Source organism: Geotrypetes seraphini, chromosome 8 (genome assembly GCF_902459505.1).
Source record: "Geotrypetes seraphini chromosome 8, aGeoSer1.1, whole genome shotgun sequence".
NCBI lineage: Eukaryota > Metazoa > Chordata > Amphibia > Gymnophiona > Dermophiidae > Geotrypetes > Geotrypetes seraphini.
The window spans coordinates 34,140,385-34,428,742 of NC_047091.1; the positions used below are offsets into that span (position 1 = coordinate 34,140,385).

Sequence of the window (288,358 nt, forward strand, 5' to 3'; positions counted from 1 at the left end):
AGGGGAAAACACCCTCCAGGGATTCAAAACAAAGTTAGACCAGCTCCTGCTGAACAAGGATGTACGCTGGTAGGGCTAGTCTCAGTTAGGGCGCTGGTCTTTGACCAGAGGGCCGCCGCGTGAGCAGACTGCTTGGCATGATGGACCACTGGTCTGACCCAGCAGCGGCAATTCTTATGTTCTTATGAGCTTGGGGGGAGGGGGCAGATTTTAACATGGAGAGAGGCCTGGTGTTGGATTAAGTATTGAGCTGGTAAGAAGCAAAGTTTAAAATGGGTCTGGCACAAAATGGTCTGTGAGTTGGGGAAGGCCATGTAACAGATTTTGGATGTGCTAGGGATGGATGTGGAGGGCAGTGGTAGGAAAAGGGGCGAGAAATGTGGTACTGTGTTGTACCTGGGGACTCGTATACCCTTATTCCCAAATGACTGCATTTCAGCTGGACATTTAAAAAGGTACATTTTGCTACTTACAGTGAAAGCTGATGAAATACTGACTGGCAGACAGTGGCATAGTGAGGGGGAAAGGCGCCCTTCCCCCGCCCTCATCTTCCCACCTCCCTCCACTCCCTCTGCCATGCACGCCCCCTTCTCCCGTCAGTGGGAGAGACGATGTGGTCAAGAGGAGCATGCTGAAGTTGTTCCTCATGGCGGTGAACAACTAGAGGGACGGGAAGGGGGGCGTGCATGGCTTCTACTTCCCCAGTCTGGCCAGGAATGTCACAGAGGCACCTTTTAAAGACCTCTGGGGAAAGAGGGGGGGGGGGCAGAGAAGGAGGCTCACTTTTCAGAGGGAGCTGCACTCTGTGGTCCCTGGGACCAAGGACTAAAATGTCATTAGCATGGTGAAGTCAACGTTAAAATACTAGGGAAACTCCTTTGAGTGGCCCCGACAGAAGGTTCATGGTACCATAGCTCTGTAGCAGAAAATACTGGGGGTGGAATATGATTCGGTGCTAGAATTTATTATCACTGCTTCCATGCTACTTAAAAACTATAAATAAAAAGAAAGGTTTGAACAATTTCCTGGAGGAAAAGTCCATAGTCTGTTATTGAGAAAGACATGGGGGAAGCCACTACTTGCCCTGGATCAGTAGCATGGAATGTTGCTACTCTTTGGGATTCTAGAATCTTGTTACCCTCTGGGATTTCGGAATCTTGCTATTCTTTGAGATTCTGTGTAGAATGTTGCTACTCTTTGGGATTCTAGAATCTTGTTACCCTCTGGGATTTCGGAATCTTGCTATTCTTTGAGATTCTGTATGGAATGTTGCTACTCTTTGGTATTCTAGAATCCTGTTACTCTCTGGGATTTCGGAATCTTGCTATTCTTTGGGATTCTGTATGGAATGTTGCTACTTCTTGGGTTTTGGCCAGGTACTAGGGCCACCGTTAGAACGGGCTACTGGGCTTGATGGACCATTGGCTAAAAAGCGAAATGACTAGTCTGTTCAGCTACTGTACTTTGTCTAAGTGCTTGTTGCAAATAGATCTTCTCATATACAAATACTTTAAAAAAAAAAAAAAAAATTAACCACAGAAGCAAACACATAAAAATTAGGCCTGAAAAATACATCTTATGTAAACAGAGCACAATGCTTTTAAGGATTCCCACGAGCCATGTGACAGTAGCCTATATAGACTCTAAGCCCATCCCTATCTCTCACCTTACCCCCAGCCTGACTTCTCATCCCCCCCATTCTCGTTCCATTTACCATCCTTGACTGGGAACCCAAATCAAAACCTAGTAATTTCATTGTAAACAAAAGACACATACAAGATTTTGCACACAATTTAGATCAGGGGTAGGTAAGCATTTTGGACGTCAGAAATGTACGTGTTCACTTCCAGGAGCACTGAATTCTTTGGACAACTGCATCTTCCAAAGAGCGAGAAACAGCAATCAATCCAGAGTGAGATGATCATGTTTGTACAAAGTAAAGAGTATTTTTCGGATCCTCATATATACATTCAGGAATATTGACGAATATATTAGACGGGAAGGCAATATTATGAAGAGTGAATGAAATTCGGACCTACTGAGGCAGAGGAGTTTCCATTTCTATGGCTAGAACTCGAAGCACCGGGAGTGTTTTTCTGCTTCTGTCACAATGCCTCTGTTGGTAACTCATTGGGGAGTTCCAAAATTCTGAGTTTTTTTTAGGTTGTCTATGTTCAAATATGGCCTTCTATAGCTCACTGAGGAGTGGTGTGGGGGATTATTTTTTCAGTTCGAAACATAGAAATGTTCTTCGGGATCACTGTGGTCTTGTGGTCCTTTATTTTAATATGGCCTCCACACAGACTCATCCATTCTCCCTGTTGTCGTCATGGAGGTGGGGGAGTTGCTATGGCTACCATCAGCATCCACCCCGTCACTTTGACTGACCAGGTTGGGGTTTATCAGGTTGTTTCCCGTTGTCGCACTTGTACAGGAAGACAGCATCCTGGTGGGTGAGCGATCCCCCGTCACCATTGAGAACTGGTATGACCCTGAGGAAGTGCCATAATACAAGTGGTAAGGTGAGGGGTTGGTTTGGAAGGGTCCGCTCTGATTCTGAGTTGATCCTGGATAGGGAGGAGGGAGGTAGGTGTGGTGAAATCGTGTGGTGGTGGGCATGCCGGCCATGCTGATGCCCCCAATTCCCGTTGTAGATGGGGAGGTGGAGTACGGAAAGGCAGCAGACATCGCACCTGGGTAATGCATGCGAGGGTCGGGAAACCTGGACTCAGTCAGGCTGGGTATGCTGGAAAAGGAGCGATCAAAGGGCCGTGGGTCAGAAAATGGACTCAGATCAGAGGTTCCTGGAGGAATAAAGAGACAAAAGAAAGGTTAATAAGCTCCGCACCATCAAAAAATACTTTGATTCAGTATCCTTTAGACCAGTTTTTCTCAACTCGGTCCTGGAGTACCCCCTTGCCAGTCAGGCTTTCAGGATATCCAAATTGAATTTGCCTAAACTTGATTTGCATACACTGTCTCCATTATATGCAAATTTCTTTCATGCATATTCATTGTGGATATCTTGAAAACTTGACTGGCAAGGGGGTACTCCAGGACTGAGTTGAGAAACACTCTATTGGTTCAATCTTTAATATTAAGTAATATAATATTACTATAATATAATATACCTAGGATCTTATAAGAGAATTATAAAAAGACTGAGCATCATTCAGAATCCAGCTGTCTGTCTTATCTTTGCTTTGAAAAAAACCGATCATATCAGCCCTTATTATAAACAATTACATTGGCTGCCAGTGGAGGCAAGAATTACACTTCTCCCTCTGAATTTGTGGGTTAAATTCACGCGAATTCAGTTATTTGCAATTTTTTTTCTGTCTACTTTTTAAAGGCTGCCTGAACCTCTCCAGACCTTACCTGGTGGTCTAGCGTTGACATGGGGCAGGAGCGATCTTCCTACACTCCTGCCCCGTGCAGAGCCGTCATCAAAAAATGGCTGCCGTGAGTTCCCATGGTCTCACGAGACTACAACGGGAACTCACGGCAGCCATTTTTGATGATGGCTCTGCACAGGGCAGGAGCGTAGGAAGATCGCTCCTGCCCCACGTCACCGCTAGACCACTAGGTAAGGTCTGGGGAGGTCCGGGAGGCAGGAAGGAGGCGGGAGTAGGTCAGAGTCGGCCCACAAAGTTATTTGCAAATTTTCCATATTCGCAGGATGGCTCTGCCCCTAAACTTCGCAAATTCAGAGGGAGAAGTGTATTTTCAAATTTGCTTGCATTTGTAATAAACCTTAACAGATTCGGCCCCAAACTACCTTTCCACCCACTTTGAGTTGGCTCATACCACCAAATGCACTCGTAGATCTTACTAATTTGCCTTTTCTACGCTGAAATGCTGCCTGTATAAGAGATTCTTGGATAGGACAGCTCTCATTTCAAGCTGGTGCAATGAATGCTTGGTTAAGTGAAACTATTTCAAAAGCTTTTTCCTATCAATCCTTCAGAAAATCAGTAAAGACTTATCTTTTCAATAAATTTGTTACCGCATAAATATTTTGCTGTTTGTACGTCACTGGTTGTTCAGTTGTCTCTTTTATTGTGAACCACTTAGAATGGTTATGGTATTGCGGTATACACAAATAAAGTTATTATTATTAATAATAAAAGTGTAAGAGCTGTTCTGTACTTTCAAACCTTTAATTCAATCCCATTTATTTCATATAAGCAAAGAACGTATGGGAAAAACATTGATGTCATACAGAGACCCTTAAACGAAAACCTTCTTGAGTTTTTCAACACCAACTATACAGTATATGAAAAATAATTCAGCTTTTTTTTTTTTGTAGGGGGCAGGGCAGGATTAATTCTTTGAGGGCCCCTAGGCACACAAGTACACTGGCCCCCTGCCCTGCCCTGCCCTACCCCACCCCACCCTGCGCCCAGGAGGAAACAGGAAGCTGCGTCAGTGGGAAGTTTTGGGCAAGCAGCACAGCTTGCACAACTATAGTTCCCGTTGCCTTTCTTACCCACGTTGCTTGCTTGGCTTACTTTCCATCAATGGGGGGGGGGGGGCGCATTGCCGATTAGGGTGGGGCTCGCGTTGGCGATTGATGCTGGAGGAGCCCATCGCCGTTTGGAAAAAACAATGTTGATGCCCTTCATCGGGCCCCCCTGACCATTTCGGGCCCTAGGCACGTGCCTACTTGGCCTATTGGTTAATCCTGCCCTGGTAGGGGGGGGGGAGGAGGAGGCTACTGCTTGAAGAACACAAATTTGAATTTTTAGAGTTTCAGTTTATAACAGGGAACTTTTGTGGAATGTAAAAAACAAAAAGACACCCCTTCATTGTATAATCACAGTTGCATATTTTCACACTTAGCTCACAAATTTGTGCACAAAGGTTATAGAATAGTGCCAATTATGCTGAAAAGTTAATTGACAAATAAGCCAGTAATTGGCACTGACAACCAATAATTACCAGTAATTGGAGTTAATTGGCGCTAAATGCAATTACGCATGTAACCACTCTTAGTCACTAGTCTAGAAAGTTAGCACACAAAAGCTGGAGCACGTGACGGCAGAAAAATATGAATGTGGGAGGGGCATAAGTACATCAGGGGCGGGCCCAGCCCTTAAGACTAGGACATCTCATCCAACACTTCCGGCTGTAATGACCCAATCCTTCTTCGTTGTTCATAGAGCACCCTGGACCCTTTCTAAATTAAAGAAAGTGTTAAGAGGAGGAACGTCAACTATCTGCTGGTCTTGCTCCAAAGAAAACGGAACTTTATCTCATTTACTCTTCTAGTGTGGTAATGTCCGCACCTACTAGAATTTATCCATAGGCAACTGCTTCTCCACTCCTGGTCTGATGATTTCAGGCCTCCAGAGTAAACTCTTTAACCCAATGATTAATGCCCACACAATTGTTTGCTACTGAAACATCAATTCAAAATTGAGCATGCAAGGATGATGGAGTCATCTTTGCTCAATTAGGAAATATGGAGAAGCTACAACCTTAAACATAACATAAAAACACATAGGAATAGCCTTACTGGGTCAGACCAATGGTCCTTCTAGACCAGTATTCCGTTTTTACGACGGCCAATCCAGGTCACAAGAAACCCAAATAGTAGCAACATTCCAGAATCTCAAGATTCCGGAACCCCAAAGAGTAGCAACATTCCATGTGGAATTTCCAACGAGTGGCAACATTCCATGCTATAGATCGAGGGCAAGCAGTGGCTTCTCCCATGTCTGTCTCAAAAGTAGACTATGGACTTTTCCTCCAGGAACTCATCCAAACCTTTTTTAAAAAAAATAGCTACATTAACCATTCTTACCACATCCTTTCGCAATGCGTTCCAGAGCTTAAATATTCTCTGAGTGAAAAAATATCTCCTCCTATTGGTCTTAAAAGTATTTCCCTGTAACTTCCCATCATGTATTAAAAAATTGAGCATCACTAGACAGTTTCTGTAATAGCATTTGACAACCTATTTATTACTTTATACCAGGGGTTCTCAATTCACACCTAGCCAGTCAGGCGTTCAGGGTACCCCAATGAATATGCATGAGATAAATCTGCATGCGCTATCTCTGTTGTAAACAAATATGTTCTATGCATATTCATGGTGGATATCCTGAAAACCTGACTGGCTAGGTGTGTCCTGAGGATGGGGGGAGGAGGGGACGGGGATCGAGATCCTCTGCTTTATACCTTAGGGTTACCATATTTGTTTAAGTAAAAAAAAAAAAGGGGACACGTGCCCCCCCATTCCTGCTCCCCCCCCATCCAAATCTTGTCTCCTCTCCTTCCCTGCGTTTGAGGCCATGTCTGGAGGGCCTCTGAGAATCCCTTCCAAAACCCGTACCAACTGCCAGGTTTTAAAAATTTGTCTGGACATCTCCGGGCAACCCTACTCTAATTCACAGCGGCTTTAAGTTTATTCAGATTACATCTTTGTTAATCATTTCTACATTTATATTATATGGATTTTGCATGCACAATTTACTGAATTCTAAGGGCAGTTATGCTTGTAACTGACAATTGGTGACAATTAGCACCAATTAACACCTATTATACACCTATTTATAGCCAATTAACACCTATTATACACTGATTGTACACCTATTATAGCCAATTATACACCTATTACAGCCAATTAACACCTATTGTACACCTATTATAGCCAATTATACACCTATTACAGCCAATTAACACCTATTATACACCGATTGTACACCTATTATACACCTATTATAGCCAATTAACACCTATTATACACTGATTGTACACTTATTATAGCCAATTAACACCTATTGCCAATTAACACCTATTATAGCCAATTAATACCTATTATACACCCATTATAGCCAATTAGCGCCTATTATACACCTATTATAGCCAATTATACACCTATTATACACCTATTATAGCCAATCGCTGATGATTATTAGCTAATTATTCTATTAAGTGACATCCACAACTCAGTATTCTATAACTTGTGCTCCTAACTTTGTATGGTAAGCATTAAATGATGCATAGAGCGGGAGATGGGGAGGCGGTCTGCCTTGGGCACCATCTTGGTAGGGGCTCTGGCACCTGTTCTCCTCTCTACCCCCCACCACGTGCACGCCTTTCCTTCTTCTGTACCTCTTTAATGTTCCCAGCACGAGCAGCAAACCCCCTCAACACACTGCTCACGCCAGTGTCAGCTCTGTCTCTGATGTCACTTCCTGGTACAATGCCTAGACGTGAGGTCAGAGGAAGAGCCGACGCTGGTGCATTGTGATTGCTGCTAATGCCAGACGGGGTGCACAAGGGCGGCAGGAAGGGGTGGGGAAGGAGCGCATGGGGGTGGGGGCGAGAAGAGGGTGGGGTAGAGGTGCCACTGCCCCGGGTGCCTGTCACCCTTGCTAAGCCATTAGGCACAAGTGGTTTATGTGGGTAAAATCACGCTTGCCCGTGTGAAATGTTTTTATTTTTGAGAACTGCCTTCTTGTTTTGTGGATGAAAGGAGCATTTCTGGTGGGGGGTAAAAAGAGACAAGAGCAAGCATGGGAGTTGGTTTCCCAAATTCCTGCAGGTGCTTTTCTCTGTAGATCTGGCTGGGCACATTGAAGACGCAGAGTCTTTGTTGGTCAGATATTTCAAAGGGACTGAGACTTGTCCATGTACCAAGTTGCGTAGTGAGGGGGAGGGGAAGACAGGGGGCGGACCACCCTAGGCGTCAACTTGTCATACAGTGAGAGGTTAGAGAAACTGGGCCTCTTCTCCCTTGAAAAGAGGAGACTGAGAGGGGACATGATTGAAACCTTCAAGGTACTGAAGTGAATAGACTTAGTAGATAAAGACAGGTTGTTCACCCTCTCCAAGGTAGGGAGAACAAGAGGGCACTCTCTAAAGTTAAAAAGGGATAGATTCCGTACAAACGTAAGGAAGTTTTTCTTCACTCAGAGAGTAGTAGAAAACTGGAACGCTCTTCCGGAGGCTGTTATAGGGGAAAACACCCTCCAAGGATTCAAGACAAAGTTAGACAAGTTCCTGCTGAACAAGAACGTACGCAGGTAGGGCTGGACTCATTTAGAGCATTGGTCTTTGATCAAAGGGCCGCCGTGTGAGCAGACTGCTGGGCACGATGGACCACTGGTCTGACCCAGCAGCGGCAATTCTTATGTTCTTATGTTCACAGGGGGCAACTCGTGGGACCAGGACATGACGTCAGAAGGGAGCCAAGGTTGGTGCGAGCAGTGGGTGGAAGATTTCAAGAGGTACGCAGGGGCACGCCCAAGCAGTGGGGTAGAGGAGGGGGTGTCCGAGTGGAGGGAGAAATGAAGGGGGCACGGTGTGGCAATGCCTTCGCTACGCCACTGCCCTTACAGTAAGAGTTTTAGGGTCGCAGATTTAGCATTAATGCAATTTGTCTTGCAGAGAGCTTGTGTGTATACAACCAGCTATGTAAATATTTAAAGGACTGAGCTATATCCTGGGCTGAGTCCGATCAACCAGCTGCAGCCTTATTATCTACATTGTATATAAAAGTTTGCATCCTTCTAACTCCATTAGTGTCTTGCCTTCCTCCAGACACCAAGAAAAATGATTAAAAGGGACGGGTACAAACTGCGTAAGTTCTCCCCCAACTCAGCTGTTTTGTTCAATTTTAGGTAGAGTATCTTTTGTCCGTGGCTTTAATTTTCTGGAACACAAATGAGACAAGGGGTGGGGGGTGAGGCAGGTAACCTCCACCCACAAGGATCTAGACAAAAGCCCCCCAAATTAATATTCACAAATCTTCTAAACGGATTAGGGGGGCCTGCAAGAGGGGTAGAAGTGGGAGGACCACTAGGCAACAGTGATCATAACACGATCAGATTCACATTAGAAAGAGGGACACCCATAGTTAGGAGGACCGCAACAACTGCGTTGAACTTCAAGAAAGGGAACTACGCTGCTATGAGGGAAATGGTGGGGAGGAAGCTCAGAAACATCTTTAGGATGGAGACTGTGGGAAGCGCCTGGACCCTATTTAGGGACACCCTGCAGGAAGCACAGAGAATGTACGTCCCCAATTTCAGGAAAGGCTGCAAGAATAAGCGATCAAAGGACCCGGTTTGGATGTCAATAGAAGTAAAGAGGGCGATAAAGGACAAAAAAGTATCTTTCCGGAGATGGAAAGAGGACCCAACAGAGGAAAATCGCCAGGCGCACAGGAAATGCCAAAAGGAATGCCACCGGGAGGTTAGAAAAGCAAAAGAGAAATACGAAGAGGGGCTGGCCAAGGAGGTGAAAAACTTCAAGGCATTCTTCAGTTACGTTAAAGGGAAGCGACCAGCGAGAGAGGAGGTAGGGCCGTTGGACGATGGGGACAGGAAGGGAGTGATTAAGGAGGATAAAGAGGTAGCTGAGAGGTTGAACACGTTCTTCTCGTCGGTTTTCACGAGCGAAGACACATCTAATATACCGGACTCAGAGGAGCTCATGAGTGGGGAACAGGCTGAAAAATTAGAGCACATAGAGGTAAGTAGGGAGGATGTCCTCAAACAGATAGACAGGTTAAAATGCGGCAAATCACCGGGCCCGGACGGGATCCACCCAAGGGTGCTGAAAGAACTAAGACAGGAAATAGCGGGCACAATCCAACATGTTTGCAACCTATCCTTGAAAACTGGTGAGGTGCCAGAGGACTGGAAATTGGCAAATGTCACACCGATCTTCAAGAAGGGATCGAGGGGTGACCCCGGGAACTACAGGCCGGTGAGCCTGACTTCAATAATAGGGAAGATGGTGGAAGCTATGATCAAGGACGGCATTTGTGAGCACATCGAGAGGAATGGCCTACTGAGAACAAGCCAGCACGGATTCTGTAAGGGAAGGTCGTGCCTAACGAACCTTCTGTACTTCTTTGAGGGAATAAGCAGTCGGATGGACAATGGGGAGCCCATAGATATCATTTACCTCGACTTTCAAAAGGCTTTCGACAAGGTGCCACATGAAAGGCTACTTAAGAAGCTATGGAGCCACGGGGTGGGAGGGGATGTGCACAGATGGATCAAGCACTGGCTGACGGGTAGACTGCAGAGGGTTGGAGTAAAGGGCCAATATTCTGACTGGCGGGGAGTCACGAGCGGTGTGCCACAGGGATCGGTGCTGGGGCCTTTACTCTTTAACATATTCATCAATGACCTGGAAAAGGAGGCAAAGTGTGAGGTTATAAAATTCGCAGACGATACCAAAATGTGCGGCAGAGTTAGGACCAGGGAGGAGTGTGAGGACCTACAAAGGGACCTGGACAAGCTGGAAGACTGGGCAAACAAATGGCAAATGCGCTTCAACGTGGACAAATGCAAGGTCATGCATATAGGGAAAAAGAACCCGTTGTTCAACTACAAATTGGGGGGGGTATTGTTGGGAGACAGCAGACTCGAGAGAGACTTGGGTGTGCTGGTGGATGCATCACTGAAGCCATCTGCACAGTGCGCAGCAGCCTCGAAAAAAGCCAACAGGATGCTGGGCATCATAAAGAAGGGCATAACAACCAGAACACGGGAAGTCATCATGCCATTGTATCGAGCGATGGTATGTCCGCATCTGGAATACTGCGTTCAGTATTGGTCACCGCACCTCAAGAAGGACATGGCGGTACTTGAGAGAGTCCAAAGGAGAGCAACAAAAATGGTAAAAGGGCTGGAACACTGCTCGTACGCCGAGAGGCTGGATAGGCTGGGGCTCTTCTCTCTGGAGAAAAGGAGGCTCAGGGGAGATATGATAGAGACCTTCAAGATCATGAGGGGCATAGAGAGGGTGGATAGGGACAGATTCTTCAGACTGAAGGGGACAGCAAATACGAGGGGGCATTCTGAGAAACTGAAGGGAGACAGGTTCAAAACAAATGCAAGGAAGTTCTTTTTCACCCAAAGGGTAGTGGACACTTGGAATGCGCTACCGGAGGAAGTGATCAGGCAGAGTACGGTACAGGGTTTCAAGCAGGGATTGGATGGATTCCTGAGGGATAGAGGGATCGGGGGGTACTGAGTAAACCAACCTGGTCGTGCATGTGCAAGACCGGAGGGCTAGGACTTCGATAGGAGGGCAGAACTTAAATGGGAAACCAAGGTGGCAGGGGAGCCCCTTCTGATGATTCAGACAGGCCTTGACCTGTTTTTGGCCACCGCGGGAGCGGACTGCTGGGCAGGATGGACCTGTGGTCTGACCCGGCAGAGGCACTGCTTATGTTCTTATGTTCTAGGCACCTTTTCCTTCCAGAAATTTCATAACCAGGACCTTGTTTTCATAACAAACTTTTAGAATAAGCTATGGGCAAATAATAGAATTTGTGAAACCCCAAATCCTTCTTGTTCTGGGGATATCTGTTAGCACAGATCTGTCATCCCATTTGCGGTGAGAAAGGGAACATTGCACCTAGGGTTACTTGACATCCAGATTTCCCCGGACATGTCCGGGGGTCCGGACGGCTTTTCAAAACCCGGCACTTTCCACGCGTGGAATAGAATGCGATGATGTCACATGCACGCACACGTGCGTGGATGCCTTTCTGCCCAACGAACAGACAGCGGGGGTGGGCTTAGGCAGAGCTGGGGTGTAATAGGGCGGGGATGAGTGGGCGGGCCTGAGGGCGGGTCTAGGGGTCCAGGTTTTACTGACATAAAATCTGGTAACCCTAATTGCACCTGATCTGAAGAACTAGAATAAAGAAGCCATAAATGAGCATCCCATCCTCTTTTGAAAGTTAAGAGCAGAGTGACTAGGCCAGTTTGATAGTCCTATAGTAAATGCTGCTCTCTGCCATGTGAAGGACCCGTGGTTACTTTCTGGAGGACTAACAGGAACTGGAGACACCATGGAGGAAACATCTACAGGCCCTGGGTGGGGGGGGGGGGTCTCTCAACAGTGACACCTAGTGGCCAGATGTAGAGTCCATATTAACCAAGCTTCAGAAAGGGCTTCAATTCATAGCCCCTGACCAAGAACTATCACAGAGTTGGGAATAGGACCAGCTTTGAGTAGGGTTACTATTTTATGGGCCACAAAAATCCGGACACATGGCCCCGCCCTGTTCTGCCCTGGCTCTACTCAGTTCAGCCTTCAGCCCCGTCCCATTCTGCCTGGCCCCTCCCAGTTCAGCCTCTAGCCCCGTCCCCACATATCTCTCTTCTTCCCCAAGCTCCGGCCATGTCTGGAAGCCCTGGAACATGCGCGGATGTGTGTGACATCATCCACGCATGCTCAGATGCTCTCCAAATGCAGCCGGAACTCTTCGGGGCTTTCCAAAACCTGGACAAACTGCTTGGTTTTGGAAAGTCCTTCCGGGACCTCGGACAGTCCTCTAGAACAGTGGTTCCCAACCCTGTCCTGGAGGAACACCAGGCCAATTGGGTTTTCAGGCTAGCCCTAATGAATATGCATGAAGCAAATTTGCATGCCTATCACTTCCATCATATGCAAATCTCTCTCATGCATATTCATTAGGGCTAGCCTGAAAACCCGATTGGCCTGGTGTTCCTCCAGGACAGGGTTGGGAATCACTGCTCTAGAAAGAGGTCATGTCTGGTAACCCTAGCCTTAAGTGGTACAACTAGTTCAGTTCCACTGGGCCATCCCAAACCACAGAGGGCTCCAAGTCTTCCCAAAGTTGAAAGAGGAAAGGCTAAAGTGGCTAGGGCTCTTCAGCATGGAGAAGAGGCGGTCAGGGGAGATATGATAGAGAAGTCTATAAAATACTGAGTGAAGTGGAAAGGGTAGATATGAGTCACTTGTTTACTCTTTCCAAAAATACAAGAACTATGGCGCATAAGATGAAGCTACTAAGTAGTAGATTTAAAACAAAGTGAAGAAAATATTTCTTCATTCAATGTATAATTAAACTCTGTATTTTGTTGCCAGAGAATGTGGTGAAATCAGTTAGCTTAGCAGAGTTTAAAAGAAGTTTGGATAATTTCCTAAAAGAGAAGTCCATAGGCCATTCTTGAGATGGACTTGGGGAAATCCACTGTTTATTCCTAGGATAAGCAGCATAAAATCAATTTTACTCCTTGGGATATTGCCAGGTGCTTGGGACCTGGGTTGGCCACTGTTGGAAACAGGATACTGAGCTTGATGGACCTTCGCTCTGTTCCATACAACAATTCTTATGTTCTTATGTGAGCCAAGAATAGGACAATCGAGCCACTGTGACATCACTGCTGAGGTTGGCTCTTAGGCATTGGTGGAATGAGGCATTATGACATCACAATCTCAGCTCTGGAATGTTGCTACTTTTTGGGTTTCTGTCAGGTACTTGTGACCTGGGTTGGCCACTGATGGAAACCAAGATACTGGGCTTAATGGATCTTTGGTCTGTCCCAGTATGGCAACTTTTATGTTCTTAACCTGTGGGCAGCCTTTGAGGTCCCCTCCAAAATATTTCTGCTTTGTACCCCAGCATGTCTGAAACCAGCCCCCGGTTGAGAAGAGACTGTCAAAATAGGGGGAAATTCCCACTGGATAGAAATGAAGATTCACGCCACCCAAGGCAAACAGAAAACACTTTCGATTGCATTGAAAGCCTGAAGGAGCAGAGGGAACTGCTGGGGTGGGGGTGGGGTGGGGGGACAAGCAGAATGATCGTTAAGCAAGGCTCTGATTAATTCTGGCAGAGCTTCCTCTCCAAATAGCCGAGATAGTTCTTTAATCGTTGGGCTTTGCAGTGTAAACAAAGGAAGACACTATTTAGCAGAGACCTGTCACCGATAAATACAAGCACAGATGCCAGGCTGACAGATCCCTCAGTCAATGTGCACCCCAGTGAGGCTATGTGTGCACACCCACACCGAGTGCCAACACACACCAGGATTCATTTTGGAGACCGTATCTGGTGAAGGACATACAAAGACTTGAAGTGGTTCAGAGGAGGGCAACGAAAATAATAGGAGGTTTGCGCCAGAAGACGTATGAGGAGAGACTGGAAGCCCTGAATATGTATACCCTAGGAGAGATATGATTCAGATGTTCAAATACTTGAAAGGTATTAACTTAGAACAAAATCTTTTCCAGAGAAAGGAAAATGGTAAAACCATAGGACATAATTTGAGGTTGAGGGGTAGTAGACTCAAGAGCAATGTAAGGAAATTCTTCTTTATGGAGAGGGTGGTGGATGCCTGGAATGTGCTCCCGAGAGAGGTGGTGGAGAGGAAAACGTTGACGGAGTTCAAAAAAGTGTGGGATGAACACAGAGGATCTAGAATCAGAAAATAATAGTAAATATTGAAGAACTAAGGCTAGTACTGGGCAGACTTGCACGGTCTGTGTCTGTATGTGGCCGTTTGGTGGAGGATGGGCTGGGGAGGGCTTCAATGGCTAGGAGGGTGTAGATGGGCTGGAGTGAGCTTTGACGGAGACTTCGGTAGATGGAACCTAAGCACAGTACCGGGCAGAGCTTTGGATTCTTGCCCAGAAATAGCTAAGAAGAAAAAATACATATATTTTTTAGATTAAATCAGGTTGGGCAGACTGGATGGACCATTCGGGTCTTTATCTACTGTCATCTACTATGTTACTAGGATTCTTTGTAGGCTGTGATACATGGGACTTGCGAGAATTGACGGCAGCCATTCAGTGAGCGGTGCGGGACCAGGCAGGCGCGCCATTCTGCCGCTGCCGGAAGACATGAGGACAGGAGGCAGCCGCTGGATTACAAAACGGGGGCAGCTGTATTTGCTTCGGGACTTGTTTCTTCAGCAGGCCCCTGAAAATGGGACATTTCGGTGTCCCAAAGCTGTGCTTGGGGACAATGGGATAGGCTGCCTAAAAATAGGATGGTTCCGTTCAAAACGTGATGTATGGTCACGTTATTCATTGGTCAACTAAAATCTGGTAACCCCATCTCAGCCTCTGTGTCATTTCTGCTATTACAGACCAACATTGCTAGTGGTACTAGATTTTACTTTAGTAAAATCCGGACCTCTAGACCTGCCCCCAGGCCCACTCAGTTCCACCCATCCCTGCCCCATTATGCTCTAGTCCTGCCCCAATCCCATCTTAGTACTGCCCCAGACCCCCCCCCCCCCCCACACACACACACACTGCCTGCCTGACACGATTTAGAACAGGGGTCTCAAAGTCCCTCCTTGAGGGCAGCAATCCAATCGGGTTTTCAGGATTTCCCCAATGAGTATGAGTATGCAGTGCATGCACTGCTTTCAATGCATATTCATTGGGGAAATCCTGAAAACCCGACTGGATTGCGGCCCTCAAGGAGGGACTTTGAGATCCCTGATTTAGAGGGAAGCTTTTCAAAACCCGGACACAGTGCTGGGTTTTGAAAAGCCGTCCAGAAAAGAAGGACATGTCCATAGAAATCTGGATGTCTGGTAACCCTAAACATTGCTACTCCACTCAGAAATGTTATAAGAACAAAGGGCTAGATTCACTAAGCTTTGTACAGCTATACGATGTACAGCTATACGATGGGAGGGAGGGTACTCGGGGAAAGCAGCCAAGAAAAAGATCTGGGGGTATTGGTGGATAACACAATGAAGCAGGCGGCACAATGTGCAGCGGCCTCAAAAAAAGCGAACAGAATGTTGGGCATTATCAAAAAAGGTATCACTACCAGAACAAAAGAAGTTATCCTGCCACTGTATCGAGCAATGGTGCGCCCACATCTGGAATACTGCGTCCAATACTGGTCGCCATACCTCAAGAAGGACATGGCAATACTCGAGAGGGTCCAGAGGAGGGCAACGAGGATGATAAAGGGTATGGAGAACCTTTCATATGCCGAACGGTTGGACAGGCTGGGGCTCTTTACCCTGGAGAAGCGGAGACTGAGAGGGGACATGATAGAAACTTATAAAATCATGAAAGGCATAGAGAAGGTGGAGAGGGACAGATTCTTTAGACTAGCAGGGACAACTAAAACAAGAGGTCATTCAGAAAAACTGAGAGGAGACAGATTCATAACGAATGCAAGGAGGTTCTTCTTCACTCAGAGGGTGGTGGACACCTGGAACTCGCTCCCCGGAGAGGTGATAGGACAGAGTACAATTCTGGGGTTCAAAAAGGGACTGGATGATTTCCTGGAAGCAAAGGGGATAACAGGGTACAGATAGAAGTTTACCTTACAGGACATTGAGCGAATAGGGTATGGATATTTTAGGTTAGGTAGGGAACACTTTCAGGTCATGGACCTGGGGGGCCGCCGCGGGAGCGGACTGCCGGGCACGATGGACCCCTGGTCTGACCCGGCAGAGGCAACGCTTATGTTCTTATGTTCTTTGCGAGCCTTCTCTGACCTGATTTACTAACCTTCTGGCCAATCCGATCCGCACCTGATCCGATCCGCACATGCAAATAAGGGGAAATGGCATGCAAAGTAGGAAGGCAGCGATTGACTGCTGAGGACCAGTCGCTGCCGACTCTCCTGCTCTCTGCCGCCCTGTCCCTGCCGACTCTCCTGCTCTCTGCTGCCCTGTCCCTGCCAACTCTCCTGCTTTCTGCCACCCTGTCCCTGCCGACTCTCCTGCTCTCTGCCGCCCTGTCCCTGCCGACTCTCCTGCTCTCTGCCACCCTGTCCCTGCAGTGCGAGCCCGTGGTTTTAACCTGTGGGTTAAAAGCGTGTTCTGTTCCATCTGCAGCGTGATCTGTCCTGGCTAAAGTGTGTTCTGCCTACTCAAAACTGCAGCCACACACCCCCTTCCCCTGTGTTTTGACCTTGCTTGTGCAGTCTGCGCATGCGTCGGGATCACTCTGCAGCGATCCGTGCGGTTGGTGTGGGGCGTGCCTCCGATCAAATAATTTGCATGAGGACTGGTTAGTGAATTGGTCGCCCTGCAAGACTCGGCCCCGGATCGGATCGGAAAGGTGGGTTTAGTGAATCTAGGCCAAAGTCGGAGAATCTCTGCACACCAAAGATTCAGTGGTGCCAGCCAGAAACTCCTGCTGTACATGAAACCAGAAGAAGCCTTTTCTTACATACAGCGTTTAATTACCTGATGGAAACAATTCTCTGCTGGAAGTAGGCCGCTCTTTCCATCTGAACTTTTTACTGCACTCGGGTTTCATTTCATGTTGCCATTCACCTAGCGCTCTCCTACCCTGGCGATTTTGGGCTCGGCTCCCCTGCCCTCTTGTTGCCAATCCAAATATTCAAAGGAAGTGTTTATTTTCTTCTCAAAATCAGCCCAGCTGCTGCACTAACTGAATAAGCCCATTTAGATGTAAGAATTTAACCATTGTAAGGTTGAAACTGGTCCCCAAGTACTTAGAACAGGACCTGATCTACCAGCGGAAATGTCAGCGTTATGGATGGGAGATCGGGGAAGAGTGGAATGTGAATTAAACCAAAGTTGTCAAGGGGTCAAGATCCTGATTAAATCCCTGGTATTTATGGTAAATAAGTTTTTATTGAGCAACACAATAACAATAGAAAAACAAAGTTCATTAAAGTATTCCAGACAAACCCTCCCACCCACCCCACACACCCAGGATCCCCAGTGGCACCAAAGGCAAGGTTATCGGATTTTCCGTTTGGAAAATCCGGACCCAAGATCTGCCCACCAGGCCCACCCAGCTCCACCCATTCCCCCCATCATGCCCCATTCCTGTCCTCCGCTGCCTGCTCTCATTGGGCAGGAAGACATCCGCACATGCGCAGATGCCCTCCTCCCCAACGCGATGTGGAAGAAAGTGCCGGGTTTCGAAAAGCCGTCTGGACCCCCGGACTTGCGCGGGGATCTCCGGACATCTGGTAACCCTAACCCAGAGGTAGGGAACTCCGGTCCTGTCTCCGGAAGAGACAGGCATGCAAATATGTCTTATGCATATTCATTAGGATATCCTGAAAACCCAACTGGCTGGGGGTCCCCCAGGAAAGGGTTGAGAACCACTGGCTTAAAGCCTTAGGCCAAAAAGGGACTTGACTTTTTTTGATTATGCCGCTCCACATAACTGTCCAGAAGTAGTTCCTGGTTTGTTAAAGAATTTGAATATTTTGGGGGACAGGAGAGGATACTGTACCCTACATGGATCTCCCACATTTGCTGCAAATTGTACAGTTTGAACAAAGCCAGTTACACCAAAACAGAGCAAATATTGTGAATTTCTCGTTATCCCAGGACAAGCAGGCAGGTATTCTCACTAGTGGGTGATGTCATCAGACAGAGCCCCGGTACGGACGTCTCACAAGCACGTGTTGCTTGTAGAAACTTAAAGTTTCTAGATGCCCGCACCGCGCATGCGCCGGTGCCTTCCTACCCGGAGATCCGGGCGTGTCTCCTCAGTTCTTTCTTTTCCGCGGAGCTGAGAAGTTCAACTTCTTCATGCGCTAGCTGAATTCAGTTAAATTTGCCTTCCTTGTCCGCGTTTTCGCTTTCTTTTAATTACAGTTAACAGTTCTTTTCTTTTTCAGTAAAAAAAAAAAAAAAAAGAAGATTATTTCCTCCGGCGGGTCGAACGGGCCGGCCACGTGGCTCAGGCCCACTGGCTTCGACCTCGCGGCGGAGACTTTCCGGCCTATGTCCCGGCCAATCACCGGGTTTAAAAAGTGCAGCAAGTGCCAACGCGCGATTTCACTCACGGACCCTCACTGGCGCTGTTTGCAGTGTTTGGGCCCTGACCACATCCCGAAATCGTGCAGGCCTTGCTCTACCCTTACGGCACGCTCATTCAAGCGGCGTTGCCTATTGTGGGAATCGATGTTCAAGATGGACGCAGCTAAGGATCCCTCAGCCTCCACTTCATCTGATACCTCCCCAGTTCGGGCGAAACCGGCATCGACCCCTCCTGCATCGAGTGTGGTGAAACCGGCATCGCTCACCCCGACACCATCCACGAGCTCGACGTCGGTGCCTGCCCCGGTCTCCTCGGTTCAGGTACCTCTTCCTTCCACAGTGCCACCAATGGTCATCAAAGTGCCGAAAGCTACTAAGCAGAAGCACTCGGCCTCGAAGGAGCGCGATGTCCGTGCAGGAGGACCCCCTTTCGGTGCGGATCCCTCCTTATCGGCTTCGCTACGGTCCGTGCTGGAAGCTCAATTCGTTGAGCTCATGCAGACCATCGGACCCGGGCTCATCGCTGCCATACAGGGTGACCTCCCGGTACCGGTCCAAAGGGGCGGTCCGCCCCCTCCCCCTCCCCCACACCGTTCGACCTCGACAACCGACGAGGACGAACGGGGGAGGGCGGCGATGCCCGCGCGGCAAGCCTCGCTTACCGATATGCCGCCATTAGAACCCATTACGCCTCCGCGCCAACATGGGACCAGACCTCCGATCGATACTCGAAGCCCTGGGCATAGTCAGGAAGACTTCTTCCGTACTCCTTACCAGACTTGGGTAGCATCGCAAGAACCCGCATCGCAAACCCAGTTGCGATCCACTGCTTCCAGCCCTATCCACTTGGGGGCCTCGGGAGACCATGCGATGCACAGACGATCCCGATCCCCGTCCCGCCACCGAGACGGGCACCGATCGAGACACTCATCCTGGCACTCCTCACGCCATTCGGAGGTGTCACCGCAGAAAAAACTGCAACGTAGGGGATACTCCTCATCAGAGGTGTCCCCCCCGAGGGGCCCGGAGTACGAGGAGACACCGGTGCCCGATTCTCCTTGTCACTCCCCGATGTCCACGGACCTGGAGGCCTCCTCCTCCTCCAGCCCGTCCCACAGACCGACGCTGGCGGAACAATTGTCCTTCTCATCATTCCTCCGACAAATGGCGGATGATCTGGATGTGACCCTTGACACGGGCTCCCGATACTCCAAAGAGTATCTGGACACCATGCATTTACCTAACCCTCCAACGGAGTCGCTTCGGCTCCCCTTGCATAAATTACTGGACCAGACCTTCATGCAGTGCTTCGAAACACCGTATTCCATACCGGCGATCCCCAGCAAACTCGATGCTCGATACCGCATCGTGCACCATAAAGGGTTCGAGGGCCCTCAACTCTCCCACCAATCCCTACTGGTCGAGTCCTCCCTTAAACGCTCTCATCCCTCCCAGGTCTACGCCTCTGTACCGCCGGGCCGAGAGGGGAGAACAATGGACAAATTTGGTAGAAAATTCTACCAAAACTCCATGATGGCGTCACGGGTGCTAAACTACAACTTCTTTTTCTCTTCCTATCTGGAGTTCTTCTTGCCGGTGCTCCGCAAGTTCACTCCGTTCATAGACAACCAAGCTCGATTCGAGTTCGAGGAAGTGGTAGCCTCCCTCTCCCAATTACGCCTCCAGCTGATGCAATCCTCCTTCGATGCATTCGAACTCTCGGCACGCGCCGCCGCAAGCGCGGTAGCTATGCGTCGCCTGGCATGGCTCCGTACCATCGATATGGATCCCAACCTACAGGACAGACTCGCCAACGTACCATGTGCTGGAGCTGACCTGTTCGATGAGTCTATCGAAACTGTTACCAAGAAGCTGTCGGATCATGAAAAATCCTTTCAATCCATCCTGCGGCCCAAACCCAAACCTCAACAGTCTCGACCTTCCAGGCCACCCCTGATTTACCAGCGGCGTTACATGCCCAGACAAACGCCTGCTGCGAGACAGCCTGCGAAGAGACAACCTCCCCAGAAGTCTCAGCAAAAACCTCAGCCACCGGCTGTACCTAAGGCTCCCCAGCCCTTTTGACGCCCCCCCCCGGGAGCATAACCTCGGCCTCTCCCATAGGGGGCCGCCTCCATCTTTTTTACCATCGATGGGAGGCCATAACCACGGACCTATGGGTCCTCACCATCATAAGAGAAGGATACTCTCTTCAATTCCACCGGGTCCCCCCGGACCATCCTCCAAGAGAGTATCCTTCAAGCTCGACGCAGACCGCCCTTCTTCTTCAGGAAGTCCAAACCTTACTTCAGCTTCGGGCTGTCGAGCCGGTCCCGTCAGACCAATTGAACCGAGGGTTTTACTCCCGGTACTTCCTCGTCCCGAAGAAAACGGGCGACCTGCGACCCATTTTAGACCTTCGGGCCCTCAACAAGTTCCTGGTCAAAGAGAAGTTTCGCATGTTGACTTTGGCTTCTCTATACCCCCTCCTCGAGCAGAACGACTGGTTATGCTCCCTGGATCTCAAGGAGGCCTACACTCACATCCCCATTCACCCGGCCTCCCGAAAGTTCCTCAGATTTCGGGTGGGAAATCTGCACCTACAGTATCGAGTGCTACCATTCGGCCTATCTTCATCCCCCAGAGTCTTCACAAAGTGCCTGGTGGTAGTGGCCGCAGCACTCCGGGACAGGGGTCTACAGGTGTTCCCATACCTCGACGACTGGCTCATCAAGGCCCCGTCAGCCCCAGAGGTCACTTCGGCGGCCTTGGCTACAACCTACTTCCTCCAGAATTTGGGCTTCGAGATCAACTTCTCCAAGTCTCATCTACAACCCACCCAGTCCCTCCCCTTCATCGGAGCGGTCCTGGACACCACCCGACTCCGAGCATTCCTGCCTCGGCAACGCATGGAGTCTCTTCTTCATCTCTGCCAGTCGGTGTCTACTCGCCAAACCCTACCGGCGAGACAACTGATGGTGCTCCTGGGCCATATGGCCTCCACAGTACATGTGACACCCTTTGCCAGACTCCACCTCAGGATCCCCCAGTGGACCCTGGCATCACAGTGGAATCAGACGTCCGATCCACTATCCAAACGCATCTTAGTCACACCTGCTCTTCGGCAGTCTCTACTTTGGTGGATGACCTCTTCGAATCTATCCAGAGGTTTGCTGATGCACTCTCCCCCCCATCAGAAAGTTCTCACAACCGATTCGTCGAATTACGCATGGGGGGCCCACCTGGAGGGTCTCCGCACCCAAGGATTCTGGACCAGTGCGGAAAGACTACACCAAATCAATCTACTGGAACTCAGAGCCATCTTCAATGCGCTCCAAGCTTTCCAACACCTACTCCACGACATGGTAATCCTCATTCGCACAGACAATCAGGCCGCCATGTATTATATCAACAAGCAAGGAGGCACGGGCTCGGCCCTCCTTTGCCAGGAAGCTCTACGAGTCTGGGACTGGGCGGTGCGCCACAACACCCTACTCAGAGCAGTATACATCCAGGGGGAGAACAACGTCTTAGCAGACAAACTAAGCCGTCTGCTACAACCGCACGAATGGACTCTCCATTCCAGCCCCCTTCACCAAATCTTCACGCAATGGGGGACGCCTCAGATAGACCTCTTTGCGGCTCCCCACAACGCCAAACTGCCTCAGTTTTGCTCCAGGATCTACACTCCTCACCGCCTCGAGGCAGATGCTTTTCTACTGAACTGGGGGAAACGATTTCTATATGCGTTCCCACCATTCCCGCTGATCCAGAAGACTCTGGTCAAGCTGAAACTCGAACGGGCCACCATGATTCTAATAGCTCCTCGGTGGCCCAGACAACCTTGGTTCTCCCTCCTACTTCAACTCAGCAGCAGGGAACCAGTACCACTTCCAGTGTTTCCTTCACTACTTACTCAACATCAAGGATCACTACTTCATCCCAACCTGCAGTCTCTCCACCTGACAGCTTGGTTCCTCTCAACGTAACCCCTCACCAATTCTCACAAGAAGTGAGGGAGGTCTTGGAAGCTTCCAGGAAGCCCGCCACTCGACAATGCTACTCCCAGAAATGGACCAGATTCTCCTCATGGTGTGTTTCTAAGTCAAAGGAACCTCAGCGAGCTTCCTTATCCTCCGTGCTGGACTATCTCCTACACCTATCTCAATCTGGGCTCAAGTCCACATCCATACGAGTCCACCTGAGCGCTATTGCGGCGTTCCACCAGCCCCTACAAGGGAAACCCCTCTCGGCCCATCCGGTGGTCGCCAGATTTATGAAAGGACTCTTCCATGTTAACCCTCCTCTCAAACCACCCCCAGTAGTTTGGGACCTCAATGTAGTCCTTTCCCATCTCATGAAGCCCCCGTTTGAACCACTCAACAGGGCCCCTCTGAAGTATCTCACCTGGAAAGTGCTTTTCCTTGTAGCCCTTACGTCCGATCGCAGAGTCAGCGAACTCCAGGCATTGATGGCGGACCCACCATTCACAGTATTCCACCATGACAAGGTGGTCCTCCGCACTCACCCGAAATTCCTGCCTAAGGTGGTCTCCGAATTTCATCTCAACCAATCCATTGTACTTCCAGTATTCTTCCCTAAGCCTCATTCTCACCACGGAGAATCGGCCCTTCACACTCTAGACTGTAAACGTGCCTTGGCTTTCTACCTGGATCGCACCAAGCCACACAGAACCACTCCTCAACTTTTTGTCTCCTTCGACCCTAACAAGTTGGGAAGACCCGTATCAAAGCGCACCATCTCTAATTGGATGGCGGCTTGTATCTCTTTCTGCTATGCCCAGGCTGGATTATCACTTCCTGGTAAGGTCACAGCCCATAAGGTCAGAGCAATGGCAGCCTCAGTAGCATTCCTCAGATCAACACCAATCGAGGAAATTTGCAAGGCTGCCACCTGGTCCTCGGTTCACACATTCACCTCACATTATTGTCTGGATACCCTCTCCAGACGGGATGGACAGTTTGGCCAAACAGTATTGAAAAATTTATTCTCTTAAGTCGCCAACTCCCCCTCCATCCCACTGAGGTTAGCTTGGAGGTCACCCACTAGTGAGAATACCTGCCTGCTTGTCCTGGGATAAAGCAATGTTACTTACCGTAACAGTTGTTATCCAGGGACAGCAGGCAGCTATTCTCACGTCCCACCCACCTCCCCTGGGTTGGCTTCTCAGGCTAGCTACCTGAACTGAGGAGACACGCCCGGATCTCCGGGTAGGAAGGCACCGGCGCATGCGCGGTGCGGGCATCTAGAAACTTTAAGTTTCTACAAGCAACACGTGCTTGTGAGACGTCCGTACCGGGGCTCTGTCTGATGACATCACCCACTAGTGAGAATAGCTGCCTGCTGTCCCTGGATAACAACTGTTACGGTAAGTAACATTGCTTTCTCTGATCAGGAAGGGACACAAGGTCTGTGAGCCCTGATAGGCTCAGCTTCATCGCAAGCTCTCTGATGTCCAGAAGCATCTGCCAACTATTCTTAGCATCAGTGACTATCAGGCATAAAAATGTCTGTTCTGCTACTGATATTCCTGTCGCTAACATCCTCATTAATCCAAAAAGGAAGGAGAGATGAGAGTCTCTCCCCCACCCTACATCATAGGGTCTTTATTCTTTTTACGAGCATAGTCGTCATCTAATGGCTCAAGTAAGTGGCTGAGAACCAGAAGGCTGAGGTTCAAATCCCACCAGTGGCATAATAAGGTGGCTGGGGGTGGAGGGGGTGGACCCCCCTGGGCGCCATCTTGGTGGGGTTATCGACACCCGTCCTCCTCTCTGCCCCTCCCAGTCCTTCTCTGTCCCCCCTACTGCTGCGCGCAAATGCACCCCTTCAGTTTCAGATGCTAATTCGTACTCATCGCTGGGATTCGGGTTTAAATGCTCACTCCCTCCTGCGTTGTCCTCTAATCACTTAGTTCCATTTCCGATAAATGTCTAAAAAAAAATAAAAAATAAAAAAAATTTAAAAAAAACAAAAAACCTGACACCCTTTCACACCCTGCTCCTGTTTTATTGCCTCTACCTGACTCCGTGCTGTCCTTCTGTTCAATCTACCTCCTAGTCATTAAACTAGTACCCAGACTTCTCCCCAATTGACGCTAAGTCTCTCCCCTGCTTAGCAAACTGTTCACATACGATCCAAACAAGCCCTGTCTCCCAGCTTAAAAGGCTCCCCAAGTTTCACCATGAAGCCTCCCTTCTGGCTCCTCTTTCTCCTTCTCTGATCTTCTCTTAAGATCACCCTCTGCTTGAAACCTCCCTCCCCCAATCTACTAGACTCCCCAAATGTCACTAATATCTGCCCCGGCCTCAAAATCCCCACGCTGATGCGCACCAGAAGTCACTCCTACAAACAAAAACCCCGCAAAGCCAACCTCGCCTCTTTAAAGCCTGTGCCCCCCGCCAACCTTCCCAACCACGCCCCTGACTCTCTAACCCCAGTCCCGACACTTTACTGCAACGCCAGATCCGTATGCAACAAGACCCAAATTTTGAAAGACCTTCTCGCAGATTCTGATCCTGGATTCTTCTGCATCACGGAGTCCTGGATCGCTAAAGACGATCTATTTACACAAAACGAGCTATGCCCCCAGGGCTACCAAGGCCTCTTTTCTCCTAGATTAAACCGAAAAGGAGGCGGCCTGGCACTCCTCTACAAATCTTTCTTTGATGTTCAGCTTCTCGAAAAAGGCAGCCACCGCTCACTAGAATACATGTTAGCCTCAGTCAATGATGAGCTCCATCTACACCCACTGGGTATCTTATTACTATATCGCCCGCCCACCCCCTGGAGCAATTCCTCCGAACTTGTCTTCGAGACCATATCTAACGCGTTCCTTAAGTTCCAAAGACTACTGATCATCGGAGATATCAATCTCCACCTTGACGACACCACCAGCAAAGATGCATCTGAATTCAATAACTTCCTCACCTCTCTTGGCTTCTCCCCCCCTGCCTCCTCTCCAACCCATGAAAAAGGCCACACACTAGACCTCATCAGCTTCCTCGATCTTACGGCTTACAAAACTTCAACCGATGACACCCGTTGGGACCACGTTCCCTGGTCCGACCACTTCTTAGGAGCCTTCTGTCTCCCCATTTTCATGTCACACCTTGGAACCTCACCCCATACCTCTAAGTCCATTACTTTCCGCAAGAAAATTTCAAGTGATCAGTTCTGGTCCAAATTTCTCGACAATCTCTCATCCAAACCTAAGCCTACAGATTCAGTAACCAACTGGCACAACTGGATTACTCTCTCAGAATCCACCTACCACTCTCTCGCCCCGCTTTCCACCAAAACCATCTCCTACTCCCGTAAGGCCCCCTGGTACCTCCCATACCACAGGGTACTAAAGCAAAAATGTCGATCCCTGGAACGCATCTGGAAAAAATCTAAATCCCCCACAGACAAACAAACCTGGAGAGTCAACATTAAGTTCTACAACAATATACTCAAAAAAGCTAGGAAAAACTTCTATGGTGACAAGATCTCCAGATCAAACAACCAGAATAGTATGCTGTTCAATATCTGGCGCTCCTTAACTCCTAACAACAACCCTTCTATACTTCCCTCCTCGCCATCAGCCGACCTACTAGCAAACTTCTTCAATGGAAAGGTCACCTCCTTAAGAAGCTCCTTCCCTCCCGCAGTCTCCTACAACTCTCTGGTGTCCGCCACCCCCATTCCTACTCTAAATGTCTCCACCCCTGTCCCAGTCAACAGATCCTGGACTGCCTTTGAGCAAGTATCTGAATCGCAGGTCCTCAAGCTCTGCCTGAAACTGAAATCCTGTAACTGCACCTTGGACCCATTCCCATCCTATCTATTTGAGAAAATACCCGCACAGGCCATCTCATCTCTCACCAAACTCATAAATTCTGCCCTATTATCGGGCCTCTTCTCCCCAGAAATGGGACACATTGCATTGACCCCCCTACTGAAGAAAGCTGACCTAGATCCCTCCATTCCATCCAATTATCGCCCAATAGCAAACATTACTCTCCTAACCAAACTGCTTGAGTCCATCGTCTCCTCCCAACTCTCATCCTACCTGGAAAGATTCTCTATTCTCCTACCCTATCAATATGGCTTCAGACCCAACTTCAGTACTGAATCCCTCCTGGCCTCCCTAATCTCGAAGATTCAACAACTTCATTCTCACAAAAAATTCGCCGTTCTCCTTCAATTCGACCTCTCTGCAGCCTTTGACGTTGTCCATCATGACATTCTAATCTTCCAACTCTCCGAGATAGGCATTAGCTCCACAGTCCTTGACTGGTTCTCGAACTTCTTACGTTCTCGCTCTTACACCGTTACCAAGAATGGCACCTCATCCTCCCCATGGAAACCGACATGTGGAGTCCCACAAGGTTCCCCCCTTTCTCCTATCCTCTTCAACATTTATATGTCCTCCCTGAATCTCCTCCACCTATCCCCCCTAGAAATACTCTACACTTACGCCGACGATATCCTGGTCCTCCTCGAGACCGACGCGAACCTCACCAATCTCGCAGCAAACATCTCCTCATGCATAACCAACCTTCAATCCTGGGCTCTCACTGTACAAATGAAACTGAATGAGTCCAAAACCAAACTACTTTGGCTCGGCCCTAAACTTGACCAACTACCCACCTCCATCCCATTGTCCACAGGCTCCTCTCTACAGTTGGAGTTCTCTAGCAAAGTTCTGGGCATCACCATAGACTCCTCACTATCCTTCAACGACCACCTCAACTCCCTGATAAAAAAATGCTTTTGCAGCCTTCATATGCTGAGGAAAGTGAGGTCCTGCTTCCACCAAAAACACTTTGCCGTCCTCGTACAATCCATCATCCTCTCCAGATTGGATTATTGCAATTCCATTTACCTAAGCTTAACAAAGAAAAGCCTCCATAGACTCCAACTAAACCAGAACACCGCGGCTAAGCTTATCTTCTCAAAAAGTAAATTTGACCATGTCTCATCGCTCCTGTCCAAGCTCCACTGGCTTCCTGTTATCTCCAGGGTCCACTTTAAATGTGCCTGCCTAACCTTCAAGATCCTCCACGGCATCCTTCCTCCTCTTATTCCTCTATCCTGGAATTCTTCAAATCCAATTTCCACTAGATCCACGCAAAAACTAAAATTATCCTACCCCTCCTTAAAAGGCATCTCCCTCGTTGGTAAACTTGGGTCCTCCCTCCCCTTCAGAATCGCTCAGCTCTGGAATAGTCTCTCTTCCCCTCTCCGCAACTTGAGCTCCCTTCTACTATTCCGTAAGCATCTGAAGACCTGGCTCTTCTCCAAAATGTAACCCCGTCCCCTCCCTGGTACTCTTACACCTAACTCCTCTTCTTACTTACTTATATAAATCCATTGGAGTTCCGTTCTTTCCCAACCATGTAAACCGTGTCGAGCTCCACTTGTGGAGATGATGCGGTATATAAACCCAAGATTTAGTTTAGTTTAGTTTAGTTTCCCCATACCTCTTTGACGTTCCCGGCGCGAGCAGCAAACCCCAAGCTGCTGCTTGTGCCAGCATCAGCTGTTCTGCCGATGTCACTTCCTGGACCCGCACCCAGGAAGTGATGTCAGAGGAAGAGCCAATGCTGGCGTGAGCAGCAGGTTAGGGCTGCTGCTCGCGCCAGGAGGTATGGGGGTAGAAAGGGTGGCACGCATGTCTAGCCAGGGCAGGATTAATTCGTCGAGGGCCCCTAGGCACACAAGTACACTGGGCCCCTTGCCCCGCCCCACCATGCGCCCAGGCGGAAACAGGAAGCTGCGTCAGAGGGAAGCTTTGGGCAAGCAGCACCATTTGCACAATTACAGTTCCCTTTGCCTTTCTTACCCACACTGCTCGCTTGTCTTACTTTCCGTCGATGGGGGAGGGGAAGTCGCATTGCTGATTGAGGGGGGGCCGCATTGCCGATTGATGCTGGAGGGGCCCATCGCCGTTTGGAAAAAACAATGTTGATGCCCTCCTTCATCGGGCTCCCCTGACCATTTCGAGCCCTAGGCGCGTGCCTACTGGGCCTATTGGTTAATCCTGCCCTGCATGTAGCAGGAGAGGGCAGGGGAGGGACACCACCGCCCCGAGTGCCTCTTAACCTCAATATGTCATTGAATCCCACAGAAGCTCCTTGCAGGCTTGGGCAAGACACTTAACCCTGCATGCCTCAGGAGAAGGCGACGGCAAAAACTATTCTTGTATCATGCTAAGAGATCAAAATCACCGCACAAAAAAACGGAGGAATAAAGCCTCAGAAGCCCATATGTGACCAAACTCAGTGGCATCCCTCCCCCAGCCTCTTCTCCGCCCCTGCTCCATCTCAAACCCCCACCCCCTTGCTGGACGTGTGCCCCCTGCCCTTTCCTTTACTTCTTTAATTTTCCCAGCACGAGCAGCATTACGAACTTGCTGCCTGTGTCGTGTTGGCTCTTCCTCTAACACAGGGGTGCCCACACTTTATGGGCTTGCGAGCTACTTTTATAATGACTAAGTCAAAATGATCTACCAACAATAAAATTAAAAAAAAACACAAAGCACACTGAAAGGCAGAGAAAATGTTAATTATTCATATTCCGGGTTTTTCAAAGAGGACACGGCAGATGACTATATGCAATGTCACCTCAGTAACAAAATACAAAAATAGACAAATACACCCCCTCCCTTTTTACTAAACCACAATAGTAGGTTTTAGCACAGGGAGTTACGCTGAATGCCTCGTGCTGCTCTCAATGCTCATAGGCTCCCTGCGCTAAAAAACGCTATTGCAGTTTAGTAAAAGGGAGCCATAGTGCAAAATATAGACAGCAGATATAAATTCTCAAAACCGACACATTTTGATCACTAAATTGAAAATAAAATCATTTTTCCTACCTTTGCTGTTTGGTGATTTCATGAGTCTCTGGTTGCACTTTCTTCTTCTGACTGTGCATCCAATCTTTCTTCCTTTCTTTCAGCCTCCTGTATGTTTCCTCTCCTCCAGACCTCATTCTCTCCCCCAACTTTTTCTTTCTGTCTCCCTGTTCCCCCTTCTTTCTGTCTCCCTGTCTACCCCCTTTCTTTCTTTCTCCGTGCCCTTCCCCAAGCCACTCGGTTTGCTGCCACCGCCATCGGGGAACGCCCCCAAGCCACCGCCATCCCAAGCTTTCCCTGCAGAAGCGTCGCGCTGACCAGCATTCCGCTCCCTGACGTCAATTCTGACGTAGGAGAGGAAGTTCCGGGCCAACAAGGCATTTCTCCTCATTCCATCCAGTCTGAGCCCCATCTCTCCTTGATCCAGCATTTCCCTTCTCTGTCTGTCAGAATTACCATTCCACCTATTTTCCAGCATCACCCTTCTTTGTGTCCATCTCACCTATATCCCTATCTCACCACTTTTTCAGAATCTTCATTTGTCTCTGTCCTTGTCTTTACCCCATGTTCACCATTTGCCCTTTCAATGTCTTTATCTCCCCCCCCCTCACACTTTTTCAGCATTACTTCTATGTCTCTATTTCACCTCCTCTTCATGTCCCCTCTGTATCTCTATCCTTATTCAGTAGGTCCTGCTTACTTTTTCTCTTCTTTGTGTCACTATCTCCATTTTCAGCTTTCCCCCCTTTTCCTTTGTTAATGCACCCTGTAGCCAGAATCTTTCCACCCTCCCTCCACTCCGGCCCAGCCCAGTATGAAATATTTCCTTTTGTTTCCCTCCCCTCTCTCTTCTGCTCCCTCACCCATGAATCCTGCATCTGGCCCTCTCCCTTCTACCTGCACCTGGCAAAACCCCCCTGCTCCGCGGCTCTCTTAAGCAACTCGTCAGCAGCGGTGATCAAGACAAGCTGCCGACATCGAGGCCTTCCCTCTACGAGTCCCGCCTTTGTGGAAAAAGGAAGTTGAAACAAGCGGGACTCGCAGAGGGTAGGCCCCGACGTCAGAAGCTTGTGTCGATCGCTGCTGCTGAGTTGCCGAAGAGAGCCGCGGAGCAGGGGGTGTGGCCGGAAGCAGGTAGAAGGGAGAGGGCTGCTGGAAGAGGTAGAAGTTCCGGAGTATGACACTAACCCGGGCCAGGATGATTTCTTTTTCAGGCTGTTGCTGCTGCCGCCGCCACGCCACCACGCCCCCTCCCCCCCAAAATGACAAAAAAACAGCCTAATGCCCGACGTCGGCGTCTTTGAAGTCGGGGAGAGGAAGGCTGATAGGCCCGGTAGATAGGGATGGCAACACGAGTCTATCACAGAGCCCGGGATGGGCTCTGCGATCGACTCGCGTTGCCTTCCTGAGCTACTGGTCGATCGCGATCGACGCGTTGGGCACCCCTGCTCTAACATCACTTCCTGGGCACAGGACCCAGAAGTGACGTCAGAGAGAGACATCAGAGATGCGGGCAGCAAGTTCGTGATAGCGCTCGCAGCGGGAAAATTAAAGAGGTATGAGGGAAGGGAAAGGGTGCATGCATGCACTGGGGAGGGGGTTTGGGAAGAAGCGAGGGGCCTGGGGCGGACCACTACCCCTTACTACGCCACTGTGCAAACTCAATCAGAATTCAATTGCTCACATGAAAAACGGACTGATTCTCTTTCACTGGCAAAAAAACCTCCATAGAACTCATAACTGCTCATTCGTTCAATAATATTCTTATTCACTCCCTAATCATTTCTAGGTTGGATTATTGCAACTCTTTATACTGTGGCATAACTCATAAAGAAATAAGAAGACTACAAATAATACAAAATACAGCAATAAAAATTATAACAAATTCAAAAAAGTATGATCATGTTACACCTCTCCTACAAGATGCACACTGGTTACCTATTATACACAGAATAACGTTTAAAATCATATTACTAACATTTAAAATCCAACAATCACATGAGCCGTTATTTCTGGACAGACTACTAATACCTTACTCTTCACTTAGGACGCTGAGATCGACGCAACAAAATTTATTAACCATTCCTTCCTTAAAAATAATTGGGACAAGAAGAACAACCATATTTTCAATACAAGCACCCCAACTGTGGAACAATTTACCAATTTATCTACGTAACGAACCATCATTAGTCAAATTCAAACGCGGTCTGAAAAGCATTCTTTATAAAGATGCATTCAATACATAGATAGATAATTCCAATAAACACAGTACCTATTCCCCAAAGAATCAAATGAGTAGGACATCAATATGGAAATTATAAGTGCTTTTATAATCTTAATCTTCTTATTTTTCTCTTCTTTCAAAATATCATTAATATTAATCTGGGTCTTCTTACATTCTTCATGTTAAAACCATTTACTTTTAAACTGATTAATCATTCTTAACATTACCTCTTTCCTTGAATCATTTCAAAATAATTAAAGCTTTTTCTATCAATTAATTTTCTTTATATTCTTTCTTAATTGACCCTATCCTTGTGTACAAACCTTAAATGTTCCTTTCTCTTTTTTTTTTTTTTTTTTTTTTATAAATTGTATAAGTTGTATTTCTCCCCTTTACCTACTTGTTCCAGTTTGTATTAATAGAACAATATCAGCAGACAGGTTCTGGACCGACTTCCCTAAAACCCAATGGACCGAATTGGACAGGCTATACAAAAAATATTGCAAATCAGCATGTGATCTGAATAACTGCCCACCATACCTACTAGCAACAGCTTCCACCAACTTCAAAGCTTGCTACACATTATGGCTGCAAACCACACTCAGGGAAGGCCAGTTCCCACCAGACCTCGGAGAAATTATAATCACGCCAATACTGAAAGATCCCAAAGGTCTAACAAACAGCCCATCAAACTACAGACCAATCGCTTCTATCCCTACATACGTCAAAATAATAGAAGGATTAGTCGCACAACAACTGTCCACGTACCTTGAATCCCACAATATCTTACACCCATCCCAATCCGGATTCAGAACCAACTACAGTACCGAAACTCTACTAGTATCTCTACTAGACATAGCTCGAAGTCACCTCAGCCAAGGAAACAAACTGCTAATCATCCAATTTGATTTATCAGCTGCATTCGACCTAGTGGACCACGACATACTCCTCCAAATACTAGACGCAATAGGAATTTCAGGTAAAGTTCATAACTGGTTCAAAGGCTTCCTCAAAAATAGAACATACAGAGTCAAATCTAAAGACATTCTATCTGAACCATGGTCCAATCCATGTGGAGTACCACAAGGCTCTCCCCTCTCTCCCACACTTTTCAACCTATTCATATCCTCCCTAGGCACCGTCCTAGACGCCCAAAATATTACTTCTCTCAGCTACGCGGACGACATTACCATCCTCCTTCCATTCGACATACATAACCCAATCTCCACAGAACACCTGAAAACTACATTGGAAACAGTGGATAAATGGATGATAGATCACAAGTTGAAGCTGAACTCTGACAAAACCAAATTCTTATTACTAGAGAAAGACAAAAAACCATCCCTAACAGAACTGGAAGTAAACTCAATCAAGTACCCTATACAAAACTCCCTCAAAATCCTAGGAATACACTTAGACAGATGCTGTACAATGCAAACACAAATCCAAAAAATCACCCAAAAAGCATTCTTCACAATGCGAAATTTAAGAAAAATCAGAAAATTCTTTAAAAAAGACCAATTCAGGATCATTGTCCAATCCATGGTACTAAGTATCGTCGACTATTGCAACAGCCTCTACTTACCCTGCCCGACCAACACAATAAAAAAACTACAGACCATCCAGAACAAAGCCCTCAGACTCATATATTCACTCAGCAAATACGACCACATTACCAATGCATACCTAGAATCCCACTGGCTACCAATAAAAGCAAGAACACAATTCAAACTCTACTGTCTCATTTTCAAAGTAACCCATGGCATGGCACCCAGTTACCTAAATAACCGTTTTCACTACTACCACCCACCAAGAAAAAGGAGAACACAGAACCTCTTCACCTATCCACCACTCAACGGTACCTGTCGTAAGAAACTCTATGACAACCTCCTGGGGACACAGGCAGCCAAAATAGACTCTGACATCTCTAAATTACTGACCAAAACAACAGACATAAAAGAGTTCCGCAAAGAAATAAAAACACTACTGTTCAAAAAATATCTCCCATCACTCTAACCACCGCCCAATGAGTTCCCATTCAACGACTTCGGAATCACTCATCCATATTATCTCTTTGTCTGTGATCAAGAATGTACTGTAACTCTTCTACACTACACCCGACTCAACTGATCGAGTTGACATGTATTACCTCTGCAAAATGCATTATCTTCTGCTATATGTATTATCTTCTATAATAAGTAATATCTTCTGTGAAATTGTAATATCATAACTCTTCACTGTTCCTGTAACTTACTCCTATCCTGAAATGTAATTCTACTGGAATGTCCCAGATATTTTCTATATTGTAATCTGCCTAGAACCGCAAGGCACAGGCGGAATAGAAATCCGTAATGTAATGTAATGTAATGTAATAATGATTAGTCTGTATAATTTTGTCTCATTTGTATTTGTCATCCCTGGCTTTTATTGTACATTACAATTATGTAATACGCATTGAAATAATGGATATTGTGTAAAATCAAAATTTAATAAACTTGAAACTTGAATGCAACGTAGCCGGTCGCCGCCGATAATTAGCAGCTGGCGGCTAAGACTAGCAGCTAGACCAGGGGTGGGCAGTCCCGTCGGGGTTTCAAGATTTCCCCAATGAATATGCATGAGATCTACTCGCATGCATTGCTTTCAATGCATATTCATTGGGGAAATCCTGAAAACCCGACTGGATTCTGGCCCTCGAGGACCGGAGTTGCCCATCCCTGAGCTAGACAAACTCACCTAAAAAAGCCGCTGGATGTTGGCTTGGCTGGCTAAGTCCTTGGTGGAGAACTTTGACCCAGATATTCAATCTAAGTGGTCAGATAAGGCCCTTGCGTTGAATATCTGAGATTACCGCTGACCATGAGAGGTAGCTGGGCTGCCTCCTGTGCCTTGAGAAACAAGGCACGGGACAATGTACAAAATTTTAAAAAGCTGCTGAAAACAACCTTATTTGTGGAAGAATTTTCATAAACATATAGTCAAGAGGAGATGCCCAGTTATAGAACAGAGAAACTCCCTAACCCCCTGCCTGTCTTGTTTGATTAGACTGTAAGCTCTACTGAGAAGGAACTCTCGCTTGAATGTTTAATATACAGTGCAGCATACGTCTAGCAGCGCTATAGAAACGATAAGCATTTTTAGTAGTTACATCTTCTTTGGAGCAGATGTAAATTTCTGCACTCCTGGGGGACGCTGAATATGTTTTATAAAAGGCACCTAGGCTGCCTTTTTTGGAAAGGATTTTTAGACGGCCGATGTGAGAGCATGAAATCCTTGGAACATACCTAGCATTTCAGGCTGCTTTCGATGACAGGGAATTTAGGCCACTGTTGTGTAGTGCTTACTCTTACAAGCACTTTAGAACTCAATTGAAAACTCATCTTTTTTTCAAAATATTTAGCGAACTAATTTAAATCATCCTTAGGTTATGGTGTTTTTAATCTTTTGTTCACCGCATTGAACTTACGGTTATGCAGTTTATAAGTATGATGTTATGTTATGTAACATTAGCCCTGGTATATAGAGATCCCTTCAGCAGATAAACCATACAAAGTACTGATTCCCATACCTGCCCTGGGGCTCCCCAGCCAGACAGGTTTTCAGGATATCCACAATGCATATGCATGAGATAAATTTGCATGCAGTGGAGGCAGTGCATACAAATCTCTCTCATGAATATTTGTTATGGATATCCTGAAGACCTGACTGGCTGGGCTCAGGGCAGGCGTGGAAACTACTGGCTTAGAGAATGAAATCCAGATGGGCATCCTGTGACACCTCCACCCAACTATGAACCATCTTTGCCTTGTCTTCCCCTACTAAAAATCAGTGGGCACCTCCTGTCCCAGCCAGTCTACCCAGATTTGCTTTACTAAACTAACAGAAAAGATGCAATCTACATTCATAATTTTTTCTTGTTTTACCAAACAGTGGCGTACCAAGGGCGGGGGGGGGGGGGGGGAGAGGGGGAGGTTGGACCGCCCCAGGTACCAATCATTTTTTTTTATTTTATTTATACTTTTGAATACATTTACAATATCCAATAATTCAAGGAAAAAAAGAAAAAACTCTCAAATCAATTCATAATCATTCATTCATACAAAATTCTTTTTAAGCCCACATTATGGGGAAACATGTTACAATTTCTAAATGAAAGTTTAAAGGAAAAAATTAAGGACAAAAATTCTCAGTTCGTCCTAGCGAATCTTGAATCATTCCTTACTAATAGGGATTCTAATTTCTCCTCTTATTCTCTACAGATGAAACAAAATCATTTCTGTTCTCTTGCTACTAAAAATTGCTGTAATTGTATGGGGTCCCAAAAAACACACTCAATATCTTGCAACTTAACCAAACATTTACAAGGAAATTTCAGGTAAAAGGATGCCTCTAGAGCCAAAACTCTAGCTTTTAATTTCAAAAATTATTTTCTTCTCAATTGGGTTGTTCTAGAGACATCCGGAAAAATCTTAACCAAATCTCCACAAAATTTCATTAACCTATTTTTAAAGTAAAGTTTCATTAATAACATCTTATCTATTTCACTCATGCATGTTCTCACCAGGGTGGACCGACTCTGAATCACATCCTGAGTATCTTCCAAAAACTCAGTCAAATTTACTTCAGTAGTGACCAGATGATCCACCTCCTGGGTAGATTCTATTTTTTTTGGAGGAAGGTACCAATCATGAGGGGGGTGTTCCCGGCCTTAGAGTCATGGCCCGACCCCAAGGCTCTGGGTAGCCCCCCATGGCCCAGCATGTTCCCAGCCTTCTCGTCCAGTCCGATGTCCGTTTACCTTATGTCAAGCTGAAAAAACGGCCGGCCTTGGCAGTGATTCAGCTACGTCGCCCGTGGCTCCCTTTCTTGCTTTCCACGTCTGCCAATGACGCAACTTCCTGTTTCCACCTGGGTGGATCGCAGCAGAGGCAGACGGAAAGCAGGACGGGGAGCCGCGGACGACGTAGCTGAATTACTGCCGAGGCCGGCCGTTTTTTCAGCTTGACGGAAGATAAAGCATCGGACCGGCAAGGGTTGTTACTAAAAATATTTTTTTACATGGGTTGGGTGTTAAAAATGATGGGCCCCGGGTGTCACATACTCACTGTTACCAAGGAAACAATAGCTCTCTTTCTACCTACAGCACTGCTTTGACGGAAATATAATATAATACAAATAGATTTTCATTTCAAATAGATTGACAACTATGATATTTTCGTACATATTTCCTCATCAATCTTAACTTCAGAAGGACTTTAGCAATCCGCAAGACCATATAACCGCCGAGTACCGGCCCACGTAACGTCTCTCACCCCACCCTGCTATTGGCGCTGCCCCCAGCCTCAAATAAACTGCATCGGCTTTTCCTTAGTCAGACATTCTGGAAGCTAGTCAACTATTTTAGCTGCGAGCCGAAATCCTGCAGGCAAGCATCTATGAAACAGGAATGGGAACCTTGGCAGCCGACAGAAGAGATTTTTTTTCCGGATTGCCTTCGTGTCTGTGCACGGCCCTGCGATAATGGCCAATTTCAAGTGCATGATAATGAAGGCTTGTTGTAATCGCTGCATTACAACTGGTATTTTCAGGCTGCAACCCGGTGTTTTGCCAAGCATACCATGCAGATATTTTGTTCAAAGCGCAGGGAGGATTACAATTCAAATGTAACATAATTATAAAGAGAACACATTAAAGACACTTTGCATATCCTCTTGCCTCCTTTTTGAAAATTATCAGGCTATCTCTTTCTAGCTCCATTACAGTCAAAAATGCCTGCAAAAAAAATTGCTTCGGTATTAGTAGGACCTGCCCGGATCGGCAGGTTAGTGAATCCTGCCCTATCCAGGAAAAGAATCTAGGTATCTAAGAAAGCAAATAGAATATTAGGAATTATCAGGAAAGGAATGGAAAACAGAGTTGAAAATGTTATAATGCCCTTGCATCGCTCTATGGTACGGTCGCACCTCGAATACCGTGTGCAGTTCTGGTCACCGTATCTCAAAAAAGATATAGCAGAATTAGAAAAGGTACAGAGAATAGCGATGAGAATGATTAAAGGGACGGGACGACTTTCCTACGAGGAAAGGCTAAAGCGGCCAGGGCTCTTCAGCTTGGAGACGAGAAAGTTCAGGGGTGATATGATGGCAGTGTATAAAATACTGAGTGGAGTGCAAAGGGTTAATGTGAATCGCTTGTTCACTCTGTCCAAAAAATACTAGGACTGGGGGCATGCGATCAAGCTGCTAAGTAGTAGATTTAAAATAAACCACGGAAAATATTTCTTCACACAACATGTAATTAAACTCTGGAATTTGTTGTTGGAGAATGTGGTGAAATCAGTTAGCTTAGCCGAGTTTAAAAAAAGGTTTGGATAATTTCTTAAAGGAGGGGCCCATAGGTCATTATTGAGATGGCATGGGGAAATCCACTGCTTATTCCTAGGATAAGCAACATAAAATCTGTTTTAATCCTTGGAATCTTGCCAGGTACTTGTGACCTCATTTGGCCACTGTTGGAAACAGGATACTGGGCTTGATGGACCTTCGGTCTGTCCCAGTTCAGCAACTCTTATGTTCTCAGGGTCTTATAAATGGAACAGCCCTGCTAATAAACCCCTCCCTCCACGTCTTAGAAAAAATGATGGTCCAATATTCAGCAATATGTGACCAGACAGGTGAGGCTTCTGCCTATTTCATTAGAACTGACTGGGTCACACCTATATTTTCAGCTGCATGTAAGTTTAGTTAATGCAGTGGTGATCTTGGGTGGGAGTCTGGGTGAAGCCAGAAGTTACCTCATTAATGTCAATTTTCAACTCACCAATTAGATAACTACCCAGATGAAGTTAAGATAGCAAAAAGATTGTCCTATCTTTATTCAGGTTACGATCCAGGTACAGGCCTCAATATTGTCAGTTCCAAGACACGTGCCAGCGGTAGCAAAAAAAAATATCTGGACATTCAGCACATTCGCCTGAAATTGTTTTCAATAAAACTTAAAACGAAAATAAACCAAGATTGCCTAGCTCTTAAAATGATTCAAAAAACGAATGCAAGTCAGTTTTTTCAGTCATGTATTGAAGGATGTTTTCAAGTAGGCATCAGCAAAACAAAACAGGAGAAAACCGAAGCAGGACGTTGGTTTGATCCCTATTTATAACACAGAAACAGGAGATGAGTCATGCAAGCTTTGAAAAGGAGCAGAATTATAGGTGTTCTGATCCTGGACAATTAATGGGCCTGGACGCTAACGTTTTGCCCCTGCTTTTTACACTGTGGTGGTCTGCATGGCAGCCACATAAACCGTTGAACGATCGCTAATGAAGCCCAATCCCTATAGTGGTTCTGTAAGTCCCCTCCCGAACCACAACTTGCCCCGTGGCTGCCTTCTTTCACATTAATTATCTCTGAAGCATTTGGGACAACGGAAATTCACTTCTGCTATTTACAGCACATTGAGAGACCTAATGATTTAAAAGCTCACACGGTGGCTCAGCTCAAGGCTTAGGGGACACCCAGAGCTCCTCAGCAGCCTTGGTGTGATCTGTTAAACAAACCAAATTAAAATAGAATTTGAATTTAGGAGAAAGAGATTAACATTAGACTTGGCGTGTTCTTGGCTCTGCCATGCAGAAGACCTAGGTTGGAACTGTACGTCAAGTCTTTTGCTCTCCAGGTCAGACAAGGATAGAGTTGGTGATGAAGGGGGTGGGGGAGTCCTAGTCATTGCACAATGGTGACACCTAGTGACTAGACTTATAATAATAATATATGATGATAATAGTACAGCTTCTTATATCCTGCAATTTTCGACAGGGAATCATTGCTGCTCACAGCAAGAAAGGATATGTTTGTGATTTCAGATTAAAGTGAGCAGATTTAGCATAGAAAGTTCAGAGTATGGGGGAGTGATTAAGGGGAGCGCTACTACAAGGGGAAGTCTTTTCCTGAAGAGAGAGTGTGTGGGAATCAGCCACAGGTGAGTTCCAGAAGTAGCTGAGGCCAATGGCCTCTGGCTAGGCACTGAAAGAGTGGTTGATCGCTGGAATAGTCTTCCACTACAGGTGATTGAGGCCAGCAGCGTGCCTGATTTTAAGGCCAAATGGGATCGGCACATGGGATCTATTCACAGGGCAAAGGTAGGGGAGGGACATTAGGGTGGGCAGACTAGATGGGCCGTGGCCCTTATCTGCCGTCTATTTCTATGTTTCTATGCTGCGGTGGCTGGGCTGAGTTAGGATGGGGAGGAATACAAAATATGGACGTTCCCCCTGGAGCAGCTGTGAACAAAGGTCTTTGTCATACCCTAAAAGAGGCTAGTTTCTGTTGAACTGGAAGTCCAAAGAAGCAGAAAGAGTCTGCTGGTCCAAATGAACAAATTATGTATATGTTTATTGGGAATTTATAGACCACATTTTGTTTTAACATCAATGCGGTTTGCATTAAACAGTAGAAGGAAAAAGACACCATTGCATTAAAAGAAAATATAAAAAAGGTTTGATAGTGGCTGCAAAAACAGAATCCAAGATATCTCTAATGAAATGCTAAATTAAAAAAGATGAGTTTTTAATAGAACTCTACATTTAGACTAGGATGAGTCAGATCGAATTTCAAATGGAAGAGCGTTCCGAAAGAACGGAGCTGAGGCAAAAAAGGCAGAATTATGAGAAGATCTTAAACTTAACTAAATGCATTGAAGGCATTGGCAATTGATGGGCATTAGATGATCTCAAATCCCGAACTGCGTGATAAGGGATCAAACGTTTTGATAAATAACACGGTTGGCCTGAATGTATAGCCTTAAATGCTAAAGTTACAGCCTAATGCAAGGGAGTGTTCACAGGGGAGGAGCATGGGTGGGGTGTGGGTGTTTCCACACTAATGCAAGGGGGGTATTCACAGGGGCGGAGCATGGGAGGGGGCATTAGCTCAATGTTCTTCAATGCAAGGTCGACCTGGCCATCATTGTCTTTCTGGTTGTTGGGTTTTCTTCTACTCTGCTTCTTTAACCAGGCTCAGGATAGAAAGGGGAAAGCAGACGGGGTCAAGAGCACATGCTTGAAGGACAAGGCATTTCTCAGTAGACAAGAGAATGGTCACAACCGTGAGAATACTCCCCAGTGTCATGGCCCCCTCCCAAGGGAAAGTATTTAGCTCATTAGAATGCAAAGTGGCCCCAACTTAAAAATCAATGAATTTGATACACTGCAAATATAAACAAAAGTTAAATCTAAGTGGCTTTCAATGTAAAAGCAAGGGGAGGAAATAATTTCAACCCCCCCCCCACTAAATACAAGATAATTGTCAGTACGAGACCTACAGAAACAGAAGAACAAAAATAATAATAATAACAGTTTATATACCGCAATACCGTTAAGTTCTATGCGGTTTACAATAGATTAAGCGAGGTACAAATTAATTGAATTTAAGAGGGGGAAAGAGGAGAGTTAATAGGACCGGAAATGCGTTGTTCAGGAGAAAGAGATTAATAGGGCAGAGGAATCACTATGGAGGAGAAAGAAGATGAGTGGATCAGTTGTCTAGATACTTTAGGAACAGTTGAGTTTTTAGACGTTTTCTGAATTCCTCATAAGTAGTGGGCGAAAGCAGTTGATCTAGGTCTTAACCCCACAATGCTGCTTGATGTGAAAGAAGGTGTTCATGGTGTTTTTTCAGTTTACAACCTCTAACTGGGGGGGAAACAAAGTAGGAATGAGAGCTTCTCTTGTGTCTGTTGGCAGAGAAGGAGAAAAGGTCAATTATGTATTTAGGGGCAAGTCCGTTTAGCACTTTAAAGCAGAAGCAGGCGAATTTAAACTTTATGCGTGCTTCCATCGGTAGCCAATGTAACTGTCTGTAGTAGGTGTAAGGATTGTTAGTGAAACAGTCTGCCTACACTCAGGGTCTATCTACATTCACATGCCAAAGTCAGATTGATATAATTTTCCATAGGCCTTCGCTGACATTAGTTATGCCAACTGAAAATGCTGAATGCTAGCAATAGCTATGCTGACAATAGGGTGATACATGATCAAATTTCTTCAGTCTGAAGATTAGTCTGACCGCTGCATTTTGTATTAGTTGTAAACGTCGCATATTTTTTGGGGAAATGGCTAAGTAGGCAATGTTACAATAGTCAAGTTGACTTAGTACGAGGAATTGGACCAGGGTTCTGAATGCCGATGTATCGAAATAAAGCTTTAATGGATCTGAGTTTCCAGAGAGTGAAGAAACCCTTTCTGATTAAGGAGTCCACCTGCTCTTTCATGGTTAGGCATTGATCTAGAGTTACGCCTAGTATCTTTATGGTGGGCTGGATGGGGTGATTAAGTTCATTAATGCATAGAGGTGTTTTGGTGTGGGGAAAATTACAATTTGTATCCGGGATAATAAACGGGAGGGAAATAGCCAAATGACGGTGAGTATGGATGGATGGATGCAGAAGAGGCTTAATTCAAGAAGGTAGAGGGAGATGAAGACTTGAAAGCCAATAAGAAGTGGTAGGCTTTTAGGTGTGTCACATTTAAGCGTGTGCGTTTACATGGTGTAAGCAGGGCGGGATTAACCAATAGGCCCAGTAGGCACGTGCTTAGTGCCCGAAATGGTCATGGGGGCCCGATGAATAAGGGCATCAACATTATTTTTTCCAAACAGCGATGGGCCCCTCCAGCATCGATCGCCAATGCGAGCTCCCCCGATCAGTAACGTGGCCCCCCCCTCCCCGATCAGCAACATGGCTCCCCCCCCTCGAAAGAAAGTAAGACAAGCAAGCAACGCGAGTAAGAAAGGCAACAGGACCTGTAATTTTGCAAGCGGTGCTGCTTGCCCAAAGCTTCCCTCTGACACAGCTTCCTGTTTCCGCCTGGGTGCATGGAGGGGTGGGGCGGGGCAGGGGGCCCATTGTACTTGGGGCCCTCGATGAATTAATCTTGCCTTGGGTGTAAGTGGGTATGTAGGTGCATAGATGCTGACTTATCCTGCATCATTTGCAACCTAACTTGTAGCCCCCAGTTATAGAACTGCCCCCTAGGGGACACTAGATGAAGTTACAGGGAAATACTTTTAAAACCAATAAGAGGACATTTTTTTTCACTCAGAGGTTGTGGTAAGAGCAGATAGCGTAGCTGGTTTTAAGAAAGGTTTGGACAAGTTCCTGGAGGAAAAGTCCATAGTCTGTTATTGAGAAAGACACGGGGGAAGCCACTGCTTGCCCTGGATCGGTAGCATGGAACGTTGCCACTATTTGGGGATTCTATATGGAATGTTGCTACTCTTAGGGTTTTGGCCAGGTACTAGGGACCTGGATTGGCCACCGTGAGGACGAGCTACTGGGCTTGATGGACCATTGGTCTGACCCAATAAGGATATTCTTTTGTTTGCTGATGGAAGAGGAAAGAGATAGTTAATATTAACATTTGCCGAATGAGCAAAAATTCTGCATTTCCCCACTATGATAAACCAGGTGGAAATCTCTATCCCTGCTCAATGGCTTTTTTTAACATTTTGGTGTTGTGTTAACGTGCCGACTGCTGAGTTGTTCCATGAACTATTTAAAAAATTCCCCTTGGATGCCTCCAACCTGTTTTTCACTCTTTTGCAGCAAGGTAATTAAGGCTCCCAGGCGTTCATGCTTGTATCTTATGCTAACATTTCTTGGAACAGGTCTGTGTGGTCCTCGGTACCACTTCAACAATATTTTTTATTTGGGGGTGGGGGGAGGTGACTGTTTTCTCTGTTTACATTGGCCGTATAACTGACCAAGTCATATACCGCACACCAGTCTCCTTTTCCTCTTCGTGCCCCAGCTGGTTTGGCATCTGCTAACACTATTTACCAGCATGTGAAATCTGCTTCAGAAAACGAGTTTGCCTCTAGGAACGTGGAAGCCAACCAGCCACCCCAAACCTTTCATGGAATCGCGAGCACACTGGACTGGCAGGACAGGAGGGAAGCCGCAGATCTGTTTTCAAAACAAAACAGCCGCAGCCCTTCTGTACCACAGTTTAACTTTTCAAACCTCCACGATGGGCTGAGATCTGGAACAGAGCTCGGTGCCAGACTTAAAAATAGACATACTGGTGGAAACTGGTATGCTGTGATCAAGGACTGGGCTGCAAAACTGGTCGTTTTAAAGAAAGGAAGAATTGAGTATTTTTTAGTTAATTTTTTTAACAAAATTACTACATCGATCTTTATGTAAAATTATTTCTTAATAATACACAAAGCATCAATTTTGGAAGCCTTGCACAGCTTTGTCATGTGTAAATAGTGGAGTTTGCACGTGTTAATGAGAAAGCCTTTTATAAAATCTATAAGGGCATGGGGAAAACACCCATATAGCGGGAACAAACGATGTAATAGATCACTCAGGGCTCTGTGAGAATAAAATGCAGGTTTTCAACAAACCCACCCAGCCAAGGCAGACAAACTCCCAAACTCTAATCTTGGGGGGGAGAGGGGTTCCTTTGGCTTTTAATGCCAGACAGAAAACCGCTTTGAGTGTGGTTATAAAACAGCAAAAAGGCAGTATGCACGTCCCAACCTCTTTCCCTGATGTCACAATGCCTCCTTCCACCAATAAGAGCCAACCTCATCAGTGATGTCACAGTGGCTTCATTGTTCTATGCTTGGCTCACTTCAGATATTGTATTGGAGGAGAGTGTGGCACAGTGGTTAGAGCTCCAGCCTCAGCACCCTGAGGTCGTGGGTTCAAACCCCACGCTGTTCCTTGTGACCCTGAGCAAGTCACTTAATCTGCCACTGCCCCAGGCACATTAGATAGACTGTGAGCCTATAAAGCCCCTTAAACCTATAAGTGGGTAATTCTATAAGTGGTGTAATCTGGCATCCTCTGTGCCTAACATTTGCTTCTTGCAGTTCCACCAGGCATGGAGATGGCATAACTAAGGGCCCCTACAGCAGTAAGGGCACTGTCACACTTATAGAATAGCTCTTAAGTAACATTGCATAAGTAAGAGCTAACTTTGGTCGCAAAGCAGAGGCGTAGTCAGACACCAAATTTTGGGCAAGCTTGAACTGTAAGTGGGCGAGCACAGGAACCCCACCGGGCATCACCCCCTCCCCCCAATGCATCTCTTAACTTCCCCCCCTCCCCGATACCTTTCAAATCCTTCAGTGCTGGGCCAGCAGGAAGTGACATCAGAGGGAAGGCTCAGGGCAAGTGTGAGCTGCCAGTATGAGGCACTGCTCACTGCTGGCCCAGGTACCGGGGGGAGAGGAAGTTAAGAGACGCTGGATTGCCTGGAATCTTCAGCTAGTGGGGCTTGGGAATCCCTGCCTACCACCAACGATCTGTGCCACCACTAGGAGCACCACTGATACAAAGGGCCACCTAACCACACGCCTTTCACTGTGGTTCCACAGAACCACTTGTTCTCCAGTTCTCTTGACAGGGCACAATCCCAGCCCCTGCCGATAAATATTTAGCAAATACGCTACTGTCGTCAGCAAATACACTAATATACTCAGCCCCCTAACCAGCTCGCAAATTGGATAAAGTTAGATCAGCTGGTTAGATTATCCAGTTAGTGGTCTGAATAATGCTCTAATCAGGTACTCTTTAGCTCCACCTAAGGATCACCTCAGCACTATCCGGATACAGCTAAGGTCATTGACTCTTTCTCTTGCCTGCTAAACGGAGAAGTGCCTTGGAATGGCGACCCCTAGATCCCTACCTGTCAAGCTGATGCTCAAAGCCTAACCCTATGCTAAAGGCGATTAGCACCAGTGTTAGTAAGCTGTCCAATGCTTTAATGGTTTAGTAGCTAGACCCTTCCCACTGTATCCCAGAATGCACCTGGTGGGACAGGGCGCTGCCATTTTGATGCTGCTACCTGGAGGGAGAAGGGAAGGATGCCTACTTTCCCTAAGGTAGGGTTACCAGACATCTGGATTTCCCCGGATGGCTTTTCAAAGCCTGACACTTTGTCTGGGTTTTGAAAAGCCTCCTCAAATCGCGTCGAGCTGGGAGGAAGTCCGCGCATGCGCAGGTGCAGAGTGACATTCGCACTTGCGTGGACTTCCTGCCTGCCCGACATGAGCAGGCGGGGGGAGGGGGGGGGCTAGGGCGGGCGGGTCTAGGGGGTCCAGATTTTCCAATTGGAAAATCTGACAACCCTACCCTAAGGTATGTTGGATCTCTAGGCCACCGGGGAGGGGAGTGTATCTGGCTTGCTTGGGGTGGGGGGAGGGTTGACAATGCTCAGGCATTGATAGGACAATATTACAGAATAGTGAGCAGCTAATTAATACCATGATTTTTGGCACAACCTTAATTTGCAAGCTCATTATTCTGAGCATGACTTGGTGGCTCTGATGCACTAGACCAGGGGTCCTCGAGAGCCGTATTCCAGTCGGGTTTTCAGGATTTCCCCAATGAATATGCATTGAAAGCAGTGCATGCAAATAGATCTCATGAATATTCATTGGGGCAATCCTGAAAACCCGACTGGAATACGGCTCTCGAGGACCGGAGTTCCCTACTCCTGCACTAGACTGATGGTTGAATTTGATTCTACCACGAACCTTTGAGCATTGGCCTGTCTTTTATTTTAATGTTTTGCAGAAGAAATCCGACACGTTCACCGTTTCTGATCTGCTTTAACAGCAAATGAAATGAACGGTAAGAGGCCCTTTCGCTCATTCCACGTAGTCTGCGTGTACTGTCTCATGTAGACCTGCCATTAGCACCCACCTTGTATCTGTGCCTGCGCCTGTGAGCCAAAGTGGCTGGGCGTGCTCAAGGAAGCACGAGGGTTGGAGGTGTTTGGGGTGACCCGTATAGACTGGCGCAACCGTTCCAACTCGCTGAATCGCTCAGGGAAGGATTTTGCCTGGTCTTCAAGTTTTTGCCTGTGTCCTAAAACAGAAGAGAAATTAATACAATTATGGAAGGGAAGGAGGAGATTTTTAGATTATTTTTTTTTTTTAAAAGGAAATCATACTTGCTGGAAAGATAAGACAGGGTGACACTTTCTTCTTCTACGTATGTGCACAGCCCTGCCTCTTTCTGCTAACACCATAGACCTAAGAGATACTGCATTCATTCCACCCAGGGCTGTAATGTTTTGGTAGTTAGGCCTCACCTAGTGCATCCCAGAATGCACCAGGTGGGACAGGGTGCTGCCATTTTGATGACATCACCGCAGAGGGAGAAAGGAAGAATGCCTGTGCCCAGTAGTTGGCACAAAATCTTTTGGCTGCCCAATTCAAGGTGGCATTGTCAGACGTTAGACAGGTGGGCAGCCCTGTTTTTGTTAGGATTACAAATCTGCCTTCTGACGTGTCCCTTCTAAGCATTCGGCCCCCTCAGAGGGGAGAATTTTCCTCAGCTGAAGTTCCGGCACTTTCAACGGGCACATTTTTTTAACTAACTGTGATGCAAACATATAGGGGAAGGAAATGTTTTTTCTTTTTTGAAAGCTTTCTTCTCTTTTCAGTTGGCAGTTGAATGGAACGTGTTACTGGTTAAGGTGTTTCCTGGTTTTTTTTTTAATTTCAGGGGAGGGGGCTCTTGATCTGGCAGTTAAAATTTACGAACCTCTTTTATAGGTCACAGGGATTCTTTGCCCTCTGGTGTGTATTTATTTATTAAGATTTATTCATCATCTTTTGGAAGCGATTCGTCCAGGGTGGAATACAGTGGCGTAGTAAGAGGTTTGCCTGGGCACGGTCTTCCTAAGGACATGGCACCCCTCCTCCGCTCCACCCCATGCCACGCACATGCGCACCCCTAGCTTTCCCCCGTTCCTTTTTACATCCCCTGTGTGAGGTTGCTGCCCGCGTCGGCATCTGCGCTCCCTCTGGTGTCACTTCCAAGACCCGCACCTAAGAAGTGACGCCATAGTGCGAGTGGACACCAACATGGGCATGCCACTCATGCCAGAGAAGTTAAAAAGGTACGGGGAAAGGGAAGGGGGCACCAGCGCCCCGGGCACCACTCACCCATACTACGCCACTGGTGAAATATGACAGGAGTAGTTTGAAACGGGCAACTTACGTTGTGTTAACTGCGTCACAACATTAAAACAGATCTTTCGCAAAACCTTTAAAACCACAATCTTTCATTTCTTTTTAGGCTATAGCTCCAATGAATGTTAATAGATCTTTCTTTGGGATCTAATTATGTAAACCGAATCTAGCTCCTATTATTAGGAGATGATTCGGTATATAAGACTGAGAATTAGATTAGATTAGAATCAAATGACCAAATGTAGTTCACAATCAGAACGGTGAGGTGAACTTGGAAACTGGCAAAAGAGATAGAAACATGATGGCATCTAGTCTGCCCATCCACAGTAACCATTTTCCGAGAGATCCCACGTGCCTATCCCAGGCCCTCTTGATTTCAGACACAGTCTCTGTCTCCACCACCTCTTCCAGGAGACTGTTCCACACATCTACCACCCTTTCTGTTAAAAAGTATTTCCTTAGATTACTCCGGAGTTTATCATCTCTTAACTTCATCCTTTGCCCTCTCACTCCAGAGTTTCCTTTCAAATGAAAGAAACGCGACTCATGCGCATTTACATTACATAGGTATTTAAACGTCTCTATCACATCTCCCCTCTCCCGCCTTTCCTCCAAAGTATACAGATTGAGATCTTTAAGTCTGTCACCATACGCCTTATGATGAAGACCACATACCATTTTAGTAGCCGTCCTCTGGACTGACTCCATCCTCTTTATATCTTTTTGAAGGTGCAGCCTCCAGAATTGTACACAATATTCTAAATGAGGTCTCACCAGAGTCTTATACAGGGGCATCAATACCTCCTTTTTCCTACTGGTCAAACCTCTCCATATGGACCCTAGCGTCCTTCTAGCTTTCGCCGTCACTTTTTCAACCTGTTTGGCCACCTTAAGATCATCACATACAATCGCACCCAAGTCCCACTTTTCTGTTGTGCACATAAGCTCTTCACCCCCTAAACTGTACGGTTCCCTTGGGTTTTTGCAGCCCAAATGCATGATCTTGCATGTCTTAGCATTAAATTTTAGCTGCCAAATTTCAGACCATCCTTCAAGCTTCGCCAGGTCTTTCTTCATGTTATTCACACCATCCTGGGTGTCTACTCTATTGCGGATTTTGGAATCATCCGCAAAGAGGCAAATCTTACTTGACAGTCCTTCAGCAATATCATTTATAAAAATGTTAAAAAGAACAGTCCTTAGCTAGTGGGGAAAGGGAGGAGTAGGCGGAACAGGCCTGAACCAGCACCTCTTCCAAAAAATTAGCAATCCTGGGCCCTAAGCCCTAGGTCTCGCCAATTGCTCCATTCTGCTAGAGTAGCACTTCCCAAACTATAGGTTGCAACCTCAAATGGGGTCGCAAATCCACATTTGGGGGTCACGACCATCAGCCCGAGCTGTGCAGTAGAAAACAATTAGAACAGTTCCTTGTGTCCAAATGTGGGGAAGGGGTAAAACGCGGACCTCGCGGATCTAAACCGGCACGGCCTTAAAAATCTGAGGTCCGTGCAGTTTGTAGTTAGTTTCTGGCTCTGACAGACCTCGGTGACAATTTAGTGCTGACGGATCCGTCTCAGCATAGGGAGGGAAAAGTATTAGGATCCGTCAGCGCTACAATGTCACCGAGGTCTGTCGGAGCCAGAGACTAGTGCTAGTGCTGGAGCAGCTCTAAAACGAATCCTTTAAACTGGTTTCCTGCAGCCCCAGTACATCGGCTCTGACAGACCTCGGTGACATTGTAGCGCTGACGGATCCTAATACTTTTCCCTCCCTATGCTGAGACGGATCCATCAGCACTAAATTGTCACCGAGGTCTGTCAGAGCCAGAAACTAACTACAAACCTCAGATTTTTAAGGCCGTGCGGGTTTAGATCCGCGAGGTCCGTCAGGTCCGCGTTTTACCCCTTCCCCCAAATGTGTGAGTGTTCTTTTAAGAAATAGTGAATTTCTTTTCTTCCAACATAATTTCACAAGAATTCACTACTATTACATCTGTGCAAATCTTTTGCTCTGTAGCACACTTGACACGCAAAACTGGAACACTATGTGGAAAAGCCTCGCAAAGCTGCTGCACAATTCAGCGTGAAGTCTTGTGGAAATACATAAACGTGTAAAACTCAAAAGGCATGTTTGAAAAATGTGCTTCTGTGGGTGTGTGAAAGGTCAGATGTTTCCTTTGGTGAACAATTCAGAAAAAGCAGACGTTCTGGATGGCAGGGGATGGGGGGGAGGGCGGGGGGGGGGGGCTTTCACACATCTCTCTGGCCACTGGGAAATTCTGCCTGTGTCAAACCCACATGGTTTATACGAGGATGAATCTCTGTGCCGCTCTGTGTGATGAAAGAGAATGACGGGTAGACAAAATTCCAGGCCAAGAACGACACACATCCAACATTTCAAAGCCAGGGCTCCATCTGAATTCACTTAAACATGTAACCACTTAAAATTAAAAAAGTCACGTTAGATAAAAGAGACAACATACACTGACGTTACTGCAAGGAAGCATTTGGTTCGCATATGAGAAAATGGGTAACTTTGTTCCCTAGTGGCTGGGATGTCAGTAGCCACTGTACAGTTTACTGACCCCAAAATTTTCTCACTGGGGAGAGGGAATACGCCAGAGGCAGGAGAATACAGAGCACATAACCATTCGCCGATCGGCTTATTTTTCAGTACCAATTTCCTTGTTAGAGGAGCATTTTTTTGGAAATAAAAAAAGCTGCCCCTTTTGAAATGCTGGTTCCACAGACTGTGTTGATAGCTAGGGTTGCCAGATTTTCCTTTTGGAAAATCAGGACCCCTGGTCCCACCCCCAGGCCCGCCCTATCCCCTGCCCGACACAGCTTTTCAAAACCCAGGTTTTGAAAAGGCGCCTGGGCCCCCGGACATGTCCTCAAAAGATTGCCATGTCTGGGGAAATCCAGACGTCTGGTAACCCTAATTCAGGCAGCCATTCTACCACGCTTCACCAGAACCTGTGGCTTAGTGAGGGTAGGAGGCACCTGGGGAGGTGATGCCCCCCCCCCCACGGCTCCCTCTCCACCCCTCCCCGGCTCCTTTCACACCCCCACATCACACTCACGGCCTCCCTTCCCACCCCGTACCTCTTTAAATCCTCACCAGCGTGAGCAGCTTCTCCGGCCTGCTGTTTGCGCTGGCGTTGGCTATCCCTCTGACATCACTTCCTGGCCCCGTGACCCAGAAGTGATTTCAGAAAGCAGGGGACAGGCATGTATAGGGTTACCAGATTTCCCAAATGGAAAATCTGGACCCATGGCCCTGCCCCATTCTACTCCCCATGCCCCACCCCCTCAACCTGCACAAGCAATGAGCGACGTCAGATGGCATTCGTTCATGCGCCGGTGTGGCATGATGACATGACGAACATGATGTCACCATGTTTAAGCCGCACATGCGCAAATGCCGTCAAAACGTCGCTCGTTGCAGAAGCTTGTCAAGACCCGGACAAAGTGCTGGGTTTTGAAAAGCCGTCCGGATCCCCAGACATGTCCTCAAAAGCAGGACATGTTCAAAGAAATCCGGACGTCTGGTAACCCTCGGCACGTAGGATCTCTTACGGAGAGAAGGAGATAGTAGATGCTGCGGATGGGCAAACTAAATGGGCCATTTGGCCTTTATCTGCCATCATAATTCTATGTTTAAGCGGAAAAACCTACCACTACTACTATTTACTATTTCTATAGTGCTACCAGACGTACATAGCGCTGTACATTAAACACAACAGAAACGGTCCCTGCTCGAAAGAGCTTACAATCGAACTATGAAAGACACACTGGACAAAAATGGAACAGGCTGAGCAAAAGTTGTGCAGTGCTACGGAAGTCCAGCTGAATGCAGAGAAATAAAGATGAAACACGTAAAACCATTCAGCTAACAAAACATTTCTTGTCTAGCTTTTGGGACGCAACCCCTCCTTCTTCAGTTCCGAATACAGCAAGCAAACTATGAACCTTCCAGAAAATATAAGTGAATCATGCTGGAAAAATGACCAAAACAACAAGGCAACACACCTTTGTGCTACCGATGCCTCCCGAGAGGTTCAGCTCAGCAAGATCTGTTTAAAGGCACATTTCTAAGCCGCTAAGTAGCAACTTTGTTCTTCAATACTCCCCACCCTGAACCCTTGTTGACAACCTGGAGCCTGCAGATTAACAGCAGCTCAGGGTTTATGCAAGAAGATGAGGGGGGATTTCCAGGCTTACGCACCAAATAAAGGGTTAGGTAGCAAAGCCTTGAGGCCAATTCTGGAGACTTGTCTCACAAGCAAGTCCTTGTACTCATTCACACTGGCCTCGGTGAAAGATGGACTCTGGGATACATTGTTGCTGCAGAAAAAGTGTTCTTTCAAACGCAATGCTAACATGATTGACAGAATTCCGTGTCATTCAGGTATATTTGCCTGACTCTTCAAGCTCCTTATCCCAAAAAGGGAGACCGAGAGCCCACCTAGACGGGCAACTGGGATGGGAGGCCCCCGTGCGCGCCTGTCGGCGGGCTCGTGGCTGTTTCGTGGGAAGGGAGGCATGTGATTGTTTGGTTGGTTTACCCGCCGAAACGAAGAGCGGCTATTGGGGGAGTCAGGAGGGGGGGCTATATGAGCCGGGACCTCGGAGGACTCGGGGCTTACCTGGTCCTCCGAGGAGGCTTTTCCTGCCCGCCCTCCCTTTAGGTTGGCCTACGGGGCAGGGTGTGTTAAGACTTGGGAGCGGTATCCCGAGCTACTGGCAGCTGGGCTCTTCGGGGGGATGAGCTGCAGACCCTGGAGAACGGGGCATGTGTGGGACATGCCACCCCTTAGAACCTTGCCAACATAGCTGGGTCGGGGGCTATAAATGGATATTCTACTGTAGCTCGGGACAACTGATTTGCTTGTTAATTTGTTAGCATCGTTAATATCAATAAACAAGTGTCTGTGTGGTAATGTGGAAAGAGTTCGGGGGCGTGGGGGGAGGGGAGAAGCGAGCCTATCCAGATCCCACTGTTAGTCACGTTCTTAATTAGAATTCACCCTGTTTAGAGCAGACACAGAATAAGAGTTGAGAAAGAAGGTTTTGCCGCACTAACAGACACTGCAGATTGCTGCCCAGCTCGGAGCACATTGTAGGGTTGCCAGGCCCGCCCAAGCCCCACCCCCGCTGCCTGCTCTTGTCCGACAGGGAGGAAGTCCGCACATGCGCAGATGTCACGCGATGAAATGATGCACACTCATGCATCATCGCATGGCATTCATGCACGCGCAGGCTTATTCCCTGCCTGGCGCAATCGGAGGAGGCATTTCAAAACCCAAAGCGCCGGGTTTTGAAAAGCTGTCCGGACCCCCCTGGACACGTTATCAAAAGGAGGACATGCCCGGGGAAATCCGGACGTCCAGTATCCCTAGCACACTGTATTGGAGGAGAGCTTGAAACATACTAGCTGTGGCTACTTCTTGGAGGGGAGGCTGTCGGATCCCCCTACCCCCCCAACACTAGTTAAGCCACATTCAGTGAGCTTTACCAAATTCTCAGTAGCTTAGGAAGCTGGCCTGAGTTTCGTTTCTGGCACACACATTTGCAATTTGCGGTCGGGGCTCTAACCCATTCTCCAGGTGAATTTTTCACGCTCTCCTTCGTTCCCTATCTACATCAGTTCCAATTTTCTCCAGCCTTTGACAATGCAGGTTTGATACTGTAGTACTCAGGAATAAATCGACCAGAGAAAAGATTGCTTTTGATTATGAACACTAAGCAGTGATCTAAAACCCTTTGCCTTTTTCACTTATTTAGATTAGGTTAGGTTAATTTTATTTGACATGCCCCTCTCACAGAGCAAAGCGAGTTGCAATAAGTTAACAAATTAACCCCTCCCCCCTTTTTACAAAACCACAATAGCAGTTACATAAGAACATAAAAAGTTGCCTCCGCTGGGTCAGACCAGAGGTCCATCGTGCCCAGCAGTTCGCACCTGCGGTGGCCCATCAGGTCACCTGTTAGGTGGTCCCTGACTTTTCCTATAACCTATCCCTACTTCTATCTGTACCCCTCAATCCCCTTATCCTTCAGGAATTTATCTAAACCTTCCTTGAACCCTCGTAGCGTGCTCTGCCCTATCACAATCTCCGGGAGCGCATTCCATGTGTCCACCACCCTCTGAGTAAAGAAGAATTTCCTAGCATTTGTTCTAAACCTATCCCCTTTCAATTTCTCCGAGTGCCCTCTTGTACTTGTGGTTCCCCAAAGTCTGAAGAATCTGTCCCTGTCTACTTTCTCTATGCCTTTCAGGATTTTGAAGGTTTCTATCATGTCTCCTCTAAGTCTCCGCTTTTCCAGGGAGAATAGCCCCAGTTTTTCCAACCTGTCAGCGTATGAAAAGTTTTCCATACCTCTTACCAATTTAGTCGCTCTTCTCTGGACTCCCTCAAGTATCGCCATGTCCAGTTTGTTCTGCGCTGCTCCCCACATTCATAGAGTTCCTATGAGCATCAGGAGTAGTGCAGAGCATTCAGCGTGCCGGCCTGCGCTATTGTGGTTTTGTAAAAAAGGGAGTAAGACAGAAAATGAACTACAATATTGGATAGGGCAGTCCTCGCGCTTTCAAAATCAAATTAAATGTTACAGAACGAAAGTTTACAGGGCCAATATTCAGACATGGGATTTGGCCGAGCTGACTCCTGTGGTCGGCGCTGAGCCTGGATATTCAAAACTGGGCCATTTCCGCTGGCGGGCATTGAATATCCAGCTTATTTTTGGTCGCTCTCCAGGTTTTATTTGCGGCCCGCGGTTTGGACTGGATCATTCTCTTCCTTTTGGAGCAGCAGCATGTCTGGCCGGCTCGTTCCGTTCAAAGCTGCGGGTTGGCAGCTCCTTGCGCTATCCACTCTTGCATCGGAAGCCTCTCTGACATCACATCAGAGAGGCTTCAGATGCAGACACGGATCTCGCAAGGAGCCGCCTCCCGCGGCTTTGAATGGAACGAGCCGGCCAGACACGCTGCTGCTCCAGTGGCGTACCAAGGGGGGGGGGGGGCGGTCCGCACAGCTGGCCACCCTCCACTGTTCTCCCTAGAGTGTGGCTCGTCTAGAGCAGTGGTGCCCAACCTGCTTCCCTTCCCTTCTCACCGCTGCCATCGGGGAACAGGCCGACACCGTGCTCTTTGATCTCCCTGCTTCTCTCGCCGCCCGATGTCAATTCTGACGTTGAGAGGACGTTCTGGCTATCCAATCGCTGCCTGGCTGCCCGGAACATCCTTTCCGACGTTAGAATTGACGTCGGGCGGTCGGCCCCGTGGAGAAGAGAAGCATGGAGTTCTCGGCCTGTTCCCGATGGTGGCAGCAACAGCAGCAGCAGCCGCCTATTTCCCGGTGGCGGTAGCATGGGGGAGGGCAGGAAGGAAGGAAGAAAGAAAGAAGGGGGGGTCAGGGAGCCAGAAAGAAAGCAAAAAATGGGACACAGAATCAGAGAAAGACAGACATAGAGAAAGAAAGAAAAAGTTGGGGGAGGGAATGAGGTCTGGAGGAGAGGAAGCATACAGGAGGCTGAAAGAAGGGAAGAAATATTGGATGCACAGTCAGAAGAATAAAGTGCAACCAGAGACTCATGAAATTACCAAACAAAGGTAGGAAAATGATTTTATTTTCAATTTAGTGATTGAAATGTGCCAGTTTTGAGAAAGAAAAGATATTAAACTTTAAATGTGAGTGCTGCAGAAAAAATAGAGTACTTGGAGGGCCGCAGAAAAAATAGTTAATGTCTTATTAAAGAAATGACAATTTTGCATGAGGTAAAATTCTTTATAGTTTATACATTTTTCCTTTTAACTGTTAAATGAAAGTTTTATAAACTATAAAGAGTTTAACCTCATGCAAAATTGTCATTTCTTTAATAAGACATTAACTATTTTTTTCTGCGGCCCTACAAGTACCTACAAATTCAAAATGTGGCCCCGCAAAGGGTTCGAGTTTGAGACCACTGCTGTAAACGTAGCTGGCTAACTTGATATTCAGCGCTGGCTGGCTAAGTTCATAACAACCAAAGATAGATCCACTATTTGGCCATGAAACTTAGCTGGATAGTGCTTTAAATTAGAGAATGACATGGGGACAAATTTCTCCCCATTACTGCGGGAACTCATTTTCCTGTCTCGGCGAGTTCTTTTCCTGGCCCTGCCCCATTCCTGTAAGTTCTACCTTAACCGCACAGGCCCGAACACTTATGATTTTAAAGTGTTTGAAACTTGTGCAAATGAGGACAGAGTTTGCAGGCATGGGGCAGGGTCAGGAAAAGAACTCGCCAGGACATGAAAATGAGTTCCCGCAGGGATGGAGAAAAATTTGTCATTCTCTACTTTGAATTCCATGGATAGCGGCTAAGTTGTGCAACACAGCTATCCATAAAGCGCTAATACTCTGTGTCCATCTCACTTTGGCGCAGTGGTTAAAGCTACAGCCTTAGTACCCTGAGGTACCCTGGGTTCAAACCCATTCTGCTTCTTGTGACACTGGGCAAGTCACTTAATCCCCCCATTGCCCCCAGGTACATTAGATAGATTGTGAGCCCACCAGGACAGACAGGGAAAAATGCTCGAGTACCTGAATAAATTCATGTAAACGGTTCTGAACTCCACTGGGAGAACGGTATAGAAAATTGAATAATAAAAAGTGTGAAGAGTTTCAGCCTCTGATAACCAGAGCTGGCATAATGCCTCATTCCACCAATAAGAGCCAACCTCATCAGTGATGTCACAATGGCTGGATTGTCCTATACTTGCCCGCTTTTACTACATTTTGATTTCTAGAGTGGTGCAGTGGTTAAAGCTACAGTCTCAGCACCCGAGGTTGTGGATTCAAACTCTGCACTGTTCCCTGTGACCCTGGGCAAGTCACTTAATCCCCCCCCCCCCATTGCCACAGGTGCATTAAATAGATTGTGAGCCTACCAGGACAGACAGGGAAAAATGCTCAAGTACCTGAACAAACTCATGCAATCTATTCTGAGCTCCCATGGGAGAACGGTATAGAAAACTGAATGAATGAATATTAGTGCTTAGCTGGCTAAGTGCTATTTAATCAGCCAGGAGCTGTTCCTGGCTGGTTAAATACTTCTGGGTATTGGCCAGTAAGAAATTAAAGGCTCCCAACCTCTATCGAGACCCTATCTGGGTATAGGATGATTCATCGCAACCAATTCAGTACTGAACAGCCACAAGTAATCATACCATTCCGTGAAACAAATGCACATAAGGATTTGGGGGTGATGCCCTCCCAACCTCCCCCAAATGTTTCCCTCCCCCTCTCCTCTCTGTCCTGTATCCAGCCACCTTTGCTAAATATGATTCGAGGTTAGACCTGGGTGGGCAGGAATGCGGCAGGTTGAACTTTGAACCTAGCGGTGGCTGAGCATTAGCTAGGATGGCCTTAAAGAAGAATCACCCAGAGGGAGGTGGAGTCCTTGTGAGGAACAGAGAAAGGTGAGAACTGTCGGCACGTAGCATTTCCTGCACTCAATTCTCGGGGTCTTCCAGAGAAAAAAATGGGGGCGTGTACGGAATAAATGCATGTCATTTTCTTGTTTCCAACTTGCCCCTTCCCCGTACCGCATAAACGTTTCTTATACAAAAAAAAAAAATATCACTGTATTTTTAAAGGGCAGACTGGATGGACCATTCAGGTCTTTATCTGCCGTCATTTACTATGTTACTATGTAATAAATATTATCCCACTTTGGTCACAATGAAGGGGATTGCTCAATATTGGGGGTGTTTGGTACTTGCAGAGCTGTCTCTTACACTGAGCTGATCAGCAGGTTTCCCGATATTGTGAATAATAGTTACATATGAATTAAATTGCCAAAGTGCTAAAAAAGCTCTTGAATGATTTGCTCATAAAAAATGATTTGCCAAAGACAGAAATCTTATGTTAATAACAAAGCCCGTTTGCAAAGCTGCCATCCCATTTACCACACAAACAGAAGACACCGCTTATTTAAAAAAAAAAAAAAATTTACAAAGTCTGAATCAATATGTTTCATCTCTAACCCAGTTCCCATGTGAATAACTGATGGAAGCCCCTTTGCTCTTGTCAATAATAAAAAACATGTTACGAGTTTGAGACATATTCTTGGAAAAGGGACAGTGAAATTCTGTATGCCGCGGTGAAACTGAAGACCTTCAAGAAAGGCTTTCAGACATCTTTTCTACATTAGGAAATCAGAAAGATGAAATAGCTGCTTTCCTTTGCATTACAGTTGTTGAAACTGACGGCACTTCAGAGGATTTGTGAGGAGGAAGAGGATAGGGTTTTGGGGGGGGGGGGGGGGTTTCGCAAGCACTTTCTTCTCCGCTTCAGCTTCATATGCAAAAACTCACCCAGGAGCAAAGGAAATTAGATTCTGCTCTCACTCCTGTACGTTCCCTTTTTTTTTTTTTGTCCGACAGGCGTTGATGCGTGGCGCACTGTGCAGTTAGAAGTGCTGAACAGACACAGAGGATCTCGCTTGGAGGGTTTCTTACAACTTGTGCGCTTGCCAAAAATCCTTCCTCTCTTGTTCAACAGAGGAATTTCCCCCATTTCCTACCCACACAAAATCTTCAGGGTTTGGGCAGAGTACTGTAACTCGTCAGAACTGAACAGGATTGAGTAACTAGTTCACAGTCTATTGTGGCCTTAGTAGGGCATGTGCACTCTTACCTGCGTGATCTGTGATCCGTAGGTCCGTGGCCGGCAGGAGTGCGCATGCTCGCATACATCGCTCCCTCTCTCCGTGAACACCAGGACTTTCTGGCAGCGCTGGACTCCCTGCTCTCCACCTCTCAAGCTGCGGTGTCGGCTCCTCTCACGAGCCTGCACCAGCGTCGGAGAAGGGATCGTGAGAGGAGCCGCTGCCGGCACTTTTAAACTTTAAAAAAAACCTTCGGCGCAGCAGGCCAGCCCGCGGGAAGGGAAGGGGAGGGCCCGAAAAAGAACAGGACTCCAGCTACAGGAACGCAGGCTAGACCGCGGGAAGGGGGAGGGACCGAATGGAGCAGACAAGATCACGTTAAGAGAAGGGAGAGGCCGAACGGAGCAGGACAGCTCGCGGTAAGAGAAGGGAATGGGGGTGGGGGAAAATGCTGCTTCTACTTCACAGGGACCTGGAGGGGAAGGGAAGTACCACTGCTGCTTCTGCAAAGGAAAGTGGGTGGGGGGAGGAGGGAAATGCTGTTGCTGCTGCACAGGGAAATGGGGTGAACATGCTGCTGCACAGGGAAAAGGAGGGAAATAATGACAGACAGACAGCGGGAGGGAGGGAGACAGAAAGAAAGGAATAAGGACACAGGGGCAGGGAGAGGGACAGAAAGACAGAGAAAGGGGGCGAGGGAGAGAGAGACACAGCGGGAGCAAGAGAGACAGAAAGAGAGACAGACATATATTCTAGCACCCGTTAATGTAACGGGCTTAATGACTAGTTTTAATCTATTTCTAGCCTAAGTGGTTCACATTCAGATACTCAAACATGTTTCCCTTTCTGTTCCGGCGGGCTCACACTCTATTTAATCTACCTGGGGCAATGGGGGATTAACTGATTTGCAAAAGTTGGATCTCAGAATTGCCACTCCAAGGATCATAATCAAGTTTTCAAGTTTCAAGCTTCATTTAAAATTTGATATACACTTCCTCCTCCGTATTCGCGGTGGTTAGGGGCAGAGCCGGCCCGCGAATATTAAAAAACTACAAATAATATTCGGGCCGGTTCTGCCCCTAATCCCTGCTTTCCCCCTGCTTTAAGCCCTGTAAGCCACCCCCTCTTAAGCCTTACCAGGTGGTCTAGCGGGTTTTTGGGGCAGGAGCGATCTTCCCACGCTCCTGCTCTGTGCAGATCGTTCACAGGAAATGGCTGCCTTGAGCTCCCGTTGTAGTCTCGAGAGACGACGGGAGCTCAAGGCAGCCATTTCCTGTGAGTGATCTGCCCCAAAAACCCGCTAGACCACCAGGTAAGGCTTAAGGGGGGGGGGGGTTACAGGGCTTAAAATAGCCTGAAAAATGAAAATTCATTTTTTGGTTTAAAACAGCGAATAAGCGAATCCGTAGTTACGGAATTCACGAATATGGAGGGGAAAGTGTACCGCTTTAAATAAATTGTCAAAGCAGTGTACAGTGTTAAAACTATTAAAATCCAGGGGAAGACATCAAATAACAAGAACATAAAAGGTCAACACATTGGGAAGGGGAAATGCTCTTCCTTCTACCTGCGATCTAGCATGTACTTGTCATATTCATCTTTAAAAAGGAAGGTCTTTAAGTTATCCAAGACATATGCGCACCACCGCTTCTGCGCTTTGAAGCCTTTCTGTTAGCGCTGTGAGGGTGTGTGTGTGAGGGAACCCCTCCCACTATATCTACAAGTGCTCACGCTCCTGAACAGTGAAAATGTAAAGGAGAACGGGAGTTTTCTGTGTCACCCCCCCCCCCCCCAACGGGAGCGCGAGGACTTGCAAATGTACTGGTGGGGTTCCCTCACACACCTCCCCTCACAGCGCTAATGGGAAGGTTTCAAAGCAGTGGCGTGCATATGTCCTATGCTCAAATGTCGCCGTGTGATTGTCGGCACCAAAGTCCTGTGCGCTTTTGACGGTGTACCGTTAGAAGTATCACTGCACTTGGGTAGATGTCGATGCGATGATGTCACGCACAGATGTGCTGGGGCCTTCCGAAACCCAAACTGCTGGGCTTTGGAAATCCCTCTGGGCCCTGGATAGTCCTCTAAAAAGAGGGCATGTCTGGGTTTTCCCGGTTTTCCCCTTTGTAGACCAAACCTCCCCCCCCCTCAGGACTCCAGAAATGTCTCAAGACTAGAACAATGGCGGTGTGGCCTAGTGGTTAGAACACCCTGAGGTTGCGAGTTAATAAATCTTAAAAAATAGAATTATTTTCCTACTGTAGGCCAAAATTACTGTGGTGGGGAGATATGACCACTACTTCCTATCATTTCTATAGTGTTATTAGACAAAATTGCTCTGCACACAAAAACATAACCGTCTCCACTCCACAGAAACTACAATCTACTCAAGACAGACAAATGAGAGATTAGAGGGAAGGATGGGGACTGCCTTCCTTTTCACAGTATATTAATTGTCCTGCTACACATCACAAGGAACACACATTTGCACAACAGATTTGTACCTAACCAACAAACACTGGTAAACTTTAAGACATAGGCATCAGAATGGGGAGGCCATGGGCTAGGCCATGGCCATGGGCCAGATTGCCCAGAACATGTTCTCCTTTTGAGGACATATCTGGGAGGGTCTGGATGGCACTTCAAAACCCAGTACTTTGTCTGGGTTTTGAAAAGCTTCCTGACATAGTCATGCCAAGAAGGGGCTTCCGCGCATGCGTGGACGCAACGGGGTGATGTCTCGAGCACGCGCACCTGCCTTCATTACATTGCCTTGTGTGGATGCCATCTGGGGTGGGGATGGGGGAGCAGAATGGGGCGGTCCTAGGGGCGTGGCCATGGGTATGGATTTTTACTTCACTAAATGTGGTAACCCTACCATAGGCACCATGGCCTCCCCCCAAAATTGGCGGTCAGAAGAGTCAGTTATGGTTCTATTTCCCCACCCACCTCCTCCCGGCCGCCATAATTATAAATCTTCGGGCAGCCGCCGCGCAGCATCGCTGTAGAATGAAGACCTCCGAGGCAGGCCTGCTCGTTGACGCTGCGTGGCGGCTGCCCGAATATTTATAATTACAGTGACTGGGGGGGGTGGGGAGTGGTGCTGCCGAATTCTGCTAGGGCGGAGCTTTTGGCCTTCCTCTAGGGTTGTCAGATTTTCCTTTTGGAAAATCCGGACCCCCAAGCCCCGCCTAGTTCCACCCATCCCTGTCTTAATCCCGCCCCGAAGCCCACTCTAGCACAACCCCCTGCTGCCTGCTCTGGTCGGCATGCGCGGATGCTACGTGAAGACATCATGTGCGCATGACATCATCGCGTGACCGCATGTGCAAACTTCCTCCGTACCCAACACAGCTTTTCAAAACCCGGACAAAGTGTCGGGTTTTGAAAAGCTGTCCAGGGAAATCCGGGATGTCTGGTAACCCTACCCCCCCAATAAAAAAAAGTGTTTTAAGGGCAAATTTTTCACACCTCTTTGAAAATTAACCCCAGAAGTTCAGAGGGAAATAAAAACCCAAGGCAACAGTTAACCCCCCCCCCCCCCAATAATTCTGAGAAAATGAGCATCTCTTCCACTGCCTAACATAGTTCAGCCCCGACGAGTTGCTTTTCACATGTTTGAAGCTAGTTCTGCTCACGCCACTTGGAGATGGAAATCAGTCACGCTAGGTCTTTGCTTTGGATTCCTCCTTCTCTCGGGGGAAACAGCGCCGTCACTGTCTCCCTTGAGCTGAAAAAGCACAGGAAAGCAGCACGATGCCCTTAAGCTTTGTACGCTCTCTTTGAAGATGTACACAGTCTTTGACTTTGACACCAACAATAACAAAAAAATATAAAGTTGATGATTTCATACAGATCTATCAATTTGTTAGGGGAGGGGAAATAGATCACCCCTGCGGTGGGCTAGGGTAAACCAGTTCTTTATCAGGACAAGAAAGCGAACCACTTTTTCTCAAGGATGCAGCCTGGGTGGGGGCTCCAGGTAGCAGGGCAGCTTTACAGGCCTTGCCTGGTGCACTCAGGGCCCAGCCGGAGCGTCTGAAATCGGAGTGGTGGAAAGCAGGCATTTGTTACAGGAGCCTGGTGTGAACTATATTAACCTAAACCAGGCCCTAGCGCTCCAAAACCACACTTATGCTCTTTAATTTAATCCCCCCCTTCCTCTCCAAGGATTAGTTTATTTTTCAGTCTCAGGTTTGAGTTGAAATTTTAGGTTTGCGACAATTCTTTATCGGGGATCTTCATCAGGCTTCTGCAAGTTCAGCAGTTGTTTTAACACCTTATTCTTGCATCTTCCCCTATTATACCACCGTTTTCTACAATCTCCCTGTGGCCCTGGATACAAACCCTGGAGTCTTGTCCCTTCCAGAGAGTAAAGCCCACCTGGCCGGACTGATACACTGCCACAGACCTCAGCTGACCTCATTTGTTCGCTGAGCTTATCCCAGGTTTTCATGAATTCTGTTATTCTTTCTTTCCTTTCTCCAAAAGGCCGGGATAAGCACAGATGATCCCTGGCTGCATGTTTGACCTTCTGTGCAGGGCCTCGAAAGGTACTGCATTAAATCAAGCCAGTGGCAGCAGCAGCATCCTAGCCATAAGGCTGCAGCTCATAACTCCGAGCTAAGCAACATCACTCGCAAATAGCCAACGTATGGCACAAAGTCAGGTGTTGTAGCTGACTGCTGACGTATATGGTGGCTCCAGCCAGTAAACAATGCCGGGCACTTTGCACCCATGAGTTTCTCAGTGATTAAAGAGAAAAACAAACCCTGCAATAAACAGAGTTTACAGCATTTCAGTGGGTGGGTTCTGGTTGTCAATTACATACTTAGGTTAGGCTAGGGTTAAACTTAGACATGTCCGCTTTTTAGAGGACCGTCCAGGTGCCCGGAGAGGTTTCCAAAACCTGGCAGTTTGTCTGGGTTTTGGAAGGCCCCGAGCTCGGGCCCGCTTCTGGAGGGCTTCTGCACACCTTACCCTCTCTTTAAATTACTGATTTAATTTAAACTTTCCCTTCTTCTTAACTCTTTCTGTGAAGGATTCGGGTCCCTGCTGCAGCAAAAGGTGCCGGCGTCAGCTGACATGCAACTTTCTGTTGCCGTCGCTATGCCGGCAGTCCTGCCTTCCACCACTGACTCCTGCCGCGCATGTCTCCTGCTCCAGCCTTTGTCTCCGCACCACAAGACAAGCAGCGGCAGCTCTGTGTGCTTTTAACTTTGGCACACAGCTGCCCCTAAGCAGTATTTTAGCGCGGTTTCATGAGGCAGCCTCGGGGCCTTTGGTAGGCCGGCCCACATCGCATCATCGAAGCGGGCCAGCCTACTAAAGGCCCCGAGGCTACCTCATGAAACCGCGGCTAAAATACTGCTTAGGGGCAACTGTGTGCCGAAGTTAAAAGCACATAGAGCTGCCGCTAGCCTACATAGAGGAAACATTTGCTGGAGAGGGAAGGGAGAAGGGGTACTCCTGGACAAGGGAGGGGAAGGGGGTACTGCTGACAGGGGAGAAGGGAAAGGGAAGGGACGAGAGTTACTGTTGGATAAGGGGAGGAGGAAAGGGAGAAGGGGTACTCCTGGACAAGGGAGGAGGAACATTGGAAAGAAACAGCTGGCAGAGAGATTAGTGGAGGGGAAGGAGTCAGGATGGAATGGAGAGATCAGATGAGGGAAAGGGGAGAGACAGAGGAATGACAAAGTAGAGAAAGACTGATGCTGGGAAGGGGGGATCAGATGAGAAATAAGGAAAGAGGGACAAAAATGCTAGATCTGGTGTAGGAGAGAAGGGCATAGAAAGAATGCAGATACCATATGGGAGGGGGAGAGGGCAGACAGTGGATGGAAGGGGAAGATGCTGAATTGAAGAGACAGAGGGCAGACGTTGGATGGAAGAGAGTGAAAAGAAGACGAAAGCAGAAACCAGAGACGACAAAAGGTAGGAAAAAATAATTTTATTTCTATCTTGTGATTAGAATATATCAGATTTAAAATATGTATCCTGCTAGAGCTGATGTTAGACATAACTGGGGAGTGCAAAGCCCAGGCAGTGCGTCCTTAGCTTCCAGCTGGCTTAGGGCTCTCTCTGACCAGAAGGCAGTTGCCCTAGTTGCACTCCCACTAACACCATTCCTACCATGTGTGACTGCATATTCTGTTAGTATGATATTTGTGTAGCATTCTGTAATAATTTGGCTTATTCAGTTTTCTTGATTGTAGAGGGGATATATGTGAAGGGGAGGGGAGACGGGAGTTTTGTTGATCCTTGCCCTGTATTATTTATATTTATAAAATGACAATTGTGCAGAATATTGTTTCTTTTTATACTTTAATAAAATATGTTCAATATAAAATCATAACTATTTGAGGCTTGTGCAGATGGGATCAAATGGTTAACGGGACCAAGCTCGCGGGGACGGGGTGGCAATGGGGTTTTAAAATATTTCAGTCTTATTAGTTTGCCGGTCCTCAAAATAATTATTTTATTTCCACCGGTCCATAGGTGTAAAAAGGTTGAAGGACACTGATCTAAACTATCCCAGCCATCAAAGCTCTCCCCAGCCCATCCTCAACCAAACGTCCATATACGGACACAGACCATGCAAGTCTGCCTGGTACTGGCCTCAGTTCTTCAATATTTCAGATCAACAGTTTAAATTTTGAAATATGATTATTTAAAGTTGAATTTTGCATTGCATTAAGCCACCCTTAAATTATTGGCTAAAGAGGTTTGCCAGTGATTACCCCTGTAACCATCCTACCCATACAGAAACAGGGAGGCGGTGGGCTTCTGAGGCTTATTGGTTTACAGTAGGACATATAGCGACGGCTATCTGAAAAGTAGGTGTGGTTAAGAGTGGAGACTAGGTATGGTTGACTTAGGCGTCACTAGGCATCCGAGTTACATGCGGGTAAATTAAGCCAAGTAAAACCTGGCCTAATGTACCAGTGTCTACCACTAGGATGCCTAGCGAGCCTAAGCATGCTTGTGTGCTGCTAGGCGGGATTCTATAAGCGGCACATAGCGGTTTATTGACAAACACGAAGAGGTGTCCGTTAGGCACCATTTATAGAATCTGACCCTTATCGTCCATTACGCTCTCTCCGATCATCCCAGCAGAATCTCCTGCTTTGATGAGGTCTATCAAGTTAAACCGAAGGGCGCTATTTTGAAAATCCCAACGCACAAGTGAAAAGCGATGGATATTTCAGTGGCAAGCTGCATTTCCTGAAAGTGTAAATATTTTTATTTACACTTCTCCCTCCGTATTCGCTGTGACAGGGGATTAACAGAACCGCAAATACAGAAAAACCGCAAATAACTTTTTCATATGTTATTCGCTGTTTTCTATTAAAAACCATCGTGAATATAGTGAAACCACGATTAACATGGTGGGAGACCTGGCCTGTTCCTGAAGGAGAGGCAAAACACAGTGAAGAAAGTGCTGGGAATCGACGATTTTCTCTGTAAACGCTTGGAATTGGCGATTTCTCAATGCAAGCTGATGTAATTTGAGGGAGGAGCTAGCAAGCTAAAAACCATGAATAATCGAAACCGTGAATGCTGAAACCGCAAATACGGAGGGAGAAGTGTACACTTATAGAAGAGAGACTCTTGTTTGTGATTGGTTACTTTTGCCTCTGAGTCAGCAGTCTGATTTGCTATTGATTCTTTTAGATAAAATTCTTTTTATGCAACTGGCTACTGTTGTCCCTTGACCTAGGAACTTGATTTTGATTGGCTTTCCTCTGTTTAAAAAGTTTTGATGTTTTTATTTTAAAGTTTTTCTTTTTTATAGTTAATGCAAATGGATTATTACGCTATGTCAGCGGTGAGTGGTACCTATGTCCCTAAGGTTATTTATATATTTGGGGGGCGGGGCTCCTAAATATGCATGAATGAGAGGAGAGGCAGAGGAGATAAGATATACACTTTTTAAATATTATATTACATTACATTAGGGATTTCTATTCCGCCATTACCTCACGGTTCAAGGCGGATTACAAAAGAGTTAAAGAAGGTGGATTACAAAAGATGTCTGGTCATATTCCAGGAAAATAAAGAGTAGAATAGGTTATTTCGGGGGGTTGGGGAGTTAGTGGAGGGAAGGAAGAGGATTTGTGGTGTTAGGTCTTTTTTAGGAATTTCTTAAACAGTATAGTCTTTATTTTTTTTCTATATGTTTTGTAGTCTGGGGTCGCTATCAGTAGGTTGGAGATTTGGTTGTCAAGTTTCGCTGCTTGGGTGGCCAGGAGGCCATCATATAGTTTTTGCCTTTTAACTTCTTTGATTGGAGGGTATGTGAATGGGGTGTGAGTTTTCCTGTGCCTTGTTAAGGAGTTTTGGATGAGGCGGTTGTTCAGGTAGGTTGGGCTGTCTCCATTTATAGTTTTAAATAGTAGACAATAGAATTTGAATAGTATTCTTGCTGGAATTGGAAGCCGGTGTGATTTGAGGTAGGCCTCTGTAATGTGGTTGTGTTTCCTCAATGAGTAGATGAATCTCAGGGCTGTGTTTTGAACTGTTTGTAATTGTTTTGTTATTGTTGCAGGGCAGGGGAGATAGAGGATGTTGCAGTAGTCTAGTAGACCTAGTATTAGGGATTATACTATGAGCTGGAATTGTGTAATCTCGATGAATTTCCGAACTTGTCTTAGGTTTGGACAGTGACGACTTGGATGAAAGACCACAAACTGAAATTGAACCCAGACAAAACAAAATTCATCCGCCTTGAAAACAACACAATCCCAACCATAACCAACCAACTATACTGAAATTTGCAAACGATTTCAGTATAGTTTTATTGATTTGCAGTTGCATGGTGCATCATCTGTCTATTGTCATTCCTAGTAGTTTTAGGGTGGATTGTAAGGGGTAGTTAATTGCATTGATTTCTATGTTGGTTATGGTTGGGATTGTGTTGTTTTCAAGGCGGATGAATTTTGTTTTGTCTGGGTTCAATTTCAGTTTGTGGTCTTTCATCCAAGTCGTCACTGTTTCAAGCGTTCGATGTAGTGTGGCTGTCATGGAGGGCTGTGGTTGATCGAAAGGTATGAGAATTGTAATGTCATCTGCATAGCTGTAGGATATTATGTCTTGTTTGTCCAGGTGGGTACCGAGGGAGGCAGTGTAGAGGTTGAAGAGAGTAGGAAACTGGATATGGGACTAGACGTCGTGTACTTGGACTTCAGCAAAGCTTTTGATAGCGTCCCACACCGCAGATTGTTGAGCAAAATGACTTAGATGGGATTGGGAGTGATATTGACGACATGGGTCAATGACTGGTTAAGCGGTAGAATCCAGAGGGTAGTGGTTAACGGTACCCCCTCCAATACATCGGAGGTGACCAGTGGAGTGCCACAGGGATCGGTCTTGGGACCGATCCTTTTCAACATATACATAAGAGACCTGACTCAAGGGTTTCAAGGTAAAATAACACTATTCGCCGACGACGCCAAACTATGCAACATAGTAGATAACAGCACCTTGCCCGACAGTATGGAACAAGACCTGCTCTTATTGGAACATTGGTCCTCGACTTGGCAGCTAGGCTTTAATGCCAAAAAATGTAAGGTCATGCACCTTGGCAGCAAAAACCCGTGCAGAACTTACACTCTGAATGGTGAGACCTTAGCTAGGACTAGGGCAGAACGTGATTTGGGAGTAATCATTAGTGAAGACATGAAAACTGCCAAGCAGGTGGAGAAAGCTGCATTCAAGGCTAGACAAATGGTGGGATGCATCCATAGAGGTTTCGTCAGCCGGAGGCCCGAAGTCATAATGCCCCTGTACAGATCCATGTGAGACCTCATCTTGAATATTGTGTTCAATTCTGGAGACCACATTATCAAAAAGATGTGCGGAGAATCGAGTTGGTTCAGCGAATGACCACCAGGATGGTCTCGGGACTCAAGAACCTCCCATATGAGGAAAGACTGAATAAACTGCAACTATACTCGCTCGAGGAACGTAGAGAGAGGGGGGACATGATTGAGACTTTTAAATATATCACGGGCCGCATCGAGGTGGAAGATGATATCTTCTTTCTTAAAGGACCTTCGACCACAAGAGGTCATCCGCTGAAAATCAAAGGTGGGCAATTTCATGGCGACGCCAGGAAGTATTTCTTCACCGAAAGGGTAGTCGATCATTGGAATGAACTTCCATTGCAGGTGATTAACGCCAGCAGCGTGCTCGATTTCAAAAAGAAATGGGATATGTATGTGGGATCTCTAGCCGGGTGAAGTCTAGGGGTGGGTCATTAGCGAGGCCAGACTTAATGGGCTACATCCCTTTTCTGCCGTCATATTCTATGTTTCTATGTTTCTATGTTTAGGGGATAGTGGGGATCCTTGGGGTACACCACAGGGGTTAGCCCAAGGATCTGATTTTTCTTTATCCAATTTTACTATGCAGGTTCTAGATTTCAGGTATCCTTCAAACCTGATCTGAAAGGAATTTCAGATCAGCTTTATCTGGGCACTGATACCAGGTACCCAAACAAGTACTGAAGGCTGCATTATACCCAAATATTTAACAATGGTATCCAGTGGCATAGTAAGAGGGATGCTGGGCGGGGGGTGTTATGGTCTGCCCTGGGCAGATGTCTGAGAGGATTTAAACTGGTATAAAAAGATGGACTAATATATTAAACTTGGATTTCATGAAAGGTGCTTTTGTGCAGGCATACGATTTCACTGGCGGCAGCCCAACCCTTTAACATAAACAAGCGCAGGGATATTTCCGTTCTGTGCCTGCGTCCTTTAGGGCGGTGTTTCTCCACTCGGTCCTGGAGTCCCCCCTGGCGAGGGCCAGTCAGGTTTTCAGGATATCCATAATGAGTGTGTATAAACTCCATTCTATGCAAATTTCTTTCATGCATATTCATTGCGGATATCCTGAAAACCTGACTGGCAAGGAGGGGGACTCCAGGACCGAGTGTATCTGTGTGTATCCCCTGGAGAAAGCCTTTACAGAGTTGTTTGGGGCATTTTTTTTTTCTTCAATCTATGTTCTACTAATCTGTGAACCTGTATCTAGGGAATGAAGATGCTAAGGAAGCCTAACAGGGCACCTACCAGTGTCTATATTAAAGCATCACTTATACTAGTGCCACAGAGGCCTCCCCAAAGATTGGTAGTTTCCCGTCAGTTCCCACCCGCCCACTTCCCAGCACTGAACTTTTAAATCCTCAGGCAGTCGCCTCACAGCGTCAATGAGCAGGCCTGTCCCCGTACCCTTCAATTCTATTTCCGGTGACAGGCCTGTTCGTTGATGCTGAACGGCGGCTGTCCAAGATTTAAAAGTACAGAGCCGGGAGGAGGTGGGTGGGGGGAATCAGGAGCTGGTGAGAGGCTGTGCCGCAGGATTCTGCTGGCTAGGGCACAGCTTTTGGGCCCCTCCTAAAAAAACAGCGTTCTGCTGTCAATGCCTGATCTAATACTGTGTGTATGCAATGCTGATCCTGTCCTGGTTTTCACCCCCACCGCTTACAGAGGCTAAAAGCTTTGATTTCCCTATTGAAATTCCCTATGAAAAGTCCCTGTATGCAGTAGGGTAATGCCAGGCATAGATCAACCCTGTTGGGTGAATTTGGAGCACTGGAAGCCCCGAGTGTAACTGTGGTGAACCTCCACAGACCAGCCTTATTTACAACTCAACAATCCATCATTTCACAAAAGCCAGCAGTGGAAGAACATGAACATGATGTAAACTTAATTTTAAAATTTCATTCTGGAAACTCCCTTTGACTTTGCCTCAACCAAAAGACACCCTTACCCCATTACTATCAAGGATTTAAAAAAAATAAAAATAAAAATGCAGATTTCTTATTTTCTGAATTTCTGAGGACAGAAGTATGTCTGTCTACCTACAATCATTTTATCTCAAAGGGAACATAACAAATCAAAAGTTCCATGTAACTGCAAACCTTGCTAACGCTATACGTTATGAAGCTGGCAAGACCCCATAGTATAACTGTGGCAAGATCTTTCAAAATGAATGATTTAAGCCCTATTCTGATGGCAGCAGTCATTAGCCACTTCATGGCATTGCTCCAGTCTCGTTCCCTATTTGAGTACGGATGAAAATCCATACAAACACCAGATGCTCAGAATTGCCTTCCTGCCGACGTACTGGCTCTTCCGCTGGTTAAGATGCTTTTTCACTGGCTCCAGTAGAAGCACCGGGTCATGTGAGATTCTGAGCACTGGCAACAGGAGCAGCTGAAGACAGGAGGGACCAGGAAGTGACATCAGTGGAAAAACTGAGGCCTGCGCAAGCAGCAGCTAAGAGATGCTGCTTGCTGCCGCCCAAAATTTTGAAGAGGTACGTGGCGCCACCGCCTGGACTAGGGTTGCCAGACATCTGGATTTTTTAGAGGGCATGTCTGGGCGTCTGGACTTCTTCTTTGGGACATCGGGAGGACATGCAGGGATGCAACATGCTGCATGCGCAGATGCCCTCCCAACTGATGAGAACAGGTTGAGGGGCGGGGCTGGGGGGGCGAGGCTCGTACATGACATAGGCGTAACGGAGTGGGACTGGGTGAGACTGGCTGGGCCTGGGAGGCCGGGACTATGGGTCTGGATTTTATTTAACTAAAATTTGGTAACCCTACTTGCAAGCCCCTAAGCACTGATAGTGAGAGTTAACTGTGGGCGAGTCAGATCAAACCCACAAGTGAAAGCACACATTGGCACCTGTTTTCTGTGCTATTAAGTGCTTCACTTCCTGGTTTGCCTGGGCTTAGGCACAATAACTGCAAAACTCTTCAAATGGTATGACCACGTGTCCCCTTTCTATCATAGTAACATAGTAGATGACGGCAGATAAAGACCCAAATGATCCATCTAGTCTGCCCAACCTGATTCAATCTAAAAATTTGTTAGGTTTTTTTTTTCATCTTCTCCTTAGCTACTTCTGGGCTAGAATCCAAAGCTCTGCCCAGTACTGTGCTTCGGTTCCAACTACTGAAGTCTCTGTCAAAGCTCACTCCAGTCCATCTACACCAGGGGTGTCAAAGTCCCTCCTCGAGGGCTGCAATCCAGTCGGGTTTTCAGGATTTCCCCAATGAATATGCATAAGATCTATTAGCATACAATGAAAGCAGTGCATGCAAATAGATCTCATGCATATTCATTGGGGAAATCCTGAAAACCTGACTGGATTGCGGCCCTCGAGGAGGGACTTTCACACCCCTGATCTATAGCCTCCCAGCCATTGAAGCCCTCCCCAGTCCATCTTCCCCCAAACGGCCATATACAGACACAGACCGTGCAAATCTGCCCAGTACTGGCCTTAGTTCTTCAATCATGAGTTGTATTGGCTTCCCGCAGAGGCACGGATCATTTTTCAGTTGGGTTGCCTCTGCTAGAAAGTCATCTTTGTCCAAGCTCCACTGTACTTAACTAACAGATTTTTTTTTATGGCATTTCACAAGAATACTAGACAATCACATGCCCTTTTCGTTTTTCCCTCGGCTAAAGGTTGCAAGAGCACGAAGTATCACGACCATCTGATTTCATTTCAAGCAGCTTCTTACGATAAGGCCTTTCGCTCCCTGCTATTATCATCTTATTCCTAGGAACATTTCAGAAAGCAACTTAAGGCCTTTCTTTCCTCTAAATATCTGGTTAATTAGTGCTCTCGATCTTTTCCTTGTTAATTATGTAACTTTTGTAAACCGCATTGAACTCATGGTTATGCGGTATAGAAGCATGTTCTTATGTTAACTTCACAACACTCACCGCTAATAGCACACATATAACTTGCATGCTGTTAGTTTTAAGCATTGTCCCAGATACTGCAGTTAGACTGTAAGCCTGCCAGGACAAATAGGGAGAATACTTATTAGCACCTGATTTCTGTTCAATGAATTGTAAACCACTCTGAGTTAATCTCTTCATTAAAAGGCAGTTAATAAATAAATAGAGCTTTCAATCCTTAACCCTACTCCTCTGCCCTCCAATCCAGCCCGCTGATTAACCGTTCCCCTTAACTGTATCCATGACATTCTGTCTTGTCTGTTTAGATTATAAGCTCTTTGGAGCAGAGACTGTCTTCTTTGTGACTCTGCACAGCGCTGTGTACGTCTACTAACACTATAGAAATAATTCATAGTAGTAATAATAGTAGTGCAAAGAGTTTCAGTCTATGGGAAGCAGAGCTGAGATTGTAATGTCATAATGCCTCATTCCACCAATAAGAGCCAACTTCATCAGTAATGTCATAATGGCTTGATTTGCCTGTACTCCCCTCTGCCCTCCAACCCAGCCAGCTAATTAACCGTTCCCCTTGGCTGTATCCATGGCATCCTGTTTGTCTGTCTTGCCTGTTTAGATTGTAAGTTCTTTGGAGCAGGGACTGCCTTCTTTGCAACTCTGTACAGCGCTGCGTGCATCTGGTAGCACTATACAAATAATTCATAGTAGTAGTGTGAAGGGTTTCAGTCTATGGGAAGCAGAGCTGAGATTGTGATGTCATAATGCCTCATTCCACCAATAAGAGTCAACCTCCTCAGTGATGTCACAATGGCTTGATTGTCCTGCACTCTCCTATGCCTTCCAACCCAGCCAGCAGATGAACCGTTCCACTTAGCTGTATCCATGACATCCTGTTTGTCTGTCTTGCCTGTTTAGATTCTAAGCTCTTTCGAGCAGGGACTGTTTTCTTACTCTTTGTGACTCTGTAAAATGCTGCATGTGTCTGTCTGGTAGCGCTATAGAAATAATTAATAGTAGTAGTAGTAGTATCAGCCATTTTGAGTATTGAGACTGAACAGGGCATGAGCATAGGAAGATCACTCTTGCCCTCGCTCACCACTGGACCAGCAGGGCTTAAGGTAGTCCCAGGGAAGGGCCTGCGATGGGTCTATGAGGCTTGAATATAAACCGAGACCTCCATTTCTGGGTAATTTTTTTTTTTTGGCCCACAAATCTAGCTTTATATCCGAGTATATACAGTATTTGCAAAGTAAGAACAAGGTCCGATTCCTTTTTCTTTCACATATAAATGAAACTGCATAGTCCATTTTTGCGGAATGTACTCATGTTTGATCAATGTTTATTTTTAATTGTATAGCGTTTCACTTTTCAGTATCTTGCCTTCCTGTGGGTTATTTTGATGGGCGCTATGTAGAAGGAGGCTGCAGTCTTTGAATGCAAAACTGCCAAGGAGCAACACAGGAAACTGAACCGTTTTATGACTTCCTGTGTGTACAAAGACGTCAAAAACACTTTAGCTGAATGTGTGATGCTTAATTTAGATATTCTCTGCATGAACTTTATTATTAAGTGCAGGGGCAGCTGAACATCTATTGGCTGAAAAGACCTTGCTAACCAAACTCTGCTCTGCCCCCAAATTGATGATGCTGTGTGGGGCAAAATGCAACACATGTAGTTATGAAGTCAAAGTTAGAGGGTTAAACTTACTTCTTGGCTCCCGAGGTCCATCTACTGTTACTTTAATGGCCCTGTGATAGGTGGCAACTTGGGTGGGGTTTGTGAAAACTGTGATGGTCAAAGTAAAGCTCTTTCCTGAAAAGAGAAGAAAAAAGGCAGATACAGCAAGGAACGAATCAGAGCTGAACAAGTCACCCTCTGAGATTCTGATCTATCAATTCTCATTCCCAGTGGCGTAGTAAGGGGAGGGGATGCGGACCACCCCAGGCACCAAGTCGGTGGGGGCGCCGGCACCTCTCCGCCCTGACACCCTGACACCATCTCTCCCTCACTTCTGCCTGTTGCTCGCGCCAACCTGGTTCCCCCTCTGAATCACTTCCGGGTCATGGGGCCAGGAAGTGACATCAGAGGGGAATCCAACGCTGGGGCGAGTAGCATGCTTGCAGAAGCCACTCATGCTGGTGAAGATTAAGAGGTAATGGGGGAAGGAAGGGTGCAAGTGTGGAATGGGGGGCAGGAAGGAGCGGAGGGGGAGCCTGGAAGGAGTGAGGGGGGGCGCAGAGGGAGGCACCACCGCCTCAGGCGCTTCCTACGCCACTGTTCATTCCTTTTCTTTTTTCTTTAATGCTGTTTAACATCTACTTGCAACCCCCCCCCAAAAAAAAAAAAAAATTAAAACCACACTCTGAATCAGCTATAATCTCATGCAATTGATTTGGGGACCCAATGAGAAATACGATTAAAGTGCAATTGAAATCAATTTATTAATTCCACATCCACCCACCCCTCCCTTTTATGAAGCTGCGTTAGATTTTTTTTTATCACCGGTTGAGGCGGTACCAACTCCAACGTTCATAGAATTCCTATGAGCGTCAGAGCTAAAATCACTGCGGCTTCATAAAAGGCAGGGGGTTGTTATTTGTTGTTACTTTAGTACCAGCAAGCAGAAGATGAAAAGGAGAAACGTTTGACACTTTTGAGATACGTGTATACGACAGGAGAAAAATCACGGTTAGAAAACATGACACCCTGAAACCCAGAAAAAAGGGCAACGATCAAGAGAGTTTCTCATAAATCTCTCCTAGAGTAAACGCCCAGAGAGTGGGTAGGATTTGTGCCCTTCCAGAATGTTCTGACAGTTACTTCACCATATTGAAATTCACCCTGTGCTCTGTGTGATCAATGGATGGCACTTTTCCACTAGCATGTTCGAACAGGTCCCTGAGAGACACCTTTCAAAGCTATTCCTACAGGTAAAGAAGTATCCTACTATTTTAAACAGGCAGTTTAAAGACTGCCCACCTTGCGGGTGGAAACAGGGATGCATGGTGTTTCACAATATGTGCACTTTCACCCTCATTCAGGCACTGACTTAACTAATGCACAGGCTTTCATGTTTTCATAAGTTTATTTATTTATTTCGATTTCCATCCCATTCTCCCGGAAGCTCGGAACGGGTTACGAAAGCACATTCACAGTAAACTATAAAGACATTCACGGTAGCTAAGGACATGACTGTTTGCACGGAGACATCCACAGTAATTAACAAAAGAGGTTCACAGTAAAGTCAGGACATGACTGGTTGCAAAACAAGCGTTCGTATAGAGGGGTCTGTCTGCTGGCGGCCGTTCAGTTGACGAGGAAGGTCTTCACTGCTTTTTGGAAGGGCATTAGTGAGTTCTGTGATCTTATCTGCACAGGCAGTTGGTTCCATAACCTAGGGATGAGGTGGCTGTGCAGTTTCCATTTGGAGAGATCTTCCTGGGGGGATGCTTAGTCATCTCTCTGCTTCTGAGCGGAGGGGGTGTGTGGGAGCGTACTGGTATGGTTTGGATGTAATGTAGGTGGGGGTGGTGATGTGGAATATTTTGCGAGCTATCACAAGGGCCTTGAATATGCAGCGTTTCTTGACAGGTAGCCAGTGTTCTGCATGGAGAGCTGGGGAAATGGGGATCGTGATAGTTGAGGCTGTATAGGAGGTGGATCACTGAGTTTTGGACTTGCTGGAGGCGCTTGAGTTCCTTTTTAGTTATTCCATGAAATATGGAATTACAATAGTCCATCCTAGAGAGTACAAAGGTATTGAGGAGCTGGGCCAGGTCCAGTTTAGAGATGTAAGGTTTCTTTGATCCTTCATAGTTGGCGCAAATAGTAGAAGAAAGTGGAGACCACCTGTAGGATGTGAGCAGATCCAGTATCACTCCAAGGCTGCACACTTGGTCCTTTGCTGTTAGAGGGGTGGATTCCCAGGTTAGGCAGGTGTAGCTAGTGTTTTTCTTTCGGATCCATAGAAGTTCTGTCTTGGGGCGTTCAGCTGGAGTTTGTTGTCTGTCATCCAAATGGGAACATCAAAAGTGAAGAGAACCACAGCGATGGCACTCAACTTCAGAAAAGGGAACTACGAAGCTATGAGGAAAATGGTGAGACATAAACTCAGAAACAGCTCACGGAAGATGGAGACCGTAGAGAAAGCCTTGTCCCTACTCAAGAACACGGTGCAAAAAGCACAAAACATGTACATCCCCAGGTTTAGGAAAGGGCGCAAACAGAACCAAACAAAAAACAAGGTGTGGATAACAAAGGAAGTGAAGAAGGCGATAAGCGACAAGAGATCATCATTCAGAAAATGGAAAAAGGACCAAACAGAGGAAAACCGGAAGGAACACAAAAAACACCAGAAAGAGTGCCACCGAGTGGTTAGGGAAGCAAAAAGAGAATACGAAGAGAAGCTGGCTGGGGAGGCGAGAAACTTCAAACCGTTCTTTAGGTACGTGAAGGGGAGGCAACCGGCAAGGGAGGAAGTGGGACCATTGGATGATGGAACCAGAAAGGGAGTGGTAAGAGAGGAAAAAGAGGTAGCAGACAGGTTAAACAAGTTTTTCTCGTCGGTCTTCACGAGCGAGGACACATCCAATGTACCAGAACCTGAGGAGATTATAAGTGGGGATCTAGATGAAAAGCTGGAGCAAATAGAAGTAAGCCATGAGGACGTCCTACGACAGATAGATAGATTAAAAAGCGACAAATCACCGGGCCCGGATGGAATCCACCCAAGGGTACTAAAAGAACTGAGAAAGGAAATAGCGGAAACACTCCAGCAAATATGTAATCTATCATTGAAAACTGGGGAGATCCCGGAGGACTGGAAAATAGCAAATGTCACGCCTATCTTTAAGAAAGGATCAAGAGGAGACCCGGGAAACTACAGGCCGGTGAGCTTGACTTCGGTTCCGGGTAAGATGATGGAAGCACTTATTAAGGACAGCATCTGCGAGCACATGGAAAAAAATGGGCAGCTGAGGGAGAGCCAACATGGCTTCTGCAAGGGAAGGTCTTGCCTCACAAACTTACTACATTTCTTTGAGGGAATAAACAGCCAGATAGACAAAGGGGAACCCATAGACATAATTTACCTCGACTTCCAAAAAGCTTTCGACAAGGTACCCCACGAACGACTGCTTAGGAAGCTGTGGAACCACGGAGTGGAGGGGGATGTATACCGATGGATTAAACACTGGTTGGCGGGCAGAAAACAGAGGGTTGGAGTGAAGGGCCAATACTCAGACTGGCAACGGGTCACGAGCGGAGTTCCGCAGGGGTCGGTGTTGGGACCGCTCCTGTTCAATATATTTATAGACGATCTGGAGACAGGGACGAAATGTGAGGTTATCAAATTTGCAGATGACACCAAACTCTGCAGCAGGGTTAGAACCACGGAAGACTGTGAAAACCTGCAAAGGGACCTAACGAAGCTGGAAGAGTGGGCCAAAAAGTGGCAGATGCGTTTTAATATAGAGAAATGCAAGGTCATGCATGTTGGGAAAAAGAACCCGATGTTCAGCTATACAATGGGGGGAACATTGCTAGATGTGAGTACCCTTGAAAGAGACCTGGGTGTGCTGGTGGATACAACAATGAAAGCATCAGCACAATGCGCGACAGCCTCAAAGAAAGCAAACAGAATGCTGGGTATCATCAAGAAGGGTATCACGACCAGGACAAAGGAAGTCATCATGCCACTGTACCGTGCAATGGTGCGCCCGCATTTGGAGTACTGTGTCCAGTATTGGTCGCCGTACCTCAAGAAGGACATGGCATTGCTTGAGGGGGTCCAGAGAAGAGCGACGAAAATGGTAAGAGGTATGGAAAACCTTTCATATGCCGACAGGCTAGAACAGCTGGGGCTGTTCTCCCTGGAAAAGAGGAGACTTAGAGGAGACATGATACAAACTTTCAAGATCCTGAAAGGCATAGATAAGGTAGACAGGGACAGATTCTTCAGACTGTGGGGAACAACAAGTACAAGGGGGCACTCGGAGAAACTGAAAGGGGATAGGTTTAGAACCAATGCCAGGAAGTTCTTCTTCACCCAGAGAGTGGTGGACACATGGAACGCACTCCCGGAGGTAGTGGTGGGGCAGAAGACACTACAGGGATTCAAAGAAGGTTTGGATAAATTCTTGAAGGAAAAGGGGATTGAGGGATACAGATAGAAGTAAGGATAGGTTTTTTTTAGGGCAGGGAACACTTGACAGGTCATGGACCTGATGGGCCGCCGCGGGTGCGGACCGCTGGGTGCGATGGACCTCTGGTCTGATCCCGGTGGAGGCAACTTCTTATGTTCTTATGTTCTTATCCAATTCTTCATGTTAGAGAGGCAATGTTAGAGGTTGGTAAGTTGGGCAGATCAGTTCTCGCCTAATGGGAAGCGTAGCTGTATATCATTAGCATAGGAGTGGATTTTGAGGTTATATTTCTGGGCAATATCAATGACTGGTCTGATGTACAGATTGAATAGGAGTGGAAACAGCAGGGCACCCTGAGGAACACCTTATTTGATGGGTTTGGGTTCTGATTTGTTTGGGCCTAGGAGTACTTTTTGTGTTCTCTGTTGTAGGAAGGAGGTGAACCATTGAAGAGCAGAGTTCTTGATTCCAAGGTCAGTGAATCTGTGCAGTAGGAGCTGGTGATCAATGGTGTCAAAGGCAGCGCTTAGGTCTAGTAGTATCGGTAGGACATCACTTCCTTCGTCAAGAATTGACCAGCTGCAGTTAACAATGTCTAGGAGAACTGCCTTGGTGCTATGGCCTGCTCGGAAGTCGGATTAAAAATGGGATAGGGCACCTTGTTCTTCTATGAATGGTAGTAGTCTATGGAGCACTCTTCGTTCCAGGAGTTTGGATACAAATGGGAGGTTGGGGACTGGCCGGTAGATGATTGGGTTGTTTGGGTCAAGGGTAGGTTTCTTGAGGGTGGGCGTGATAATGGCAGATTGCTAGCTGAGTGGAACCTTCCCAGTTGATAGGGAGGTGTTCATGATGGGCAGGATGGATTCTGCCAAGGCGTCTGCGGTGGATAGAAGGAGGCTGGATGGGCAAAGGTCAAGGATTTTGTTAGAGGGTTTGAGCTCTTTCAATGTTTCAAGAAGCTTGTCATGTGTGACCAGGTGAAGTTGGGAAAGAGATCCTGATCCTGATTGTGTAGGGGGTGTGCTTGGGGGGTTGGTTATTACTGAAGGTAGTGTTGAGTTTATTGTGGATGTTGTCAAGTTTGGTCTGGAAGAAGTCAGAGAGAGCCTCACTGTCTAGGTCTGTGGGGTTACTGTGCCAATTTCCTTTGGCAGCAGAGAAGAGATGGTTCATCAGGGCGAACAGGTATTTGGATTGGTTGGGGCCCCAAAGAAAATACCCATACCTTAAAAGGTGTGAGTGTATATGGGCGCTTTTCTTTTTTGATATTTTTTTGAGTGAAAGTCCTTGGAAACCAATGCAAAGGCAATGGGGGATAAGTACCTGTGGACATCACAGCTCTGTGGTCAAAAATGACCTCCTCAAAGGTTTCCTAAAATGTAAACAAATTTTAGAAAGCTGAACTAAAATTATATGACATAAATTGCAGGCACTTTGTATGGGCAAATCTAGCCAAGGTCTTCAGAGTATGACCTTGCCTGTTTGGTCAGCTGTGGGCCAGTCACTGTCCAGTCTGATTTCTTTCCAATCTGCGCTTTCACTTGCAAGACTACTCCACCCGTTTGGCTGATTCTCTCTTTGCCACGCTCAGCTCTCTACTCAAAGTGCCCTCACTTCCGACTCCTCCTTCCCTTTCTCCCCATACTATGGCTGAATACTTCCACAACAAGGTTCACAAAATTAGCTTTCAGTTCTCAAATGAATTGCCTCTGCCTCTCCCTCCTCCCCAGTGGCATACCAAGGGGGGGGGTCCGCCCCGGATGCAGCCTTAGGGGGGCTGCACAGCCGGCCTGGTCCCTATCGTGCTCCCACCCTCCCAGCGAGAGCAGCAAACCTCCCTCCAGTAGCGTCGGCTGCTTTGCGGCTTTCTCCTCCCTCTGCCGCATCACTGATGACGTCATCAGTGACGCTTCACCGGCAGGAGAAAGCCGCAAAGCAGCCGACGCTACTGGAGGGAGGTTTGCTGCTCTCGCTGGGAGGGTCGGAAAGGTTCACTTGGGGGCGGAGAGATAGGAGGGTCAGCGGGGGTTCGGCTAGGAGGGGGGAGAAGCGGTCTGCCTCGGAGCTCCAAAGCCTGGCACCATTACCTTCTTCGGGCAGCAGCAGCTTTTACAATTCGCTGCTGTTGCCAGCTTCAGGCCTTCCTCTCTGCCGGGTCCTGCCTACTTCCTGTTTTCATGAAGACAGGACCCGACAGAGAGGAAGGCCTGAAGCCGGCAACAGCAGTGAATTGTGAATGCTGCTTCTGCCCGATGAAGTTCAGGACACCAGGCATTGGGTGACATAAGGAGGAAAGGGAGCAGAGGAGGATAGAATTGGGGAGAGTGTTGCTGTACCCAACTGGAGGGAATGAAAGGAGATGCCAGGGCTTGGAGGGAAGAAGAGACGCCAGGGCATGGAGGGAAGGAGGAAGGTATGCCAGATCAAGGGAAAAGGAAGGGGGAAAGGAAGGAAGAGATGTCGGAGCATGGAGGGGGAGGGAGAGATGGAAGAAAAGGAAAGGAGAGAGATGCCGGGAATCAGGGGATGATGCCAGACCGTGAAGTGGGAAGGATTGAAAGGAGAAGAGAGAGATGCCAGAGCATAGGGGAGGGGGTGGTGACAGAGAGAGAAAAACGGAGAGGTGACAGAGTTGAAATCAATCATGTACAAAGGAGAGAAGGGGCACGTGATAGATAGTTTATGGAAGGAGCTTAGAAAGAGGGAAGATGCCATATGGAAGAGAGAGAGAGAGGGTGCACACTGGATAGAAAGAGCACAGAGGGCAGTGAATGGAAGGGGCGAGATAGAGGGTGAACAGCAGATGGAACGGGCAGAGAGAGGGAAACAGACACTGAATGGAAGTGTGGGGGAGAGGAAGGACAGCTGCTGAATGGAAGTGTGAGGGAAAGGGGGAGCAGATGCTGGAAGGAAGTGGGGAGGAGAAAGAAAAAAAGGGCACATGCAGGATTGAGGGAAGAGGATAGAGTTAGTTACTGGAAGGGGTGAGGGAAAGAGGTGACAAGCTATAGGTAGATACAGTGAAAGAGGGAAATTGAGGACTGAATAGTAAAAAAGAATTTAGACAGAAGCAGAAAATAAATTGAGAAGGAAGACCAGGGAAGAACAGGAGGAAGGGAGCGGAGAGAGAGAGATGCCAGAGCAGGGGGAAGGAGAGAAGACAGATACTAGACCAATGGGGGTGAAAGTAGAGATCGAAGGGGGAGGCATACAGTTTCTGGAAGGGGCATAGAAGGAGAGAAGATGCCATATAGGGGCAGAGAGATGGCAGACAGTGGATGGAAGGAAGAGAATAACAAGAAGATGAGGAAAGCAGAAACCAGAGAAGACAAAGGCAGAACAAAAATTTTCTATTTATTTATTGCTTTAGGAGACATGTGTCACTGTTTCTGTGGTGCATTGTATGCAGAGTCCAGCTTCTTGCTGGTTCAATTTAACCTTTGTCTATGTATTTCTATTTTATCCCCCCTTTTACAAAACTGTGGAGCGTTTTTTAGCGCCAGCCGTGGTGATAGCAGCTCTGATGCTCAGAATCCTATGAGCGTCAGAGCTGTTACCACTATGGCTAAAATCCACACTACAGTTTTGTAAAAGGGGGAGGGGTACGTTTGTGATGACATTCCATACTAGGCGTAGGTGTTTTCTGTGTTCTGTGTGTTCGAAAGACATGGTTTTCTGTTAGGATTGACTGCAGGATTGATTTGTACTAGTCTGGCTTGTTTAGTTTTACAATGGGTGTATTGCTGTTGTACTTCTCACTGCAGTATGTAAGATGTTGCCTTTTCCTAGGTACTCATGTGTGACGTGTGGCTTGTTACTAAAAATCATATTTTTCGTACAGATGGGGGGGGTGCCAAAAAATGATGGGCCCCGGGTGTCACACATGCTAAGTATGCCACTGCTCCTCCCTCCTCCCATCTGCCTCCTTTTTTCTCCAATTACTGAGGATGAAACTGCACATTTTCTCTCTTCCTCCAAACCCTCTGTTTCTCTGATCCCATCCCCACCTGTCTATTGATCACCATCTCTCCTACTATCAGCCTTTCTATCTGCCATATCCTCAACCTATCACTCTTCACAGAGTACGGTTTTGGGGTTCATGAAGGGATTAGATAATTTCCTGAAGGAAAAGGGGATAGAAGGGTATAGATAGAGGATTACTATACAGGTCCTGGACCTGATGAACCGCCGAGTGAGTGGACTGCTGGGCACGATGGACCTCTGGTCTGGCCCAGCAGAGGCACTGCTTATGTTCTTATGTTCACCATGAAAGATCAGGTGGATGCTTTGGTACGGAAGGGTTTCCACACATTGTGGAAATGACGCACCATTAAAGCATATTTTGACGTTTCATCTTTTAGATTATTGGTTCAGTCATTGGTTCTGAGCCAGTGGGATTATTGTAATCTTGTCTACTTTGCTGGTTACCCAAAAAAATCTATGTAGATTGCGCATTATTCAGAATGCTGCCGTTCGACGGATCTTTAATCTGAAAAAGTTTGATCACGTCACCCCTTTTTTCCAGGAATTACACTGGTTGCCAGCCAAGGCTCATTTGAAATGTAAATTTATAAGGTATTGTTTGGCCTTGCACCTAATTATCCTGTGGATTCGTTCACATTTGTTAATTCAAAGCACTCTCAACACACGCATGCTGTATTTACCTTTCCTTCAGTCAAAGGTTGTCAATATAAAAAATATCAGTAACGTCTCCTGTCGTTTCAAGCTGAATTCTCTATGAGCGACCTCTTGCTCATATCAGCATTTAGGAGACAATTGAAAACGTATTTGTTTACAAGATTCTTTGGAATGTTCCTGGCTTTAGCAATGCAAAGATATGACTTCCCCTGAATGTTCTCCTAGGTATTATACTAAAAGCTCTATGTTCAGCAAAGCTTTTTGTAAAATACTGGGGGGACGACTGAGTGCATCATGGCTCGGACGACAGTTCCAGTCTCAATGTTCTATGCAAAACGGAGCTTATAATGTTACACTATGCTTCGCTGTCTAGTTTTAAGTACGCGTGTCTGATTTTACTAATAAATACTGAAAAAAAGGTTCTTATTAAACACGAGAACACTCAGTGCTTTTAAAGGGGCAAAACTGTTATTTCAGGACATGAGCGAGGGAATAAAGAAAAGTCAATAATCAGTTCAAGAGCTGGCGTAAGATTATGTTGCATTCATTTTGGAAATTCGTGTAAGGAGAATGAAAAAAAAGAGAGACCCCTAACAGGATAATTGAGTGCAGAAATGAAAGCTTAATTCATAAAAGAAAACATTTTCCATTCATCAACCTGTATCGAGTTAAGCGGGAGCGTTTTCAAGAAATCTGTAACTTGGAAAGGCAGCCAACAGGAAAGAGGAAATGTTGGAAGAATGTAAACTATTCGCGTTTCATAAAAGGTAACAAGTAAACACTTATTACATGCAAATAAGCTTTCGCCGTTGCTGTTTTAAATTAATGCTGGCAATACAACTGGAAGTCGGCGTGGGCCTGTTGTATGGTATGGATGAATCTAGAGTGCAGAACTGGAAAAAAAAAAAAATAGCAAGATCTTTCTATTAGAAAATAGTGCAGACCAGATAGAAACTTGTCTTGCTTTATTTCTATTGAACTAGTGTCACTGTGCAGATGTTATTTATATGTATTTCGGCCCTGACTCTATAAAAGACGCCTAGTTAGGCATGCCTAGCCGATCTAACTTAATTTTTTAATTGACTTAATCGGTGCTGACAACTGAAAGTGCCATTAAAAAACAATTAAATATGATTTTAAAATATGAATTTGCCAGTAGACGTCTACTACTGTGACGTAGGTATCTACACCGAGATGCCTACTGGCACCTACCGCCAAGTAGGCATGGTTAGGGGCAGATTTGGGTCAGAGTTTGGCCAGCATGTGCTTGCCATAGAAAACCCCGGCCTAAAAGGCAGCGCGCCTAAGGATCTAACGTCTACCGGTGCCTAAGAATGCTTACGCTCTAGGCGTAGGGTTACCAGATTTTGCATCTGGAAAAAGAGGGCACATGACCCTGCCCTTTTTTGCCCCCAGCCCCGCCCTGTTCCAGCCCCCCAACCTCAGCTCCATCCAAACCTTGTCTCTTCGGGCCGAGTCTGGAGTGCATTTGCGCATGCTTGCATGTAGAAACATAAAGCACAAAAACACGATGGCAGATAAAGGCCAAATAGCTCATCCAGTCTGCCTATCCACAGCATCCACTATCTCCTCCTTTCCCTATTGGCTAAGGCTCTTCACATTTGCATCTCATCTTCCTATAGGCTAAGGCTCTTTACACCTGCATTGTGAGGTCATAGAACTTTATGGTTATTGAAACAGAGAAATATGATGGCAGTTAAAGGCCAAATGGCCCATCCACAGTAACCATTATCTCTTTCTCTCTCCAAGAGATCCCGTGTGCCTATCCCAGGCCCTTTTGAATTCAGACACAGTCTCTATTTCCACCACCTCTTCTGGGAGACTGTTCCAAACATCTACCACCCTTTCTGTAAAAAAAGTATTTCCTTAGATTACTCCGGAGCCTATCACCTCTTAGCTTCATCCTATGCCCTCTCATTGCAGTTTCCTTTCAAATTAAAGAGACTCGACTCATGCATATTTACATTACATAGGTATTTAAATGTCTCTATCATATCTCCCTTCTCTTGCCTTTCCTCCAAAGTATACAGATTGAGATCTTTAAGTCTGTCAATATGTATACTTTGGAGGAAAGGCGAGAGAGCGGAGATATGATCGATACGTTTAAATACCTACATGGCATAAACGCGCATGAGTTGAATTTCTTTCATTTGAAAGGAAGCCCTGGAATGAGAGGACATAGGAGGATGAAGTTAAGAAGCGATAGGCTCAGGAGTAATCTAAGGAAATACATTTTTACAGAAAGGGTGGTAGACGTGTGTGTGATGTCACCGCGTCACATCCGTGCATGCGCAGAGGCACTCCAGCCTCGGCCCCGATCTCAACAGCTTTTCCAAAGCCCAGACAAAGTGCCGGGTTTTGAAAAGCCATTTGGACACCCGGACAATCCTCTAAAAAGAGGACATGTCCGGTTAAATCTGGACGTCTGCTAACCCTACCTAGGTGTGATTCTATACACAACTGTTCCAGACACTGCCTAGGAGTTCGACTCTCTCCCTCTTTTACTAAGGTGCACTATGCTTTTTCAGGTTTCAGGTTTATTAAAAATTCAAAGCGGTTTTATATAATATAAAACCAGAGTGTAGTAAAAACATACATTAAAAACAAATTCCAAACAGTGTTACAAACAATCAAACTCACTGACGAACATAAACTTACCGATACAAGATGGAGAGGGGGGAGAAATACAATTTGTATGAAGAGAAAGAGAGGGGGAAGAGGGATCAAAACAATAGGAAGGGGAACAAAGTATAAAAGGTCTAGAATTATGTAAAAATAAGCTAGAAGGTTAAAAGATGGCAAGGAATAGAATTCCATTACCGTCCTTAAAAGGACTATTATACGCCATATGCGTCTTTAAAAAGAAAAGCGCGGTAAATATTAGCGCGCACTAAACGCACGCAAGACGCTAATGCGTGCAGGTTATCCTAAGGACGTGTTAGCGGTAAGCACACACATCGATTTAACGCACGCTAAAACGCTTAGCGCACCTTGGTAAAAGAGAGCCTCTGTTTATAGAATCCGGGCCTTCTAGTACGTTTGTGTACGCAAGCGCACACGATTGCATATGTATTTACAGGCGCTTCTACTTGCTCCTCCAACTTCAAACAAGTCGCCCAAAGCAGTTTGCAAAGATAACACATAACAATACAAATGAGCAAAGCCCTGAAACAATTAATTATAAAATAGAAAACAAATTATAAAAGATTAAAAGTGTAAAATAAAAACATTACGTAAAATATAAAGAATAACTTTGACTCAATCAGTCCCAAGTGCGTTCGTTCATAGCTTAAACCACTAACAAATACCACATATGTTGATGGAAGGCTGAAAAGGTTGCGATGAACCTATGTGTCCTCCATGGCTAATACCTTGGGTTAATCCTGAATGAATCGGGCAGGTGCTTCTGTTCTTCCCACAAATGAGATAGTTCTCATCTAATGCTACGCCTCATGGACAGCAGGCAGACACAGTTTGGGCCCCTGGCTCGATCTTAGCTCATCTCAGTTTATTTTTTTTAATATGAAGGGCCTTCTAACCAACTTTCCAACCAAGTCGGTGGGGGGGGGGGGGGATCTGAAACATGCACACGTGCGAAGCAATTCTAAACAGGGCACCTACCAAAAGGGCTAATTAAGACGGCTTATTAGAAAACTCATAAAAACTGCCTTATTCAACAGATATATCACCTAAACAGAATCTTCTCATTCCAAATATGCCCCCTCTAAATCCTGATCAAATCGTATTTTGTAATTCGGGACATCTTCTAATATGTCCCCACTGAAAATCCTTAACGAACTGTATACTGTAATTTCAATGTATATTGAAATTTTCGCTGTATTTTTTTGTAATTCGCGACCCTTTCCTAACAGGTCCTCTCAGAAATTTCTTAGCAAACTGTATATTTTATATATTCACTTAGCTAACTGTACAGTTTACATTTCCGCTTTCTTAAAGTTTCTGTACTCTATTTTCCTCTGACTATCTGCATATTGTAACTCGCTGAATGTCCAGCAATCTTAAATGTAAACCGCCTAGAAGTCACAAGATTGTGGCGGTATAGAAGAATAAAGTTATTATTATTTGACAAAGAAAAGTAGGCACTTAGAGGGAAATTCTGTAAATGGCGTCTAAATAGATAGGCTCCTATCTCTTGTCAATCACACTTAGGTGCCTAATGCATAATCAGGCCTAACTTAAAACTTAGGAGCCTCTAATGTAAGCCAGGGTTTTAAAGGCCTACATTATAGGTGCCTAAGTAGGGTTACCAGATGTCTGGATTTCCTCCTAGTAGAGCTGAACACAGGTGTCTTAAATAGCCTGGATGTTGGGCTAGTGAACCATAAAGAGGAAGACCCAGGTCCATAAGCCACTCTAACCACTACATTTATGGTGGAACATGTGCGCCCACCAAAACCCTTCTCTATTGCAACATAAGTGTCACCTGCAGCCATAAGAGTTATTGAGGTTGTAGACAGATGGATATAGTGGGTTTTGGGGGTCTCGCCATAACCTTTAAGGGAGTTCTGGTGAGATGTTTATCTGGCACCCTTTATGTGAAGTTCACACCAGTGCCCTGTAAGGTGCCCCACTGCTCTGTTGCCATGTCTGGGTGGCCAGTCCATTACAAGAATGGCCCCTCCCACGTCCAAATAGTCTTGTTCTGGTCGTTTGGGACTTGGACTAAATTTTGGTTGAAAATATGGTATAAAGATAGACGTCTGGGAGACCCAATAGCCCGGACGTTCATAAAAACATAAGAAGCGCCATCAAGTCTGGTGATCCGCATACGCGGAGGCCCTGCCCGGTGTATACCTGGCGTAATTTTAGTCACCCATATCCCTCTATGCCTCTCGTAAGGAGATGTGCATCTAGTTTGCTTTTGAATCCTAGAACGGTCAATTCCGCAATAACCTTTTCTAGGAGGGCATTCCAGGTTTCAACCACTCTCTGCGTGAAGCAGAATTTCCTGATATTTGTCCTGAACCTGTCCCCCCTTAGCTTCATTCCGTGTCAAGTTGGACAATGTAAATAATTTTTTCTGCTCTATTTTGTCGATTCCTTTCAATAATTTGAAGGTCTCGATCATATCCCCTCGTAGTCTCCTTTTCTCAAGGGAGAACAATCCCAGTCTTTTCAGTCGATCCTCGTATTCCAGTGTCTCCATACCCTTTACTAGCTTCGTTGCTCGTCTCTGCACCCTCTCCAACAGTTTCAAAAAAAATAATTATATATATATATATTCTAGATGTATTTTTTGAAAATGGGCATTTTCCCACTGCCGACTTTGAGCATCTAGTGTCATATGTCCAAATCAGGCTTAGACGTATGTTTTGACTATGCCCCTCCACATATGTATCAGAAACATGCGGCCACCACTGGGGTGGAATGACCTAGCAGCACATTCTTGGTGTTCATGCGGCATGAAAGACCGAGATGGGGATGAGGGGAAGCGTATCACCACTGCGCTCTCCCCAGCGGCCGCTGCTCTGCTCATACTGCTTTCCCTTTGGCTGTGTTTGGATGCAGGCGTTCTCTGAAATTAGTGTTGCTTCATACGATATCAAATTATTTCCCTAAGTTTTTTTTTTTTAAAGTTTGGCTTATGGTGTATGTTAGTAAAGCCGAAATGGTGGCGCGAGTCCCAGGAAATTTGCAAGTGGTCACTTAGCTAGGAAGAGGAAAAGTGCAAGGGGTAAAATGATTTGAAACTGGCATCCACAGCCTCTTAGTGAATATTCTGTGGTTAAATCCCATGACTTGATTGAGGTTTCTGCAACAAAGATGCTTGGAATCCGTGAGCTAATGTCAGCGGCTGCTTATATTAGGGGCCGTTGTTTATTCTGGAATCGCCAGAGGACAGGCCTTCGTTTGAGTCTTATTCTCCATCCATCTGCTTTTTAAGAAAGACGGTTTGTCAAACCTTATGAGAATCCAATTTGGGAAAATTAGTGTTTTTCTAGAGATCAGAGGTCATGTTCACTGTGAAACTATAATCGTCTTACAAGTTCAGGCATTTAGTCATATATGTATTCTGCAGGACGCAATCCAATTTCTTTCTGATTTTTGTTTGTTCTGAGATATTAGTGGTTAAAGATTTGTTCAGCCAGAAGATTCCTTCTGCTATCCTGGAATGCACTCTGTACTGGAGCGATGGCGCCATAAGAGTTGCCCTACTGGGTCAGAATAAGGGTCCATCCCAATATTTTATTTCCAACAGTGATCACTTCTAGACCATGAATACCTGGCAGAGTCCCATAAAGGGCCAAGATTCCGTGCTACTTAATCCCAAGGATAACATAATCTAACATAACATCAATTTCTATTTATATGTTGCAAAGCCTTTCGGTTCTACGCGGTTTATAAAAGAGGTTAAAAAAAGCCTGACTAAAGTCAGTGGGCTACAACATAACCGAGACAAGCGGTTAACAATGAAGTTCACAAGGAGATTTACAAAGAGGTAGAAACTGGCCAATGTCAATCACGTCCGAAGGCATCCTAGGAAGGACTGCTGACTTGAGAAAAGAGGTGGGTTTTTAGGAGCTTTCTAAAGTGCATGCAAGTTGGTCTCTGGAAGCGGCTTGGCCTGTTAATGAAACTTTTCAGAGTGCAACCCTCGAGTGAGGGGAAAGTGACGGATGATTGATGGCGTGTAGGAACTGGTTAGTAAGGTAGTTCGGTAATAGGCCATGCAATGCCACATAAAAGAGACCGTCGAGTTTGAAAAGCACTCGTCCCTCTATCGTCAGCCAATGAAACTTTTGGTAGAACGAGGTTACATTATGTGGTTGAATTCTCCTTAGCTTAAAGATGAGCCTAACTTCGGTTTATGGACTTTTCCTCCAGGAATTTGTCCAAACTTTTTTTTTAAACCCAGCTCCATTAACTACTTTTACCAGTAGATCCAGTAAAGAGTTCCAGAGCTTAGCTGTGCATTGAGTGAAAAGAAAAAATATTCTCTCCAATGAGCCACTATGAAACTTCATGGATGGAGTGTCCTCTTCTCTTTCTATGTATAGAAAGAATAAACAATCAATTCTTATTGACCTGTTCCACTCCAGTCAGGATTTTAAAGACCTGATGGCTATTAGTGGAAGGGGAGGCAGTGGTACCGTAAGGGAGGAAGCACCCCTCTACTTGGCCTCCCTGGTCCTTCCCATTCCTTCCCCCGCCACACGCGCATCTTCACTCCTCTCCCCCACCATACCGCTATCTCTTCGTCAGCGCGAGCAGCAACTCCAAGCTGCTGCTTGAGCCAGCGTTGACTCTCCCTCTGACATCACTTCCGGGTCCTGCGCCTGGGAGGTGATGTCAGAGGGAAAGGCGATCGAGCAGCGAGTCGGCGATGCTGCTTGCGCCAAGGAAGTTAAAAGAGGTACAGGGTAGGGAAGTGGTGCACGCATGCGGTGGGGGGGGGAGGGAAGGAGCTGGGGGGTGTAGAATAGGGTGGGGGAGGGGCATCACTGCCCCGGGTGCCTTTCACCCTCACTACGCAACTGAGAGGAGGGGTGGGAGTTCTAAGGTTCTCCACAGCTGTCCTTCATGGGTCTCCAAGGAAAGGGGCGGGATTTAACCCTCTTCCTGTCCAGCCCAATTATTGCAGCAACAGTGTTTGTTGGGTCACAGGATCAGAAAACATAACTCCCTCTGGGACTTGGCTGTCATGCACCCTGACCCCAGTCTAGTGATTCCTATCTGTCTTTTTTTGGAGTCACCGTTATGCAATAACTGGGATTTCCCTTCTTTTCCTCCCGCTGGAATCTCTATCCTCTTTGACCCAAGAAAGGGGGGGAGGGGTGAAAAAAGTAAAAAAGGTTTTCTTAGCTCTTCCTATTTAGCCATTTCCACCATTCTGAATGCAAATCAGTCTAGGTGCTGCAATTCAGTTCCTCACTGAACTCTGTTCAAATCTTCTATTGAGATCTGCTATTGAGACAGACATGAGGGAAGCCACTGTTTGTCCTGGGATTGGTAGCATGGAACCTTGTGACTCTTTGGGGTTCCAGAATCTTGCAACTCTATTGGATTCTGGAATCTTGCGACTCTTTGGGGTTCTGGAATCTTGCGACTCTTTGGGGTTCTGGAATCTTGCGACTCTTTGGGGTTCTGGAATCTTGCGACTCTTTTGGATTCCAGAATCTTGCAAATTTTTGGGATTCTGGAATCTTGTGACTCTTTGGGGTTCTGGAATCTTGTGACTTTATTGGATTCTGGAACCGTGCGACTTTTTTGGATTCCGGAATCTTGCGACTCTTTTGGATTCTGAAACCTTGTGACTTTTGGATTCTGGAATTTCCGACTCTTTGCGGTTCTGAAATCTTGCTACTCTTTTGGATTCCGGAAGCTTGCAATTCTTTGGGGTTCCGGAATCTAGCTTCTATTGGGATTCTGCCCGATACTTGTGACCTGGATTGGCCACTGATGGAAACGAGATGTTGGGCTTAAATGGACCATCAGTCTGAGCTAGTGCGGCTGTTCTTATGTTATGTTCCTAATTATGCTATCCAGTAGGATAAATGCTGCCTCATTAGAACAGAGACTGTTACCTCATTAGAACAGAGACTGTTATGATTCCTTTGGACACTTCTGTAAATGAGCATTTATGACCATTAGATTATGTCACCTACCTCTTCCACTTCGTCCAACAAATCTGAGGTCATTGAACCTGGCCACTTGATTTTTCATGATGGCTGAAGCGTTTCTGAGCTCTGCAGAATAATTCTCATCATTGCCAGCCATTACCGTGACGACGGTCCCATCAGGAACATCTCCCAGGGCCACAACCTGAAAGGTCAGGGTAAAATTTAAGCTGGTACAGACAACAGGCATAGCCTAGTGATCCAAAAGCTACAATAGCCTCTTTTTCAACCCCGATATTTGGAGCTCTATTAAAAATATATCTGTAGTGCTAGATAAAATCACCTTCCACAATGGCGTTATTTCACCTGGCCACTTACAGTATTTTAATGGCATCTTAATTTTTCATTATATATATATTGGTGTACACTCTTTCGTTGCCTCTTTGGATGCATATATAAGAATTTAAATAAATATATTAATTAAGTTAAAATGATTGAACAGCACTCAAAATTCACTTGAAGGCCTTGCTACCCTAAGGTTACATGATTATGGACAAAATATTTGGGTCTGAGCAGAAGTTCCTATTACAAAGACTCTACTGTATAGTGTTATTCAACACCAGAAATCAAAATCCGAATTACTAAGCTAACTATTCAAGCATCGGTGTCAGAAATTATTATACTGCCCTGGATGAATGATGGGAATTGCATTTTGGATTTCCTGCTCTTTTACATAATCGGGGAATAAATCAAAGCAACTGACTTGACGAGGGGGGGAAGAATAAACCATTAATTTAGGATTCCCCGGTCTTCTTGAAAATGGGCTCGACACTGCTACAGCTGCAAAAATACAACACTGCTCTCAAGAAATTACTGAATTTTGGTGCGGGCTGACTTTAATCTTTATTAAACACTGCAATTTGGAGTTGCTGTCATTTGCTAAGTTACTATATTATGTGTCTGTCGTTCACTATTTCAGGTGCTTTTATTCTCAGATCTGGACTTCTCTGGGCATCTTATCTTCCCCTATTTTTGTTCAGGTGTCTTAAGCTTTTGCAACAAGAAATACAAATGATCAGTTGATTGATTTCAAGTTTCCTTGTAACAAAAAATGTTTATAGATAATTATGTGATATTAATTACTCATTGCCACATTTATATTGATATAAATAATCAACTTTTTTCCCCCCTTATCCACTTCAAGAATCCTTTATTCAGGTTTTAGAAATATTAAGTTGGGTTTTAAAAAAATCTGACCTCCCCATTCTGGCCATTAGGAGCTAGTTTAAAAAAAAACCCCTCTCTTTATTCTTCCACAATTTAATGCTTATTTCTGCTTTTATGGCAGAGCCTAGTTTATAATTTCCTTCATTCCTGGGAAATCGTTGGGCTCGGGGAGCGACGTCTCATAAATAAGGCAAAATTGGTGCAATTACTGATCAAACTCATAAAATGGAATGAGAAAGTGAAAAAGCTCATTTTAGGTTTCCAAAGGCAACTTATCTGGGTAGGGTTTTTTTTTGGTGTGTACACTTAGCGGAAAAATCCACATATTCGTGGAAATGGATGTTTTTTTACTTTGCTTTGCACTTTTTATTTCCCCGTTGCTCACATCCCTTGCTTTTTAAGGCTTTTTATCTCAGGTTGATTTCCCCTTTGAAATGTTTTAATATGATTGCATCAAATAGAAACTTAAGTCGCGATTATGTTTTGAGCGGGTGCAGATATATTGCAGGACCACTTAGAATCCTGACAAGGAAAGGAATCTACCTGTCCAAATGAGATTTATCGTAACATTTCCATGAATGCACTCACCAAGTGACTGCTCAGTGTCAAATAAGTTCCTTCTTAACTCTGCTAACCTTGTTAGAATATTGCTGGGGTTGTTGGTTTTTGTTTTTTTCTTATCCTAATATACTACTAGGCACCAATATCTTATATTATCTTATATTAATAGCTGATCTAACTTTGTAACCCTTCTTCCATAATTCTTTTTGTAATCCGCTTTGAACCGAAAGGTAATGGCGGAATAGAAATCTGTAATGTAATTATATAGAACAATTTTCCGAAAGTTCACAGCAAGTCTGAAATTTTTACTAAACCGCAGCTAAAGGATTTTATATATTTGAAAGGGGAAAAAGTGAGCTCCCCTCTATTGCCTACGAAAAGGGGAAACTCAGCTTTTATTTTTTTTAAAAAACAAAAAACCTCTCTGCACCACCTCTGAATTTTGCTAGGGGAGAATCTGATGCTCTTATCTTGTTAGGGAGAGGATGGGGGAATAGCAGCGGTCTCTAATAAGTAGATCTAAATCCCCCCCCTTTTTTTTAATCAAAGGAAGCAATTTGGGGTCTTCTCCCCCCCCCCTTACCTTGAAGGCCACCGGCAGCGTCTTGTTGCACCTCCAGTGCGAAGGCAGCACTGAGCACAGGAAGTTGGGGCTGTCGGTCCGGACGAGCTCCCCGGCGTGATCGGCCAGCACGTCCACCACGGAGCGCCCCTCGGTCCGAGCCCTGGCCGGAGCCACCACGCTCAGGGCGCCGCTGCTCTCTCCCATCTTGCCACAGGGGAAGGACGTGGACGGAGGTGAGAAGCGCCTGCTGGTGCTCGGGTCTACGGGAATACGCATCACAACAGCGGGGTTAGAGCCTGGGAGAGCAGGAGGAGGTCCCGGGGAGAGCGTCGGGGTCCGCTAGAGCTCCCGATCCCCGGCAAGAGAAAGCAAAAGAGTCCAAGGCCAGCTTTAGGCGTCCTTAGAAAGCTTAAAAAGCGTCCATTATCCTGGAGAGAGGATCCTGCAAAGCAGCCAACAGATCTAGAAGTACATTGAGCCGATTAAGGTCACAATTTTGCATTCTTTACAAGCAGAAACATCTCCCCCCCACTCAACATTTCCTGGCTAGACTTTTCAGTCGAATTTTCTCTGTAATCGACACCAGCAGCAAGAAAGGTTTCTTAGACTGGGTGCATCTAATGCATTTCTGCAGTGCAGAAAGCTAAGGTTTTAAGTTTTTTTTATTTTTTGCTTGCTTCAGGATTATTATTTCTCCTCACTCCCCCCTCCCTTCTGTCAGTTACTTTCGTAAGCAGAGTAAAGTTCTTTTTATCACCAATCGCTTCCTATTTATAACGAAAGATACTTGTCAGACCACAGCAGGCTGCGAAAAAGAGAAGTTAGACAGGGTGCTCTATCTTAAGGCTTCCTTCCTGCTGCTCCCTGACAACTTTTCACACGCGAGTCTTAGAACTTAGTAAAATTTTATTTTTTTTATTATTTAAAGAAAGTGCTTGAGTTTAACTCCCTCACTTTAAAAAAAAAAAAAAAAACGCTTTCCCGAAAGTGAATTAAGGAAAGGAGAAAAACCTTCCAAGTTCTCGATTCCCCACCCAAAAAGAAATTTAGAGCATGGAACCCCCAGTCCTTTTGCAAGAAATTTAGAGCATGGAACCCCCAGTCCTTTTGCAAGAAATTTAGAGCATGGAACCCCCAGTCCATTTGCAAAGAGCCTCCTTTTGGCTTCTCTGGTTAACGAAAGTCCATCCTCGAATTCTCTGGCACCCCAAGACCAAAAGTCCTCCGTATTGCCTCAAAGCCTGCAGGAGACCCCGAAAAATGCAGGTCCACACAGTTCAAGTTGCTCCCTCCAAATTCTCTTTTGTTTGTATTTTTTTTTTTGGGGGGGGGGTTCTGCAAAAAAAATGCAAACACCCCCTTTCCCTCCTTGTCTTATTAGAGGCTGGAGAGGACGGTGCACCGCTCGTGCCCTTGCAGAGTCCTCGAGGACTGACAACTACAACGCTGGCTTCGACCCGCCGCTGTCATACACTATTTCACTTAGAGCCTCCACGGGGATGGGCGGGGAACTCGGGCTGCAGAAAAGAGGGAGGAGCCGGGGGGAATGTCGTCCAACGAACGACAGCAGCAGCAGAACGAAAAAAAATAAAATTTCATTCGGATTTTGCAACCGAAGTTACAGAGCGCGCGCTGCTGTTAAATACATTTTTTAAGCTCTTTGAAGATTGGAAGCAACTGGAAATGTTTCTGGGTTTATTTTTCTTTACTGCTGTTAAATTGCAGAGATAAAGCAAGTAGACTAAAGGTTTTCATTTTCTAAACTCAAGGTTTTTTTTTTAAATGTGTTGGTTTTTTTTAATCCACTCAGGCAACTACAATTAACTAAAACCAGCGCGATAACTACTGTATATATTTTCTAAAATGACACAGTAATTAGTGGCCCAGGTTGACTTCTGCCTGGTCTAGTTTTGCTTTTCAGCCAGAATTTCAAGAGGTTATTACATCTGGCCGGTGAGGTATCAAATGGGAGCGATTTCTTTCCAGAAAGAATTTTGTCCACCTGCCAAAACCCATTTCTTAATCTGATAAAAGGGTAACCGAACTGGGCTGTAAAAATATGAGCACAACAGGTTTTCTCCCTTTTGAAAAGATTGACAGACAGATAAATTTTGGAATGCTGTTTGTGTTTTTCTTGGATCAATTAATTCTAGAGTTGTGGTTCCTTCCCCCCAGATGGTATTGTTTCTTCAATGGCACAGGATTTTTAAGAAAGGGGTTAGGGAATTATTTCGTAAATCCTTTATTATAGGTCAAAAATGTATTATACCGCATTGGTTGGAAGAAAGTCCACCTCATTTTGGCATTGGAGGGCAGCGTTTCATGATGACCTCCACATCTTATAAAAAACAGTAAATTTGGGATGACCTGGGAACCTTATATACAGCAATTATCAGTCAGAGCAGGCAGTTTTGGAGTGAACTCATTGCATTTGTAATCAGAAAGTGAAGCACTATTTATTAGTAATATTTGGGAAGGGGGGGATGGGAAGGGGGAGGGAGTGTTGTCAGGTACTTTATCGTGTCTGTATTGTGATGATAATTGATTATTGAGTTTTTTTTATTTTATATGTCTACAATGTATTAACTGAGTTGAGATGATATTCTTTGTAAGATTTTTGTTATGTATATTTTATTTTTTAAAACTCAATAAAAAAAATTATTGAACATTAATAAATGTGATTTATCTATATCTATTTACATAGATGTAGATTATAAATAGAATTCAAATGAAATCATTTTGCGCAGAAGGGTGTCTATCCAAAACCACATTATTTTGAGCATGCAACAGAATAAAGCCTGGAAGTATTTTAAATGTAAAACTGAAACACATGTGTTAGATGGATGACATTTCCACTTCTGGCTGCAACATTCAGGGGGCAGCGGAATATCTTTGTGTTTGCAAGGGCCAGACAAACCAACCTCCAGCAGCCCCCCAATCTCTACAGTTGCTGATGCAGTGTGGCGGGGGGGGGGGGGGGGAGGGGTGCATGGGCCCTATGGTCCCCCATTCAGCTGCCTGATGTGCACACCGGAGAGTGGCAATTTTCAAAATATCATTTTTAATTTTACTTATAGAATCTGAAGTATAATCTTCTTGACCCATTTTTAAGAAGCTGTCTTTTTAAAAATGTGGTTTTAATTTTTTTTTCTTTAAATATTGCAACATAATGGTGTTACAGAGACTGATCCGTGAAAGACACAGTGAAGTTTATCCTCTTATATAAGCATAAAGGGACCAATTAAATATTCCAGAGTGCAGAACGCTCTGTACTTAGATAATAAAGAGCTCCTACTTTGAAAGAAATCTGAGAGAACGAGATGCCCCTTTTGCTAGGCTGTATTTGACTGTCCCTAAAATATAATTCCATTACAGCGCCCATCAATAACACACGCAAGGCAATTCCGGGCCTCGAGAGCCACAGGCAGGTCAGGGTTTTCAAGATCTCCACCGTGAATCTGTATGAGATGGATTTGCACGCACTGCCTCCTTGAGATGCAAATCTATCTCATGCATATTCATTGTGAAAATCCTGAAAAGCCGATTTGATTGCGGCCAAGGACCGACATTTGACGCCCCTGGTTTAGGAGAAAGACAGATAACTTGCCTTTCCCAATACAATACTGTGTCAGACAATTTACATACACTGGGATGAGACTGGATAGGCCATAGTCTTTATCTGGCCTATCCAGTCTGATCCCAGTGTACATGTGCACGAGGGGACATGAAACTTACAAGTTATTCCACACGTTTCTATATAACACATACCTGGGCTTTCCTGATGCCTCACTATTGCTCACAATTGTTATTATTTTTAAAATTTAAGAGTTATTTATTTAAAGTTCTTTAACCTATGTATGCATAATTGTAACAATGGTGAAACTAAAGTAGATAGAATAGAATTGCTAATGAATACGATGGATGTGCTTCTTTTTGAGTGCAATTATTTTTATAAGATAACCAATTTGGTTAAGAAATCTTATAGGCATTTGGATGATAAAAGGGTTGAAATTTTTCCCTGGAAATTAGGCCTTGTAATAGTGGGGCTAGAATTTTGAAACAATTCAATTCAAGGTTTAAACAACAACAAAAAAAAAGTCGAAAGAACTCTGCATGTTTCTGGTGAGATAAGCCGAGTCCAACCGAAAGAAAGTTTAATCATCCTTTCACTCCCGAAAAATTAGCCAGTATGCGACCTGCAACCGGTTCTCCTTTGATGGAACAGTTCTAAACTGCGAGATTTAGGGCAGTTAGGGCTCTAGACGCACTTGCCCTATAGAGAGAGCCTAGAAACATAGCTTTAGCCCCACCCACCCCCACCCTCACCCTCACCACGCCCAGATGCGCCAGCAGGGCCTCTACTGACTGCTCGTGGCCACTAGTTGACGCTGTGGTCACATATTTACTTCGCTCTCCCTCGTCTGCAGATTTATCGTTTTGTCTTTTTTTTTTTTACTTCCCTGTTTTGCCAATTCTTTGGCCGATACAGTAAATCTACAAAATGCACGCAGCAATCACCTAGCACTCTGTCGGGGATTTTTTAAACGTTTAACAAACCCCTAGGAAATTCCGACAATAAAGCACAGCTGAACAATTATGCCGCTCTATTTCTTAACATCAAGTGGTGCTGAGTTTGACTTGTGGCTCTGACAAGCTAAAGATGCTTTATCAAGGCTCTTACCTAATTAATTAAACAAAAAGATAGATTAGCCGGCAATATTTCATTTATGGGCAGATACATCGTAATTAATCTTGTCTTTAGTTTTGAAAATTGTGCTTTTATTTTATTTTGTAATATAAGAGACTTTTTCTAAACATTAAAACCTTTTCACTTTTTTCTTATGTATGTTTGATTTTTAAAACTCAATAAAAATTATTGAACATTAAAACCTTTTCTGCGTGCATGAGATGCCAAGCTGCTGCCCAGTCCCTCCCTCCCCCCCCAACCTGGTTGCTGAAATGAACCTGCAAATATGTGTTTTGTGTGAATTCAAAAGCCCAGGTGTGATTTATGTTGTTCCCTTTCGCAAGAAAATTGGAAATTCCGGAAGAGAGTCAGAAACGTTTGCTATGCATTGTAGAACATATATTAAACCCGGTAAATTATTGCATTTAAGGTTAAAGGACAGAATGCATTAGCTCTTGGTATGCCGATCGCTACCGTTCCCAATTTTTCAGACAGAAAAGCCTAGATTTTCCTGGATAGAACCTGAAGCAGAAAAAGAGCTGAATAAAAGGCACCACGTTTGAACTATTATTATCGATTCCTTTGCAAAAAAAAAAAAAAAATAGGTGATGCGTGGTGCTTCTCTCGTCTCCATTTGCATTTAAATAAATACATTTACTTCAGGCAATTTAATGTTACAAAATTTAAAAAAAAGTTCACCACTGAGCACTGTAATTGAATCTGATTAACCGATTTCAGCAAACCGCTCACTTTCCTACTACGGCTCGATTCACTAACCTTCCTCCAGACCCCATCCGCACCCGATCCGATTTGCGCATGCAAATGAGTAAAAAGGCATGTAAATTTCTTAAGGCATCGATTCATGAAACCATTTTGTCCAAACCAACTGGCCTTTCCGTTCCAAAAAGTTTCGACTGCTGAGGACCAGTCGCTTTACATCCTCACCAATAAATAAAGTTATTATTCCTGCCTAGCCACTGCCCGCGTGCATGTTAAGAACCCCATTAAAAATATATATCTACCCCGCAAAAAATCCAAAATATATCTAAACTTTTAAATATATGTAAACTTTCATGTGCATAAGCGTTAGAAATATTTTCTTGATTTTTTTTTGGGAATACGCATAGCGAGCGCGGTAGTGATAGTACCTTAGCGAGAAAAGGTTGCATTTAATATAACATAGAATTCAAGATGTGTGGATGCATCTGTGCTGGGGACAGGAAACTGGGTCTTATATGTACAGTGGGGGTGTGAGTGGTGAGTGCAGGCACTTGTCCACTTGTTATATGTCTACGTAGAGGTCGGTAGCATTGAATCTTGCTTCTCTTTGGGATTCTGCCAGGCTCTTGTTGGAAGCTGGATCCTGGGCTAGATGAGACACCAATCTGACCCACTATAGCAAATTCTCATGGTCTTAAGTATATGGAAGGCAGAGGGATTTGGCTGAACTTGTTCCCTGACAATCATTACCTCTAGTCCAGGGGTAGGCAATTCTGGTCCTCGAGAGCCAGAGCCAGGTCAGGTTCTCAGGATATCCACAATAAATATGCATGAGATAGATTTGCATCTCAAGGAGGCAGTGCATGCAAATGCATCTCGTACAGATTCATGGTGGAGATCCTGAAAACCTGACCTGGCTCCGGCTCTCGAGGACCGGAATTGCCTACCCCTGCCCTAGTCAATCGCCGAAGCTTATGGCCGAAACCTGCTGTGTCTAATCTAATTTTCAGGAATGAAAGTGGTGGGAAGAGACTCTTCCTTTTTCTGGCTAACATCTTTTCTGGCGCACCTGCTTAACGTGTGCTCTGGGGACACGTGTATCTCTCAAAATATCTTCTTTGCTGTTGCATAGACGCTGGGTCGCTAGACTGCTTTCTTTTTTTTAATCCAAAATATACATATACTGTACTTTTATTTCCTCTGATTATTCGGACTCTACTTATTGTTTTGATTGTATGAAACACAACCTAAGCTCCAACCAGCCTTAGCAGTGCCTCTAAATTAATTTCAAAACAGTTAAGAAAAGCTTTCCCCAAACTGTTCTTAAGCTTGAAATCAAAATTATTTAAACGGGGAAAGGGAGGGAGCTCTATAATCATCTTTATTTAAATTAAGTGTCTAAAATATTGCTCAAACCCTTCGAGAATCCCTTTAGCCATCAGCAACGCCGTCCAAAATTTGTCTCCGAGTTTGTGATAAATGTTTGTTAGAAAGGCTGAACTTAGCTGCTCTTTAAAACGCAGGATATCATCCAGCAAGGTTTCGATTTGCATGTTTCGATAGCTGGACCGAGATTGAATGAATCTAGAGCAGGGGTGTCCAATGTCGGTCCTCGAGGGCCGCAGTCCAGTCGGATTTTCAGGATTTCCCCAATGAATATACATGAGGTCTATTTGCATGCACTGCTTTCATTGTATGCTAATAGATCTCATGCATATTCATTGGGGAAATCCTGAAAACCCGACTGGATTGCGGCCCTCGAGGACCGACATTGGACACCCCTGATCTAGAGTTTCTCTTCCTCAGCAATTAAGCCACATTAGAAGATAATTAGAACGAGCCTTCAACGCGAATGCTCATCGTACCTATTCTAGACTTACTAAGGTGCGCTAGCGGTTTTAGCGTGCGCTGAAATACCACATGCGCTAACTGCTATCACCTCCTTTTAAGCAGGCGGTAGTTTTTTGGCAGTAGTGTGAGCTACACTTGTGCGTGCACTAATAACGCTAGCGTACCTTAGTAAAAGGAACCCTTGATTTTTTTTTTTTTGGTACCAAGGATTTTATATCTATGCTGCAACCTGCCAAAATTGCATGACATATCCATATCAGACCATGAAGCTATATCTAGCATTTTGCATTTTTTTTGCATTTTTTTAGACAATTAATAAAAATCCTGAGTCTATATAGCAAAACAAGCATTCAGAACATCTCCTGCAGTCTTTCAGACATGGCTGCGTTTTTTCTAACAGCGGGACCTGGAGTGACCCGCCTCATATACTCTTTTACCCCCTTTCCCACCTTCCTTTCACCTATCTCAATAAAACAAGACACTTTGTTGGTACAACCTGGCCGCAGCCCTGTTTATTGAATATTAAACATATTCATATAACCTTTTAACATAAATAAGCATATATAAATAACATCCATAAATAACACATTAACAACTACCCATAACAATGGTATCACCATTGTGACCTTGATCCCGAGCTACCATTGGATGCAATTGGCCCCCGACCCCGCCATCTAAGCAGGGGTCCGAGGGGTGGCATGTCCCACACATGCCCCATTATCCAGGGTCATCCGACCCACCAGGCACAGCTCCCAGCCGGCCCACCGCTCATCCCTTGATGAGCCCATTAGCCAGTAGCTCGGGATACCGCCACTCCACCAACCTTGCACACCCTTAAAACCAAAGGGCGGGCGGGTGGGAAAGCTGCTTCGGAGGACCAAAACTGTTCGGGTCCTCCGAGCGCCTTGCCTTTTAACCCCTCCCTCCCGCGATCCTCTTCGGCTGCGACGTCTTCTACTTCCGGCGGACCACCCCCCCCCTCGAGCCCGCTACCCTGACCCCTCCTCTTGCCTAGCTAGTCCCACGGGCGACATGGCGGGCCACCCAGCCCCGCGTTAATGCCGCCCGTCGAGACTAGCTCTCGGGCTTTTTCTTTCCGTGTTACAGTCCAGGTACTGGCGAGAAGCGGAAAATCTAATGGTCTCTTCGATATACAAGAGCTGAAAGATGCTTTAGACGCTGGCTATATAAATTTTAATAGTACGATGCCTGCCGAGGGAGTTCAGATAATAACTGCAGGAAGTTTGATTTTCATAAAGCTTATTATCTTATTGTGCCCCATCCAGTCCCGGTTTAGACTATTCCATCACAGGAGAGGAAGACCCTCTTCCCCTACCTGGGGGGGGGGGGGGGAACCTGCCCAGGAAGGCAAAGGCTGAGGCCAGGCTAAGTAAAAGATTCCCACCGTGGCTATCTTTATTTGCAGAATAAGTTCTCCATTTTGGTTTTGTATTATCGAATGAGACTTTCCTGTGGCCATCCATCAAATTTCGCTTTTTATTTTCTGATGCCGCAAAATCCATCTCTTCTGGGATGTTTTAGTCCCAATAAACAAAAGTAACAATTGGGGTCTGATATAGTATTTTTAATAGAAAGTCTAGAAAAATCTTCTAGGCTACAGTTGGGTTGATTTTTTTTTTTGGGGGGGGGTGCATTCTGGGCTATTTTTTTGCTCATTTGTTTTTGAGAGTGATCCACTGTAATCAGTTTTGCACTGACCCTTCTAGAATCCCTTTAGCCATCAGCAACACCGTCCAAATATTTTAGATACGATGAAATAAGAAATCACCATTTTAGGAGCTGTTCTATTTGCTTTCCTAGTTTGATTTTGCTGGAGATTCTTCTGAGGTAATATTGCATCTTGTTTGTCTTTTCGGCAGTTCTCTTCTTAAGGTGTTTCAGGCATCAGAGAACTGAGAATTCAACGGAAAAATATTTGTTTTGTATTTTTAATTGTATTTCACTATTAAATGCATATTACTAATTACAGCTATACCAGGGCGTGCTGAAGAGTTCTCAGCCCAACCGAGAAGAGAATGACGTGGATATGGTTCGATCAATGATCCGAAACAACGTAAAAACAAACAAACATTAAATTTCGTTTCTGCAAATTGACACTTAATGAAATAAGATGCCACTCTTTTCAGCTAGAGTGACAAAATAATGCTCAGAATTTAGGAAGTTGGTTGGTTGGGCTGAGAACTTTTCAGCACCCCCTCGTATGTAATAAAAGTGAGCCAAGTATAGGGCAATCGAGCCATTGTGACATCACTGATGAGGTTGACTCTTATTGGTGGAAGGAGGCATTATGACATCACAATCTCAGCGCTGGTTACCAGAGACTGAAACTGAAAGTTCTCAGCCCAACCAAGAAGAGAATGATATGGATATGGTCTAATCACTGATCTGAAACAATGCAAAAATATAGAATTTTGTTTCTGCAAATTGACACTTAACAAAATAAGATAACACTCTTTTCAGCTACTGTGGCAAAATAATCCTCAGAATTTGGGAAGCTGGTTGGGCTGAGAACCTTTCAGCACCCCCCCCCCCTATAAGAACATAAGAAACGCCTTCACCGAATCAGACCTTTTTGGTCCATCCAGTCCGGTGACCCGCACATGCGGAGGCCAAGCCAGGTGCTCCCCGATGAAAACCTGTTTACCCGTATCCATCGATGTGATTTGCAAGAAGGTGTGCATCCAACTTGCCCTTGAATTTGTTTTTGGAGTATTAAAGTTTTAAATTCAAGTAGGCTACAATACATAACTACAGTTAATCACATCACACTTTGCTTGAGACCTACAGAGGACATGGGGAGAACTTACTGAGATTTTAGTCATCTTTTTTATCTGTGTGTATAACACTGGGATTTACTTGAGTTTAAGAGGAGCTGGAGGAAAGAGAAAGCTGTTTGATCAGAATGCTACAAATAAATTATGAATTTGTTTTGTATATGCTATTTAGAGCTGGTGCCTCAATTCCCAGGGCATTCCCTGGATCTCAGTAAAGCCAGTACAACTCGACCATCGCTTTTTCAGCTTTTCCGGTAATTATATAGTCATTGCTAGAATGCACCATTTCAATAAATTAACAAACTAACACAATGTCTTTTTTTGTCCGCTATTAACTCCTATCCAGGTTCAGTGTTTCAAGGACAAAATGACCAGGACATAGGTTTCGGCCAGGGGTGTCAAAGTCCCTCCTGGAGGGCTGCAATCCAGTCGGGTTTGAAGGATTTCCCCAATGAATATGCATAAGATCTCGAGGAGGGACTGACACCCCCTGGATTAGGCCGATCCTATCTTTGGAAGCAAGCAAATAGAGTGAACTTCCCTTCTAATGTAACTTCTGCCAGAAAATCACTTTTTACATAATTAAGAGGCTCACTATGAAAGAATATTAATACCCTCTTGGGATGCATTCAGCACCATTACTGTGTTCTCCTGTCTACTACTACTAATCATTTCTTGGGTACACAGCACTGTACACATTATTCGTGACCTTAGAATTACATGGTTCTAACTGTACCGCAATTAGAACCTTATAATCCCATGCATAGACCATGTAATTTCTTCTGAAATGAAGGCATGGTTAAGTTGCAATAAATCCTCGTGAGTGTTGTAACATCTACATGTCAGATAGAACCCGGAAGTTCAAAATACTGAAAATTGTCACTTAGAACCCTGTAATTCTAAGGTCGTGATATGTAGGTACTATCTCTGTCTCTTGCGGCCTCACAATCTGTTTTCTACCTGGGGCAATGAAGTGCCAAGTGACCTGCCCAGGGTCCCAAGAAGGCTGCAGTGGGTGCTTTAGGGTGAGAGGATTAAGAGTTAAAAGCAACCAAAAAAAAAGATGGGTTTTCAGACTGCACAATTTCTGTATTATTACAATGGCAGCTTTATGACTACGGTTTGTTTGGTTTGTGTTATCGTTTAATCAAGAAGGTCCCCGAAAAAACTAACTTTGATTATACAGTACAATAACAGCAACAGGATTAAAATAATACTGGTATCCTGTCAACAGTTTTCCGATTTCAAATGAGAGTTTAGCATAGCCAAGCCTCATTTTTGGAGGTCCTTTTGTGAACATAAGAACATAAGAACTGCCTTCTCCGGATCAGACCTTCGGTCCATCAAGTCCGGCGATCCGCACACGCGGAGGCCCTGCCAGGTGTACACCTGGCTTAATTTATAGTCCACCATATCCTTATATGCCTCTCTTAAGGAGATATGCATCTAGTTTGCTCTTGAAGCCTAGGACGGTCGATTCCGTCATAATCTCCTCTGGGAGGGCATTCCAGGTGTCAACCACTCTCTGAGTGAAGCAGAACTTCCTGACATTAGTCCTGAACCTGTCCCCCCTTAGCTTCATTACATGTGCTCGATGTACTGTTTGATTTGAACAGCTTTAAGGTGTAGGAAGGTGTGGTCCTTGTGGTTTACTGTCCACTTAAGCCAGCTGTTGACTTTGGAAAGTCACTGGGCTACCTAACTCCTCTGGGTTCACGGATAATCCGTGCAAACAGATTCAAGACTTACTAAGAGCTTGTCTTTGTATAAGCTTTAATTTATAAAATCATTGACTTAGCTTGTGTGTTCACCCAATTAAGTAACCACAGGTTGTCAACACCTGAGGTAACAGGTAATGATACTTTTCATCCAGGCATGTAAATTTCTTCAGTAGAAGGGCACATTGAACAGGGAAAATAGTGAAAAAGGTACCTTTCCTTATACAGCCTGTAAAGGATACAGGGGTGTCCAACCTGCGGCCCTGTGAAGTATTTTGTACGGCCCCGGTCGAGGGCAATGCAGTGTTTTCCTCTGCTGCCCCCGGGTGTTTACCGTCTTGACGGCTCCCTCCCCTGTCTTGCTGCAGCGTTTGCGCGGCCCCAGAAACATTTTTTTCGGCCATTGCGGCCCAGGGAAGCCAAAAGGTTGGACACTCCTGATCTAGACCAAGGGTTCTCAGCCCAATCCCAAGGAGACCTCTAGCCAGTCAGGATTTCAGGATGTCCACAATGAAAATGGACTGCTATCATTATATGCAAATCTATCTCATGAATACTCGTACCAGGGGCCACAGAAAAGTTCTCAGCCCAACCAAAAGAGAATGAAACTTACAAGTTATTCCACACTTTTCTTAACACTTTTTGTTTCAATGAGGCAAATGCATCTAATAAATGGGCACAATTTATAGGGAAACCAAGCCATTGTGACATCACCATTGAGGTTGGCTCTTAGGCATTGGTGGAATGAGGCATTATGACATCACAATACGAGGGGCCAATGAAAATTTCTCAGCCCAAGCAAGAAGAGAATGAAGTGAAGCCATGAAACTTACAAGTTATTCCACAGTTTTCGTTTCAATGATGTGAAATGAAGTGTCAAAAAAGTGTGAGCGAACCTGCAGCCATTTTCTGCATCGGGTCGGCAAATCCGATCATCACTAAACCAGTCAAAACTGGCTTAGCAACGATCATTTGAGGATTGCTGACTTTAGTGCATCTGGGCCTAGCAGTCTTATTTGAGAGATTCACAAACCTTTTCTGGGGGACAATCTGTTAGTCCGGTTTTCAAGATATCCTAAATGAATATGTATGAGACAGATTTGCATACCATGGAGGCAATGCACGCATAACTATCTCATGCATATTTACTCTGGACATCCAGAAACCCCTAATGGCTGGGAGACCCCAGAATAGCTTTAGAGACGTCTGCATTAATTCACACTGTCTTAAAATTACTCCTTTATGAAGTGATTCCACCTCTAACCTACTGTTTTAAATCAAAGTGTCCTTTATTGGTCTGTGTGTATTGTCTGCCCCTAATGACCTTACCTATTCAAAAAAGCAAATTTGGAAGAAGAGAGTATAGGTTTCAAAGTTGGTGGCCGAAATATAAACAACCTGCGCTATGCCGATGATACAACACTCATCACCAACATCAAAGAAGACATGTTGTATTTACTAAGAAAAGGTAAAGCCAAAAGTCATTATATGTGATTAGAACTGAACATGAACAGGACAGAGATCATGAACATGGAAAATGATGAAGATTTTGAGCTTGAAGGCGATAGAATAGAAGTTGTAAAGGGTTTCAATCTTTTGGGCTCTTTCGTAAACAAAGACGCATCTATAAGGGAGGAAATACTCCTCAGAATAGCACTTGGTCGCTCTTCAATGATGGCTATCGACAAAGTATTCAAAGGCAAGGAGGTAACACGCCAAATGAAGATTAGATTTGTCCACGCTCTCATTTTCTCAGTGGTCAGTTACGGATGCAAAAGCTGGACACTACGGAAACAAGACAGAAAGAAGATTGACTCATTTGAGCTTTGGTGCTGGAGAAGGATTTTAGGCGTGCCACGGACCGCCAGAAGAACTAACAAATCGATTCTGGAAGAGATCAAGTTGGCTACATCACTCGAAGCCCGAATGATGAAGCTACGACTGTCTTATTTTGGTCACACCATCAGAAGAGAAAGATCGTTTGGGAAGATCGAAGGAACCAGGCGAAGAGGGCGACCTAATCTAATCTAATCCTTAGGTTTGTATACCGCATCATCTCCACGTGACCTACAATCAGATGGATGGACATGTTGAAAACAATCACGGGGATGACGCTGGAGGACGTTTACGGACTAGCACAAAACCAATTTCTTTTTAGGTCCGCAATTCATTAAGTCGCTAAGACTCAAGCATGAGCCAATGGCACCTAACATCAACAGTGGCCAGATAAGCTCTATGGAGCAGGCACAATCTCCTTGCTGTCTTCATAAAACAGTGTTGTAATATTTATTTTTTTTAAATAATTCTTTATTGATTTTTAAACAAGAATAGTGTTATATAAATAAAAGAACAGTATATTATTGCATTCAGTCATAACACTAATATCTATATAGATAGAACTATTATTCAATAATTACATTATTTTGCATATAATAATAACATAAGAACCAAGTAAATAATATAATATGAAACCAAGTTACCTAAAATATCATTATCAATATTTCCTCCCAACCCCCCAACCCCCTACCCTCCCTGGATGTGTAAAGATAAATAAACCAATAAAAAAGTAAGACAAAATACAGTATTATATTTGTACAAATGTAGTCAATGGGCACCAAATTTTGTTGAATATTCCACTAAGTCCCCTACACTCTGCATTAATTTGTTCATATTTGTATATAGTACACATATTCACCCACCAGAAAGTATAATTTATTCTATCATGATTCTTCCAATTACTTGTAATCAATTGAATGGCTATACCTGTAAGAATTAAAAATAGACGACTTTTATACTTATCTAAAGTGGGTTTAACATGTAAAATTGTTCCACAAATTTTAGCCTCATATGTTAATGGACTATTTGAATCTAAAACTAGATTAATTTGTCCCCATATGGATTTCCAAAATATTAATATAAATATTGTAATATTAATCATTATTATGTACATACTGTTCTTATGTCACGAAGATCAGAGATTCTTTAAAATGGATTACATCAACTTTAATTTATTATTTGGATTTAGCTTGGCTCCTTTTTCAATAGTATCTCAACATGAGTTACATATATTAATGACCTACTGAGCTAGTAAGCTTCCAGCACTGCTGAGGACAGCAGATGAACAACTGAGGCATCTAGTCACCTGGGCTCCGGAGAAAACCTAGATAAACCTATCAGTATAAAGTGGCTATAAAGGAAATTCATAACCAGGAAACGACAGAACCAGAGATCAGGGCATATTTTCAGCCGTCTCTTTCTGAGAGGGGGGGGGGGAATTCCCGTGTCTTTTCCCATTGCTAAAACCAAGGAACTACAGATCCCAAAATGCTTAGAGGCAAACTTTTAGGAAACCAGGGGCCATCTGCAGCCTTGGCCCTTGACCCCAGAAAACAGTCCACAGTAGAGCAAGCCCACGAAAACAGCAAAGCAGAAAAACACAGTGGGGATGGGGCAACGATCTCTTCAGCGGCAAAGAAGGAGATCTATCAGCAAAGTTGATGATGTCCATTCGCAGTGGTCAAACACTTTGAAGCATTTTTTCGCCGTTTGGCTTGTTTCGCCGCAACATCTTGACCATGTGACCCCTGATGTAGGCCTCGTTGACGCCGAAACACAGCGCTGTGTCGGGCCAATTTTACTGCGAATGGACATCATAAACTTTGTTGCTATCTATCCTCCTTTGCTGCTTGATTTGGAGAGGCCGCTGTCCGATCCCCACTGTTTTTCTGTCTCGGTCTTTGACTACATCTTATCTATCCTATTTTCACATATGCTATCTGTGCATTACACACATTTTATGCATCCCCTGCACACTATATGCATGGGCATGCTATACCAGTGTATTTTCACCAAGAGGTGCTAATTACAAAATGCGCATATTTGGTTTTAAAGTTTTTTTTCCACATTTTGGGCTCCTTTTACAAAGGTGCGCTAGCGTTTTTAGCGCATGCTAGCCGAAAAACTACCGCCTGCTCAAGAGGAGGCGGTAGCGGCTAGCACGCGCAGCACGCTATACCGCACGTTAAGGCCCTAACGCACCTTCGTAAAAGGAGCCCTTTGTGCGCTAATAATGCCTGCAAAAACCTAAAAAGGAAAAACCCTTAAAAACAAATAAGAACATAAAAACTGCCATCTCCGGATCAGACCTTATTTTGCAATTACCATGTATCAGAGAGATAAACTGCTATAGCACATGTTATATTCGTGGGCGTGTTACAGAAGTTTATTATTGCATAGGCGCACATTTTGCCCGTGTTAAATGCGTGGGCGCGTTCTATGCGTGGGCGTGATATATGTGTACAAATACAGCCATCCTCAGGGTTTATCCTCGTTTCCTCTCCTCCCAGTTGCAAACTTCTTTACGATCAAAGAGCGTCAACAGATTGTGAATGTCCTGATTCAGTCAGATGCACGGACCCTGTTGAGCAGCCCCCGTACACTGGGCTTCTGATAGCCCCTCGCCACCTGTAATTATCTTCAGCTCTTTTGAAAATAGGAAACAAGACAGCTTGTTCCTGCGCATAAGAATATGACAGCGCCATTTCATGTGGTTGCTTCTGGAATGCTGTTATTCATTCCTGTCTGCAATAAGAACCACATGTATTTATTTTTGAAAAAACTACAAAAACTTTACACTTAAGAAATCTTTTTGAAAATGTTTTGTATGCATGGTGGAGATTTAAGCTAAAAAGAGTTTTAAACAGTTCATTCTCGCTGCATCTGGTTTGTATTGTATGAAAATACTAGCGAAATGTTCAGATGATGGGAAGGAGCGCTTTAAAATCTAAGATAAAGAAAAAGCACGAAGCAATCTGCATTAGTTGACTGGCTTTGGGAGCTGGTGAAAACGTTTCAAATGAATTCAATAAAAAGAAAGCTCAGCTTCTATAATTATTTTTTTGCGTTTTGCCTTTTATTTCGTTATATCCAAGCGAACACGTCATCCACTTTGCAAATACAAATCCTTCTACTTTTTAACAAGGCCCTTTTACCAAAAGTTAGCACGCGCTCATGAAATTGGTGCACACTAAGGCCCGGGTTCTCTAACTGGCGCCAATGTGGGCGGCCGCCTTAAAAGTGGCCGCTGATCGTGCGCCAAGCACACAGAAAGAGAATCCGAGCCTGAGGGGCCGATTCTGTGAGGGCAGATTGAAAAGTAATTTAGGCGTGCAATTTATAGAATGGGGTGCAGGACAGATCCACGTGTAAACCCTAATGCGTGCCAATTAACACCAATTATGGATCATTAATAGCTCTTTAATTAGTTTGCATGTAAATCTGGGATCCACACCCAAATTAGGGTACCCAAATAACTGTCCTGAGCATCACTGGGGGGGGGGGGTGGACCTGGGAGCAGCGTGGATGGGTCAGGGCACGCCTAGCACTTACATGCATGGGTTATAGAATGCTAGCGGTAACACACGTAACTCACAGCAGTTAGGCACAAGCATTGAGCTTGGCTAAGTGTTCACACCTACAGTTGGGTGCGTAACTGCAGACTTATGCCAGCGTTCTATCATGGAAATTACATTCATAATTGCTGACGCAAAAATCATGCTTAGTGTGCATTAGAGAATGACACGGTGACAAAATTCATCACCGTCCCCGTCCCCGCAGATAACTGCGGGAAACCATCTTCATGCCATTCTTTAAGGAGAGAGAGAAGAATCAGAGTCTGAATGGCCACAACCACTGACCCACAAGCTTTGCTTTGAAGAATGCTGGTGTAGAAGGACTGAGGTTGAGAATGACAGTCTCTGGTATCCAGAGCAGATATTGTGATGTCATAATGCCTCATTCCACCAGTGCCTAAGAGCCAATCACATCAGTGATGTCACAATGGCTTCATTATCCTTGGCTCACATAAGAATAAGAGTATGAATGGCCACAACCACTGACCCGCAAGCTTTACTTTGAAGAATGCTGGTGTAGAAGGACTGAGGTTGAAATAGACACTAGAAAATGAGATGGGATTATTTCCTGCGGTTATCCACGGGGACGGGAATGGTGATGAATTTTGTCACCGTGTCATTCTCTAGTGTGCATCATCACAGCATCTACCTTTAAATGAGCTGTAGAGAAATACCCCTACTTCCTTTAGTGATAAGAAACTACTTCACGGAACAAGACTTTGCCCAACTACTCTTCGCCCTTGTCCTTACACGCCTGGATTGGTAGAAAACTGGAACGCTCTTCCGGAGTCTGTCACAGGGGATAACACCCTCAAAAAAAGGGATTCAAGACAAAGTTGGACAGGTTCGTACTAAAGCAGAACATACGCAGGTAGGGCTGGTCTCAGTTGGGGCGCTGGTCTTTGACCAGGGGACCGCCACGTGAGCGGACTGCTGGGCACGATGGACCACCGGTCTGACCCAGCAGCGGCAGTTCTTATATTCTTATAACACTTTATTCAACGCTCTAACGGCAACCCCCTCCCCCCCCACTAAATGACTAGAGTAGGGTTACCAGATTTTCCGTTTGGAAAATCTGGATCCCTAGACCCCATTATGCCCCATTCCCGCCCCCAATCCTGCCCAAGCTCTACCCCAGCCCCACCGCCCGCTCTTGTCGGGCAGGGGTGCATCTGTGCGTGCGCGGATGCGATGCCATGATATCAAGTGCACATGCGCATGATGTCATCGCATGACATTCACGCATGCGCGGAGGCGCTCCTGCCCGACAGTGATTTGTTCCGAGCTTTTTAAAACCCGGACAAAGTGACGGGTTTTGAAAAGCCATCCGGATCCCTGGATACATTCTCAAAAGGAGAACGTGTCTGGGGAAATTCGGACGTATGGTAACCCTAGACTAGAGCGAGTTCAAAATGCAGCAATAAGACTCCTGAAAAACCTACAAGCCCATGACCCAGTCTCTCCAGCACTGATATTGGCCCACTGGCTGTCCAGAACCAAACACGGCATTTTCAAAGGCCTAGTGTTGGCAGATAAATACCTCTACAACATGACATGACACCCAAATACTTCTCAGACAAACTTCCTCTCCTACGCTCCCAAGATGAAATATGCCTACATACACCATCAGGACACTCCTTCCAGCTCCAGAAAGCCTGGAAACAATCCTATCAAACCTCTGGAAGAGCCTGTCTCCTCATATCAGAGTCCTTAAAGGACTTCTTAGCTTTTGAAAAGCTGTAAAATCCTCCCTCAACCCTTCACTAGTAATCCTATATGAAGATATATTGCAACTCTATGTTGTAACACTGTGAATGCAAACTGACACCAGTTCTGAGCTGTTTGGGAAGGACAGGACATAAATAAATATACTCCTTGTAATAGTGTCCCCCCTAAAGCACAAAGCAGGATGCAGCTTGCTCTAGAGATAATTCCAATGCACTTTTACTCAGTCACCACAATCTGCAGCTTGATTTAACCCTTTGATCAGATGTCCTGGCAGGGCCTCTACTAGAGATCCTTCAAACAGAAAAGAACTGGGAGCTGAATTCAGGTTTCCTCATAACATACAAGTACCACCACAAGTTGATACTGGAGAATTATAACCTAAATGGAGGAAAATATCTCAGATTCACCACTTAGGGAACATGTATCGTTCTCCCTAAGAATATTGTGGTGATGAATATCTGTCATTGATCAAAAAACCTCCATCCTATCCCCAAAATATTTTAATTTTTTTGATTAATATATTTATATACTTTCTTATCTTTTCTTTCTTAAATTCATATTAACAATTAAATAAGTGCAGTAGAACTTTTTGAATTATCATCCACAACAAATAAGTGTTGGTTTTCCGCACTTGAGTAATTGCACTTATTTAATTCTTAATATGAATTTAAGAAAGAAAATATAAGAAAGATAAGAAAGTATATAAATATATTAATCAAAAAAATATTTTGGGGATAGGATGGAGGTTTTTTGATCAATGATAGATATTCATCACCACAATATTCTTAGGGAGAACGATACATGTTCCCTAAGTGGTGAATCTGGGAACTTTCCCTCCATTTAGGTTATAATTCTCCAGTATCAACTTGTGGTGGTACTTGTAATTGATTTGTTGATACATATTTTTCACCATCTTTTTTGATTCCACATAACATAGCCAGAGTCCTAGAGTTATTTTTTGAATTAAAAATTTTCCTCACCATTAGACTAAGCAGTAGTAAATAATCGTAAGACCTATTTGGTGCATCTGGCCCTTTGTGAGTAATAAACACATAATATGTCCTTTGTCTATGTCCTTTGAGGTCCTCTTCCTGCGGGCTTTCTTCTTCTTCCACTCGTGGGTGGCTCTTGGGCATGTTTTGCATCGAGGTGCCTAAATTGGACTTAGGCGCCTAACTTTGGCCGTGATTCTGTAAATGGCGCCCAGCTCAAGATGGCAGGTGCCACGTTCCTTGACGCCTTTAGGCGCCATTTAGAGAATCGTGGCCATGGCATTTCCCCACTCATTCTATAAACTTCCGCACCCAACCTGACAAAAGTTGCACAGAAGAAGGCCAGTTACACATGTTATTTAAGTGAATAATGGAATGCTAATTGGATGTAACAAGCAATCGTTGGTTGTAATTGGTTCTAATTAGCAATAATTAGCAGCAGTGGCATAGTAAAGGGAGGACTGCCCTGGGTGCTTTCTTCAAATGGGGTGCCAGCGTCTCTCCTCCGCTCCGTCCTTCGCATGCCAGTGACGTCAGACACTCCCAACCCAATAGCTTACTTCCAGGTCCTTTCTTTCCTACCCTTTCCCCATCATCTGTCCCCACATCATCTCCCTCCTGCCTTCCCCCTATGTGAACTATTCTCTGATCCTCTCCTAGTCTTCTATTCTCTTTCTCACCTCCACCTCTCTGTCTCCCCCCCTTCCCTTGCCCCCTTCTCTCCCAGTGGCTGACCAGCAGCAGCCGCATCTCTCCCCCTACCCAATATCTTTTTCTCTCTGTCTCTCTTCCCCCCTCTACTTTTTTGTCAGCAGCTGCTCTCTTCTCCACTCCAGCTCACAACAGCCTCTCTCTAACCTCCCCCCCCCCACCACCATAACCTTGTCTGGCAATAGCTACCTTTTCTCTTTGTTCAAGTTTATTAAGTATTACGTCTAGGCGATTTCCACAAGAATATAAATTGTTACAAACACAGGGGGAATCACATTAGGACATGTAATCAGTAGGACAAATTAAATAGAGACATAGAAAGGGGGGGGAAGCGAATAAATACAATATTCAAATAAAATAAAAAAAAGTCAAACGTGCGTACACATAAGGGGGGGGGGACGGAATAGTGCATTCCGTAGAAACTGCATCCTTAAATAGAAAAGTCTTTAGATTTGTCCTATATATGGCTAAGGAGGATTAATTCCTGATATAGCCTGGAAGTATGTTCCATAAAGTGGGGGCGACTTACAATGAAATAGATGGAGAGTTCCCCCCACTTTCCTTTTGTTTTATAGATTTATCTAGTTTCGTCCAGTCTATATTTTAGCGCGCGCTAAACCCGCACTCTGCGGCTAGAACTAACGCCAGCTCAATGCCCTAACACGGCTTAGTAAAAGGAGTCCTTAGTTTAATAAATGTTTCCCCCTTTTTTTGTGTGTAAAACATGTTAGATTTTATGATTAGCGTTTTATCAAAATTTTAATAAACTTGGGAGTCCCTGTAGTGACGTGACAATGTATCATTTTCCCTGTTCTCTTACACATGTGCCTACTTGGGCTTAAACATCCAGCTGGGAATGTTATCTATGCATTTAGTTATTCAGATATATCTATATATATAAAATCGGAGGTGTGTGTGTGTGTATGTGCCGCGATCACGCAAAAACGGCTTGACCGATTTGAACGAAACTTGGTATGCAGATCCCTCACTACCTGGGGTGATATGTTCTGGGGGTCTCGCGGCCCACCTGCACACGTGGGCGGAGCTACAAACAGAAAATCAGATTTCACCCATTCATGTCAATGGAAAAAATGTAAAAAGCTGCCATTTTCACAGTAATTCAAAAACAGCTTGACCGCTTTGAACGAAACTTGGTATGCAGTTCCCTCACTACCTGGGGTGATATGTTCTGGGGGTCTCGCGGCCCACAACTCTATGTTGCTTGCTCAAGGGTGGGTTCACCCAAGAATTTATATGTTCTTGCTCCAGGAGGTGAAACTAAAAATGTTGTTTATAATCACGTTTTGCGTTAGTTGTATTGTATTCATTTTGTCAAATATTTCACATTATAATTTGAATATTGTACTTTTTATTAAGCTGTAAAAAAATAATTTCATTCACCACTATAAAGTATCTTTATTTGAATCCATTTACAGTGTTATTGCTATAATTAAATACCCGTGCAACGCCGGGGCATCAGCTAGTTTACTATAATGCTTTTTGCATAAAATAACTATCCTAGTGGAGTTTGTTTTTCCCAGTTCCCTGGGCTTCGAGTGCAAGTCGTGCACTCACCAGGTGGGAGTGGGAGTGCCACAGATCAGCAAAGGGACCTCTTGTCACTGTTTTTATTTCTGTCACTCCGACGGACTGTGGCTTAAGATGCCCCTGACGTGCAACAAAGCAGCTTGACACATGGAACCGAAAACCACAGGGCTGTGATCCTGTCTGCCTCTCAAACACGAAAACCTACTTGAATGAACAAACTCATCTTGACATTTCCTTTTCTGGGAGTTTCGACATTATTCAGGCTGCAGAGAGGCCAGAAATGTCAGGCACTGTTGAAAAGAGACCCTTGGCGGGAGGGGTGAGAGAGGATTTAGGTCTATTGACATGACTGGGGCTCATTTAGAAATTAAATTGTCCCAGTCATTTTTCTTTTTTTATCCCTTATATCCTCTTACTTCTTTGGGTCTCTGGGTCAAGTGGATCCAGAACTGGGATCTGACACTATGGGCTAGATTCACTAAACTTACCAATTCTGTCCCGACAATCACAAAACCAGTTTATTGGTTTTGCGATCATTTCCTGACCTCGATCCGATTCATTAAACAGTTTCCTGATCAATCTCCAATCCACCCATGCAAATGAGGGCACATGGCATGTTAAAAGTAGGAAGCCATCGATTAAGCAGAAGAAGAAATACTGATTGGGTTTGCCTATCCGAAAAGAACCGACTGCTACAAGAACTCCCGCAGAATTCAACTTTTCGCCTTCCCCTCCTTAAAACTATGCCACTCCAAAAAATTCCTTGACAAAACCTTCGCCTTCCAGGCTGCCAAGCTAAACCCATGGCTAGCCCAAATGGTCCTCAAGGCCCCCAACTACCTCGGCTTTAGAAAATTACTCAAAACCCACCTCTTCCACGGCCAGGACCCTTAATGCCCCTTCTTAACTAACTAAAACCCCTCCCCCCTCCTCTACTGAACTACCTCACCCCCCCTTGACCTACTCTTTCCTACTTCTTCCAACCTCATCTACTTCGTTGTCCGCAACTTTGATCAATTGGTATTGGACCGCTTGTAACTCTGTTTAATTGATGTGAACCGCCTAGAACTCCCTGGGTATGGCGGTATACAAAAATAAAGTTATTATTATTATTACCCTTGCCAACTTTCCTTCCCTCTTCCGCCCTGAAATATCAGTATCGAGGTTACAACCCCATATATAACAACCATCAAAATAAAAAATAAAAATGTAAAATATCTTTTCATAGGCGTAAAAATTCCTTTTTTATATATTCTGTAAAAAGCGCATTGCAAGCCCGCAGTTTTAAACCACGGGTTTAAAGCGTGTTCTGTTCGATAATCTGGCTACGCAAAATAATTCACTGCGTCGGTCACAAATCGATCCTTTTTAAAAATGTCCAACTCGTAGAGCCGGCAAAAGTAAACTGCAGCCAGCCCCTCCCCCTTTCGAGCTCGCTTGTGCTTTGCTGCCAATGATGTGCGGGAATATACCCTGCCCACTAACGCCCTAGCAAGGGCGAAGAGCTAGCGCACGTGTATATTGCATCAATAATCAACAAGGATGCTCTGCGCATGCATTTCGATCGCTCTTACAGCGATCGGTGGGATCGCTAATAGGGCGTCTCGATCAGATCATTTGCATGCAGAATCTGTAGTGAATCGGTCGCTATGCAAAACTCGGCCAAGAATCGCCCAATAACAATCCAGATCGGTAAGTTTAGCGAATCTAGGCCTATGTGCTGTACTTCATTTTATATCTCCCCCCGCCCAATCTGTTTAATCTAGTCTTTGCCAGAACAGTCCTCAATTGAGGGCTCCTTCCAGAAACCTGCAATCATGGGCAGTGGCGTATTATGGAGGGGTGGGGTTATGCCCCGGGCGCCATCTTGGTGGGGGCACCGACAACCATCCTCCTTTCTGACCTCCCTGCCGTGCGCATGTACACCCCTTTCCCTTCCCTCGTACCTCTTTAATTTTCCCGGTTCAAGCAGCATCGCGAACTTGCTGCCTGCGTCAGTGTTAGCGCTGTCTGACGTCACTGGCATGCGAAGGACGGAGCGGAGGAGAGACGCTGGCACCCCATTTGAAGAAAGCACCCAGGGCAGTCCTCCCTTTACTATGCCACTGCTGCTAATTATTGCTAATTAGAACCAATTACAACCAACGATTGCTTGTTACATCCAATTAGCATTCCATTATTCACTTAAATAACATGTGTAACTGGCCTTCTTCTGTGCAACTTTTGTCAGGTTGGGTGCGGAAGTTTATAGAATGAGTGGGGAAATGCCATGGCCACGATTCTCTAAATGGCGCCTAAAGGCGTCAAGGAACGTGGCACCTGCCATCTTGAGCTGGGCGCCATTTACAGAATCACGGCCAAAGTTAGGTGCCTAAGTCCAATTTAGGCACCTCGACGCAAAACATGCCCAAGAGCCACCCACGATCCATCGCCTAACCGCACCCACTTTCTGGTGGTTGCCTACCCGAATGTCATAGGCGCCTGCCAAGTTAGGCATCTACTACCCAATTAGCTTTAATTTTTGGCAATTAGGAGCTCATTATGGCTCATCGGCGCCAATTAAGCTTTCTAAAGAATAAGTCAGGTGCCTGGACCGGCTAAGCATGCCAATCGAGGACCCTAGCGTTAAATGTCTTTGATAGAATCTGGGCCTAAGTGAATATTTCACGTTGATGACAAAACCGCATTTTAAATATTCATTAGAGAAAATCAGGTAGTTGTAATAAAAAGAGCTCCAACGCAAAGAAGCAGGAGGCATTGGGGGGGGGGGGGTCAAACAGCAAATAAAATTTTCCCTGAATAATCTTGAGTGGCGTCTTAAGGGCCATGGCGGCCAGCAAGTTTCAAGTTTAATTAATTTTAATATACCAACCATCGACATGCACCTGTCCGGTTTACAATGCTAAAAATGAAAGGTTAAAATAAATTTTTATTGGGGGGGCGAAATGTGAACATTAAATAGACAAATTACAAATACGAACATGAGCTGGAGGGGAAAGTGAATAATTACATCATTAAAAACAAATTAATTAAAGGGAAGGGGAGAGGATAAAACGCCAGGAATGGGGATCGCTTCTTAAAAGCGGTTTGTGTTTATTTTGCAGGTTGTTGGAAAGTCAATATTTAGACGCTATGGTATGCGTCTTGGAATAAGAACGTTTTTAGTTTAGTCTTCAATTTGTCGAGTGAATTTTCGAGGCGGAGTTGAGGTGGCATGGCGTTCCATAAAGTTGGAGCTAACTAACGGAAAAGTTAGTTTTTCTAGTGTAGTAGAATTCTTTGACGGAAGATATGGTCAGTAAATTCTGATCTGCCGATCTAAAGGTCCGGGGAGGGCAAAAGGGGATGATGAGTTTATCAAAAAAAAGATGGGAGATACGAAAGTTTGATTTTAAAGACCAGCATTAAAGTTTTATAGGTGATGGGTAGCTGGTGAGCTTCTCGCAGAAGAGGAGTGACATGATCATATTTCCCAACCTTATAGATAAGCAAAATTCTCCAAGAAGAAAAGTATTTCTAGATACTTGATAGATTGAGAGTTTGGGCTAAGGCAAAACAAACAGTGATCTTTTTAAAACAGAAAATTAAGGATAATTTATTTAAAGGTGATTCGGTTGAGTATGTGTGAGCTGTCTCACATTTTTTGAACAAGTCTATAAATACCTTTTTTTTTTGTTCTGAGAAAGATTTTGGACATTATTGAATTTGAGATGAGCGTGACGTGAAAATCTGGACCCAGCTTTGCATCAGCATCTCACTAGACATCTCTTTTACGGATCCTGTGCTGACATTTCTCAGAAAATGCTTTGTGGGCAGACGAGAGATATTTTGGCTGCCTCTGTCAGCTGAGGACACGGTAAAAACCCTGTTCCCACCAGACCTACCCTCAGCCTATAGCCTTTCACAGAAAGGTTATGGTGGCTGGAGCAGAGAGAAAAATGGAGAACTTTGATCAGTCTCGCCCTAGCATGGGAAGCCCTGTGGCGGACCTCCACTGTCATGCCAGCTACTTCCCCTTTTTCCTCAGCAGGGTATCGTTTGTCTGAGTTGTATTGTCTGGGTCTGATGCGATGGAAGGGGATAGAGATGTGGTTTCTGAAAATAGACTGAAAATGAAATTCAGCAGTCAGGATTTCTTCGATCCCCCCCAAATCCTCCTCTTGTTTTCAGCAAAGAATCTGGTTTTCTTCTAGCTGCTACCTGCCCACTTCTAAACCATACTGGCCATTGGTGCTGCCTAGAACAGAGAAGTGGACAGCACTTGCTTCAAGTAATTTTATTTTTGGTAAGACCAGGAAATTAAGTTTTGCTGGAAAAAAAGCAATGTTAGGAATCGTGGTCAGACATAAGAACATAGAAATAGCCTTACTGGGTCAGACCAATGGTCCATCTAGCCCAGGATCCCATCTTCGTGGAGGCCAATCCAAGTCACAAATACCTGGCAAAAACCCAAATAGTAGTAGCATTCCATGCCACTGACTAATACTTCTTCAGCTAAAGCATTAGCTCTTAACTCATGGACCTCAGTAGTGCCATTCCATGCTATTAAACTTTAAGCATGCAAGACCCCTGATCGTCATTGGTCCCATGTAATTGTAATCATTTTTTAATAGTTTTTACTTTTAGTTTATAGTATATTTAGAAAACATATAACTTATCTTTTAGCTACGCGGGTGGGGGTACGTACCCCCACCCGCGTAGCTAAAAGATAAGTTATATGTTTTCTAAATATACTATAAACTAAAAGTAAAAACTATTAAAAAATGATTACAATTACATGGGACCAATGACGATCAGGGGTCTTGCATGCTTAAAGTTTAATAGCATGGAATGGCACTACTGAGGTCCATGAGTTAAGAGCTAATGCTTTAGCTGAAGAAGTCTATATTGAAAACTGTTTTGACCTTCTGTTTTTGTGTGGTTTGCTGTATTTGATTTCGGAAGGCTTTAAGAACACTATAGCCACAGCGAATTTATTTGACTGACTAATACTTGTCATCAAAAACAAAGCAGGTATATACATGTAACACAAATTCTAATACAGGAGCACTACGACAAATGCCAGAGAAGCAGAGCAACCACAAAAATGAAAAATGAGGAGGAAAAAGCCTCAGATCCCAACTACAGAGACAGGTGACAGGTATAGCAGGATATAAAAACCTCATAGGCATATAAAACCTCTTCATATAGAGATTAAATCAGTGCTCTGTGCAATACAAGTTCAATGAATGCAGATAAGCCTTTCTTTGTTAATTTTGGAGACTTCAGTGGACTTGCTTGCATCTGGCACTGGGAATCTTCATTTGCAACAACTAGAGGGTTAAGAGCAGAAAGCGTAGCTGGTTTTAAGAAAGGTTTAAACAATTTCCTGGAGGAAAAGTTCATAGTCTGTTATTGAGACAGACATGGGGGAAGCCATTGCTTGTCCTGTTTTGGTAGCATGGAATGTTGCTACTCTTTGGGTTCCAGAATCTTGTTACTCTCTGGGATTCCGGAATCTTGCTATTCTTTAGGATTCTGTATGGAATGTTGCTACTCTTTGGGTTTTAGCCAGGTACTAGTGACCTGGATTGGCCACCATGAGAATGGGCTACTGGGCTTGATGGACCATTGATCTGACCCAGTATGGCTATTCTTATGTTCTTACGTGAGCCATGTATAGGACAATTAAGCCATTGTAACATCACTGATGAGGTTGGCTCTGAGGTACTGTGGAATTAGACATTATGACATCACAATCTCAGCTCTGGAATATTGCTCTCATTGGGGTTCTGGAATCTTGCTATTCTTTGAGATACTGGAATGTTGCTACTCTTTGGGTTTTGGCCAAGTACTAGTGGATTGGCCATCGTAAGAATGGGCTACTAGGCATGATGGACCATTGATCTGACCCAGTAAGGCTATTCTTATTTTTGCCACAACACACCTAGTGTGGTCATCATAGTGACTGTCCTCATTAGATACCATGTACATGGGCTTCTTCTGGAACCTTACAATCATGTCAATACCAAACAATGACACAATGGCCCCTCTCGTCAACCCTGGGCAAGGCATTTCTTCTCTTCAGATAATCGAATAAACTCACATGAGGGATACCAGTTAAGTGTCAATTCCTCACATAAATCATTAGAATAATGGCATATACAAGCATCAAGTTTCCACGTTTCATTACTTTTTGATATCTCGTCTAAGGATAAGATGTTCTAAACGGCTTACAATTTAAAATTAGTTGGCCATATAGGTCCGGATTCTCCAACTGGTGCCGATGTCGGCAGCTGCCTTAAAAGCAACCACTAATCGTGTATCAGTTATGTGACAGCACCGCTTAAAGAATGACGCCTCCGGCAAAGGGGTCTACAACAATTTGTAGGACAGTTGGTAGGGTTACAATTGTTCTTCCTACCAATTGTCAGGACCCCCCTGGTAAAGGTAGGCACCAGAAATGTAGGCCAGGGTTTTCCAGAGCGATATTTCCAGTGTCTATCATTGATGTGAATTAGACCTCCTGGCACCTAATACCACTTTCGGATTATATTTATGCTTATATTTGATCATTTTACTATTGTTATGCTGTCAATAAAATTGTAAGTTATATGTTAAAACTGTACCTGCTAAACACTGCCTTGGGTGAATCTCTTCATAAAGGAAGTGAATGAATCCCAATAAATAAATAAAATATTTGGACTAACTTAAAGGTGTCACTAGTATTCTATAAAAGAAAGCCCAGATGTCCGTGTTCCTTTCTGCAAATCTAAAGCGAGAGAGGGGAACTACATGGTCAAAAACACAATTACCGTACTGGACACCCTAGTATAACTAATGCTGCATCTAACCCAGTCTTCTGCCTCTGACATGTTCTTATTCCCTTGTCCTTGGTAGGGATGGATACCCAAATGGGGGATGGGGGATTGTGGATTTGATATTCTGCCTTTCTGTGATACAACCAAAGCATTATACATATATTATAAGCAGGTGCTTCCTCAGTCCCTGTCACAATCTAACGCCGGCTTTTACAAAGCTGTCGTAGAGGTTTCTACTGCAGGCCGGGCGAGGTAAATGCTATGACACTCATAGAATTACCCTAAGTTTTTTGTACTTGGGGCAATGAATGAACTGAATATTCATTTAATCCTAAATTTTATCATCTTGAGTCCCCCCCCCCTGGAATAAATTCCCACTTCAAATCAAAGTGCAGTAATTTCCATTGGCATCTGTTCTATAAATTCAAAATCTTGTCTACGCATTTTGGGGGCTTTTTTTTTAACCTAAGTATTTTCTTCCTGAGGGCTCCCCAATGGCTTATCTTGGGAAGGGACCTCTAAGCCTTCCATTAGACATTGGTAGGTTTCGACACAGAGCTTGGGAAACCTGGGCCTTTAATAATGGGTTTTGCTGATGCTGGGAGAGCACTTAAGGAAATGTTCATACGGTATAGGTTATTTTAATACTACGAGGAAGTCTTCTCTCTCTTTTAGTTTTTTTGCTAGAACCTGGCTTAGCGCTCTTAAGACTTTCATCTAATTAAATACAATGGCACCACATTTCATGAATCCAAGCTAAGAGGTAATGCTGCTAAGTTATAATCAGTGAAATTATAAAACTGGGTTGAGTTCCTAAATGGTCTGTGGGCATGTGTTTTGAATTTAAGAAAGATTAAGCAATCTGCGTAGCTTGAATGTTTGCTGGTCTGTAAAGAATGGACTTTTCATATGTTGCTGTTCTGGGATGTCCAGACGGTTCCTTAGTGACCATAATGGGCTAAGTTAGTCCTGGCTGAAGTCCTCAGTTAAACTAAGCTAAACCATAGGCTTATATACCTATAATCGTAGAGCTCAGCACGGTTTACACAAAATAAAAATGTGAATTTGGAATAGTATGGAGGGGAGCGGAGATTTAGTTCTGCCTTTCACTGGGAAATTCTGACCCCCCCCCAGATCCAAGCATGCACGGTCTGTGTCTGTATATGGCCGTTTGGTGGAGGATGGGCTGGGGAGGGCTTCAATGGCTGGGAGGGTGTAGATGGGTTGGAATAAGTCTTAACAGAGATTTCGGCAGTTGGAACCCAAGCACAGTACAGGATTCTTGCCCAGAAATAGCTAAGAAAAAATTTAAATTGAATCAGGTTGGGCAGACTGGATGGACCATTCGGATCTTATCTGCCGTCATCTACTATGTTACTATGTTACTATGGAATAAAGCAGTACAAAGAAATGGCTTTAAAAGGTTTCATATTTTCATATTTTCGCAGGAAATGGTTGGGGCGGGAGAAGTGCTAAGAGGGCGTGACATGGAATGTCATGTGAGGAGAGTGGCACAGTGGCGCAGTGGTTAAAGCTACAGCCTCAGTGCCCTGAGGTTGTGGGTTCAAACCCATGCTGCTCCTTGTGACCCTGGGTAAGTCACTTAATCCCCCATTAGCCCAGGTACACTAGACAGAAGCCCTCTTTTACTAAGGTGCGCTAACCGATTAACCGCGTGCACCCCTTCCCTTTCCCCGTGCCTTTTTAACGTCTCCGGCATGAGCAGCATGCCCACGTCGGTGTCGGCTCGCCCTTTGACGTCACTTCCTAGGCACGGGTCCCGGAAGTGATGTCAGAGGAAGAGCAGAAGGATGTGGTTGCTACTCCTGCCACGAACGTTAATGAGGTACGAGGAAAAGGGCGCGCATGCGCAGTAGTGGGGGGTAGAGAGGAGAACGTGGCCGGCACCCCCACCAAGAGGGAGTCCAGGGTGAACTCCCCCCCCTTTCTACGCCACAATTATTGTGGCAATCAGACATGTGATAGTACTGTTGGTGTGAAATCATGCCCAAATATCATTGTGAAAGTATGGCAATAGCGTCAGAGGGAGAAGGAAGACCTGGTGGAAAAGAAAGTACAATCCCAGCTGGGACTCGTCAATGTCCTTCAACACAGGAGCCAACTTTTCAAAACAATGGGGGGGGGGGGGGGTTGTGTGGAACTCAATGCTAGCAGCACTCAGGCATCCTCTGCACCCACAAAACTGGCAGCAACGGCCCTGGTATCCTCTTTATCAAATGCAGAATTCTAGCAGTTTGATGCTACTTAAATATACAGGGTTGTACTTTTTTGCACGTAATACAAAATTCTCATACACTATCTTTTATTGTATCGCAGAACACAAGAGCACAAAAGGTCTTGAGAAGGGGGTGTTCACTAGTTCTGTGGTTTTGAGCTGCAGCATTTCAAAGTTACTTAGAGACATATATGTTGGCAGCAAAATAAGAGTCCGCCCACCCGGCTGGCCCATTTGTGCACGTCTACTAGGCTGCCTCAGGATTCATTCAATCTGCCACTTATACACAAAGGCCTGATATGATTCCGTTTCTCTTCTAGTAATTTCATGAAAAGACAAGAGCAATTTTTATTTATTTAAAACGTTTTTCATCCGCCTTTATCCAAGGCAGCTTACAAATTTACATACATCAATTAGAGGAAAGTACAAAGTTTCAATATTCTATCTGCATAGCCTCAACATAACTGCATCCGAACTAATTCGTAAGTACCATCATTCTTCAATTTAATTAACCATTTTTCAGTAAAAACATTACTCGACAACTGTTATATATTCACTTTAAAAAGGCTTGAACCAAGAGATGGGCTTCAAGCAACTTCCTAATTTGCAGAAGATTTCAACAAAGACGTAACGTTCCTGACAAGGCATTCCACGTCAGTGGACCGGCTAAAGAGAAGCAAGAGCTTTTCGTTCGTACATGCCAGATATTGTTCTCTCTCTTTGTGTCCAATGGAAAATGATTCTCAGATCTCAGCTTCCGCGGTGGAATATACAACGTCAAACAGTTCACCAAATAATATGGCAAAAAAATCATATACACCCTGATGTACGAGTTTCAAAACTTTGAATTTAATGTGGAAAGCTATGGGTAACCAACGCAATCTCTTCAGAATAGGAGAGATATGCTCGTATCGGGCCACTCCCATAAGCAGCCGTGCAGCCGAGTTTTGTATCATGTGCCAGTGCTGTGCAGAAGGTCCCTGGCTCAAACCATAAGTTGAATCTTTAGCATCCCAGGTCAGCTGGGGCTGATAATACTCCAAGCATACAAGGAAAGAGGCCTTCAGTGCTCACACCTATAGGTAACGGAGAGGGGTGGACCATGGTCTGGTCAACAGGATTAGTAACTAGAAAATTAGGGGGCCGGGGGCCAGAGATTGGTTTGTTTGGCCTTCTTCTGACCAAACAGATGTTCTACTGCTCCCACTCATACAGGGAATAGAGAATGCTACTAAGCCTCAACCATCAGGATATTGGGTGTCCAATTGGACAGAAATTTATCAATGACTGCACAGGTCAACGCCCAGCTTCGAAAATGTTATTTTACATTAAGGAAACTATGCTATAAGGTCCTATTTTAATTATATTTCATTCCAATTATTGGTTCAGTCACTTATTTGGGGCATATTGGACTATTGCAATATTGTTTATTTGGCTGGTCTTCAAAAAAAATTTTTACCAACTTCGATTAATACAAAATACCGATGAACATCTAATCTTTAGATTTAAAAAGTCAGATCATTTAACCTTATATTATAGAGAATTACACTGGCTTCCTGTTGAGGCTAGAGTGCTGTTCAAGTTAGGATGTCTTTGTTATAAGGCCATGCATAGTGTGGAACCAGGGTACCTAGTCGATCATTTCAATTTTTCCAGCTTTAGACGCTCTTCACGTATATCAACATTATTTGATTATCCATTGGTCAGGGGATGTCATTATAAAAGATATCACAATCAATTATTCTTGTATCAAGCTGCTACTTGGGATTGTGACCTTCGTCTTATGTGAATTTTGGAAAACTGTTTAAAGCTTACTTTGGTTTGGTCCAGAAATCACAAACTTTCCTAGTTCAATTACCCTTAATTCTGGTGATGTTCTGCCAATTGAGTTTTCTTCTAGAGTTTTGGGAATCTTTTTAGACTCCTCCCTCTCTTTCCATTGTCAGGTAAACCATCTGAATAAGAAATGTTTCTTCAGTTTGCGTACACTGGAAAGCATCCCTCACCTGTTTTATCAACATCATTTTGCAATTTTGGTCCAATCCATCATTTTGGCACAACTGGACTATTGTAACTCCATTTACGTGGATTTGAGCAAAGGAAATGAAAAAAGACTCCAATTAATTCAAAATACTGCCGCAAGATTGATCTTTGGTAAAACAAAGTATGACCACGTGTCACCTCTGTTAAGGAGTTTCCATTGGCTTCCTTTTCGATTGAGAGTGCCGTTTAAATGTGCCTGCATAGTTTTTAACATCTTGCATGGTATCTTTAATTCGTTGGTCTCTCTAGCTTTAAATTCTTTGAGCTCTTCAAGTTGCAGAACTATCCATGTATTTAAACTTTCTTTTCCCGCTGTAAAAGGTGCCAGATCTATCAGTAAAATTGTTCATTCCTTCTCCTATTTATTAACAGCAATTTGGAACGACCTACCTTCTCAAATAAGATCCTGACTATCCCTTCAAGTTTTTCAAAAAATCCTGAAAACTACTCTGTTTCCTCATTTTCTAGCAGATAACTTTCCCTGAGGTCAATTCCCTCTGTCAACTACAACTACTGTTAACTGAGTCGAGCCTTGTTTCTCAGGGATGACTCGGTATATAAGTCCAAGATTTAGTTTAGTTTATTTCTATGCTAAATTTTTATGATCTGAGAGTCTATGCAAATTTATTTTATAGTTCGCTGTTATATGTTCAGTTCTTCTTTTATAAATTGTTAACTGCAACGAGCCGTACGGTTTTGCGGTATATAAAAATGGTTATGTTATTCCAACCAAGCAGTCCCTACAGTACAGAGATGCCCAGGGAAGGAGGGTCCCCTTTGAATTTTGATTCATTCAGGTTTTTAGCCCGTCCTCCCATAAGAGCCCACATGCACAGCTTAAATCACCTTTGGGTGTATGGATGTGACAGCTGAAGCATTAGGGATGAGTCCCCATTGCTAGCTGTGACTGAGGGCTTCCCGTTCACTATTACATTACATTACAGATTTCTATTCCGCCATTACCTTTCGGTTCAAAGCGGATTACAAAAAGAGTTGTGGAGGAAGGATTACAAAGTTAGATCAGTGGTCGTTTCCAAGAGAGGGTTAGGTGGGATCAGGGGTTAGGGAGTGGGAGGTAAGAGGGAGGTATTCGTGGTCTTAAGCCTTATTCAGGGATTTCTTGAAGAGTATAGTTTTTATTTCCTTTCTGAACATCCTGTAGTCTGGGGTTGATATCAATAGGTTGGAGATTTTGTGTGGTAGTTTGTTGTTTGAGCTGTCTCTCCCCTTCACCCTTTTGTTTTGGGGTCTAGGGGAGATTTATTCTCCTCTATCTCATCAATATTCTCCCTTATTTTTGGGTTATTTTTTTATATTCAGCTTAAATCATTAGCAGATAACAGATATACTAAGGGCTCCTTTTACAAGCTTTATCACATGCAACTTTTTAGCACGCGCTAGCCAAAAAACTACCACCTGCTCAAGAGGAGGCGGTAGCAACTAGCGCGGCCGGCAAATTAGCGCACGCTATTACGTGCGTTAAACCGCTAACGCGGCTTCGTAAAAGGAGTCCTAATTCACAGCAGCATAGTGGTACTTTACTCCTGGGGAATTCTGCGCCAAACACTGCAAATAAACTATGCAGCGTCTTCTGAGGTGGGGGGGGCCCTCATTTGAACTCCTGCCCCTGCCACCATGCTAACTAGCAACAATCACAATAGACTAGTAGAGATATCTAAAAAAAAAAAAATTCAAAATAAATAATAATAAATAATAATAATAATAATTTTATTCTTATATACCGCCATACCCATCGAGTTCTAGGCGGTTCACAACAATTACATTAGGATCCGCATTGACATGCCGATTTACAAACAATGTATTGGATTTACAACACCTTCCGCCTAACATGGCTGAAGAAGCGGAAGTGGGAAGGAGAGAAGGAGGAAAGCGGTCAATGGAGGGGGGGGGGGGCAGGGCCGAATGGGCCGATTTTCCACAATTTATTGGCTTTACAACAACTTTAGCCGAACTTGGCTGATGAAGAAGGGGGCGGAAGCCAGTGATCAATAAAGGGGGGGAAATGGGTCGAACGTGTGGCCGGGTGATTCCGGAGAGGGGGCGTTACGGGGCTTGTTTGTCTGGCATTTAATGATACTCTGATAGCACAAGCAATTGTCAAAAGATTGAAATTATGCTTTGTAATTGAATTATGCCACCTTCTGGGATCCATGGTGGCAACGCTGGAGTTGTGTCTTAGGCACGCTTTCACATGAGACCACTGCAACAATCACTTCTCTCTCGGTGGTCTCAGGATTACAATCATCGTCTGCAATGGACACCACCAGCATCGCTCAGTATGGCTTGGTGGCTCAACGATTTCAGTTTGTTCAAAGGCATGTCTCTGGCGACTCTAGCATGGATGATAATTACCACGGATGCCAGTCTGGAGGGTTGGGGGGGGGCTCACTGCCTTTAATCCTCAGCGCAGGGAGTCTGGTCTCCAGAGGAATCTCAGTGGCCCATCAATCTTCTGGAATCGAGAGCGACCGGGCTCGCGCTCCAAGCGTTCCTGCCCATGGTTCGGGGCCACCCGACAAGGGTTTTTTCGGACAGTGTCACAGCGGTGGCATACATCAACAGGCAGAGCGGTACCTGTTCTCGGCTGGCGAACGAGGCCATGCTTCTCCTTCAATGGGCAGAACTTCACCTTCCTCTGCTGTTGGCGGCTCACATTGCGGGTCAGAAAAATGTTCAGGCGGACTTCCTCAGCAGACATCTTCTAGATCCCAGAGAATGGGAACTCTCCAATCAGGTGTTCGACTTCATAGTGCAAAGGTGGGGGGGTCTCCCGGACGTAGACCTCGTGGCCTCGTCGAACAATGCGAAGCTTCCTCGATTCTTCAGCAGACGCAGGGAGCAGGCGTCGGAAGGGGTAGACGCGTTGGCTCTCGCTTGGCCTTCGAGGTGTCTCCTTTTGTGGTGCATTTTATGTAATCTTCTAATGTTATATTATTTGTAATGCACTAAGTTTGAAAAACAATAAAGAATTTATTTTTTAAAAAAAAGAATTATGTCACCTGGTAATATGTTGGGTTTTATGAGTCAGCAGATTTTTGTTATTTGCTTAATGTTACTTAGCATGCATTGTAACCGCTTTTATCGTTTTGTGATCCGCTTTGGATAAACTAAACTGAACTATTCATATAAACATTTTATCTCGTTCCTTTTTCAGGCTTCAGACGATAACATTATGGGTTCCTTTTATGAAGGGGCGCTATCGTTTTTAGTGCACGCACCGGATTAGTGCGCCCTAGCCGAAAAACTACTTCCTGCTCAAGAGGAGGCAGTAGCGGCTAGCGCGTGCGGCATTTTAGCGTGCGCTATTCCGCGGGTTAAGGCCCTAACGCACCTTTGTAAAAGGAGCCCTAGATCTTGAGTTTCCACTGCTAACCCAGATTTAAACGTCTAAATTCCGTTTATTCATGTTTCCACTATTCTTCCTCTTTTACTTTCTATCAACAACTTCTTAGCCTAACTTTCTTTGGAGTTCCCTCTCGCAGCTCCGCTGCTTAGCGTTTGACCCGTAGCCGACATGCATGCTTCACAAAATCTGCTTCAGGACTCAAAAGTGGTCGACCTCTCATTCACTTCTCTCACGCTATGTTATACATTCTCCCTGAGGATTCTTTCACGCTGCTGATCTGATTCGACATGGCTCCGTGGCGTCCAAAAAGCCATTAAAACATATTTGGTGACATCGTCGATGCCATCGGGACAAATGTTTGAATAGTAATTTATCAAATGGTCACATGTAACTTGAAGAGCCACGACAGAAGAAATTACACATTTTGGTGGGCAAATGCGTGTACCACATATAAATATGAGAGAATGAATGCGGAACGTCTGGGGTTTAGTAGTTCATTTACAGGCACCCGAACACCAGGCACCCGAACACTCCTCTAAAAAAAGGACATAGTAACATAGTAGATGACGGCAACAATGGTCCATCCAGTCTTCCCAACCTGATTCAATTTAAATTTTTTTTTTTTTTACTTCTTAGCTATTTCCCGGATATCTGATAAACCTAGGTAATGGTCCCTGTGAAAGACTCTAGGCCCCTTGCAAATGTAAATGTACAAAATACTAGCACTTATAAGTATATATTAACCCACAAAAGTACCAGCAGAGACAGCATACCTAACTTGCACAGTATGCAAATACAAGGGAGTGTGCATAAGGGCGGGGCATGGGCGGGGCTCTCACACATATAAGGACTGAAATAGTCAGCATGACTTCAATAAGGTACCGAAAAGAAACCTTTCAAAGATAAGAAGCTGAAAGAAAAGTAGGTCTGAAAGGACAGGTAGATGTAAGAAACCATGTTTTCATGGAGATGGAGGTGGAACCCTAGTACAGACCTTCACAGAGCTTATAGATAGGGATGATTTTATCATACACATGATAGAACAGGAAACAGTGCAGCGCGACTGACATCTGCCAACAGACAGTGGAAAAGTCTTCTTGAATACTATTGCAGAGTAGGGAAGAGGAGAAATGCAAAGGTTGCTAGATCAGTAGACTGGGGATTGGGGAGGTGACACAGCAGAGTAGGGCAAGGAAAGGTGGAGGGTCGCAATAGTGACTGGAAGGAAGAGGAGAGGGAAGGATGCAGCAGGGTGAAAGGAAGGATACAACAGTGACAAGATGGAAGGGGAGGAAGGATACAACAGTGACAAGATGAAAGGGGAGGAGGAAGGATGCAGCAGGGTGGATGAAGGGGAGGGGAAAGGATGCAACAGTGTCTGAAGGGAAGAGGAGGGGAAAAGAATGTGAAAGTGTAGATGGAAGGGGAGGGGAAGGATGTAACAGTAAGTGGATGAGAGGGAAGGAGAAAGGACACAACAGGCCCCCTGCTAGCACTTGTGTACATAAATGTTAGTATACTATACATGTATGTGCCCAGTTATAGAATTGTCCTCACTCCTTCTCCTATACAGGGGCTGCAAAATCCCCTTCCCACGTCTGCTGTATTTTTTGTACATTTCTATTTGATCATAAACCCTCTGGGGACGGGGAACGAATACCTAGCATACCTGACCTACTACTGAAAAAGGTGTGGGCCAAATCTGTATAAATAAATCTCCATCTCCATCTATGTGTGTGAATGAAACCTCTGAAAAGTAATGACCAGCAAACAGGCACTGTTCTGAGAATGTTTGCAGGGTTCCAGCAGCTCGTATGATGACCACTTCCTCTGTCACACTTGCCAACTGTTCTGCAGCCTTCTCAGTGATGACACAGAGTAAAATGATACTACGGGGGGCTCATTTTCCAAACACGAAGACGTCTATAAAAACCAGCCTAAATCTAGATGGCTTTTTGAACATATAGCTAGGCTTCTTAGCCGCAGCGTATCCACAGCTCGAGGGGGCGCGTTGGAGGCATGTTATGGATGGGCTTTGGGCGCCTCAGCACTTGGACGTCTTCTTGTGATAATCAAACATTTCCCAAGACGTACAGCATGGAACATCGACCTGTTTTAAAAGCATCTAAGTATCTCTGTGACTGGCGTTAAAAACCGTGCTACAGTTTTGTAAAAGGGGGCTAAAAGATTTCCTTTATAGCACTTAGCAAGATGCTCATGCAAATCCAAATTGTTGCCAAATAACACCAATTACTGTGCTAATTGGCTCATTATTCAGTTCAATTGTGCACATGCTCATATTTGCGCATGCAGCTTTGAATGCCGTACCATTAAATCAGAGGGAAACTACGCAGATCTCAACTTGTTTAATGTTCTTTACGATTTGTCATTGTCGCTGGGCCCAGCAGGCAGGACAATTCCACTGTATCATATTTGTTCATCAAACCTCTCAGGTTCTCATTGTACGCAGGCTGAACTGACCAGAAAACCAGTCATTGTGAAACTGGGCCCTATGACTAATTTGTCTGCTAAGTCATGAAATGTCAGCTCAGGGCAGGAGAAATGCCGTTTTCTCACAGATACAGAATGAGCTAGAGCAGGGGTGTCAAAGTCCCTCCTCGAGGGCCGCAATCCAGTTGGGTTTTCAGGATTTCCCCAATGAATATACATGAGATCTATTTGCATGCACTGCTTTCAATGCATATTCATAGGAGAAATCCTGAAAACCCGATTGGATTCCAGTCCTCGAGGGCCGGAATCCAATCTGGTTTTCAGGATTTCCCCAATGAATATGCATGAGATTTATTTGCATGCACTGATTTCAATGCATATTCATTGGGGAAATCCTGAAAACCCGACCGGATTGCGGCCCTTGAGGAGAGACTTTGAGATCCCTGAGCTAGAGTGTATTTTTTGGGGTTAATTTATAGGTGAGCCCCCTTCCCCCCTCCCCCCAGGAAACTTCACGAGAGGGTGAGACCATTTAGAGCTGTACTGGATAACCTGCTCCCAAAATAGCAGAAACAAACTAGTGAAATATGATTTTCTTCTCCCTCACTCCCAAATAATCTAAAGACCTGCTTCGATGACTTTCCAGGAAACAAACTCCTAATGTAATCAGTTCCTTAAGAGTAATCACCAGGGGATCAGAGATCGAATTCCCCATCTATACGATAGGCCTGCGTATGCTGGGGAAGAAGGGAAGCTGCAATTATGGTGGAATTAAAATCTAAAGGGAACGGGACCCGATATATCACTTTTGCTACGTGGTTGAAATCAAAGCAGTTTACTTATTTTAGACAGGTACTTATCTTTTGTACCTGGGGCAGTAAAGGGTTAAGTGACTTGCCCAAAGTCACAAGGCACTGCAGTGGGAAATGAACTCACAACCTCAGGGTGTGGAGGCAGCTGCTGTAACCACTGAGTGACTCCTCTATTCCCAGTGGCCTGTGTTGCTATTTTCCCCCCTGAGATTGTGATATCAATATGCCTCATTCCACCAATAAGAGTCAACCTCATCAATGATGTCACAATAGCTTGATTGTAAAGGAACTGATATACTGCTTTTTCTGTGTAGTTTACATATTTTAGGGAGACACTTATTTTGTACCTGGGATAATGAAGTATTAAGTGACTTGCTCAGTCACAAGGAGTTGTAGTGGGAATTGAACTCACAACCTCAGGCTGCTCTAACCACTAGGCCACTCCTCCACTGGTTTACAAAGTACTGGTTAAATTTGCAGTCCTGTAAACGGGTTTTCTTTACATCATACATAGTAATGACCAAGGGCAACCTGTAGGGGGATGGGGAGAGAAGTGGGGCCTCATTTGCATAAGTCAGTAGGGGCTGAAAAACAGAGCTCAATGGTAGGCCAAACCTTTAGTTAGAAAAAAAAAAATTGTAACGCCCTGAACTGAATCTTACAGACAATATCAGCCCCTGCTACAGCAAAATCAACCTTACAGGAAAATCACTCAGTGACTCCCAGCTAATCTGTCATAAAAGAAACAGAATTGCTTTGAATGTATCCCAGCTGGCACATGAATCAAATGGGTGTGAGAGAAAACCTTTTCACGCATTTGCTGATTCCCATTTCTAAACTGTATAAGCACAGGTGTCTGAAGTAGGAAGCCATGCACAGCAACTGAAAAAGTCTCTTGGGTAAAAGCATTCACCGACGAATTGCCCATGGAGATCTGTATCTTGTGCAAATTGCAGAAGAGTGTTTCTGACATAGAAACGTGATGGTAGATAAATGCCAAATGGCCCTTCTCAGGATCCATCATCTCCTCCTCTCCCTATTGGCTAAGGCTCTTTACACCTGCATTGTGATGTCATAGAGCTTTATGGTTAGAGAAATATGACGGAGATAGCAAGAAGAGGCACTGGAAACATCTCAACCGGTGAGCTTCCACAACGGTTATGACGTCTCCAGTGCCTCTTCTTGCTATCTCTTTCTTTGCATTTTGAGGCTTGTTCCTTCTGTTTTTTGGTTCTATAGAAATATGACAGCAGATAAAGGCCAAATGTCTCATTCAGTCTGTCTGCCCATCCATTGTCTCCTCCTCTCCCTAAGAGATCCACACTTTCTTCAATTCAGACATGGTCTTTGTCTCCAGCACCTCTACCTGGAGACTATTCCATGCATCTGCCACCCTTTCTGTAAAAAAACATTTCCTTACATTACTCTTAACTTCATCCTATGCTCTCTCATCCCAGAGCTTCCTTTCAAATGAAAGAGACCTGCCTCATGCGCATTTATGTCACTTAAACATCTCTCAAGAACATTCATGTGACATTTTTTGAATGTTTGGTTGACTTAAACATCTTTATCATATCTCCCCTCTCCCGCCTTTCCTCCAAAGTATACAGATTGAGATCTTTAAGTCTGTCCCCATACTCCTTATCACGATGACCACGAACCATTTTAGTAGCCTTCCTCTGAAACATCTCCATCCTGTTTATATCTTTTTGAAGGTGCGGCCTCCAGAATTGTACACAATATTCTAAATGAGGTCTCACCAGAGTCTTATACAGGGGCATCAATAGCTCCTTTTTTCTACTGGTTATATGCAACCTAGCATCCTTCTAGCTTTTGCCATCACCTTTTCAACCTGTTTGGCCACCTTAAAATCATCACATACTATCACACCCAAGTCCTGCTTCTCTTTCACAAAAGTCCTTCACCCCCTAAACTGTACCATTCCTTTGGGTTTTTGCAGTCCAAATACACAACCTTGCATTTCTTTGCATTAAATCTTAGCTGCCAAATTTCAGACCATTCTTCAAGCTTCACTAAGTCCTTCCTCATATTATTCACATAATCAGGGGTGTTTGTACAGGTCAATATTCAAAATGATTTCACTGGGCAAGAGAGGCTGCCTAAGCCAAAACCAGCTATTTAGTGAGCAGTCTAGGGATGGGACCAGTTATGCCCCTCTTTTATGAAGCTGATTTGGCTTTTTTTTATCACCAGCCGTGGTGGTATTAGCTCTGACGCTCAAAGGAATGCGGCTGATGATAAAAAAGCGTAACGCCGCTTCGTAAAAAAAGGGGGGTGGGGGGTAAAGTTAGCTGGCCAAATAGGACCTCATAAATGGCAGCCCTATATTTGGCTGGTTTAACTTAATTGCTGGAGGTTGACTGTCGACAACTGATCAAGTGTCTGGACAGATAACATGATCAGATATGGTTTAATAGCTGGAGTAAGTATACACAGGATATCCAATATGCTAGTATTTAATTTTCAAAAGGGAGACTTTGATAAAATGATGAACATGGTAAAATTTAAAAAAAAAAAAAAAAAAAAAGAAAATCTTAGAGGAATGGCTGCAAAGATCAAAAATTTATTTGATCATAAATATCCTTCTGGAAGCCCAGACCAGATATATTCCACATTTTAAAAAAGACAGAAAGAAAGCCAAATGACAGCCAGCATGGTTAAAAAGTGAGATGAAGGAGGCTTTTAGGGCTAGATTATCCAAAAAGCTGCTGAAAGTTATGCGCCGGTTGGTGCTTAGGTTGTGCCTGCTGGTGCCTAACTTAAGTGTTTTAATTGGTTTTAAGTGGCACAATAATTGATTGCGCCATTCTAAACAGATTTAAAAAAAAATTAGACGCCCTCCGGGACTGGCACCTGAGTCTGTGGTGCCTAGTGGCGCCTAGTGACACAGAAGCCCGGACATAGGTGTGTTTAGGGGCCATGCCGCTGGCCGTTATTCTACAAGGACCCTAGGCACCAGAAATGTAGGCCTATAAAACCCTGCCCTACAGTTCCAATGCCTAGGGTCCTTGGGAGCCGCAATTCTGTACGCGGCACCTGACCATGACTGGCATGGGCAGGTGCCACTTTTCTAGGTGCTGCTTACAGAATTAGGGTTGCCAGATTTTACTAAAGTAAAATCTGGACTCCCCTCCTAAAACTGCCCCCATCCCCGCCCAGTTCCACTGGTTCATAGTCATTCATGTGCAGGACTTCGGTGTGCTGCCTAAAAAGTTACTTTTAAAGAGCTCTGATGTGGGGGGAACCCCCCAGTTTACTTCATATTCTTTGCGCTGCCATGGGGGGTTTGGGGGGGTTAGAACCCTCCATTATAGAGTAAACTTAACTTTTTCCCGATTTTTTAGGAAAAAGTTACATTTTCTCTATAATGTGGGGGTTGCACCCCCCACACCCCCCAATGGCAGCGCGAAGAGTATTAAGTAAAGTGGGGGGTTCCTCCCACACCCCCCATCAGAGCTTTTTAAAAGTAACTTTTTAGGCGGCGCGCTGGGATCTTGCGCCGAAGTGTCGGCGCTGCAATGTCTGCGCACCGAAGTCTCACGCGCTTTTGTCCCGTCACCGTTCCACCAACACACGAATTTCCTCCTGCCCGACACAATTCAGAGGAGGCTTTTCAAAACCCAGACAAAGCGCTGGGTTTTGAAAAGTCATCCGGACCCCCCGGACATGTCCTCACAAGGAGGACATGTCCGGGGACATCTGGTAACCCTATCTAATATAATAAAGAGCTAGCCGCGCATGCGCACTCCTATTTGCGTGTTCTGTGCGGTGTAGGTCTGTGGCCGCAGGAGTGCGCATGCGCGAGTCCCCAGCCTTGGCCGCGGCTTGAGAGCTGCATCGGGCGACAGGAGGCGGATGGCGGGAGGAGGGCTCATGGTCCTGCCGCCACTGCCGCTCCTGTTCACAGCGGTCTGCACGTCGCCGATTCACCCCCTCCCGCAACAACCGCTACCACTCCTGTTCTTCCCCTCCCTCCAGTCACCGCTGCCATTCTGACTCACCCCCTCCCGCGACAACCGCTACCGCTCCTGTTCTTCCCCTCCCTCCAGTCACCGCTGCCATTCTGACTCACCCCCTCCCGCGACAACCGCTCCCGCTCCTGTTCTTCCCCTCCCTCCAGTCACCGCTGCCATTCCTATTTAAAACGGCCTGCTGAGGTTCGCGGCCGGCTGTAGCGAACCTCGCAGGCCGCTCTCCACGTGGTAGCACGTTCCCTCTGACGCGATCGCGTCAGAGGGAACATGCTACTGAGGTGAACAGCGGCCTGCGAGGTTCGCTACAGCCGGCCGCGAACCTCAGCAGGCCGTTTTAAATAGGAATGGCAGCGGTGACTGGAGGGAGGGGAAGAGGAAAAAGAAGGGCCATGGAGCATGCAGGAAAGGCGGCTGTTCTGGTGGGAGGGTTGTGCTGACTGCAGATAGCGGAGAGTTGGGCCAACCTCTCCTTCCTCACCGAAGAAGCTGCAGTCCCCGCTCCCTGTCGCGCTCTGAGCACTCACGATTGGCTGAAGAGTGTCGTGCCAGTGCTGCAGGTACATGGGGATGCTTTTGTTGGAGAGGTGTGCTGGGGGGTAGACAGCTTTGCTCGGGGGGGGGGAGGGGGAAGACACAAGGGGTCAGGGAGAGGGAAAGGGGTATGCTGGAAGCAGACAGCTTAGCTCTGGGGGGGCTGGGGAATGACACAAGGACACAGACACAAAGAATGACACACAGGGGGCCATTGAGACAGACAGAAAGGAAGACATTCAGGCAGCGTCCAAGGAGAGACAGCCAGTGTCCAAGGAGAGAAAAACAAATAAACATAGACAGACAGACAGCGGCCAAGGGGAGAGAGAGAAAGAAAGAAAGACAGACACACACATCTATTCTAGCACCCGTTAATGTAACGGGCTTAAAGACTAGTAGAGAATAAGCCAAGAGATTCTTCAGAAAATAGATTGATCCGTTCTTTATCTAAAGTACTCAAACCCTCATCTGTCAATATTTTAATTCACTCTCTGGGGATCTCCTGTATTGACTACTGTAATGCCTTCTACAAAGGAATTACACAGAAAGAAATCCGACGATTGCAGATTATCCAAAATACTTCTGTTACAATTATCTTCCAGGCAAGGAAATTCGACCATGTCTCACCTCTACTAATTAAAGTACACTGGCTCCCCATACGCTGAGAGATTGGAGAAACTGGGTCTCTTTCCCTGGAGAAGAGGAGACTTAGAGGGGATATGATAGAGACTTACAAGATCATGAAGGGCATAGAGAGAGTAGAGAGGGACAGAAAGAGAGAGAGAAAGGGAGACAGAGAGAAATAGAGAGAGAGAGAGAGAAAAGGAGAGAGACAGAAATAGAGAGAGAGAGAAAGAAAGAGAAAGATTGGAGAAACTGGGTCTCTTTTCCCTGGAGAAGAGGAGACTTAGAGGGGATATGATAGAAACTTACAAGATCATGAAGGGCATAGAGAGAGTGGAGAGGGACAGATTCTTCAAACTTTCGAAACATAAAAGAACAAGAGGGCATTCAGAAAAGTTGAAAGGGGACAGATTCAAAACAAATGCTAGGAAGTTCTTCTTTACCCAACGTGTGGTGGACACCTGGAATGCGCTTACAGATGGTGTAATAGGGCAGAGTACGGTACTGGGATTCAAGAAAGGATTGGACAATTTCCTGCTGGAAAAGGGGATAGAGGGGTATAGATAGAGGATTACTGCACAGGTCCTGGACCTGTTGGGCTGCCGCGTGAGCGGACTGCTGGGCACGATGGACCTCAGGTCTGACCCAGCGGAGGCATTGCTTATGTTCTTACGTTCTTATGTTCATAGAATCTCTTATCAACTTCTTCTACTTACATTCAAAACCAGAACCTGTAACCAACCGGAATTCATAAACAGACTTCTTATACCCTATGCTCCCCCCCCCCCCCTCCCTCAAATCACTCTGCTCCGCCACACAACATCTTCTTAATATCCCCTCTCGGAAAAATATTAATACCATGCGCTTAAACATCTTTTCGGTCACTGCACCCTCCCTTTGGAACTCCATACCCAATTACATAAGAGAGGAAACAAATTTAAACCAGTTCAAATCCAAATTAAAAAACCTTTTTATTTAAAGATGCCTTCGAGTAGCCCCTACTGTTTTAAAGATGTGGTTTAATAGCAACTGCTCTTCTAAGGACAATTTGACTTCCTTTCTTTTAGACTTTCCCTTACCTCTTGTCCTTTCCTTCAATGTTTCTTTCCTATAAGATTGTAGTTCGATCCCTTTTTTCCAAGTCTGTTTGTTTAGTTATTTTTTTTGTTCCCTCCAATGTTTGTTAAGTTGACTGTTTTTATTGATCAATGTACACCGCCTAGAAGCCTGATTAATAATAATAATAATAATTTATTTCTTATATACCGCTATACCGTGAAGTTCGAAACAGTGATTAGGGGGGGGGGGTATAATTTTTAAATAAACTTGAAACTTGAAAACTTGATCCAACTGAAGATAAAGAAGGCAAAGAGGGACTTTGGAAAAGAAGATTTTCTTGAAGGCAAAACACATAATAAAAACTCTTTTTGGGGTATATTAAAAGGAAGAAACTGGTAAAAGAATCAGACTGCTAGATGACCAAGAGGTAAAAAGGGAACTCAGGGAAGACGAGGCCATAGCAGAGAGATGAAATTAATTCTTTGCTTTGGTCTTCACTGAGGATGACGTGGGAGGGAGATTCTGGTGCCAGAAACTGTCTTCAATGTCGATGAATCAGAGAAACAGAAACAAATCTCTGTAACACTGGAAGATGCAATGGGGCAATCTGACAAATCAGGAGGAAAAGCAAGATAAAATGAATGTATCTTCAAATACGTTTGTTTTAAACTGCTTCAGATTTCTACAACGATACACATATCCTGGCAGATGATTCCACAAACGTGAAACAAGCTACGGAAAAGGCAGCTGACCCGGTCGCAGCATTTCGGATGGTGCTCAAAGCAGAAATAGCCAATTATTTAGTCATCTCGGATCTCAGAGATCATGATGGACGGTAAACCTGTAACCTCTGGGGAAAATACCAGGGAGCTGAATTATACAAAACCTGATGGGTGACGAAATAATCTTTATGGCCCCAACGGGAGACTAAGACATGCTCAAGCACCCACATGGTTGCTCAAGTTATGACATAGGTTATTGAAAAGAAGGATCGGTGATTATATAGCAAATTTTGGCTTTTATGATATTGGTTTTATGACTATATGAAATTTTTTTTCATTTTTATAATAGTATTTTATGTAGTAAGTCAATTTTATTGTGTGTGTTTTGCTGTACTCTGCTTTGGTAAAAGCGGATTATAAAGAAACAAACAAACCCAGAGACTTTTCAGTTACCCTGTACCAACTCAGCCATGTAGACATCAATAGTGACAGAAGGCAGTTCTGGGAAGAGAAGGTACAGCACTGGAAACCTGACCCCTCTCTTGACCCATGTACAAAAAAACTTAGAGAAAGTACCTGTATATTATATGTAAACCACTTTGGTTGTACCACAGAAAGATGGTATATCAAATGCATGAGCCTTACCCTGAACCTAACCCAGACCTCCTTTGCCAAGAAAACCATTTTTAGTGGCCAATTCTGGATTTACAAACATGTAAAATTTTGCACACACCTCACACAGCTGATGCTAAAATGCATTTAAATATAATACACTATTTAAGAACATACGAATAGCCTTACTGGGTCAGACCAATAGTCCATCAAGTCCAGTAGTCCGTTCTCATGGTGGCCAAAACCCAAGAAGTAGCAACATTCCAAGCTACCCATCCAGGGCAAGCAGTGACTTCCCCCTATGTCTTTCTCAATAACAGATTATGGACTTTTACTTCAGGAAACTGTCCAAACCCTTCTTAAAACCAGCTACGCTATCCGGTCTTACCACAACCTCTGGCAATGCGTTCCAGAGCTTAACTATTCTCTGAATAAAAAAACATTTCCTCCTATTGGTTTTAAAAGTATTTCCCTGTAACTTCATTAAGTGTCCCCCTAGTCTTTGTAATTTTTGACGGAGTGAAAAATCGATCCATTTGTACCCGTTCTACTCCACTCAGGATTTTGTAGACTTCAATCCTATCTCCCCTCAGCCATCTTTTTTCCAGACTGAAGAGCCCTAACTTCATACGAGAAGAGTTCCATCCCCCTTTATCATCTTGGTCACTCTTCTATGAACCTTTTTTAGTGCCACCATATATCTTTTTTGAGATAAGGAGACCAGAATTGAATGAAATGCTCTAGGTGAGGTCACACCATGGAGCGATACAGGGGCATTATAATATTCTTGTTAACCAGCCCTTTTGTAATAATTCCTAGCCACATTGTTATCAATAATTAGCTGCCCCATGACACCAAAGTCTAGTAACTACAAAAACTAATAGATTGAACTTTAGGTCGGTTAATACATTACATTCCTGGGATCTTGGTAACAAATTTTTAGCTGGCGTAAAAATGATACGAGCAAGTAAGATTTTCTGTCTTGAGCTGACATGTTTAACATACAAAGAGATTAAACCGGCTTGTTGAAAATATTAGGCGGTCTTAAACCAGTTCACATAAGGTTTGGGAGTGTGACCTTGACAGTTTTAACTTGCTCACTAGGCCGTAGGATTTCAGAAGATGGAATTTTCTATTAATGCTGGGAAGCTATTGGGATTTGCTGAATTGAAGGCATAAGAACATAAGAGTTGCCGCTGCTGGGTCAGACCAGTGGTCCATCGCGCCCAGCAGTCCGCTCAAGCGGCGGCCCTTGTGGTCAAAGACCAGTACCCTAACTGAGACTAGCCCTACCTGTGTACGCCCTTATTTAGCAGGAAATAAGCATCTTTTAATAACTAAGAGGCCCTTTTACTAAAGCTTAGCACATACTAACGGGACATTAGTGCGAGCTAAATGCTTTGTGCCCTATTTTATATGTCTGAGGGGGTGCTGACAGGCTCTCAGTCCAACCGACCAACTTCCTAAATTTTGAATGATATTTTGCCACTGTCGCTACTTTGTTACGTGTCAATTTGCAGAAATGAAATTATATGTTTTGACATTGTTTCGGATCACTGATTGAACCACTTTTCAGCACCCGTTCGTGGTGTGAAGACTTTCAGTCTCTGGTAACCAGATCTGAGATTGTGATGTCATAATGCCTCATTCCACTAATAAGAGCCAACCTCATCAGTGATGTCACAATGGCTCGATTGTCCTATGCTTGGCTCACTTTTATTACATACGAGGAGGTGCTGAAAAGTTCTCAGCCCAACCAACCAACTTCCTAAATTCTGAACGATATTGTGCCACTGTAACTGAAAAGAGTGTTGTCTTATTTGGTCAAGTGCCAATTTGCGGAAACAAAACTCTATGTTTTGACATTGTTTCAGATCATTGATTGAACCGTATTCAGGCCATTCTCTTCTTGGTTGGGCTGAGATCTTTTTAGCACTCCTTCGTATGGGCCAAGTGGCAACGCTGGCTAATGTCTGTTAGCACACACTAAACTTTAGTAAAAGGGCCCCTAAATAAATAGAATTTCTAAAAGTGATGGTCAGAGAGTCAAGGAGATTGCAAACTTTGACCATCTGGGCTGCACTGCAAGAATGAAACCCATAAAGTGCTCAAATGCCTTGGAGTTGGCTTTACGTGGCTGCAGTGAAAACCATCTTTTACAAAATACAGGAGGTCAACAGATGTGCAAGTTGCTGGTGATTATTTCTCTTCCAGCCTCATTAGTATCTTTATGTAGGCTCCCACCCTTTCTTCAGGGTCTCCCACCTACCAGGGCATCGTCATTTCTGGAATGTAAAAACCACAGATGATGGCGCTATTTCAAACATGACAATCCAGATAGGAAAATCAATAAAGGTCACATAGGTGTTTAAATTCTTTCCATCTCGCTCATTTATTCCGTTTGTCTTTTCTAGACAGACTTCCACATGAATTGGTCATCGCACTAATCTGTTTTGCTGGATACGTTTATCTTCATTGAGCTGGTCGCCTTTCCTTCCCTGGAATCCTGAGGACCTACCCTGATCGTTTACAGTTTAAAAAGAGGTTGAAGACACAATTATTTGTAGAGACCTTTCTTTGAAATTGTGTTGGTTAACGGTAGGTATATTTAATATGTATTTTGAATTTTGATTACTGCACTTTACTTAGTGTGTGTATAGTTAATATGTAGACTCATTGAGTTTTCTGATGTTGCTTTTAAGTGGGATAAATTACTGTGTAATTTGTAGTGTGATTGAATGCATTTTTGTAAAGTATTGTCTTCCGAACTATTATGAATGTTTTAATTGTTAACCGCTTAGGTTTAGGCGGTTTAGAAATTTTAAGAAATAAATAAATCCACGGGACCTGATGGTGAGGGTAAAGCATTAGTGCCAGAATAGAGACTGGAGAAGCAACCTAGTGATTACAGAACCAAGGGTCATAGAAGTCAACTTTTCAAAACGTTTGGGATGTGATAAACTCAACACAAATAACATGCCACCTGTTTTGCTCAATATTAGGAGTGTTCAAGCACCCGCAGAGCTGACATCTGTGCCAAGGGTCACGATTCATATCTCACATACATTTTGTGGGTTTGAGCAGGTTACTTTTCCCTCTTTGGCCTCTAGAATGAACTCTACAAGTCCTTTGAGGACAGCAAAAAACCCAATGTAGGCGAATGTAACTGGTTGCCTTGTTTACAACTGATGCCAGAATCACAGGGAGAAAAAAGGGCTTGCCCCAGGTTGTACAGAGGAGTCATTGGCAGAAGAAAAATCTAGAATTATGGACCAAGATGTCTCATGATTCGTAAGTCAACATTCTAACCACTAAGCCAAACCTCCTCCCAAGGATGTTGTTATGTTGACCATTTATTACTTAGGGTCAGATAAGTCAACATGCAAACTGCCACTGAACTGAAGATGGTATGGAAATATTATTTGCATAAATACACAAATAGCGCATTCTTTCTGATGGTTTCCTGGGCTCTCAGCTTTCATAAACACATCAGCATTTAGTGCATCAGGCATGCAAATAAGCTACCAGGTGAACACTGGTAGTTTGGGTCTTGCCTGGCTACATCTGTGAGATGTCTCAAGTACTGGTAATGTGGGATTCTAGTCCAATATTAAAATGCAGCTGCTCCAGGGAGGGGAGAAAAGATATTTCAACAGAGTCTCAGGTCTGAGCAACTCATGTGCCTATGGCAGCCCGAATAAGTAAAATTGCCTAAAATTTGGATATCTAAATTGTATCTTATAAAATTCATTTCCCTTTTGTATCGAGTTCATATTCTGTGTAACCCTGATCCATAGAGACAGAGGAGCAGGAAGGAATTTTATAGTGGGGTATAAAATCTGATTCTGATTTGTATATAAGGGAAACCTTCACCTCAGGGGTGCTACAACACTTTCAGTACCCCAAATCTTACACCTGTGCCTGGCACTGTGGTCTCCAGTTAGCTGGGTTATTTATTAAAACCATTTAATTTCCTCATGACCTAAAATTCTCAGCAGGGTTCAGATAAAACATTAAAAAAAGCACGATACCATAAACAGGAGCAATAAAATGCAATCATTATTTAAATGCACAAAAATTAATTCAGCAAGAAATTGTTGTTCCTTAATAACGTTCAAATTCCATATCAGCAGCCAAGAAAAGCTCCTTAAAGTTGATCGAAAGCTAAAAGTCTGCTGGAAAAAAAAAAGTTTCAGTTCTTTTTTAAAGTTCTCTAAATTAAGAATTGCCCAGACTGTAAGAACATAAGAACAGCCTTACTGGGTCAGACCAAAGGTCCATCAAGCCCAGTAGCCCGTTCTCATGGTGGCCAATCCAGGTCACTAGGATCTGGCCAAAACCCAAAGAGTAACAAGATTCTAGAATCCCAAAGAGTAGCAACATTCCATGCTACCGATCCAGGGTAAGCAGAGGCTCCCCCATGTCTATGGACTTTTCCTCCAGCAATTTGTCCAAACCTTTCTTACAACCAGCCATGCTATCCGCTCTTACCACAACCTCTGGCAAGGCGTTCCAGAGGCGGTGAATTCCAGAGCTTTGGTCCAGCAATATAAAAATAAAAAGTCTATATTGTTCCCATCTCGCAAATAAAAAAATGAACTATCCACCAAGGCCATAGCAGGTGATCTTTGCACTCTATACTGCCTTCTGAAACTCATCCCCAAAAGTTTAATATTTAGAAGTAACCTTATTGTGCTTATTTTGTAGAGTGTTTTTTTTTTTGGGGGGGGAGTCTTGAAAGGAGTCAAGTAGGTGATGAATGACAGTCCCATACCCAGAACTAAATGCCAACAGTTAGCAATATTTCAATGTTTCCTTCTCCATCCCACCCCCACCTCCCCAAAGAAAACTGAGATTGTTACAAAATGATTAATGTCTGAAGTCTGAGCTGATTTCATATTATATCTAATATGTCAACAAAAGAAAAAGAAAAGCTGTACAGATTTAGAAGGTCTGACTGTCTCCAAGTGGACCCTGGTGTGAAGCCACAATTTTGACACTTGATGTGATAGAAGTTTTGTCTCTGTTTGCATCTAGATGGGACCCACACTACTCATTTTGCCAAAAAAAGATCTACTGGCAACTCCTTTAGAAAACCCTACGGGTTCCCTTCCTTTTTCTCTGTAGCCATCAGAAGACAAAAAAAGTTGATACTCACCAAGTACGAATGTTTGCGTGAAGGCAGTAAATTCAAACATGCCGTTGGACGCCATGACCTGATGCAAAAAACACACTTTTTTTTAGTCCTTGTGGTTTTCACCACTCTCAAAAAAGGCTTTACTGAAGGGGGAGGGGGGGGGGAAATAAGACAGAAAAATCCCAAAGGAAGCAAAGTGCCTGTCTATAACCAAGAATTTGGGTTTGTACTGCCTCAGGAATGCTTAGCCGCAAGCCTGCAAACAGAAGCATGTGCATTGCTGTATAATAAGAATGGAAAAAAAAATTTTTTTTAACTATTTTAGAGAAGGAGACAAAATTGAAGACAGCCCTCGCAGCAACCAGCTAGTATGAATGAATGACACTTACCTCAAGAAAGACCAAAAATCCTCCCCCCCCCCAGCTGGTATTAACAACAGCAGCAGCAAAATCTTGTGTCTAGGGTTCAGACACTGAATTACAGACTGCAGTGTAGCTTGTGGTTCTGTGGTTGTATTGGAGGCCTGAAAGTATGTTAACTCAGCCCTAGTGCTAAGACTGGAAAAAAAAAAAAGGTCCCTTCTAGTCATTTGCTGACTGGAGGATGAAAGTCACCTGACTAATGATGTCATCCAGCTTGCAGCATCTTTGTGGCTTCTATGTAGTTGGTTTTTGGTTCAAGGGAGGCCTGGTTGATTCATTGGTTCTCTCTCAACAATATGCTGAAGCAAAAATGAAACTTAACTTTGGGAGGGTTTTTTTTCTCGCATTTCATGGGTACATAAAAACAGCCTTACTGGGTCAGACCACTGGTCCATCAAGCCCAGTAGCCCATTCTCAAGGTGGCCAATCAAGGTCACTAGTACCTGGCCAAAACCCAAGGAGTAGCAACATTCCATGCTACCAATCCAGAGCAAGCAGAGGCTTCCCCCATGTCTTAATAACAGACTATGGACTTTTCCTCCAGTAACTTGTCCAAACCTTTCTTAAAACCAGCTACGCTATCCGCGTTTACCAAAACCTCTGGCAATGCGTTCCAGAGCTTAACTATTCTCTGAGTGAAAAAATATTTCCTCTTTTTGGTTTTAAAAGTATTTCCCTGTAACTTCATCGAGTGTCCCCTAGTCTTTGTAATTTTTGACAGAGTGAAAAATCGATCCCCTTGCACCTGTTCTACTCCACTCAGATTTTGTAGACTTCAATCATATCTCCCCTCAGCCGTAAGACCAATGGTCCATCAAGCCCAGTAGCCCATTCTCAAGGTGGCCAATCAAGGTCACTAATACCTGGCCAAAACCCAAGGTGTAGCAATATTCCATGCTACTAATACAGGGCAAGCAGTGGCTTCCCCCAAGTCTTTCTCAATAACAGACTATGGACTTTTCCTCCAGGAACTTGTTCAAACCTTTCTTAAAACCAGCTACGCTATCTGCTCTTACCACATCCTCTGGCAACTTACATATTCTAATTGCCCTTCACCCATTTAGTGGAGCGATGGCGTGAGGGATGGAGGATGAACATACAGTGGCAATATTTAGCTGTTATATGAATAATCTACACATAATTTAGGCCTGTTGGAAAGCATTATGCAGGATGGATCCATGTCTGTCTGTCCATCTGTAGGCACAATAACCCTCCCAGAAAGGAATGAAATGACACCAAAATTGGCACACAAGAAGAACAGCGGAATATTTCAGACAAGTTCTGAAGCCGCAAACGTCAGACCTGTGTGTTTGGAAAACCAAACCTCCCCCCCCCAAATCCCCCTTGCTTTCCATGTGAAATAGGTACCAGCTGCAGAATGTGGTTACTGTCCCATTCCAAAAGTTCCACCCTCTCGCCCTTCCAGCACATTGGCTCAGGCCAGCAAATACAGGGAAAAACAACTGAAGCAGATGGCAGCAAAAAAAAGGACCACGAGGTGCTTTCCCAACCTCTCGCCCCCTTCCAAGATGGTAAAGGAGATGGAACTCCTCTCGTATGAAGAAAGACTAAAAAGGTTAGGGCTCTTCAGCTTGGAAAAGAGACGGCTGAGGGGAGATATGATTGAAGTCTACAAAACCCTGAATGGAATAGAACAGGTACAAGTGGATCAATTTTTCACTCCGTCAAAAATTACAAAGACTAGGGGATGCATGATGAAGTTACAGGGAAATACTTTTAAAACCAATAGGAGGAAATAATTTTTCACTCAGAGAATAGTTAAGCTCTGGAACGCGTTGCCAGAGGTTGTGGTAAAAGCGGACAGTGTAGCTGGTTTTAAGAAAGGTTTGGACAAGTTCCTGGAGGAAAAGTTCATAGTCTGTTATTGAGAAAGACATGGGGGAAGCCACTGCTTGCCCTGGATCGGAAGCATGGAATCTTGTTACTCTCTGGGATTCTGGAATCTTGCTATTCTTTCAGGTTCTGTATGGAATGTTGCTACTCTTTGGATTTTTGCCAGATACTAGGGACCTGGATTGGCCACCATGAGAACAAGTTACTAGGCTTGTTAGACCATAGGTCTGACCCAGTAAGGCTATTCTTATGTTCTTATGTTTGCATTGGCTTCCAAAGGAAGCCCAGAATTGAACTTTCTTTTATGCTTTTTGAGATACGATTTGGTCTGGTTCCCCTATCTATGTATGATACCGTATATTACTCAAGACCTCATTCTTTAGACATATCGCTTGAACCTTGTACTTTTGCTTTCCCTAATCTTGCTTACAGAAGCGCCTAGGCACGCCAATGGATGCCTAAGGCTGACATAGAAACATAGAGTATGACGGCAGAAAAGGGCCATCAGCCCAACAAGTCTGCCCACTCAAATAGCCCACCCCCCTAAGCACTTCCTCAAAGTGAACCCACATATTTATCCCATTTATTCTTAAAATCAAGCACATTGTTGGCCTCTACTACCTGAAGTGGAAGATCATTCCATCGATCAACCACCCTTTCGGTGAAGAAATACTTCCTAGTTTCACCATGAAATCTCCCACCCCTGATTTTTAGCGGATGCCCTCTTGTCGCCGTAGGTCCTATGAAGCATTGCTTTTGGCAGAAGTAGCCTTAGGAGTCCTTAGACATGCCTAGATGCTTCCATATGAATCCCAAGGAGTAGGAAGATTCCATGTTACCAATGGAGGAAGTGCATGCAAATTTATCTCATGCATATTCATTGTGGATATCCTGAAAATCTGACTGGCAAGAGAGTACTCCAGGACCGACTTGAGAAATACTGCTATACGAGAAATACTATCCTTGCCCTAGTCAACTGGTCAGTTGAAGATGGAGCTAATTTGCATTTTGCGGTTTTAATTCATCTAACTGCCTTGTCTCTTGCTCCTTCCGCTTGACTGAATCCACAAGTCCTAGCTGCAACGGGAATGTACACGGCAGGGCTGCAGCCCCTTATTACGACCGTTATTACAGCTCAGACTGTTTCCATATGTGTCTATGGGTGGCTCCTTAGGAGTTTCGTGTGAATTAGTGTTAAGTGACAATATGAATCACATGCCAACATCTACAGAGTGCGAGGAACAGATCTGAAGCCGCAAACTTCTTTCTTTCTTAAAGAAAAACAGACTTCCTTCTGAGCAAACAGTAGCTGTAGAGGTGAGTGACTGGATTCTTTCAGCGCTGATGACAGAGACCTTAGCACAAGCCCCAGGGCAGTGGGATATTATGTCTACGGACCATTTAGATTATGTGATTCAGAGATATTGTATTTTCTATCACTGTAATATTTTTGGGGCAGATAAACAAATTATACGTTCACTGACACCGGCTGAAAATTGACCCCTCCGTGTTTGGCATTTTAATCCACTTTAGGGCTAGCGCCATAAGTAGAATATCATATTTAATGAATGAAAAAAAAAAAATACATTAAGACAAAGCCTGCCACACTCAGAGCCTTGTTACATTTCCTGGATCTGGAATATTGAATGTTGTTGCAGGGTCTTTATCACGGCCTCATAAGGGGGGTCCTTTTACTAAGGTGCGCTAACCGATTAGGGTGCGCTAATCAATTTAGCGCATGCTAAACGCTAACGCATGAATGTTAGTCTATGGGCGCCTTAGCATTTAGCCCACGCTAATTCAATTAGCGCGCGCTGATCAGTTAGCGGCGCCTTAGTAAAAGAACCCCAAGGTACTGGAGTGACCCTAGCATTTCACAGTCCTAATCAATCACAGCTCTGCAATGGCTAGCAGGAACCCCTGCTGCTCGCTTAAACCCCTTGAATATCTACTCCTATATTACAAGGGGCTGCTTAAAGTTCTCAGCCCAACCAGCTTCCTAAATTCTGAGTGTTAATTTGCCACTGTAGCTGAAAAGAGTGTCATTTTACTTTGCAACGTGCCAATTTGCAGAATCGTAATGCTATGCTTTGACATTGTTTCAGATCACTGATTGAACCATGTCAACGAAAAGTGCGGAATTATCAAGTGTGCAGAAGGAAATCCATGAATATATGATGCAAACATTGAGTAAGAAATGCCCATCACACTTCACAGTGAAGAAGTGGTGTGCAAACTTTCAGCGTGGAAATTTCGAGACTGAAGATGCACCAAGGTCTGGGAGGTCTTAAACAGTGTCAACGCCTGAAATTGTTGACCATGTCCATGACCTGATTTTGGCAGATCAGCAAATATTGACTAAAACAATTGCAGAGACACTACAGATATCCGGGGAATGTGTTGGGTGTATAATCCACGAGCAGCTGGGTCTGCAGAAGCTGTCAGCCAAGTGGGTGCCCAAATGTTTGAATGCTGATGAGAAACGGTGTTGAGTAGACACTTCCAAGTTGATTTCGCAGTGTTTTCAGTAAGTTGGTGGCAACATTTTGGAACAACTACTTACTGTTGATGAAACACTGTTACACCACTATGATCTTGAGACACAACAATAGTCCACGGAATGGTGACACTCAAATTCTCCAAGGTCAAGGAAATCCAAGACCTAAATGTCAGCAGGAAAGTTTGTGGCCACTGTGTTGTAATGATTGACGATCTTCCAAGGGGCCAAACAGTTAATGCAGAGAACTACTGCAACTTGAAGGCCGATTAAAGGAGTGGGAAGCTGTGGAAAGGAGTTCTCTCTTTGCAAGACAATGCACCGTCTCACAAAGCTGACAAAACGATGGATGCTTTGATGCAGTTGGAGTTTCGTTGCATAGACCATCCATCCTACTCACCAGATCTTACTCCATCTGACTATTTTCTTTTTCTAAACCTTAGAAAGAGTTTCACAGGGTGACAATGTTTGAATGATTCGGAGGTGACTGCAGCAGCAGAGCAGTATTTCAGTGATCAGACATTAGAGTATTTTGGGGAAGGATTACAGAGAACTTTCCAGGTCAATCATTTTGCCGTGGTCTGCAAAGCAACACTGTGAGAGGATGAAAGTATAAGGAGAGCATCAGGATTTCATCTTATTTATGCAATACAACAAAGCAGCTCTTATTACATTTCATAAACAGTATTCAATTTAAACATTTAGGGGTATACTTATCAGTGGGGGGGCTACCATTAAGACGAGTAATTTTACTGTTCACCCCACTTATTAGTAACTAGGTCTCATTGCACAAAATGGGACCTCTGCTAAATAAACTAGCATGAGTTGGTGATATAATGGCATAGACGCTGTACAATAGCCCATATCGATAATTTCACCCCTTAGTGTGAAGAGTTTCAGCCTCTGATAACCAGAGCTGGTACTGTGACATCATAATGCCTCATTCCACCAATAAGAGCCAACCTCATCAGTGATGTCACAATGGCTTGATTGTCCTTTACATGGCTCACTTTTACTACATTGTGATTTCTAGAGTGGTACAGTGGTTAAAGCTACAGCCTCAGCACTCTGAGGTTGTGGGTTCAAACCCATGCTGCTCCTTGTGACCCTGGGCAAGTCACTTAATTCCCTACCTCTCTATTGCCCCAGGCACATTGGATAGATTGTGAGCCCACTGGAACAGGGAAAAATGCTTGAGTACCTGAATAAATTAATATAAACTATTCTGAGCTCCCCTGGGAGAACAGTATAGAAAAGTGAATAAATAAATAGTGTGAAGAGTTTCTGCCTCTGATAACCAGAGCTGGTACTGTGACATCATAATGCCTCATTCCACCAATAAGAGCCAACCTCATGAGTGATGTCACAATGGCTTGAGTGTCTTACACTTGGCTCACTTTTATGGCATACTGTACATATAGCAGTGATTTTGATATTTAGAGACATTTCATTTTTCTTTAATTAAGGGGGCTATCTCATATATTATTGTACTGTAACCCCAATTCTTAATAACTAGGTCTCGTTGCATATAATGGGACCTGTGCTAAAACAGTAGTATAATGACACATCTTAATGGTAGTCCACATTGGTAACTCTGCTCCTACATATCATAAAAATTCAAAGCCAGGCCCACTATTTATACTCCTCCTCCCAATAATCCGGGCGGAACCATACTAAAGTTGCTAGGGTTTCCCTTTAGAACAACCAGGGGTGCTGGTTATGAGCTAGAATCCTGGAGTAGCAGCACTGCAGAGTGCAGGGTAAGTGTGAAACTTTCACACCCACTCACAAAAGTCAACCATTTCATGATTTTCCTCTCTTTGAATATTGCAATCATCCAGTGGTGTAGCGGGGGCAAGCGGCGTCCAGGGCGGTGACACCCCTCTCCCATCCTCTGACCTAGAGAATGACATAGTGACAAAATTCATCACCGTTCCCGTTCCCGCGGATAACCGTGGCAAACCATCCCATGTCATTCCTTAGTGTCTAGTTCAACCTCAGTCGTTCTACACCAGCATTCTTCAATGAGGGTCAGTGAGCCATTGTGGCATCACTGATGAGGTTGGCTCTTAGGCATTGGTGGAGTGAGGTTTTATGACATCACAATATCAGATCTGGAATGTTGCTACTATTTGGGTCTCTGCCAGGTACTTGTGACTTGGGTTGGCCACTGTGGAAACAGGATTCTGGGCTTGATGGACCTTTGAAGAATGACACTGGGACAGAAATTATCCCCATCCCCATGGATAACTGTGGGAAACCATCCCATGTCATTCTTTAGTGTCTATCTCAGCCTCAGTCCTTCTACCCCAGCATTCTTCAATGCAAGGCTTGAGGGTCAGTGGCTGGGCCCATTCAGACTCTGGTTCTTCCCTCTCTCCTTAAAGAATGACAAGGATGGTTTCCCCATGTCATTCTCTTTGGCAATTCTTATGTGAGCCAAGACTAGGACAATCAAGCCATTGTGACATCACTGATGAGTTTGGCTCTTAGGCATAGTAGAATGAGGCATTATGACATCACAATATGAGCTCTAGAATGTTGCTACTCTTTGAGTCTCTGCCAGGTACTTGTGACCTGAGTTGGCCACTGTTGGAAACAAGATGCTAGGCGTGATGGACTTTCGGAGAATGACACGGGGACAAAATTTGTCCCCGTCCCCACAGATAACTGTGGGAAACCATCCTGTATCATTCTTTAGTATCTATCTCAGCCTCAGACCTTCTACACTAGCATTCTTCGATGCAAGGCTGGGCCCATTCAGACTCTGATTCTTCCCTCCCTCCTTAAAGAATGACAAGGACTATTTTTTGTCTATTTTGTGTATTTCGTATATATATTTCACAGGTCGGGAGTAGGGGTGGGTGGAGGGGTTGGGGGGAGGTTTGGATCCGGTTTTCTACGGTGTATTCTAATGTATGTTATAGTATTGGGGTGCTACGATATGTCCTGGGGGGGGGGGGGGTTTCAGAGGGTTTTACATGGAAACTTGTATTGAGCACCTCTTGTTCCTGAGACATCTGATCTTGGTTGTGTTTATGACCTTTTCTCTGTATGCCCGGTAGGGCGGTTTTTTTTTTCTGGATTGATGGATGTCCCTTTACTCTGTTATGTTATGTGTGTACTGGTTTGCTCAATAAAGAAATATTATATATATTAAAAAAAAAAAAAAAAGAATGACAAGGAGATGGTTTCCTACAGTTATCTGCGGGGATGGGAACGGTGATGCATTTTGTCACCGTGTCATTCTCCCACTAGACTCTCTTAATACTACTGACTGGGAATCTCCTGTGTGGGGCTCTGCTTGGAAAAAGAGAATCCTGTGAAGGCAAAGAGAAACATGAAGACCACCGTCACCTCTGGGCTATTATTTATAGCTTCTTTGTGCTCTTCCTTGCCGAATTTTTGATGGAAATGATCTTTCAATGACTGACACCTAAAAAGGTGGAATAAATCCTTAGACTGGTTGGTTCAGGAATACTTCTGCTGCGAGAACATTTCAGTTCTCTACAATGATACTTTCTCTCAGTTTTCTCAGTATACTCTGTCTTTCTCTTTCTCTCTTTTTTTCCCTTTTACCACAATATAAAAACATTTCATTTTTCCAAGTTTTGTTTTTCCACATTGTGACGTCAGCTGGCCACAGAGACTTGAAATTCTGACTCTCGTTGTTTTCCTACCTCGCCTGGTCCAGGGGATTTGAACTCTTTCTGTTAATTCAAATACATTTTTCTGGGTAGACACACTGATTCCAATTTTTTGTGTATATATATCATTACAAGAATGAATCAGTGCACATTAAAAAAAAGTCTTTATGCATAAGTTGTTCACTAAGCTCTCTTGCAAGGTTACCCTATTCTAGTCCATTACCACATTCTGAATTTTGCTCTGGGATGGTTTTTTTTGGAACAGATCTTAAATCAATACTTTTCTCTCCCAGATTCTTTCATCATACGCTGTCCCAAAACTGATCATCTTCTCTATTCTTTATGAAAAACATTCATTTAATTTCCACATTTTTTCCATGGGTGTGTCTTCTATACTCTAAATATTCTGACTCAGCTTAACACAGTTAACTGCAAAGGACCAATTTGTGGTCTGAAAATTGATGGGTATCCCATATGCTATTTATACACAGAACCAGAAATTTAAGAGGATTCAAGAACATTTTTGTAATCAAATAGTGGTCGCAGAGCATCAAAGTGTGTGAGTGCGTGTGTGTAATTAAGCTCTGGAATTTGTTGCCGGAGAATGTGGTGAAAGCAGATAGCTTAGCAGGGTTTAAAAAAGGTTTGGATAATGTCCTAAAACAAAAGTCCATAAGCTGTTATTGAGATGGCTTGGAAAAATCCACTGCTTATTCCTAGGATAAGCAGCATTAAATCTGTTGTACTCCTTGGGATCTTACCAGGTACTTGGGACCTGTGTTGGCCACTAATGTAAACAGGATACTGGGCTTGATGGACTTTGACCTGTCCCAGAACAGCAACTCTTATGTTCTTATGTGAGCCAAGTATAGGATAGTGTTTCGGCATCTATGTGATAGAATTATCAGCCATTGAGACTCTTGACAAAGGCCTAGATGCCAAAACACTGTCAGTGTCAAGTCTTCGAGTCCTCGCAGTGCAACTATCAATAAAGTGAACTTTGAACTTTACACCCATGGCTGAATTATTGACATCTTATCCTTATAACTCCTTTCTTGTGCTGTAGGAAAACACCAAATACGTGTGGCACAGTGGTTAAAGCTACAGCCTCTGATAACCAGAGCTGGTATTGTGACATCATAATGCCTCATTCCACAAATGCCTAAGAGCCAACCTCATCAGTGATGTCACAATGGTTCGATTGTCCTTTACTTAGCTCACTTTTGCTGCATTTTGATTTCTAGAGTGATGTAGTGGTTAAAGCTACAGCCTCAGCACCCTGGGGTTGTGGGTTCAAACCCACGCTGCTCCTGACCCTGGGCAAGTCACTTAATCCCCCTATTGCCCCAAATACATTAGATAGATTGTGAGCCCACCAGGACAGACAGGGAAAAATGCTTGACTACCTGAATAAATTCATGTAAACCGTTCTGAGCTCCCCTGGGAGAATGGTATAGAAAATTGAATAAATAAAAATAAATATCCAAATAGCAATACATTCAGAGAAAAGAATGAAGCATTTAAAAAAATCTAATCCAATGAAAACCATCATCTCAAAAGATCATAATAATAGAACCAGAAAATGGCCCTATGTCATGAAGATCTGTTTGTCTTTAGGGTTAGCATACAGCGCCTGAAAAAAAAGACCAGCCAAGGGTGTATTGTTCAAAAAAATCATTGTATTGATGAATTAGCCGCAATGGCTCAATAGACTCGACACTGACAGTGTTTCGGCGTCTGTGCCTTTATCAAGAGTCTGGCTTGAATGTGGCACCGTGCATACGTGCACTTTGGTAGACACGCTGCAGAGATGTCGGTAAGAGCAAGGAAACATGTTAGGAGCGAAACTCAAGATCACTGGTAAAAAGAGTGGTGGACAGCTGGAATAGGCTCCCAGTACAGGTGGTTGAGGCCAGCAGTGTGCAAATTTTTAAGATCATTTGGGATGCTCATGTCGGATCTCTTCGAGGGAAAAGGTCATCAGAGAGCAATTAACTAGGGGGATGGGTCATTGGAGTGGGCAGACTCGATGGGCCTAGGCCCTTTTCTGCCGTCACTTTCTATGTTTCTATGTTTCTATGTACCCTGCCTTTTTATGTGCTCCGTTCTTTTTACCAGTGATCTTGAGTGATTTTTTGAACACTACACCCTTGGCTGGTCTACTGACATCCTGTCCTCACGACTCTCTCGTTGTGTGCTTGCATTTCGGCGTTGAGGCCCGTCCTTGGCTTCCGATTCAGCGTCCTGAAAAAAAGAGTACAGCTTGAGATATTTATTTACTTAAAAACACTTTTATCCCGCGTATTCAAACAATCTATACGGGTTACAAAAGTATGTATGTAACGATATGCAAATCGTTTAGGTTTAAACGGTATATAATTTTTTTAAATAAATAAATACATGCACAGATCAATAAACAAACATAAAACAGCACAATTTCTTAAAAAAAATCGTATTTACAAAGAGCAAAAAACCTAATGACTTAGCTCAATATCCGGGATTTACTTCCATTGCTTTCAATGGAAGTAAAACACGAATGTCTCAATCTGTCCTTTTTCTGGAGCCTGTTTGTCTTCCACTGAACTAATATCAATCAGATGTCTAAACTACTGATCTGTGGTTTCACTTTAAGTCAACTATTTTGCAAGAAAAAAAACAACGAACTCACTGTGGATTTTCTAAAGATATGTCCTGGAAGGGGGGGGGGGGGCAGGATGACCATTAGGGTCCAGGACTTTGCCTTTGTGCAGTATCTTATCTGAAGGTCATCGATTACTCCCAAAGAAGCAACAGTTTTCAGCTAGCGATAAGACAGAGATTGTTTCATGATCTCCTAGAAATTCTCTGTCGTCTGCTCACCAGAACACTGCCTGATCACGCACACTCATGAGATACACATTGATTATAACCCTTTTTAGATTTTTATCACATGGACCTCCCTGCGGCCATCCAAACACAGCAATGTAGCATACATATGAATGAGATGTAGCATTGGGCCGCCTCGTCCTGTTCTATTTTTGAAATACAATTTGCACTGATTAAAAAAAATGAAAGAAATGCGCACATATGAACCAGCTATTTATGACGCTGAAGTGCTTGGAGACAGCATCTTGTCTGCCAGAAATGCAAATTTTCACTGGCATTTGAACTTTTGCAGCTGGTGGTATCAAAAATTTGGTCTCCATCTCACCCCAGATCATACCCCCCCCCCTCTTCCTTCTTGATTTCTGATTCAGAGGCTGAATGAAGCCTCTGAATGGTGTTTGAGAGAGTAAAACTCCTTTCAAAAGCCTTGTCTTGGAGGGGAGAAGAGCCATCGGGCCACTCAGAAAACCCTTCCTTCTCCTTGCTCACTAGCGCTGAGACAGAACTGACTCGAGAGCAGAGAGAGCTCTGGGCAGCCGGTGAAAGACTGCTTTGCCTTTACTTTGTGGTGCTTTTAAAGTTGCTCCATGTTGGTCAGCTGTGAAAAGGGGGAAAGGCAGCAGCGGAGGAGAATAGAGTGTCCATACGGTGGGGTGGTTGGCTACCACTTGAAAGACCGCTTCCATGAAGCTCCTTTCAGTTCCAAACTCCGACCCACCAACATCACGTCCATTTGTAGGTCATATTTTGCTTTTGAATTTTGATTTGTGGATGTTAAATTTAACCCACTTCGATTCTGCAGATAATGCAGAAATATAAATTTGATAAATAAATATTGGTGATGTTCAAATCACTTCCAGCTCTACCACTGCTCTCAGACCACCCCAGCACTAAACAGAGAAAGATAGAAACATAACGGCAGATAAAGGCCAAATAGCCCATCCATTTAAATGCCACTAATATTAGCTTCAGACAGACCCAGTCAGTTAAATCACTCTGAATATATCTACCCCATAGATGTTTTTTTCTTTCTGTAAATGTTTTGCTGAACTTTCCCACCTAGCCACAGAATCGGCCCTTAAGCTGCTACAAGAACTTGAAGTCCTTGGTTGTGCCCACAGCGTGTTGCATGCGGAAACCTTTTCTCGTTCTTCTATTTTCACGCAAACCATCTCAGGTTAGATGTGGTCAAAGGCTAAGGGATTTAAGCGATGCTCAGACTAAGCCATGAAGATGGAGGGGAAGGAGTCAGCCACCGAGCTGGGTGAGAGAGGAGGAGGAAGAAGTGATGACTCAGAGACTTAATTCTGAAAGTACCTTCTGTTGGTAAGTCTCCTTGCAGGGCAGGGGAAAGACATGCGAAGCTCTAAGTGCTATCTCCCCTGGGATAGGGGATCAGAGAAGGAGAGATTCATTATTCATTACAAGAAAAAAACATTTTCTTTATGGGTTTCAAGCTGCCCTCCCAAAGAAGAAAGCTATTGGTGCAGGCATTAGTTTTATCTATTTTAGACTATTGTAACATCATCTATGTAGGAGCACCCAAAAAAATTCTAAGGAAATTAAGGATAATTCAGAATACAGCTGTTCAATTGATTTTTGGTTTAAAAAAGAACGACCATATTAGTCCATATTATCGTTGACTTCATTGGTTGCCTTGGGAGGCAAGAGTATTATTCAAATTTTCCTGTATCTGCTTTAAGCTGATATCGGGATTGTCTCCAGCTTACCTTTTACCTCATTTTGTGTTGCATAGACCATCAAGAGAAACTAGAAACTTCTACTTATTTGCTTCTTAGATAGGACCCTAGCATTTCAAGCTGATAGGCAACAGTCTTGGTTAGGTAAATGTATTCAGCAAGCTATGTTATCTTATTGCTGTTTTCGGAAATTAATTAAGACCTCTTTGTTCGATAAGTTTATTACTTAGTGAGTTTTATTATTGAAATTCTATTTTACAAATATTTGTATTTTTTACTGTATTATTGTATTTCGCTGATTGTCCAGCTCTTTTTGGTGTAGGCCGCCTAGAACTTTTGGTTATGGCGGTATAAAATAATAAAGTTATGATTATTATTATAAATAACGACAAGAAGTGAGAGTCAGGACATTAATCTTCTGTTTAAGGCCTGGAGGTCTGGCCAGAGGGGCCTCCGCACCCAGGTCAGGAATCCAGAGCCTAAAACAGGGATGTACAATTCCCATCCTTAAGGCTGGTTTTCTCAGCAACTAATCAATGGGAGTATGTCTCGGCTTTTCGATCAAATGCATGCAACCAAAGAAGGATAGAAAATGCTGGTGAATAAGGAAGAAACGGCCTATCCAGCCTGCCCATCTAGCCCGTCTGAGAGACCCTCTGTGCTTGTCCTGTACTCTTTAAGTCCTGATACCATCCTTTTCTCGTGTACACTACATGGAAAGGAGCATAAAATAAATCCACAATGTCAATTCTCAGTGCCTAGACGTGTAGCGAAGCTCTGCAAAACTCCCACGATGCAAGAACATGAGCACTTTGTGGGTCTTCATTTTAGGTTCCTCGATGCTGCTCGATGAGAATCTTTTCCACAATGGCATCTGATGTAAACATGGGCACCTGAATGCACCAAGGATGCACATAACTTACAATATTTTATAGGCGGTACATGCAAGTGGCAACACTGCCCATGCTCATCCCATGCTCCAGACCTGCCAAATCTCTCTGCACAAGCCTCAAGCACTTTAAAATCCTAAGTAGCAACATTCTAGAGCTCAGATTGTGATGTCATAATGCCTCATTCCACCAATGCCTAAGCTTCGTCCTCATCTGCACAAGCCTCAAACACTTTAAAGTCACAAGTAGCAACATTCTAGAACTCAGATTGTGATGTCATAATGCCTCATTCCATCAATGCCTAAGCTCCGTCCTTATCTGCACAAGCCTCAAACACTTTAAAATCCTAAGTAGCAACATTCTAGAGCTCAGATTGTGATGTCATAATGCCTCATTCCACCAATGCCTAAGCTCCGTCCTCATCTGCACAAGCCTCAAACACTTTAAAGTCACAAGTAGCAACATTCTAGAGCTCAGATTGTGATGTCATAATGCCTCATTCCATCAATGCCTAAGCTCCGTCCTCATCTGCACAAGTCTCAAACACTTTAAAATCATAAGTGTTTGGGGCTTGTGTGGTTAAGGCAGAGCTTACAGGAATGGGGCAGGGACAGCGACAAAACTCACAGGGACGGGACGGAGAAATTGAATTCCTGTGGGGATGGAGAAAAATGTGTCCCTGTGTCATTCTCTACCAGGGAGTCAGGTGCTTGAAATCTGCAAATCTGGCCTTCCTTTCTGATTCACCATTATCCACAATGATCACTGCTGCCACAAGCCTCAACTGGAAATGTTGCAAGGTCCGCTATCCAGTGGTGGGTCTAGGACAATTCAGTGCGGCCAGTTAATTGCGGCTGTTTCAGCATGATGAACTGGCCACAATGAATCGCCCCATTCAGCATTTGGGGGAGGGTGATACACCCCACAACCCTCAAAATGATACCCACTCCCTCTCCTCCCCATCCCCTGGCAGCAGCAGGCGAGCCCCATCAGCTGTTGGCACCCGGGCGCCGGTGCCCAGCTTGCTCTCTCCCATCACCTCGGCTCGTCGGACAAGATGTGGGGGCGGCTCAGCCCCAATTTCATTGGCAAATTCAGTGACTGCACTGCAGGTAACTGAGCGCCAGAAGGAGGGGGAGGGCTCCCTGCCCCCAGGTTGGGGTCTGATCGAAAAGGAGAGGTTGAAGAGGGAGGGAAATTGGAGAGGGGGTCAGCCCCTGAGTTGCCAGCATGGACGGTTCACCACGACCATTTTAGCGCAGCTGCGATGAAACATCCAGCGATGAACTGGCCGCAATGAATTGTCCCATTCCATCCAATAATCACTGCCTCGGTGTCTATTTTTTGTTTTTAATCATTTTCAGCAACAATGAACAATATACAAGAATTTTATTACACTGAAATATAGTGTTCAATAGGCCACATGTGTGAAAATTGTCTGTCAGGTGTCTCACCACAGAAGAAAGACTGAGAACAACTGGTCTAGAAGTATCACAAGATTGTCATCAGAGAGAGGATGGGCCTCTCCTGGGAGTTTCAGATCCCAGGGTTTGTAGTTTCAATAAACAAAAAATGAAATATCTGGATTCCAAGTACTAACACATTTTACCAGCTCTGGTGGTTCCCCCTTAAATAAAGGATTAAAAATCATGTGAAATCATCGGTTAAACTTTTTTCTTTTCTTTTTTTAAACTGTCTAGTGGTTGTACTTTGCATGTAGGTTTTAGAATGAGGTTTAGGGTTTGGGGTTTAGGTTTTAGGTTAAGGTTTCTTCAAATGGAATCTGAGACCTAAAATTCCCCCTGGTGCTCTGATCTAACCCTAAACTCAGACAGTAGTTATAATAAAAAGATCCAGGAGAAATACGCCACTGATTACATTCTGTACTGTGGTCTCAGTTCTGCAAAATTCCAGGAATAAATGGAGATATTCGATCCACAGTATCTTGTCTCATGTTAGCAGAAGTGAAATTCTAGCCAGCTCAGGCAATATCTTGATTATTTTACCTCTGGGCATGATTTCATCACATGCCTCTCTAAATTTTTTTCATTTTCGTTCTTTTATGCACGCCACTCTGCCCAGCATGCCTTATTCATGGAAGAGCAGAGGAATGGCTTGCGCTAAGAAAGCCAAGCCTTGATTGTGTTTTGAAAAACCTCTTACAAATATATATATTTTTTTAAACCAAAGAACTAAGAACATAAGAGACCAACCCCCTTTTTTTTTACTAAGGTGCGCTAATCAAATTAGCTCCCGCTAAATGCTAACCCGTCCATAGAGTAACGCACGCGTTAGCGTTTAGCATGCGCTAATTCGATTAGCACACCTTAGTAAAAGTTCAATAAATGGCACCGAAACTTAAGCGCCAGAATGATGCCCGCTATACATGAATTCTGTAGCGGCAAGTCCACGCAGATACATTATATGAAAAACATGGTCTACAGCCATTGCGGCAGCTGATCCACTGTTAAGGAATGCTCTACCAAGTTATTTAAGATTATGCAATAATGTGAAACCATTTAAAATGCTGCTAAAACCTCATGTTTTTCAAAGCATTTTATTAAAATAAACTAGTGTTTAAGCCCGTTACATTAACAGGTGCTAGTAAAGCCTCCTTCTCTCACATGTCCCCTATTTTCAGCCCCAGCTCCAAACCAATTTTACCCCCCCAGCCCCCTTCTCCCCCGGCCCAGTAGCACCTCTTCCCTGCTCCCCCTGTCCCTCTTCCTTGCTCTCCCGGCCCAGTAGCACCTCTTCCCTGCTCCAGCAGCACCCCTTACCTCTTTCCCTGGTCCAGTATGCAGCATTGTGAGCATCACGACCGATTTTTGCGAACCTCGTAGGCCGCTCTGCCCCTCAGAAGTACGTTCCCTCTGACGCGATCGCGTACGTCAGAGGAAACGTTCTAATGAGGTGCTGTGCGGCCTGCAAAGTTTAGTAGGGCTGGCCACGATCCTCAATGGAGCAGCGCCCAACCCTCAGCGGCTCGAAGCCCTCCTCCCGGCAGCCGCTGCCATCACCGTTGCACGAAGCCCTCCTCCCGGCAGCCGCCGCCAGCGCTGCTGCACGAAGCCCTCCTCCCGGCAGCCACCGCCAGCACCACTCCGCACTGCCTCCTCAAGCATCCGAATATGGCCGGCTTCCTCCAGCGGTTGGTGAGTGAGGGCGGGAGGAGGGGAGTGGCCAGAATGTTCCCTGCCGCCGGGTTCTAAAATGGAAAACGGCCACGGATCACACACCACAGCGGCAGGGATCACGCTGTTTTCAAAGCGCATGCGCCGGTAAGCTTTTATTATATAGGATAGTCTTTGTAGCAGATTTTCTGAATTGTATATCTGTCCATTCTTTATGAAAATGGAAATATAACGATTGCATTAGATAAAGTGGGACGTTGTGAATATTGAAAAAAATATAACCATTGGTCATCCGTCCCTGACCAAGTAGATCCAGAGGTCCAAAAACGTTTGGTACATGTTGTTGAAATTAAAGATGGTGACATAAAAAATTTATGATACAGTGATACCTTGGAATCCGAACTTAAACCGTTCCAGAACCCCGTTTCAGGAAGCTGCGTCAGAGGGGAAGCTTTGGGCTGAGCAACGCTTGCAGTTGCCGTACGTTCGGATTCCAAAGCAGCGTTCGGATTCCAGGGCAATATTTAAGAAAGAAAAAAAAGTTCAGATTCCAAGTTCAAGTTCTGGGGGCGTTCGGATTCCGTGGTACCACTGCATAGTGAAGTGGCATGGCTAATGCCTACTCAACAGAATTCCAGGAATATGGCTATTAGAAGTGAGAAAATTGAGAACAGTGCAGAATACGGCTGTCCGTCTGATATTTGGGCTGAAGAAAAGTGACCATGTCAGTCCTTACTACCAAATATTACACTGGCTGCCAGTAGAAGCACGAGTAATATTCAAGTTTTCTTGTATTTGTTTCAAGCTGGTTTGGGGATTGGCCCCTACCTATCTTTTATCTCACTTCGTGCTATACAGCCCTGCGAGGAAAACCAGGAATTGTAATTTATTTGTCTACCCAAAGATCACCGGTTGTAAATACAGGTCTTATTTGGATAGGATTGCTTGCATTTCGAGCAAGTAAACAACAGTCCTGGCTGGGTAATTATATGCTGTCTTACGGCGCATTTCGATAAGAAATTAAGACAGTACTAGTTGATAAATTTATCTCTTAACTGAAGTTTCTATTCTTAACAAAAATATTATAAAGTGGTACCTTGGATTACGAGCATAATCCGTTCCAGAAGCATGCTCGTAATCCAAAATGCTCGTATATCAAAGCAAGTTTCCCCATAGGAAGTAAGGGAAACTTGCTTTGATATGTTCCCACCCCCCACCTTCCCTCCCCGAGGCCAGCAGCGCTGCTCCCCCCCCCACGAGAACCGGCATTGCTCCCCCCGAAGGCCCCCCTCACGAACCGACAGCCTCCCCTCCGCGATCCGGCACCCCCCCTGCCGCCATTGTGCACCACCCCCCCCGCCGCCATCGGGCACCCCTCCGCTGCCATCGGGCACCCCCCGCCGCGACCTGAGATCCCCCAACCCACCCGAACCCTCTTCTTACTTCCAGTGTAGCCTCCGCATCAGCATCGGCACCAGCATGTCCTGTGCCCGAAAATCTGCTTCCTGTGCCGGGCCTTGAGCATGCGCACATGCTCAAGGCCCGGCACAGGAAGCAGATTTTCGGGCATAGGACATGCTGGTGCTGATGCGGAGGCTACACTGGAAGTAAGAAGAGGGTTCGGGTGGGTTGGAGGATCTCAGGTTGCGGCGGGGGGGGGAGGGGCGATGGTGGCGGGGGGGGGGGGTGCCGGATCGCGGGGGGGAAGGTGCCGGTTCGCGGGGGAGGGCACTTGTACAGCAAGGCAAGCTCGGTTTACGAGGCACCAAGTTTGCGAATGTTTTGCTCGTCTTGCAAAACACTCGCAAACCGGTGCACTCGTAAACCGAGGTACCACTGTATTGTATTTCGCTAGGAAACATGTTGTGCTCGTATTATAAATATTTTGTATTTCGCTGATTGCCCAGTTTCTCTTTTGTGTAAACCGCCTAGAAGTCGTCTGATTGTGGCAGTATAGAAGAATGAAGTTATGTTATGTTATTAGGGTGGCTTCATATGTATATCTGATTAGATTCAATATTTATGGATGTTTATTGTTCCTCCGTAGCATCTATGCTGTCGTATGTATCCCACGTGTACAATTTCCTTATGCATCTCTGTTCTGGTTTTCTCTTGTTAAAATCTCAATAAAAACATTTGAAAACTGAAAAAATTTATCTGTCCATTCTTGCTTCAAGGATGTTCTGGCAGATAACAGTTTTGTAATGTTTGTGATGGACTGATCAGTTGCGCTGTCTGCCCCGGGAGCCGTCTTGCTCAGGGCGCTGGCACCCTTCCTCCTCTTTGCCCCTCTGCGCCCCCCTTCCCATGCCACCCCCTGCCGCGCGCGTGCCACGTGCCTTTTCAATTTCGGCGCCAGCAGCCACCGACTGGCTGCCTGCGTCGGTTTCAGCGTTCTCTCTGACACCACTTCCGGGACTCGCACCTAGAAAGGTGCATGCATCACCTACGTCTCACAAGACCGTTCTTCCACCCACATCACTTCGTTCAGATGATGGTCTTACCTCAACTGGACTATTGCAACTCCGCCCACCTTGGCCTCAACACCAACTCTTATCCACAAACTGCAGCTCAACCAGAACACAGCCGTTAGATTAATCTACAAATTAAAGAAATATGATTCAATCACAACCTTCATTAGGCAACTACACTGGCTCCCAATATCAAGCACATAAGCATTGCCTCTGCCGGGTCAGACCAGGGGGTCCATCGCGCCCAGCAGTCCGCTCCCACGGCGGCCCCCCAGGTCTGTGACCTGTAATTGGTCCTTACTTAAATTATTCATCCCCTATTCATTTAATACCTGTACCTATACCCTTCAATCCCCTTCTCCTTCAGGAAGTCATCCAATTTCTTTTTTGAAGCCCAATATTGTACTCTGTCCTATCACCTCCTCTGGGAGCGCATTCCAGGTGTCCACCACCCTCTGAGTGAACAAGAACTTCCTAGCGTTCATTTTGAATCTGTCTCCTCTGTCTCCTTTCATCCTGAATAATTTTCAAAACCTCATGTATCCTACACCTGATTCTGTACGGAAACTCAGCAGTCCCTCTCATCCAACTATTCTCTACTGTTTGGTTGACATCAAGTAGAATCGTTAACAGAATTCATCTAAACCTGCCATCCACAAAATACCTCCACTACAAGCAAATTTTCCACTCTATGATAACTTATCTGGGAGTAAAAACCTGGAATGTCCTCCCAGAAGCAATCAGGAAAGAGACAAACTACACCGCATTCAGGAAAAACCTCTTTGACATTTTGTTTCAGCTTCTGTATTGCACCCCCTTCTTCTAGGCCCCTCCCCTCGCTTCTCCATGTCCCCCCTCTGATTTCCCACTTCCTCTTTGATCTGTCGCCTTGAGCTTGTACAGGTTTGTGCGACTCACAAATGGAAGATTAGATTAGACATTAGGCCACCTAATGCCATTTCTGGCATTAGTCACGCCAACAGTGACGTTCAGCAGCTTAAAGCGCCTCCATAGGCGTGATTACAGCACCAATTTATAAGGCATCTTAAAACTCGGCGTTTTTAACTGAGCTTGGGTGCCGATTCGAGAATCTGAGACTGTCATTACATTTACACACCAATTAGAAGCAGTGGACATGAGATTCAGCAGGCGGTAATCAGTGTTTGTTGACCACAACCGGCACTAAATACAGAAATTCAATGTTGGGACATGACCGGGCACCGGCATTCAATTTCCGGGTTTCCAGAGCTAGCTAATGCTTAGTCAATTAAGTGCGATATCCAGGTTTGCATGTGGAGGGGCATCATCAAAAGGTACGCTAGTCGCCCAAGGTCGGCAATGTCTAAGGTCCATTCCCGAAAAATACGTCCAAAATTTTTTTTCCCCAAAAATCGTCTAATTATATGTCCAGCCGTTTGATCGTCCAGACCCCTAAGTCGTCTCTCTTTACACCCCATTCTCATCCAAAAATTTGTCCAACTCAAAAACGCCTTTTGGATGCGGGAGGGGCCAGCAAAATGATGGACTGGACACCCAGAATAGTGGGGCACCTTACAGGGCACTGCTGCAAACTTCACAAAAAGGGTGCCACATAAACATCTGACCAGAACTCCCTTATAAGTCATGCTGTGCCCCCACAAAACCTACCTTACCCACTTGTCTACCACCCCAATAGCCCTTATGGCTGCAGGTGCCACCTATATGGCAGTACAAAAGGGTTTTGAGGGGTGCAGATGTTTCACCATGAATGCAGTGGTTAGTGGCTTATGGCCTGGGTCCTCCTCCCTATGGTTCACTATTCCCCCCCCCCCCAGACCACTTAAGCCATTTCTATGCAGCCATTTCTATGCAGCTACTAGGCTTTCCTACGCCAGGTGCCGATGTTCTGGGGGCAGATATGTATATTTTTATTCCGATTTCTATGTTGTTGTGGGGGGAGGTCTGCCATTTAGACCTGGTTTCACATGGCCTAAGTCACAACGTACGAGTTCCATCCAGGCAGCCTCGTTAAAGTTTCGGTTATACTTGCAGTATGACTAAGTCTAGGTCAGCCTACGTCCCGCCCAAATCCCGCCCTCACCACTCCTCCTAAAACACCTCTTTTAGCTCTGGGCATACAGCAGCACTCAAAAGGCCTAAGCTGTTTTTTAGGTACGTCTAAAACCTTTTCGATTATCGGCACTTGGATGACTTTCTTCTTGATCGTCCAAGTACCAATTTAGGCGGGTTTTTAGACGTTTTAAAAAAATTATTATGAGCCCCATAGCGTCTGAGATTAAGACCTGCAACCCACCCCTACAATTTGAGGGCTGTTGAGTCATGCAGAAGAACTCAGTGAGAAAAACGCGACCTCATTTCTTGTGAGTCATCGTTCTGCCTAATGGAATGGACTCCCTCTGACCCAGAACCAGATCCACGTGAGTAAAGCATACTGGACTTGTAAGAGCTGAATATTCCACCACAGCAGTGACTCATAATGTGGGACCCTGCATCACATAGCTATGGTTTGAGTTCTTCCTTCCCATCTGGTTGGATTGTAAGTTCTTCTGACCAGGGACCGTATATTAAATGTCAAAATGTATAGTGTTGCATACGCCTTACAGCGCTATATAAGTGATAAAGTTGTAGTCGTGTCACTGATTATAGGGAAAGAGGATGGGATTTGATATACTGTGGTTACAATCAAATGTGGTTTACATATTACAGTATATACAAGGACTTATTTTGTTGCTGGGGCAATGAAGGGTCAAGTCGTGACTTGCCTGGAGTACTGTGCCTGCTGCCGGATATGTTCCTTCAAATATCGGCCTCACATTTTTGTACTGAACAAGTTATTTGCGGTCACTGGGCTTCCGCTGACATTGAAACCCTGCAACATTTCATCCAGGACTTCACTGCTGCTGTATGAACCCAAGCCCGAACCTAACTTGTGGCTTGTTTGAACCGAGAGGCTCAAAATCTGACACCCACTAAATCGAGCCTGACAAAACGGTAGCTTTTGCTTAACAAAACTTGGAAAAAAAAACCCCTCTAAGATTTCCTTTGAAGTTCCAAAGTAATTTCCAAACATATACGGTAAAAGCTTCCACTGCAGCAAATGCTTCAGATAGTCGAAACTTGCGACATCTGTTTGATGGGCATGGTAAGCTTTTTTGTGGGAACAAGCAGCGCACACACTTGGTTTCTGGCCCAGAGTGCTTAATTATCCAACCCACTATTCTCAGACCTCAAATCCACCTCCTCTGACTGAAAACCATGATAGGTCCCTGCTAGCAGTAACCTCAGCTCATCGCTCTTCTTTCTGCTTTGTCTCGCAGGCCGGTACATTAGAAAACCTTGAAGTTTCAGATGTTCAAACCCTTGTCCAAAAATACTTTCAGGGCAGATAGGGAAATGCAAAATACTTTTTTTGGCTGACTGAAGTACCAAATCCAGCAAGAACAAAAAGGCGATTGTCGAGTATAATTATGAGAAATGTAATCAGGGTCGGGTTACTGTGTCTGAAGAAGTGAGGCTTCTTGAATTTCACAGTGGGAATTCTGGGTTCATTATTTTCGGTAAATGTCTCTGCTAGTTGGCCTAACTGCAAAATATGTTGGGTTGTTTTTCTGTTTAAAATTATTCTAAGATGGGACTAAAGATGGACTACAGAGGTTAGGGCTCTTCAGCTAGGAAAAGAGATGGCTGAGGGGAGATATGATCGAAGTCTACAAAATCCTGAGTGGAGCAGAACGGGTACAAGTGGATCGATTTTTTACTGCATCAAGATTTACAAAGACTAAGGGACACTTGATGAAGTTACAGAGTAATACTTTTAAAACCAATAGGAGGAAATATTTTTTCACTTGGAGAATATTTAAGCTCTGGAATGCATTGCCAGAGGATGTGGTATGAGCGGTTAATGTAGCTGGTTTTTTAAATGGTTTGGACAAGCTCCTGGAGGAAAAGTTTGTTATTGAGACAGACATGGGAGAAGCCACTACTTGCCCTGGATCAGTGGCATAGAATGCTGCTACTATCTGGGATTCTAGAATCTGGTTACTCTTTGGGGATTCCGGAATCTTGCTTTTCCTTGGGATTCTATATGGAATTCTGCTACTATTTGGGTTTTTCAACTAACAAACACACGGATCATTACCCAAAATATCCAACCCACAAAGTTATCAATCAAGAAGGAAAGGGGGTATAAAGGATAATTAATACAAAAATTATTTTAATAAATTCTATTTTATGTTTTTATTTTATACCTAACTTCTTATTTATGAAGCGATCTATTGTTAATATTAACTCACACCTACCATATAGAACCTTGTTTTAAGCATACACTTTTACCCCAATGTATAAATAAATTTGTCAAATTTAAATTTAATTTGATTTGATTTAAGAGGTTGAAGTATCATAATAAATATATTATTCTCAGTAAAGAGACCTCTTATAACTTAGATGTTATTTCAAGTCTTCATCCTGAATGCATGTAATGTAATCACTTACTTCAAACCTTTAAAGATTTTTATTTTTTATATATATTTAATCAATTAATTAAACTATCAACTAGCTAATTAAGAGTGCATAATTTAATTTTATTATGCACTAGGCTAGATGGACCATTGGTCTGACCCAGTAAGGCTATTCATATGTTCTTATGGGTCAGAGCTTAGAAGGGAGAAATAACAGCAAAGTCAAAGACAGGTAGGCCATACTCCTTGGATCTATTTTTACCCTAGTCACCAAATGAAATCCATTGCATTTATCAATAAGTAAAATGGTGGACAGCGGGGGGGTGGAGGATGAAAGATCACACTGGTGAGGAGCGGTACAAGTCATGACAACATGTTCAAGGCCCTCCATTGGATGCACTGTATTAACATGGTCCATATTGAGTAATAAGATTAGTCCACGAATTGAAAGGCTGCTGGTCTACTGTCATAGATAGCAGAATGAACGGGTCACCAGGCTATGGTCCAACCAAATGATGAAGTTACATCTTCTTATTTTGGTCACACCCTCAGAAGAGAGAGATCACTGGAGAAGGGCATCATGTTTAGGGAAATTGAAGGAACCAGGCAAAGAGGGCGACCTGCAACCAGATGGCTAGACACGTTGAAAACAACCATGGGGATGACGCTGGAGGACCTTTCCGGACTAGCATAAAACCAATTTCTTTCATCAAGATGCTAAGACTCGAGCATGAATCAATGTCACCTAACATAACAGGGAGCAATGGTAGAATTTGGATTGTTTGATCCACAACCCAAAGGTCTTCCTCTGGCCCTGTATGATGCCATTTTTTTTTACTCAACAATCTGCATCTCCAAATGCCCGTTTACTTGGCACTTTTGCTCTTGTTCAACATTAAATTACGTAAAGCAGCCGTTACACTCTTTGCAAATTAAGGGGTTAAAGGTTTGGGTAAAGAGTCAAGTTTTCACCTGTTTCATGAAGTAAAGTCCCTAAAGAGTCAAGTATTTGACTCCAATTCGCATTCCATCATTTTATAATTCGCGTTTAATATATGCTTGTCTAATGCATCTCCTGGGACCCAACGATGAGCCAAACATAACTTACTTAAACTTGTAACTATGACCTAACATTGGCTTCCTTTTATCAAGCCGCATTAGGGTTTTTTTTAAATTACCAGCCGGCTGTGGTAAAAGCTCCGACGCTCACAGAATTCCTATGAGTGTTGGAGCTTTTATCGCAACGGCCGGTGATAAAAAAAACCCTTAACATGGTTTGACAAAAGATGGCCTGTATTAATAATTGTACTGATCTACCTGTACTAGCAACCCTATTGAATGTCCGTGTCAAACTGTCCATTGCGACTTCCTGGGTTACTGACCCAACCTCTTGTAATGTCATCTGTCCTTGAACTGAATAGGTAAAGGCGGAATAGAAAACCTGATTAATATATGCTTGGCCCAGGTAAAGATGGAATCCATTGGACTCTCATCTACTCTCCAGCCACTCTTCCTTAGCAATGAAGATTTAAAATGTTAAGAAGCATACAATCTTTAAAAAAAAAAAAAATGAGCCTAATCCTTGTGATTTGGATAGGGTTCAAATAGGTTCATGACTTCAATGACGTCAGCTGGCAACTTGTGAAACCCACACACACACACACTCCTCTATCCCAGCACATCCCGCCCTCTGTTTCACAGCTGAAGGACCAAGAAAAGACCCTTCTCAGAAGCACAGACACAGATACGGTACATGTAGACACACAGACAATTGTAAAATTCAAACATTTATGAAGCCTGGCATTATGGCTGTGCCGTCCTTCCTTCTCCCACACACATAAATACTCTCTCTCTCTTTCTCCACTATTCTTTTCAAAATGAACCCGATAATATATAATGATAGCTTAAAGGATCCAATTCCTAAAACCATGTGTCCTTACGCAAATACTTTGATTTGCAGATCCCTACTGCTGGTCTGGGATTCATCAGACTCGTTCCCTCCTCAGCAGGGCTAGGCGCCTTTCCAGGTTGATTAAAGATCACTTTCTGTTTTGAGGGGACGGCAGAGAGCAGACAAAAAGACTCTGCTGATGAAATCATAAAATCTTTTTATTACTACTGTATTTTTGTCTAAATGCTCGCCAGAGCAAAAGGAGCAAGAAAAAATACATCTGAATTGTTTTTATCCATAATTTACATGCTGGATCATCGAACGGAAATCTCCAAGGACACATTTTGCACTGCAAGCAAATATACTGACGATAAAGTCTGTGGTTGATTTATGTGAAATCAGTTAGCTTAGCAGGGTTTATAAAATGTTTGGATAATTTCCTAAAAGAGAAGTCTATAGGCCATTATTGAGATGACTTGGGGAAATCCACTGCTTATTCCTAGGATACGCAGCATAAAATCTGTTTTACTACCTGGGATTTAGCTAGGCACTTGGGACCTAGGTTGGCTACTGTTGAAAACAGGATGCTGGGCTTGATGGGCCTTTGGTCTGTCCCAGTATGGCAGTTATTTTGTTCTTAAGTGAATTCAAGTATAGGACAATTGAGTCATTGTGACATCACTACTGAGGTTGGCTCTAAGGCATTGGTGGAATGAGGCATTATGACATCAAAATCTCAGCTCTGGAATGTTGCTACTTTTTGGGTTTCTGTCAGGTACTTGTGACCTGGGTTGGCCACTGTTGGGCTTGATGGACCTTTGGTCTGTCCCAGTACGTCAATTCTCTGTAGGTGGCATAGAGCTGAGGACACACAATTCTTCCTAATTTAAGCAAAGATAATTTACCAGGTAGACATTGGTTGAGGATAACAATATATGCATGCCAGTTTAGCTGTGAAAATGCATCAGAGTTGCCAGGGCCCAGTCCATGGGGTATCACGAGGATCAATACTTTTGGCACTCAGTTCTACATCTGTGCACGTAACATGAAGCTACTTATACCCGTTGAACCAGACTTAGCTAAGACCACAAACTTTGCCTGAGCCTAAGTACAACTGAATTTCGGTGGGTCTCTAACACAAGCTGTCATGTACCTTTTGGAAGCTACAAACTCGCCCTTAAATCACAGCTCAGCTGAATTTTCTGGCGTAGTAAGGAAGAGGTGTGGAAGGGTGGCGGTCTGACCCAGGCGTGGCCTTTGTAAAGGGCGCAGAAACCCGATCTCCTCGTTGCTCCCTTCCTTCCTGACTACCCCCCTGTCACGTGCGTTCGCCCCTTCCCTCCCCTCATACCTCTTTAATTTTTTTCCTGCATGAGCAGCATTATGAACTTGCCGCCCGCGTCGGTGTCGCCTCTCTCTGGCATCACTTCTGGGCTCCAGGCCTAGGAAGTGACATCGAGGGATAGCCAACATGATGCAGGCATCAAGTTCATGCTGTTGCTCTTTCCTGGAAAAGTTAAAAGGTACAGGGGGGTAGGGAAGGTGGGCGCAGGCACTTTAGGGAGGGCAGGAAAGAGCAGGGGTGGAGAAGAGAGCGGGGGAGGGGTGCCATTGCCCCGGGCATCCCTTACCCTAGCTATGCCACTGGCTGAACTCAAGATTTATGCTGATCCCTAAATCCAAGTACACTTCCCCCTCCGTATTCGCGGTTTCGTTGTTTGCGGTTTCGGTTATTCTTGGTTTTTCGTGTGCAGGCTCCGCCCCCAAATTTACATCACAGGAAGTAGCTGCTCCCAGTGATGCACAGAGAGAATCAATCCTCTCAATGTTGTACAGAGAAAATTGCGGCACTTTCTTCACAGGAACATTTAAGGTTATTTATGGTTTTGTGTCTTTTATCAGGCGTTTTACAGAAAAACCTGCGTAAAGTTATTTGCGGTTTCTCTGTATTGGCGGCCATGCTGATACCCTATCTCCATGAATACGGAGGGGGAAGTGTAACCTTCAGGACCCATCTTTATCATTTGCAACAACTATGCTGTCTTTTGCATGAGATAGATTTGCATCTCATACATATTCATTGTGGAGATCCTGAAAACCTGACCTGTCTGTGGCTCTCGAGAACCAGAATTGCCTATCCCTCTATTAATATAAACATTCGCTTGTGGGTGCAGCCTCCATGATCCCGATGGGTATTATACTAATATGACATGCCAGCTGACTTGTATGCCCACTGATTTCTTGCACTGGCAAAATAAAACCATCTATAAATTCCCATAATGGTTGCTCAAAGCAAGATATCTAGTAATTGCTATCGAACAAGATATTGTTATCTTACAAATTGTTCACATCAATACAGAATGGAATTACCAGATGCTACATTGTAATGTCTTGGCCCATTTCGAATCAGCAAATCCGAGACAGTGTGCGCTGTTACATCAAGGCATTCAATAAATCTCTTGTTTAGCTCCTATTATATGACATCCTGAGACTTAAATAATTACGCCTGGGATGAACTGAAAGGAGCGATCAATAAATAACCAATCCATCAATAATAAACAGAAATAAGCAAGTTATAACATAGATTATTCCCATTTGCCACCTTAAATCAAATCATGTTTCTCGTATGAATCCCATCACCTACTTAAAGACCATTAGCTATAGCTAAGCAACTGAACAGATATTATTTCAAGGAGAAGGGGATAGAACTCAGTGTGCGGCAAAGAAAAAAGCCCAACAGATGAATCATTACGAAAGGAACAGAGAATTAAACAAAGACTATCAAAATATCTCTGTATCGCTCCATGGTTCCCACATCTCAAAAATGATATAAACTAGGAATTGAAAATCTTACAGATAAGGGTGACTAAAATGATAAAGGGGGACGGGGGAAAGCTAAAGAGGCTAGGGTCCTCATCTTGGAGAAGAGATGGATGAGAGGAGATGCTGTATGGCAGAGATTTCTAAAGTTATGAGAAGAGTGGAATAAGGAAACACAAATCACCGGTTTACTAAAAAAAAAAATAATAATAATACAAAGAGAAGGGTACATACCATGAAATTACAAAGTAGAACATTTAAAGTACATCAACAAAGACATTTTTTTTCCACTCAATGCACGGTTGAACTCTAGAATTTGTTGCTGGAGTATCTGCTCAAAGCAGTTAGCATAGCTGGGTTTAAAAAAAGGTTTGTACAAGTTCCTGGAGGAAAAGTCCATAAACTGTTATTAGGGTTTCTATTCTTAGTTTGTTATGAATTGTAAATTAGGCATTTATATTCCAGCTAATTAGTGGCTCATTGAGAGTATAAAAAGTTGTCATTTATCTGTTTTTTTATACCACAGTTACTAATGCTAGGTACCTTTTCAGGTGGAATCAAATATCCATCATCAGCTCAAAAACTATATAAAGTCCAAGTGGAGGCTGCAAGATGAGCCAGGGGAGGGATGTGTTTCTTATGTTTATAAAAAAAACACCTATTGAAGTGTTACATTGGTGTTTATTAGTTAAAATTGGGTTTTTGTCAGGTACCATATAGAGTTGATGAAACTGTAGCCTCAAAGGTGAAAGAATATGTCAATAAATTTTGGTTTTAGAACCATTTAAAATTAAGAAGCATTTTTGTGGATGCCCTGTATAACTTAGCAAATAAAGTAGAATAAAATATAAATAAAACATAATAGTCTGTAGAAAAATCAAGCTTCAGTCTGGTCCACTGGAGCACCATCTTCATTCTACGCAGAGTCCAAAAACAAACACCACAGGCCAACAGGTCGAGCAGACATCAAACAGATGAGGAAGGCAGTTCCATGCCAAGGCCATCAAACAAGACCACGAACAAACACCGAGCCGAATCAGGAGGCAACACCAGGCCGGGGTCATCAGCCAAGGCCACAGCGACGGCAGATGCTACAGAGCAGATCAAGTCCCTCTGCTGGCACGAACATCAGTCAGCCTCCACCGCAGAGCCAGGCCCCCGACACCAGATCCCGCCAGTGGGCCACTGCCAAAGCAAACACTGCTTCCGCATGAAGAGCAAAGCCCGTTGCATCCAACAATGCAACCAGCAGCAACCCTACTAGGGTTACCAGATGGCTCCAGAAAAAGGAGGACAGATTGAGACATCTGGGTTTTACTTCCATTGAAAGCAACAGAAGTAAGAAGGACAGTGCGAGAGAGACATCTGGGTTTTATTTTCATTGAAAGCAATGGAAGTAAAATCCGGATGTCTCAATCCGTCCTCCTTTTTCTGGAGCCATCTGGTAACCCTAGTTCAGGTGTGGCCTTCCAGCGTTCCAATCGCACGGCAAAGTTCAGACATATTTTCAGATGGGCGCAACAAGAAAAAAGAGAGACCGCTCAGGTGTCTCATTGTCCCAGAGAAGGCAGAGGGAACCTGATCACAGGCTCTCCCTCCCCCACAAGAGCACAAAATGGAGAAATCAAGCCTGTCTGCTTTTAACTTTCCCCTGGGTTGGCTGCAGTTATTTCTCAGGGCGTAGGGATGGAAGGAAGTCGGTAACATCGTTCCCTTCTTGTGTTCTGTATTAAGCCTGATTCCATTGGGTGCAAAGCTCCTTTAATCACCAAAAGGAAATTAAGAAGTTTCCTGGAACTTTTAATTGGCGCCTTCTGTATTTGGGAACTGGATCTCCATTTTTGCTCCCTACTCCCTCTCCCTAGTGAGTGCATTAACATGGAGGGGGTGGGGGCATGTTAAAATGATTAGAGTACAAGACTTTCCTACTGGCTTTCTGGGGCCTAGGGCTAGCTGAGGGGGAGTGCAATTTTGTGGGCACACGGATGCAGAAAAGGATTTTGCACAGAAGCTAACCCTGCACACAATGCTAATTCTGCCAGCCAGAAATGGCTCTTGGCCATTTAAATTGCCTGCCTGGGGCTAACAGCTCAAATTCAGCAGCACTTAATTGGATTGAGCCTCTGAAAATGTCCAGTTAACACCCAATGCAAAACTGGCTATTTGGGGGGCATTCTGGAGGCGGAGTCTGTATGTGACTAGCTCAATGGCAATGTTCAACACTTAACCTGCAATACAAGTCAGTCCTATCTATATGCGGGTTACCATAGCTGCTTAAATGCTATTTCACGTAACTGGCTATGTTGTTCCTGGCCTCATATACCCAGAAATTCAGGGTCGGAGTCTGGACATAATCCAGCATTGATAATACTTACGGGTTGCCATGCAGCGGGGGACAGGGCTGGGGGTGGGGCTGAGGGCAGAGCTGGAGCATAATGGGGTGGAACTAGGTGGGCCTGGGGGTCCAGATTTTACTGACGTAATATCTGGTAACCCTAGGAAAGGTTGCTCCATGCAGCACATCCTTTGTGGAATACTAGATTTGTAGGGTCATGAAATAGTTAACTGTTGTTTAAAATATTGCTCTGGCCTACATAGCTGAAGAAAGTGTACAATCTATTGACTTCATCTGCCTAAAATGTATGTCCCTACCTTACCACAATGTAAGCTGAATAGATAAGAGTTTGAGCCATGATGTGCCCTGCACTTCTGTACATGTAACATTTAGACCTATAAGATTTAAATAAGCAGAGAAATGAGCTAGTTTCCTATAGGACTATAAATTGTACCCCTGAACCTATCATAAGTGCTGGCTTAGGACCAATAATAATTGTAGAAAGTTATAGAAGTAACAAATGAAAATTGTAGTTTTTGCATATATTAGTTTGCGAAAAGGGCATAAAAGTCCGTGTATTTCCTGTTTCTGACACTCTAGTAGGCAGGCTATTAACTGCACTAGAGTCCCGGCATGCTGTGAATAAAACTCTTGTACTTTCTTCACGCCTCTGACTTTGTGTATCCAAGTGACCTTTCAGATTCGCACTGATCTTCCCAGTGGCTAACTTTGAGCGCTTTTTACTGAATTTCTCCTAAGTGTGCATGCTGGCATCAAACTCACAACCTGAGGCCGCAGAGGCGAAAGCTCAGACCACTAAGCCATTCCTCCTCTTACACAGGCATACGTAGATGTCATTATTTCAAACATTTTCACCCCCACCCCCGGATTCTATAAAAGTTGCCCAAATCTGGGTGCCGATTTCATATTGGCGCCCCAAATAATTCGCTTATGAACATAAGAATTGCCACTGCTGAGTCAGACCAGTGGTCCATCGTGCCCAGCAGTCCGCTCACGCGGCGGCCCTCTGGTCAAAGACGTGCGCCATAACTGAGACTAGCCCTACCAGCGTACGTCCTTGTTCAGCAGGAACTTGTCTACCTTTGTTTTGAAACCCTGGAGGGTGTTTTCCCCTATGACAGACTCCGGAAGAGCGTTCCAGTTTTCTACCACTCTCTGGATGAAGAAGAACTTCCTTATGTTTGTACAGAATCTATCCCCTTTCAACTTTAGAGAGTGCCCTCTCGTTCTCTCTACCTCGGAGAGGATGAACAACCTGTCTTTATCTACTAAGTCTATTCCCTTCAGTATCTTGAATGTTTCGATCATGTCCCCTCTCAATCTCCTCTGTTCAAGGGAGAAGAGGCCCAGTTTCTCTAATCTTTCGCTGTACCGCAGCTCCTCCAGCCCCTTAACCATCTTAGTCGCTCTTCTCTGGACCCTTTTGAGTAGTACCGTGTCCTTCTTCATGTACGGCGACCAGTGCTGGACGTAGTACTCCAGGTGAGGGCATACCATGGCCCGGTACAGTGGCATGATAACCTTCTCTGATCTGTTCGTGATCCCCTTCTTTATCATTCCTAGCATTCTGTTTGCCCTTTTTGCTGCCGCCACACATTGTGTGGACGGCTTCATCGACTTGTTGATCAGAATCCCAAGTCCCTTTCCTGGGAGGTCTCTCCAAGTACCGCTCCAGACATCCTGTATTCGTGCATGAGATTTTTGTTACCGACATGCATCACTTTACACTTATCCACGTTGAACCTCATCTGCCATGTCGATGCCCATTCCTCGAGCTTGATTATGTCACGTTGCAGATCTTCGCAATCTCCCTGCATCTTTACTACTCTGAATAACTTCGTATCATCCGCAAATTTAATCACCTCGCTCGTCGTACCTATGTCCAGATCATTTATAAAGATGTTAAAGAGCACGGGTCCAAGCACCGAGCCCTGCAGCACCCCACTGGTGATGCTCTTCCGGTCCGAGTATTGTCCATTTACTGCCACTCTCTGTTTCCTATGCTCCAACCAGTTTTTAATCCACGTGAGTATTTCACCCTCAATTCCATGGCTTGCAATTTTCCGAAATAGTCGTTCATGCGGAACCTTGTCGAACGCCTTCTGAAAATCCAGATATACAATGTCGACTGGATCGCCCTTGTCTATCTGTCTGTTTACTCCCTCAAAGAAGTGCAGCAAGTCCGTCAAACACAATCTGCCTTTGTTAAAACCGTGCTCACTGGTCCTCATCAGCCCGTTTCTGTCAAGGTGATCAATGATGCTGTCCTTTATCAGTGACTCTACCATATTTCCCGGTCAGACTCACCGGTCTGTAGTTCCAAGGATCTCCCCTCGAACCTTTCTTGAAGATTGGTGTAACATTCGCCACCTTCCAGTCTTCCGGAATCTTTCCCAATTTGATCGACAGATTGGCTATTAGTTGAAGCAGTTCAGCTATGGTCCCTTTCAGTTCCTTGATGACCCTCGGATGGATGCCATCCGGTCCCGGGGATTTATCGCTCTTAAGCCTATCAATCTGCCTACACACCTCCTCTAGACTGACCATCAATCCTGTCAGCTTTCCGTCTTCATTTCCAGCATATAGCCTGATGGGTTCCGGTATGCTGTGTACATCTTCTTCGGTAAATACAGATGCAAAAAATGTGTTCAGTTTGTCAGCGATTGCTTTGTCTTCCTTTAGCGCTCCCTTTATTCCATGGTCATCCAACGGTCCCACCACTTCCTTTGCGGGTCGCTTCCCCTTAATATATCGAAAGAACGGCTTGAAGTTCTTCGCTTCCTTGGCTATTTTTCCCTCATAGTCTCTTTTGGCCCCTTTTACCGCCTTAAGGCACCTGCGTTGATGTTTGTGCTTGTTCCAGTTTTCATCCATTTTTGACCTTTTCCATTCCTTAAATGAAGTTTTCTTGTCTCTGATCGCTTCCTTCACCTCTACAGTGAGCCACGCCGGTTCTTTGTTCTTTTTCTTCTTGGATCCCTTGTTGATAGGCGGTATATATAGATTTTGCGCCTCGGTGACTGTGTCCTTAAAAAGGGACCAAACTTGCTCTAGCGTTTTTACAGTGCTTATCCTCTTCTTAATCTTCTTCCCTACCATGAGTCTCATCCCTTCGTAATTCCCTTTTCGGAAGTTCAGGGCTGTGGCTGTCGTTTTGGACCGATGTTTCTCCCCTGCATCCAGATCAAAGCAGATCATATTGTGATCGCTGCTTCCCAGCGTCCCTTCTACTTCTACATCTTGTGCTGGTCCTCGTAGGCCACTTAGAATTAAGTCCAGAATTGCATTTCTTCTAGTATTTTCCTTGACAAGTTGTTCCAGGAAGCAATTGCCTACAGCATCCAAGAACTTGGTCTCTCTAATGAAGCCGGAGGTGCCTAGGTTCCAGTCTATTCCCGGTAGTTGAAGTCACCCATGATAACTGTGTTGCCTCCCTTGCAGTTGCGTTTAATCTCATCTGTCATTTCTCCATCAATTTCTTTGGACTGCCCTGCGGGTCGGTATTAGATGCCGATCTTCGTTTCCAGGCCATTTGTTCCTGGAATTTTGACCCATAGAGACTCTAACTTATCCATCAGTTGTGGCGTGTTCTCTCCAGCAGATTCAATTTCCTCTTTGACGTATATGGCAATGCCCCCACCTTTTTGAGCCACTCTGTCTCTGCGGTATAGTTTGTATCCCAGTAGCACAGTGTCCCAGATGTTTTCCTCAGTCCACCATGTTTCCTTGATGCCTATTACGTCAACGTTATCTTTTTGTGCTATGGCTTCTAATTCACCCATCTTATTTATAAGGCTCCTTGCGTTTGTGTACATACACTTGAGTTTGCAGTTTTTTCCTTTCTTGCATTTCCTTCCCTCTTGTGTCCTTTTCGATCTCTCTTGCCTGTAATCTGATGAGTCTTTCCCTCTATCTTCTTGCACGGTATCCTCTGGGTATACCAGTTCCCGAACCATCGACTCTCTCTCTCTGTTGACTGTCGGTTTTCCCCTTCTTCCTAGTTTAAAAACTTGTCCACTTCTCTCTTGATGTTGCTTGCAAGTAGCCTCGTTCCATCTCTGCTGAGGTGGAGTCCATCCTTCCTGTAGAGCTTGCTCTTTCCCCAGAACGTTGTTCAGTTGCGCACGAAGTGGAATCCTTCTTCCTCACACCAGCGCCGCATCCACGCGTTGACTGCTTGCAGCTCCATCTGCCTCTTCTCATCTGCCCTGGGTACTGGCAGGATCTCCAAGAATGCTATCCTCTGCGTTCTGGTCTTCAGCTTCCTTCCTAGCATCTGGAACTGGTCCTTCAGTACTTCCCTGTTGTAGTTCCTATTGCTCCAACGATTTATTTACCGGAGTTAACCAGCACTTTAGTTGGTATTAATGATTTCGCTGCTGATCTGGCCACGCCCTGTTCTGCATCAATGATCCCAATATAAACGACTGGGTTAGGTCAAAAAAGCCTAGTTCCAAAAAACGGAATCACAAATAAACAGATAGAGGAACCAGTTCAAAAAATACTTTCCACTTTCAACGGTGCTCAGAATCCAAGATGGAATGTAAGAACTCAGAGTGGGGGATTAACCCCTACCAGAACTCTTGTGGTATCTATCATTGCACCATGACTGCTGTGATGACCCAGCCAAACTAACGCTAGCAACAATCTTCAGCTAAGTTACTTAACCTTTGAACCATTCATACATTATAAGCAATTTGAAAGTGTGCAAGTTACAAAGTATCACTTATTTTATTCAATGTTTCAAAACAACTTTTCACAGCAGTCATGGTGCAATGATAGATACCACAAGAGTTCTGGTAGGGGTTAATCCCCCACTCTGAGTTCTTACATTCCATCTTGGATTCTGAGCACCGTTGAAAGTGGAAAGTATTTTTTGAACTGGTTCCTCGGTTCTGCATCAATGATCGCCAAAATTGGATCGGGGCCCAGATCGAAAGGGGAGCGTGGCCATGGGTGGGCCCGGGTGGATAAGGGGCTTACGCCAACGAGGTGCAGTGATCCAGGAGAGCATTGGTCTATGCCCAGTTTTCACGCCAGGAATTGCACCCGGTTTCAACCGGGGTAAGTTCTCACGCCCGCAGCTGGGTTCCACATTTTGCGCTGATGTTGTGCACCGAATTCAGCGCTTAGGGGTCCTTTTACTATGGTGTGCTAACTGATATATGGTGCATGAATAAGGTGCCCATTATATTCTATGGGTGCCTTAGCATTTAGCGTGCACTAAATCAGTTAGCATGCCTTAGTGAATGGATCCCTTAGTGCTCATCCTGAAAGCATCCTTTATAGAACAGCATTGCACACTAAATTTTATTAGTGCCAATTTGTTGTTTCCACCTATAGAATCTGGCCCAAATGCACATATATGTCAGCATCTATGTAATAAAAGTGCCCTGTAATGGCCAGACATAAGGTATACAGTAGCCAGGTTCTGGAGGGGACTGCACTTTTTGGTTCCCTGCCAAAGACTGTAGCTGTGATGAGCTGGGAGAGGCCATGAAAAAAAGATGAAATCCTTTCACGTATTAGGGAATGAAGATATCTGGCACCAGAACCCAGCGGAGGCCATTTCGATTGAGGTGGCAACTTAAAGGATCAGGAGAAAACAAACCCACAAACTATACGGAACCCCCAGATTCTGTATGTCGTTTGGTGAAAAGCCAAGGCAGACTCTCAAATCCACCCCCTAGCAGCAGGGCGGAAACAGGCATTAAGACGCTGTGCCGTGCAGGCCAATTTGTTCGCCTTGGTGAAGAGATGTGCAGAAACAGGCTGATGAGGGTAAGGTGCGGTGGGGGTGGGAGGAGGGGGGAGCTTTTTCATTGCCTCTGCAGAAGGAGCTGGTGCTCACTCCATCAGACATGACAGCAAAACTATGCTGAGCAGGAAACCCACAGATTGCAACCACAAAGCCCTTACTGTCTTCTTGCACCTGGATTCCACCCCCCCCCAAAAAAAAAGAGCTGAACATCAATTTGCCCCCCATTTTTTTTAATCTTTGTGTCTCAATGTGTTCCTTCTGTATAGAAACATAGAAACATGACGGCAGATAAAGGCCAAATGGCCCATCCAGTCTACCCATCTGCAGCATCCACTATCTCCTCCTCTCCCTATTGGCTAAAGCTCTTAACATTTGCATCTCCTCTTCCTATAGGCTAAGGCTCTTAACACCTGCATTGTGAGGTCATAGAGCTTTATGGTTATAGAAACATGATGGCAGAAAAAGCCAAATGGCCCATCCAGTCTGCCCATCCACAGCATCCACTATATGCTCCTCTCCCTATTGGCTAAGGCTCTTAACATTTGCATCTCCTCTTCCTATAAGCTAAGGCTCTTTACACCTGCATTGTATTTCACGACATTAGGATAATTTTAATCAAGTACTAGCACTTTCAATATAGCTGCCTGTTACGTGACCTACTACTGACACCACTGCAAGCAGATAAGTGAACGTTTATTTTCTGCTTTATGAATTATATCTTGACTGTGGTGGAACAGACATTATAGTTGCAATGATGGTCTGACAACAGCCTATGTTCAGTTCACTTCACTTTTGACCATTGAATAGTTGTGGGGCTGAGCACTATAAATTAATTTAAAAGTAAGTTTTTTTTAAAGTACAAACTGTGATTTGGATAGATATTATAGAAACATTGCAACATGATGGCAGATAAAGACCAAATGGCGCATCTAGTCTGCCCATCTGCAGTAACCATTTTTTTTTTTTTTTTTTGCAATCCCCAGTTCACAATTCTTCCACCTGCTTTTCACTCTTATCATTACAGGTAAAATACACACTCACTGTGCACAGTCTTACACGGCCAGTCCAAACCTGGAGCTCTATTTAAAGCCAGACCGTGGGAAAGTGCTTGAGACATGAAGTTTCTCTTCACTGTGTGACTCAGAAGCATTTGGCGAGTGAGAAGATAGAGAAGTTGACAGGTTCTCTGTGCACTGGAATTAAAACTAAATCTGAAACTTTCATTGATAATGAAACCTCATAGTGAACTTTTTGGTTTGAGATGTGAGGAAAGGTATTCGCCCTATCATAAAGGGTTAAGATTTTCCTCTAAACATATTATGTGAACCAGAGAGAGCATGTCAGGTACAAATTTCATGATGTAATGAAAAGACACGTGGCATTCACTGTACTTTCCTACAATGGATGTGTAGTTACATTACATTAGTGATTCTATTCCGCCATTACCTTGCGGTTCAAGGCGGATTACATAGGAATTTTCAGGGCATTAGAAGTACATAAGGAGTAGTTTGTACATTTTTTAAGTTGCTAAGGATTAGAGAGTGTTGAGTGTTGCTGGTGATGTTTGGGACAGTTCTGACTGTGTTAGTTCGGTTTTATGTTTTTTTTTGAATAAAAGGGTTTTTATTTCTTTTTTGAAGGTTTTGTAGTCTGTGGTCGAGGTCAACAGATTGTAGAGTTGGTGGTCCAGTGTTGCAGCTCGAGTGGCTAGGAGGTTGTTGTATAGTTTTTTTTCGTGTGACGTTTTTGGTTGGTTTCGCGGATGACACGAAACTCTCCAGTAGGGTTAGAACTGTTGAGGAATTTAAAGAATTGCAAAGGGATCTGAACAAGCTGAGTGATTGGGCAAATAGATGGCAGATGAGCTTCAATGTAGAGAAATGTTAGGTCTTGAACGTAGGGAAAGGAAACCCGTTGTACAACTACACGATGGGGGGGGGGGAAGGTATTGGGGGAAGGCAACCTTGAAAAGGACTTGGGGGTCTTGGTGGATAAAACAATGAAGCCGGCGGCACAATGCACAGCGGCCTCCAAGAAGGCGAACAGAATGTTGGGCATTATCAAAAAAGGTATCACTACCAGAACCAAAGAAGTTATCCTGCCGCTGTATCGGGCGAAGGTGCGCCCGCACCTGGAGTACTGCGCTCAATACTGGTTGCCGTACCTCAAGAAGGATATGGCGATACTCGAGAGGGTTCAAAGAAGAGCAACAAAAATGATAAAAGGCATGGAAAACCTTTCATATGCGGAAAGGCTGGAGAGGCTGGGGCTTTTTTCCTTGGAAAAGCAGAGACTTAGAGGGGCATGATAGAAACTTACAAGATCATGAAGGGTATAGACAAGGTAGAGAGGGACAGATTCTTCAGACTTGTGGGGGTAACAATAACAAGAGGGCACTCGAGGAAATTAAAGGGAGACAGATTCAGAACAGGGTCCACTTCAAATGCGCCTGTCTAGCTTTCAAAATCCTACATGGGATCCTCCATCCATGTATCCCTCTTTCTTGGAACTCCTCAAACCCTAATACCACCAGATCCACCCACAAATTAAAACTATCCTTCCCCTCATTAAGAGGCATTTCCCATAAAGGAAAACTAGGGACATTCCTTCCCTTCAGAATCATCAAGCTCTGGAACAACCTTTCCTCCCCTCTTCGGAACCTGAGCTCTCTCCAACTTTTCCGCAAACATCTGAAGACCTGGCTATTCTCAAAAATCTGATACTTATTCCATCTCTGGCATTCTAAGCCCTCTAAAACTCCTCATACTTGGTCCTCTAACCCTCCATTGTAGTTCCTTTCTATCCCATCTCCTGTAAACCTCTACCTTTCATTGTAGTTCCTTTCTATCCCATCTCCTGTAAACCGTGCCGAGCTCTACGAATGTGGAGATGATGCGGTATACAAACCTAAGATTTAGTTTAGTTTAGTTTAGAACAAATGCTAGGAAGTTCTTCTTCACTCAGAGGGTGGTGGACACCTGGAATGCGCTTCCAGAGGAGGTTGTAGGGCAGAGTACGATTTGGGGTTTCAAAATGGGATTGGACAAGTTCCTGAAAGAAAGGGGAATTGAGGGGTATGGTTAGAGGGATACTATACAAGGCAAAATGTTGCATGTAAAAGATCACTAACAGGTCTTGACCTGGAGGGCCGCCGTGAGAGCGGGCTGCTGGGCACGATGGACCTATGATCTGACTCAGCAGAGGCGATGCTTATTTTCTTATGTTCTTATGTGTGTGAATGGGTTGTGGGTTCTCCTGTGTCTGGTTGAGGTGGATTGAATTAGTCGATTGTTCCAATAGGCTGGGCTGTCTCCATTTATGGCTTTAAATAGTAGGCAGTAGAATTTTGAAGAGTACTCTCGCTTGTATTGGGAGCCAGTGTGAATCGTGGTATGCCTCTGTGATGTGGTCATATTTCCTCAGCGAGTTGATAAGTCTTAGGGCTGTGTTTTGTATTGTTTGTAGTTGTTTTATCATGGTTGCTGGGCAAGGGAGATATAGTATGTTGCAGTAGTCTATTAGACCTAGGATTAGGGATTGTACCACAAGATGGAATTGTTTTCTATCGAAGAATTTTCGAACTTGCCTTAGGTTTCTCATGACTGCAAATGATTTTTTTTTTAATTGTTTTGTTGATTTGTGGCTGCATTACACAGCCTCTGTCTATCAGCACTCCCAGGAGATTGAAAGTGGGTTGAATGGGGTATGTTATAGAGTTTATGACTAGGTTTGTTATGGTTGGGGTTTTGTTATTTTCGAGTAGGATGAACTTTGCTTTGTCAGGATTTAGTTTTAGTTTGTGGTCTTTCAACCATGTTGCTATTGTTTCAAGTGTTCTGTGTATCGTGTCTGCCATGGATGGTGCTGGTTGGTTGAACTGAAGGAGAATGGTGATGTCATCTGCATAACTTTAGAAGGTTAGATCTTGTTTGTCTAGGTAGGAGCCAATGAAGGCAATGTATAGGTTGAAGAGTGTGGGTGATAGAGGTTATCCTTGGGGTACTCCGCAGAGGTTGGACCATGGCTCGGATTTTTCTTTGTTTGTTTTAACTCTGTAAATTCTGGATTGTAGGAATCCTTTAACCATGATAGTACCTTACCACTGATTCCTACTGAGTCTAGTATTTGTAGAAGAATGTCATGGTCTACCAGGTCAAAGGCTGCGGAGAGATCTAGTTGGATAATCAGCATTTTTTTTTGCCTGTGCTGAGGTGTTGTCTGGCGGTGTCCATGAGTGAGCCGAATAGGGTCTCAATGCCGTGGTTGGTTCTGAAGCCAGACTGTGTTGGATGGAGTAAGTTGTGGTTTTCTAGGTATAAGTTTAGGACTTTGGCTACGAGGCCTTCCATTAGCTTGACATAAAGTGGTATTGAGGCTATGGGTCTGTAGTTGGATGGTGGGTCTATTGCTCCTTTGGGGTCTTTTAGGATCGGAGTGATGATGATTTCGCTGAGGTCTTGTGGGAAAAGGCTGTCCGTGAGTAAAGTTTGTATCCATTGCAAGAGCAGGGTGCGAAATAGTGTACTGGAGTTTTCAATAGTTATAGGGGGCAGTGGCTGAGGTCACAGGCTGCGTGGCTGTATTTATTGTACAGTTTGTTGAGGTCTAACAATTGTATGGGTAAGAAGTGGGGCCATGTTCTGTCTGCTGCAACTGCTTCGTTTTCTGTGGGGGGGTGTTATGATCTCTTCTAGGTGCATAGGTGTTCCACTGAAAGTGGATCTGATAGTTGCGATTTTGTCTTTGAAGAATGTCGCTAAAAGGGTGGCTGTAGGTGTGGGGGGCGTTCTTACTTGTCAGGTAGGGTTTGGTGTCTGTGAGTTCTTTTAATAGTTGGAATGAAGCCGACGGCACAGTGCGCAGCGGCCGCTAAGAGAGCGAATAGAATGCTAGGTATAATCAAGAAGGGTATTACAACCAGGATGAAAGAAGTTATCCTGCCGCTGTATCGGGCGATGGTGCGCCCGCATCTGGAATACTGCATCCAATATTGGTCGCCGTACCTTAAGAAGGATATGGCGTTACTCGAGAGGGTTCAGAGGAGAGCGACGCCTCTGATAAAAGGGATGGAAAACCTTTCATACGCTGAGAGATTGGAGAAACTGGGTCTCTTTTCCCTGGAGAAGAGGAGACTTAGAGGGGATATGATAGAGACTTATAAGATCATGAGGGGCATAGAGAGAGTAGAGAGGGACAGATTCTTCAAACTTTCAAAAAAATAAAAGAACAAGAGGGCATTCGGAAAAGTTGAAAGGGGACAGATTCAAAACGAATGCGTGAGCGGGGCACGATGGACCTCAGGTCTGATCCAGCGGAGGCATTGCTTATGTTCTTATGTTCTTATGAATAGTTATTTTGTTTCTTGGGATTCTTCTCCGATTTGCTTTGTGTAGTATGTTTTTCGTTTTTCTTTGTATTTTTGGTTCCGTTTTCTCCATGCTGTTTTTGTGGAATCTTGACTGCTTTTCCTCCATTTTCTTTCTAGTTGTCTGCATTGTCTTTTTAGTGGGAGTAGTTCATCGTCGAACCATTTGTAGTGTGATTATTAACTTACTAATTAATTAATTTTTTAAATTTAATTTATATGCTATTTACATCCTAAGTGGTTTTACATCCAGGTTCTTTATCATATTTCCCTATCTGTCCCGGTGGGCTCAAACTCTATCTAGTGTACCTGGGGCAATGGGGGGGATTAAGTGACTTGCCCAGGGTCACAAGGAGCAGCGAGGGATTTGAACCCACAACCTCAGGGAGAGAGAAACAATTTTCTGCTTATGGGTATATGGAGTATCTTTCATTCTGCAAGCAGTAGATATATAGAGTATTTTGATACGGATTTATCAGATTTATGGAGTATCTCTAATGCTGATCCATTGGGTATGCAAAGTATCATTAATACTGCAGGCATTGGATATGTGGAGTATCTTTGATTCTGATCCATTATGCTTATGAAGTATCTTTAGTACTGCAGATATTGGGTATATGGAGTATCTGAATATTGCAGGCACTGGATATATTTGATATTGATCCATTGGATAAATGGAGTATCTTTCATAATGCAGGTATTAGGTATTTGAACATAAGAATTGCCACTGCTGGGTCAGACCAGTGGTCCATCGTGCCCAGCAGTCCACTCACGCGGCGGCCTTCTGGTCAAAGACCAGCGCCTTAACTGAGACTAGCACTTCCAGCATACGTCCTTGTCCAGCAGGAACTTGTCTAACTTTGTCTTGAATCCTTGGAGGGTGTTTTCCCCTATAACAGCCTCTGGAAGAGTGTTCCAGTTTTCCACCACTCTCTGGGTGAAGAAGAACTTCCTTACATTCGTACGGAATCTATCCCCTTTCAGCTTTAGAGAGTGTCCTCTTGTTCTCCCTACCTTGGAGAGGGTGAACAACCTGTCCTTTAAGTCTATTCCCTTCAGTACCTTGAATGTTTCAATCATGTCTCCTTTCAGTATCCTTTTTTCAAGGGAGAAGAGGCCCAGTTTCTCTAATCTCTCGCTGTACGGCAATTCCTCCAGCCTCTTAACCATTTTAGTCGCTCTTCTCTGAACCCTTTTGAGTAGTACCGTGTCCTTCTTCATGTACGGCGACCAGTGCTGGACGCAATACTCCAGGTGAGGGCGCACCATGGCCCGGTTCAGCGGCATGATAACCTTCTCCAATCTGTTCGTGATCCCCTTCTTTATCATTCCTAGCATTCTTTTCGCCCTTTTCGTTGCCACTGCACATTGCGCGGACGGCTTCATCGAATATGGAATATCTTTACTACTATGAATAATTTTGTGTGTACTCTACCATTTTTAATGTCTCTTGCTTATATTGGGGCAAGATAACTCAAGTTTTTGCATCAATGTAGTCATTTTTATCTGCTTCAAAAATTCGGCATGATGACACAACAGGGTTCTAGATAAATGCCAGACATACAAAGATAAGTGTAGTTACTTACCTGTAACGTAGGTTCTCCGTGGATAGCAGGATAGTCAGCCACATATGGGTGTTGTCCCAACAGCTCCCAATTTGCAGATAAGCTCTCCAATAGCTCAGAGAGATTTTTTTTTTTTTCTCTGAGCACGTGCAGTGCCCGGGCCCCACTGGGCATGCCCGAGCCCTACCCATTTCCCCCTGCTTCCCCCTAATCCCCAGGATGTTCCTAGCTGTGGCCGGGTCCGCCGTATGGGGAGGCGGGTGGGTTGTGTGGCTGACAATCCTGCTGTCCACGGAGAACCTACGTTACAGGTAAGTAACTACACTTTCTCCTAGGACAAGCAGGATGAGTCAGCCACATATGGCTGACTCCCTAGCCGAGGGATGTACCGACTGGACCTGCGCCTTAGCGCTTTGTGCATCCCTCGCCTGGCTGTGGAGGCCGAGCCGGGCAGGGTAATCAGGCAAAGCAGGTGAAGTTGTGGAAACAAGGTTTTAGATAAAGTGCTGTGTTAACTGAGCAATAATACTCACAGAACAGTGAACTGGTCAATGACAATCAATGAACAGTGAGAAACCAACTGGTCAACATGACCATTCGTACTTGCATGTGAGAATTCATACTTGCCTATTCCACATTCAGTCTAGACAGGATTGCTGGAAGACCTACTTAACTCACAGAACAGTGAAACTGGTCAATGACAATCAATGAACAGTGAGAAACCAACTGGTCAACAGTGACAATTCGTACTTGCATGTGAGAATTCATACTTGCCTATTCCACATTCAGTCTAGACAGGAGTGCTGGAAGACCTACTTAATCAATATCTATAACACCCTACTTGATCAGTGTTTGTCGATATTTATAACACCCTACTTGATCAGTGTTTGTCAAGGCTGTGCTAGTGGTTGCTGTCCCTCCCGGGAGGGAAGAGCCACTTCCAAGACTGCTCGGCCGTGGAGCGTGGAATGCTATGTCGAGGCAGTAGTGCTTGGTGAAGGTGTGCATGGAGGACCAAGTGGCTGCATCGCAGATGTCCCCTATTGGTGTGTGGTGCAGATGAGCCGTTGTGGTGGCTATGGTTCTGCGCTGGTGGGCGCTGGCTCCCATCTGCGGTTGATGCTGCGCTTTTCTATAGGTGAAGGGGATGCACTCTTATATCCAGCGCAAGCGCCTGCATTTGTGGCCGGAAGTCCTGGTCTGTTTTGGTCATAGGAGACGAACAATTGAGGCTTGTCTAATCTGCTGCATAGTCAGGGCCCGCACACAGTCCAGGAGGTGTTGCTGAGGTGGCAGTGTGCCTCCCTGTGGGGAGATGTAGAGTGCTGGGAGGCACGCTGAAGCCACCTTCGGCAAGAATCGGGGGTGGGTTCTGGGTACCATCCTGTTCTCATGGGGGAGTGTGTCGGCCGACACGATGGTCAGGGTTTTCCCGGCCAGGAATACGGGATCTACCTCCCCCAAAGGTTTGAAGGGGTCGAGGTGAACTGATGCGGCACCAAGTTGAGGTCCCATCCGGGCGGTGGTGGTCTGACCGGTGGGTGCAGATTGGACAGTCCCTTCATGAAATTTTGTGATTACTGGATGCCTCGACACTGGTTTGTTGTCTATGCCAGCGTGGTATGCCGCGATTGCACTTAGGTGGACCTTGATGTAAGTGGGTTTTAGGTCCCCCTGAGATAAGCTCAGTATGTACTGCAGGATGTCCGGTATGGGGCAGTTGTAGGGGTCTCGCTGCGTGTCTGTGCACTGGTAGCGGAACCTTCTCCCTTTCGACCCATACGTTTTCTGGTTGAAGGTCTTCTGGCTGCCATAAGAGTGTGCTCCACGTCTTGTGGTAGGTTCATCCTCTTATCATCCATGCGATCAGGGCTAAGGAACGCAGGTCGTGGTGGAGGGTAAGGTTCCCGCGTTGTGTAATGAGAACTGCACTGATCGGGAGGGGGGAGAGGTGGGTGAACCGCTATCGCTTGCCGGAACAGGAACTATGGTTGCAGGGGCCCGAACAGGGCAATCATGATCACCGTTGCTCTGTCCTGAAGAATCTTCTGCAGGACTTAGGGTGTGGCGGGTAGGCATATAAGAGTCCGTGGTTCCAACTCACAGACAGGCCGTTGGGGCTGAGACGGCGATGGGTTGATCTCTTTGCGCAGAGGGTCGAGTATTTTGAGTTCGGTTCGGTTGCAAACAGGTCGATGCTCAGTGTGCCCCAGGTGCTGAAGATCTTCTTCATCGCCGCTGGGTTGAGACACCACTCATCGGGATCCAGCTGGTGGCTGAGTCTTTCTGCCAGGTCATTCTGCTCCCATGGGAGGTAAGTTGCCTGGATGGGGCATTGAATGGAGTTGGAGAACTCCCACATGTGGCAAGCTTCCTTGCAGAGCGAGGTTGACCCTGTCCCTCCCTGTTTGTTGATATAGTGCAAGGCCACCTGGTTTTCTGTTTGGGTGAGTACTGCCCTGCCTGTTTGAAGGTTTCGAGGGCATTCCCTTATGGCCCTGGGCTCCAATAGGTGGGTGGTCAGAGGTTGGGTACACTGGTCCCAGTGACGTCCGAGGTGCCCTTTCAGGGATCTCATGAGTAGTCTGGTGTGCTGCACAACAAAGACCGGAGCGTGCTGACGATGAGCTGCTGGCAGGGATGCACTGGGCCAGGGATGTCATGGCGTCGATCTGGTAGTCCCGTAGGACGGCCTTGGTCTGCATGGTGTCGAGGACTGCCCAGATGAACGATATCCCCTGGGTGGGTATTAGGTGGGATTTCATGTAGTTGATGAGGAACCCCAGTTCTTGGAGAAGGGTTATGGTGGTTGACGGGGCTGCCAGCTGTCGAGATAAGATAGGACGCGCACCCCTTGAAGGCGAGGATGTGCCACTGCCACGCACTTTGTGAACGCTCTTGGAGCCGTTTAGAGTCCAAGGGGCAGGACCTTGTACTGGAGGCGTCTGTCTTGGCTACATGACGATGCCTCCTGTGGGCTGGGTGCATGGGATACTAGCCAATACTCGGGCTGTAACAGGGCCAAGACTGTACCCAGAGAGTGCATCTGGACCTTGTGTATGCACCTGTTGAGCTTGCAGAGATCCAGGAACGAGCGTTGTCCTTGTCCATGGTGACTCGGGGGTTCCTGGAGTAGAAACCCCTTGGTGATCTCCTCTGTTCGTCTCGCCTCTATTGATTCTGCCGAAGCAGGTCCTCTCCTTGCTGCAGGAAAATTGGGTCATCAGATGGAGGGTGCCCCGCCCACTCGGGGGGGGGGCGGGGGTGGAGACGAATTCGGAATCCCTGCTTGATGATGCTGAGGGCCCACTGGTTGGTGATCCTGGGCCAAGCCTTCGCAGACAATCTGATCCTGCTGGGCCGGAGGGGGGTCAAGGTTCTGTTTTTGCCTTGGGGAGAGGGCTGCCCTTGGATGCCCCTGCCCCTCGGGCGGTGCTTGTTTGCGTAGCAGTTATGTTACTGTTGCGAGCTCTGGGGCACAGACTGCTGTCAGTGTGGACTGGCTCAGTAGTGAGCTGGAGTCCCTATTTTATTTTATTTATTTATTTCCTCTCACTGGCCTCCTGATAAAGCCGCATCTGGAACTGGAATGCAGCAATTCGTGCGCTCAGCATTGCACCCTCGAAGGTCTTTTTCCCCGTGGAAACCAGGGTTTTTCAGGTCCTTCCCTGATGGGGGTTGGAGGGGGGGAAGGGGGTCGTGCTGCCCTGTTTCTCTTAAGCTACCGCAATGTCCATGTATGGCTGCTGCGGGTTGTCGAATCCCTGAGCTGGAAAGATCTAGTACTTCAATCCCAGTCTCCTTGATGTTGGTTGCCCTGAGGAGGGAGTCAGCCAAATCTTGTCTCTGCAGTCCAGGAGGTTCTTGTGGACTGGAATCGCCACTGCCTGCGTGAAGTACTGGTACTGGTAGTTCAGGCCTTGTAGTACTCTGTCTTGGGTACTTGTTGTCCACCCACGTGGATCTTGAGAAAGGCTGTGAGTTTCTGGAGGGACTTGGGGTGAGTCCTCGTTTGTGGGTTTTCTTTTTTTCTTTTTTTTTTTTAGTGAATTATTTATTTATTTATTTATTTATTTTTTGTGGGTGGTGACTCGGGGCGTGGCTGGAGGCTGGTGTGTAGCTTGTTCCTCCGTTGCTTGGGTGCATGGCATGCCGCTGGACCGCGCCATGTTGTTGTGCGTGGCTCCCTCTAAAGGGGGGCATTGTGGGGAGTGTAGCCCGCTGAGAGAGGAGTGGGTCAGCAGGAGGATTAACTGTGGCTGCTGGTCCCACCCCTGGTGGTTCGCAAGTTCATGTGCTGTTCCACTTGACTGGTTGGGTGGCTCCATGTACCCCACCGCCCTTCTCTGTCCTTCTTGAGAGGGGGGGAGAGCCTGCAGAGAGGGGGCAGGATGCACCCCTTCATCTGTGTCAGTGCTCCTGGCTGCGTTTCCCACTGTGCCTGGAGGCAGAGAAAGAGGAGTGATAATGCCTCTTGAGTGGGCTTCTCCTGCTGTTCTGCCTATTATATATTAAACTGTACAGCGCTGCATATGCCTTTCAGTGCTATAGAAATCATGAATAGTATCATAGTCCCTCATGCTAGCTGGAAAAGCACTCTGCCTAGGTTTTATGAAGAGCAAACAGCTTTTTAGACTGAGGAGTTTCAAACCCCCACCTTTGGAGAGGCATGGTCTGACCTGCCGCATCTCTGAAGATATCAGCACCCTGCTGAGAAAGGCAGACTCCTGGTTCCCAACATGAGAGGGGGAGGGGGAGCAGGGTGGGAGAGGTGTGAATTGCAGACTCTGCAGGACCCCAAGAGGGAAAGAAACATCGAGTTGGTTTTTTTTTCAGCATGTCCTTTACAAGCTGAACTCTGGGGCAGCATGTCTCCTACTGGGGGGAGAGGTCTGCAGGTCCCCTCCAAGGGAAAGAAGCATGGGAGATTCTTTCTCCTTAAATTCAGATTGGGTGGAGGGTGGGGCAGAGCCCTCGGGGCTGCAACAGATTATCAGAGGTTTTCCCAAAAACAAGCAGATAGGACTTACCTTTGAACCCTAATCGGCTCCCTGCAGAGGCTGGCTGTAGTGGCAACATGCAGGGACTCGGAGAGATCTCTCAGTCTGGTGAGACTCCTATCGGCTGCCCTGCAGAGGCTGGCTGAAAGCGGCAACATGCAGGGACTCCGGGAGATATTTCTCTACCGGGCCAAGTGCAGGCGGGGGGATTAGCTGAGCCAGGGCATCCTGGAGGCTCCTTGACACTGTAGCTTGTGGATCCCCCGCTGCTGCATTCTGATGAGGATGGCTGCTGGAGGAAGATTCTCGGGCCTCACTTCTCTTCATGCCCTGCAGAGGCTGGCTGTAAGCAGCAACATGCAGCAACATGCAGGAACTCTCGGTCTGGTGAGACTCCTATCGGCTTCCTGCAGGGGCTGGCGGCTAGCGACAGCATGCAGGACCTCCGGGAGAGATTTCTCGACCGGGCAAGTTGCAGTCGGGGGGAGGGGGGGGGGGCGGGTTTGACTGAGCCAGGACGTCCTGGAGGCTCCTCACCGGATTCGTCTGTGGATCCCCCGCTGCTACGCTCCGATGAGGATGGCTGCTGGAGGAAGATTCTCGGGCCTCACTTCTCTTCAAGAAGTCTCTCAGTGTCCTCTTCCTTAGCTTGCGTGCCCGTGGAGACAGACGGACGCAGTGCATGCAACACTGTTCCTCGTGCGCTATGCCCAAGCAGCGAACGCACAGGTCGTGAGGGTCCAGTGTGCTCATCCTTTTCCTGCAGCCCGGACATTTCTTTGATGTTTCTGGCATCTTCAAGATGGTAAGTAGAACAAGTTTTGATTGTAGAAAAATGGAGAGCTGTGGAAAAATCCGACCGATGGGAACGGGCGGAAACTAAAGACTGGGGATTAGGGGGAAGCAGGGGAAAATGGGTAGGGCTCGGGCATGCCCAGTGGGGCCCGGGCACTGCACGTGCTCAGAGAAAAAAAAAAAATCTCTCTGAGCTATTGGAGAGCTTATCCGCAAATTGGGAGCTGTTGGGACAACACCCATATGTGGCTGACTCATCCTGCTTGTCCTAGGAGAATCCCATGTCTCTCTGGTGTTAATCTGATCAAGGGGACCAAGACTTATCCTGTGAAAAAGCCATCTATAGGAAAGTGATAAACAACCCCCTTTTATGCACAGACATTTGCTCATCAATCATATGGCAGAGATGAGGAAAGAGAACTTGAAAGATCGGTGGATTTTTACGTAGGTTCCATGCTGACATTAATTTTTCAGAAGGAATGAAAAAATCAGCTAGAAATGAGGAACTCTGCGCTCTCGTGTGTTCTGCCTAAAAATGAACTGTCCCTTTTCTGCCTCACTGTTAGCAGTCACATTTCTGAAGCAAAAAACAACCCAGAAAGCCATACTGCATTTGTGGTTAGACCTGCTACAAATCAAAGCCCCAAAAGCCGAGGGACATATGGAGGAAATGTGTTTCCCCAGGACAAGCATGAGCACTGGGTTTTTTTGCTGACTTAATGTCTATGTAATTGACACAAATAACCATGTTTACTGCTAGTTTTGTTTCTGATACTTTATGTGGATGGAAGATTCTGGGTGCTCTCTTGAGAACTGTAAGCTTCGTATGCAATTCACCTGACTCCCCTCCCCCCCACCCCTTCCCTTCAGCCTAGTTTTGAGGTAAAATACCATGGGTGAGGCTTTTATCAGAGCCAAATACGATTATAAGTTTCAAGTTTATTGACTTTTAATATACCGACCACCAACAAGTATCTAGCCGGTTTACAATAAAATATTTAAAATTGAGATAAAAAATTATATATATAAAAGAAGATAATAAAAGTGTACATTAAGGACATTAACTGGATGAACTTGAGGGTGAGGATAAGAGGGGAAGGGAGGGGAAAAGTTACATAATTAGAAGAAGAAGAAAAAAGAAAAAAAATAATAAAATATTTTTATATGATATTGAGATAAGGTGGGGGAGAGGATAAAACATGTAGGATGGGATCGCTTCATAGAAGCGGTTGGTTGAGTAAGATGGAGATGCTTTAAGAGCAGGTGAAAGCATCACGAAATAAAAATGTCTTTAGGCTTAGAAACATAGAAACATAGAAACATAGAAATTGACGGCAGAAAAGGGCCACAGCCCATCGAGTCTGCCCACACCAGTGACCCACCCCCTGATTCTTACTCTCCTAGAGATCCCACATGAATATCCCATTTCCTCTTGAAATCTAACACGCTGCTGGCCTCAATCACCCGCTGAGGCAGCTCGTTCCAATGATCAACCACCCTTTCGGTGAAGAAGTACTTCCTAGCATCACCCTGAAATTTCCCTCCCCTGATTTTCAGCGAGTGTCCTCTGGTTACCGAGGGCCCCGTAAGACTGAAGACATCATCTTTCACCACTATACGCCCAGTAATATACTTAAAGGTTTCAATCATGTCTCCTCTCTGTCTTCGCTCCTCCAATGAGTACATCCGCAGTTTTTTTAACCTTTCTTCATACGTGAGATCCCCGAGCCCCAAAACCATCCTAGTAGCCATTCGCTGAACCGACTCAATTCTCAACACATCTTTTCGGTAGTGTGGTCTCCAGAATTGAACACAATACTCGAGATGAGGTCTCACCATGGATCTGTACAGTGGCATTATTACTTCAGGTTTTCTGCTGACAAAACCCCTACGGATACAGCCCATCATTTGTCTTGCCTTGGATGAAGCCTTCTCTACTTGATTGGCAGCCTTCATATCGTCACTAATGATCACTCCTAAATCACGTTCCATCGTGGTCCTGGACAAGGTTTCACCATTTAGTGTGTAAGTTCTGTGTGGATTTTTTTTGCCTAGATGCATTATTTTACATTTTTTAGCATTGAAGCCTAGCTGCCAAGTTGATGACCACTGCTCGAGCTTTCTTAGGTCCTGCGTCATAAAGTCAGGCACACTGCTGTTGCCAACTATGTTGCATAGTTTGGCATCGTCGGCAAACAGTGATACTTTTCCTCTAAGTCCTTGGGTCAAATCTCCTATGAATAAATTGAATAGAATCGGCCCTAAGACGGAGCCCTGAGGTACTCCACTCATCACTGCTGACTTTTTGGAGGGGGTACCGTTTACCATCACCCTTTGAAGCCTACCATCTAGCCAATCCTTTATCCATGTAGTGAATGTATCCCCTAATCCCATCGATTTTAGTTTGTTCAACAGCCTTCGGTGTGGGACGCTATCAAAAGCTTTGCTGAAGTCCAAATATATCACGTCAAGGGACTCACCGGCATCCAGATGGCTTATCTTGAATTTATCAAGTTGTTGTTCGAGTCGGAGTTGATGTTGCAGAGCATTCCACAATGTTGGGGCAACTACTGAAAAATTTGTTTTTCTGGTGTGGAAAAAGTCTTTTATAGAGGGAATTGAAAGGAAATTCTGGTCTGCTGATCTAAGTGTATACTCTTGTGTTGGCCAGCAGGTCCGATGAATTCTGTAAACGCTAATATGCAGATGGGGCGATTGGAGGAACGCCACCATTTGCCTTCCCGGATCGCTCTATAGTGATCCCAGCACATACGCAGACTATCTGTAGATGTTCTGTGCATGCGCTGGATCTCTAGGCCTGCCGAGTTTTTTTTTTTCTTTCTTTTTTTCTAGGGCAGAGGGAAGGGGAATGTGAAACCGGTGTACTGGCGGAGAAAGCCGGGCCCGGCATAGATATATATTGATTTTTTTATTTTTTTAATTGAGCCCGTGGCTTTAACCCACTTAAAGCCTCCGGGGCATTCGGGCGAGCAGGCAGGAGAGATTGCAGAGCAGGGTGGCGAGCAGGGCTTCCAGAGTCGGAAAGACGTTTCCGACTGGTCCCCAGCAGTCGCTTCTTCAGTTGATCGGCCAGCCCAGTCGGATCGTGAAATATGTGTTGTGAATCGCGTCCCTGCCTACTTTGCATGCGTTTCACCTCATTTGCAGATCGCAGGAGAGGTTAGTGAATAGTATAGGAGAGAAATCTGGTCGCAAAGGGGTCGCAAACCGATCGGTACACAATCGGTTTGCTTTGTGAATCTAGCCCTTTGTCTCCAATGGTGGAGATATTTCTCCATAGGGTGCTAGGTTCACAAAATATGCTCCCCAACAGAGCTGATGTCGAATCAAAAATCAAGTTTGGAATTCAAGAAAACTTCAAGGAACCTTAGTAATGGCGATGCAAATGTTAAAGTCATTCAACAGGAAAATTGATCAGTCTAAATGGGTTTTGTAGTCTATATCTGCTGTTAGACATAAGAGTTGCCATACCGGGACAAACCGAAGGTCCATCAAGCCCAGTATCCTATTTCTAACAGTGGCCAATCCAGGTCACAAGTACGTAGCAAAATCCCAGATTTTATATTGCTTATCCTTGAAATAAACAGTGGATTTTCCCAACTCCATCTTAATAACAGCTTATGGACTTTTCTTGTAGGAAATTATCCATACTTTTTTTTTTTAAACCCTGCTAAGCTAACTGCTTATCTCTCTATATTTCTTCTTGAGAAGATGCTGGAGGAAAAATAGTAACAGCATCCAGGAAAGCACAGGAGAAGTACCTTTTTCTTCCCACATTCAATCAAACTGTGGAATTTGTTACCATGGGATTGGGTCAAAGCAGCCAGTTGGGTTTAGAAAGGGCTTAGAAAGGTTCCTGAAGAAAAGCACATAAACCATCATTAGTCAGGTAGAATTAGTCAATTCTTTTATCTATCCATCTATCTATCCCGGAGTTAATAAATAAATAAATGCACAAAGGCACACATGTGAAACAGACATTCCCAATAATAAGAAAATAAATACAGGGCAAGATATCGACGTGGGCTACAACAAAGATGCATTATTTTACTGTTCATCTCACTTATTAGTAACTAGGTCTCATTACAAAAAATGGGAGCTGTGCTAAAGTAGCATAACTTAGTGATAAAATAATGAGCGGCATAATAAAAAAAAAGTCTAAACCCGTTAATCTCCCAAAGTTGGCAGCGCCCAAAGTCCATTCTCGAAAAATACGTCCAAAATTTTCTTTTTTCGAGAATCGTCTAATTATACGTCCACCCGTTTGATCGTCCAGACCGCTAAGTCATCTATCTTTATACCTCATTCTCGTCCCAAAAAATCGTCCAAGACCAAAATGGCTAGAACAAGACCTTTTGGATGAGGAAGAGGTCAAGGTCAGCGACATGATGGACTGGCCACCCAGACATGGCAACAGAGTACTGGGGCACCTTACAGGGCACTGCTGTGAACTTCACAAAAAGGGTGGAACATAAACATCTCACCACAACTCCCTTGCAAGTCATGGTGAGCCCCCCAAAACAACCCCCAAATCTACTATACCCACCCCAATAGCCCTCACAGCCTCTAGATATGTCTAAAACCCATTTGAATTATCGGCAATTAGGCGGGTTTTTAGATGTATTTTCATTTCAATTATGTACCTCAATATGTCTTAACAGTATCCCATATTAATAATTTCATTCCTTAGTGTGAAGAGTGTCTGTCTCTGGTAACCATATGAACAAAGGCTAAAGAGGATAGGGATCTTCAGATTGGAAAAGAGATGGCTAAGGGGAGATATGATTGAAATCTACAAAATCCTGCGTAGTGTAGAATGGGTAAAAGTGAATCAAATATAAAAAATTACAAAGACTGGGGGACACGCAATGACATTACATGGAAATACATTTAAAACAAATAAGAGGAAATAGTTAAGCTCTGGAACTAATTGCCAGAGTATGTTGTAACAGCAGTTAACAAAGCTGGGTTTAAAAAAAAGGTTTGGACAAGTTCCTAGAGGAAAAGTCCATAATTTGCTATTGAGACGGACATGGAGAAGGCACTGCTTGCCCTGGGATCGGTAGCATGGAATCTTACTACTCTTTGGGGTTCCGGAATCTTTTGTTGCTCTTTGAGATTCCAGAATCTTGCTATTTTTTAGGATTCTGAATGGAATCTTGCTACTCTTTGGGGTTCCAGAATCTTTTGTTGCTCGTTGAGATTCCAGAATCTTGCTATTCTTTAGGATTCTGAATGGAATGTTGCTACTCTTTGGGATTCCAGAATCCTTTGTTGCTCGTTGAGATTCCAGAATCTTGCTATTCTTTAGGATTCTGAATGGAATGTTGCTACTCTTTGGGATTCCAGAATCCTTTGTTGCTCTTTAAGATTCCAGAATCTTGCTACTCTTTGGGATTCTGGAATCTTGCTACAATTGGGATTCTGCTAGGCAGTGGCTTAGGAAGAGTAGCAGGCACTGAGGGTGGTGGTGCCACCCTGCACCCTCCTCTTCACCCTCCCGCTCCTTCTCCAACCCACCAACCCCCACTCCTTCACTGCCCCTGCCACACTCATGCCCTCCCCCGCATCTCATTAAATCTTCACCAGCATGAGCAGTTTCTGCAGCCTGCTGCTCACATCGGCATTGGCTTTCCTTCTGATGTCACTTTCTGGCCCCACAACTCAGAAGTGATTTCAGAGCAGAGCCAGGCTGGTGCGAGCAGCAGACCTAATAAGTTGCTCACACTACGAGGGTGGGGGGGAGGAGAAGGGAGGGCATGAGCATGACATAGGGGGATGGAGTGTACACCAACAAAAGCGTGCAAGACATTGGTGCACCAACATCTGTGCACAGGACCAATGCACGCCACTGGTTCCACTGCTTTCACACCTTACCGTTAGCGTTCTGAGGGGAGTGGGGGGAACCCCTCCCAGTACACTTAGAACTGGTTGCGCTCCCGTGGGGGGCTGTTTTGGGAGAGGGAAATCCCCCAGTACACTGAAAGCATTAGTCCTGCGTACAGATGGCACACCAATGTCCCATGCGCTTTTGACGTGCCACCGGCATGGAGAGGAACCAATGCCCCCACCAAGATGGCACCTGGGCCAGTCCATCCCCCCTTACTATGTCACTGCTGCTAGGTTTGGCCACTGTGGAAACAGGATACTGGACTAGATAGACCATTGGTCAGTCCCAGTATGGCTATTCTTATGGCCCTAGGTTAAAATTCCTTGGTTCCAGAAGAAGCCCAAACCCAAGGCCCTCTCTGCTGCAGTGAGAGGATATAAGGCAGGGGGGAAAAAGTAAGATGAGAGAGGATATAAGGCAGGGGGGAAAAAATGATCTGCATAGTTGCAAATGAAGGTTTATGATATCAGCATCCCAGCCATGGTTTTGACTGAGCTGGAAACCCCCCAAAAAATCAAGGGGAAAATATTGAACCAAAAAAATTAAAAAGCTGGCTTCCAGCTTGGGGTGGGGGTGGGTTGGAAGAAAACCAGACAGTGTTATATGAACCCTCACGCAAGCGAGGTGTCTCTGTCTACCCCGAGCTCCTGAAAACGGAAGTGTGCACAGAGCTAAGGGAAACTGTGGCTTTCTGATGGCCATCAGAGCGGTTTTCGACTTTTCTCATTTACCAATGAAGTTGTGGACGTGTGTGGGAAAGGAAGCTGAAAGAAATGTACATAGCCACAACAAAATATGTGTGCATGATCTTGATGCCTTTCTCTAAATGTACATAGAGTACCATGCCAAACGATGACAGATAAAACCCGTCCACTCGGTTAGCTTTCTTTGGAGTGAAGAATTCAGTGATACCTTGGAATCCAAACTTAATCCGTTCCAGAACCCCGTTCGAGTTCCAAAATGTTCAAATTCCAAGACAATTTTCCCCTTTGCAAATAATAGAAACAGGATTAATCCCGTTCCTTGGTCCCACAAACTCCAATTTTCAAATAATTTTAACACTAAATATACTGGATTTTTTTGTAATTCAGAACACTCTCAAATACAGTCCAGTAAAAAAAAGGTAAAGAGAACCTTGATAACGAATGAGTTCAAAGCTCCAGCCACCATTCAGCATCTTTCACTCATAACCTCGCCTCCTCCTGCGTATTATCGCACCTGACGGCAACTTCTTCCCTTTCTAGTGGCTGCCCCCACAACTCGCCTCCCCTTGTATATGCACGCACCTGACGCATTTCCTGTTTCTGGCAGAAGTGAACGCGGCTGAGAAAGAAGTCATGTCAGAGGGGGCGGGGACGCCGGTGGCGGCTGACTTCAGACAAGAGCATGAAAGTAGGATGGAAGAAGGAGTTTGAGTGAGTGGTACAGTATCGCAGAAGTGGGGGGAGATAACGCCGGGCTGGGGAGGGCGGAAGAGATGGCAAGGATCACAGGGGAAGGAACGGGACCGGTCCACGAATGCATGTGAAGAGGGGTACTTGGCAAGTTAAATTCTCCAGTCTTTTTTTCCTCATTGTCCGGGGCTTACGTTTGGATTCCAAAGTAGTGTTCAGATTCCGGGGCAAAATTTGCTCTAAAAATTAGTTCGGATTCCAAGTTGTTCGAGTTCTGGGGCGTTTGGATTCCGAGGTACCACTGTATCTGAATTCCTTTATGGTAACCTCCAGCCACCGCATGCCAATGCACAGTTTTACGATATGAGCTGCAAAATCCCATCACCCCGAGGCTCGCACCGCGAGCCTGGCCCTACACAGTAGTGCTAACTGGGGCACTGTTATGCGCTGAGGCTGAGCAAACGAGGAAAGAACTAGAGGAAGAAGAAAAAAAATATAGGAGAGGGTCGTAGTAAGGAAAACCCAAAGAAACAAAAAGAAGCAGCATGGACCATCCAGATTCAGGAACTGACACTTTATTCCTGGATACGACACGGTGTGTGTTTTGGCATAAAATAGGCTGCCTCGGGGATCTAAAATAACAATGAATATTTTTTTTTAAATGACATCAACAAAAGCAAAATAACATAATAGAATCCACTGAAAATTATACAATATATAAATGCCAATGTAAGTAAAGAAAATAAAACATAAAAAATATATATGTATATACATTAAAAATGGTGCTGTAATGCATCTCAGGGAGGGAGGTCATTTTAACTAACCCCCAGCCCCCCCCTGCTGTGCGCTGTCTTTTTGCTGCTCCATGGGTCTTCTCCAATCTTCCCAACCAGCGACCTTGTTTCACCAATGTTTGGCTGCACTTTTCAAGGCTGTATTGTTTGTTCCCCTGATGAGCCAACCATTGATGAAACAAGGTTGCTGGTTGGGAAGATTGGAGAAGACATGACAGCATTGGAGCTCAAGTTGTCTTTTGTCAGCTAAGTCCTTGAACGTGCCTCCGGGTGACTTTGCCCTTGAAAAGGCTGTATTGTTTGTTCCCCTGATGAGCCAAACATTGGTGAAACAAGGTCGCTTATTGGGAAGATTGGAGAAGACGTGACAGCGTTGGAGCTCAAGTCGTCTTTTGTCAGCTAAGTCCTTGAACGTGCCTCCAGATGACTTTGCCCTTTTCTAAACCTGAGCTGTTCTGTGAGGGAGTTTTTTTGCCAGTGAAAGTATCAAAAGCAGTTTTGATTTGCACCTTTTTGTTCTATACTGCTACATTAGACTGAGGCTCTTTCTCCCTCTTTTTGGGTGCATGCTGGGTTTAAAGAGGGGGGTACCTCGGTGCTACGATCACACATTTTGAATTATTATATAAATCTAAATTAGTATCATTTAGTGCTATTATTGCTTGCTATGTGCTCTTAATTCATTGTTGATAGCTTATGAACTAATTTAGATATGCGCGCATCTTGGATCAACACCTAAATTTAGGGGTCATACATAGGATCTTGGAGAAAGCGTACGGGGACAGACTTAATGATCGTACTATGTATACTTTGGAAGAAAGGCGGGTGAGGGGAGGCCCGATAAAGAGGTTTAAACACTTTTGTGGCATAAATGCACAGGTGAGTCTCTTTCAATGGAAAGGAAAATCTGGAATGAGGGGGCATAGGATGAAGGTGAAAGGGCACAGCCTCAGAAATAATCTACTTCTTCATGGAAAGGGTGACGAATTTGTGATTGAGCTTCCCGATGGAGGTGGCGGAGACAAAGACTGCATCTGGAATGGGACAAGTACCGGCATGTTGGATCTCTAAGGGAGAGGAAGGGACAGTGGACAGTTTGGATGGGTCTTTGTCTGCCTTCATTTTGCTGTGTTTCTATGTAAAACACAAACAACACTTCTCAAACAAGTGCCTTTTCACCCCCAAAGCTGAGGACATGTTACAATAATTATCCAGAGCAAACGGGATGAGGTTGAAACACCCGAGAAAACGTAGAAGGGCACCATGGCACAGAGGTTTTAAACATTGCTGGTGGCAGACCACATGCCCTCGAGCAGCGAGTAATGAATGTGGAATGTGCAGAATCCACCATAAGCCACTGAACCATTCACTGTGGTCTTAGTGCCATGCCAGCAGCTTTTCAGGAGCCTGTATTGCCCGGAAACCCTGTTGTGTTTGCATTCTAGGCCAAAATTGGAAGAAGACTCCAAAACCACAGGTATCAGCTTTTCAACTGACCTATACGAGGTGGTGCTGAAAAGTTCTCAGCCCAACCAAGAAGAGAATGAGGCAGATATGGTTCAATCAATGATCGGAAACAATGTCAAAACACAGAATTTCGATTCTGCAAACGGGCACTTAATGAAATAAGATGACACTCTTTTCAGCTAGAGTGGCAAAATAATGCTCAGAATTTAGGAAGTTGGTTAGTTGTGCTGAGAAATTTTCAGCACCCCCCTCCTATGTAATAAAAATGAGCCAGTCCTAGGACAATCAAGCCATTGTGACATCACTGATGAGGTTGGCTCTTATTGGTGGAAGGAGGCATTATGACATCACAAGCTCAGCTCTGGTTACCAGAGACTGAAACTCTTCACACTACGAGGGGGTGCTGAAAAGTTCTCAACCCAACCAAGAAGAGAATGATTGTGTGGATATGGTTCAATCAATGATCTGAAATAATGTAAAAACAAACAAACAGAAAATTTTGTTTCTTCAAATTGTCACTTAAGGAAATAAGATGCCACTCTTTTCAGCTAGAGCAGTGTCCTTCAACCTTTTTACACCAGTGGACCGGCAGAAATAAAAGAATTATTTTGTGGACCTGCAAACCACTAGGACTAAAATTTAAAAACCCCGTTTACGCCCCATCTCCGTGAGCTCGGTCCCCGCAAACCATCTGATCCCATCTGCACAAGCCGCAATTATGATTTTATATTGAACGTATTTTATTAAAGTATAAAAAGAAACAATATTCTGAACAATTGTGATTTTATAAATACAAATATACAGAGCACGGACCAGCAAAACCCCTGTCTCCCCTCCCCTTCACATATATCCCCTCTACTATCAAGAAAACTGAACAAGCCAAGTTATTATAGAATGCTACATAGAAATATCATGCTAACATCATACTGCAGTCCCCAGTTATGTCTCTAGCAGGATATATATTTCAAATCTGATATATTCTAATGACAAAATAGAAATAAAATTATTTTTTTTCTACCTTTTGTTGTCTCTGGTTTCTGCTTTCATCTTCTTTTCACTCTTTTCCTTCCAGCATCTGCCCGTTCCATCCAATGTCTGCCCTCTCCCCCTTCCATATGTATCTGAATTCTTTCTATGCCCCTCTTCCCTGTCCATCCAGCCTATTCCTCCTCTCTCCTTTTTACATCATTCATTCCAGCTTCACTGCCTTCTTCATTTTTATCTCTCCTACACCAGCATCTTTATCTCTCTCTCATTTCTCTGCTGACCCCCTTTCCAGCATCAATATCTCTCTACTTTCTCATTCCTCTCTCTCCCCTTTCCCTCATCTGATCTCTCCATTCCACCCTGACCCCCTTCCCCTCCTGTAATCTCCCTGCCAGCTGTTTCCTTCCTTTTTTCTTTCTCCCTTCCCTCCTCCCTCTATCCAACATTAACTCTCTTCCCATCCCTTTCCCTCCTCCCCTCCCAGCAGCATCTCTCCTTCTTCTGTCTTCCCTCCTCCCTCTATCCAACATTAACTCTCTTCCCATCCCTTTCCCTCCTCTCCTCCCAGCAGCATCTCTCCTTCTTCTCTCTTCCCTCCTCCCTCTATCCAACATTAACTCTCTTCCCATCCCTTTCCCTCCTCCCCTTCCAGCAGCATCTCTCCTTCTCCCTTCCCTCCTCCCTCTATCCAACATTAACTCTCTTCTCTTCCCATCCCTTTCCCTCCTCCCCTCCCAGCAGCATCTCTACTTCTAACTCTCTCCAAGTCCAGTAACAGCTCTCCCTTTATCCAGCAGCTTCCCTGCCTCCTACAGTGGCTGTCTCCGCTTCCAGCAGCTCTCAGTACTTGCCTGCAGGAAACTTCTGGTAAATCACTGCCCTGGCAAGTAGGAGAGCTGGTGGGAGGGGAGGAAGTCACTGTGAAGGCTCCCCAGGATCTTGCTCGCACATGCTGACCATCTCCCTCCACCTGCACCTGTATCTGCAGCTCTCTACATTCTACTTGTAACTTCCCCGTGGCCCTCTTCAGCAACTCGGCAGGGGCGGCGATCAAGACAGGCTGCCACGTCGGGACCTTCACTCTCTGAGTCCCGCCTATTTTGTTTCAACTTGCTGTTTCTGAGCAGGCGAGACTCAGAGAGGGAAGGCCCTGACGTCGGCAGCCTATCTTAATCGCCTGAGGCTGGGAGGAACATTAATGAGCAGGAACCGCAGTCGGCAGGAAATTTAACTGCCCACTTGATCTCGCCGGCCCTGTGCGGACCGGCAGAAATTTTCTGCGGACCAACACCGGTCCGCGGACCAGCGGTTGAAGAACTGTGAGCTAGAGTGACAAAATAACACTCAGAATTTAGGAAGTTGGTTGGTTGGGCTGAGAACTTTTCAGCACCACCTCATATGTAATAAAAGTGAGCCAAGTATAGGGCAATTGAGCCATTGTGACATCATTGATGAGGTTGGCTCTTATTGGTGGAATGAGGCATTATGACATCACAAGCTCAGCTCTGGTTACCAGAGACTGAAACTCTTCACACTACGAGGGGATGCTGAAAAGTTCTCAGCCCAACCAAGAGTCTTGGATATGGTTCATTGAAACAATATCAAAACAGAATTTTGTTTCTGCAAATTGGTACTTCACGTGAAATAAGATAACCCTCTTCTCAGCTACAGTGGCAAAATAATGCTCAGAATTTAGGAAGTTGGTTGGGCTGAGAACTTTTCAGCACCCCCTCGTATATGCAGCAAAGTTACAGCAAAATTCGGTATTCTTTTTCAACAAAACCTTTTCTGGGCGGGCTAATGTGCAAGCTTTAAACTTGTCCTGTGATCTCTCGTGTTGAAGGGCCTTTGCCTACTTGTTAAAATTACAGTGAAAAGCCACCATGTAAAAGATTATTGTTTCTTGTTTTGGGATTCAGCATGACAGAGTGAACGTTTCTATTAAAAAAATGTATTTGTAAGGTCGATGGTAAGACGATGATAAGAGAATGTCGAAACTGCCAAATGTCACTGCTCCTTTTCCCCAAGAAAGATGAACTGCATGAATGCTTTCATATTAAGCCAAGATAGACATTAGAGAATGACACGGTGACAAAATTCATCACTGTTCCCGTCCCCGCGGATAACCACGGGAAACCATCTTCATGTCATTCTTTAAGGAGAGAGGGAAGAATCAGAGTATGAATGGCCACAACCACTGACCCTCAAGCTTTGCTTTGAAGAATGCTGGTGTAGAAGGACTGAGGCTGAAACAGACACTACAGAATGACAGTCTCTGGTATCCAGAGCAGATATTGTGATGTCATGATGCCTCATTCCACCAGTGCCTAAAAGCCAATCACATCAGTGATGTCACAATGGCTTCATTATCCTTGGCTCACATAAAAATCAGAGTATGAATGGCCACAACCACTGACCCGCAAGCTTTGCTTTGAAGAATGCTGGTGTAGAAGGACCGAGGTTGAAACAGACACTACAGAATGACAGTCTCTGGTATCCAGAGCAGATATTGTGATGTCATAATGCCTCATTCCACCAGTGCCTAAGAGCCAATCACATCAGTGATGTCACAATGGCTTCATTATCCTTGGTTCACATAAGCACAGCCACTGACCCACAAGCTTTGCTTTGAAGAATGCTGGTGTAGAAGGACTGAGGTTGAGAATGACAGTCTCTGGTATCCAGAGCAGATATTGTGATGTCATAATGCCTCATTCCACCAGTGCCTAAGAGCCAATCACATCAGTGATGTCACAATGGCTTCATTATCCTTGGCTCACATAAGAATCGGAGTATGAATGGCCACAACCACTGACCCGCAAGCTTTGCTTTGAAAAATGCTGGTGTAGAAGGACTGAGGCTGAAACAGACACTACAGAATGACAGTCTCTGGTATCCAGAACAGATATTGTGATGTCATAATGCTTCATTCCACCAGTGCCTAAGAGCCAATCACATCAGTGATGTCACAATGGCTTCATTATCCTTGGTCCACATAAGCACAGCCACTGACCCGCAAGCTTTGCTTTGAAGAATGCTGGTGTAGAAGGACAGAGGATGAAACAAGACACTAGAAAATGACATGGGTTTATTTCCCGCGGTTATCCGCAGGGACGGGAACGGTGATGAATTTTGTCACCGTGTCATTCTCTAATAGACATTTTGCCAAAACAACATTCTAACAAACAATTAACTAAAATATATAAATGCAAGTGTTAACTATAAAGATAAATTATCCATTTAGATAATTTGTGATGCAACTTTAGCTCCAGATAGGTTTGGGTTGTTTCGTGATGTAAACAGTTTTATCTGGGGGTTTGTCGGGACAGCAGCAAAAGTGAGATATCAGTATTACTTACTAGAACTTAGTTCTCTGGCCCCCTCTGGCCTAGACAGATGCAGGTCTGGCTAATCATTATGCAAGTTGCCTAGGCCAGCGCCTTCTATGGGGGCAGCATATAAGAACAGCTGCTGTCAAAGTAAAATAGACTCTGATAGCTACAGAAGCTCATAGAACTATTGACCTGCGCTTTTAACTGTTTAAGAGTTAAATGTTTGCTGTCCAATTCAGCGTTTGTACAGGATCGGTCTTGGAGGGATGATAGTGGGGTAGTCATGATAGTTGAGAATAATTATTAAAATCTTTGAGGGAAGCGGCTAGAACTACTACTACTAATCATTTCTATAGCTAGACGCACGCAGTGTTGTACCTTAGAACATTCGAGGCACAGTCCCTGCTCAGAAGAGCCTACAATCTAATCAACAAACACGACAAGTAGGGAGTTGGGAAGTTCGTCAGGCATGAATGCCCTACAGCGAGTGGGGGTTGAGAGTTAGAAGTGGCCTCAAAGAAGCGGGCTTTGAGCCTGGATTTGAATGCAGCCAGTGCCGGAGCTTGACGTGGCGATTCAGGGAGTCTGTTCCAGGTGTATGGCGCAGCATGAGAGAAGGGACGAAGCCTGGAGTTGGCAGTAGAGGAAAAGGGTACCGATAAGAGAGACTTAAGAACATAAGAAATGCCACTGCTGGGTCACCCAGTGGCCCTCAGGTCAAAGACTAGTGCTCTTAAATGAGTCCAGCCTCACCTGCGTACGTTCCAGTTTAGCAGGAACGGAACGTACGTAGGTGAGGCTGGACTCATTTAAGAGCACTAGTCTTTAACCTGAGGGCCGCCGCGTGATGAATGGAGTTCCCGGGGAGGAGCTTCGGAGTGAATGTTTGCATGTTTATTTATTTCTCCCCCGCCCTTATCCAGGGCGAGTTACATATTAACATGCAAAATAAGACATTAATATTTGCTTTACAAATCAACACAAAAACACACCATAACAAATTACATGGTTACATATAAAATCAAATTGCATATGACATACACGTCGCATCAACGACGAATACCATATAAGGCAAAAACTGGCGAAACCTTAACATACATTAAAATATAAAATGACATAAGGCAGTAAGAGGAGTTTGATTTGGATGAGGCAACAGATAGGGAGCCAATGGAACGATTTGAGGAGAGGGGTGACACAGGCATAGCAACTCTGGCAGAATAGAAGTCTTGCAGCAACAAATTTGGATGGACTGAAGGGGCGAGAGGCGATTCCGAAGAAGACCTGTCAAGGCGAGAGGCGATAAGGGTTTGGGTGGTGGGCTTCGAGAAGAAGGGTCAGATTTTGGTAATGTTAGAGAGAAAGAGGCAACAGGGTTTGGCCGTCTGCTGCATTTGTGCAGAGAAGGAGAAAGAGGAGTCAAAGATGACCCCCCGACAGCTGACAAGACCAGTGGCGTAGTAAAGGGGAGGGCGGTCCACCCTGGGCGCCACGTTGATGGATTTGAATCGGGCCAGAGATGGAACATAATTTTCATGTATTTTTTCATATGCATTTGATATTCTGTCTTTTCCTGTAGAACATAAATGTAATACAATAGAGGTCTGCACGGGAACGGGGATCGCGGGAATCCCACGGGTCCCGCGGGAATCCCCCCTAACCCACGGGACTCCCACGGGGACACCCCTCTGGCCTCTGGACTCCCACGGGGACCCCCCTCTAACCAACGGGACTCCCACGGGGATGGAAGGCTTTGGAAGCAGGGTTCGTCCATATAATATAATGGACACGTCAGCCTTAGTAAAAGAGGGGGTTTATAAGTTAATTACCTGAACAGAAAACAAAAAAAGGGTTCCACCAAAGAGATTCCACAAGGAAAACAGCAGCGCAAACACAAAAGAAACTGTGGAATTGATGATCCTGTCAGAAGTAATTGCTGCTTTTTGTGGGGATGGAGGTAATTCCTTGCGGAGATGGGTGGGGACGGAGAGGATCCTGGTGGGGACGGGCGGGGATGGGTGGGATTTCTGTCCCCGCACAACTCTCTATATTACAACAAGAAACTACAAATTAAATGGTTATCTATAGATTAATACAAAGGTGCGTTAGGGCCTTAACGCGCGGCATAGCACATGCTAAAACGCCGCGCGTGCTAGCCGCTACCGCCTCCTCTTGAGCAGGCGGTAGATTTTCGGGTAGCGTGCGTATAACACGCGCTAAACCGGTGTGTGCGCTAAGAACGCTAGCGCACCTTTGTAAAAGGAGCCCTAAATATATATATCTCGGGAACCATTAAAAAAAGTCAAAATGAACTGTAGAACATATTGTTAATTTAAATTTAGCCTATAGGGACAAGCCTCAGATTATGAAGTGAATTGATTGTTTAGGGTTTAGTAGTTCGTTTAAAAAAATGTGGAGCCCATTGACTACATTTGTTAATTCACAATAATGGTCATTTATCTCTCCTTTAACTAGATTTCCTTACACATCCGGGGGGGGGGGGGGGGAAGGGAAGGAAAGGTATTTTGACTATAGAATTATTTCTTCTTTATAATTATTTTCACATAATAGTTCTTCTTGTATTACTATTTGGGAGGGGGGGAAATGATTGTTTCATGTGTTATTTGTGTTTATGTTCATTTAATTATTATGCACTGTCAAAGTTTGAAATTCAATAAAGATTTATTTAAAAAAAAAAGTTAATTTTCCCATCCTGGGATCTCTTTCAAGAGAAAGAAAACTTCTTTTCTCTTATCCTGATAACATTACCGGCTTGAGCCCATCCTCCCTACCGTAATTAGTAATTACTTATTTTATATTGAATATAAGAACATAAGAAACGCCTTCACCAGATCAGACTTTAGGTCCATCTATTCCGGCGACCCGCACACGCGGAGGCCAAGCCAGGTGCTCCCAGATGGAGACCCTGATCACCCGTATCCCTCAATGTGTTTTGCAAGGAGGTGTGCATCCAACTTGCACTTGAAACCCAGAATGGTAGTCTCCGTCACCACCTCCTCTGGGAGAGCATTCCAAGCGTCTACCACTTGCTGTGTGAAACAGAACTTCCTGACATTAGTCCTGAGCCTGCTGCCCCTCAGCTTCAGTCCATGACCTCTTGTCCTTGTCACATTTGACAATGTGAATAAGTCAGAGGTGGAGAAATGATTGATTGATTTAATTCTTTTAATTCATAAATATTACTATCCAAATTATGTTTCATTCTCAAATTGAATAATCTAATATTAAAAACCCTCATAACTCAAAAGTTTATCATAGTCAGGGATTCATTTATGTCACCTCTGGACATGTGATGGCCTTCGGTCCTGTCACAAAGCGCAGTTTCTTATCCGGGTGTGCTGGATAGATCTCGGGGGAAGACATAGGGCTCCTTTAAATAAGTTGCACTAGTGTTTTTAGCGCGCGCAAACCCCCGCGCTTCGAGGAAAAACTAATGCCAGCTCAATGCTGGCATTAGCGTCTAGCGCGCGTGGCAATTCTGTGCACGCTAAGTGCGCGCTAAAACCGCTGTTGCAGCTTTGTAAAAGGACCCCATAGTCTATTCGCTGATTTCTGCATCAGAATAGTTTTGTGGGTCCAATTGCTCCCTTCCTCCTTTTTAAAAAAAAAAAACCCAGTTCCGATGGCCCGGTTTCCCTGACTGGTAGTCGTATCTTGTCTTCCCTCAAGTCTTCGTGTCCTTTTCTCCCAGAAACCTGCTGGATCGTGGCAATCGTGCTGCCTGCCTTCCTCCCATAGAGTTGCAGCCCTGGGGCAGGGGAGACGGAAGATGGTGGTGACGGAGAGGTGGACGCTACTTCGTGGCCAGTGGATGATCCTTTGGATGTGGCTGTTCGCAGTCTTTGTACTACCCTGTGCTTCTCTGTCCACAGTGCCTCGGACCGTGGGGCCATTAGTGTGGGCAGACTAGATGGGCCATGGCCCTTTTCTGCCGTCATTTTCTATGTTTCTATGTTACTTTCCAAGGAAATAGCAGGCAGTTGAAAAGAAAAGAGATGTCTATTTATTCACTTTTCTATACTGTTCTCCCAGGGGATCTCAGAACGGTTTACATGAATTTATTCAGGTACTCAAGTATTTTTCCCTATCTATCTAATGTACCTGGGTCAATTGGGGGGGGGGGGTGTAGATTAAATGACTTGCCCAGGGTCACAAGGAGCAGTGTGGGTTTGAATTCCCAACTACAGGGTACTGAGGCTGTAGCTTTAACCACTGCACCACTCTAGAAATCAAAATGTAGTATAAGTGAGCCAAGTATAGGACACTCAAGCCATTGTGACATCACTTACGAGGTTGGCTCTTATTGGTAGAATGAGGCATTATCAGAGGCTGAAACTCTTCACACTATTTATTGATTCCATTTTCTATATTGTTCTCCCAAGAGAGTTCAGAACAGTTTACGTGAATTTATTCAGGTACTCAAGCATTTCTCCCTGTTTGTCCCAGTGGGCTCACAATCTATCTAATGTACCTGGGGCAATGGAGGGGATTAAGTGATTTGCCCGGGGTCACAAGGATCAGCGTGGGTTGAACCCACAACCTCAGAGTGCTGAGGCCGTAGCTTTAACCACTGCGCCACTAAGGCTGGGCTGATCTGGGCAACAGGATATAGATCGAAAACCCACCTTTTTGAGACAGCCTTCAACTCATAACCCTATTCTCCTGTGCTCTCTGCTCACCACTCTAGCCAGCAGTTTGACCACCCCCTCTAACTGTAACCCCTACCCTGGCATCCTGTCTGTCTTGATTGTTTAGATTGTAAGCTCATTTGAGCAGGGACTGCATATGTCTGGTAGGGCTCTAGAAATAATTAATAGCAATAGTAGTAGCGTCAGATAACTTTTTCGTTGACTTGTGGAAGTTCTCTTTGTGGTCATTCGTAAATAATAACCTAATGGTCCGAGAAGCACCAGTTAACATTAACAATCTCTCTCTTAACTTGCTAATTTACCAGAGCTGAACTGAGAAACCGCACTCTGCAATCCTCCAAGCCAGACATGGGACCCTGTGCTTTAAAATCAGTCTTGTGCTAATGTATTGTGGGAAGCAGAACTAAGTCCCCGTGAAATGCAGCCCTACCAATCCATCTCCCTCGCTTAATGCTTTTGCTAAGGGCTGCCGCCGGCCTAGGGAGAGCACATGTCTGCAGAATAATTGAATCGTACCCTGCTCCACCTTGCAGTGGCTGATTCACAGGAAGTACCCGCTGTGCCTGTGGGTTAACGCACATTTCATTTCTTGGAACATCTGAGCAGATAACATCAGTTCGCCATGGAGGCCACTGGGAAAGGACCAAAGAATGCAAAGAATTGCCGATGTGTTGGTATAAATAGAGCAAGCAGATGGAGAAGAGTAATTGGCCATTAGGAAGGTTCACTTTTCGTGCACTTGGGGGATGGGGATTAGGAGGGGGAAGAGTTGGGGTTTGCCCACAAGTTGCAGAGAGCCATGCTGCAGCTCAGTGCCTGTAACTTCTTTTTCCCTAGAGGTGAATGGGAGCAGAGCCACACAGGTCCATACCTCCGCTTTGAAAGTTCATTCCTTAGAGTTTGCACTTTCAAGTTCACGCCTGCTCTGGACCGGGTTAAATTTACACGCAAACGGCTGAATTTTCAAAAACAACAGCACGAATGCAAAGCTCTCCATAACCCCACACCTGGGAACACCTTTGCTCAATCCAAGCAAACTTATGTTCATACAGGCCAATCATGCGCATTTGACATGAATATTAGACGCACAATTGTGCAAATCTTATTTCCCAGGTAAAGCGGTCTTACGTGATAAAAAATTAGCTCCGTAGATAACAATACTCAGCCTCCTGGCCACTGCATAAAGATCCTCTGTGTTGTTAGTTGTTAAGTCATTTTCTGAATGACATCTAAGTCCAGATTTGGACGTTACACATGTCCAAAGTCAGAGGTGGAGAAATGTCCATTTTCAAACAGGACATTCAAATATATATATTACACTGGTCAACAAGTATTTTGCTACTGGAGTTCTGTCACCTTTACCTTAACAAGGGCTACATGCTGACTCTAAATCTGAAAACAGTTTTTGTCTATCTCATCCTGTTTTTAAGTTATGCATCAGTTTGTGTTTATATCATTTTCATCAATAACGCTACTGTGAAGTATCGGTATTTTACTGTTTCTGTAACACAATATTGCATTTTAGGACAGCTCATCGATCACATATACCAGTAATTTGAAAGTTTATACCAAAAAGTGATTGTGCTGCTTTTTCTACCTGTGAATTTTTATATTTTGTTTGTTTTTGTCTAAGATATTATAATTATTATGAACTGTTATGTCTGCGGTCGATTTACTGCACAAGATCAGCAAAAGAACCTTCAAAAAAGAAACTAAAACATTACTCTTCATAAAATACATAAAACCTATTTAACACGACCAGTTCCTTCCCAATCTCCACCTACCACACTCTCTACCCCTTTCAAATCTAAAATGTTTCTAATTACCCAACATGTATCACATCTAGTTCCCGTAAATTCTTATATAATTCCGATGCAATTCTTATGACTATTCTTATGTACAGTTACAATTCTTGTAACCTCCTGAGAAATCTTATGTAATCCGCCTTGAACCGCAAGGTAATGGCGGAATATAAATCACTAATGTAATGTAATGTAATCTGTCCAGCAGACATCAAAGTGAATACAAGCATTATTTTGGCTGTAAAGTTGGTGACCAAGATAAAGCGTGGGCACCTCATATGTGCTACACTGTCTGCTATTCCGGATTAACACAGTGGCGATGGACCGAAATGGTGATGCGTTTCAGCAGCTACGAAGTACGTTTGGTTTGGAGAAAAGTGAAGCCAAAATCAAAGAAGGTGCTTTGGTTGGACCCGAAATCCATGAACTGATACTTGATGATGCGTTCAAACAGAAGCTGAACCCAACTGAACCAGCAGCATGGGAAGAATTCGTACTGGTTGTTCAGAATTTTCTTGGTAATCACAGATCAGAGAATTATGCTGAGCTTGTGGAGAACATGCTGACAGCATATCAGCTAATGGGTGCCAGAATGTCACTTAAAATGCACTTCTTACATTCTCACTAGAGAATGACACGGTGACAAAATTCATCACTGTTCCCGTCCCCGCGGATAACCGCGGGAAACCATCTTCATGTCATTCTTTAAAGAGAGAGGGAAGAATCAGAGTATGAATGGCCACAAACACTGACCCACAAGCTTTGCGGTGTCAGGTCAAAACCGCGGAAGACAAAGGCGCGCGCTGACAACTGAGCGCAGTGTGGAGGCGCACGCCGAAGAAAATAACTGTTTTTAGGGGCTCCGACAGGGGTGTGTGTGGGGGGAACCACCCCACTTTACTTTATACAGATCGCGCCGCGTTGTGGGGGCGTTGTGGGGGGTTTGGGGGGTTGTAACCTTCACTTTTTCCCTAAAAACAGGGAAAAGTTAAGTTTACAGTATAATGAGGGGGGTTACAACCCCCCAAACCACCCACAACGCCGCTGCGATCTGTATTAAGTAAAGTGGGGGGGCTCCCCAACAAACCCCCCCCATCGGAGCCCCTAAAAACTGTCATTTTCTTCAGCGCGCGCCTCCGTCTTGCGCTCAGTTGTCGGCGCACGCCTTTGTCTTCCACGGTTTTGTCTATGAACCAGCTTTGCTTTGAAGAATGCTGGTGTAGAAGGATTGAGATTGAAATAGACACTAGAAAATGACATGGGATTATTTCCCGCAGTTATCCGCGGGGACGGGAACGGTGAATTTCTCACCTCGACTTCTTCCCACCCAATCTTGGTGATGTCAGCGATGAGCATGGGGAAATATTTTATCAAGGTGAAGGAAAGCAGATATCAGGGAAAGTTCAATCCCAGTATGATGGGAGACTATTGTTGGTTCTTGCAAAGAGAGACAAATGTACTGTACAAGCTTAAAAACAAGTGTCTCAAACATTTCTGAACATGCTGGCATCACTTTTGAGTGAGTTAAGAGAGGTGTAAATATATGCTGTAACATGTCTCCTTATTGTCTTTGTGTTTTTTTCAGAGTAAACTCCTTAACACAAGGAGTTTGCCGATATAGCAAACTGTCTAAAAAACTCAGCAACATGTATCTCAGAAACCTGACATGCTAGCTGAATTTCAAGGTTCATAGACATAATCGCGGAAGACAAAGGCGCGCGCCGACAACTGAGCGCAAGACGGAGGCGCGCGCCGAAGAAAATTACTGTTTTTAGGGGCTCCGACGGGGGTTTTTTTTTGGGGAGCCCTCCCACTTTACTTAATACAGATCGCGGCAGCGTTGTGGGGGGTTTGGGGGGTTGTAACCCCCTACATTTTAATGGAAACTTAACTTTTTCCCGAAAAACAGGGAAAAAGTGAAGTTTTTAGTAAAATGTGGGGGGTTACAACCCCCCAAACCCTCCACAACGCCCCCACAACGCGGCGCGATCTGTATTAAGTAAAGTGGGGGGGTCCCCCCTCCACGCCCCCCCATCGGAGCCCCTAAAAACAGTAATTTTCTTCGGGGCGCACCTCCACACTGCGCTCAATTGTCTGCGCGCGCCTTTGTCCCGGTGCGCTTTTGACCTGACACCGAATTTCAATTACAGATCTGAAATCAGTGTCATTAAATTAACTAAGAACACTTGTTAAGTTCTCAGTAGCAAAGAAAAACTTATTTGTGTTGGCCAATGTTATATACATATATTGAAAATCACCTACCGGTTCTTGGATGTCTTGGCTGCCAGAATGTCCAGAATATCAAGATGTCCAATTTTCTGAGAATGTATCTGAAAAATTTAAAGAGCAGGAGAATAAGGTGAGCTTGTTGGAGATACAAATTAGCAAATTGGATGCTGAGATTAAGTCAGGCCGCGCAAACTTCTGCAATCAAAGATAGTTTATTTATCCGTTCTAAACTTGAAATCTTAGAAAATTCCACAAGAGCACTTAATTTGAGGTTATTGAACTTTCCTGTAACGCATTTTTTGTCACCAAGAGAGTTTCTAAAAATGTATTTTAAGGAGGTTTTGCAGATTGTTATAGAAGACAGGGAAGTTATCAATGCTTATTATTATGTTCCAGTCAGTGTCAGAGAAGTAAATCCCGAAGGAGAAATTGATAATGTTTCCTCCCCAGATAGACTGGATCTTACAAAATTTCTGGAAAATACACAAGAACCTATATCCAAAAGATCAACAATGTTAATTACATTATCTTCTTTGGAGAAAAAGAGAATTATTATGAAAGCTTTCTTTCCCAAAAAATCTGTATTATTTTATGATCAGACTATTTCAATTTTCCCCGATGTATCCAGGCAGACACAAATTTGTCGAAAAGCCTTCCTAATGCTGAGACCCAGAGTCTTGGAAATAGGAGGCACTTTCTTTTTAAAATTTCCTTCAAAATGCCTGGTTACATGGGAAAATAATTCTTATGTGTTTTTGGAGCCAAGTCAGCTTGAATTATTTCTTCCAAATAATCCTGAGAAAAAAATCAGTACAAACCACACCTTATGGTAAAATGGATTTAAGTTTTCCAGCCAATGTACCCTAAATATTTTTCCTTATATTTCTGTAACTCTCCTCTCCCCGAGATGTGAGCTAGAAGGATGTGATTATGTTTTTCTTATTGTGACATTTTACTTTTATGCCAAATTCTTGTTTCTAATATTGTAATGTATTAAGAAATCAATAAAGATAATTTTTTAAAAAAATTCCAGAATACCAAGACGTCCAACTTTGTTCGCCAAATTGGCATCATATAGACATAGAAGGGGCCACCACTGTAATGGACTTGCCAACAGAGCAATAAGGCACTGCTGTGAACTTGATATAAAGAGTGTCTTATAATTTATGCTGATCCCTCCAAAACTCCCCCCAAACCTGCTCTACACATCTGTCTTCAACCCTTATGGCTACAGGTGGCACCTATATGACAGTAGAGAAGGGTTGGTGGGTTTTGGTGGGCTCATAGTTTCCAACATAAATGTTGTGATTATGGGTCTGGTTCCTCCTCGCTATTGTTCACTAGCCCCACCCACCTGGTTCCTTAAGACATTTGTATGGAGTTCTACTAGGCTTTCCTATACCAGGTGCTGAAGTTCTAGACACATGTTTGTACTGTTTCATTCAGATATTTGAGGGGGGGAAGGGGGTCAGTGACCACTGGAGGAGTGTTGTGGAGGTAATACCTTCATGCATCCAGTGGTCTTCTGGTCAGTTCGGGTACCTTTTAGGCACTTAGATGCTTCTAAAAGAGGTCTCGCTTAGAGGTCTCGATTACAGTCTTCATCAGGCAACTGCACTGGCTACCCATCCCGTCACGAATAACCTTCAAAACTTCATGCATCATTCACCGTATACTTTACGGAAACTCCGCGGCTCCTCTCATCCAGCTCTTTTCCAAGGCATGGCCTACTTCCCACAGAACCCTCAACAGAATACTTCTAAATCTGCCTTCCACAAAAAATCTGTAATACAAACGTGTTTTACAATCCATGCTCACCTTTCTAGGCGTAAAAACTTGGAATGACCTTACTGAAATGACCAGGATGGAACCTAACCACACCAAATTCCGGAAGAAACTGAAAACTCATCTATTTGACACCTAATTACTTGTATCCTCTTCTTCTCCTGTATCTTCCTGCCCTCCATTGTCCTCCCTTCCCTCTTCTAACCCCTTCCTCTGTAATGTCGCCAAGAGCTTGTATAGGTATGTGTGACACACAAATGGAAGAAATAAATAAATAAATGTCTAAGTTCTGTCCAGGATATCTTGTGGCAGGCTTGATTATTGCTGCAAAATGTCCAAGTATAAGCTGTAAACCATTCTGAGCTCCCCTGGGAGAATGGTATAGAAAATTGAATAAATGCATAAATAAAAGCAGGTTCCAAAGCCCTTCCAGTGCAGGACCCTGGCTCACCATGATGGGAAAGGAGGACCTGCTTCTCTTCCCTCAGGCCCCACCTTCAGAAGAAGGAAAGAATCCCCCTAACTTCAAAATTAATTAACTGAGCGCATTACTTCTGTGTGTCCAGATCCAATAATTTAAACCTGATGGGAGGAAGAGGAAAGGGAAAAAAAAACCACACACCCATTATTTCAGACTTACTGAGTTTTGTCGGTTTTTCATTAGCCCACTATCTTACAATAAGTAATTTTCTCTAAAGCCTCAAATCATTCTTGGTATCAATGTGGCGTGTGTGGCCAGTGTGAAGTATGAGGAGGTCACAGCTGATGGGTCTCTTTGAACGTCTCTTTCATTAGAGCAGGGAGACCACACAGCCTGCTGGTGGAGAGACCAACAGTGCTGGCCACTAATTGATTTAGCGTCTACATGATATCACCACATTTTTCCTCTTTGGTGCGAGGATTCAACTGTTTAATCCCAGAGCCCTTCTTCGAGATTCCCTGACGGCATGCTAGGCTCCATTTTTTTCCCCCCACCACTGGATACTTACTGGCAAAAGCTCTCTTTTTCTTTTTTTTTGGGGGGGGGGCTTTCCTATTCATGAAAATATGCCTATTTATCAAGAGATTATATAAACTGTAAAATTAAAGATGGAATACAGTGTTTGGGAATACAAATACTGCATCTAAAGATGTGTTTAGGGCTTCAGCTAACCTTCATTTTTGATTTTTTTTTTTTTTAACTTCAAAATCAAATTCTCCAAAGCAAAGGTAAAGGGCTCCTTTTACAAAAGTGCGTTAGGGCCTTAACGCGCAGAATAGCGCCCACTAAAATGCCCCGCGCGCTAGCCGCTACCGCCTCCTCTTGAGCAGGCGGTAGTTTTTTGGGTAGCGTGTCCTAATCCGGCGCGGGCACTAAAAACACTAACGCACCTTTGTAAAAGGAGCCCAAAATGTATTGATCTGTGAAAGCAGGTCTTTTCTTGAAGAACTGAGGGGCCCTGAGTGTGCTAAGACCTAATGAAGACTTAGCCCAGTGTCTCTCAGACTATGTGCCAATGCACAGTGCTGTGCCCCGAAGAGATTCCTGGGTGTGCCACGAGAGATTCTGGAATTTTACTTTATTTTTAAAAATCCCCTTCCTAAGTATACACTAAAATAGATGACATGTACGTCGCGTATGCAAGTCTGTCAATGTTATGAGCGTCTGCACGTGTAAAGACACAACCGCCCAGTCAAGCATCGTTCTTTGGCGCGATTGGTCCTTGAAAACTAACGGCAAGCGATTTTATTTTTACTTTTTATGCAGTCGTTATCCGTTTGGATCTTCTTATCTTTGCAAACTTGGATTTTCAGCTCTGACAGAAATTAAATCGAAAAAAAGAGAGCTGCAGATGGTGGATGATGAAATGCGTGTTTGTTGACAATCGAGCCACGTTTTGAGTTAACTTGCCCTCAAAAACAAGCACATCCGTCGCATTGATTAGCAATTCTATTCTATCTACTTTAATTTCACTGTTGTTACAATTACCCATACAAAGCTTGAACATTAGATAAATAACTCACAAATGTAATTTTTTGTTGGTTTTGCAATTTTATAATTTCAGTTACATTGTACCGTGAAAAACATTTGCTCCATTTAGTGTGCCGGAGCTAAAAAGGTTTGAGAGACCCTGACTTAGCCTATGATAAAAGGCTTACCTCAGGAAGCGCTGACGCATCCTGGGGTAATGCCTCTGTTTCTGAGCTTTTGGTAGGGGGGCGTGCCAGCTAACATGTTCATATTAGAGTGCGCTAACTGGGTAAGTACAGGGTTAACACGGGGGGGGGGATTTACCGCCTCCTCAATAGGGGGGCAGTAAGTGTTCCCACATTAATATTTTTGCTGGTCCCGCATGCTAATGGAAAAAAGCAAAAAGCAAAAAAAAATTAAATGGCCCATTTTATAGCTAACTACAAATGATCCAGAGTCAAATAATCAATGCCCGTGTATTATATGCTTTTGATCAAAAACGTAACACAGGTTTTAAAATGGCAAAGTCAAAATATTTTAAAAGGCATAAATTATGTAGCCCTTTTACGAAGGTGTGGTAGCTGATTTAGTGCACGCTAAAAATTATCACGCGCGAAACGCTAACATGCGCTAACATGTCCACGGGATATAATGGACACGTTAGCATTTAAATGGCTAGGACGTCCATAGTCAAAGGACCCCTATATTGTGATGTGCTCAGACCCACTACCAGACAGCTATGGACTTAGCTTAAGGTCATGCCAGGATCATCATTGCATCCTCATGGTCCCTTTGCCACCCAACAAGCTAGCATTGCATCAATCTCAATAAATAACGAATACAGAATTATCGCTTCTCCAAACAGATGTTTCAGACAGCTATAATCCATTTCCTTGTTAGCTGTCTTCCATACACCGACTCATAGGCAGCAGAACACTTTTTCATTTAGGGGGACCCAAAAGCTCCGCCCTAGCCCCATCAGGATACTGTGGCACGACCTCTCTCTCCAGCTCCCGACTCCCCCACCTACCTTCCTTGGTCGCTGTAATTTTAAATCTTCCAGCAGCCGCCGCACAGCGCCAATGAGCAGGTCTATCCCAGAAGTCTTCATTGTGCAGCGGCTGCTGGAAGATTTAAAATTACAGCGGCCAGGAGGAGGTGGGTAGTCTATCCCACGGACTCTATGCCATCCATCTTGTCCCCATCTAATATCTGCACTGGCTCCCTCAGCTATATACTATAATAAGCTCTATTGTAGAAAAGCTTTATTTAAACGTTCAGATGTGTGTTTATTAAGTGTTTCATAAGTATGTATTACCGTATATACTCAAATATAAACTGACCCAAATAGAAACCGAAGAAACCTTCCCCCCTTTAAAAAAAGGAGGAAAAAGGTTGACTCGAATATAAACCATGGGGGTTAATATTCAAGTGCAGTGCCTTGCCCTGTCCTGCAAGTCTCTGCACCCAGACCCCTCCCTCCTTGCTCTGCCAGGTTCTGTATCCTGTCCCCCTCCCGGGCCTCCATCAGGCCTGCCTAAGTCATGATGGGCCAGGACAGCAGGAATCCCTCCTGCCTCCTGTCCCAGCCAATTCTAAGAATTTTTACCTCCCTCCTACCTCCCCCGCATACCTTTAGAATCCTGGTGGTCCAGCAGTGAACTGCGGCAGAAGTGACCTTCCTTCGCTCCTGCCCGTGCAGAGCGACTAACTAATTGGCTGCCTCAAGTTGTCTTGGGACCGCGAGAACTCGCAGCAGCCAATCATCTAGCAGCCCTGCATAGGCAGAAGCGAAAGAAGGTCGCTCCTGCCGCGGTTCACCATCGGACCACCAGGTCTCATGGCAGGCCCGGCAGAGGCCTGCAACAGGTTCAGGGGGGGGTCGGCGCTTACCCAAATATAAACCGAGACCCTGATTTTTTGGCCATTTTTTTGGCCCATAAATCTCGGTTTATATTCGAATATGTTCGGTATGTCTCTCATTTGAATTTCAGTGCTGTTAAGAAATATATTTTTTAAACTATTGCATTGTCAAACTCTGATGCCCTTTTTGACGAATTCGTGAATGCGTAGCCTTGAATGCGTCATTTTCTTGCTGGCCCTTAAAAGGGCAGCGTCGCGTCACCAAGACTTGGGTTTTCTCCATTTGCCAGAGAGCGGTGTGGGAAGACCAGCCTTGTAAATGCTCTGTAGCCATTCAGCGCAGTTCAGGGGGTAGTTTCTGTTTAACTTGCATTAAAGTGTTTCAAGGAGTTACAAGTGCATTAGTGGTCTGGGCTGCAATTTGCTTTTGTAACCTTTGACCCCAACCAATCAATCTTGCTGACACCCATTAAAATGAGCTCATGGTGCCATTGCTACTGCTGGATTAAGTGGTATCTCTGCAGCTCAGGCGGCTGTGCAAGGGCATCGCACTGACAATGATTCCCTCTATTGATCTCTCGTGATTTCCTACATTAGTACAAGCAACGATTGTTTGAACAACATGTCCTAGGACAGGTGGCCTTAAATAATTTAAACTCTGATCACTTTGGGTTCATTTTTCATAAGAGAAAATGAAAAACCCTGTATGATAAACACAAGATCAGGCCTTGTAGTTTGTAGAATTGGTGCCCAGTGCCCACTTCATACTCTTGTTTGAACTTACAGAAGATACACTCTACCAGGGGCTGCTGAAAAGTTCTCAGGCCAACCAACCAACGTTCTAATTTCTGAGCGTTATTTTGCGGGAGTGTCAATTTGCAGAATTGAAATTCTATGGTTTTGACATTGTTTCAGATCATTGATTGAACCATACCCACGTCATTCTCTTCTTGGTTGGGCAGAGAATTTTTCAGCACCCCCTGGTAGTGTGAAGAAGTAACCAGGCCTGAGCTTGTGATGTCATAATGCCTCATTCTACCAATAAGAGTCAACCTCATCAGTGATGTCACAATGGCTTGATTATGCTATACTTGGCTCACTTTTATTACATATGAAGGGGTGCTGAAAAGTTCTCAGCCCAACCAACCAACTTCTTAAATTCTGAGCTTTATTTTGCCACTCTAGCTGAAAAGAGTGGCATCTTATTATGTTAAGTGCCAATTTGCAGAGACAAAATTCTATGTCTTGACGTTCTTTCAGATCGTTGATTGAATCATATCTATGTCATTCTTTGCTTGGTTGGGCTGATAATTTTTCAGCACCCCCTTGTATACCATGGAAGAAGCCTTTATCATATCCTTACAACCATAATTAGGATTTTTATCACCTAAAATTGCTCCTCCCGCATCCAAATTAGCAATTCTTCTTTTGAAATGCATCTTTATTCAGAATTTTTTAAGTCAAATACTTCATGATGCAATCTTCCATAAGTCATCTCATAATTACGAAAATAACTTTTCTATGACAAGGAAGAAAAGCCACAAATATCAACAATAAACCAGCAACAAACCCCCAACCCTAGTAACTCCCTCCTTCTCATCCAATTCCCTCTCCCCTACAGTCCCAGTTGTAGAAATTGGGCCCACATTTCCTTGAAATTGCTTGAGAGCGACACGAATGATTAAGGGCATGGAAAACCTTTCATACACTGAAAGATTGGAGAGACTGGGGCTCTTTTCCCTGGAAAAGCGGAGACTTAGAGGGGACATGATAGAAACTTACAAGATCATGAAGGGCATAGAGAGAGTAGAGAGGGACAGATTCTTCAAACTTTCAGAACATAGGAGAACAAGAGGGCATTCGGAAAAGCTGAAAGGGGACAGATTCAAAACGAATGCTAGGAAGTTTTTCTTTACCCAGCGTGTTGTGGACATCTGGAATGCGCTTCCAGAGGGCGTAATAGGGCAGAGCACGGTACTGGGGTTCAAGAAAGGATTGGACAATTTCCTACTGGAAAAAGGGATAAGAACATAAGAAACGCCTTCACCGGAACAGACCAAGGTCCATCTAGTCCGGTGATCCGCACATGCGGAGGCCCATTTAGGTACTCCTTGTTGGAGACCCGGATTTCCCGTATCCCTCAATATGTTTTGCAAGAAGGTGTGCATCCAACTTGCGTTTGAAACCCAGAACAGTAGCCTCTGCCACCACCTCCTCCGGGAAAGTATTTCTAGCGCCCACAACTCGTTGTGTGAAACAGAACTTCCTAACATTTGTCCTGAACCTGCTGCCACTCAGTTTCAGGCTATGACCTCTTGTCCTTGTCACATCTGAAAATGTCAGTAATGCTGCTTCCTGGTCAATTTGGTCAAATCCTTTTAATATTTTGAAAGTCTTTATCAGATCCCCACACAATCTTCTCTTTTCGAGGGTGAACAGTCCCAGTCTCCCGAGGCGTTCCTTGTAGCTTAAATTCTTCATGCCTTTGACCAGTTTCGTGGCTCGCTAGATAGAGGATTACTGCACAGGTCCTGGACCTGTTGGGCCACCGCATGGGCGGACTGCTGGGCATGATGGACCTCTGGTCTGACCCAGTGGAGGCATTTCTTATGTTCTTATGTAACTTATGTAATTGCAGAGCCATCAACCTATATCGTTCACAAATATTTCTCAACTTGACCTTTACAGCTTCTAGCATTCGTGGATTGGCTGCAATTGTTAATTTAAGCTACTGTAAAGATTAAAAGCTTCAATTTATCTATAACTCCCATTATCCCAACTTCCCTCCCATTCAATTGCACGTGGTCAACTGTGAATGATATAGATAACCGCATACGTTTCTGTGCAAAGTCAAACACCTTCCAATTTAACAATTGTTATGTAATCCTGAGTAGTGTTCTATATGAAAGTACAGTACTCCCCCGATATTCGCGGGGGTTCCGTTCCAGGAATCCCCGCGAATCTTGAAAAACCACGAATACGGCTTTTCATGGGAGAGACTGGAGAGGGCAGCCGGAGCGCCGGCGAATGCAGGAAATCATTCGCTGTATGTTCCGACCGCCTCTTCCTGCACTAAGTCGGGCCTTACCAATCAGGAGCTGCGTGTCAAAGCAGCTCCTGATTGGATAAGGCCCAACTTAGTGCAGGAAGAGGCGGTCGGAGCATACAGCGAGTGATTTCCTGCACTTGCCGGCACTCCGGCTTCTCTCTCCTGCCTCTCCAGCTGTCCTCTCCTTGTCGGTGGTGTGCGATCGGAAAATACCGCAAATGACCAGGACCGCGAACCGCCGACCGCAAACTACCAGGGGAACACTTTCCTCAGGTACACAAATCACCTTATCAAAATAGTGTAATGGCATTCATAAGCAAACCATTAGCATTTCACAAACACAACACAACACAAACAAAAAATCCAACGGGACTGCTGTGAAATGTCGAGCAACAAACAAAGAAAGGGAAGATGGCAGCAATGAATGTACAAGTTGCCAAGTTCTTGATTAAAAAGCAAGATTTATAATTGCAATCATTAAAACATTGAACAGTTTGTATCCAAAATATGGTCCAATTGTGTGGAAAACCAGGACCCGACATGGTCCGTGTTTCGAAAACATACACACATTAGTAACCACAGTGAATCAGCAAGTCAGTCAGGTTACCAAGTCCTTAAAACAAGAGAGCATCTTCCATTGCTCATGTTAGATGTGGTGTACTTAGATTTCAGAGAAGTCTTTGACATGGTTCCTCTTGACAACTTATGAATAAACATAGAGCCCTCAGTATGGGTCCAATAGTGACTGATAGGGTTAGGAATTGGTTTTGTAGATGTTACAAAGGGTACTTGCATGTCTCCCTTCCCTTTCTCACACCTCTAGTTGTTGATGTTCGCGGCGGTCAACAATGTGCTCTTCGCAACCCCGTCGGCTCTCCCACTGATGTCATACAGCTCCAGAAAAAGGACGGATCGAGACATCCAGGTTTCACTTCTATTGCTTTCAATGGAAGTAAGATCCAGATATCTCAATCCATCCTCTTTTTTCTGGAGCCATATGGTAACCCTACTTGCGGATGCTGCACATAAGAAGTGACATCAGAGGGAAAGCCAATGGGGTTGCGAGGAGAACGTTGTTGACTGCCATGAGCAACAACTTCAACTAGAGGTGGGGTAGAAGGGAAGGAAAGAGGGGCAGCAAGCAGAATCGGGGAAGGAGCGGGGGGGGGCAGAGACGATGGTGGGGGGCACCCCGCCTTTCACCCTCGCTACGCCAATGGTTGTACGATATCAGGTCTTTTGTCCATAAATTCAAGTAGACTATGGAAGAGGAGAATCCCAGGTAGCTGCTCCAACCTAGGAAATGAACAGCCATACCCATGGCTGAGATATTCACCGTCACCAAATGAACCCCAACAAATGGTTAAACTCTTATTCCAAAGGACAACAACGTCCATTCTTGGTATTATAAAACTACTAAGCCCTGAGCCTCCCAGGAAACAACTTGAACCAAATCACTGCCATTAATCTGTACAAATGGGTGGAAGTATCTTGTATTACCATTAAAAGAAAAATCAATCCAGAAACTAAATTACCCATTAGTGTGACAAAAAAAAATAATGTTTATATGATGATTTCCAACTCTCAGAGAACTGAGGCCCAGGCTACGGTGAAGAACTGATGGAAGATATTTGGGAGTTGGTTTACAGACTGGCTAGTATATCCATTACTTAGTACAATCTGATGTTTTACTTTCTGGTGCCATGAATGTCGTCCGTTCACCTTTTGAACAAAAAAAAAAAATATTTACTGGGGTCCACGAAGAAGCAAAAAAAAAAAAAAAAAGGCAACCGGGAATCCCATTATATTGCAAAATATCTAAACCCCCCCCCTTTGACAAAACCATAGTGTGGTTTATAGCACCCATGAGCGTTGGAGCTGTTACCGCCATGGCCAGCGCTAAAAACCGTGCTAGGGTTATGTAAAAGGGGGGAGTAACTTACTCGTCTCACACACAGCGACTAATACCGTATTCTAGTAAGAGCTTTACTCATATACCTTTTCTGACTCTATCTGTAACTTTCTTTCAATTAATCCCTTTATTTTTTAAACTCCTGTTATTCTGTTTTATCTGTCTAAATGTTTTACATTTTACATTTTATGTGTTTAATGTCTCCTTATCTCAAGAAAGATATAGTGGCGCTAGAAAAGGTTCAAAGAAGAGCGACCAAGATGGTAAAGGGGATGGAACTCCTCTCATACAAGGAAAGACTAGAACGGTCAGGGATCTTCAGCTTGGAAAAGAGATGGTGGAGAGGGAGATATGATTGAAGAATACAAAATCCTGAGTGGAGTAGAATGGGTACAAGTGGATTGATTTTTCGTCAAAAATTACAAAGACTAGGGACAGACCGAAGATCCATCAAGCTCAGTATCCTGATTCCAACAGTGGCCAACCCAGATCACAAGTACCTATCTGGATCCCAAGTAGCAAAACAGAAATAAGCAGTGGATTTCCCCAAGCCTTTTCAATAACTCTCAAATTTAATTTTTTCTTGGTTTTACAACTTTATAATTTCAATTATAATGTGTCGCAATACAAAAATCGGTTCCGTTTAGTGTGCTGGAGCTCAAAAGGTTTGAGAGACTGTTCTAACCAGTTAGTGCATGATTAATGCGGGATCTCTCGCCGTCTCCTAAACAGATGGTGGTAAGTATTCTCATGGTAATTCTTTTTTGTGGCGTGGGCTGTCAACATTAGCACGTGACCATTACTGAGAATAATAGAAAAAAGTCTCTTGTGATGGCCACAGTAAAAATGACAGGCCACAGGAAAGGACCACGTAAGGGCACAGTAAAGCCAACAGTAAAAATGACAGGCCACGGGAAAGGACCACGTAAGGGCACACTAAAGCCAACAGTAAAAATGACAGGCCACGGGAAAGGACCACGTGAGGGCACACTAAAGCCAATTCTTATGACAACTTAGTAAAAAAAAAGACAAACAACAACTCTGCGGCCCGGATTCTATAAACGGATATTGGCGGCCACCTAAAAATCAGCCGCCAGTTGCATGTCAGTCATGCATCAGCGCTGCGTACAGAATCACGTCCGTGGGAAAGATCGGTGCTGGAATTGTAGACCAGGGTTTTCCAGGCCTACATTTCCAACGCCTATCTTAACTGAATCACACCTATGTAGGCGCTTTAGGCTGCCTAAGGCCACTTCTGGCACTGGCCAAGCCTACAGCGATGTTCGATGGCCTAAAGTGCTACTTAGGTGTGATTCTGATGCTGATTTTTTTTTTGGCACCGATAGGCGCCTTGAAACTCGGTTAAAAATATCATTTGAGCAGTGTTTTTAACTGAGATTGGGCACTCGTCAGCGCCTAAAAAAAATCGATGATGGTTCAAGAATCCAGGCCTAAGTGCCACTCATCAGTCATGGCTGGGCTGGCCAGTGTGATTTAACCAGGGAGGTGTCTGTCCTACCCGGTTAAATCATTTTGCATATTGGGTTCGTAACTTCCTTTGGTTTTTTTTTCCCAGTCTGACTTTGGCTGTTGAATTCTGGTCAGATGGCTCTCTCTTTTCAATATTTCACCAAAACAACTATTTATTTTTCTATTTATTCATAAAATTCCATAAAATCAACAAAGACAACAGGCTGCAAGGGGATATGATAGAGACTTTTAAAATACTAAAAGGATTCAACAAAATAGAGCAAGAAACACCGTTATTCACATTGTCAAATGTGACACGGACAAGAGGTCATGGACTGAAACTGAGGGGCAACAAGCCCAGGACAAATGTCAGGAAGTTCTGTTTCACACAGCGAGTGGTGGACGCTTGGAATGCTCTTCCGGAGGAGGTTGTGATTGAGACCACCATTCTGGGATTCAAGGACAAGTTGGATGCACACCTTCTTGCTAATCACATTGAGGGATAGGGGTTAACAAGGTATTCATCAGGGAACACCTAGCTTAGCCTCCGCGTGCGCGGGTCGCTGGTCTAGATGGACCTAAGTTCTGATCCGGTGAAGGCATTTCTTATGTTCTTATGTTCATTATCTGCATATCTATAAAATCCATAAACATGAACAGCGCTCGCTCTCTGTGTATGTATGGCGGTCACATGCCCTGAGCAGCATGGGTATTATTCCTACATTTTACATATAGGCAACAACAAACAGTTGTGTCTTTAGTAGTTTCTGAAAGTTGACACAATCTGTGCACAATCGCAGATTGTTCCACGGATGTACACCAGCGATATAAAACATTTTCATTTTTGAAGTCACATATCGAACTCCTAGTTCCTTAATTGCTGTTAGTCTCAACTCCCTCCTCCCCCACCCTCTCGATTTTAGTGTCCTTCCTGGTTTATAGATCTCCCACAATGCATCAAAACATGCCGGGACCGACCTATGTGAAACCTGGTAGACTGTAGTCAACAATGGCGCCTAAATTAGATAGAGAAACAAAAGCCTCCCCAAATTACCACCTCCGTCTGTGATCTTCCTTTTGTTTGGGGTGGGGGGATGGATCTTTGGTCAAAGAAAGTAGAGTTTCTGACAGGAATGGAAGATGACGGGTTTCCTCCCGTTCCCAATAAATGCCCCTAGAATGAGGATTACAGAAAAAATACAATGTTCATAAGTGTCCTTAATGTCATATGCTGAGTTTGCAATGTTGCATTATTTTCTCCCAGGCTTCCGACAGACGAGTTCAGCCCTGCCTCTTGTGTTTCATGCATTGACTTTCCTCATCCATGCATGCCGTTAACCAAATATTCTGGCAGACATAAAGAGTGACTTATTATAGCATTATATTATCCAATCTACTGATATATCTATTATTCATTTATTCATTGGGAATTTAGAGGCAATCAAAAGGCTTTCTTGGTCGTTTTGCTATAAAAGCAATTTTCATTCCACCCATGGCTGATACAAAGTTGCCTCTCACTTGAAATACATTAATGACCCATTATAGTGTTATGATTTGATGCCAGGTCTTTAGAGATTTTTTTTCAAATTGATATAAATAAACTGCTGCTTTAGGAGTCTTGTTAATGTGCTCATTAAGAACGTGGAGAACGGTGATGGAGTCTCCAGAGACCGCCCTATGTTAGATGTCATTGGCTTATGGTCATTAATAATTTGAAATCTCCTGCTCCAAGTTGTACAAGAGAAGACAGACACATCTCGCCAAAACCACAGTATCCTTCACAAATGGAGCTGTCTTAACTGCAGAACTAAAGGCTTCCTGTCCATATCTGAACAATCTCTTGAGTTAATTTTAAGCCAACAAAAGAAGCTTAATATCTTTGCCAACAGAGAAAGTTCATTAATATGTGGACTTTGGGAATTGCAATTATTTCGGAAAACCTTAAAAACCCTGCTATTCTCATAATATCTAATTAGCTTACCTGCAGGACCTACTAATTGTTAACATTGCACAATTTCCTTCTATGATAGACTAAACTAATTTTTATTATCTTTTATTTCTCCTTATTTTATGTATATTCTAGTCTCTTGATTTCTTGTAAACTGAGTCGAGTTCCGACGAGAAATGACCCGGTATATAAACTGAAGACTAGATTAGATTAGAAAGATTATGATTTGAATCTCGTAGCACTTTGCATCCAGTAAACTCCGCGATAGAAATATTTATCAGGCCAGTTTGGTGCCTCAGTGGCTAAGTTGTGAGCTGGAATCTGGAAGGTCCCCAGATCAGACCTGCCGGCGACCAGACAGATTCGGTGTTGCGGACCGCTGGGGATTTCCTCACTACGGTTTTTCTGTAGCGGGCGGCTTCGGTGCCATGTATTATTTTAGGCCCTTTCCTCGGTTTTGACGGGAAGCGTGTCCCATTTTGCCTACAGCCTCAAGTGACCTTCCTCCTGTCTTAGAACGACAGGAACAGGTCTTAGATGTGTCTTCTGCTATGATTTCTGCCTTGCCGCCGGGGTTGTTTTGCTCTGATTTTGTGTTAGGCATGTGCAAGGCTTATTTACAGGTGGCTGGGGGTCCTGCTTCGGTTCTGGGGGTCTCGAGGTCATCTGGAGGGTTTTTCCTTTCCACAGCCACATTGGTAGCACCTGAGAATCAGGAGACTTGGTCATGGTAACATTGTACATAAGAACATAAGAATAGCCTTACTGAGTCAGACCAATGGTCCATCAAGCTCAGTAGCTCATTCTCACGGTGGCAATCCAGGTCACTAGTACCTGGCCAAAACCCAAGGTCTAGAAATATTTCATGCTACCAATACAGGGCAAACAGTGGCTTCCCCTATGTCTTTCTCAATAACAGATTATGGACTTTTCCTCCAGGAACTTGTCCAAACCTTTCTTAAAACCAGCTATGCTATCTGCTCTAACCACATCCTCTGACGTGCTCCAAAGCTTAACTATTCTCTGAGTGAAAAATAATTTCCTCCTATTGGTTTTAAGAGTATTTCCCTGTAACTTCATTGAGTGTCCCCTAGTCTTTGTAATTTTTGACAGAGTGAAAAATCGATCCACTTGTACTCATTCTACTCCACTCAGGATTTTGCATACTTCAATCATATCTCCACTCAGCCATCTCTTTTCCAAGCTGAAGAGCCCTAACCGTTTTAGTCTTTCCTCATACGAGAGGAGTTCAATCCCCTTTACCATCTTGGTCGCTCTTCGTTGAAAATTTTCTAGCACCACTATATCTTTCTTGAGATAAGGAGACCAGAATTGAACACAATACTCCAAATGAGGTTGCACCATGGAGCAATACAGGGGCATTATGACATTCTTAGTCTTGGTATCCATCCCTTTTTTAATAATTCCCAACATCCTTGAAAATCGCTGGACTAAGTATACAGTCCTTGATGGAGATTGCCCCTGACTTTGTTGGTTGGACTGAGAACTTTTCAGTTGCCGAGAATGCAGGCCAAGAATGACAAGGTGGCAGAATTCATCACCGTTCCTGTCCCTATTGATAACCGATTTGCATGCCTGTTACCTCCTATTATTTGCACATCTGCCTCATGCATATTCTTTAGCAATATCTTGAAACCCCAACTGGCTGGAGGCCCCCCCCCCACCCCGCGAACAGGTTTAAGAACCACTGCTCTAGGGTCTACGTATTCAGGTCCTCAAGTCTTCTCACATATGTAATGTAATGTAATGTAATTTATTTCTTATATACCGCTACATCCGTTAGGTTCTAAGCGGTTTACAGAAAATATACATTAAGATTAGAAATAAGAAAGGTACTTGAAAAATTCCCTTACTGTCCCGAAGGCTCACAATCTAACTAAAGTACCTGGAGGGTAATAGAGAAGTGAAAAGTAGAGTTAGAGGAAAAATAAAAATAAAATAAACATTTTAACAAGACAGCATTGATCTAAATACTTTGGAAGGTAGAAGAGAGGAGAGAAAGGAATAGAAGCATGATGAAGTGTAGGAGGAGCGATTGACGTTTCCAGAAAGGGCTTCTTCAGGGAAGAGACTTGGCAGACAGTCCCAGGATGCCTATGTCTCCTCCCCTGCGATGTTCTCCCATCCATGCATTCCCTCCCAGACACACTGCCCATGCCCCAGCCGCTCCAAGGAGGCTGCCCCAGATGAGGCCCACGGTGAATGCAGGATTCTCTCCTCTGCGGGAAAGCCGCCCGGAGCCGACAGTCGATCTTCTTAGCGGTTATGTTAACATATCTTATGTTAACATATCTTTTGGTGTTAATCCTGTGCCATTTTGGTCACCATCTTCTGAATCACTTCAAGTCTTACTATGTCCTTTGCAAGGTATGACCTCCAAAACTGAAAACAGTATCTGAATGGGGCCTGTGTTATCATCTCCTGGCCATAGTCAGGGCCGCAGGACCCTTGAGAGAGACCTAGTGCATGGCTTCCAGACAAAGGATTTATTACAATGACCACATTAGGTATGTTGGTGGGGAAATTACAAGATTGAAGAAAACACATATACACAGACAAACAAAGTCTGATGTTACTGAAGGCCTTAAAGTTACATAGAAACATGACGGCGGATAAAGGCCAAATGGCCCATCTAATCTGCCCATCCACAGTAACCATTATCTCTTTCTTTCTTTGAGAGATCCCACGTGCCTATCCCAGGCCCTTTTGAATTCAGACACAGTCTCTGTCTCCACCATCTCTTCTGGGAGACTGTTCCATGCATCCACCACCCTTTCTGTAAAAAAATATTTCCTTAGATTACTCCTGGGCCTGTCACCTCTTAACTTCATCCTATGCCCTCTCATTCCAGAGCTTCCTTTCAAATGAAAGAGACTCAACTCATGCGCATTTACATTACGTAGGTATTTGAACGTCTCTATCATATCTCCCCTCTCCCGCCAAGTTAATTGATGGGAGAGGAAAGCTGAGGGTTTGCCTCTGGCACCCAATATTACCACTACTACTGTTGACGGGACAATCACGCGCCAGACACCAGAGCGCCGACATTCGAGCGCTGACAATTCGGCGCAAGACACAAGCGCACCGCGGGAAAACTTAGTTTTAAAGAGCTCCGATGGGGGCGGGGGAGGGAACCCCCTCCACTTTACTGCATACTGTTTACGCTGCCATTGGGGGGGGTGCAACCCCCCACACATTATAGAGAAAACAGAACTTTTCCCGAAAAATATCCGGAAAAGTTCCGTTTTCTCTATAATGGAGGGTTCCAACTCCCCAACCTCCCCCCCAACAGCAGCGCAAACACTATGCAGTAAAGTGGGGGGGGGGTTCCCACTCACACCCCGCTTCGGAGCTCTTTAAAACTAAGCTTTCCCGCGGCGCGCTGGTGTCTTGCGCCGAATTGCCTGCCCTCCATTGTCGGCACGCTGGTGTCTCGCACGCGACTGACTATGAACCCCCTACTACTTCTTATTTCTACAGCACTGAAAAGCGTACACAGCACTGTACATTTTAACATACACTAGACAGTCCCTGCATAAGCTCTGTATAGGATTTCCTGCATTCCTCAAACGTTCACAGAGCGGAAGCCATAATGCTCTTTTTCTTTGCTATGCAATAATGCATGCCTCCGTGAACCTGCCCCATCCCCAATTCCCCCACCCACCCCAGTAGTCCTGTGGCTTCTTGTTATAATTGCTCTAAGTGCTATTGACTGTCACTGCCATTTGCCAGCTCTCCTGCTCACTATGACCCTCCAAACGATCTGTTTTCATGTTCCTATCCTGGTCGCAGTGGGTAAAATGTTTCTCTTCTAAATACTGCAGCATTTTAACACCAACCGTCCCAGGCAGAGGAAGCAGAATGGGGTCATGGCCTCACCAATATGTTTCCCGACACAATGTCATCCACTCAGGAGCTTGGGGGCTGAAATGGAGGTTGGTTTCTTTGACCTCTCCAACCAACGAGGAGCGCTGCTGATCCTGTTCCCAGGTGGTCACCATCTCCCCCTTTGACTGACATGAAAGAGGCAGCCTTATTGGGGGGCGGGGAAGGGTTTCGAAAATTATTCAGGGTGGGGGAGAATTTGCTTTGGTTTCTGATACAGCCCAAGTCCCCTATATTCATTTCCAGTTCTTTTATTTCCTATCTATAATGCACAATAAGATGAATTGTAACTCGTAAAGGTTCCAACCAAGGCAGGATTAACCAATAGGCCAAGTAGGCATGTGCCTAGGGCCCAAGGGGCCCGATGAAGGAAGGCATCAACATTGCTTTTCCAAACGGCGATGGGCCCCTCCAACATCGATGCCCCCCCCCCCCCGATTGGCAAATCAGGCCCCACCCCGATGGGCAATGCGCCCCCCCCCCATTGACAGAAAGTAAGACAAGCAAGCAACGCGGGTAAGAAAGGCAATGGGAACTGTAATTGTGCAAACGGTGCTGCTTGCCCAAAGCTTCCCTCTGACGCAGCTTCCTGTTTCCGTCTGGGCGCATGGTGGGGTGGGGCGGGGCAGGGGGGACCCAGTGTACTTGTGGGCCTAGGGGCCCTCGACGAATTAATCCTGCCCTGGTTCCAACCATTCAATAATGAGCTAGACATAGAAATGGATTTTATTTCAACGGTACTTAAGCGCATCTTTTTTAATGTCTATTATAATTTACTAGTCTTTAAGCCTGTTACATTAGCGGGTGCTAGAGATTCCTCGGCTTCCTCCCCCTCCCTTTCCCCTTCCCGTCCCGTCAACCCCCTTGTTTCCCTTTGCACAGTCTCCCTGCTTCATCCGCTCCTTGTCCTGTGCGGGCCACTGGAGCAGAGAGGACTGGGCAGAGGGGGCTGCCAGCCGGGGCCGGTGGAAAGGAGCTAGGTGGCTGGAGGAGTAGCAGCAGCCGCTGCCAATTGCAGCCTCCGCCCCGCCTTCGCCTCCCTGGATTTGCTAGAGCGACCTGCAAGGTTCGCTACAGTGGCTGGCGAACCTCAGCAGGCCGCTTTGAAGAGGACCGGCAGTGGGAGGGAGGAGTCGCTGGCACACGCGCTAGCACAGGCGCCGAGGGCACTGGCACAGCACAGCTCACGCCACCAGGACTAACGGATTTTCGACAGCACATGCGCGCTTAGCCTTTTATTATTATGGATTGCATTATTGGATACTGATTTAAAGTGAAAGTATTTATATAACTAATTATTAAATTAATAAAACAAGTAACACCGGAATCCTTTTACTAAGGTGCATTAACCAATTTACCGCGTGGTAAATACGGAAAAAGAACCCTACTCTTCAAAAAAATACAAAAAACCAATATAACACAACCAGACATGTCCCAAACTTCTCCCGCAATACTATCTACTCCTTAGCAAATTAGAAAATGTTCAAACTATTCCTTAACTACTTCTTATTATCTTAACAATATGTAATTCTTAATATCATAACAATTCCTATGTAATCCGCCTTGAACCGCAAGGTAAAGGCGGAATAGAAATCACTAATGTAATGTAATATATTCTATATTAGTTTAGCTAATGTTTAGCACGTGCACTTAATTTGTTAACATGAACATAAGAACATAAGAACATAAGCAGTGCCTCCGCCGGGTCAGACCATAGGTCCATCCTGCCCGGCAGTCCGCTCCCGCGGCGGCCCAAACAGGTCACGACCTGTCTGCATCACCAGAAGGGGCTCCCTTGCCACCTTGGTTTCTCATTTAAGTCCTATCTTCCCATCGTAGTCCTAACCCTCCGGTCTTGCACATGTACGACCTGTTGGGTTTCTATACTTATTACCTGGTTAGCCTTATTAAAAGACACCCCCCCCCCTGTGACATAATGTCGTATTTCCCTTTTCCTCCCTCCGCAGACCTTTCGCTGCCCTTAAGGGCTGTAGGTATCAAAATAAGCTACCATTAAGATGCGTTATTGTACCTCTAACTGGTCGGCTCTAGAACACGTCTCTAGAAATTGAAATCACTGCTCTATGTGCTGCCTCACTAATATCAGTTAAATCAACTACGTCAGTTGTTCAGTGTTCCTGCTTCAATATCGCTGATCAAGCTCGTGAAGCAATTCCTGCTCTTTCACTTCATGTCCTTGTTATGCATTACATTCAATGTGAAGATTAATTAAATTTATCAGTTCCTTTTTGTCCTCTTTGCAGAGCAGAATTAATTCGTCGAAGGCCCCTAGGCGCACAAGAACACTGGGCCCCCTGTCCCGCCCCATCATGCACCCAGGCCTAAACAGGAAGCTGCTTCAGAGGGAAGCTTAGGGCAGCACCGCTTTCACAATTACAGTTCCCATTGCCTTGCTTACCCGCGTTGCTTGCTTTTCTTACTTTCCATCGATGGGGGAGCCCACGTTGCTGATCAGGGGGAGGCCCGCGTTGCCGATCGTTGCTGGAGGGGCCCATTGCCGTTTGGAAAAAACAATGTTGATGCCTTCCTTCATCGGACCCCCTTGACCATTTTGGGCCCTAGGCACATGCCTACTTGGCCCATTGGTTAATCCTGCCCTGCCTTTTTGATATGCATTGCATATTGGTGTATTAGTTCAGCTCCACACCAGCTTGTGTTTTGCCTCTCGGCGTCATCGGGAGCTGAGCTAGATCAAGGGTTGTTCGCGAAAATGAACTGTGCCCCTTGTTTTCTTATGTCAGTATAAGCAGTTAAGCCAACGCCTCTCCCTCCGTATTCGCTGTGATAGGGGATTAACAGACCCGCGAATAACTTTTTCATATGTTATTCGCTGTTTTCTATTAAAAACCATCGTGAATATGGTGAAACCGCGAATAGCATGGTGGGAGACCTGGCCTGTTCCTGAAGGAGAGGCAAAACACGGTGAAGAAAGTGCCGGGAATCGGCGATTGTCTCTGTAAACGCTTGTAATCGGCGATTTCTCTATGCAAGCTGATATAATTTGGGGGGGGGGGGGGGGGAGGAGCCAGCAAGCTAAAACACGCGAATAATCAAAACCGCGATTGCTGAAACCGCGAATACGGAGGGAGAAGTGCATTTGGGTAATCCTCATCTTGGAAAAAACGATCACGCGGAGCAGCAGCGACATTGAAACAGTAACATTGAACAAACTGAAGTAGTTTATTTAACTGATATAAGGGAGTAAGCACGGTGTAGGGAAGTTCACGACGTATTTGATGTTAATAATGTGACAAAATCACAAACAACCACACTCTCAAAATGTTTGCAGCACAATAAACACACACACCATGTGAATGCTAAGGAGTAATTCACAAACAGTATCTCAAACCCTAGCTAGAAACAAAATAGGGATTAGCAAGCACCACCGGCTTAATATCGTGAAAATTATCACGAGGTAGGAAAAAGCCTCATATCCCCTCCTCCATCCCAACAATATATGAAAATTGTAGATATATAGGAGGCTTTATAGGGGTTAGTATAATCACTGGCATAAAAAAACCTCCTCTATAATGTTTCACTAAATGAAAGCCTTGTGCAATGCAATAAAATCCCTACGTTGAGAGACTACAAAATGACAGAGCGATACTAAATAAACCTGGAAGAGATATACCACCCGTCGACGATGGCCAGCGTTTCGCTTCAAAAAAGCTGCCTCAGAACGTACAGGTAACCAATCTCTCAGTGAAGCTCCGAATCAAAAAACATGGTGGCTTCTCAGACAGCCATCATGTTAATATAATTTGGATGGAGATATGTCAGAAAAAGTAATTGATAATAAAAGAAAATTGATAAACACTAGTAACTTCTTTTGTAATATAGGAACGTTATAGAGGTGTGTGGGAAGAGAAGGGGCACCTGGGGGCGGTAGTGGGGGGCGGGGAAGGAGCGGGGAGGTGGAGTGGAGGACAGGTGCTGGTGCCCCAACCAAGATAGCACCTGTGGCAGTCAGACCCCGCCCCACTTACTAAGGCCCTCTTTTACTAAGGTGAGCTAAACGATTAGCGCGCGCTAATTGAATTAGCACACGCTAAACGCTAACACATGCATGTTAGTCTAATTCAATTAGCGCGCGCTAATCGGTTACCACACCTTAGAAAAAGAGGGGGGTATTCCACTGCCGGGATGCACCCTGCGCTCGAGCCAAGATTACCTGCTGGAAATACCCTCCCTCAGAGACATGGAGTACAAAAGTGTCAGGACACGGATGTCCTCAGTGATGGCTCCGCGGTGGAGGTACTCTCTTCTGAAGGAATTAAAAACTCGAAAAGGACACCGGAAAATTCAAGAAAGGGATCAAGACCATCCTCTTCACAGACTACTTTAACTAATAAAGCAACATAGAGGACACAGCGGGCTAATCCCCATTAGGAACACGATAGGGTGAACACAGGAGAGATACCCAGAATTGCTGAGGATATGATAAACAAAGGACAGATAAGTCGAATTATCAGGAAGTAGATATAAGATGAACATAGAACACAGTACAGATATTATGTGTGCAAATAAGTAGGATTTAGTAGGAACACAGTACACGATACTAATATTATATGTGTATATATGTACGTACATAGGACGATTGATTATGGTATAAATGTGTCTGTATTGAAAACCATCTCAGAAAACGCTAACTCTTTATTGTAACACCTTTACAGAATCTCATGTATTGTAACACCATTACAGAAGCTCGTGTATTGTAACACCATTACAGAAGCTCAGGTAAACTGCTCTGAATTGACTCCCCAGTCATTAGTAGCAGTGTAGAATCTTTCAATAAACAATAAACATTTTTGTTTGGCACTGTTAACCTGTGTAGAAATTTCCACATCCTTGATCGACATTGCAGCCTTGGGGAGGGGGGGGCAGGGTTCCAGCTGTGGAATGTGGACCTGCTCTTAAAATCGAGCATCACCGTCCCCCTGTGTGATGGCACAAAGTGAGGTCCCAAGCTGCAGCCATTACCGTCTGCTCCCCTGTTCTAGTCCTACTCCGAGCCAGACACAAGCTGTTAATTATTACAACCCATTAGGTGAAACAATTTTTAAAAAACCCAGAACAAACAGATGGGTGCAGCCAAGGGTCGCAAACGTTCAGGTGTCTGAGCAAGTGGCTCGCTGGTGAACCCTAATCCACTTGACGTGGCTGGGATTAATGCGTCGCCCTCCCCACCAGCATCGGATGAAATGCCACCTTGCTGTTCTCACTGGGAAATTTATTTCACTCTGCCCAGACTCTGGTTAGCTACGCCGGCTAGCATGCCCTTTCATCTGGCACGTCTGTCAAAACAGCCGTCGGAATCAGGAAATGAACATGCTCCGGGGAGAGAGGTTTTCACGGTCTCTGGTTTGATGTGACGTCCGATGACTAGTATGTGGTTCTTAGGGTGGGGTGTTTTTTTTGTTTTTTTTTTAAATAAATAATTCTTAAATTGGGAGCCCACTAAATACCAGATGAACAAAAGAATTGCACAGGGCCAGGGGCTGCAGTGGAACAAATAAGGAAGGAAATATTTATTCCTCTGCCCCCCCCCCCCAATTTCACCCGATGGTTTAATCGAATCTTATCAGCAAGGCAGGATTAACCAATAGGCCAAGTAGGCACGTGCCTAGAGCCAGAAATGATCAGGGAGGCCCGATGAAGGAAGGCATCAACATTATTTTTTCCAAACGGCGATGGGCCCCTCCAGCATCGATTGGCAACGCGCCCCCCCCCCCATCAATGGAAAGTAAGACAAGCAAGCAAGGCGGGTAAGAAAGGCAATGGGAACTGTAATTGTGCAAACGGTGCTGCTTGCCCAAAGCTTCCCTCTGACGCAACTTCCTGTTTCCGCCTGGGCGCAAGGGGGGGGCGGGGCAGAGTGCCCAGTGTACTTGTGTGCCTAGGGGCCCTCGACGAATTAATCCTTCCCTGCTTATCAGGAATTCTTAATTACACTTATCCAGCACAGATTCAAGGCGATTTACAGGACAAGAGGCCCATTCGGCATCATGGGGAAAAGGTTACAACACGTTTCTTTACTGTCGTTCTAAATTTGATCATATAACACCATTACTTGAAACTGAACATATACTTCCAATTGCATAAAGCAGGGGTGCCCATACCTTTTGGGCTTGTGAGCTACTTTTAAAATGACCAAGTCAAAATGATCTGCCAACAATAACATTTTAAAAAAACACAGAGAAAATTTTAATTATCATTTATATTTAGGGTTTTTTTTCAAAGAGGTCAAGGTAGATGACTTTAAAATATGCAATGTCACCTCAGTAACAACTATACAAAAATAGACAAATATACCCCCTCCCTTTTTACTAAACAGCGATAGCAGTTTTTAGCACAGGGAGCTGCGCTGAATGCCCCGCGCTGCTCCTGACGCTCATAGGCTCCCAGCGCTATAAAACACTGTCACAGTTTAGTAAAAAGGGGCCATAGTGCAAAATATAGACAGCAGATATAAATTTGCACACATTTTGATCACTAAATTTAAAATAAAATCTTTTTTTCTACCTTTGCTGTCTGGTGATTTCATGAGTCTCTGGTTGCACTTCCTTCTTCTGACTGTGCATCCAATATTTCTTCCCTTCTTTCTGCCTCCTGTATGCTTCCTCTCCTCCAGACCTCATTCCATTCCACAACCAGCATCTCTCTCTGTCCCTCCATGAGTCCAACTTTTTCTTCCTCTTTCCCTGCCTCCCCTTTCTTTCTTTCTTTCTCTCCCCCCTCCCCAAGCAACCCCACCAATTTCTCCCTGCTTCCCCGATGCAAGGCCAGGCATGTACAAGTGCCGGGCCCACAAGCCTTCCCCCTGACTTCAATTCTGATGTTGGAGAGCCAATCACTGGCCCGGAACTTCCTCTCCGACATCAGAATTGACGTCGGAGGGGGGAAGGCTGTGGGCCCGGCGCTTGTACATGCCTGGCCTTGCGTCGTGGAAGCAGGGAGAACAGAACACAAAGGCAAAGCGAGTCTATCGTGGAGCCCAAGATGGACTCCGTGATCGACTTGTGTTGCCTTTGCGATCTACTGGTCGATCACGACCGAACTTTTAGGCACCCTTGGCATATAGGATTCACATTTCAAATCCAATCATCTGGCCTTCCTTTGTTCCTGTACCGTCATCTGATTCCATATATGCCAACAAGGAATCTTCGTTCCTCTTCTCAGCATTTGGTAATTGTTCCATCATTCCGGCAAGCGTTTCTGGATGTTAATGGCGATTCTAGCTTCTCAGTGACGGCCCCTAGCCTTTGGAACTTGTTCCCGCTTTATCTTAGATCAGGAAAATCAAACTCTTTAAATCTCAGCTGAAAGCCTATTGTTTTAGAAAGGCTTTTGACTATGATTCTCTATCGATGCTTCCTTTCCCGGAATAAAATAAAACTTTTACCTTGTTTATTTTTCCTTTCCCTCTATAAATATTGTAACTTAATCCCTCCCCGAATATCATTTTGTTCCAATTTGTCTATAGTCTAGGTCTTTTTCCCTGTTTGTTTTAGTTTTCATTCGAGACCCACTGCTTTTAATTTTGTTAACCGCCTTCATTTAAAAAGCAGTACAGTACTCCCCCGAAATTCGTGGAAATAGGTTCTCGGAGTGACCGCGAAACGTGAAAAACCCCGAAAAATGGATGTGGTACATGCACATAAGAACATAAGAATTGCCGCTGCTGGGTCAGACCAAGTGGTCCATCCTGCCCAGCAGTCCGTTCACGCGTCAGCCCTCAGGTCAAAGACCAGTGCTCTAAATGAGTCCAGCCTCACCTGCGTACGTTCCAGTTTAACAGGAACTTGTCTAACTTTGTCTTGAATCCCTGGAGGTTGTTTTCCCCCATAACAGCCTCCGGAAGAGCGTTCCAGTTTTCTACCGCTCTCTGGGTGAAGAATAACTTCCTTACATTTGTACGAAATCTATCCCCTTTTAACTTTAGAGAGTGCCCTCTTGTTATCCCTACCTTGGAAAGGGTGAACAGTCTGTCTTTATCTACTAAGTCTATTCCCTTCAATATCTTGAATGTTTCAATCATGTCCCCTCTCAGTCTCCTCTTTTCAAGGAAGAAGAGGCCCAGTTTCTCCAATCTCTCATTGTACGGCAACTCTTCCCACCCCTTAACCATCTTAGTCGCTCTTCTCTTTCGAGTAGTACCGTGTCCTTCTTCATGTACGGCGGCCAGTGCTGGACGCAGTACTCCAGGTGAGTGCGCACCATGGCCCGGTACAGCAGCATGATAACCCTCTCCGATCTGTTCGTGATCCCCTTTTTAATCATTCCTAGCATTCTGTTCACCCTTTTCGCCGCCGCCGCACATTGCACAGATGGCTTTATTTACAGACAGTGGGGGGCGGGGCTGAGGGTGGAGCTGGGGCATAAAAGGTCAGGGATGGGTGGAGCTGGGCGGATCTAGGGACCCCCCTAGACCGCCCCTTGTCCTGCATAAAATACACATCACCCCACCCTCTCGTCCAATACTTACTCCCATGCCAGTCTCATTATATCGAGACACTCAAGCTGTAAAACTACAGTGTCTTCTTTCTTAGCCCCCAGATTTCATTTGCCAAAAACAGGTGACGTTTTAACAAACATTTAAGCACGCTCAGATTCCCCTTGCTGACGTGTGTAACCCGGGGGTTTATTGCACTCTGCTGGGCCTGCGCATGAAAATGTCGCAGCCCTTAAATAAGTCACAAATAAAAAGCGTGTTCTTGGTCTATATCCATAGCAAAACTCTGTGGGTGACTTAGAACCACAACAGAGGGTTCGATGGAGGGCTGGAAAACTCCTGTACCCTGAGCATCTGCAGAGTACGCCTGCAGCACACCTCCAGGAACCCGCAAGGTGCCTTTAATCCCACAGCCAATTCAAGTCAAAGACCAATTAATATTCTGATACCTGTGGCTAGCCAAAGTGATATAGAGACGCTGATTCCTTTTTCCATTTTACTCCAGCTGTGGTTTTCCTTTTTTTTCCAGCCCTTCTCTGGTCAGTGGTTTTAGGGGCACTAAAGTTCACTTTTGTGGGTAACAAGCTTTATTAGCTGATTTAATTAACTCATCATCTCTCATCCTCGACCAAATCCAAGACAGGAGAAGCTGAGCACTAGGGCAGCTACCTTTTGAGGGCCTGGAGGGAAGAAATTAATTTATGCAAGAAAGAGAGGGAAAAAAAAGTCTTCCGTCGGGCTTAACAGGGTGGGCATGCCTCGTGCTCTGGATGAGAAGATCTTCTACCTGATCAGTTTAGTGGAGAAAAAAAAGGATTAGACAAACAGCATGGATTTACTACTACTGCTACTTATCACATATTTAGCGCTGAAAGGCGTATGCAGCGCTGTACATTTTGACATTTATAGACAGTCCCTGCTCGGAAGAGCTTACAATCTAACTTGGACAGACAGACATGACATATAGAGCTAGGGATGCAGAACCCAAGGTGAGAGGAGTTAAGAGTCAAAAGCATTCTTGAAGAGGTGGGATGACATTTATAGATGGTCCCTACTCTGAAGAGCTTACAATCTAACTTGGACACACAGACATGACATATAGGGCTGGGGGATGCAGAACCCAAGGTGAGAGGAGTTAGGAGTCGAAAGCACTCTCAAAGAGGTGGACTGACATTTCTAAATGGTCCCTGATCAGAAGAGCTTACAATCTAACTTGGGCAGACAGACATGACATATAGGGTTAGGGATGCAGAACCCAAGGTGAGAGGAGTTAGGAGTCAAAAGCACTCTCAAAGAGGAGGACTGACATTTATAGACAGTCCCTGCTCAGAAGAACTTACAATCTAACTTGGGCAGACAGACATGACATATAGGGTTGAGGGATGCAGAACCCAAGGTGAGAGGAGTTAGGAGTCGAAAGCACTCTTGAAGAGGTGGGCTGACATTTATAAATGGTCCCTGATCGGAAGAGCTTACAATCTAACTTGGACAGACAGACACGACATATAGAGCTAGGGATGCAGAACCCAAGGTGAGAAGAGTTAGGAGTCGAAAGCACTCTCAAAGAGGTGGACTGACATTTATAAATAGTCCCTGATCGGAAGAGCTTACAATCTAACTTGGACAGACAGACATGACATATAGGGTTGAGGGATGCAGAACCCAAGGTGAGAGGAGTTAGGAGTCGAAAGCACTCTTGAAGAGGTGGGCTGACATTTATAAATGGTCCCTGATCGGAAGAGCTTACAATCTAACTTGGACAGACAGACACGACATATAGAGCTAGGGATGCAGAACCCAAGGTGAGAAGAGTTAGGAGTCGAAAGCACTCTCAAAGAGGTGGACTGACATTTATAAATAGTCCCTGATCGGAAGAGCTTACAATCTAACTTGGACAGACAGACATGACATATAGGGTTGAGGGATGCAGAACTCAAGGTGAGAGGAGTTAGGAGTCGAAAGCACTCTCAAAGAGATGGGCTGACATTTATAAATAGTCCCTAATCGGAAGAGCTTACAATCTAACTTGGACAGACAGACATGACATATAGGATTAGGGATGCAGAACCCAAGGTGAGAGGAGTTAGGAGTCGAAAGCACTCTCAGAGAGGAGGGCTGACATTTATAGACAGTCCCTGCTCAGAAGAGCTTACAATCTAATTTGGGCAGACATACATGACATATAGGGTTGAGGGATGCAGAACCCAAGGTGAGAGGAGTTAGGAGTCGAAAGCACTCTTGAACAGGTGGGATGACATTTATAGACGGTCCCTGCTAAGAAGAGCTTACGATCTAACTTGGGCAGACAGATATGACATATAGGGTTGAGGGATGCAGAACCCAAGGTGAGAGGAGTTAGGAGTCGAAAGCACTCTTGAACAGGTGGGATGACATTTATAGACGGTCCCTGCTAAGAAGAGCTTACAATCTAACTTGGGCAGACAGATATGACATATAGGGTTGAGGGATGCAGAACCCAAGATGAGAGGAGTTAGGAGTCGAAAGCACTCTTGAAGAGGTGGGCTGACATTTATAAATGGTCCCTGATCGGAAGAGCTTACAATCTAACTTGGACAGACAGACATGACATATAGGGTTGAGGGATGCAGAACCCAAGATGAGAGGAGTTAGGAGTCGAAAGCACTCTTGAAGAGGTGGGCTGACATTTATAAATGGTCCCTGATCGGAAGAGCTTACAATCTAACTTGGACAGACAGACATGACATATAGGGCTGGGGGATGCAGAACCCAAGGTGAGAGGAATTAGGAGTCGAAAGCACTCTCGAAGAGGTGGGCTTTTAACTGGGCCTTGAACACTGCCAGTGACGGAGCCCGCCGTAGGGATTCAGGCAGTTTGTTCCAAGCATACGACGCAGCATGGAACCAAAGTGAAAGTCTTCTTCTGGTGATTCATGTAGTGAGTTTGCACTGGCATCAGAAGGGATCTTCTCCCATCCTGGCTTTCATGTGTAAGGCATTGTCTTTTCAGAATTTTTAGGATTTTTTTTGCACCTTTTTATGCATTGTAAGATCTCATGACCTTAAGAAATCTGAATGGGGATAAGGATGTCTTTCTGTGTCTGTGGGGGCTCATAAAAAAAAAAAAAGAAAACATCCAAAAGACGTCATAAAGTGGATCACCAAAACATCCAAATCGCCATATTAAAGACCTACTTTCTAGATAATTTTCTATTGCATTTCTCAGCAGTGCATCCAGATTTCAAGGGGACACGATGAAGGCACATTTTTGGTAGGCTTAGGGCTTGGATAGGTTGCAGAGATAAACATTTTGCAAAACATTCAGAGCACCATTTAGACGTTTGGGGCTAGGCCTGCTTTTAGAAATGAATAAGTGCCATAAAGGTGCTCAAACTGATCAGATGACCATTTGAGGCATGAAGGCATGGTCCCCCTCCCCCCCCACACACATTCCCCCAGTGATCATTGACTCCCCCTCCCACCCCCCCCCAAAGATGTGAAAGAAACAGTAAATACCTCTCTTTATGACAGCTGCAGATATTATGGCCAATCTTAGTACAGCGGCAAGTACAGTAGGTGTCTGGAGTAGCCTGGTAGTCCATGGACCTCAGAGAAAGGGACCCAGGCCAATATCCCACCCTAACTAGTATACTTGTGGTGGAAAGTGTGTGCCTACCAAAACCCTTCTGTACTGACGTATTGGTCACACCTGCAGGCATAAGAGCTATTGGGGTGGTAGACAGGTGGATCCAGTAGGTTTTGGAGGACTCCCCTTACAAAGTAAGGGGGTTATGTTGAGATGTGTAACCTGGGACCTTTTATCTGAAGTTCACTGCATTGCCCCCTAGGGTGCCCCCACTGCTCTGTTGGCCAGTATATTAAAAATGCTGGCCCCCTTCTACATCCCAATGGCTTGTTTTGTGCGTTTTGCATTTAGATGTTTTGTGTTTTAAAAAGGGTCAAAAGAGATAGACATACTAAAGGTACATTAGGGAGAGTGTGAGACCACCAGGACAGACAGAGAAAAATGCTTGAGTACCTGAATGTAAACCAGTTAGGCCAACTCAGGTCCCAAGTTCCTAACTAGATCCCAAGTAGTGAAACAGATTTTATGCTGCTTATTCTAGGAATAAGAAGTGGATTTCCCCCAAGCCATCTCAATAATGGCCTATGGACTTCTCTTTTAGGAAAGTAGCCAAACTTTTTTTTAAACCCCGCTAAGCTAACTGATTTCACCACATTCTCCAGCAATGAATTCCAGAGTTTAATTACACGTTGTGTGAAGAAATATTTTCTCCGGTTTGTTTTTTTTTTTTTTTTTTTGTGGGAAAAGTTTTATGTGTAAATATTTTTATTAAATTTTGTCATCAAAAAGAACAATCCACACAGTAGTACAAATACACTCCCCCCTCCCCCCCAAGTCCCACCCCCCCACCCCCCCACCCAATCCCACAAACACAATCATAATAACAAAGTGAATAACCAACTTCCAGAGAGGGCAGTATCATGGGTTCAGCAAATTACTCCGAGCTCTATGTGTGAGAGTAAGCCAAAACGGTTCCCAAATGGAACAATAAATGCGTCCCTTAGGAGAATCCAGTGTTCGTACAAGCAAGCGCTCCATGGATGCCTGCCGAAGCATGAGAGTACGCCAAAGAGATAACGTGGGCGAGTCAGGTACAATCCAACAGTGAAGAATAGATTTTTTCCCAAGCAAAAAAGCCCTCTCCAGAAATGCCCGAAATCCTTTAGGTGAGGTCCTTGGAAGATGATCCAACGTAAAAAGCATTTCAGGGCCCTGAGAGTATGTATGATGCCACATAGAGGTAATGTGCCTATGTAGTAATGTCCAAAAGTCTTGAATGTGGGGGCAGGTCCAGTATAAGTGCCCCAATGAAGCCGGAGACTGATGACACTTAAGACAGGCGTCGGAAGTACTCAATTTGGCTCTATGGAGGTAGACCGGGGACCGGTGGAGTCGAAGAAGAAATTTATAGTTCATTTCAATCAAGACGACATGAGTCGTAAGTACATGTATTCGCTTAAGACCAGTCTGAATTTGTACTCCAGTAACCTCACACGGTAAATCTCTAGACCAAAGAGAGGCGTAATGATCATAAGAAATCGATCCCTGGCTCTCCCGAAGATACCTTATATGGAACTTCAGAGGTATATGGTCCTGAGCAGACAAACACAATGCTTCCGAAAGAGCTTCTCTACTACGACTGGTTAATCCTTCCTTCTGAAGAGACCGTACATAGGAGACCATCTGAGCATATGCTAGCCAATCTCCAGGTGACCAGTGGTAATCCGTTTGCAGAACTGTAAAGGGCGGTACAACACCATGAGAATCAACCACCTGGAAGATATATTGGGTATTGGTAGTTCTCCAAATCGATAGTGGGTAAATAGAAGTTCCCGGAGGGAAGTCCTTATTGTCCAAAAAAGGCAAATAAAGAGTATCAGTGTGCGGTATTTGCAAAGACTTACATAATCTCCGCCACACCTGGCGAAGCGGCAAAAGAAACATACCTCCACCATATCCACTAGGAAGATGACGAGTGTGGAGCAAATAGCTAAAGTGGTATGAGCCACAAAGCGTAAGCTCCGAGGCAGTCGCCGAGAAGTAGCGAGTGCCCCGGAACCAATCGTTCAAGTGGCGCATTTGACATGCTTGTGAAAGTAATCGTATATTCTGCAATCCTAAACCCCCTTGGGACCTGGGAAGCATCAAGACCTGTAGTGCCAATCTCGCACGCTTCCCATTCCACAAAAAGGATGTTAAACTTTTGCCCACCAATTTATCATGTTTAATGGACAGTAAAACCGGGAGCATTTGAAGCATGTAAAGCCATTGAGGCACCAAAACCATGTTATATAGAGCAATTTTGCCCAGCAGTGATAATGGAAACTCCCTCCAAAGTTGCAATTTTTGTTGAGTAAGAGTCAGGAGTGGCAAGACATTCAAGGAGTATAATCTAGTGAGGTCCATGGGTATCTTAATCCCCAGGTAAGTCAGATAATCTGTTGACCACTTCAGGGGAAAAACTCCCCTCCAAGAGCCAGGAACCCCACTAGACAGAGGCAACACCATTGATTTTTGATAATTTAAAACCAACCCTGAATACAAGCTGAACTCATCTAAGATGGCCAATGCCCTGGTCAAGGAAGGCTGAGGAGAGGACAATGTCAGCAGAATATCATCTGCAAAGGCTAGGACTCGAAGTTGCGAATCCCCTTCTGGGAGACCACTTAATTGATCATCATTTAGTAAGGTACGCAAGAAAGGATCTAAATAAAGCAAAAACAGGAGAGGTGATAGGGGGCTCCCCTGGCGCGTACCCCGCAATATAGGAAAGGACTCCGTCCCAACACCATTGACCAAGACACTAGCCGTCGGGGCCGAGTATAACAGTTGAATCATGTTATAAAACCAACCCGTTATTCTCATATGTGTGAGGACCGCAAACAAAAACTTCCAGTTGACCTGGTCAAAGGCCTTGGCCGCGTCTAAACTGACCAGGATGCCAGCGGTGCGAGTAATTTGAGTTCTATGCATAGCAGTCAACAGTCGCCTAACATTAACAACCGAATGTCGATTTTTCACAAAGCCCGCCTGCTCCGGTATTATCAATTGAGGGAGTAAGACAGCCAAGCGATTAGCTAATATTTTATCCAAAATTTTTATGTCAACATTTATAAGGGAGATTGGGCGATATGACTCTATCTCTGATTCAGGCTTGCCGGGTTTCGGAATTAAGGTAATATAAGCATGGTTAGACCTCACAGGGAATGTACCCTCCACCAACGCCTGGGCATAATAAGCCTCCAAAGGGCCAAAAATGTGCGTGGACATAATTTTATAAAATTCGGGGGAAAACCCGTCGGGACCCGGGGCCGTGCAATTCCTCAATTGTTTAATGGCAGATTGGAGCTCTTTCCCCTGAATCGGCCTATTCAATGCGGAACGCATAGGAGAAGTCAGCCTGGGCATACCCGCATCCTCCAAGTAGTCCTGTGCTTCGGGCCCCCCCTCCCCCTCTACAGATGAGTAAAAATGTTTATAATAATTAAAGAACTGGTCAGCTATATCCCGAGTTTTGCTCACCTTCGTGCCATCAGGTAAATGTAAACAGGGGATATAGCGAAGAGATCTCTTTGGTTTAATCAAAGTAGCCAGTAATTTACCAGGCTTATTCCCATGCTTATAATAATTAAATTTAGCATAGTATAACGATTTTTTCGCACGGTCATGCAACAGAGAATTTAGAGCATTCTGTGCTGATGCCAGCCGTTCTCCAGTAGTAGTCGAGGGACGAAGTAGATGTTGACGTTTAAGCACCGCACACTCCCGCTCCAACCTTAGAATACCCTGTGTTATTCTCTTCCTATGAGCTACCACATATGCGATAATATCCCCCCGGAGAACCGATTTCGCCGCCTCCCAGAACAAGAGTGGCGTCTCCCGGTGTTGAACGTTAAATCGAAGGTAGTCTTCCCATTTGGCAGTAATATATTTAACAAAATCAGGGTTATCCATTAGGTAAGCAGGGAAACGCCAACCCCCCAGCCAAGGAGAGTCCCCGGTTAGGACATCCACCCATACCGGACAGTGATCTGAAATCGAGAGAGGGCCAATTTCCGAAGAATCTATCAATGAAAAGGAACCCCGAGAAACCAGAATATAATCCAATCTAGAATATGTCTGGTGGGCCCGTGACTGATGGGTATAGTCTCGTTCATGAGGGTGTAGTAACCTCCAGGGGTCAAGTAATTCCAGCGCTTCACATAAATAAGGAAGGCCTCTACCCATGGAGGTTTTTTGAGCAGATCCCGCACCCGACCTATCCTGAGCATTATCTAAAACTTGATTAAAGTCCCCCAGGACCAACAGTGGATGGTTGGTATCCCTACCACCAACTCGGGCCAGAGCCTTAAAAAATTTGTGGTCGTATTGGTTCGGACCATACACCATTAAGACATTAAATACTTGATCTGACACAGTCACTCTACAATAAAGAACCCGTCCCAAGTCATCTGCAAAGAGCTGTTCGATCTTTCCAGGGAATCCCTTCCGAACCAATAGTACCACCCCTGCATGCTTAGTAGAAGAGGAGGAGTGAAAAACCTGACCCACCCATCCCCTTAAAAGTTTAGCATGTTCTGTTTTGGATAGCCTCGTCTCTTGAAGGCAAGCAAGATCTGCTTTATGATATCGTAATCTGCTCAAAATCTTGGAGCGTTTCACCGGTGACGTGATGCCTCCCACATTCCAAGATATCAACCTAAATGTCTTACCACACACCAGGACCACAAAAGCATACCTGCCACCAGTGTAATTCCCGTAGACCTCCGGGCGCCCAGCCTTCACCCAGAGGACAACCGGAAGTAAGTAGCCATAGGAACCCAAATGAAACAACATACATACAAGATGAACCCACTCTGGAATCAGAAATTATAACAGCAGTGATAGAATACCCCAACACCTTACCCACCCCCCTCCCACCCCTCCTTCCAATCCCAACCCCCCCCATATCCCCTTATTACCTTTTCCTGAAAAACCAAAAATCTTCCAGTACCCAAACTGATACTGGAAGATAGAGCACGTCTCTGGTGCCATCGGAACCTGTCCCCCTGGGTAAACAGAAACATTGTACAGTGCAGGGTTAACAATCTGCTGTGTAAATAAACATGGAGTCAGCAAACTATATGTGCATACACAGATACTACTCAGGTTGGAGGAGGTGTGCTAGCGCCCAACCTGTTGACAAAATCTCCAGCCAATGTATCCGAGTCAAACACATGCCATTTACCATCTAAATATATTTTCAGGATGGCAGGATACAAGAACAAGAAACGACATTTGAGGTCAGCCAATTTTTTGCAGATAGGGTAGAAATTTTTCCTCCGGTCTGTTAAGGCCGATGAATAATCCTGGCCAATCCTTATTGGAGCAGTTTCATATTGTAGGGTCTCCCGTTTCAATCGAAATTCCCGCAAAATTTCAACTTTGTGTCGGTAATTGTGCAGCTTTCCTATCACCACCCTAGGCCGCTGATCCTTTCCATTGCGGGGCCCAACTCTATGAACGCGCTCAAATCGAGCCGGACCCAGCGCTGCGGGCATAGGCAGTTCACTAGCCAGCCACGATTCTAACACGGAAAGCAGCACAGAGTCAGAGATGGTTTCTGGGAGCCCCATAAATCTTAAATTGCCCCTACGGGACCTGTTCTCCAGGTCCTCGAGTTTATCTTGGTGGTGGCGTAGCTGCACTTTCATCTGAGCCAGCTCCGTATCTACCCCTCGTGCTTCGTCCTCCACCGTGGATACGCGCTCCTCCAGGGCCGTGACTCTTGCAGAGTGATCTTCCAAAAGGGACTCCAGCTTGGTGAGTTGGGTCGACAGCTGTTCCATGCAAGGAGTAAGAGCCTGAGCAATTAATTGTTTAAGATCCGCCAGCGTCTCCGTGGAAAATTGTTTGAGCATGCCACCCGAGGGTTCCGCCATTTTCTCCTCAGTCTGCTTGCTCTTGTCTTTGTCTTTGTCTTTTTTCGCCGATTTAGACGACATTGCCGGTGGAGACCTCGCTAAAAATCTGTCCATAAATGAATCCCTCAAAATCAGGTAGAAATCGGCAGAAGAAATTTCGCAAATTCACCCGCTTTTAAAGTTGCAGAGGGATCAGGTTCCGGAGCAGGCAATGCGAGCTGCTTGCCGGCTCACAGCATCACGTGACTTTTCTTCTCCGGTTTGTTTTAAATCTACTACTTAGTAGTTTCATCGCATGACCCCTAGTCCTAGTATTTTTGGAACGAGTAAACAAGCGATTCACATCTACCCTTTCCACTCCACTCATTATTTTATAGACCTCTATCATAGTAACATAGTAGATGACGGCAGATAAAGACCCGAATGGTCCATCCAGTCTGCCCAACCTGATCCAATTTAAATTTTTTTTATTTTTTCTTCTTAGCTATTTCTGGGCAAGAATTCAAAGTTCTACCCGGTACTGTGCTTGGGTTCCAACTGCCGAAATCTCTGTCAAAACCTACTCTAGCCCATCTACACCCTCCTAGCCACTGAAGCCCTCTCCAGCCCATCCTCCCCCAAATGGCCATATACAGACACAGACCATGCAAGTCTGCCCAGTACTGGCCTTAGTTCAATTTTTAATATTATTTTCTGATTCTAAATCTTCTGTGTTCATCCCACGCTTCTTTGAACTCAGTCACAGTTTTACTCTCCACCACCTCTCTCGGGAGCGCATTCCAGGCATCCACCACCCTCTTCGTAAAGTAGAATTTCCTAACATTGCTCTTGAATCTACCACCCCTCAACCTCAAATTATGTCCTCTGGTTTTACCATTTTCCTTTCTCTGGAAAAGATTTTGTTCTACGTTAATAGCCCTCCCCAGCCCATAGCACCCCTGAGCCGTCTCTTCTCCAAGCGGAAGAGCCCTAGCCGTTTAAGCCTTTCCTCATAGGGAAGTCATCCCATCCTTCGTATCATTTTTGCCACCCTTCTCTGTACCTTTGCTAATTCTGCTATATCTTTTTTGAGATACGTCGACCAGAACTGCACACAGTATTCGAGGTGTGGCCGTACCATCGAGCGATACAAGGGCATTATAACATTTTCATCTTTGTTTTCCGTTCCTTTCCTGATAATTCCTAACATTCGATTTGCTTTCTTAGCAGCTGCCGCACATTGAGCTGAGGGTTTCAACGTATCCTCAACAATGACGCCTACATCCTTTACCTGGGCATTGACTCCTAACACAGAACCCTGAAAGCAGAAAATTAGCAGGCACTGAGCCAAGTTCTAAACTGGTTGCTTTTAGTGACCCATCTGAAATTCAAACTGATTTGTTATTAATCCAACCCACAACCATAGGAAGGTAGAAAGCGCTCGGGAGGTTGAATTCCTGTATCATTGTCAGCCACATTAACTTACTTCCTGGATCTTGATTCAATTAGGTTAGAACTCCCTAGCATTAATAAATCAATACTGAAGCCGTTTTGGTATATTTTGAATATCCTTCATTCTTTTCAGTTCCAGGGATCACTGCCAAATTAAATGTTAATGAGACGTGACAGGCCAGGTCTTCCAAGCCTCATTCTCAAATAATAACTCAGTGAAAGAATGCAATGCTTACCTTTGGCAGTGGCCTCTATCCAAGTCCTTTTTAAAGGCTGCTTAAGTACCAGACTTCTCTTGAAAACAATAAAACTATATCTTTGAAATAAAATAATGGATTAATGTTGACCACAAAGGTAAATGCATCACATAGGAGCGGCAGGTGCAGGGAATAATCAATTCATGCTTACTTAAACCCTCCACTTAACAGATTTCAAACAGGAGATTCTCTGCAGAAGGCTGAATAATTTAGCATCAGTCATTAATGGAGATCGCTCTTAAAAGTTCTGCAGAAGTTCAGAGATTCTTCTTTTCCAAACCTTGTTTGAGTAACGGGAGCGACATAATAAATGGACTACTTCGATTGGTAACTGGATTAAGTTAGGGCAGCCTTGTGGCTCTCTTAACTTTATCTTGGTTAATGGACTGAATTTTCTCACTAAGGGCAAGATTCTCAAAACTTTAACGCCGTCGCTAAACAGTTTTCCGGCGGGGTAGCCTGCACGCATTTTAGCGGCAGATTATCAAAACGGATTATCTCTGGCTTTAGCGAGGTTTCTAGCAGTCTCTGGCAATGGCATGCAAATGGGCTGTTTAGCATTTTTGAAGAGCAGCGTTTGCTATTGGTGATAAAAAGCAGCGGCCGGTCCAGGGGTGCCGTTACAGTGCCAGCACTTGTGTTTTGACTGTGGCTAATGAAAAAAAAAAAGTGTATCTATATTTTTTTTAGTGGAGGGTAGTAAAGTCACGCTTCTTTTGAGTTTTTGGGAGAGACAGGCGTGTTTCATGCGCGCTTGTTAAAACCCAATGTTGCATCTTGAGCGAGTGTATGATACCCTTGTCTTATGTGTTTCTGGCTGTGGGTCATGATTAAATTTTACATTAAAAACAAATTACACTGTTGGATTAACAAGGATTGATGCTTGCTATACCACGGGCAGTGGATTCTTTTTTTAATTATTATTTTACTAGTCTTTAAGCCTGTTAACATTAACGGGTGCTAGAATAGATGTCTGTCTGTCTTTCTTTCTTTCTCTCTCTCTATCTCCTGCTGTATTTCTCTTTCCCTGACCCCCTTTCTCTGTCTGTCTTTCTGTCCCTCTTCCTGCCCCTGTGTCTTTCTTCCTTTCTTTCTTTCTGTCTCCCTCCCTTCCGCTGTCTGTCTGTCTTTATTTCTATCTGTCTCTCTCCCTGCTCCATATGTAACATTCCCTCCCCCTTCATTTCCCTGTGCAGCAGCATTTCCCTCCCCCAACCTCACTTCCCTGTGCAGCAACAGCAGCAGTATTTCCCTCTCCATCCACTTCTCTGAGCAGCAGCGGTATTTACCTTCCCCTACAGATCCCTGTGCAGCAGCATTTCCCCCAACCCCCCACCCTTTGCTTCCCACGGTCTGGCCTACCATCGCACTCACTGTGGTTAAGGAGATCGAGAGGGCACAGCAGGAAAAACAGCACTACCGGAAGAAGTTTATTTTTAAGTTTAAAGTTGCCGCCGCGGTTCCTCTCAAAATCGCTGCCGGGGAGGGAAAGAGAGAGCTTCAGGCGGCCAGCAGCCGCCACGGCCAACATCCGCATCGGGCCGCCGACAGCCGCCGTGGCCGACATCCGCCTGGGAGGGGAGGGAGAGAGAGAGCTTCGGGCGGCCAGCAGCTGCCTTGGGGTGGGGGAGGGAGAGAGAGAGAGCTAGCTTCGCGCGCATGTGCACTCCTACCTGCAATGCCCTACATCTCACGGAAAACGGACGCACGCAGATGGGAGTGCGCATGCGCAAGTAGCCTTTTATTATATTAGATTTATCATTTTCAATTACATATCAAGTATTAACTTGTACAGAAAGAATTTTTACAGGAAAAAAAAACTTCATAATACAATCAAATAAATGCTTAAATCCCAACTCAAGTCCTCCATATTGGATCCAAAATGTTACAAAAGCGAGACTCAAAATAAACTTTTTTCAAAAGAAATATATGGCTAAATTAACTGAGGTCAGGGATATCTTTTTTTACCCTTTTTTTTTCTTTTTATATGGCACTTAGGTCTTTTCTTTTTTCCAGTTACGACAACGACAAGAACGCTGACCGTTGAAAAGGTTCAAAGAAAACAAATTTTTGTGAAGAATAATGCACAATACATTTATATGGATGGCACAAATAAAGCGTTGCCCCTAAGGCTAACACACCAGGTTTTAACTTTAGAAATTCTCGTCAACGTCTCTGGGTGTCCAGTGCTAAATCTGGGAACATTTGCCATTTTAAGCCCTAAAAATTCTTTCTGCTTGTTTTTAAAGAAAAGTCTCAGCAACAAGTTTTCATCCGATGCCAAAGCAACAGTTCAAAGTGAAGTAACTGGTGTCGCCAATTCTTTATCAGACAATTCCAGCAATGTAGAAACGTTCAGTGGTTCCTGGGCTGTTTCTTGTTGCTGTTTTAACGGCTTATTAAGTAAATAATAAACTTGCGTTAATGGAGGAACAGCCTCTTCCGGAACTTCCACAACTTGAAACATAATTGAGACCGTTGACGACTTTGGATGTGTAGAGTCTGCGTGTGTGAAAAATTTAATGTAGGCCAGCATTTTAAAGGCCCAATTAAAATTTTTTTTTAACAATTGTGCTAAACAAATACTTCTGTTCTGTGTTCACAGAAGAAAATCCTGGAGAAGGACCGAGATTGTCTGGCAAAGTTACACGAGAAAATGGAGTAGATTCTGCGTCGTTCACGGAGGAGGGTGTTTATGAGCAACTTGAAAAACTGAAGGTGGACAAAGCGATGGGACCAGTCGGGATCCATCCCAGGATACTAAGGGAACTCAGAGAGGTTCTGGCGAGTCCTATTAAAGACTTGTTCAACAAATCTCTGGAGACGGGAGTGATTCCTGGGGATTGGAGGAGAGCGGATGTGGTCCCTATTCATAAAAGTGGTCACAGGGATGAAGCAGGAAACTACAGGCCGGTGAGCCTCACTTCAGTTGTTGGAAAAATAATGGAAGTTTTGCTGAAAGAAAGGATAGTGTACTTCCTTGAATCTAATGGGTTACAGGATCCGAGGCAACATGGCTTTACAAAAGGTAAATCGTGCCAAACGAACCTGATTGAATTTTTTGATTGGGTGACCAGAGAGCTGGATCGAGGACATATGCTAGATGTAATTTACTTGGATTTCAGCAAAGCCTTTGATACAGTTCCTCATAGGAGGCTGTTGAACAAACTTGAAGGGCTGAAGTTAGGACCCAAAGTGGTGAACTGGGTCAGAAACTGGCTGTCGGACAGACGCCAGAGGGTGGTGGTTAATGGAAGTCGCTCGAAGGAAGGAAAGGTGACTAGTGGAGTCCCTCAGGGTTCGGTGCTGGGGCCAATCCTGTTCAATATGTTTGTGAGTGACATTGCTGAAGGGTTATAAGGAAAAGTGTGCCTTTTTGCAGATGATACCAAGATTTGTAACAGAGTAGACACCGAAGAGGGAGTGGAAAATATGAAAAAGGATCTGCAAAAGTTAGAGGAATGGTCTAATGCCTGGCAACTAAAATTCAATGCAAAGAAACGCAGAGTAATGCATTTGGGGATTAATAATAGGAAGGAACCGTATATGCTGGGAGGAGAGAAGCTGATATGCACGGACGGGGAGAGGGACCTTGGGGTTATAGTGTCCAAAGATCTAAAGGCGAAAAAACAATGTGACAAGGCAGTGGCTGCTGCCAGAAGGATGCTGGGCTGTATAAAGAGAGGCGTAGTCAGTAGAAGGAAGAAGGTGTTGATGCCCCTGTACAGGTCATTGGTGAGGCCCCACTTGGAGTATTGTATTCAGTTTTGGAGAACGTATCTGGCGAAAGACGTAAGAAGACTTGAGGCGGTCCAGAGGAGGGCGACGAAAATGATAGGAGGCTTGCACCAGAAGATGTCTGAGGAGAGACTGGAAGCCCTGAATATGTATACCCTAGAGGAAAGGAGAGACAGGGGAGATATGATTCAGACGTTCAAATACTTGAAGGGTATTAATGTAGAACAAAATCTTTTCCAGAGAAAGGAAAATGGTAAACCAGAGGACATAATTTGAGGTTGAGGGGTGGTAGATTCAGGGGCAATGTTAGGAAATTCTACTTTACGGAGAGGGTAGTGGATGCCTGGAATGCGCTCCCGAGAGAGGTGGTGGAGAGTAAAACTGTGACTGAGTTCAAAGAAGCGTGGGATGAACACAGAGGATCTAGAATCAGAAAATAATATTAAATATTGAACTAGGCCAGTACTGGGCAGACTTGCACGGTCTGTGTCTGTGTATGGCCGTTTGGTGGAGGATGGGTAGGGGAGGGCTTCAATGGCTGGGAGGGTGTAGATGGGCTGGAGTAAGTCTTAACAGAGATTTTGGCAGTTGGAACCCAAGCACAGTACCGGGTAAAGCTTTGGATTCTTGTCCAGAAATAGCTAAGAAGAAAAAAATTAAAAAAAAAAAATAATAATTTAAATTGAATCAGGTTGGGCAGACTGGATGGACCATTCGGGTCTTTATCTGCCGTCATCTACTATGTTACTATGTTACAATTATTGAGCCTATTAAAGATATTTTGCCAATTAAGGCCCCCTTTTATGAAGCTGCATTAGGGGTTTTTATCTCCAGCTTTTACCACAACGTCTAGCAATAAAGAAAACCCCTATTGCAGTTTCAAGAAAGGGCCTAAGTTAGGTACTTAAGAGCCGCCTAATTTCAGACACCCCTAAGTGGCAATGTGCAGAAACAAAATTCTATGTTTTGACATTGTTTCGGATCACTGATTGGACTATATCCACGTCATTCTCTTCTTGGTTGGGCTGAGAACTTTTCAGCACCCCCTGTTAACCAGAGCTGAGCTTGTGATATCATAATGCCTCATTCTACCAATAAGAGCCAACCTCATCAGTGATGTCACAATGGGTTGATTGTCCTATACTTGGCTCACTTTTATTACTTTTATTACATAGGAGGGTGTGCTGAAAAGTTCTCAGCCCCAACCAACCGACTTCCTAAATTCTGAGTGTTATTTTGCCACTGTAGCTGAAAAGTGCCAATTTGCAGAAACCACGTCATTCTCTTCTTGGTTGGGCTGAGAACTTTTCAGCACCCCCTCATAGGTTGGCACCACTGCTGACCATGGAAATGCTTTTAAATATCGTGCCACATGATTTTTCTCTTAATTTTCTGTACACACACCGTCTCTTTCTTTTTTATATAGATATATTCCATCTATCTTCCATGTGCTGCACAAGAACTGTTAAAATCAGTTAAAAGAATCTCTGTGAAAGGATCTCCAGCAGGATGCCAGGCAAGATGGTTACAAAGAGCGTTTGTTCTAGCAGAGGGGCTGGATGTGATTCATCCTGCATGAGATTGAGTTAGCTGGCTTTCGTGCTGCCCGCGTGGCTTCTTCTAAAGTAGGGGTTCTCAAGTAGCCGCCTGGGGCCCCTAACATGTCCACAAGAGTGTTTCAGGAAGTCCATGAAAATCTAAAGAAAAATACAAATTAATGTAGAACTAGACATGTGGGATTTTGCTGTGGCTTTAGGCAGAGAAAACAAATTGTGTGGTGGTGTAAAGGGAGTGCGGAAGTTTCCAGCAGGGAGACAAGGGCTTTAGAAGCAAAAACTTTGAGAGCCGCTGCTTCACAGACATGATTATGATGACTATTATTATTTGGCATCTATGCCAAAGAATTTCCTTAGATTTCCTTGGCACTGCAATCTGAGCCATCTCATCGTTTTGATGCAGAGAACGGGGGACAAATCTGTCCTGTCACACTCAGTGTCCCCATCCCTGTGGGATCTATCTCCATCCCCATGAGTACTGTCCCTGCCCCCATCCCTGCAAACTCTATGGGAACAGGGGCAGAACTTGAGGGGATGGGACATGGATGGAGATAGATCCCGCGGAGATGGGGACGTCCCCATGTCATTTTCTAGATGCTTGGACTTATGTACTTATTTTTGGATTTTTTTTTTTTTCTAATGCAGCTTCTTAATATGCAAAATTCTCAGTTTAGGGGTTTCTAACTTTTTCAGATGTTGTAAGCAAGCAAACAGGGTAAGAGTCTTAAAAACTTCTTACACCTCTTGCAAACAACTCTCTGCATTGCGCCAAGCTCAATCTTCCTCCTGAGACTTACATTAATCTTATTAAGAACATAAGAATAGTCTTACTGGGTCAGACCAAAGGTCCATCAAGTCCCATAGCCTGTTCTCATGGTGGCCAATCCAGGTCACCAGTACCTGGCCAAAACCCAAGGAGTAGCAACATTCCATACAGAATCTCAAAGAATAGCAAGATTCCGGAATCCCAGAGTAACAAGATTCTAGAATCCTAAAGAGTAGCAAGATTCCGGAATCCCAGAGAGTAACAAGATTCTAGAATCCCAAAGAGTAGCAACATTCCATATAGAATCTCAAAGATTAGCAAGATTCCGGAATCCCAGAGTAACAAGATTCTAGAATCCTAAAGAGTAGCAAGATTCCGGAATCCCAGAGAGTAACAAGATTCTAGAATCCCAAAGAGTAGCAACATTCCATATAGAATCTCAAAGATTAGCAAGATTCCGGAATCCCAGAGTAACAAGATTCTAGAATCCTAAAGAGTAGCAAGATTCCGGAATCCCAGAGAGTAACAAGATTCTAGAATCCCAAAGAGTAGCAACATTCCATATAGAATCTCAAAGATTAGCAAGATTCCGGAATCCCAGAGTAACAAGATTCTAGAATCCCAAAGAGTAGCAACATTCCATACAGAATCTCAAAGAATAGCAAGATTCCGGAATCCCAGAGAGTAACAAGATTCTAGAATCCCAAAGAGTAGCAACATTCCATACAGAATCACAAAGATTAGCAAGATTCCGGAATCCCAGAGTAACAAGATTCTAGAATCCCAAAGAGTAGCAACATTCCATACAGAATCTCAAAGAATAGCAAGATTCCGGAATCCCAGAGTAACAAGATTCAAGAATCCCAAAGAGTAGCAACATTCCATACAGAATCTCAAAGATTAGCAAGATTCCGGAATTCCAGAGTAACAAGATTCTAGAATCCTAAAGAGTAGCAAGATTCCGGAATCCCAGAGAGTAACAAGATTCTAGAATCCCAAAGACTAGCAACATTCTATGCAGAATCTCAAAGAAGAGCAAGATTCTGGAATCTCAGAGAATAACAAGATTCTAGAATCCCAAAGAATAGTAACATTCCATACAGAATCTCAAAGAATAGCAATATTCCAGAATCCCAGAGTAACAAGATTCAAGAATCCCAAAGAGTAGCAACATTCCATACAGAATCTCAAAGAATAGCAAGATTCCGGAATCCCAGAGAGTAACAAGATTCTAGAATCCCAAAGAGTAGCAACATTCCATACAGAATCTCAAAGATTAGCAAGATTCCGGAATCCCAGAGTAACAAGATTCTAGAATCCCAAAGAGTAGCAACATTCCATACAGAATCTCAAAGAATAGCAAGATTCCGGAATCCCAGAGAGTAACAAGATTCTAGAATCCCAAAGACTAGCAACATTCTATGCAGAATCTCAAAGAAGAGCAAGATTCTGGAATCTCAGAGAATAACAAGATTCTAGAATCCCAAAGAATAGTAACATTCCATACAGAATCTCAAAGAATAGCAATATTCCAGAATCCCAGAGTAACAAGATTCAAGAATCCCAAAGAGTAGCAACATTCCATACAGAATCTCAAAGAATAGCAAGATTCCGGAATCCCAGAGAGTAACAAGATTCTAGAATCCCAAAGAGTAGCAACATTCCATACAGAATCTCAAAGATTAGCAAGATTCCGGAATCCCAGAGTAACAAGATTCAAGAATCCCAAAGAGTAGCAACATTCCATGGTACCCATCCAGGGCAAACAGAGGCTTCCCCCATGTCTTAATAACAGACTATGGACTTTTCCTCCAGGAATTTGTCCAAACCTTTCTTAAAACCTGAAAGGGTTTAGGGCAGGCTATAATAGTTTTAAAAGAAAAAAATCCACCCCTAGATACCATACATGTCCTGTCCTTTACATTTGAGAAGGTTTTGTTCTAAGGGAGCTTGTATGTGCGTGAGATTTTCTGTAGCTCCATTCCTCCCTTCCCTCTCCGCATCCATTTTGGCCTCAGATCAAGCATCCTGCACGTGAGGCAGCTGAACGGCATCTCTGCTCTAAAGCTTCTCCATCCATCACTCACTTTCCAGCCAGGTTTCTTAAGAACATCAGTCAAGGAACTTCATCAATGCGGCATTCACAGATAATAAAACGGGCACAGTTACTGAATTTACTATTCACGTCTTGGACGCCTTAAAAGCATTTTTCAATTATGAAGAGCCTGAGGGGAGTCGTTCTTGCTCTGTCCTGGGAAAAATAAAGATGGAAAATCACGTATCGATATTATTACAACTTAGCAATATGAATCTTTTAAGAGCTGAAGTTGTTTTGTGCTTTCCAATAGCAAAAACAAAGATCTCGTCCTATTTTAAAATGATCCACAAAGGGTGAAAACAAATCCATATAATTATACACAGCCATATTAAAGTATCACAAAGACATTACTCTGATTGTGTCAGCTCTTATATTTGTCCAGCTTTATCAGTGATGTAGCAACGGTAAGACTGTAGGGTTATCATATGGCTCCAGAAAAAGAGGATATCTGGGTTTTACTTCCATTTGTTTCAATAGAAGTAAAACCTGGATGTCTTAATCCGTCCTCCTTTTTCTGGAGCCATATGGTAACCCTAAGAGGCACTCAGGGCAGTGGTGCCCTGCCTCCCCCACTTCTTCTGCACTCCCCCATGCAACAGTCACACCCTCCCTTCCCACTCCTGTACCTCACAATAGTGTTGGCTTTCCCTCTGACATCACTTCCTGTCTCCATGACCCAGAAGTGATTTCAGAGGGAGCCAGGCTGGAGGGAGCAGCATGCCAGAGTAGTTGCTCGCGCTGGTGAAGATTTAAAGAGCTACGGGGGCGAGGAAGGGAGGGCATGAGGTGCCAGCACCCCCACCAAGATGGCACCAGGGGTAGTCCGCCCTCCTGCCCCCCACTACGCCACTGAGCGCTATCCTCAGTGCGGGTCTTTCCAGTGGGCTGCGGCCACTTTTAGCACAGCAGTAATCTTGTGCTAATTGGTTTGCAAGCGGTTTGCATGCACTAATCCTGCGCTAATCGATTTGCATGCGGTTTGCAATCAATTTGCATGCGGTTTGCATGCACTAATCCTGCGCTAATCAGTTTGCATGCGGTTTGTAAGCAGTTTGCATGCGGTTTGCACGCACTAATCCTGCGCTAATCAGTTTGCATGTGGTTTGTAAGCAGTTTGCATGCGGTTTGCACACACTAATCCTGCGCTAATCAGTTGCAAGCTGCTTTAATCAATTAGCATGGAGCATGTCTACTCTCCACCCCATGACATCACCAGCCCATACGTTAAGCTATAGGATGCGGCTTAAACACTCTCCTCCCTCCTCCGATGCTGCTGCCTGTTCCTGACAGGATGCGGCTTCATAGGCCAGATGACACAAGGGAGAGAAGACCAGCATCAGTACCAGAAGAGTCTTGATGCTGCTGCTTGATAGTGACACTGGCCATCAAAGCAGGGAGGAGGGAACTGGCTTGGCAGAAGCAGGCCATAAAGGGAGTCAAAACTGAAGTGGGTCCAGGTCTGGAGCATGGGTATGTCAGGGGCATTCCAAAAAGTTATGGTTGCCATACTGGGACAGACCTAAGGTCCATCTGGTCCAACTTCCTGTTTCCAACAGTGGCCAACCTGGGACCCAAGTACCTGGCAGAAACCCAAAGAGTAGTAACATTCCAGAGCTGAGATTGTGATGTCATAATGCCTCATTCCACCAATGCATAACAGACAACCTCATCAATGATATCACAATGGCTTGATTATCCAATACTTGGCTCACATAAGAATTGCCATATAGAATGACGTGGGGAAACTATCCTTGTCATTCTTTAAGGAGAGAGGGAAGAACCAGAGTCTGAATGGGCCCAGTCACTGACCCTCAAACCTTGCATTGAAGAATGAAGGCTGAGATAGACACTAAAGAATGACACAGGATGGTTTCCCACAGCTATCCGTGGGGACGGGGACAAATTTTGTCCCCGTGTCATTCTACGAAGGTCCATCAAGCCTAGCATCCTGTTTCCAACAGTGACCAACTCAGGTCACAAGTACCTGGCAGAGACTCAAAGAGTAGCAACATTCTAGAGCTCATATTGTGATGTCATAATGCCTCATTCCACCAATGCCTAAGAGCCAAATTCATCAGTGATGTCACAATGGCTTGATTGTCCTAGACTTGGCTCACATAAGAAAATAAGAGTTGCCACACTGGGACAGACCAAAGGTCCATCTGGCCCAACTTCCTATTTCCAACAGTGGCTAATCCAGGTCATGAGTTACCTGGCAATATCCTAAGGAGTAAAAGAGATCATATGCAGCTTATCCTAGGAATAAGCAGTGGATCTCCTCAAGTCCATCTTAATAACAGTTTATGGACTTTTGTTTTCGGAAATTACCCCAACCTTTTTTAAACCCTTCTAAGCTAAGTGCTTTCATTGCATTCTCTGGCAATGAATTCCAGAGGTGCATCTTTCAGATGTGGCTCTGGACCTGCTGGTCTACAATTTCCAGGAAGCCATAGAAGCTCATTATTGATAAACCTGCTCCAGTTTGGAACTAATTTGGTGGTTTCTTCTCCAGTTTGATGGTTCTGGGCATGATAGAGGCACCTGAGCCAAAATAAGCATCTGCCTGGCAAGAGCAATCTGATAATGATTTATGGGCCACTGGAAGATAGGACTGAGACTTGCACAGGGCACTGGTCCTGGTATCATGCCTAACTTGGGCACAGTGGGTACGGGATGCTTGGAAAACCAAAGCAGTACACAGCCTAGCTGGAGAGGAGCACAAGGTGGACTTAAAGAGTACCTTAAAAAAATGCCACACCTCCCTAGATGGTCACAAGGCAGGGAGAGGCTCCAGATGGAATATAGGCAATTCATCTCCATTCCCCTCCCGCAGATAACCGCGGGAAACCATCTTCATATCATTCTTTAAGGAGAGAGGGAAGAATCAGAGTATGAATGGCCACAACCACTGATCCACAAGCTTTGCTTTGAAGAATGCTGGTGTAGAAGAACCGAGGTTGAAATAGACACTACAGAATGACAGTCTGGTATCCAGAGCAGATATTGTGATGTCATAATACCTCATTCCGCCAGTGCCTAAGAGCCAATCACATCAGTGATGTCACAATGGCTTCATTATCCTTGGCTCACATAAGAATCAGAGTATGAATGGCCACAACCACTGACCCTCAAGCTTTGCTTTGAAGAATGTTGGTGTAGAAGGACTGAGGTTGAAATAGACACTAGAAAATGACATGGGATTATTTCCCGCGGTTATCCGCGGGGACGGGGACGGTGATGAATTTTGTCACCGTGTCATTCTCTAATAGGCATCACAGGTGCGGATGCTTCCTTAATATTTTGGGTTTTTAATCTTTTGAATACAGCTGTGTTCTCTGGTTGAAAGTCAGAAAACAGAGAGTAGGTTTAAATGGTCAATATTCTCAATGGAGAAGGGTAAATAGTGGGGTTCTTTACCAAGTAAAAAACCCCAATAACACAAACAAAACAGTGCAAAATTATCACAGTCCAAAAAGCTAGAGATAGGATGCGTACTGTATATCATCATAAGTGTCAAAAAAAAAGAATTCTATCAATTGTACTCGCCAGGAGTCACGCCGCTGAACTGAATTCTTTCAATAAATATGTGTAATTTCTGATAAAAACATATCGGTCCCAAATGACTCCTTGAAATAGGTCTTAAGCCTAGTCTTAGGGCTTCTTTTACTAAGGTGCGCTAGCGTTTTTAGCACACACGGGATTTTAGCATGCGCTAAACCCGCGCTACGCTTCTAGAACTAACGCCAGCTCAATGCTGCCTTTAAGGTCTAGCGCGCGCGGCAATTCCTCGTGTTAAAGCCCTAATGCACCTTTGTAAAAGGAGCTCTTAAATGCCTGCGTAGTTACTTCTAATCTAATGTCCTGCGGTAGATGATACCATAATTGGGGACCTATTGTAGATTCCCACTTGGCCTTCTTTGCTGAAGGGAGTAGCAACCTAAAATCCTGTATCGATCTTAATGTTCTCCTGGGAGAGCAAGGGATTATTAACGGAGGTGGCCAAACAGGTTGAAAAGGTGATGGCGAAAGCTAGAAGGATGCTAGGGTGCATAGGGAGAAGTTTGGCCAATAGGAAAAAGGAGGCATTGATGCCTCTGTATAAGACTCTGGTGAGGCCTCATTTAGAATATTGTGTACAATTCTGGAGGCCACACCTTCAAAAAGGGTGACAGGTCAAAAGCGTGCGATGACAAAGGCGCGCCGACAACCCAGCACAGACAACTGAGCACAAGGCGGAAGCGCGCCAAAGAAAAACAATATTTTAAAGGGCTCCAATGGGGGGTGTGGGGAGGGGCCCCCACTTTACTTAACAGAGATCGTGCCAGCGTTGTGAGGGGTTTGGGGGATTATACTGAAAACTTCACTTTTTCCCTAAAATAGAGGGAAAAAGTTAAGTTTCCAGTAAATGAGGGGGGTTACAACCCCCCAAACCCCCCACAATGCCGGCACGATCTCTATTAAGTAAAGTGGGGGGCGGTCCCCACCAACACCCCCCGTCGGAGCCCCTTAAAATACTGTTTTTCTTCAGCGCGCTTCCACCTTGCGCTCAGTTGTCTGTGCTGAGTTTTCAGCGCGCCTTTGTCGTCGCACGCTTTTGTCTATGAACCTTGAAAAAGATATAAAAAGGATGGAGTCGGTCCAGAGGAAGGCTACTAAAATGGTATGTGGTCTTTGTGATAAGGTGTATGGGGACAGACTTAAATAAATCTGTATACTTTGGAGGAAAGGCGGGAGAGGGGAGATATGATATAGACGTTTAAATACCGATGTAATGTAAATGTGCGTGAGTCGAATCCCTTTCATTTGAAAGGAAACTCTGCAATGAGAGAGCATAGGATGAAGTTAAGAGGTGATAGGAAATACTTTTTTTTACAGAAAGGTTGGTAGAGGCTTGGAACAGTCTCCCGGAAGAGGTGGTGGAATTCAAACGGGCCTGGGATAGGCACGTGGGATCTCTCAGAGGGAGGAAAAGATGATGGTTACTGCGGATGGGCAGACTAGATGGGCCATTTGGCCTTTATCTGCCTTCATGTTTCTATGTTAAATATTCAGGTGGCTGATGATAGAGAACGTGGTGAACCAAAGTTAGAAATTTAAATTGTATCCTATAGTAAATAGGCAACCAGTGAAATGTTAGGTATAAAGGTGTCACCCTGTCAAAGTTCTTCTTAAAGCCCAACATTTTGATTGCAGTATTTTGAATTGTTTGTAATCCCCTAATATTACTTTTTGCTATGCCCATGTAAATGATATTACAATAATCCAACTTGGATAAGAGTATGCAGATTATGTTCCAGAAATAATCCCCTAATAGATTGTAGCTCTCTCATGGTATAAAAACCAGGTTATTTCTTTTTATTGTGGTTGGTTGCGTGGGTATGGGTTACGGTTCTGCTGAAGAGAGAAAAGGAACAGGGCAGGTGTCTTTCCCTGAATTCCAGCAGCTCCTTCTAAACTTTGATCACGGGCTGTGTGATGTTTCATTTCTTCCTCTCATGCACATGACTGTGAGATCCCCTTTAGACCATTCTCAGGCGTTACCGCAGCAAATGTAGTACAGACTGCTTCTAAAATAATAATAATAATTCATAGTCTGCTTTAGTTTCCGCTAATCTCACTTGCTTAAAAAAAAAAGTTTGAAAAAGCAGGAAGTGCCCTCTAGTGTCTCAGAAAGATACTGCACATTTCCAGCCTGTGCCATCATCATTAAGGAAAAATGTATTTATTTATTTATTTTTACGTTTCACAGTTGTTACAAAGAGAAGTGGTTAATTCATCAAAGGCAGTCGTGAAATCCTGAGCTATGGTTAAGGAAATCCTATTAGTAGAGGGTGTTAAAATGTTGCAGTCTCTGAAGGTAAGTACCGTATTTCGCCAAAAATAAGACCTATCCTGAAAATAAGCCCTAATCCTGGGATTCGCCAGCTGCAACTGCAGTATGTCTTGGCGAGGTGGCGGCAGGAGGATTGGTCACTCCTCCTGTCATGGACATTCAAGGTGGGGGACAGCTATGAGAGTTCTGGCAGGAGAGACTGGGCATACCTCCTGCCGGTAATCTTCACGGGGGGGACGGGTTCCCTGCCACGGCCGCTAAACTGGCAGGGAGTATACCTTGCTGCGATCAGCTCAGTGGCAAACCGATTCTCTTACTGGCGCTTATGACATAGACACCAGTTAGAGAATCATGGTGTTAGATGATTCTATATAGGACGTCCATGAGTGACTCAAAAGCCACTTAGGTGGCTTCTGAGACTGGGTGTCCTATACAAAATCTGGCCCTTAGACCATCTAAGTCACAACGTATAAGTTATGTCCAGAGAGTCTCATTAAACTTTCGATTATCCCTGCAGTATGACTAAGTGTAGGTCGGCCCACATCCCGCCATCACTAGTCCTTCAAAAATGCCCCTTTTAGCTATAGGGATTCAGAGGCCTATAAAGTCTCTGGATATGTCTAAACTATGCAACATAGTAAGTGAGAACACTTTACCAGACAGTATGACACAGGACCTACTTCTATTGGAACATTGGTCCTCGACTTGGCAGCTAAACTTCAATGCTAGAAAATGTAAGGTCATGCACCTTGGCAGCAGGAATCCATGCAAAACTTACACACTTAATGGTGAGACCTTAGTTAGGACCAAGGCGGAACGTGATTTGGGGGTGATCATTAGCGAAGACATGAAGACTGCCAATCAAGTGGAGAAGACTTAATCAAAGGCAAGACAAATGATGGGTTGTATCCGTAGAAGTTTTATCAGCCGGAAGCCCGAAGTTATAATGCCGTTGTACAGATCCATGGTGAGGCCTCATCTGGAATATTGTGTACAATTCTGGAGGCCGCATTACCAAAAAGATGTGCTGAGAGTTGAGTCGGTTCAACGAATGGCCACCAGGATGGCCTCGGGACTCAAAGACCTCCCGTATGAATAAATTGCAGCTATACTCACTCGAGGAACGTAAAGAGAGAGGAGACATGATAGAGACGTTTAAATATATCACGGGCCGTATTGAGGTGGAGGATGATATCTTCTTTCTTAAAGGTCCCTTGGCCACAAGAGGGCATCCGCTGAAAACCAGGGGTGGGAAATTTCATGGCGACGCCAGGAAGTTCTTCTTCACTGAAAGGGTGGCCGATCGTTGGAATGAACTTCCACCTCAGGTGATTCAGGCCAGCAGCGTGCCAGATTTTAAAAGGAAATGGGATACACATGTGGTATCTCTAGGGGGGTAAATTCAAGGGGGTGGGGTCGTTAGAGTAGGCAGACTTGATGGGCTATGGCCCTTTTCTGCCATCATCTTCTATGTTTCTATGTTTCTGTTTCTAACAGAACACTTGCTTTTCAAGCAGGCCAAATAAACAACTGGCTGAGTAACTTAATGCACTCTTTATCCTATCTAAGTTTTAGAAAACTAGTAAAAACAAACTTGTTTAACCGATTTGTAACCTAAATGCTCCTATTGCCCTGTCGCTTTACTCCAATTGAATTTTACCCCTATCTCTCACTCCCGCTCTGTTCTCTGCCTACATGTATTGATGACTGTACAGTGCGCCTATTCTCGCTGATTGTTCGCTATCTGTTCCAGCCCTTCCTATCCCTGCACCAGCTTACATGTACTTTATGACTTTACTTTGTACCTATCTTCGCTGATTGTCCAGCTCCTCTTATTGTAAACCGCCTCAAACTACTACGGCTTTGGCGGTTTATAAGAATAAAATTATTATTATTATTAAATATACATTTCGATTATCAGCACTCGGACGACTTGTCTTTTAGGTCATCCAAGTGCCAACATGGATGGGTTTTTAGACATTTTTTTTTTTTTTTTTGCTTATGAGCCCCATAACTTTTAAGCCCCTAAATTATGGTGAATTTTCAGCTGAAAAGTTATGTCCCTAACTTTGGCTGAAAATAAGGTACAAATTTAGGTGCTCAGCATTTTCTGAATCCTATATATTAAATACGAGGGGGTGCTGAAAAGTTCTCAGTCCAACCAAGAAGAGAATGACATGGATATGATCTAAAACCATGTCAAAACAAAGAATTTCATTTCTGCAATTTGGCACTTAATGAAATAAGAGAACACTCTTTTCAGCTACAGTGACAAAATAATGCTCAGAATTTAGGAAGTTGGTTGGTTGGGCTGAGAACTTTTCAGCACCCCCCTGGCATGTAGTAAAAGCGAGCCAAGTATAAGTCAATCAAGCCATTGTGACATCACTGATGAGGTTGGCTCTTATTGGTGGAATGAGGCATTATAACATCACAAGCTCAGCTCTGGTTACCAGAGACTGAAAGTCTTCACTCTACAAGGGGGTGATGAAAAGTTCTCAACCCAACTAAGAAGAGAATGACATGAATATGGTTCAATCAATGATCTGAAACAATGTCAAAACATAGAATTTTGTCTCTGTAAATTGGCACTTAATGAAATAAGATGCCACTCTTTTCAGCTACAGTGACAAAATAACGCTCAGAATTTAGGAAGTTGGTTGGTTGGGCTGAGAACTTTTCAGCACCCCCCTAGTATGTAGTAAAAGCGAGCCAAGTATAGGTCAATCAAGCCATTGCGACATCACTGATGAGGTTGGCTCTTATTGGTGGAATAAGGCATTATGACATCACAATCTCAGCTCTGGTTCCCACTATCAAGGGGTGCTGAAAAGTTCTCAGTCCAACCAAGAAGAGAATGATGTGGATATGGTTCAATGAATTCTGAAACCATGTCAAAACAAAGAATTTTGTTTCTACAAATCAGCAACTTAATGAAATAAGAGAACCCTCTTTTCAGCTAGTGGCAAAATAACGCTCAGAATTTAGGAAGTTGGTTGGTTGAGCTGAGAACTTTTCAGCACCCCCCTCCTATATAATAAATGTGAGCCAATTCTAGGACAATCAAGCAATTGTGACATCACTGATGAGGGTGGCTCTTATTGGTGGAATTAGGCATTATGACATCACAATCTCAGCTCTGGTTCCCACTATCAGGGGGTGCTGAAAAGTTCTCAGTCCAACCAAGAAGAGAATGACGTGGATATGGTTCAATCAATGATTTGAAACTATGTCAAAACATAGAATTTTGTTTGTGCAAATTGGCATTTAATGAAATAAGAGAACCCTCTTTTCAGCTACAGTGGCAAAATAGCGCTCAGAATTTAGGAAGTTAGCTGGTTAGACTGAGAATGTTTCAGCACCCCCTTATAAGGTCCAGATTTGTGATGCATTAGGAACAAGCTCTTTTTTGTAGCGCTTTCCACCCTGTAACTCAGAGCTTGTGCCCAGCACTTCATTCCTGTGTCTGAGGGCTGGGTGTAGAATGTGAACACTCTTGAATGGTGAACGAACGCTAGGACAAAGCCTTTGCCACCGCGTCTCCGCTGCTGAGTTTACAATCTGTGCCAATTCAGCCATCCCTCCATGTGCGACTGGGAGTCCACTTTCTGTCATGTGTTCTTCAGTTTAATGGGTCCTGCCTCTCCTATTAACGCACCGAAATGGCTCCCCCCCTGAAAGTCGGACACTCTGCTGTCTGCGCTCATTTATTTCAGACGTGACCTTTGATTTCTCGGGTAGAGTGTAAATTATATGTCGCCAGCATAAAATATTAAACCCAATTTCTGCTTAATTATTCATGTTATTATGTATTCTATAATAATGGCATCAGAAAATCAACATCCCCACTAAATAGCTTTGTTACATTAGAAGCTTCTTGAGGTTAAGGATCTTCCTCAATTTCTTTTTAACCATATGATTGATGATTATGGGAAGTTCACAAATAGTCTTCCAGAAATATTTTTTTATCTGTTTATTGGTCCTCTAAACCAGATGCTGGAGGCTTTTTAAACCACTGCATCGTATTAGTTGAGAGAAAGGGCAAAGAAGTGTGACTCCCCTTTCTAATACACTTCATATTTTTGTATGAATAATGCAGCAGGTTTAGAAAAATTGAAGAACTGAGCCATGACCGAGAAGCAGGCTTTTGCACAAGTTTAACTCACACGTTGAAAAATTGCTTCTTGACAAGTATTCTGAAATTGCTGTTTTGTCTTTATTCGCCCTTTGATAACGCATATGGAACGCAAATTTAGGAAAGACAGGAGTTGAAGCATCAAGGCTGGGATGGGTGCATTTTCCCTTGTACATGTTAGGCCACGCCCAATCATGCTCAAGCCACGCCCCCTTGCCACACGAACATGAAAATCCTGGCTTAATCAAATCAGAATTTCTACGTTTATTGGCTATGCATATGTAAATTCATTTATTTACCACATTTATATGCTTCATGTTCAAGGCAGATTACAAAAGAATTATCCAAGATGTATTGTAAGTTCTTGTTGTAATACATCTTGGATAATTCTTTTGTAATCCGCCTTGAACTGCAAGGTAATGGCGGAATAGAAATCCCTAATGTAATGTAATGTAATGTAATGTAATGTATCCGAAGTTTTTATATATCACTTGGAGGAGGTGTATTAAGAAGTTTATGGCCAGGTCCTTGAGCATTTTTCCTTTTCTGTCCTGGCAGGTTCACAGCCTATCTAATGTACCTGGAGAGTGGGTGACTTGCCCAGGGTCACAAGAAGCAGTGTGGGATTTCAACCTCAGGGTGTTAAGGCTGCAGCTCTAACCACTACGCCACACTCACCTCCAAATGGATCTTGAATGAAATGGTACTTATGTGGGTTGGCCCTGCAACCTCACCCCCGGCTCCTGTTTTAAACGGGTCTGTTCCCTCTGATGCTAAACCTGGCTACGCTTCTGGTAAGAAGGTGCCTACTTTGCTTTCTAAAATATTTATGCAGGCATTTCTCACAGCCCTAAGACAGGTTTTAATGCCTGCACCAATTATTACTCATGTGCACATGTAAATTATAGCCCATGCTTGTATGAGGGTAAAGGCAAAATACATTTAACGGCTTTAATAGAAGTAACTGTGAGCAATTGAACCTATCACTTTTCCACACAGTCCCCGTGCATGACGACGCATAGATTTCACTGTATTTACATATGCCAAAGACATCCAACTACTCCACCCCCTTAATCCTACATCACCTGATGAAATAACTGAAATCAATCAAAAACTCAATAAAATCAGCTTCTGGCTTCGGCATAACAAACTTTCATTGAAAATCCTTAAAGCTATCAGTGTCCTTTTCTCGCTCTCCCCAAATGAACATCCATGTTTACCCAATTGCATCGATTCTTCCCCAATTCAAATGGAAAGTAAAGTCAAACTTCTCGGAGTCATTCTAGACAAGGACCTCACCTTTCATCAAGAAAATAGTGCAGTTATGCAGAAATGTTTTCATAAGCTTAGGCTCATCCGCTCTATCAATATCCAGATTCACTCTCTTGTAATTTCAACCATAGACTACTGCAATGTTCTTTATCAAGGTATAACCCAGAAAGAAATATGCCGTTTACAACTTTTGCAAAACACTGCTGTCAAATGAATCTATCATGCAAAAAAAAAAAAATTGACCATGTCACTCCTTTCCTCCGCAAAGCACATTGGCTACCCATCATTCATCGCCTCACCCATAAAATACTCCTCCTCACCTGTAAAACAAAAAACTCTAACCAACCGGCATTCATAGATAAACTTTTGATCCCATACTCATCATCCAGGGCCCTCTGATCTAACAATCAAAACCTAGTTTCCATACCATCAATACGCGAACTGTTTTACGATACCACTCACAAATCCATTTTTTCAGTCACCACCCCCTCTCTGTGGAATGCCCTCCCGTTAGATCTTCGATTAGAGAACTCTCTTGAAAAATTTAAAGTCAAACTTAAAACTTTTCTCTTTAAAGATGCTTTTACTCTCTAGTACCAGCTTCCGCTTCTCAAACCTTTAACTCTTGTGAAGCCTTGAAACACCAAACGCTTCTTCTGAAGCGATCCCCATCCTAATGTTTTACCACTCCCCATTTACCTTCCTTTTTCACTAATTTTACTTCGATGTATTTTTTAAAAAACCTTCCCCTCCCCAACTTCCCTTTTGTTCCATGTACGTCAATGTGAATCCGTCTAGTATTTTTAAAATTTGATAAAATATTGCTTTTATTTACCTATTTTATTGCTTTCTTCAATCTTTTTAAACACCGTTTAGACACTTGTTTTGATAGACGGTATATCAAAAATAAAGAAACTTGAAATTAGCTTCTGCATTCCTGCAGAGAAGACATTTTTCGGCTGCTCTCAAAGCCAGGTGAGCATCACTTCCTTTACTTCACCATGCTTTTGTCTTGTGCTCTCTGGGTTGCAGTGACACACCCATATCTCATCGCCGGTGATAGTTCTTTCCAGAATGCTCAGATCTTCTTCATACCATTTCAGGAACTGGGTCGCAACCTCCACACACTGTTGCTTGAGTAGATCAGTAAGCTGTTTGAGAACCTATCGAGCGCAGACTTTCCCGTATCCCGAGTCATCATGCATTATGGCAAATGTAGATCCATAGCTGAAATCCAAATTTACTGCCAATTGAGACACCGTTATCCATCGGTCTTCTCTAATCAAAGCATCCTCCCTGTCATTGTGCTCTTGTGTTCGCATTGTTGATGAGCGACCAGAATGACCTTTTTCACTTTCACCTGTTCTTCCCGCTTTAAAACTCTTTACCCACTTATAAACCTTTTGTTGATTCATGGCGCTATGTCCATAGTGAGTTAATATCCGATGGTGAATTTCTACAGATTTCACTCCTTCTGTACTATAATCCCTCTGTAGAAAGAAAATGAACTACTGCAAATTGTTTTTCGATGGTGCCACATAATGTTGCATTTCAGTCACTCTGTTCTGGTTGGTGACAGGTCAAAAGTGCGCGCCGACAACCCAGCGCAGACAACTGAGCGCAAGGCGGAAGCGTGCTGAAGAAAAACAGTATTTTGCGGGGCTCCGACGGGGGGTGTGGGGGGACCCCCCCACTTTACTTAACAGAGATCGTGCCGGTGTTGGGGGGGATTTGGGGGGTTGTAACCCCCCACATTATACTGAAAACTTCACTTTTTCCCTAAAAAGAGGGAAAAAGTTAAGTTTCCAGTAAATGAGGGGGGTTACAACCCCCCAAACCCCCCACAACGCCGGCACAATCTCTATTAAGTAAAGTAGAGGGGTTCCCCACCAACACCCCCCATCGGAGCCCCTTAAAATACTGTTTTTCTTCGGTGCGCTTCCACCTTGCGCTCAGTTGTCTGCGCTGGGTTGTCGTTGCGCCTTTGTCATTGCGTGCTTTTGACTATGAACCGTTCCGGGTATCGCATAATTTAACAATTGCCTTTAATTTTTTATTTGTCAAACTCCACCCCAGCTAATGATGCAGGATGTGTCATTATGTCATGGAGGGTACTTTCAACTAGATGGTATTCTGTAAGGGATAATTGGAAGACCTTTGCGCTGTTCTCCTTCCCTCTTTATTTTGGATTTGCCAGAAGCTTTTGGCCGTTTGCCTAAGGGACATAAGGCGCTGTGTAGGAAAACGAATCTATTGGCTAGAAAATGTATACTTCAATATTGGACGATCCCTGACCCTCCGTGGTTTTGGCATTGGTGAAACCAATTACATCAGTTGGCCATTTGGGAAGCTAGAGATGCTGGATTTACTAGAAAGCAAAAGATGTTGTTTCTATAAACCTAGGATTCATATTTGCAAGATTTACATCCTAAGGGCCGTAGTGCGATTTTAAGTTGGGTCTCTTAATTGGGCTTTTATTTAATTGAATGAAAATAATACTGGTATGTTTTGATAAGGTAGGGTAGAGAGTACCATTGGGTGGGGTGGGGAGGGTGTGGAGAGGGGTGGTAGAGGTTATTGAAAGGTTCAAACACATAGTCACATATAGATAAAGTGGGGGTTTATTGAAAATGGAATATGTTTATTTTATTATGTATATTATTTTATTATATTTGATGCATTATTCTTGTAATCAGTACCTTGATGTTATATTTGTTGCATTTGATGATGTTTGCGTCAATAAAACCGTTTGAATCTAATATGCAAATGTTGCCACACTATGTATGAATGGTTAAAATACGCCAGAGTGGGCAGGTGCTTTAACGTTTAAAAGTATGCTTCCCCTTATAGAATTACCCCTTCCCCCCAATACACATCCCACCCCCAATTCTCAGACTGGATGTGTGCAAGATGTCTCAATCTATGACTTAGAAAGCACGAGGCCCACAGCGTAATACAAGGCTGGGCAACCTCAGTCTTCAAGGACCACAATTCAGTTGGGTTTGGGGTATTTCCTTAATGAATATGCATGAGATCCATTTGCATACAGTGGAGACAGTGCATGCAAATAGACCTCATGTATATTCATTGCTCTTACTATTCAAGAGAAGCTGTCAACTTCAAAAATCCTTCTTAAAATTCCTTTGGTTCACCCTTAAATGTCTCTGTTCCTATAAAATTGTAGCTCTTCCCTCTTTTTCCACTTGTCTCTAGTAAGTCTCGTTTAGTGAATATCCAGACATGAAAGTTTTTACGTGCGCCCCATTTTTAATTGATGTATATCACTTAGAAATATCTATAAGTGTCTTAATCACATTTTGAATATAACTTGAAAAAAATTAAAAATTATAAACCCCTCAAAAAACAGTTTCAATCTATAAATCTCAAATACATTTTGTATCTTTAAATCTCCCCCCCTTCTACATTTACCCAAAGTCAAAGTTCTGGACTGGTGTTCAACTGGATGAAGAGATTTAAACTGCTTAAGAGATCATGAGAGGAACCAGTCATGGAAATGAGCTACTGGTCAACTAGTATCTGGAGAACCTATGCCAGTAACGATATTGTGATTACAGCAATTGACAGAGGAAACAGAAGGATTTTTAATGACTTTGACTTTGCGAGAATGTATGGGGCGGAGGGTCTCCTTATGGGTAGATTTAAAGATATCCTACTTGATAAAGACTTTCGGTTTCACTAGCCATTCGGTGACAGGAACTTTATTCAGCATATGGATCAGTAGATGATCCACATTTTTCTTTATGGATAATAAGGACCCCTGAGGAAGACATCTTTGTTGACACATGGACCGTGTTGGGTCCCAATGGTCCTATATGTCTTTAGACTTTTTTGTGGATTATCAAGAATTTATAATAAAGTCCAATTCAGGAACATCAATTCTCCACAGAGTTTTTTGTTTTGGTCATACATTTCTCTACTCTGGAGTTATTGGGTCAATTTCTGTGGTTGTGTAGATTTAAAGATATAAAATGTATTTGAGATTTATAGATTGAATGAAACTGTTTTTTGAGGGATTTATAATAGATAAATTAAAAATAAAATAGGAATTTTAAGAAGAATTTCTGAAGTTGACAGCTTTTCTTGATTGTGTGCTCTGTTTTTTAATAAGCGGTTGATGCATATTCATTGGAGAAACCCTACCAGATTGTGGCCCTTGAGGATCTAGGTTGCCCTCCCCAGCACAGAACCTCAGACCTACACAAAGTCGAGGCCTCCAAGCTGTGAACCGTGACCCATTCCCAATCCTGATTCCTGAGGTTATCACTGCTGTGCACAGGCATATAGATCATACACAGTGTCTGAAAATACACGTACCCTATGGGGACTGTTAACCAACATGCATTCTGAAATGAACCACATCGGAATAGAAATAATAGCTGCCTTTTGGGAGGCCCTGCAAGCAGAGACATTACTTCTACAGATTGATCAATATGTGTAAAAAGTACTTCAAGGACCCATTTAGAGATGATATGGTAGTTTGTCCAGCAAGAATAAATAAAGCATTCAACATCTGCTAGCTAATGAAAGTCAACGGAATGGCCTCAAGCTACTATTGAATGTAACAAATAATCAATGTCATGGACACCAGTGACAACGCATCCCAATGTCCTGTGACCTAAACAGAGAGTTTGAAGACATTGTGCTGAAGGTCTGTACACTAAGGTTTGTATATAAGCGCTAGAGAATGACAAATTTGTCCCTGTCCCCGCAGGATCTATCTCCATTCCCATCCCGTCCCTGCGAGTTCTGCCCCTGTCTTTGCCCCATCCCTGCAAGCTCTTCCCTCATCTGAACAAGCCCTGAATACTTAGAGGGGCATAATCAAAAGATACATCTAAATCCGATTTGGACGTAGGGCGTTAGTTGCCCAAAATCGGCAGCTGCAAAATGTCCATTCTCGAAAAGTACGTCCAGAATTTTGATCATCCAGACCGCCACTACATCTATCTTTATACCACATTCTCGACCAAAAATTTGGCCAAGTCTCAAACACCCAGAACCAGACCTTTTGGACATGGGAGGGGACCAGCATTGTGATGGACTGGCCACTCAGACATGGCAACAGAGCTGTGGGACACCTTCACAAAAAGGGTGCCACTTAAACATCTCACTAGAACTCCCTTATGATGAGCTCCTCCCCCCCCAAAAAAAAACACCCCCATGGTCTCTCATCAGCCTCTGATAAATCCAGTATCCTCCGTGCTCTCATACTACATGCCCTGGATGACAGGAAGTGAACGTAATCTCCCTACATGAACAGAAAGGCTTATTTACAGCTTGGGGGACCTTGGACATTCCACTGCTCTAGAAGCGTCAAGATATGGGAAGCATTTCACCAGTGCCAACGAGAGTGGTTCCCTGGAGCTCCATCCCCCCCCCCCCAATATTAACTTTTTTGGGGGGCGACCAGAACAGCAAATGAGGATCTTTAAATGATTCACTGCATCTAATACAGATATGACCCAAATGTGATGCTTTCTCCATAAACTGTGGCATAGGCCTGGTCCCCCTGCCAAGCCATACTTCAACAGAGAGTTTTGTTCCCAACACAGTTAGGCATTCACCTCACTAGCCAAAGAAAATATCGCTTTTTTTTCTCCGAGATTTATTTTAATAGCCATCTCTGTTGTCAATTGTACTTATTGTTCTCCCATCTAGACAATCATTTCCAGCTGCCCACCAGCACAGAGAAAGAAGACATTCTCTCGGAAAGCATGTGTATATCTGTTTGAAAGCTGTTCCCTGGCATCCAGAACGGCGAGGGAATGTAGCGTATAGTTTCTGATGACTGTGCTTTAAATCAAGAATTTACATTCGATGCCTGTTGGCATATCCCATGCTAGAAAGAACATATGAAGAGACAGTTCTTTGCTCCATAAAACTTATGGCAGTGTTCACTTTTCTGCTTAGGATTTAATGAAAAATGTATGAGCAAGACACCAGAAGACTCTTTCTGACTAAACATTATTCTCAAGTAATAGAAATAATTCCTTTATTAAAGAATACTTCATTTGGGTTGTATAAAAACTGTAGCAGAACTAAGGGCTGCCATTTGAAAGGATCGAAATTGGGTTTCCTATAGTTGGGAGCATGCATGGCTGCAAAAGGTGGTGATTTTCTGGAAGTCCAGTGGCATCGATCATGATTTTTGCTGTCAAAAGAAGTTATACGTCACAACCATAAGCAGAGCCAACTCTTCTCAAACTGGTTGAACGTAAAAAGGCAGAAATGATTGTTGGGTATCAAGTATTCCTAATTACTAATAGCATAATACAGTGGACAACAAAGTTTGTGCTTCTTCAACACTTTTGGGTGTATCTTACAGATTTTTGGCTGCTGATCACAAAAATCATGTTTAAAACTACCTATCACATACTGTTTTAACAAAATAAGATACAATTTTTTTACAATTTCTTGTTATATTATCAGGCTAATGCAATTAATTCTTAGCCTAATCCTTAATATAACATAGTAACATAGTAGATGACGGCAGATAAAGACCCGAATGGTCCATCCAGTCTGCCCAACCTGATTCAATTTAAATTTTTTTTTTTTTTCTTCTTAGCTATTTCTGGGCGAGAATCCAAAGCTTTACCCGGTACTGTGCTTGGGTTCCAACTGCCGAAATCTCTGTTAAGACTTACTCCAGCCCATCTACACCCTCCCAGCCATTGAAGCCCTCCCCTGCCCATCCTCCTCCAAACGGCCATACACAGACACAGACCGTACAAGTCTGCCCAGTAACTGGCCTAGTTCAATCTTTAATATTATTTTCTGATTCTAAATCTTCTGTGTTCATCCCACGCTTCTTTGAACTCAGTCACAGTTTTACTCTCCACCACCTCTCTTGGGAGCGCATTCCAGGCATCCACCACCCTCTCCGTAAAGTAGAATTTCCTAAATTTCCTAAATTTCCTTAATATAGGCCTATTGTTCATGTTATACCTTGCTGGATATAGTGTGGGCATCTGAAGGTGTACATTCAGGACAGGTTATACAACGTCCATGGAAATTATGTTTACTGGGCATGCCTAGGCATGGGCTTGATGGATGCTGCCTGAAAAGGCTATATAGAAACAGTTCACATACAGGGATAATCTTCATTATCTGTCAGTTCGGGTGTATTTTGATGCAAATCTTGGTGCAGTCAGTGACGAACATGGCATTGCCACTATGGAAAAAAGATAGTGCAACTGGAATCCATCAATGCTGTCTGACTATTGTTGGACACTGCAACGAGATGCACCGGACACTGAGAACAAATGAAAATCATCAGGAAAACACTTTTAGGCATGGCGAACTATCACAGCATAACAGAAACTTTGTGCATTAAAACATGTTATAGTCAATTAAAGATACCATCGTGTTTCTCAAAATTCCTACATGATACAGTCAGTGGGAAATTATATTTGTGTTTATTTTGAAGGGATCCATCATAATTACCAGTTTGTTTTAAGGAAGAAAAACTTTTGGAAAAATTTGTTGTCCGGTAATATCTGGGTTTCTTTTAACTCATATTTACTATTAATTATCTTTTCAACATCATCCACCCACAAGTAGGATTAAATTATTCAAGGCAGGATTAACCTTTTGGTGAATTCCAGGCAAAGTACTCATATTTTGGGTCTTCCAGTTTAAGGAGTGTGGTGCAGTGGTTAGATCAACAGCCTCAGCACCCTGAGGCTGTGGGTTCAAAACCCCACACTGTTCCCTGTGACCCTAGGCAGTCACTTAATCCTCCACTGCCCCAGGTACATTAGATAGATTGTGAGCCCACCAGGACAGACAGGGAAACAATTCTGAGCTCTCCTGGGAGAAAGGTATAGAAAATTGAATAAATAAATAGTGTGAAGAGTTTCAGCCTCTGATACCCAGGGCTGATATTGTGTTGTCATAATGCCTCATTCCACCAATAAGAGCCAACCTCATCAGTGATGTCACAATGGCTTGATTGTCCTAGACTTGGCTCACTTTTACTACATTTTGATTTCTAGAGTGGTGCAGTGGTTAAAGCTACAGTCTCAACACCCTGAGGTTGTGAGTTCAAGCCCCACACTGCTCCCTGGGCAAGTCACTTAATCCTCCACTGCCCCAGGTACTTTAGATAGATTGTGAGCCCACCAGGACAGACAGGGAAATTGCTTGAAGTACCTGTAAAAGATATGTAAACTAGAGAATGACACGGTGACAAAATTCATCACCGTTCCCGTCCCCGCGGGAAACCATCTTCATGTCATTCTTTAAGGAGAGAGGGAAGAATCTGAGTATTAATGGCCTCAACCACTGACCCTCAAGTTTTGCTTTGAAGAATGCTGGTGTAGAAGGACCGAGGTTGAAATAGACACTAGAAAATGACATGGGATTATTTCCCGCGGTTATCCACGGGAACAGTGATGAATTTTGTCACCGTGCCATTCTCTAATGTAAACCACTGAGAACTCTGTAAGATTCAGCAGTATATCAAATTTGAATAAACATAAACTTTAAGATACATTTGACAAAACCTCAAAAACTCAAGATCCTGCATAGTTATGACTAGAGGACAGTACATGGGAGATGTGGCAGAGACCCATGTAGGCAGCATTCGTCATGCTGAAAAAGGGGTAATAAACAATTTATAAGCTCATGCCAAAAAAAAAAAAAGTTATTGAGGTGAAAGACGATGCCGTATTTTCAGGCCTTGAATCAATACTTCAGAATTAATATTTGAAGTGTAATTTGAAGGTGGAAGCTTGGCAGGATAAAAGCTCCTCCCTCCCCCCACTGCCCACCCTATCCTTCTTGTAACCAGCTGACCTACCAGAGCAAAAATCTGCCTTGGATTAGCACATCTTAAAGGCCACCATTTTAAGGCTGATTAACTATTTCCATTAACTGTATCCACGGCATCCTGTTTGTCTGTCTAGATTCTAAGCTCCTTCGAGCAGGGACTGTCTTCTTTGTGACTCTGTATAGCGCTGCGTACATCTGTAGCGCCATAGAAATAATTCATAGTAGTAGTGTGAAGAGTTTCAGTCTTTGGGAAGCAGAGCTGAGATTGTGATGTCATAATGCCTCTTTCCACCAATAAGAGCCAACCTCATCAGTGATGTCACAATGGCTTGATTGTCCTGCACTCCCCTCTGCCCTCCAACCCAGCCAGCAGATTAACCGTTCCCCTTAACTGTTTGTCTGTTTAGATTGTAAACTCTTTCGAGCAGGGACTGTTTTCTTCTTCTTTGTGACTCTGTGCAGCGCTGCGTGCATCTGTAACGCAATAGAAATAATTAATAGAAGTAGTATATCTTGATCCTGGGTTTACCCCATTGCATTCAGGGGCTTGTAGTCTTGCTTTTTGTATAGGATGCAAGGGGAAGTCAGAACTATAAACTCCTGCTTGCAGTGGGACAAACCCAGGACTGGATCAACCTTATCCAGTAAGTCTGGGTCCAGTTGGCAGCCTTTCCCTATTTAAACATTTGGACCCTAGGCTCGTGCATAGTTTGCCCAAGCTTTTAAATCAGCCCTGTTTGACTTTCGTATTGGGCTTCAAATATTAATTCTGAACTACCGGCATTAGTTCTAGTTTCTGGAGTTTGGTTCAAGGCCTGAAAACGCAGCATCATCTTTCAACTCAGGAAAGAACATATTTTTGGCCTGATTGTGGCTCACTGTTCCTTTTCCAGAACTTATAAATTGTTTATTCCCCCTTTTCAGCACGAAAGAGAGATCTCATTTCTTTGACCTCTGCTGTAGCTGAAGCTTCAGACAAAATGATATACAGAGAACAGAAGCCGAGGAACGAATTGAGTGTTTCATCTCAAAAACCAGGCCATCTTCTGGCTTCCTTCCCAAGGAGATAAAACAATGAGATGGATTAACAATGCAAGCCAGAGAGGCAGAAGAGAGTACTGTCTGTCTGAGTAACTCATATAAATGACGGCAGTAAATGACGGCAGATAAAGACCTGAATGGTCCATCCAGTCTGCCCATTACAAATCCAGTATACCCATTACAAATACATGATTGTCTCTTCTGATATTTCTGGGTCGTAGGCTATAAAGTCCACCTGGTATTGTCCTAGGTTCCAAATGCAGAAAAGTTGCCATCTAATCGAGCCATTGTGACATCACTGCTGAGGTTGGCTCTTAGGCATTGGTGGAATGAGGCATTATGACCTCACAATCTCAGCTCTGGAATGTTGCTATTCTTTGGGTTTCTGCCAGGTATCATAGTAAATGATGGCAGATAAAGACCTGAACGGTCCATCCAGTCTGCCCATTAGTTATACCCATAACAAATACATGATTAAATTAACTCGTCTCTTCTTTGATATTTCTGGGCCGTAGACTATAAAGTCCACCTGGTATTGTCCAAATGCTGAAGTTGCCATCCAAGCTCACTTCAACCTATCCAACCATCCCACTGTTTTCAGGATATCTACTGTAAAGTCTGGCCAGCAACATCCTCATTTTCCATATTAATGGAGTTCACTTTGATGCCCACTGCAGCCCATCCTTTACCAAATGACAATATTTAATTATTCAATTTTCTATACCGTTCTCCCAGGAGAGCTCAGAACGGTTTACATGAATTTATTCAGGTACTCAAGCATTTTTCCCTGTCTGTCCTGGGGGGCTCACAATCTATCTAATGTACCTGGGGCAGTGGGGGGATTAAGTGACTTGCCCAGGGTCACAAGGAGCAGCGTGGTTTGAACCCACAACTCCAGGGTGCCGAGGCTATAGCTTTAACCACTGCACCACACTCTATATGGGACACAGACCATGCAGGTCTGTCCAATACCGGCCTTAGTTCTTTAATTTACATCCTTTGTTTTTTAATTAGAGATCCTCTAGTTTTATCCCACGCTTTTCTGAATTCCATCACCGTTTTCCTCTTCACCACTTCCCCCGGAAGGGCATTCCAGGCCTCCACAACCCTCACCGTGAAGAAAAATTTCCTAACATTGCTCCGCAAGTAGAAAGCTATTAAAACTGACCAGCATCAATGTAACATGAAATATTTGTCCAGGTGAGAATAAAATGGGTGATCTTATTGATGCATGCGTGGAAGCCTTCTGTCTCATTTACTGGAGTTGAAACAGAGAAAAATGAAGACAGACGAAGACCCTGTAGCCTATCCAGTCTGACAATCCCTACGGTCTACTTCCTCTACCGTCTTTGAGATTCTCTGTACTTGTCCCAAGCTTTCTTGAATTCAGGACAGTTTTCATCTCCACCACCTCCACTGGCAGCCCGTTCCACAAATTAATCATGCTTAGAGTGCAGGAATAGCCTCAATGGTTAGTTCCGCAGCTTCAGAACCAGCAAAACAAGGGTCAATTTCCGCTGTAATGTAAACCATTTTGATTGTAATATGTATAGACAACTCGGAAGTAGTGAAAAATCCAATATCCTATATAATAAAACGCTAGCCGCGCATGCGCACTCAGACCTGCGTGATCTGTAATCCCTGATCCGTGATCTGTAGGTCCGTGGCCAGAGTGCATATGCGGCGGCTAGACAAAGCAAGAAACAGACTGGAGCGCTGTGGCCGACTCAGGATGGGAGGATGCGCCCAAAGTGCTGCACAGATACTGGAAGGGGAGAGACATATCGCTTCTGCACATACCAGCAGTGGCGTACCTAGGGTATGTGGCACCCGGGGCCCATCATTTTTTGACACCCCCCCCCCCCATGGAAAAATTTTTTATTTTTTTTTTTTGCAATAACCATGAAATGGAATAAATGGTCAGAATAAAAACAGGCAGTGAAAATTTTCTTTTATTGAACCTCATTTATGTAACCATTATTCCAAACATAACATAACATAAATTATGTCGGAATTGTCATGACATCAGAAGTACATATGGAGTAGTTGCAGGTGATGCTTGGGACAGTTCTGATTATGTTAGTTTGGTTTTATGTGTTTTTTGAATAGAAGGGTTTTTATTTCTTTTTTTAAGGTTTTGTAGTTTGTGGTCGAGGTCAATAGGTTGTAGAGTTGGGGGTCAAGTGTTGCAGCTCGAATGGCTAGGAGGTTGTCGAACAGTTTTTTTCTTTTGACGTTTTTGGTTGGAGGGTGTGTGAATGGTGCGTGAGTTCTCCTATGTCTGTTTGAAGTGGATTGAATTATTTAGCTGAAGAAATTAGTTACCCCCCCATTCCACACACATTAATTCTCTTCCATTTTTGTTCCCATTATAAAAAAACACTGATAAGTTCCCAGGAAAAAAATACATTAAAATAAGAAGTGAAAACAAAGGCCCCTACAGATGAGAACATAACATAAGAATAGCCTAACTGGGTCACACCAATGGTCCATCATGCCCAGTAGCCCATTCTCATGGTAGCCAATAGTGCTGCCCGATTCAGAGAAAAATATTTCATTCGATTCGATTCACCCTGTTGAATCGATTTTTCGATTAGATTCACTGTTAATGACACCGCTTTTTAAGTTTAAACAAAGTATAACAATAAATTTCACAACAACAATAAATTTCACAAAGTACTTAAAAAAAAAAAATCACATTTTTCCATTAAAGCAGTTCTGGAGACATTTGCTTGAACAGTCTTTTTTCCCAGTCCATAAGCAAGCAATATGAAAAAGATTTCCTTAATTATCTACTCAAACATTTTTGCTATTTACTTTCATTGTACCTAGACTATTATTCAGTAGAAAAAATTTAGTTTGTTCAATCAAGCAGAACATTCACTCATAGAAGTCCAATGTCCACACAGGATTTGATTGAACAAACCATATTTTTTCTACTGAATAATAGTTTAGGTATACTGAATAGCAAAAATGTTAAAGCCACACAGAAAAGCAGTAAAAGTCAATAGGTTCTCCAAGTGGGAACAACCTGATGTCTCAGCACTTGAGGAAAAGACCACGTAATAATGTTTATAAGATAAATCATATAAATGATTATACTGAAGCAGGGTGTCCTCAGCGTGAGAGGTAAGCGAGAGGAGAGAATTCTCCAGTGCTTTACACAATAAGGCTCCTCTGCCTGCAGTGCACACCATCATAGGACACCTCAGGTGTGCTCAAATTAATCAATGTGATAAATTAAACAGTGATAAACAATTGGTCAATCACAAGAGTGCAAGATCAAACAGGTTG

The 288,358-nt window shown here is 44.5% G+C and overlaps 1 protein-coding gene across 1 annotated transcript; it reads right to left on the bottom strand.

Moving 5' to 3' along the window:
* Positions 1 to 1,410: 1,410 nt before the first annotated feature.
* Positions 1,411 to 146,759, bottom strand: RUNX3 (RUNX family transcription factor 3). Its single transcript, XM_033955781.1, has 7 exons — positions 146,636 to 146,759; positions 146,268 to 146,325; positions 93,715 to 93,956; positions 91,392 to 91,548; positions 73,667 to 73,771; positions 46,310 to 46,474; positions 1,411 to 2,804 (listed from the first exon to the last, which is right to left on the bottom strand). Exons 2-7 carry the CDS (start codon positions 146,320 to 146,322, stop codon positions 2,284 to 2,286), a joined length of 1,245 nt encoding a protein of 414 aa, XP_033811672.1. The 5' UTR covers positions 146,323 to 146,325; positions 146,636 to 146,759; the 3' UTR covers positions 1,411 to 2,283.
* Positions 146,760 to 288,358: the final 141,599 nt, after the last annotated feature.

Excerpts from the sequence above, each read along its gene's own strand:
- RUNX3 (XM_033955781.1), bottom strand. The coding sequence starts at position 146,322 with ATGGCGTCCAACGGCATGTTTGAATTTACTGCCTTCACGCAAACATTC. Across the intron at positions 93,957-146,267 it reads CACGCAAACATTCGTACTTG|ACCCGAGCACCAGCAGGCGC; the intron begins GTGAGTATCAAC and ends GTATTCCCGTAG. Across the intron at positions 73,772-91,391 it reads TGTTGGACGAAGTGGAAGAG|GAAAGAGCTTTACTTTGACC; the intron begins GTAGGTGACATA and ends TTCTCTTTTCAG.